Source organism: Diceros bicornis, chromosome 8, assembly GCF_020826845.1.
Source record: "Diceros bicornis minor isolate mBicDic1 chromosome 8, mDicBic1.mat.cur, whole genome shotgun sequence".
NCBI lineage: Eukaryota > Metazoa > Chordata > Mammalia > Perissodactyla > Rhinocerotidae > Diceros > Diceros bicornis.
In genome coordinates, this window is record NC_080747.1 from 39,453,807 (window position 1) to 39,676,263 (window position 222,457).

Sequence of the window (222,457 nt, forward strand, 5' to 3'; positions counted from 1 at the left end):
TCCACTGGGACACTCGTAAGACCATGAGAACCTCCCTCCCGCCCAGCCATGTGTAGGCCCCAGCCGCTATTTGACTGGGGGGAAGCAGATGGACAGGGTTGGTAGTGGAAATAAAGGAGCCGTGCTCTGAGCACCATGTTCCCAGAACCCCCTGCCACTTTCTGCCTTCTGTGATCCAGCCAGGAACTCCTGACAGCCGGTAAACAGCCTGCGACTCAACGTGGCCCCCCAAAAAAGCTTGTGGACTGCTCTGTGAATGGCTTCTATAGGGGCTCACTGACCAAAGAAACCAAATACAGGGCTCTGATGGTTTAGTCTCTATGGAGACAGCCTCTAGATCTCCCCTAGAACAGAAACTGGGAAATGATATGTGGCTCCTCCTTGAGTTAATTGTGCTGAACAAACGTCCAGAAGATAAACTCAAGGATGTTCCACAGTCTAAGCCCAATAAAACAGGTTGTTTCATAAACCAGGAAGAGGCAAAACAGCCCTCCGGCTCAGAGGGCCTCTCTGTCTCTCAATTAGCTTCCGTTTTATTTGCACTGTCAAAATTTCATCATATTACTAGAAGAGTTTTAAATAAAATATATTTGAATGAGAGAGATCTCTCTTCTCCTTAACCCATGCAACTGTAAGATTGGGTTATAATGGGCAAGCCTTGGAGGAAACACAAAATAAATTCCTATGGGTAGACTTGGGCTTTATTATCCTCGTTTCCTTACTTGACCTTAATTCCTTCTGAGTAATCTTGCATGCGCAGGAAAAAGGACAAGGTGTAAACTTCAGCAATGCGGTGACTCAGTCTTTTCAGCAAGTACGGAGACAGACACTCAGCACAGAGGCTGCTGGATTGAGTTTATGGGACAGAAAGGACCAATGTCAGTGGCACCATGACGTCGTCTGACTGTGAGAATGAAACTGGTTTAGCATCAGACAGACTTAAGGAATTCAGTGCAATTCAGGTTACACACAGCAATTCCACTTCTTATGGGGAGGTGACTGCTGATTGCCTGCAGCAAAAGGAAACATAAAAAGTGTGGAGGAACTGGTCCAACAGGATCCAGTGTTGCCTTATTTGTTTTGCGGCACAGTTGGAGTCGCTGGGCTGGATGAAGCAGGTCCCCACAACGTGAGCACATGATCCACCTTCATAACATCAGAATAATTCACAGTCCAACAGAGTGAAGATTAGCCACTTCTACCAAACACATTTGTGGGTCCAGTCCTGAAAGGGCATGACTTCAGAATCATGAATGAAACATCAAGCGTGAGATCTAAAATATGTAGCTAAGCAGAAACCCGTTCAATTTTGTTACCAAGCAGACAAGAAAATGAGAGTTACGTCCAAGTCAGAAGTAAACTCACCTGATTTTCATGTTCTCCAATCAACCATCAGACTTCACAAAACAACAAGCTCCTTTTTAAAATGTTTGAACCTCTGGCTCTTTCCTGAGGTTTCATGAAATTCTGAACGTAGTGTGGCCCCCCAGTGAGATATACAGAGTAGAATCCTAGCAGTTTCTCTTCTCGGCACCTTTAACTCTTCTCCAGAGACCTGCAAGTATTGAAATCAAGTGAGGAGAAGCTGCAAGCTCCCTGCTCTGGGTTTCTGGCTCTTTGTAAAAGGGCATTGTATTTCCTTGCTCCCCTTAGCTTTGACCCATAGCCATTCTGGTGGCTGACACAGTGAAATGGCAGGCAGGCTAGCTAGAGCATGGCTTACGAGTTAGCAAGGGGCAGCCTGTTGAACACTGGCTGTTAGTCATCAGGCATTGATGGAACATCTATCTTTTTCTCCCTTTGTTCCACCTTTCAATAAACTTCACAAGAAACCTTGACCCAGAGTGAACATATCAATGCATACGTAAAGTATTTTATCTAGTGCAATGATTTTTAGCCCTGGCTGCACATTACTTTCACCTGGAGAAGCTTTTTAAAATTACCATGCCTGGGGGCCGGCCCGGTGGTGTAGTGGTTAAGTTCACGCACTCCACTTTGGTGGCCCAGGGTTCGCAGGTTCAGATCCTGGGCGTGGACCTACACACCGCTTATCAAACCATGTGGCAGTCATCCCACATATAAAGTAGAGGAAGATGGGCATGGATGTTAGCCCAGGGCCAATCTTCCTCGGCAAAAAGAGGAGGATCGGCAACAGATGTTAGCTCAGGGATAATCTTCCTCATCAAAAAAAAAAAAAAATTACCATGCCTCCACCCCACCCCCACCAATTAAATAGAATATCTGAGGGCAGGGTACAGGTGACAATATATGTTAAAAGCTCCCCAGATGATCTTAATATGCAGCCAGGGTTGAGAACCACAGATCTACTCTAAGACCCCACCTATTAAAAGTCACATCCAAATTTCAAAGTTGTTTTAAAAGAAAAGTGCTGAAATATATACACAGTTTGTGGTTGTGCTTGTTCTCAGTTTCTCAGACAGATTTCAACAATCTTTGAAATAAGGTACATAATCTGCACCTAAGTAGAAGTGTATAATACAAGAGCTGCCAACAGAAGAGTCAGCAGAGATGTATCATTTAGGAATGAGCTTGGCTTCAGGTAATTGAACATCTGACTTAAAGAAATGGCTTAAAGAAATAAAGGCTCTTTTGTCTCATATAGCAAGTCTGGAAATGGGCAATTCAGAGTTGGTGCAGTGGCTCAGCCATGCTAGCAGGGACCCAGGCTTCTTTCTTCTCTATAGATAGGGTTGCCAGATTTAATAAAAACAACAAAAATACGAGACACCCAGTTAAATTTGAATTTCAGACAAACAACAAGTTAATTTAATATAACTATGTCCCATGCAATCTTTGGAACATACTTACAACAATAAAGAGTCTGACTTCATTTTTGACGTTTGCTGACAGTTTTCAAGCCCCATCACCCCTTGCTTTCCCTTCTGCCCCACAGCTGAGCAGCTGATAAGAGAGGCTGGGTGCTCCCTCGGTACCAGCAGGAAGTTCAAACCTCACGAGCCCCAGCCCCTTCACCTCGGCCCCACCCCTCATCACCACAAAACCCCAGGGCTGTCACCCCTCCCTGCTCTCTCAAGCTATTTTTGAATCTGCTGGGGAGCCTTCCCTGATGTCCCCAGAAAGCCTCATTACGTGAGTCATAAACTTTTCACACCCTTTTGGTATACGTATGACAGCAACAATCTCAACATCTGAACCAAATTTGAGATGGGGGTCCACCCATTTCTGGGGCTGACCACAAAAGGAGAGGTGACTATGACACTTACACTAAAAAACTTATTTGTTGTTTATCTGAAGTTCAGATTTAATTGTGCATCCTATATTTTACCTGGCAACCCTATCTATGGTCCTTCATCTTCATGCCTGTGTCCTCAGAGTTATAGATGGACACTATACCTCAAGGTCTCAAAGCCATGTTTGAAGCAGAAAGAGGCAAAGAAATTTTCCTTTTGGTGAGACTTGGCTTTTTATTGGGGAAGGGAAGCTCTCCTTGGGTGCTTCTGGATGCATCTCATTACGTGTAACTTTCTCGTGGCGGTGTGCTTACCTCAAAAGAGCCTAGAAAATTGAGTATTTTAACCTTTCATAACAAGAAGAATAAAGGGTTGTAGCTGACTTTTGGAAGACAAAGCCACAGCACCAACAAGGAAGTTGTCTGTGGCCATATGTAATGAGTACAATATCTTTGAAATACCTTCACTTACCCGTAAGCCAGTTTCCCTTTCTCTGAATCCTCTTAGCCTGCGGGGGCTGAGGGGTGCAAATGTCCTCTGGGAAGAAGGATATGATCCTAGGACCTGCATCTTTGACATCAGCTGGGAGCTGTTAGACATGCAGAATCTGAGGTTTCATCTCAGACCTACTGAATCAGCACCTGCATTTTAACAAAATCCTCAGGAGATTGTATGTACGGTAACATTTGAGAACTGGCCTCACTCGAAGAACAGTGGTTCTCACATTTGGCTGCCATGGAAATAACCCAAGGAGCTTTAAAAAATACTGCCCTAGAGATTCTGATTTAATTGTTCTGGGGCGCAGGATTTCAAGAAGCTCTCCAGATAATTCTAATAAGCAGTGAAGTTTGAGAACCCCTGGCCTAGAACAGTGGCTCTGAACCCTGGGTGAGAATTACCTGGGGTACTTTGTTTTAAAACCACCAATGCCTGAGTCCCCATCAAAACAGTGAAGTCAGAATGGGAAGAGCAGTGAAAAGGTGGGACCTGGGCAACAGTATTTTTCAAAGGCTCTCCATCATTCTAACGTGTGAGGACCATGCCAGGAAGGGGAAGTGAAAATCTCACATCCTCTGGCCTAGTGGTTTGTGGGAAGAGGGAAAGTGGTAGAAGAGTTGACGGTACCACTGAGACAGGAGGGCCGGGTAGAGGGTACTGCCAAGGGCTCGGGGGGCTTTTGCTCTGATGCATATTTCAGACTCCTGGAAGGGGTTACCTCACAAACAGTCGCTGCCCAAGTCTGGAAAGCAGCCATGGTAAGATAAACTCTGCAGCACTGCGTGATTAAGCAGGGCGGGGAGGGGGAGGAGGGGGAGGAGAGTTGAGTTGCGGAGTTTTCAATTTCTGACCTATTCTCGGTTCCCGTGTGGTATGGACGGAATGCAGAACTTCCCAGCATGCTCAAGATGGGACTCAGGAAGCAGCTGAATTGAGAGCCAGAAGCACTATCACGGCAGCTGCCACTCAGGGGCAAGGTGACCCTCAGCCTCTGCTACTACACCAGCAGCCCAGGCCGAGGGGAAAATGTAAGTCATGGCAGAGCCTAAGACGGGCTTACAGTGCTAGCAAGAGCTGGGGTGAGGCCGAGTTAGCCAGGAAGGGCTTATATGCCCTAAGTCAGCAGAGACCAGTCCACACAGCCACCCACCTGATCTGCAAATGCCAGCAGGGCAAGCAGCAACCAGGCTGATAAGAATGTTGTTGAGACCAAAGGTGACTGGGGACACTATTCCAATGCAAACATCCCTCCCATTCACGTCACCACCTCGAGGTCACCTTGCCAGGGCTGATAGTCATAGTCTGCATGGGGAGGGCTGGACGGATTGCCAGCAGTCAGCATCCATTCTGATCCGTCTGGGCCTCTGCCAAATCAGTTGTTAAATATTTTGAATATCACCCCTGAATAAAGCCACCTCTCTCCCTTCTATACCCGGATGCTCCCTTGCCAGAAACAAGGAAGGGAAAGGCAAGATCTGAGACAACCCGCTTCACCTATGGAGAATATTCTCATTATTGCACTGGAATAAAGTTAGAAGATTAAGTTAAATAGTTTTCCCAGCACTACCCAGCCAGTAGGGGCACATGAGGAAAATAGGATAGTTGTAGACAAAATAAAGTAGCTACAGGTGTCTGCACATCCGGCAGTAGTGTGAGGAAATCTCCATCCTTGCTGTAGACATAAGGATAATCTACTTCCTCTATTAAATGTGTATCTCTCTACAGATTTATATTTCTCTGTAGATTTATTCAGATTTATTCAATTTTTTCTATTAATCTGAAATATTAATCCCTAACATAATGTATTTTTCTCTATCTATGTAAATAGGGGAAGGGAGATACAGAAAATTATGTGTAAGTCAAATTGTTCTGGAAAAAATAAGATCTCTACCAGAAAGAAGGACTGATGGCTACCTGAGGTTATAAACTCCAACCAGAAGGAAAAATGGTCCTCTGTTATGTGGAAAAGCAATGGATTAGCCCAGAATCCCAAGAGGAGAGCTGTTTCCAGACTGGACCCCCATCTCTGGGAGATGAAGCTTCTGGATAATCCCACTACTTTTATTTTACTGGGTCATTCCATGAATATTTATTTACCTTAACTCTGTCAGGCCCTGTTCTAGGACCTGGGGATACAGCAGTGGACAAAACAGACAAAAATACCTAACCTCACACATGGTGCAGTTGCGGGGGGAGGGGGACAGACAATAGACCAAATAAATAAGTAGAAATATAGGATTTGTTATACAGTGTTAAGAGCTATAGAGGAAAATTATACAGAAAAGGGAGACAAGGAATGTCCATGGTGAGGTTACAATTTTAAATAGGGTGATTAGAGAAAACCTCACAGAGGGAGCAACATTTGAGCAACAAGCCGGAGGAGACGAGGAAGCAAGCCATGGAGATATCCAGGAGAAGTGCTCCCGGTAAAGGGAACAGCAGGTGCAAAGGCCCTGAGATGAAAAGATGCCTGGGATGTGCAAGGGGCAGTGTGGGAAAATGGGAGAGTAGTAGGTGAGGTCAGTGACTATATGGGTACAAGCGACAGAAGGACACAGAGCCCGCTGCTCCAGTCCAAGCAGCTTCTTTTCCTGCACTTGCAGCTTTCCCAGAGAGCTGAACACAGCAGCAAACCTGCCACGACCTGCACAAAACAAAGACATAGGTTTTTCAGTTTTTTCTTAAGATCCTCATATATTGCTACGGCTCTCTCTCTAATTGTGAGAAAGCTTACCCCAGATCACTTCAAAACACTAAAGTGCTGGAGAAAACTGAACCTGGACAACTGGCACTTAATATTGACAAAATCCCCCGATTTACCAATCACGTTTGAGCTAATCTGCATTAAAAAATATGGATCATAGCTGATCAGCTCCAATTTGTTACTAGAGAAGATGGTGGACCACATGTTAAATGGCCAGAAAGCAAGAGACTAATTGGGAAGAGAAGAGCGGTGGACATTTGCTGATTATCACTCCAGCATCTAGTACTCTCCCCTCCCCGGCACCCCCCCAGGGCTCAAGCTTTCTATTTCCAAGTGGTTGCAGGTAAATGGATTCCATCCCGGACTCTTGTGGGAATATATGACCGAGGCGAAGCCAATCAGAGCTTTCCATGCCCCAAGCTGCGGAGATTTATTTAAGGAGGCATGTGGCTCTGATCCAGTCAGAGACAATATCAGGACTCTGATGGAAATGCTGGGATGAAGATGTTTTCTCCCTTTGGATAGTCAAGGTGAGGTATGTGGCTACAGCAGCCACTTTTCATCTGGGGATGAAGAAGGCAGGAAGGGGAGGCAGCCTGAGGACCAAGAAATGGATCTGGAATTGTAATAACAGGGTGAATTTCTGCACCACTGGGCTTCACAGTCATACGGTCCCTATTCAGCCTCAGCACTATTGACATTTTGGGCTGGATAATTCTTTGTTGTGGGGGGTGTACTGTGTATTGTAGGATGCTTAGCAGCATCAGTGGTCTCTACCCACTAGATGCCAGTAGCACCCTCCTACCGATGGTGACAGTTAAAAATGCCAGTCTGAATTGGGTTTTTTCTGCCTTCTTGTTTTGGAAGTGGAATGGGCCACCCTGGCCTCCAGAGAGGTTTGATTCACCCACTTTCTCTCCCTCCCACTAGCCAGGTGTGGGAGCTCCAGAGGAGAAGAGAGGCTGAAGTGCCCATATGGTGTCGGACTCCAGGGAGGATGGAGGGGCCAATGGGTATCCAGCCTTTCTCTGCTGCCAAACGTGGGAACTGAGGCTCTACTCATCGCACCCTGGGTCCCACCACAGGGGCACAAGGCAGGTGAAAAAGAGGACATGCAAACCAGAACAGAGGACCATCCCTGACAATATGGAGGGCAGGGAGGGATATGGCTCTGAAGATGAAAAGGGCCTGGACGGATATGCACAGTGGGGAATCAGCCCATAGGTCTGGCCAAAATTAAATCCTCATGGGGCTTCTTTTAAGGCAACTGATCGGTTATGTGTGGCCCAGCAGAGACCCTTCCAGATTCAGAAACTCTGTTTGATAAAGAGGTTCTTAATTTTTTTATGCTACAGATCACTTTGGAAGTCTGGAGAAGCCTTTATACTCCTTCTTGGAATGTTTTTAAATGCATAAAATAAAAATACACAGAATTAATATGGTAACCAATTATAATGCAAGAAAGGTTATCAAAATATTTTAAAAACACGTGTGCCTTAATAATATGTCTTTTTTATTGAGTTAAATGACATCTAGTGGCAGTGCTCAAAGCTTCGTGACTTTGAAGTAGTGATGAATGCAAATTCTCAAGAAAGCTGAAACGACTCCTACATGATATGAAAATAACAATTTTTCACATATGACAAAGTCAAAGGAACTGCTAATATAAGGTACTTTTTTTGCCTACATTTAGAATTACAAGAAATGCTAAATTTTAGTTAGAGATTAGTAAAAATAAAGTTGTGATTTTTTTTTTCCATTCAAGTTAATGGATCTCTTTGATCCCAGGTCAAGAACATTCTGTAACTAGATCAGTGGTTCTTAACCAAGGGCAATTTTGCCCCCTACAGGACATTTGGCAATGTTCTAAAAACACTTCTGGTTATCACCACTAGAGGGGATGGGGTGTGCTACTGGCATCTAATGAGTAGAAGCCAAGGATGCTGTTAAATATTCTACAACGCACAGCACATCCTTCAACAACAAAGAATTATCCAGTCCAAAATATCAATAGTGCCGAGACTGGGAAACCCCAAACTAGAGGAAGAACGCTTGGGTCTGGAAAAACTGCAGTCAGGATGAAAAAGATTTTCTGAAGGGAGTTGGGAAGTCTGTCCCTTGCCCAAACCACACCAGTTGTTAGGAAGCCTGAAAAGCATATCACCCCATCACCCTAAGTGCTGTTGCGTTTGGAAGATGCTTCCAAGGAAATACAATTCAGGTCAGACACAAGGAAAGAGCAGAAGGACAAGATTGATGGGCAAGGGAACAATTATTATTAAACAGTGAGTTATTAAAAGGAAAGCAACCAACCAGTGAAAAGTGCTTTGTGCTTTGATCTTGTTTTTGTTGGTTTTCTATAGGAACTTCATTGAGAAATAATAAAGTGTCTCCTCCCCCACTCCCATCCCAGGAGAAAGAGGCAGGATTGTGATTCTAAAGGTCTGTGCTCCTTAGGACACCCAAATTTCCAAGATGGAAAAATAAATAGCATTTGAGGCAATTATGGCAATGAGGGCAATTATGCTGGATGTCACAAAAAGAGAGGAGTGTAGGCTGGTGCTCAGAGATGAAGTATAGAAATGGGCTGATCTGGGGATGAGAGGCTGGCTTCCCTGAGACTGGCAGCTAATACGTCCCTCCTTGACCAAACTTGAGTCAGGCTCCTCTGAGCCCTATTCTTGATGGGGCCTCAGCCTTGGGCCCATCCTTCGCCTGCCTTCAGCAAGAATCCTGTCAGGCCACTTTAGCAAGCACAGTCCTACCTCTGCTATCTCCTCTTAGTAGCTGTCTATCTACTGACCCCCTTATTATGGCTATGTATCCCCAGCTGTCTTTGGAGTTGAGTTCAGTCTTTCTCCTCCATTGTAATAGTCTTGAATAAAGTCTTCCTTACTGTTTTAACAAGTGTCAAAATAAGTTTTCTCTAAAAGTCAAGGCCCGAGTTCTGCAATGCTGAGGATGGGGAAACGGCCACAGGATGCATAGGGAGGCTGAGCACTAACGGAAATGGCCTTGTGGAGAGCAGTGGCCAGGCTTTCTGTGGCTGAGCCCGCTGTCAGCAGGAAGGACTCCTGAGAGGGGAATCTCTATGCCCGACAGAAGCAGAGGACCAGGGGCAGCTGCATCCCGAAAGAGAATGAGTCACAGAACACATGGGGCCCAGGACAGCCCTCCCTCCACACCCACCCCTCATCTCTATTTTCCACGTAACACATAAGTCTCCAGGATTCTTACACTTCCTTGGGAAGTTAGGCATAGCATCTCCTCACAAAAGGCATTTCTCACCAACGATAGAAAAGGAGAGACTCAGAACTAGATTTAATTTGATTCAGAAAATAGTGTTATACTTCTTACACTGAGTGTTGGGCAGTGACTTGACGCTGGCTATGTGTGAGTGTGTATCTGTGTTATGTAGTTCTCTTGTTAATGTCCAATTCTTCTTCACAAAAGGACTGGAGAAACTCTTGTGCAGGTGTGGCTCAGGCAAATGGCTCCACCCTGGTCCTGATCAACGCTTTTCTTGTTTCGTCGTATTGTTGGCTGATGCCCTTCTGTTATACATTCTCTTCTGCACCTCATACCATTTATGTTTGGATTTTTCCACTAATGCAGCTATCACCCAAACATGAACTCCTTGATTCTCCCAGTTATCCAGGTTGCTGGGAAGTTGAGTATCTGTAATCCAGGTGCTGGATGAGCTTCTTTCTAGCCTCAAAATCAAGTTAAATTGGCTGGAACAACCTTCACCCCATCCTCAGTGTAGCAATTACACAACTGATACATAACCAAATCTTTCTCCAAGGTTTAGACAAATTCCCAGGGGGCTTATACGCTTGGAGCTTCTTCTGCCTCCCAGGCTTCTGCATGTTTCACATGGTCTCTGCTCTGTGCCATGTAGAACCAGATGTGAAATACACAGCATACACTTCCCACACACAATAAAACCCACTCAAACACAGCATTCATGAGCCCAATTGACCTTACTGAATAGCTGGGGGTAATGGGTGGGGTCGTCACATCATGGACAACATAAGATAGACATTTTTGTTCCCTCTAGTCTTTTACTGCCATCAGGCAATGTCCTCCTTTCAGCTCTTTTATCTGCTTCTCTCCTCCCCTGCTCTTCTCTGGTTTCTCTATAAGTCAAGCAATGCCACTGTCTCCAATGCCAACCCCCAAACTTGTTTAGCCAAACCTATAAGATTTCTCTTCAAATCATGGCCTTCCATTTAATAAGACCCCCCACAGGAGAGGTGTGTGTGTGTGTCCATCCCACATATGATGGGAAACCCACATCTTTCATAATATCTCCAAGTTCTTGCTTCTGTCAAATTCCCCTTCTCTACTCTGCATGACATCTCTAATATTTTCCTTTTGTATCACCCCAATCACTTCAATCCTCTCAAATACTATTTAATTTAGGTTGTGCATGTAGTATACTGCTATGCTGACAACAAAGAGTGGGGGACAGAGATTATATTGCAGCACAGCTCCACAAACAACTTAAAATTGAATATGAGACATCCTTGCCCATAAAAAACCTTTGGCCATTGTAAAGGCCAAGATAGTTCCAAGTGTTGTTGAGGATGTGAAGCAACTGGAATGCTCATACTCTGTTGCTGGTTGTGTCTTTGGTTATATCCATTTAGGAACACTATTTGGCACTATTTACAAAAGCTGAACGTACACATACTTTTTGGCCCTGCAATTCCACTCCTACCCATATACATAACAGAAATGCATACATATTTTCACCAAAAGACATGTAGAAAAATGTTCATAGCAGCACTGATCCTAACAGCCAAAAATTGGCAACAACCCAAATGTCCATCGAAAGTAGAATAGATAAATAATTTGTGGTATAATTATACAGTGCAAGACTACAGAAATGAGAATGAATGAAATACAACTACATACAACATGGATGTATCAAACAAACATATCAAGTGAAAGAAGCCAGGCACAAAAAAGTACATACCATAGGATTTCATTTATAGAAAGTTCAAAAATAGCCCATACTAATCCATGGTGTTGGAAATCAGCATATTGATTACTAACAGGTTAATGACTTGAATAGAGAATGAGAATGGCTTCTGAAATTATGGAATGTACCATTTCTTGATCTGAGTGCTAGTTACACAGATGTATTCACTTCATGAAAATTAGGCTATGTACTCATGACTTGTGTACTTTTCTTTATGAATATGTGAGTAAAGGGTTAACAGCAGGCCTGTACTCTTTTTCTCTCAGACCTAGACCTGCCTGGGAGGATTTTAGCTTTGCTCTCTCCCAGCACCAGTCCCTTGGTTATGTCCCAAGTTAAGATAAATTTGAAATGTTGAGTATCAGGGCCAGACACATGTTTCATACACTGTGAAATCTCCGATCTGTGGGACAGAATGTAGGCTGTAACACCTGTGAACTGTAGGTCTACATGAGTGGTGGCAAACCAAGGGAGACGCTTCTTTGCATCAACACAAACCCCATACACCATGGCCTCATCACCAGCAATCATACACGCTCTCCAGGCAGGTGAGGAGGGCCCCAAGCATCTATGCACATGGAGAATTGGTGGGCTTCTGTTGAGACTGCTGTGCATGCTCTCTTTCCCATCCTACATTCTTCCAAAAAGCTAAGCAAACTCAGTGCTGAATTAAATGCTGTTGTGTCTTGCGAGTCTGACTACCAAACATGTTGCCAATTCAATGGTGGAACTATGTATTGTACTTCAATAAAAAGTTTACTAAAGAAAAAATTCCTTTGGCTGTTCTTGCCAAAAGGTTATTTACACTGATCATATCTTCTGCTTGGCCTCCAAATTCTTTCCAGTTTTCTCAGCTTCCCCTCTCTCCTTTGATCTCCTGTCTTCTCCTTTTTAGGGCTCTCACCCACAACCAGCCCCTAAACTTCCTATTTATTTCTTAGGCAGAGCTGTTTAACTATTGTACTATCTCACCCCAAACTAGTTAAGTTAACCACAGAGAGCTCATACCAATAACTAATACTAAGATTGGTTGCAAAACATAGTTCCCTTCCAGAAGTTGTGTGGCTGGAACAATTTTTCTTTTGCTAGATAGAGAGTGCTGAATCAATGTCCATAGACATTTCAAATTCACACATTATCTGGAGTCTTAGTTACCTACATGATAGCTCCAGTTATTCCTGTTCCTAATTTGGTATCTCGAACTTTCCTGAAATGTGAAAACAAAAGGAATAGAGCTTGCCTACCACCACCAATATATGCTCTTAAAAGTGCCAGCTGCTGCCATATGACCCCCAGGAATGAATTATATCTGGGTATCACTCTTTGCTCTGTACTCTGTCTCCCTGCATTGCATCAATAGTGATGGAAGATGCTCTACAGCCAGTCCTAGCTTTTCAGTGTTTGTTTTTTTTGTCCTTTTTCTTTTTGGGGGAGTGGGGACTTCCAAGCCTATTAAACCCCGAGAAAGACACCTTACTGCGTATGTTGGTACTACTTATTTCCTATGTCATAACGTTAACCTTCCCACCCTTGGCTTCTGCTGTTAAATAGTCTCATGCCTCTTGAGCTAGATTTTCACACATCTTACTTGAACTAAGGTCTCAGTCATAGGAGCCTCTGTCTCACCTCCTTGTAGCAGGAGTCATGAGGAAGAGGGATGTCATAGTCTCAAAAACAGCAGAGTATCTCATACAAATATTTCTGAGACCATCACTTGAATCATCAAGGTTGATAATTCTTGTGCCTGATGCTCCTTATGTCAACGCACATTTATTGAGTACTATTGATATTCAAAGATATCGTTCTTAGAGTGGGGGAGATATGACTTAAAAGTCACAACTACTGACAGCCAGCAACTTAGAATCTAATGAGAATCATAAAAAATGTTCCGCCAGAACCATGATGCAGGATGGGACAGTATGCAGACAAGAGGCTCCTGTTCATTGTTAAACCGCGTGGTAATGACGCTGGTGCTTTCTGCAGCACCCTTCTTCCTGTGGTACTTCTGAAGCACTCAGAATGATAAAGATCAATTTCCAATCATTCCTATAAAAGGTGCATGAGAAATTAAGATTTAATTACGATTACTACTTATTTCATTTTGAATTCAAAACCCTGGACTTCAGAAATAACGGAGCTTGAAATAACATTTGGATATCTTGTTTTTGCCTCCTCTTGTTCTTGTGGAAAGACCAGGTCATCTTCTAGAAAGCTACAGGAGGTACTTTTTATGACAAAATGAGGCTTCTTAAATTGTCCAATTTCAAGTGTACCAAGTGTGAAATCGCAGAATTGAGACTCAGGCTCTGAATTGTCCCTGACAATGGATAGCACTAGAAATAGAAATGTCACCAGGACCTGTTCAAAGAAAACCCTTGATTATGTCCCAAAACAGTGTTTAAAACTGGAATACAAAAAACTGTCTCCCAAATAATCAGATATGTACAAAAACAATTTGTTAAATAACATAGGGAAGACTATAAAAGACTGTTCCAGAATGCTCATGTTCATGTGGTTTCTTATGGTGCATTTTCTGTAAAGATCTGTACAGCTCAAAAGCATGAAATTCTGCAGGGGAGGCTCCTTTATTCCATGAGTTGGCAGAATTTATTTTCATCTTCTATGCATGGAACACTGAAGTAAAGAATGCCACTCCTCTTCAGGAATGAAATTTCCTAAGCCCTGTAAAGGATCAGGTTGTCATGTACCCTCAGGCGCTCTCAGGGCTATTTTCATGAAGAGAGCCACTATGAAGACTGCTATGGAGCCTTTTTTCCTTCTTCACATATGAGACATGAAGAATATTACAGAAAACTAAGAGTTCAGAAGTTCCTCTCAAATATACACGTAGAAAAATTGTCAAAATATCCTTAAATTTTAAAAAGTTTGAAAAGCCTGTGATCTTTGCACTGTTTCCAAGAGTCAGCAACTCTAAAGGAAGATAGTGACCGTCAGGGACCCGTCACACGGTTTCTTTTTGTGACAGTTTTGCAAGATGATCCTCTGGGGTGGCATTCCATTCAGGTCACCAGGTTTCTGCAATCTCTGTGAGAACCTGCAGCAGCTCAGCAAATGTAGGGCGGCCGTTGGGTTTCTGGAAAAACGAAACAGAGGTGGTCAGCTCAGCTTAAGACTCACTCAGACATCAGCTCCGGGACTCACTGGCAGGGACCTGGATCCAGGCTGGTTCTCCACAAACAGAAGAGGAAGATATTTTGGCTGACACACAGGACATGATTGGCAGCTAGGCGAGGCATGAGTGTGAAAATGTAAGAGTAGAGAGCACTGCAAAATTAAAATGGCTAGAGCAGCAGAGGCTAGCCACACGCAGCTATTTAAATTTAAATTAATTAAAATTAAAGCAATGTTTAAATTCAGTTCTCTGTCACACCAGCCATTTTTCAAATCTTCAATGGCTAAGTGTGGCTACCCAATTGGACAGTACAGGTAAAGCACATTTCCATCATCACAGAAAGTTCTATTGGACAGCACTGCCCTAAGAGATCTATTTGGATGACTCCATATGCATGGGGTAAAGGAACAGCTGAGAGAGAGGGGGCATCTAGAGTATCTAGAGCTGAGGCCTTTGTAACATCAAGAGTTTCTTCAAGAACCAGAAAGATAAGACTTGGAAAATGAACTGAATTCTTCGGATGAAAGCCGTTGTCAGAATGGATTAATGACTTTGCAGTGAGAGTTTCAGACAGAAATAGTACTTCTTCTGGTTCTCAGGGATCATTACCAAGAAACAGACACCTTTTCCTGCCATGATGGAGTCCTGGGGTAAGATCTGTGATAATCAGGTAGGTTCTTAGATGCTGGGACTGCCAACTTTTGCAGGAAAGTAAGGGACACTCACCTCATGCCAGCAGCTGTACATGACTTCATATATGGACATTGGTGCCAGGTGAGGGCGGTACAGCCTGAAACCTTTAGAAATGGCTTCCACAACTTGCGAATTTGACTTATTTTCAAAAGGCATTTTTCCTTCTGTAAAAACTTCCCACATCAAAACTCCTACAAATAAAATACACAAAAACAAGAAGTTAGAGAGAAATGGTTACTTGGAACTGAAAGAACTGTTTCAAACTACAAGGCACTATTTTCCTCTTCCAGCCTTTGAGTTATAATCATCCAGAATGAGAGCAATTCAGACCATGTGCATCTTAGTTTTTGAGCAGGCCTGTAGTCTGAAAATATTTCAAGTGAAACAATGCCTTTTCTTTTCCACTGGTCTTGACTATCTCCCTGTTGGAATAAAGTGCTGGCAGTATTTTCATTTCCAAGTATGCTCATGTCCCCACACCCTGAACTCAATAAACCTTTCTGCCATTCCATAGAAAAGGACAGAGCCAAAGCAATACTGAGAAAAAAGAACAAAGCTGAAGGTACCACACTACCTGATTTCAAACTCTACTAAAAAGCTATAGTAATCAAAACAGCATGGTACCAGCAGAAAAACAGACACATGGATCAATGGAACAGAATTGAGAGCCCAGAAGTAAACCCACACATCTATGGGCAGCTAATCTTTGACAAGGAAGCCAAGAATATACAATGGAGAAGAGAAAGTCTCTTCAATAAACGGTGTTAGGAAAACTGGACAGCCACATGCAAAAGAATGAAAGTAGACCATTATCTTACACCATACACAAAAATTAACTCAAAATGGATTAAAGACTTGAATGTAAGACCTGAAACCATAAAACTCCTAGAAGAAAACATAGGCAGTACACTCTTTGACATCAGTCTTTGCAGTATCTTTTTGAACACCATGTCTCCTCAAGCAAGAGAAACAAAAGAAAAAATAAACAAATGAGACTACATCAGACTTAAAAGTTCTGCACAGCAAAGGAAACCATCAACAAAATGAACAGACAACTTACCAATAGGGAGAAAATATTTGAGGTGTTAATATCCAAAATACATAAAGAACTCATACAACTCAACAACAACAAAACAACCTGATCAAAAAATGGGCAGAAAGGTCGGCCCTGTGGCTCAGCGGTTAAGAGCGCGTGCTCCGCTGCTGGCGGCCCGGGTTCGGATCCTGGGGGCGGACCCATGCACCGCTTCTCCGGCCATGCTGAGGCTGCGTCCCACATACAGCAACTAGAAGGATGTGCAACTACGACATACAACTATCTACTGGGGCTTTGGGGAAAAATAAAAAGGAGAGGAGGATTGGCAATAGATGTTAGCTCAGAGCCAGTCTTCCTCAGCAAAAAGAGGAGGATTAGCACGGATGTTAGCTCAGGGCTGATCTTCCTCACAAAAAAAAAAAAAAGTTGAAAAAAAAAATGGGCAGAAGATATGAACAGACATTTTTCCAAAGAAGGTATACAGATAGCCAACAGGCACGTGAAAAGATGTTCAACATCACTAATTATTAGGGAAATGTAAATCAAAACTACAAAGAGATATCACCTCACACCCATTAGAATGGCTATTATTAAAAAGACAAGAAATAACAAGTATTAGAAAAGATGTGGAGAAAAAGGAACCCTCTTATACTGCTGGTGGGAATGTAAATTGGTGCAGCCACTATGGAAAACAGTATAGAGATCCCTCAAAAAATTAAAAATAGAAATACCATATGATCCAGCTATTCCACTTCTGGGTATTCATCCAAAGAACACAAAAACACTAATTCAAAAAGATATACGTGCCCCCATGTTCATTGCAGCATTATTCACAATAGCCAAAACTTGGAAGAAATCTAAATGCCCATCAACAGATGAATGGATAAAGAAGATGTGGTATATATGTGGATATATATATATATAAAATATACCACACACACACACATATATATATATAATGGAATACCTCTCAGCCATAAAAAGATGAAATCTTGCTATTTGCAACAACATGGATGAACCTTGAGGGTATTATGCTAAGCGAAATAAGTTAGCTGAAGAAAGACTATTACCATATGACTTCATTCATAGGTGCAAGATAAACAAACAAACACATAGATATGGAGAACAAACTGGTGGTTACCAGAGGAAAAGGGGGCAGGAGAGGGCAAAAGGAGCAAAGAGGCACATGTGTACAGTGATGGATGGCAACTAGACTTTTGGTGGTGAACACGATGCAGTCTATACAGAAATCGAAATATAATGATGTACACTTGAAATTTATAAAATGTTATAAACCAATATGACCTCAATAAAATTTAAAAAAAATAAAATGGCAGAATTGTGTGAGCCTCTGCTGCCTGCTAAGGCCAAGAGTTTACCAGCCAGTAGATGGCATGTGTTCCCCTCCTCCCACTGAAAGATTAGACTGCTGAGTAGAGCCCCAGAATATCTAGCAGGGGCTCTGTACACAAGTAGGTGTTCAATAATCATTGATTGGTTGACTGATTAGTGAAATTCATTTAAGATTCCCAATTTGAGTTTATTTAATTATTCACTTATTCTACAAATATGTATTAGGTATTGATTAGAGGCTGGGCCTATGCTAGAGCCAGAAGATTCTTAAGATGAGACCAGTTCATGTGCTCAAGAAGCTCGCTGTCTAGTGGGGAAGAGAGACAAGTGGTCAGGTAAAGCTCAAGGAATTCTAATTTTTCTGCAACGACTTGATGAGGTTCTTGTGTTGCTATCCATTGGTCTCACAACTAAACTGCTCTCCAGTAGAGCTTAAAATGTCACCTGCCCAGACTACCACATGTCAGTGGAGAGCTAATGAGATCAATGATACAAGTTAATCTTATCCGGACAACAAAGTTCACAACCTTCTGAGGTTGCAGCTCTCTCTCCACACCCAAAAAGCCATCCAGAAAGGTCTGGGTGAAAGAAAATAGATAGATTATCACACATTTATTGCCACTTTTTGAAAATCAACTCAAAGAACAAACTCCATTGGACATGGGTCTACAGTGTCCCTTTCTCAAAGAACATTGCCCAATATAAACATCAATTGGCAGACGCCAAGGAGGCCTATGCCTAAATTCCGCAAAATTTGAAGGTAATGAAGTGAATGAGGTGGTGCTGCTTAGTAGTTAGACAATGAAGTTTTTCTTACTACACTCAAAATTCACTGATGTCATATGATCAGTTTTCCTTGCAAGTCTCTGTGATATGGAAAAGTTGGCTGAGTTTGTTTTCTAGATCAGTAGACTCTTTGTTACAGTTTTATAGCAAGTACTCAATGAGAAAGGAAAACATCCAAAAGGCAGAGTTAGGTAAGAAGGTTTATGACACCCATTGCCAAAGACAGCCTGGATGTGTTCAGAACACCTAAAACAGAAGCACAGTAGAAGACTTTTAAAAAATGCTACATGAGAGGGGCCGGCCCAGTGGCATAGCAGTTAAGTGTGTGCGCTCCGCTTCAGTGGCCCAGGGTTTGCAGGTTCGGATCCTGGTCATGCACTGATGCACCGCTTGTCAAGCCATGCTGTGGCAGCGTCCCATATAAAGTAGAGGAAGATGGGCACGGATGTTAGCCCGGGGCCAATCTTCCTCAGCAAAAAAGAGGAGGATTGGCATCGGATGTTAGCTCAGGGCTAATCTTCCTCACACACACACACACACACACACACACAATGCTACATCATATTAAGAATTCAAAGTTAAAAGAGAATGGCCTGTTTCATTAAATCAAGTTCCGTCAAATGAACATCAAATTCACTTACCAAATGACCAGACGTCAGATTTGCTGCTGTACTTGTTGAAATGAAAAACTTCAGGAGGGGACCACTTGATTGGGAACTTGGCTCCAGAAGAACTGATATATTCATCATCCAAAACATATCTACAGTCATTGGATTCAAAGCACGTTGTGTTAATTACCTCCAAGTTCTGATTACTTCAAATCCCTTTAGTTACCTCTGAGTCCCAACAAAGTATTTATACCCCAGAAAGGTTCTTATACCCTCTCTTCTAGTTATCAAAGTGGGACAGTATCCCTCATAGTGTTTCCTCCCCAAATCAACCCTCAATTGTGCTTATTTTATTTGGGTCTCAGAAAACCACAGCAATTCTTCAGTCCCAAACATACCCTACTGATTATATTAGTTATGATAAATTCTGAATTCTGCAAAGAAGCATGCTGAGTGCTCTAACAACCACGGTTATAAAAAGGAAATAAAAGATAAATTATAATGAAAAAATAAAATCAAAGTTGGATGCCTTATTTTATTTCTTTATGCATATATTTTTTGTGAGGCAGAGAAGGGGAAAATGAAAGTATTTGAACATAATATATTTGAAGTGAAAAATCTCCAATGCTTTAGAATGGAAATATGGATATGGATATGGAAATGGAAAGAAATCAGTAAGAACTACCATCTCCTTTAAAAAATAACAACAAAAAAAATTAAACCGTCTCTCTTTTTTGAGAATTGTATGCAGGAACATCCAAGTATGGGAATCTGCAGAAAAGAGATGATAGCTAACTTGTGCTGTGTAGCCCCTTGAGGATGCAGTAGAATATTTTTGAATTGTTGATTAATGCTTCCCCACACTACCGCTTTTTTTTTTTCACATGCCCTACCTTACTCTATCTTTAAGCCCTTTATTGAGCCAGAGGTCATCCTACTAGGGGAAAGAATGAATAATAGAAAACAAAAGGAAAAGAGCCATTTTTCATAGCTTTTGAGTTTCCAAAAGCTTTCCAGAGAAGAAGGACTGAATTATTAACAACATATTTGGGAGAATGGATCATGAATAAGAGTGAGATCTCCCTGCCACCACCACCATCCATCCCTCTAGAAGAAGATCCTGTGAGCTGGGAGGTGGGGGAGAATAGAAGGGAAGGGAAGGAGTATTTGACATTAGTGGGTGGCTGAGATAGGGTCCTGTACCCTGCACCCCACAAGGGCTGCCCAGGTCACAGAGCAGGGAAAGCAGACCCCACTCTCCCATAATAGGTTCGAGGGATACAAGAGCAAAACAGACCTGTGCCCTCTTTCCCAGGTCAAGCCCCAGGAAAGGCAGAAAGATTCCAGAGAATAAATAGCTGTGGATGTGCCTAGGTAAATGAGGCCTTATATAGCCCAATGTAGTTTTCTAATCATAGAGAATGTCAGATATAAAGGAATCTCGCAGACAGAAATTTGGGATGAGTCAGCAGCCACTCGTGTGGATGGCCAGCCAAGGACAAAACAGGAAAATGGTGGTTGTAAGGAAGCCAGTGTCAATGGATAACAAGGACCAGATAGGCCATCTCCTTACCAGGGCCATGGCTCCATGAGACACACAGAACTTGGATTCTGACCCTGAAGAGAGTCAGAGAGAAAACCCAGATTCACCGGGATTAAATTTCTAGCAACCTGAAGGAAAGGGGCCTCAAATATAAACTGTATTGACTTGTAGAAAATAAAGTTAGATTTTCCACGCTCCTGAGTTGTAGACTTACAGTCAACTACTACACTTGATAATAGAAATGCATGATGATGACATAGAAAAATCAGAGCTGAGCAAATAAATTGATGCTTTTTTCTTTCAGAAATAAACATGTATCAGAAAAGCTTTTTTCTTAACCTTACACATGTGATGTGTAGACTAAGAACTTCTTTTTAATTTTAAAATATGCCACAATTTTCTTAATAATGACCTGGAAGAAGATCAGAGGAAGAGCCCACGGTATCTGTTTACCTCACAGCTAAAATGGGCGCATGTCCCAAAATTCAAAGTGGGTAAGTGGGCCATATAACCACATCAACACTTCTCTCAGAGGAAAAAAAAAAGCAATGCTATTAACATTTTCAGTTTGTCAGTAGACAAATGTAAGATTCCCTCTTATGAGTAGACAACAACAACAAAAAAATCATGTACCTTGTCATTCCAAAGTCCGAAATTTTTACTACACTTGTAGAACTGACCAAACAGTTCCTTGCTGCCTATAGAAAGAAGAAAAGACCCCAAGTTTGAACACAAGTTTTTCTTTCAAGAGTTTCTGCTCTGTTTCCTTAGTGTATTTGGGCCACTGCACTACTTCTGTGTGTGGGCAGCCATGCTATTTTATGGTGATGCCTGTCGATGCTATATATGATTCAATGTCTCTGCCCTTACATAATGGATTTTAATGTCTTCGAAGAAATAACAAAAAAATGAGAAGAAATTTTAACATTTTTTCCTTTTTAAAATTTTTATTCTTTCTCAAAGAGTATCCTTGATAAATATGAAGATTAACTCAATCTAAGAGATGATAAACTATATCTCTTGGCACAAAAAATAGTGTGTATTTTAAAATTTATCCTCATAAGCAAAAGAGAGAAAAGCCCACTATGTGTGAAAAAGGGATAATCATTATATATCTTTGGGATTTATAATTACTAATACAAATTAAGAAATTATATTTAAAAACTTTAAAAACTATACATTTCACTGACTATAATTATTTACAATGATAATTTCACATTTCTTAAAATTCCCACAGTGAACTAAATATGGTACTACATAATGCAGGGACAATCTATTTGATGCCACAACAATCCATTTTCAGTCAGCTTAGTCAAGAAAATCATTGATTTGGTTATTTAGCCTCATGTAGGTCAATGGTTCGATAGAATTTTTCTCTTTTCAGCTAATTTGTAGTTCAGTTAGTCCAAAAACAAAAGCAAGAAACTTGAAGTGGTAAGCCAGAGGAGCCAGTTTGGAAGATGTTGACAAGCGCCAGCAATATCTCGAAGCCAAACCACAAGGCAAGCCCTTGCCAAGGAAAAGACGCGTTGTTAGCTGATATATTTTAAGTGGCATGTAGGTGGATAAAATAGAACACAGGTGAAAGTGATCAAGAAAGAAACCAAGGGTAGGAGAGACAGTGAGAAGCCACCTGGAGCAAACAGAATGACCAGAACCGTCACCCAACTGAGTTTTGAATTCTAATCCTTATCAAGAAAGACAAACCTACAAAGCCTAGGAAAGTGAGCTAGGTGGGAATGATGCCATATCCATCCATTCAAAAATTTGCTCGGTAGCTACTATGTGCTGGACACTGGGGAATGTGCCACAAGGGATGCAAAACAATGGCCTACGTAATAGCAATAGTTGGCATTGCTGAGCTCTTGTATGTGCCAGGCAGTTTCAAGTGCTTACACATATTAATTCATGTAATCCTCCCAGCAAGCCTATATATGGGAGGTGCTATGATTAATACTATTTTACTAGTTAACTATCTTGCCCAAGGTCACACAATTAGTAAGAAACAGAGGCGAGATTTCAACCCAGGCAGTCTAGCTCTAAAGTTGTGGTTCTCAATGTTGGCTGCACATTGGACTCACCAGAAAGATTTTCAAAAAATACTGATGGCTAGATTCCACTCCCCGAGATTCTTATTTAATTGTTCTGGGGTATGGTCTGGGTATCACGAGGTTTTAAAAGCTCCCAGGTGATTCTAATGAACAGATTCAAAGTTTGAGAACCATTGCTCTGTAACCTGTGTTCTCATCAAACTGTGCTGTAGCTCAGAAGTCTGGGCCTTGATATCAAGGAGTTTAGCATCTAATATTTATGTAAAGAATGTAAACAATTAACTATCATAGGAAGCAATAAATAACAAATGTCATGAGAGTTCTAGGTCATGTGTAGGACAAGCAATGTTGTGGTAACGTAATTATTACCAGGGGTCAATGTAATTTTCCTTCTTTCTCTCTCCAAAGTGTTCGAGCCTGAATGATGAATAATATGGTCATCCTGGTCACGCGTGAGGGAAGTACAGGATTACCTCTAGGTGACAGTATCAGGGACTTCTAAGAGAATTCTCAAATCTCATTGGAGTTAATTTTTGGACTTAGAAATAAGACATGGAAGGACATAGAAGGAATACTGTGAATATCAGAAATAAAAATGGAGTGAATAGAAAATATTTTTCAAGGGGAGGTAGCAAGTCAAGAAAGCAGAGCTGTTAGCATTTGGGGCACGACAAGCTTCGATCTTCTTTTTTTTTTTTTTTTGTAGGACTGTTGTGAGCATTACAGAACAGAATGATTTAGCATTTCTAGTCCTCCTCAATAATGCCAGTAATGCTGCTGTGAAACTGTTACAACCAAACCACCTCCACATGGGACAGTTTCACCCCTGGGAAAGAACCACTGGAGCTTGTTCTTCACTATTGTATCTCTAATGCCTGGCAGAATGCTCAGCATATACTAGGTTCTCAACACTAACACCAGGTACTCAATGCATATACTAGGCGCTCAATACATATTTGATTATTGGTTGAAACGAACAAAGGTAGAAGGAAGCAAAGAAGAGAGGGAGGGAGAAAAGTAAATTAGTTCTAGTTGGTTGATTAGTGTGGTGGTTAATTAGTTTAAGGCATATTTAGAGTAACAGCTTACTTGGCTACGGCATCAATGGGCAATTAAAAATGAAGTTACATTTCACAACGAATTTCATAAATAGGAAACTGTTTAAAAATTAAGCCAAAGGATACATTATTCAAAGTATGGAAAGTTCTAAATTTTCATTTCTTCTGAATATAAGCAGAACACATAAAATAATCAGTGAATTTGCACCATACTTACTAAATCCCTATGAATAAAGCAGTTTCTCTCCAAGTACTCCATTCCTTCACATATATCCTGGCACACACTCAGTAGCATTTCCTTCCTAAGCTTTCCTTTTCTCTCTCTGAGATAGTTAAGCAGGCAGCCATTTTCCATAAATTCCGTCACAATATAAAGAGGCTTCCGCTGTGTACATACTCCATAAAGCTGAACTAGCCTTGAATGAGATAATTTCCTGTTGAAGAAAAACATACACAAGTAAGCAATATCATTTCTGCATTTTAAAGTATTTGGACCCAACTGGTGACATTTACCATCTCTATACAATTTTCCTCATCAAGATATGATAAAAATTAGCCCAACCACAGAGAAAGTAGAAAAGTTCCCTTTCCACTTTACGTGTTGAGAAAATGGGGTCAAGAGTTTAAGCAGTACTTCCTAAGAAGCTGTAGATACAGAACAGTACATATCCCGTGTTCTGTTTTTACTCCTTTCCATTTTGTAAGCCTTTTGTTTCCTCATTACTGCTACTCCTTGCCCAGGTCTTGCAGAGGTCCTGTTCCTTGAGTTTCAAGCTTTCTAACTGCAGCTGCTCAGACAGAATATTCTAGACAGACAGGAGGGAGGAAAGAGTGATTGAGGCATATAAAAAAGAAAATTAAATTCTAAAGGATAAAGGTACGTAAAAGGAAATTTTTAGATAAACTTGGAGACTGAAAAACATTTACCAACATGAAACTCTGCTCTGTATTTAGTAATCACACACACACACACACACACACACACACACACGTCCTTGGATGTTGCCTGTTAAAATACACACAGAACTTTTTGGTCCTCTAATTTATCAAAAGTTTATTGTTTCTTCTGGAATATAACATTCAGTCCCTAAAGGTCTTTTATGACAACTAGTCAATTTGAATATGAAAAATAATATTCAAATCAACCTTTGTAATTTTAGAAAATGTATAATAAGCCAATTCTTTGTTAGTCAAAAGTACCTTGAAATGTTACCTCTTCAATCATAAAGATAAAATCAAATCAACGACCTGGAAATTATTTACGTTAAAACAATGTGTATGAGTGATTAATTGACACATTACCATACAATTAGCACGCAAAAACACTCCAGTTATAGAGGAAGAGAGGCATTCAGAGAATCTACATATGATTTTAATTTGTAGATACATATTTTATATATATACATATATATATATATAGTCTGATTTGCCTTTCTAATTCATAAAGTGTACTTCAGTTAAAGGATGCAGTTTACACATGTGCAGAATAATGGCAGGAAAGCAATTCTTGAAATAAAATATTAATTTGCCAAGAGAAATCCACCAAGTTGATATCCACATGTAAGCATTTGAGAATTGAAACATTATACTGCATTTGCTTAGCAGAATCACCAGCAAAAATCTATCAGAAATAAGGCCAACCCTTATCAGAAACAAAGCAAACCCTTATTACAAATAAGACAAAAACAAATAAATAAACCCTTATGTGAGTGGTTCAGTCTAAAAAACAAAACGAATATTTCTCAAGGGGATAGAAAGATGCAAACGGAAAAAGTATATTTTTGTTTGCTGTAACTTTAGTACTTATTAATACATATTTTTTCTCAGTCTAGAAAATGTATATGATTCATCATAGGGCAAATGTCATATTTATTTAAATTTGTTATTTAAACATTATCAGACTCTGCAGGCTTCTCCTCTCCTCCTCTTCTAAGTACTCTCTTTCCCTATGTGATCCCATTGAGTCTTAGGGTTTTAAATATCATCTCTAGTGACCATGCTGACCTCTCTCCTGAACTCCAGACTCATATAATTACCTGATCTCTTGGTCACACTTGGCTATCTAATAGGCCTGTCAAATTCAACATGCCCAAAGCAGAATCCTTGATTTTTCCTCCAAACCTGTTCCTCATCCAGTCTTCCCGCATCTCAGTAAATGGTGCCACCCTCTGCCTAATAGTGCACACCAAAACCTTGTTTTGTCATATCTGTTCCCCTAGTTTCCTCCCATGAACTGCCACTTCTAACGTATCAGCAAGTCCTGATGACTTTGTCTCAAAAACATATCCTGACACTATTCTCTTCTTTCTCTCTCCACCCTCATCCCCCCCACCATCGTCTTCTACCTGGAGCATCACAATAGCTTCCCGCCTATCTGGCCACCCCCACTTTTGATTCCCAGCAATCATTCTCCACTAAGCAGCCAGCGTGACCTATTTAAAATATAAAGCAGATCATTTATCTGCTTAGAATGCTCCAAGTCTTCCTTGATCATCCAATCCAATTGAGTCCCCAGCCCACCCTTGTCTATCACATCACTCTGTTTTGTAATCTTAGCCCTCACCTCTCTTTTAAATTATATTGTTCATGTATTTGTTGGTTTGCTGTCTGTTTCCCTCTCCATCCTTCCACTAGAACATACACATAATATAAGCTCTTTAAGAGTAGGAAGCTTACCTGTCTTATTTATCATCATATTTCCAGTACTTGGAACACCGCTTGGCACACAGCAACAGATATGTGTTGAATAAATGAATATGAATATAAGAAAACTGAATGATGCCATTGGAAGCATATTTTGCTCAACAAAGCTAATTATAAGAGATGCTATGAAATCTTTGGGAAATAAATCATTTCTATTTTAAGAATTACTCAAGGACATTTTGGCAAGAGTTTACAATGCTATTTGCATTTATGCTTGATTTAACAAAGACACAGGCATTAGAGCCAGAGTCTCTCTTTCCCAGCCCACTGTACTCAGGTGTTCTGACCATTTCCTCCTAAATCCTCAAATCAATAGAACTGCCACTCAAAACTTACCCCTCAGCACTTCTGAAAGTAGATTTTCCTTCTTTTTTCTTTTCCTCCCATTCCATGAATTTATCTCTGAATACTTCTCCTTTTCTTGATCTACTATACTTTTAGTAACTCTCTATTCATTTACCTTCTTAAAATTGTCATTTCAGGCAGAAAGGAAGGCTCAATACAATTATGTAAAAGATCTGATGGAATGAATAAAAGCTAAAAGGAAACGGCTGTGTTAGGAGAGACAATAGGTAAATTTTCTTCCCTTCTCTGTTTTCCAAATATTCTGATTTTTAAAAATATTTAACATTTGGAGGGCTCAATAATATTTCACTTATTGTTAGAATATTAAATAATGAAAATTATTTAAATGAAATCATATTTAAATAATAAGGACTAGGATTCCAACTAAAAACCTTTATTATCCGTATTAATTACCCCTGGAGAAAAACACCTAGAGAGGTGGAGGCAAGACAGGCATGTTTTCAGTTTTTATTTTTGTGCATTTTTTTGCATATTTCAGTTTATTCATTTTTGTGTAATATGAATTTATAATGTTAAAGCTTTTCTTTCAAACTCAAAAATATTTTAGCATGAAGACGATGTAGAAATAATGAATAAAACGAAATGAAATGAGATATAAGTGAAAAAGTTCTTAGAAAAATGAAAATTACACATATATATTTTTATTATTATAAATGTAATTAGTTTACATATCTACATATATGCACTGCTGTTAATAAGCTACATGCACGGACAAACTCATAGTTCAATAATTAAAAATGAAGGATCCTTTAAAGGCAATGCAGTGTTGTAATAATTTAAAGAAAATGTAATACTTCTAATCAAAAGAGCTGAATGCAAGTTTTTGTTTTATCTCCTATCAGCTGCATGACCCAGGGCAACTCATTTAAGCTTTCTAAGCCTCAGTTTTTCACATGTGAAATGGGGATAATAAAACCTGTCCTTCTTCCTTCCAAGAACATTAAAGAGATCATGTATGTGAACATACTATAAAAAGTATAAACCAAGGTTAAAATATAAAGATAAAATTTTAAAGTTTAGTAGGATTTTATGGGCTGAAGTTGTCTAAGAGGGAAAAGACTTTTGTTTTGGGGGAGGGTTTTTTGCTGAGGAAGATTGGCCCTGAGCTAACATCTGTGTCAATCTTCCTCTATTTTCTATGTGGGTTGCTGCCACAGCATGGCCGCCGACAAGTGGTGTAGGTCTGTGCCAGGGATCTGGGCCTGCAAACCCACTTTAACCACTATGCCATGAGGCTGGCCTCGCTGTTTTGTTTTTTTTCATTTCTTCTAAATAATCTCTAGCAGATGCTCTGGAAACCCCATGAGTACTAGCCCCCGATTTAGGCTACATCCCAAAATGTAGTGATTGAGAGCATAGTAGAGATTTGAAGTTGCTCTAATAGTGCTCTGGAAAAACTACACAGGGTGACAATGATTTTTGGTTAACAGTTATGGTAACAACTACAAGATCTGGCATATAGTAGTTGCCCAATAAATATGTGTTAATTAATAGATTAGTTAAGACCATGGGCTTTCTGCCCAGACAGTTCACAGTTCTCATTTCTATTAGAAACTCTACCAATTTGGTGTGGGACTCTAGGCAAACTAGGTAAGTTTTCAAAATTTCCTTTTTCTCATCTATAAAATTGGGATCTTTTTTTTTTTTATAATTTTATTTTATTTATTTTTCCCCCAAAGCCCCAGTAGATAGTTGTATGTCATAGCTGCACATCCTTCTAGTTGCTATATGTGGGACGCAGCCTCAGCGTGGCCAGAGAAGCAGTGCCTCAGTGCGTGCCCAGGATCCGAACCTGGGCCGCCAGCAGCAGAGCGTGCGCACTTAACCGCTAAGCCACGGGGCCGGCCCTAAAATTGGGATCTTAATAGAATCTACCTCATAGAATTGCGGTGAGGATTCATTAACTCATTCCATAACCCACAAATATTTTTTGAACACCAACTACACGCTAGTCACCGTTTTAGGTACTCACCAGGTTATAGAAGAGAGAAAATAATGTCCTATTATTATGTTCTAGCAGGAGAGAAAGAAAACAAACACACATGAAGCTTTGAAGTAGTGACAAGAGCTCTGATGGAACTAATACAAGGTGACACATAGAAAGCAGTTGGGATGCAGGTGCCAATCAAACAGGGTAGTTACAGAAGATCTCCTGGAGGAGCTAACATTTAAACTACACAGTTACTAAAAGGGAGGTAATGTGTACCAAGCCGCACAGGCTTGGCAAACAGAGCTCTCTGTGTGTCAGCTACTTAGTTGTTTAAAGATGAATGTATTTGCAACAGGAGGTTAGAATGAAACTTTTCCTGCCTCACTTTCAAAAAATCAGGAAAAAATCAACTATGTTCAAACCCAAGAACATCTGAAATTACTTAAAAATAAAGACTTTAGCCTCATTCCTGCCTCTGTAAACTGTCAGGAACTATTTCTATTTCCCACACTGCATGCGTCTTCCACTGCCCTCAAAATATCCTCAGAGATCCTGACCCCAAATGCCCAATCAGTCTTGAACCTTTGAGGAATCCCCTCATCATGACATTAGACATCTCTAATTCCTCCTTATTTGATAAGGATTCCAATATGACTTCAACTTCCCCTGAATCACATGTCTCCTCTTCATTCTTTTCTTATTATGCCTATTTAATCCAACACACAAGAATATAATTTTTATCTGTCCTTTAGATATAGGAAAACCATGGTTTGATGTAGGTAGTATCAGGGAGCAAAGGCCAGTAGGGCAACCTAAGGGCACAAAAATATCTTTGGGAAGCTGACATCACTGGAAAATTGTATTTATCATAACTTCCCTCAGAATTCATTTTATTGTAAATGGATGGAAAGAACATTTTGATAGGATACTTGGGGTATGGGTTAAGAGCCCCAAGAGACATCTTTGCCCTGTCTTCAAAGGAGAATGGGTCCAGTTAATCACTCCTGGGTTTTTTGTTTTTGATTGGGGTCTGCAAGTTTGGAACAGAACTAAATTGCTTTGGAAAATAAAACAGAATCTAGGTAATGCCATCTGGGGTCTTCCTTCTTCACCACATTGCTGATGCTCTAAGTAAATGCTGAACAAACACTTAAAGAATGTTGATATGAATTGTGCCAAATTATTGGCCTGCCCTGGTCCAGGCCAGGTTCCGGGTGTAAACCAGCCATGGGTTCAACTGAGTCAAATGCTGATCTGGGAAGTCACAGAAGTTAAGAGCAGCATTCAATGGTCTGCAAAGAGCCATTCCTGTTAAAGTTCAGGATTCTTAAACTCTGCAAAAGCAAATACTTTATCCTTATATTATTATTTAGACAAAAATCAACATTTTTGCTTCCGGGAAAAAAAAAGTACACTTATTAAGCACCTATTATTAAGTTGAAAAGAATACTTTTCAATTTCATAGATTATCTCATTTGATTCACACACTGATCCAGTGAGGTAGGTATTGTTACCCCCATTTTTCAGTTGAGGAAATTGAGGCTTGGAAAGGTGAAATAACTCACAGGTCACACAGAGGTCAAATAATTCGCCCGGGTCACACAACTAGCTTGGGCAGAGTTGTGACACAAATCCAAGTGTGACCAACTCTAAAACCCATGATCTTTCCAGGACACCAGGATATTGTACAATATTTATCTGGGTGTCGCTTATACTTACATCATCACTTTAGCCTCTTCGATGAAATCCTCTTCAGACATGGAGCCTTCATTGATGGCCTTGATAGCTACCTGGATATGTGATCGCCACTTGCCTAAATGGACCACCCCAAACTGACCGCTTCCAATCTCCTTTACAAAATCCAACTCAGACGGATCGATCTCCCACTTTTCTGGAAAAGTAAAATGGCTGCGTTACAAATAGGGAAAATCGTTAAAATTTTAGAGCAAGAAAAGATTTAGGAATTATCTAGACCTATCCTCTTCTTTTACACAGAGGTTAAATATTTTATAAATGAGTGGAGAGGACCTGTAATCATTTTTAATACTCTCATTGTGGCTTATGTGTAATTCCAGAATTCAAGTTTAAAAATACCAAATTTACTTACTTGGAGAAGAATGATGGATATCAAAACATGCTTTCTTTTTCTAGAGAGACTCAGGATGAATCACAGTTCTGTGCCTTTCTAAAGTAAACCTACCAAAACCAGATCCGGGACCTAAAATATCTATGTTCCCAGTCTGTTTGTGTCCTGGTGAGTAAATTTGTGAGGCAAGTAAAATTGGGGCTCCCCCGCTCCATTTCAGTTCCTTCTACTGCTCTTCTGCCCACTCCCACTCCTAAAGGGCTTTTCTGCCCCGGTCTTCTATTAGGGAAATGTCTAATCAATTCATCTAATGAATACATCCAATGTCAGGATTCTAACCCATATATATCTAATTGTATGTTTGAAGTGATATCCGTGTTACTGTATATTTCTCATTCTATAGAATCAAATCAAGAAAAAAAGAACTGTTTAAAATAACTCTCTTGAAAACTCTGAGAAGTATCAGATCCTAACTTTTTAGTATTTCCTTTTATATAGCAACACCGCCCTCTGCTGGAACTTTTATTTAATGCATTTAAAAGAATTCTAAGGGCTGATGGCCCCTTGTACCAGCTTTGCCAAGTATTCCCTCTCCCAAAAGTAGGTGGGGCCGACCCGGTGGCGCAAGCGGTTAAGTGCGCGCGCTCCGCTGCGGCGGCCCGGGGTTCGCTGGTTCGGATCCCGGGCGCGCACCGACGCACTGCTTGGCAAGCCATGCTGTGGCGGCGTCCCGTATAAAGTGGAGGAAGATGGGCACAGATGTTAGCCCAGGGCCGTCTTCCTCAGCAAAAAAAAAAAAAAAAGAGGAGGATTGGCGGATGTTAGCACAGGGCTGATCTCCTCACAGAAAAAAAAAAGTAGGTATGTTTTAAAAGTAACATGGAGAATATATTCGTGACCCTGGGATTGGCATAGATTTATTCAACAGAATATAACCATAAAGGAAAATATTGATAAATTACATAAATTCATAAAAATCCTGCTCATCAAGTACACTCCATTAAGAGAGTGAAAAGGTAAGCCACAGACTGGGAGAAGATATTTCTAAAACACAAAACCAACAAAGAATTCCTATTCAGAGCATGAATACGTCAATTAGAAAAAGGCAGATATCCTATTTTTTAAGGATTAAAAAAATTTGAATAGAGTATTCTCTCACAAAAGGGAATATCCAAATGGTCACTAAACCTATGAAAAATTGATCAACATAATTAGTCATCTGGGAAATGTGTATTTAACCCATAATGACATACCACTACATACTCACCAGACTGGCTAAAGTGACAACCAAAAAAAAATCAAAAACAAAACCAAACATTGGCAAAGGCAATGGTGTGGAGCAGTTGGAACTCCCATACACTGTTGATTGAAATGTAATTTGGTAGAAGCTCTTTGGAAAACTGACTAAATCTGAGTGTGTGCATACCCTATGACCCAGCAATTCTACTCTTAAGTCTATATCCAACATTATTGGAGCATAAATATGTAATGAGCTTCATCAAAAGACATGCGAGAATGTGTGTAACAATATTATTTATAAGAGACAAAAATTGCTTACAAGCCAAATGGCCATCTAAAGAAGGATGGGTAAATCAATTGTGGTATAGTCATGCAATATATGCACCACAATGAAAATGAGCCAACCGCACCCAACACCATGGGTGAATTCACACACGGAATAATGAGAGAAAGAAGCCGGACACAAAAGAATGCACAGTGTCCAATTTCATTTATATAAAGGAGTCAAAACTAAGCAAAATTAATCAAGCTATAGATGTATGAATTGTGCACTGGATGTTAAAAAATTGCAAAGTTTATTTTTAAAAAATTAAAGAGGACTGTGTTCAACTTAGATAAATTGCTAATGGTAGAACTTTTATTTATATAGCGCTTATGGAGCAGAGGAATAATCCAGGCACCCATAACACCCTGAAATCACATTTCCACCCCAATTAACATAGAGATCCTGAGTCCTGGTTACCTGTTACACAATATAATTGTGTTATCTTTTTTTTTTTAAGTATATTCTGAATCTCACTAAGGAGAGAAACTTAAGGGAACAAAGTGTCACCAAATTAGAAAACAGGATTCTTTGGCTCTTATTTATTCTCACAGATTTGCAAATACTACATTTGCTAGAAAATAGTTCAAATCAAACTTTGTACAAGTTCTATTTGAAAAAAGTGAAAAGGACACTTTTAGCAGCTCATTTTAGCGGGTTCTCTTGGGGAGCAGTCATTTCCCAGCCTCCCATGTAATGAGAGAGCAACAAGTCAAACATTGAAATGAAAAGAATTGTCATGTATCAACAGGGCTCCTAATAATGGATAATGAAATTTGAAGTAAAAGTGAAACATTTTTCCCCGAAGTTTAAATTGCCCCTATGAGATGCATTTATTTAAACATCTCAGAAGAGGGATTTAAACTTTGAGAAGAAATGTATCTAGATAGACATCACAAAAGAGCTGAGAATTTAGAGAACGTTGAGGGAACTTGAGGTAGATTCTTGACTGGATATATTTTACTTGAGCACATGTGCATACTTTACCATAGCTAAAGCCAGCTGTGGCCGGCAAACAATTGCCCATCAGCCCAACTGGGTAGCGGAGACGGGTCATGAGACCTAGGGAGAAAGAGAAATCAGCATGTCAATCCTAGTTACAATATAAAAGAAAAAAACAAATATACTAGAAGATAGTACCATTCTTTATATAAATTAGTCAAAAAGTACTCTACAGATAGTCTGTTTGCTTGTTTTTCCCACTTGAAAACATTTTTCATAAAATAATATATGCTCATTGAACACAAATTAAAGAATCCACGAAAATATAAAGATGAAATAAAGGTCCCTCACAAAATCTTAGCATCCAGAGATATATTGTTATCATTTTGGTGAACATCTTTGCAAAAATCTCTATATGTGTACCTGAAAGCACATATACATCCAATACGTTTCACAGAAATGTAAATGTTTTGCTATAAGCTTCTTACACTCAACATGACTCAATATGTCAATAACTAAAAATAGAACTTAAAGTTATTTCCAAGATTTTACTATTGTAAAATATACTGTATGTTCTTGAACATACATTTGTATGCACCTCTAAAATGATTGTCTCAGGATAAATTCCTTAAAATGTGATTTCCTGATCAAAGGGTGTCTAGAAAGTTTTCACTAATTCATTCAACCACCAACAGTGTTAAGCATACCCATTTCCTCACCCTTCTTTGAGAGTAGGTTTTTTAAAACAAAAAAAATAGCATGGTACAGTAAATGATATTTTTTTTGATTGGGTCAACATGTAGTTATTCTACACAGTCAATTTCAGTTTAGTTCAACAAACATTTATTATTTATTTCTTCAACTAATATTTATTGAGGGCCTGGTATGTGCCAAGCATTATCTAGATGGTGGGAGACAGCAGTGAAAAAGACAGTGATGGCCCCTGCTCTCATGGAGCTTACATTGTAGTGGGGGAAGAGAAAATAAACTAGTACACACACACACAAGAAAAGCAGAAGATGATGAGTACAAGGCAGAGTTGATAAAATACAGCTGTTTTACAGTGGGTGCTCAGGGAAGGCCTTTCTGACAAGATGACAGCTATGCTGACAATGATTGACAGGAAGACATCTTACAAAGATCACAAGGAAGAGCATTCCAGGCAGATGGAACAGCATGTGCAAAGGCTAGAAGACAAACATGGCCAGTATAAGAACAGAAATAAGCATTACTAAATGCCTATTGTGTGCACGACACCCTTCCAGGTAGATCCCAAAGACTCCAGAGGATCCAAAGATGACTAAATGAGGACTCTGCACACAGGGGCTCCATCTCAGTGAGGGAAGACAGGCAGAGAGAGGCAATTCTGATGTAAAAAGAATAAGTCCTGTGCTGAAGATACGCAAGTTGCTCTGGACACAGAGGAAGAGCACCTTACACATTGTTGGACTCAAAGAAGTCTTCTGGGAGGCAATGATTTACCTGAGATGAATCTGACAAATGGAGTTAACCCATGAGGAGAATCTATGAAGGACATTCTAGGCAGAGGTAACAGCATGAGATGATACTTAGAGGTATGAAGCAGGATGGAGTGGTACTTGAGCAAAAAGCAAGAGGTAGGGAGGAGCAAGAAATTACACTTGAGAGGTACGTAGTATTCTGGTTATGATGGGCCTTGTAAGCCATGATAGGGAGACTTACATCTTCCTGCAGGTGAAAGGGAGCCATTGAAAGGTCCCAAACAAAGGAGTGGCATGGTCAGATTTACATTTTTGATAGATCACTTTGGCGTTAGCATAAAGGATGGATTGAGGGGAAGTCAACATCAGAGACAACAAGACCAGTTAAGAGGCCACTGCAATTGTCCAACTGAGCAACGATTAGGGCAGCATGAGTAGACAGGGAGAGGCAGGGACCTATACGAAACATACTTAGGATATGAAATTAATTGTATTTGACAATTAATCAGAAGTTAGATATTAAGATGAATGGAAGCATCTATTGTGACTCCTATGTTTCCAGCCCCTGTGATTGGCGAGATGGTGATACCATTATCTGAGAGAGAGAACAGGAAGAAGAGTAAGTTTGGAGAGAAAGTAGTGGTATAAGATGAAGCGTTTCATTCTATCACTGAAGTTCAGGGCCTGTGAGATTGTAAGTGCCTGTGTCTATCAGGCAGAAGAATTATGCAAAGGGAAATGTCTAGGTTGAGAAGAGAAGTGATCAGGGATGGACCCCTGCAGAACACTAATGTTTAAAGAAGAGTAGAAGTAGGACTCAATGGTAAGACCCATTAGGAATGATCCGAGTTACAGAAGAACAAGAAAGGGTGGTGTCAAAACATCTAGGGAGCAGGATTTCAAGGTGACACTATCAAATGTAGCAGAGAGGACTTGAAAATATGAGAACTAGAAAGCACCACCACATGGGTCAATAAGAGGTTATTGGTAAATCACAAGGTGATGGAGGCAGAAGCCAGATTGCAGATATTTAAAAAGTAAATGGCAAGTGACCAAATGGAGACAGTGGATGTGGACACATTTTTCCAAAGTGTGATTTAAAAGAGCAATATCTAGAGGAAGAAGCGACAAAGGAGGTTTCTTGTTTTGTTTTTTGAATAAGAAAGTCGTAAGTGTGTTTACAGACTGAAGGGAGGTTAGAAGAAATGGAAAAGATAAAGGAGAGAAAGGAAGAGTGGATGTTGGGTGATCCCAACGGGAGAGGAGCGGCGGGAACAGGAGCACAGGCTTGGCCTTGTCATTACCGGAGGGAATGAGGTGAGGATGAGAGCACGGCAACAAGAGGACAAGATCGAGGTAGTTCATGCCTGGTGGCTTCAGTTTTCTTAATGAATAGACAACTAGGCAATTTGCTGATAGGGCAGTGGATAATACTGGAAAAAGTGTCTTGGGCAGAATGGCAAAAGTTTGGACAGAGAAGTGGAAAAGATTTTACCAGCGACTCTGAAGCCCTAGTGGAGGTTAGAGCCTCCATCTCGTTGGGTCTCTACAATACATGATCCAAATAAAGAACATAAAAAAGAATTTCCTTAAGACCCTAACACTTCCCTCTAACTTCAAAGTTTTGATTTGTCAAATATTTTTATTCTGTGAATTACTACCAATGGTTTGGTGACTGAAGTGATTTAGTGAAAGAAGTCTGTCACTCTCTTTGCATTATCCTTACTTCTGTTAAGGAGATAGATTGTCATGAGCTAAATTGACCAAAGGTCAAAAAATATACAGGATAGGCAAGGTTCCGATTCATAGCCTCTTCTAAAACTGGACCCTCCAATGACATGATTTGCCCCTTTCTGGAGGAGATGGCCGTAGTTGAATCCAGACTCTGGATCCAGTGAGTTCAATGGCTCCAACGGTTTCAAAGATTTCTGTGAGTTCAAATCTCAGTGCAGATATTTATTAACTTTGTGACCTTGAGCAAGTTACCTCAAAATTCGTGCCTCAGTTTCCTCATTTGTAAGATGGAGATATCAACAGCACCTGCCTCATAGGATTGCTCTGAAGATTAAACAAATAATACGCATACAAGCACTCAGAACAGGGTCTGGCCCAGTGCTAAGTCTGCAATAAATATCAGCTGTTTCTGGTCCCATGACTTTCCTCTTATCATCCTTCATACTTGTTGCTGTACATCTTTTCTACTTTCTTTTCTCTCTAATAAACAGTAGCCATACTTATACATTTTTCAACTCTTGTTTTTTATTTTACTTTTTTATTTTTAAATTGTTTTATTTTTTATTTTTATTTATTTTTCTATTGTTTGATCCAATTTTTTATTTTAAAAGTTGTCTGTATGGTATTTTATACATTTTAAGAATAATTTATGTACAATAAAAAAATCAAACCTTAAAGCAATCTATAAAGCAGAAAATAAAAGCTTCCCTTACCCCCAGTTGCATTCCCCAGAGGTAAACATTAGCAGTTTGTAGTCTGTTATAATCTTATTAGTATAAAAATCATTATCTAAACATTAAAAGAGTTTTTCTATGCAGACATATATGTGTGAATGTGTATTTTTTTATGAAAGTAGGACTACACCCTAAATATACTGTTTTGCACTTTTTTTTTTTACTGAAAAATTTATCACTAACATCTTTTCACGTCAGCACATCCTGATCTACCTCAGTATTTTTTTGTAACCTCACCACCATAACAACTCTGTTTCTTAAATTTTTTCTTTGAAAGAAGGGGAAAGAGGAGTGTGAAGGAGACAACTCAGAACTAGTCTCCTGATTTGAAATGTTTCTATCTCTAGCCAGAAATATGTCCTGCCTGGCCCCACCCAGACACATTGCCACTTGCTCTCTAACCAAACTCCCAGTGACCATCTGGAATATCCATGTGGACTCATCCCATAAGAGGATAAAAATTTCCTTGGATTTATTCCTGATATTTAGAACCAGTGTAATGGAAAAGTGGCCACTTTCCAAAAGGGATTTTTTTGTCAACACAACACAGAGAAATCTAAAAAAGTACTGCCTGACAAGAAGTCAAAACAATACGAAAAGTTATAGTGGGTTCCAAATTCTATGATGCTGCAGTAAGAAGATTTCCCCATGGGCTCATAGTAGTCCAGCACAGGTTGTATTTCAAGCTCTTAAACATTTCTACAGGGATATTTGCTCCTGTTAAGTGTCTGAGACCAAAGACGCGTTGCCTGTCTGAAGTTCCTGACTTACCGGCTGCATTGTGCTGGTGATACCAGATCAAATCAGGAATTGATTCAAAGAGGTGTCTTTCAGCCACGTACCACTGTCCTGAGTCATTCCTTTTAATCTGATAATGTTTGATGGTAGCCTCCATACTTCTACAACCAATAAAATGTGAATTTGTAAACAAGCAAAAGATCACTTTGGAACTAAGTCAATTCATTAAGCAACAGGACCCACCTCTAAAACTTCTATCCTAGCAACACTACACACTGAAGAGTGGATTGGATTAAACAGGTGTCTCACCTGTTTAGAGGTGAAAATTCCTCAGCTATCTTACTGGGGCCTTAGATTCAAACATAACTTCAGCCAAAGGTGTTAAGGTGACAAGTCTAGTGTCCAAAAAAGTAGAGCTCATAATGGACACTTGTAAGTATTTGTTGAATATCAAATATCAGTTGAATGAATGAACAAATGCATCATGAGGGACATGAGGAGATATGAGACAAAGGGAGGAAACCCAATATAAAGTGTACTGATGAACAGATTTGCTATGGGCAACTGAGTAATTCCTCTAGGAAGCTATAAGAAACTGTGGAACATACTTCAGAATTGTTTCACTGAAGTGCAAAGTTGCTGAGGGGGTCTTATCCTTCATTCCTCATCGACAGAGGGTTGCTCCTAGGGTGCTAACGCTCAGGCACTTCCAATCTACCCATGGGGACCATGAGTTCCCACAGCCAGAGAACATCCTCAGGCAGAAAGACACTGGAAGCTTTCTGAGTACGGGAGAACCCGCAGCAGGTAAACCCCAGAGTAAACCAAGGGATATGAGGAAAGCACCACCAGTGTCTGCTACAACTAAACTAACTCCTCACTTGATGGTTGAGGAAAGGAGATGAGAGACATTTTAAGTAATTTATCCAATATCACACACAGAACTTGTTAGGGATACAACTTGAATCGATTAGTTGTCCTAATTTCCAGGCCAGCAACCTGGCCTCGCTTACATTAGGTTCTTGCTTACATTTTCTGTGTGATGGTGTCTCCATTAAAAAGACTATCCCAGATATTGTTATTTCTAAAGTGATCAAAATCACAATTGCTTACCTTCTAGCTCTTATAAACACAGAAATTGTGTAGGATCCCAAATGTCTTGAATCTCTGACAATGAATGCACCTTCTTTAGACTGCAAAACAATTGATTCATTGTATAAGTTCATTCCTTATTAGGAAATAAGACAAACCTACATCCCAGTAACAAACACCAAAGCTATACTGACTTACTATAAAAGGATGGGATTGGTTTTACAAGTACACACAATCTCATCTCCCTTATAGGTTTAGAAGTCATACCTATAAAACAAAATATAATTGGGACAAGAATTTGTAATGTATGAGTATTTAAAAACTTTGCCCCTGATTCTTCTAAGAAAAATTCTGCATTTGACAACATTGTACCCCACCATTTAGTTATTTTTTTGTTATATTGATCAAGATAATAAATAAAAATAACCGATGAATAGGAAGAACTCTGAGACAGACTGACACAATTGTACTTTGTAAAAGAAACAATATGGCAGGTGAGGGAGGCAAGGAGAGATGCATCTGGAAAGGCTGGGAGTGGAAAAAGAGACCACAGTCTGTGGTAAGGATGGAGAGAAAATAGATTTGGACAGTCTGGAGAGAGAAGCAAGGAGAGCGATTTTAGTTGCTGTAGGAGTATGGGAGAGAGGAAAAGAGAAATGGCAGGGGAAGAGTATTATAAGTTCGATGTTAGGTCGTGAATTGGATCCCCATTGATCTTCTTTGAGAAACTCCAATAAAGCTGTGAATTGCTTTCAAATAATCTTGAACGCTGGACTGTTTTGTTTGGTCGGTTGGTTTGATGTTGTAAAAAGTTTCAGCTTTACTGAGTGTGCTTACTCTTGTGAAGAGCCCAAGTGTAAATATCTCAGAATCTTGTCAAATCCATGAAAGTTTACACTTAGGAAGTGCTGATAAGCTGCTTGAGAACTGCACAAGCCAAAGAGCATGGTCTGACCCTCAAGGCAAACATGACACATTAAGCAGTCTTCTCCTCCTTCTGGATGCTCACGAAGAGACAAGCCTCATTTTCTGGTCAAGTTTTTCAACCAAAGAATCTCTTATAGCCATTTAAAATGATAAAAATCTGGCTGTCATTGAATTCCTACTGTGTGCAAGGGTTGCATTACACACCATGGGAGACACAAGATGTAAAAAACAAAGATGCAAAAAGCAAAGAGGTATGTATGGTATATATGTATGTAGTACATATGCATATAAGTATATACAATATGCATGTAACAAAGTTGTATATGTAGTGATCTCTTCTAAAGCTTCAAAGTAGAAAGAGTACAAAAAACATTTGAGACCACAAAGCAATAAAACTAAAAATTAATAACAAACTCCAAAGTAAAAAGCCCCTAGCACTTATAAACTTTTAAGTTCTCTTTTGTAAAACTCAAGGAAATTCAAATAAAAATGAAAAATATCTAGAAAATAATAAGGAAACACTACATATCAGAACCTTTGCTATATAGTTCAAGCAGTACTCAGAAGTAAATTCATAGTCTATTATTTAAATTAATAAAAGGAATACAAATAAGTGTATCCAACTCAAGAAGTTAGGATAAGAACTATAAAATAAACCCAGGTAAAGTAGAAGAAAGAAATCAATAAAGACAAAAGCAGAAAACAATAAATATTTGCATAAAACTTATTATTTACATAATAAAAATATAATATAATACAGCTAGTGATTAAACAAAATATAACACAACTAGTAATTGAATTCAAAATCTGGTTGTCTAGGGAAAAACAGTAAAATAGACAAACTGCTAATTAACCTAATCAATAAGTAACGAGAAAAATCTATCAAAAAATAAGTTACAGGATCCAAAAAAAAATTAAAGAATCTTCTTGACTCTATACAATAAATTTGAAAACTTCAATGAAATGGGTAATTAACTAGCAAAACATAAAATTTATCAAAATGGATTCCAGAAGAGCTAGAAATCTTACTGGACCTACTGAACAGAAAAATGGATAAGGTTTTAAAAGAGCTAGCTACATTAAAAAGCACTACAGGTACACGTTGTGATGTTACCAAATCTTAAATATAAGAAGTGGTAGACAGATTAATCAAAAGATTCCAGAGCAGATGAAAAGAAGAAAAACTTCTAAATCTTATATAAAGTGAGCCTAACATCAATACCAACAATACAGCAAAGATTGAGCACAAAAGGAAAAACTACTACCCAGTCTTCACCCATATCAGTGCAAAAATCCTAACTAAATATTAACAAACCGAATACAGTCTCCCCATGAAAGAATAATACACCGTGACCAAGAGGGATTGCATACAGGAAGACAAGAGTAATTCAATATGTGGGATTTTATTAATATAATTCATCCCATTAATATATCTGAGGAGAAAAATCCCATGAACATCTCCATAAATGTTGAAAAAGCATTTGACAAATTTCAACTTCTAGTATCAACTTTTAGAAATTCTTAATAAAATAGGAATATATGTGTACTTCCTTAACACAATAGCACTTATTTACTTTAGTCACAAGTCCAGCATCATGATTTATGTGGAAATCATTCCAACTAAAATCGGAAAATAAGAAATGCCTGCTGTCAGCACAGGTATTTTACACTGTTCTGAGATAATAGCCAATGTAGTTAATAGAGAGGCAAAAATTAGAAATACTGTATTAAAATCGTAAAAGAGGAGTTGAAATCATCACTGTTTGCTGCTGCTAAGTCTATGTACTTGCAACCCAAGAGAATCAACTGAAAAACTACTACAAAAAATATTTGAATTCACCAAAGTTGTCAGTTACAAAATTAATTCACAGAAATCAAGAGCTTTCCTAAGTAAAAACAACAAGATACACCCATTTAGAGTAGCAACAAAAAGATAAAATACTTTAAAATAAATGTGCGAGAGCTGTATGAAGAAAACTTTAAAATGCTCCTGAAGAATACAAAAGTGTCCGTTTTTATCACTAGTTCTTTAATCCATCTAAGATTTATTTTCACTTAATGTAGGAATCTAGTTTTAATTTTTTTCTATATGAATAATCAATATATGAGTTCCAGAACAAATTGGTCCCCAAACCCCACTAATTTGTAATGCCTGAACAATTTTCCCTAAATTAATCTGTAAATGTAATGCAACCAAGAGGAAGTTTTTTTAAACCAGCAAGTAATTCTGAAGTTTATATGGGCAAATTATATATTCAGAATATTTCTGAAAAAGAATAATAATGAGGGGGGCTAGCCACACCAGAGAAAGCGTCAGTATTTAAAACAGTATAACGGCAGCACAAGAATAGACAAGCCGATCAATGAGACTAAGTAGAAAGTCCAGATATAGTCCAACATATGAAGTGTGTATAGGATGAAGGTGGCATCTCAAATCAATACAGAAAAGAGGGACACTTGGTAACCATCTAGAAAAAGATAAAGTCAGATCCATTCCCTCTCTCTTTACATCAGGAAAAATTACAAATGGATCAAACACGTATACATAAAAAATAAAACCACTAAAGCAATCAAGAAACATAGGAAAATTTTTTATAACCTTGGAGTGAGCAAGGCAATTCTAACCTGACACAACCCTAAAGCCTCACAAAAAATTGCCAGAAAAATTCAACTACATAATATTCAAATACCATGCACAGCAGAAAAAAAAAAAAAAAGACGATTGAAATACTGGGAAAAGTATTCCCACATATCACAAAGGGCTAATTTCCTTAATTAGCTACATAGGTCCTAGAAATTGTCAGAAAAGCATCAAAAACCCAGTAGAAAAATTTACAAAGGATATGAACAGACAGCTCACAGAAAAGGAAATACAAATATATAAAATTTAATAGATAAAAAGATGCTTAACATTCCCAGAACAAGAGAAATGCAAATTAAATCCACACTGAAATATCAGAGAGCAAACTTCCAAATGTTTCATTAAAACACTTGTGGGAAACTAGGCACTTTCTTACATCTCTAGTGGGTACACAAATCGACACAACTCTTATAGAGGGCATTTTAATATCTATCAAAATTAGAAATGTACATTACCTTTGACCCAGAATTTCTACCTTTGGGGATTTATCCTACAAATTTACTCACATAAATGGGAAAAGATGTGCGTGCAGGTTACCTATGGCAGCATTGTTTTAATAGCAAAAGAGTGTATACCACTTAACTGTCCATAATGCAAGTTAAATAAATTGTGATACATCCTCACTAAGAAATACTATGCAGGTGTACAATGAACGAGGACACTTTTTGTGTATTGATGTGAAAAGATTCCCAATATATATCAAGTGAAAAAAATAACATACAGAAGAGTATATATATTATATTACCATTTGTGTAAAAATAACATAAGAAAATATATTTTACTGCTTGTGTATGTATTAAATATCTCTGAAAAGATGCAAAATGAACTAACAATAATAATTTGTCTCTGGAGAGGGGAATTGATGGCTTGGGGACAAGGATGAAAGAAAACTTTCCATTTATTTATTTTTTATTTTTTTATTTTTTTTTTATTTTTGTGAGGAAGATCAGCCCTGAGCTAACATCCATGCTAATCCTCCTCTTTTTGCTGAGGAAGACCGGCTCTGAGCTAACATCTATTGCCAGTCCTTCTCTTTTTTTTTCCCCCAAAGCCCCAGTAGATAGTTATATGTCATAGTTGCACATCCTTCTAGTTGCTGTATATGGGACTCGGCCTCAGCATGGCGGGAAAAGCGGTGAGTCGGTGCGCGCCCGGGATCCGAACCCCGGGCCGCCAGCAGCGGAGCGCGCGCACTTAACCGCTAAGCCACGGGGCTGGCCCGAAAGAAAACTTTTCAAAACCTTTTGATTTTTGAACCATGTGAACATACTGATTATTGAAATATGAAATAAATAAAAATTAAAGGTACTTCTATGAATAACTTACGCAATAAATTTGAAAATAAATATAAAATAGGCAATTCTCTAGGTAAATATAAATTATCAAACATCCAGAGAAGAAAAGAAAATTAAATCAGTAGTCAAATACCTATCTGTTTGAAAAAACTGCATATCCAGACTACTTTACGAGAGAGATATCTAACCTTCAAAGAGCAAATAACTTCTATCTAATATAAACTATTCCAGAGATTGAAAAAAAGAGACAAAGCCCCACTCCCCAACTCATTTTATGATGCTAGTATAACCTTTACGCTAAAATCAGACAAAGAGAACAGAAAATTAGAAGCCAAGTTCCCTTTGAACATAACAGGACAAATGCTAAACAAAATATTAGAAAACCCAAACAAGCAATATGTATTTTAAAGTCTCATGACTGAGTAGGATTTAACCCAGGCATACTTTTAAAAATAAAAATTGAAAATATGTAAATTACAAAACATATTTTAAGATATATGGGAAAAATATGTATATTTTTAAAATATCACACACACTTCAGCCAGATTAAAGACCTAAATGTGAAAAGCAAATCTATAAAACATTTAAAGGAAAATATAAAATCCCTTTATTACTTCAGGAGAGAGAAGAATTTCTTATAGTAAACAAACAAAAAGAGCAGAGATTATAAAGCAAAATATGGAGAAATTTGACATTAACATTTTTTTAAATTCTGTATAAAAAAGAAAATAGCATCAAGTTTTTTAAAAGCCAGAAACCAAAAGAATATAGTTGTAACACATAACTGACATAAGACTGGTATTCAGAATATATTTTTAAAACACATATTAATCAGTTAAAAAAGCAAACACACCACAGAAAAATGAGAACAGGATATTAACAGGCATGTAACAGCAGAGGAAGCCCAACCAGACAATAGACATATGAAAAGTTAGTCAATCGAACTGTTTTTCAAAGAAATACACTTAAAAATATATATAAAATTTCTCACTCAATGAACTGAAAAAAAAGTGTGAAACTACTGGCTGTTGGCAACAATGTGGGGAACCAGTTTTCTCACTCCCTGTAAGAGTATAAATTAGTACAAGTACTTTGAATTATGATTTGAAAATATCTAGTAATGTTAAATCTGCACATACCCTCTGACCAGATCGTCCCATTTCTGGGGCTAACGGAAAGAAACCCTTGCCCTTGTGTATGAGATGACGGGTACAAGGAAGCTCTTTGCAGCACTGCTTGTAATAGTAAGAAAGCACAAACAATTTGAATGTTTATCAAAAGTGAAATGGACACATTTTGGTATACTTATATAATAAATGCTATACAACAGTTAAAGGAATGTGTTTAATCTATATCTACCCACATAAATGAAATCGAAAATACAATGTTTAATTAAAAAATCCATATACATATGATCTCCCTTATGTCAAACATTACAATACATACAATAACACTATAGGTTGTATATGCACGTGTATATGATAAAAATATAAACACGGGGACAAAATAGGAACACGCCCTTCTCCTGTTGTGATTGCCTCTGGGGAGTGGGAGAGGACAAGAAAGATGAGGGGATGGGCTTCAACTGGATCTGTAATGTTTTATTTCATTACAGAATGTTATGGCCAAATGTTACCATTTGTGATATCTGGGTTGTGGGTACGTGGGGTTTGTTACATAACTCCCTGCTCTGGTCTCCATGGGGAGGTCAGACCCTTGCCCTGTTCTGGTTTCCTCTCAGATGCAGAACCTGTCGTGCTGAGCCTGCAGAGCCCCGTGATTCTGGCTGTTACCTGTGACCAACTTGCTTCCTGTGGACCTTCTCCAGGACGTTTCTTCTCCAGTTCTGCCTGCCTGTCATGACACCATCTTTGTCCATTCTGGACCTACTACTACCACTTTACAGAGGCCATTTGCCGTCACCATACCAGGCAGATACCACATTTGCCACCACACTCCATTTCCTCGTAGCCAGTGAGGCCAGGCCTGACCTCCGGCCTCCATCCCCACCGCCGCCTGAGGCTGGGTCTGCATCCCTCATGCCCTGCCTATCCTCAGCTATTAACTGGACCTTCCCTGTGTCCTGAGCCATTACTGGCATTGAGTTTTTAGTTACAGAACTGATTCTTTCTCACTCTTTTATTTCTAGATTTCCTCAACATCCGACAGCAGTACATAATGACATATATACCTCTTACCTAGTTTCTAGTTTTGACTCTACATTTACCCACAGTTAATGTTTACCGTCAGTTGGAAATTTAAACTATACGCAGTTTTGTTTTGTTTTCACCAAAATGAGCAGTTTTGATCTGACCTCGATATTTTGGCTACCCTACTCTTCCCTTTGTTCCCAAAGAACAAAGAAAATGCAGCACTGTATATCTTCTATATTTGTGTTTTTAATGAGCCTAAGCTAAGCTCGTGCGGATACGGTGTTTATTTGATTGGTGCTGATGCAAAGGTAGATGAGCAATTCAAATATAGACTCTTCTGGCAGCACTTTGGAGAGAATGAAGGAGTTTTAGTATGTTGGAGTTGAAATCATTTCAGGAGAAACACATTTCTGAAATTATGATGAAAGTCGATGGAAAACATGATCTGATACAAATATATCTAGTTTATGACATCAGAAAATGTATAGTAGAGGTGAAATTGTAATAATATTTTAGAACTAAAAAAAAACAGGAAGTAATAAAATTTATTTGTTAGGTAAAGTCTTTCTTTATAATGTACCTCTCTCAGAAATTTTGAAAATATTCACAGCTGTACTCATGAATAAATTGAATTACCTCTTGTCTCAAAAGACGTTCTGCCTGATTTCTGGTAATGTTTCTATGATACCACCTGTGAAAGCAATAAAAATAATTTTTAAATTTTATATTCCATTTTTTCCCAGAAAAATTCTGCTCCATTTACTTCATTTTTAAGAACTTACACCAAGACTGATCTTAGAAAATTGAGTGTTTTTTAATTCTGATAAACAATAATGTACTATTACGTGTCAATTAATTTAGTTTTATAGATTTTTATTAGCTGCAAGCCAATATAAAGTTTATTCTATCATATCTCAATTCAACTTTCTGATGCAGACTTAGTATATAATTTTGAATGTTTTAACCTCCTGAAAATTTCCATGAAAACTGTGTGGTTAAGAAGTCATCATCTTCAATAAACGCTTTCCTGAGCTTTGGTAGACAAACTAAAAAATACCCATTTCTTTCTCTCCTCTCGGGAACCCCCTATTTGCATGTTTTTATATGTGCTATGTTATCTTTCCAAAACTAAAACTCACTCTAACTTATTTGATTCTCCAAAGTACATTAACCTGTAGTCAAGCTGGTAGTTTAGTAGAGTAAATGGAACAGCCAATATATAACCCTGCTCCTACACCCTCTCCGGCCTCATCTTTCTCCATCACTCTCTCCTCACTCACTGAGCTTCCGCCACGTTGGGATTCTTTCCTTCCTCAAATTCACCAAGCCCTTTTCTGCCTCCAGTCTTGCTGTTACCTCTGCATGAAACATGGCATCAAACGACTTTAGAATATCAGAACTACACACGGTAAACATAATTAAATAATATTGTAATTTAAACATACAGTTTGGTACGACAGTACCTAGTCAGTACGCAAATATTGTACAAGAGAGAGAAAGGAAATGATAGAACAAAGGAGAGAGAAAGAAAAATGGAAAAGCTTTCATTTCAAAACAAGATTTTAAACAGGAGTTAATCTAATATTACAAGAAACACTAATTTTGTGGACAGTGGAAGGAAGAATGCATACACCACCATGTATTGGGTCACAGTGGGTGGGCCAGATGGTGGCTAAATGAAACTCATACCTGACTTGGAGGATGGAACCTATCTCATCATGTGGACTTCCCCTAACCTTCAGTAGTAGGAAGCTGCCACTAAATTAGAATGGTCAGGTACTAAAAGTCCTAATGCCCTCAAATTGAAAATGAACTGTTAAAAACGTGAAACATAGAGAATAGGGAATGACTACAGATGATTCCAGACAAAGTACAGATGATTCCAGACAAAGTAAAATGACTACTTATCACTAATAGGAACAAGAGTACCTGTGATGCTAAACTGTGAATATTATTCAGTACTTTTTATTGAATATTCATCTTGGGGGAGGGAATTTCAAGATGAGTCTGAGACTTCTTGTAGAAAGAAGAAATTCTTTCAAAATAAATGTAGAATTAAAGACACAGGAAACCAGTTTAAAAGGGCCCCCACTGGCTAAGTTGTGAAATGTGGGTACTAAAAGGAGAATAATGATAACAGCTCACTAAAATACGTCGAAACTGTGAAAAGCCAAGACTGCATTAATGATATTTCAAAAAGGGAAAAGTTAACACAAATTGTATTTTTTCTGAATAATGTTTCTCAATCTGCTATCATATCAGTGTTAATTTTGTTGCTTTGTAATTATTTGTTACAGTGATAAATAATATAAGTAAATATATTATTTTTGTTTAAATATAAATTAAAAATCCTTCCACGTGTGGGTGTTATCAGAATGACATCAAAGCAGTAACTGAAGAGCCAGATAGAAGGATATGACGAATTTAGGATCCTTTAAAATAATACAGAATTCCATCAGGCAGGAAAGAGACTGGATGAATGCAATTTAGGGGAGGTTGGGAGCATGGTATTTCAGCATTTCACCTATTTAAATCAGATCATAAAAAGTTAGAAGAGTTTAAAAAAATAAGTAAGGCTGTAACTCATACCCAGACAACACTGATTATAGAAATAATACCAAATGGAGGGCCAGCAGGTGGTGTAGTGCTTAAGTTCGCATGCTCCGCTGCGGCGGCCCGGGGTTCACAGGTTCAGGTTCCGGGCGCAGACCTACGCATCGCTTATAAAGCCATGCTGTGGCAGGCGTCCCACATATAAAAAAGTAGAGGAAGATGGGCATGGACGTTAGCCCAGGGCCAATCTTTCTCAGCAAAAAGAGAAGGATTGGCAATATATGTTAGCTCAGGGCTAATCTTCCTCACTAAAAAATAATAATAATAATACCACCGAATGATGTGGACACAGGACTTGGGGTGAGGCTTCTACTGACATTAAAAAAAAGTTCAACATGTCCAGCTGTGATTTAGTACAAACATCTTGTGTATATGTAAGCCTTGGGTCCCACAACCCAGTGTTAGATTTCTGATCAATAAGTAACAATATTGTCTTGAGTTTTCAACCTAGAAAGCCTATTAGATCTGAGAAGGTATAAATCTGCTTCTCTTAGTGACTTTCTTAGTAAGTGACTACACTGCATGGTAAGCATGCAGTGTAGAGATAATGAGATAATCAGACTCATACTTCTGTAAAGTTCAGGATAAGCAATATGTTAGATATTCAAAATATCTATCATTTTATGAGAATCTGGCATATTAGATTTTTGCCCCTGATTTAAAATTTATAACTAATTTTAAATTTATTATTTGATGTTTAAGGAAACTTGACTAATTTTTAAATATTGTATGGTTAAGAAAACTTAATTTACCACCTTTATAAGTTTAATTTATTAGATTTCCAGGATCCTATAAGGACTTACAAAGTCCTGTAAGGACTTACTTTAAATTGCAAATTTGCCCTGTCAGGGATGTGAAATACTTAAATAGAAAATTGAATTTATTCAGTTTGCTAAAGCAAGTTAAATGTTTCAGGAAATTTAATTAACTGAGATTATAAATAGGACTGATTGTTTAAGGACACCTAGTACGTTGAGCTTGAATTAAGGTGATTGTTCTTATTTTTTTAGATTTATAAATAGTATATGAAGATTTACAAGTTATATTTGAAGGCTTACTGAAAACTAGGTTTTTACATTGTAGTGTTGATGATTTGGATATTAATTTAAAACCAAAGTAGCCATAAATATTTCTATTTATAAAGGTTCCCATGAGATGTCAGAAGCCCACACTGACGTAGACTTCCTTCCCCCATCCGCCCCCTGACAACCTCCTACCACCTTTAGGCCTCAAGTCACTTCCTCAGAAAGGTCTTCCCCAACCCAGCACCCATCTAAATTATATCCCCTTCCCCATTGTTTTCTCCCAGTGTCCCATACTGTTCCTTCATAACACCACAATTTAAAATTATATATTTATTTGTGAATTTGGGGCTGTGTAATATCTATTTCCCCATGAAACTGTAAGCTCCATGAAGACAGAGACTGCTTCTGTACGTGCCGTGTTGTATCTCCAGAGCCTAGAACAGCTAATAGCTGTACATCGTTAAGTGTGTAATAAATGAAGATTGAAAAAATAAAGTGATTCTGGAGGCTGAAGTAAGTATGGCGTGTAGTATATCTGTAATACTAAGCAAAGTGGACCAAAGCGTAAATGTCTTTCCTGTTAGTTTCACAGTTCAAGGAAATAATAATAATTGCTAGAATTCACACCATACGGTATGAGACAGGTATTACTGTCCCCAGTTTTCAGATCATTCAGAGGTTTAGAGACATTAGATGACTTTGCCCAGAGCCAAAGCACTAGTCAGTGGTGATGCTGGACTTTGAACCCAGATTTCTCCTATTTCTTAGCCCACACTACAGTATTTCAACCTAGGGCAGTAATTTCTGTACAGTCATTAGAACAGGACGTGGCACATAGGGGTTGATAAATTTTAGTGATTTATATTGATAATTATTATATTTATATTTTAATAAACCTATTTTAAAAATAAATAGCAATAAAATTAAAAAACTAGCCACCAGACACTGTGTTAGGTACCTTTGCACAGATCTCCTTTAATCTCCTGGAAAATACAATGTGGAAAAAGAGTCTTATTTTTCGAATTTTTTTAACAGGAGATTTCCAAACAAAACTTCCCCTGACTTGGCCTTCGGAGAGATCTGTTTGTGTTGGGCAGCTTCAGCTGGGGATAGTGATGGGACCCCCATGGTGCATGCTTGAGTCACTCAGATAGGTGTGGATCTGTTTTCTAAGGAAGGTGGGTTCAGCCACCTGGGGGCTTTGTTTTACTGAGCGGACACTGGAATTTGGGGGCAGAGCTAAATGACTCAGATCAAGAGAGAGGGCAGGACCAGCTGAGAGAAGGGGGAGAAAAGTGAGAAGAGACCCTGTGATGAAAGCTGAGGAGAGTGACTTGGGAGAGTGAACAAAAATAACAGACAGAGAAGTCTGGTCAAGTTATGTAGATGTCATGAGTCCTGTGGTCATCTATCTCCTTCTCCCCTCCAATAGAGTCTACATTATTCACCACTGCTTTTAGAATTGGATTTGTTTTGGGAGAAAGATGTACTGAGACCAAGGCAGGGCTTTCATTCAATTTTTAAATGAATTTTTAAAACCTGGCTCTCAGAGAAGCACCTGTTTTAACGCCTCAACTCACATCACCTACCGCCATCTGCTGGAAGCATATGCTAATTGCAAAACCAGTATCTAAAGGGGGGAGGGAACTCCAGCGCGCAAATTGCAAATCTAAAAGACTAGGACTACTCCCAGCTCTGCCACTGTCTACCTGTAAATCAATCTTTCAACCTTAGTTTCTGATCTGCAGAACGAGGGGCTAAGAAAGTGATTGCTAAGGTCTCTTCCATCTTCCAAATCTATAATAGTCACAAAAATAGATTTCTAAGCAGAACTCTAGTGAATATGCCAAAAGATCTTCCAAATTATGGCATCAGCCTACTTCTCATCTTCAGCTATGCCAAAAGATCTTCCAAATTATGGCATTAGCCTACTTCTCATCTTCAGCTATTTGTAAAACATTTCAAAAAATGAGCCAAAATATAGTAATGTGTCTATATATTAAGTCTAATTTATCACTCATTGAAAAACTGTCATTTTAAAAATAATTACTTTTCCATTTAGGACATTCAGTAAAACAAGCATAAGATGAGTGCTTGGTTTCATGCTGTCACTGTTAAAACAAAAAAAGTGGCCATACAGAACAAAACAAGAATAAGTTTAAGAAAAGGAGGTTTCTGAATCAATCATTATAAGGATCAAAGATCTCCTAGGCTAGAGCTGCCAAAGGTGTTACTTTCTTTTCCTTTTATAGACCAAAACTGGTATCTCTACATATAAGTGCCAAACTGTACCTGATTTTCATAGATTAACTACAGGTAATATTTTGGAGGACACTTACTCATATATTTCTAAGTTGGTTAGTTTGTTTTCAGTCACGTAGTTGCTTGGGATTAAGCCTTCATTCCTGCAACAGAAGACAAAGCAAAATCAAAATGTTTGGCACGTTTGTGGCATTATCATGGCAACAGCCTTTTTAAAACCTCAAGAATGTCAAGAGAAATCAAATTCATTTTACTGATGAAATTGTTAAAAGAAGAAAAAAGCTTTTTCATTTTGACATTCAACTAAAATCTCTGTACGATGAATACTAAGATTCTGACTTATAATGTGAGTAGTTTAAGATGTTTTATGACACAAAATCTTTGCAAAGAGGAAAAGGGGCTTAAATGATCATGGAGATGTCATAGTGACTAGATTAAAAACACAGTAATTACAAACACAGCAACTTAATTCTTTTTAATTGCTGCAGAGTAATCCACAGAATATTCTGCTTTAGCCAGGCCCCTATTACAGCAAGGCTATAAATAAATACTTGAACATGCCTTCTTGTGCACAAGTAAGAATATTTCTCTAAGACAGATACTAAACAGGGAAATTGCCGGGTCACCGAATATGTGCATCTTTCAGCAGATACGGCAAATTGCCCTTGAAAGAAAATATACCAATTTACACACCCATCTCAGTGTAGGGGTTTCTCTTTTCCTATACCTTCACCAACAAAATTTGAAGTTAGAAAAAGCTCTCCAACACATATTATTGAGAAATACAAGCAAGTTGCAGAACAATGCATAAAGTATGGTAAGATTTAGGTAAACTAAGTCTGCAAACAATACCATATATTTTAATATGTGCAAAAAAATCCCTTGAAAATGATCTGGAATCATACTCACTAAATGAATAATGGTGCTTACTTTTGGGAAAGAGACTGGGTTTGGAGATGTGGCAAACAAGAATTTTGGCATTATTTATCATGCTTGCATATTATAAAAAATTATATTCACTTATTAACTTTAAAGTTAAAAATTAATCATTTTTTTTTAGGTCTGAGTCATGCTAAGAGACACCTGCAGGAGTGGCTAAGTACACAGTCCTGAACCTAACACCTCTTTTCCCACTGAAAAGTCTCCATTACGTGTCGAGTCTAAACTAAGAAATGGTAAGAGAGTCAAATCATCAGGAAAATATAAAGAAAGAGGTATGTAATGTAGACACTTCTAATACTTAGGTACTTATGATATCCAAATCTTGACAAAGTTCGGGAATCAATGCTAGCATTCTCTCCCAGGGAGCCCAGATACTACTTCAAGTCTTCTCTACCCTGGACGCCAGTCAGGCGTGAACAATCTATTGCAACTGACACCATGAAGTCTGTTTGCATCCCAGGGTCTTATTTTCTTTCCAATTTAATTCAGCAACTACTGCAATGTTTACTTCCAAAACTAGTCATCGTAGAAATATGAAAATGAGTAAGACACTATTTCTGTTCCTACCTTAGAGTTTAACAGGAAAAAAAGTCGAATTCCCACAGAAAGTATAAATCAGAATAAGAACCTATATGGTAGGAATTATTATTCCCATTTTACAAATAAAGAAACAAAAACTCATTAAAAATAGAACTTCATATGATCCAGCAATTCTACTTCTGGGTATTTATCCAAAGAAAACAAAAACACTAACTCAAAAAGATATATGCAGCCCCGTGTTCACTGCAGCACTATTTACAATAGCCAAGACATACCACTGGGGAGGTGTGGGGACAGGTGGTATTTCACGCAGAATGAAGAGTAATAAACCTGGAAAAAATGAGCCACTAAACAGTCTTCTTTATGCTTCAGATGTCTTTAGAGGATAAAAGAGGAGGAATTTGAAAAAGACCAGGTCACCAGTCTTACCCCAAACGGTCTCTTGCCTTCCACCAGTGAGGATTATACTTCTCCAATATCAGGTATTCCTCCGCTCTCTTTAATGCTAAATCACAGGGCTCTCTGGGCAGAAAATCATATAGAGCCTTCACTTGGATCTTCTCTTCACCAACCTCAGAGAGTGGGAGGGGAGGCAGCGGTTTGCGTTTTGATGGTTGCACACGGCCCCTGTTGGACTGTGAAAACCAAGGAATGAGTTGCCGTACTATCGTTTCAGTAATCCCTACTAACAAAGAATAGGGATATAGCATATTTGCCTATTGCCTCGCTTCTCCCATCCAGTTGCACCAAAGCAGAAGCCAGGGTGGGATAAACGTGAGAAATGACTAACTACAAAACAACTTTCAGATCCAGCAATACACTCATCATTTTGTAAATTTTCAAGAACACAAATTCTCTTGCCAGCATTGCATTGGATTTTTTTCATGTCACAGTTCTTAAAATTTGATTTCCTCTCCAACAGTTTCACTTAGTTTTAAGGATTTTTCTCTCTTGGAAAAAGAAAACCAGCCCTTCCCTTTCATGTGCTGTAAGCTTGTATTTGGGTTCATCACACCTCCTAAGAACAACGTTTCTCCCAACACAGAAGTGAAAATTAATCCTGGCCTCAAAATGGCAGTAGCCAGAATACATTTTTTTCCTATTCACTGTCTGGTGTCAAGTTCTGCCGAAACATAGCAGAGTCGGCTATTTTAACAGGTCTGGTTTTCTTTTGCTTTCTTCTAGAACATTCATTCACTAAATGTTTATTGGGCACTTATTATGTGCAAGCATGATACAAGGCTCTGGGCATGGCAGCAAACAGGACTTCATGGAACACAGACCCTAAAAACGCAAGCTTCCTCCACCCTTTCTCCCCCATCAAGATGATACTCACTTGCTTCTTACTTGGCAATTCGCTGAACCATGGCCTGCGACGTTGAGTACATTTTTCTGAAAGTTCTTCATCTTTGCTCAGGCTTATTTGTGTTCTCACTTGTCTGACATTGAAAAACAATCATGTTACAAATGATTATTTGTCTTCAGGTTATCTATAAATCCACTAGATTTTGACAAAACTAGTAGAAAAATCCAGGTCTCTCCAACTGCTTTTTTATTTAGAAGACTTCCTAACTCCATTTCTTTGGGCAAGTCACTACCTCTCAGAACTTCGTTTTTTTAATCTGGAAACTAGAGATGCTAAGAGCATATAGAGTTGTTATGAAGTGAAATTGAGAAAACATATGTCACATGCCCAGTACAGAGTCTGATGCATATTAATGGCATGAAATTATAATCAAGGTAATGAAAAACTTAACTCTGTTCAGGCACAGTGTTTATCATTTTACATGTATTACTTCATTTGATGGTATTGATTGTTGTAAGTAGACATGGTGTAGTGATTAAAAACATGAGTTTGAATCCTAGCTCTACCATTTCATGATGTGGCCTTATGTAAACAATGTAACCTCACTAAGCCTCAATTTCCTCATCTGTGAAATGGGTATTGTAAAAAACCAGAGGTGGCTTTGAGTATTACTTGAGCTAATAAATGCAAACCTGTTAGCACAGTCTGACATATAAGACACTCCCCTTAAATGTTAGCTCTTAAATCATCGTGGTGCCTTGGATTTTATTCTTATACAATGATTTTCTGGGCATCAAAGTATAAGACACACATAGTTTTGGGGAGATATTCAAATAAATAAGACAGGATTCTTGCCCCTAAAGGATAAAAATTACACAGTGGAATACAGACATATAAACAGCATACATGAAATAAATATTAAAGAGAGAATCAAGCCACATGCTGTAGGAACACAATGGAAGGAGCAATTAAAGCCAAGAGGACCGAGGAAGAATCACGGAAGATCTGATATTTGACCTAGGCCTTTAAATGAATGGGCATTCAACAGGGAGACCATGGGAGAAGGGTTTCCCAGGCAAAGGGAACAGCAGATACAAAGAGACATGGAGACTCAATAGACAATAAAGAAACTGAATGAATCAATTTCCAAGAAGTTGCCCTCAGAAATAGACTTACCGCTTCTGCACAGAACAGCAACAGCAGCAACAGAAAATCGACTGGATGGTATTATCTGAAAAGCAGATCATTCTCAACTGTTAGAAAGCCAGGAGACCATGATAGTGGATAGATGAGACTGGTGGTGCTATTCCAAAGGAGGAAATCCTCAAGGGCAGGAGTGCTATGAATTATCATAAAGGATATGCAAAGTCTTGACCTTGCCCTCTTTCACTAGTGGAAGATGAAAAATGTCACTAAAGCAAAAATAAGTTACTGGCACCCTGGCCAATGTGGTTTCCCTTCTCAGGCTCTTCTCCCCAGGTCTGGTTTACGCATTTCCTCTGTCTGTGAATGATAAGTGACCATTGTATTCTACTTTACCTTGGTCGGGGCTGATGTCAGCTAACAAAATGTACAAAAGAATACGATTCCAAAAACAATGTTCTCTTAGGAAGTCTGTCAGCAGGGATTTTGAATTAGATCCATCACATTTCTTTTAAAAATATTTTTTTAATATATATATTTTTATATATTTATATAAAATCATAGAAGTACATATTTTATATTTAATATAATACATTATATAGCAACATAATTTAATATATTTGTTTATAAAATATTTTTATATATTTATTTAATTTTATATATAAATGTATATATGATTTTTTGGCTCTCAATTTTTCTATGGATTAAGTCCAAATATAAGCTGAATATTTAAAGAAAGAACTAGGTAGCTAGTAAATCTAGGTCATACTTACCCTTTTATTATCAAGCTTAATCTTATTTGATTTGTTAGATCATTTGCCTTTTTTAAGACCATAAATAAATTTTGAATTTATCAGAAGGGTGTTTTATGTCATAGAATCTGCATTTCACAGTCAGCTCTTTCTCATATTGACAAAATGAAGTATTGACAAAACAAAGTATTATTAAGGCAGCAGAGTACACTAGAGATGAGCATTCGCTTTGAGGTTACACAGACCTGAGTTTGAATCCTAGCTGTGGGGTTGACAAAATCCGGGATAAATCCCCTTACTTCTCCAAGTCGTTGTTTCCCTATTTATAAAAACAAGATAATCTTACCTATTCCCTTTGACAAGCCTCATAGGGCAGAGGTTAATCTCTAACTTTGTAACTTTAGGGCAAGTTACTTAACTATTCTGTGCTTCAGTTTCCTCATCTGTAAAGTGGAAATAATAGGATACTGAGCACGTAAGGCTATTGTGAGGGTTAATTCAGTTGATTTATGTAAAGCACTTAGAACAACGCCAGATAAACAGTAAGCGAGTAATCAAGAAGACCTATTATTATGATATTGTTCTTGAGAAGATTAAATTAGATATCATCTCTAAAGTCCTTGGAACATAGAAGAGGAGTGGAAACAGAAAACACTCCTATAGTCCACCCCTCAGCTTCCACTTCATGCCCCCAGAACAGGGGATGCAACAGAGTTCCATCAGCTACCATATTATCACAAGGTGATGGCAATTTGGTCATACTTCCCCCTGAAACCTACTACATTAACCACAATCAAGAGTCTTTAAGTAGGGTAGAGAAGGAAACAAGGAGAAAAGAATAGTAATCTAAAACCTAGGTGCTACAATGCCCACTCTGTAGCCGTCCTGAGTCTTAAGTTGATGATCATATATGCTCTCTGTCACCATCCATTCCATGTTTGCCCTTGCCTCTGACAACACTTTGGCTGAAGGAGGTACTTTATCTGGTGGAATATCCCAAATGTTCCTTCCTGTAGGTTTTGGGTCCTTAGTTGGTCTTGCCTTTATGCGGTTGCTACAGTTTTCCATTGAACAGGATTATTATGAATATTAAGAAATGAAGTTAGTGAATTCCCTGAGTTTCAAAGCCCTCTTTGTCCTCGTTGTTGAAGCACCAACCCAATTCCTTCCAGGTAATCACTCCACCTACATTTACCCACTTCTGTGCCTATCAATTCAGTGATACAAGGAATCCCAAAATGTATAGAGGGCTATCTCAACTTGCAATATTCCCTAAGAAAAGTATTCTTCCCTTGGGCACTAGGATCTCCAAACCCAAGGTCACAAGGAAAGAGAACAACAATATTCCAGTGGGTTATTAGGTGAAACGATCTTCACTCCTTAGTCCCCAGACTCATGCCTCCTGGCTATGGGGAAACACCACCATATTTGCTGCTGGTTTAAGAGATTTATTACATCCTATGGGACACCACTCCAATTTGGTAAGATGTTTTCTCCCAGATATCATAGTAATTGGGTCTTAAGCAGGCCATTCATCTGTTCTGTCAAGCCAGATGCCTCTGAATTATGGGACACACAGTAAGAGTATTCAGAGAACCAGTGAGCAAACACCACTGAAACTAAGAAAAGTCTAACCGACTCTGCAGAATGGATCATCTTGTAGACCTGTTATATCTTCCCATTCTATCTCCATTGCAAGAGTTTCAACCACATTTTTCTTCCCCAGATCTCCTTGTCATCAATCTCCCAATCTTGTTCTTTCAATGTTCCCAACTAGAAGGCCAACATTTTTTCCATTGACCGTGAGTCAATGTAGATCAATGCCTCAGACTATCTTTCCCTAATGAAGTGAATAACTGGTGTCCTTCTTGAAGTTCTGGAAGGATTTTATTTTAACACTATCTTTCTGGCTACCTCTGAAAGGGACTGTAGCACAGTGGCTGTTTATTTCCCATTGATGTGGGCTCAGGGTTCAGATCTATCTGAAAATCAGGCCTGAGCTTTTTCCTCCTCCATTAGCTGATGAGAAACTCCCCCTTGAGGCCTCTGGTGTGAGTTAAAGGAGAAGCAGAAAGAGCAGGTACTGTGTGAATATAAGTCACCTGCTCATGAAACTTTCTTGAGCCTTCTGGATCTACTGGGACCCACTTTCATATCTATCACTTCCATATTATGATGGATTCCTGCTATGCATGCCCAATTTTATGGTTCAGTGCATCAGATACCTCAGCTCATGATAGGCAGTTTGGATCACATAAATATTTCATGATCCATGGTGAGCATTCAGTCTTCACCAATAGCAAGCCAGGAGCTACTTGTCAAATGGAGCATAGAGTCAAGGCAATACTCCAAACTCCTGGAGGTTTAAGCTGTGATTCTCATATTGGGATTTTCCAGAAGCTCCAAACAGCCAGCATCTTGCCCTGCCTTTGCTCTTCATCCCAGACTCCCACCAATGATAATTTGAGTAAATAATAATTGAGTTATTTCTCCCAGCAATGAGGCTATCCCTGAACTCTTAAATATATGACCAAATAAATTCCAGATCTAATTTTGACTCTGTTTCCTAGAGCCACTTCTGATACCAATTACTGTATCAGTCAGGGTTCCAACAGGAAACATGACATACTTAAATTAGAATAATGTTTTAAAGTTTTATTTACAAAGGGACTAATTACAAAGGTGTGGATGGGGTAAGGGAACCACGAAGGATGTGCAGGTACCTGAGTCCAACAGTTGTGGAACTGTCACCATCCCTAGGTCCACAAGGACCAGGAAAAGGAGAGAGTTGAGTGGAGCAGAGACTACTTTGATAGGAGATATGATTTCCTATTGAGGGACACAGCCCACTCAAAGCAACCTCACCACAACTTCCAGGGTGTAATCCAACCAAAAGCCAGAGGTTTGGAAGTATGTTGAACCAACCCCTACAGATTACTTTTCCAGGACATAGTGCAGGGTAGATAAGAATGAATACCAAGAGGCTGGGCTCACTAAAGCATCTTGGAGACGGGCTACCACATTTAATCCCTACAGGTCATCCTTCTGGAATAGAATAGCATGGATAGGAGTAAAGCTATCCAGCACAGTAATCAATATATGTAAGTTCCCTTTCCTTTCACAGAAGTTGACCTTCCAAACCTAGATTCATGCACTAGTTACTTGCTTTTTTCTGATTTGGACATTACCGTTGCTCAGTCTTTGGGCTACAGACACATTGGTGGTCCAGTGGTAAACTTCTTATTTCTACCATGGATATACAGCTCCAGTCCTAGCACCGGCAAGGACTCATCTTTGCTCCCACAGCTGGTTCACCACTCACCCCTGATTTAATAATTTTCTCTCTTCTTTTGCCTGTACCCAGAAACCACACATTTTCCAAGGACCATCTCAAGGTTGATTTCTGGAGACTTAAATAAAATAAATCATGAGTCCCAAAAATCTGCACTACATTGTGTAATATTAGGTTTTTGGATTTCAGCTGCTTCTGACTGACAATTTTCATTTGGTGGGGTCTGCACGAGCAAATTGCCAAAAACATTCCCCAGACAGAGGGTACATTAGCATTGAGGGCTATGTCTACTATGGCAGGAGTGGGTCTAATTTATATTCTTATCAAGTTTATTCCAGTGTTGTTTTAGAGCCACATGTAGATCTGTCTCTCTCCAGGCCAGGGGATGCAAAGTCAAATGTAGGTTACACAAATGAGTGAAGCGGGGCAGAATATGGTGAAGATTGTGGCAAAATGCTGTGCCGGAACCCCATGGAGAGATTTTCAAATTCAAAATTTTTGAAATACTCCCTCCTTCTCCTACATCACCATTTTTTCCCTCTCTACTGGATCATTTTCATCAGCACAAAAATGTGCTATTACTTCACCCATTAAAAACAAAACAAAACAAACTACTCTTGATCTTATTTCTTCCATCAGCTTTGCTCCCCATTTACAGTAAAATCTAGAAATGAGTAGTCTTTACCTGCTGCCTCCAGTTCTTCCCCTCCCATTTTCTCTTAACCCATTCTAGTCAAGCTTTCGTCCCTACCACTTTCCCAAAACTGCTCTTGTTAGGGTCACCAGTGACTTATGTACCACTATCTCCAACAGTCAATTTCAAGTCCTCCTCTTACTTCACCTCTCAGCAGCATTCAACACCACGTCTCTTGGTCTTCCTTCTTCTCAGTTACCTTTGCTGCTCTCTTCTCTACCTCCCTAACCTTTTTGACTGGCTCTACTGTAAGATTGCTCCAAAGCTTTTGAACTCTTCTCTTCTTTTCTCTGTCTCATTCACTCCCTTGATTATCTTATTCCTTTCTGTGTCTTAAAAAATATCTATCTGCTGATGACACCCAAATGTACACCTCTAGGCCAGTTCTAATGAATTGCAGACTTGCATACTCAAATGCATTCTTGAATTCTCCACTTAGATGTCTAGTGGACACCTCAAATTAACATGAATAAATCTGAACTCCTTCTCTTCCTTCCTACCCAGACTTGCTCTACCCATCCTTCTCCATCTTGTCAATAGCAATTCCATGTTTCCAGTTGCTCAGGCCAGTAATCTGGGAGTCATCTTTGACTCCTCTCTCTCACACCCCAGTCAAATCTGTTAGGAAAGCATGCTGACTCTGCCTTAGAAATATATCCAAGTGTTTCAGTTTGGGATGTGAGAAAGTTCTGGAGATGGATTGTAATGATGGTTGTACAACACGTGAATGTACTTAATGCCACTGGACTGTACATTTACAAATGGTTAAAATGGTCAATTTTATGTTATGTACATTTCAGCACAACTTAAATACACACACACGCATGCACACAGAATCTTACTGCTTTTCCCCACCCTTCTGTTTTGCCATGGTCTAAGCCACCATCATCTCATCTGGATTATACCAACAGCCTCCTGACTTCTTCCTGCTTCTACCCTTACCCCACTATGGTTTATTCTCAGCATAGCGGCCAGAGTGATTAATTTAAAATCTAGGTCAGATCATGTTAGTCCTTGTCTCAAAATCCTGCAATGGTTCCCCATTTAACTGAGAATTATAGCCAAATTTCTCACAATAGCCTACAAAGCCCCTGTGATCTGGCCTCCTGTTGCCTCTCATCTTCTTTCCAACACTTCTGCTCATTTCACTCCAGCCACACTGCCCTCACTGCTGTTCCTGGAGCACACCAGGCCTGCTCTCACCATAGGTTCTTTGCTTTTGCTTTGCCTAGACAACTCTTCCCTGAGGTATCAACGTCCTTAACTTGCTCCGCTCCTTCAAGTCTGCTCAAATCTCACCGTCTCAATGAAGAGCATCCCCATCAATTATCATGGCCACCTGCACCCTCTAACTTTGGGATTCCTTACTTTGCTCTACTTTTTCTTTTCTTTTCTTCTTAATGGCATTTCTCACCTTCTAATGTACGATGCAATTTATTTGTTTATCATTTTTTTACTGTCCGTCTCCCCTACTAGAATGTTAACAGGGATCTTTCTCTATTTTGTTCACAGTTCTATCCCAAGAGGCTAGAACAGTTTTTGACACATAATACATATTCAACAAATGTTTGTTGAGTGAATGAATATATGAATGAATTGATTTGAAGCAGCACCAAATTATAACCTTTTCAGAGCACCCACCTGTCTTGATTCAGTCCTAATGGGAAATAAAAACTGTGTTTGGGGACAGAATAAGCAGGTACAATAGGAAGCAGTGAACAATAGGAGTGGGGACGTAGGATTAGATCATGAAAGTCCTTGAAATAAGTGAAAATAGGACCTTGAATGCTTATGTAGTAGGGAGATTATTATTAGATACTGAAGAAGGAGAACAATTTGGCCACACACCAAAGCAGAGTAAACTGTGTACTCAGCCTAGAAACCTTTGCAAGATGGTCCAGCAACATGAGCGATGACCATCTATGGCCTCACATTTTAATATAAACTAAAACCATTTATTATCATCAAGGCCAAGAAATGTCTAATGGTCACATTACTCCTTGAATAATCACTAGCATGTTATATTATTCTCTATAGTTTTCCGTATTCTCGAAATATTTCAAAACTAAAATTTATAGATGAAAAAAATGAAATCTCCCAGAAAATCAGGTAGGCCTGTGGTTGGATAGTTAGGTACCTAATGTAGGACTGATAACTTTCTACATGTATATGATTTTTAGTGATAGATGCAAAAGGATTTTATTTCTTTTTCTTTTTCTTTTGTTTTTTTGGTGAGGAAGAGTCGCCCTGAGCTAACATCTGTGCCAGTCTTCCTCTATTTTGTATGTGGGTCACTGCCACAGCATGGCTGATGAGTGGTGTAGGTCTGCGCCCAGGATCCGAAACCACAAACCCAGGGCGCCAAAGCGGAGCACACCGAACTCAACCACCAGGCCATGGGGCTGGCCCCCAGCTTTTATTTCTTTAATTCAGCCACTGTCTTATCTTTTGTTCAACCAGAATTATCATCTTCCTCACTAGCTCAAATAAGAAAACTATTGTATCAGTTCCCCTTTCCAATTTTCCCATGTCTCGGTATGAGTCTACCATAGAAATCTTGCATTCTTCCCGAGCCCCATCCTTTATATCCAATCTGCCATTAATCTGTTCAAATTGTTTGGCTTTTTACTTCTTATCTCCTCGGCTACCTACCTAGTCCAAGCCGTCATCAGCCCACACCTGTATTTCTGCATTAATTCATTTAATCCTCATAATGACCCTGTGAAGTAGGTGCCACTTTACAGATGAGGAATCTGAGCCATAGAGAGGATCTTCCCTGCCGAGAGTCAAAGCGCTAGTGACAGAGAGCCAGGATTGGAACCCAGGCATCCTGACTCCAGACTCTCTGCTCTTAACCACTGTGCAGCCAGGGTTTGTTCAGTGACTGAATGAACTGGCCAAAAGCCCTGCCTCTGAGTCCTGCCTCTGAGCTGTCTCTCCTTCAATCCATTCTACATACTCATTTCCCTAAAAGTCCATCTCAGCCGACTGCTCTACATCTGCAGCATCTAACAAGACTCAAGCACATATGACATCAAGATTATGTCTTCCCTTAATCTCAAGGCCTTCCACAATCTGGCCAACCCCCCTCCAACTCTTAGTGTTCACCAGTTCATTTCGCACCAGCTTCTTCCGCTTGGTCTACTCTCAGACACCTCACACATTTCTGTCTCTGGCCTGAAAAGGGCTTCCGTTGCACTCCACTCCCATCTGACCTTCTTTTGGGCTCCCAAAGCATGTGTGATCTGCCCTGCCCTGTGGCTCTTGATTAGGTACCACTTTAGATGGTCATTTACATTTCTTTGTGTAGGCTTCAGCTGTCACAGGGTTTCTCAGTCACATCACTAGTGACATTTTAGATTGAATAATTCTTTGTTGTGGGGGGGCTGTCCGGTGTATTGTAGGATGTTTAGAAGCATCCCTAGCCTCTGTGCGCTAGATGCCAGCAGCAACACCCCTCTCACCCTTCTAACGCCCACCTTCCCCTCCCAGTTGTGACACCAAACTGTTTTCAGGCATTGTCAAAAGTTCACTGGGGGTAAAATCACCCCCTAGTTGAGAACCAGTGAGCTAGATTGTAAACTCTTCAGTTTTAGGGACTGCGTCTCATACTTTTTGTCTTGTCCATAGCGTCCAGCATCGGTGCCTGGCACACAGAAAGAACTCAATAAGTCGCTGTTAAGGCCTCACCAGTATCACACCATCACGTGACATCTGGGCTCTACTTTTCAGTAACTCCTTCTACCACAATATCTCACAGCTCAATGCTGGCTGCAGAGAAAGCTAAGTTGACCACGACCTTTTGACTAAGTGGAAGAGCAGAGTTGAAGACAACTGAGCTTCTGGACCTTTAGCTAGCACTGGTAGTGGGTCATGAGTCTAACCTTTTGTTCCAGATATATTAAAAGAAAAATTCTTGTCCAAAATCAAGCATCCAACCACAAGATGATAAATGAAGTGGTTAGAACCTCTCTGGTGTTCACATGTTTTTTTCTGTATGAGGACAGCATACGGGGTTGGGCAGGTTTTAGGGTCAGACCAACCAGAAGTCAAATCATGTCTCTGTTTTCTTGTAGCAACAATGTGATTCTGGGCAATTACTCAGGAGCCTCACCTGGAAAATTTAGGAAATAAAACCTATCTTCCAGGAGAAGTAGCTCTCCACTCCTACCAACACAGCCCTCACCATACTCAGACACTATACTGTGGTCTTACTCTACTAACTTACTCTCTACACATTGAAATGGGCCCTGTTACTATCTCCATTTTACAGATAAAGAAACTGAACAACAGAGAGGTTCAGTAATTTGTCCAAAGGCACAGAACTAAAAAGTCACTGAACCAGAATTCAAGCCCAGAGAGTCTGGCTCAGAGTCCATGAGCATAATAACAAGATCATTCTTTTGGATCAGAAGATTAAATAAGATAGCAGAAGCAAAGTGCCTAGAACATAGCAGTTATTCATTTAATTTCCAAACTTTTCCCTCACCCAGTTCCCTAGAAGTCATGTAGCAAGTATTTCTTGGGTACTCACAGGATATATTTAAGGTAAACAGATAAAAGCAGATGTGGTTCTCCCTCCAGGAACAAAATAGGGGAAGAAGGCCAAGTAAGCCAAAGCTGATCTTCAGCCCTCAACTCCTCTGCTCTGAGCCCATTCTCTACCCTGACTCAAAGGCAAATATTCCCTCTGTTCAGGACTCTAATGGGCTCTTTCTCCACTATCAAAGCAGCTCTTGGAAGAGGCTCTGAAACTTATGCTTGGTAAGGTGTAAATGACACAGTAAGCAGATATAATAGTAAACGTGTATTGCAGTGCTTCTCTTAAAGGCATTTTCGTGTTTGTAAGCATGACACTTTGTATTAGGGTGAACAGAGAAATTTATTTTTAAGGAACTGGCTCACACGATTGTGGGGACTGGCGAGTCCAAGATTTGCTGGGGCGGGGGGTGGGGCGGCTGGCAGGCTGGAGACTCAGGCAAGAGCTGGAGTTGGAGTCCAAAGGCACTCTACTGGCAGAATTCCTTCTTGCTCAGGGGAGGTCAGTCTTTGTTCTGTGAAGGCCTTCAACTGATCAGATAAGGCCCACCCACACTATGGAAACTAATGTGTTTTACTCAAAGTCCACCAATTTAAATGCTAATCTTATGCCAAAAACACCTTCACAGAATCATCCAGATAATGTTTAACCAAATATCTGGGCATCATAGCCCAGCCAAGTTGAACCATAAAATTAACCATCATAGTACCTTAAATTTAAATACATAGAACTTTCTAAGAGAAATTGCTGATATCAGTCAAGCAGGCAACAATGATATCTGGGGACTAGGAAACAGTCTTCCCCTGTTCATGGAACTCACAATACATGACTACACACTAGCAGAGTGGATTATCAACCCAACAACATTTCCTTGATTACCTTTGCTCTCTTCCACAGCCTGGAATTTAGGAGGAAACCTTTTCAAAAATACTTACTTTTCCTGATTCAATAGCAAAGACAACTGCCTTCAAATAAAGGTATACAGACCTACACCACCACTGCTTTAATTACAGTAAGTTTTTGTTCTCTCTCCCCTCGAGATCAAGAGCAGCTATGGGCAGGAAGGCCAACTTCTGCCTTGTTTACGGTTCCATCCCTTCTGCCCAGCACAGTTGCTGCCTAATAAATAATCGTTGAGTGAATGAAAAATAAATTGTGAAAGCTGAACAGCTCCCTGGTGTTCCCTTGTTTGGCACAACTTTCCAAAATACTAGGCATCCTTATTTATAGACTGAAGTATGGATTCATTCCAAAGCAGATATCAATGATTATTAGATTCATGGTCATTTTCAATTTACAGCATCGCAGATCTTCCAGGTGAATGAATAAAGGGAGAGTCACTTCCACTTGCATACTGTGATTACAGAAAACATTCTTTGAATTGTTTTGCTGATTAATCTGCAGAGAGAAAGCTGTTCCGCACCTTCGGAAAATTCCCAATTTAGGCAGAAACGCACGCATTATCAAGGGCCTTTACCAGAAAGACTAAAATGCCCCAGAGATGGGCAATGACTATTTGCCTGCTAGAGGCATATATTCAGAGTTAAGGATTATCGCAGGAAGGTGCCAGAGCTTCCTTTCCCAGGTTTACATCTGCGCTGTTCTTTCCATCTGCTTCTTATTCCCCAGCAAATATCTCTAATTATATATCATGTACCAGCAAATCAGGAAAAGGGCATCGCATCCCGACGTAATCTCTGTGACCTTTAGGAAGCGGCAGGTCTCTCACGGGTGAGGCAGTCGAATCTCTCATTTTATTTGGTATTCATATTCCTTTTGGGGGAAGGCTTGCTCCCCCTCCTCTCCGTGCGAGGCTGCTCTTAGCTTTCCTTCCACCTCCGGACGTGTGTGGGTGGCTACAACCGGGCTGTGTTTGGGAACGGGTTTCCACCAGGGGGCACTGGAAGGGAGAGAACGTGAGAAGCACCACTTCTCAGAACAGCTTCCAAGGCCAGCTTTCAGCACAAATAAACGTCAGATGAAAAGCTGTTGGCGCTGCTGTCTGGGAAGCTGAGCTGATGGCGTTCCTTCCGTTTCTAATGTTTTGAGGTTTATATCAGCGTAACCCCGCGTTCATCCCCTGGCATTTCCGATGTCAGAGTTTCGTTTTGAATCAGTGCTTCAAGTAAAATTCATTCCTACTGAATTTGGTCATAATAACTGGCAGATGGCTGGTGATTTTGATTTGAAAACACGAATAACTGGCTCTCTTTCAAGAGCTGCCTTGAACCAAAGACCGGGTCAGTCGCCGACCCACACGTTCCAGGTTGCAGTGTTAAGACGAGGAATTCTGGTGCCGGCTGCATTTGCAGCTGAGGGGCAGGGAAAGTGGGAAACCCTTGAAAACCCGGGACTTTGGAAAAATGGCTCTGGGTGATTAGAGCTGAGCCTCTAAGTTCACTACAAGATATGCCTTATTTTTTTCCAGAAATTTACAGAAAGGCCAAACTTTCTCATTACTGTCATAAATCCCACCATTAGATCTATTTCTTAAGGGCTTTTTTTGTGTGTGTGAAGATCAGCCCTAAGCTAACATCCATGCTAATCCTCCTCTTTTTGCTGAGGAAGATGGGCTCTGAGCTAACATCTATTGCCAATCCTTCTCCTTTTTTTTCCCCTAAGCCCCAGTAGATAGTTGTATGCCATAGTTGCATTGCATATCCTTCTAGTTGCTGTATGTGGGACGCGGCCTCAGCATGGCCGGAGAAGTGGTGCTTCTCCGGTGGGTGCGCCGCCGGGATCCGAACCCCGGGCAGCCAGTAGCAGAGCGCGCGCACTTAACCGCTAAGCCCCAGGGGGCCGGCCCTCTTAAGGGCCTTTTGAAGACAGACACATTTTAATTGACTTAATCCATGTTATCTAGGGGAAGTGACAGCTAGCTTTTCTTTAGCATGGATTTGTAGCTCTGATCAGGCATCAGAAAAGGCTTTCCAGATGCCAAACCAAGAACCCATAACAATAAGGGAAAAGAAACAGAAAGAGAGAGAGAGAGCAAGACACTGAGTTTTTCATAGAAATGTTTTTTCAATTTAGAAACCTATCTTTTATTCTGAATTTCTGCTGTTTATATATTTGAGTGTTAAATTATCCTTGTTTAGTGTGTGTGCCTCCTTTTGATATTAAAAGGACACTCCTTTTTAACAGGAATGCTACAAGAACACTGCTGTGGTTCCTTTTGATATTAAAATGCCCATTCTTCTAAGAAATGCAAGTCACCAGAGACGTTATGTCTTTTTGAATGTATTGACAATATAACAACCCTATGTTAGATCCCAAACTGATTTTTTGACATTATCCTTGTCTGTGAAACCTTAAAGTAAGAGGAATAACTATATTAAGCAGATTCATTGGTTACTAACAGAAAACAGGTACCTAGCTCATGGGACAGTAAACTGATAAATTGGGTGGGAAGATAAGAATGCCGCTTGGCTTGGCTGGGGCCTAAAGGGGTGCTGTGGGCGGGGGAAGGAGCCAGGAGACTCTAGAAGCCTGGATGGAGCACTGGGCACCAGGGGAGACAGTGTTTCAGGGAGTAATGGGTGCTGAGAGGCAGAGTGTCCCTGAAGATTGCTCTCCTATTCACAGCTTCGGCCAGGGCAAACCCCCAGGCACCAAACATTCCATGGGCAGTCTTTAAGATGGCACCCAATGATGTCCTTCTTTGCTCTCTGCATGAATTTTGATTTCTTCCCAGTAACGAGCTGATGTGAGATGGACTTTGCAGTCAGTCATCTTGCACACAATTCCTCTCCGCCCCCAGGTCTCAGAGCAGTATTTCCTAGAAGACTGTTCTCTGTGAGCTCAAAGTTCATGACGAACTCACAGATATTACACCCAAGACATCTGGCCAGCTAGTGATGTGACAAAGTGCTCAGCCACAGGCACTGGTACAGCTGGCACTGTGTCAGGAGCTGTGCTCCCTGACTCTCAGTGGGCAGGAAGTGGACAGACAACGCCGGCCAGGTGGGCTCCACCAAGGAGCAACAGGGGGATCTGCAGGTTGGTACATGAGAAGGCGTGGATGCATCACAAAAGTAGTTCCAAATGGTTATCATTATTGCTACAGACTTTGGGCAGTTGCAGGGGTATAAAAGCGTAATAATTTAGAAACAAAAGAAAAGACACATCCTAGTGTCCATATTAACACTAAGGCTATTTTTGAGAAAGGGGACCAACTCCAGCCTGAGGCAAAATGGTGGTGAGTGTGGCCAAGTTCGTTTCTGGTCCATGGCTCTCCCTGCTTTTGCCACTGAATTAGTTATCCATTATTGGAACAAATTATCTCCAAACTTAGAGGCTTAAAACATTTATTATCTCACAGTTGCTGTGGGTCAGTAGTCCAGGCACAGCTTAGCTGGGTGCCTCTGGCTCGAGGTTGAGAAGTTCATGAAGCTTATGAACTTTTAGTCAAGCTGAGTTGGACTGAGCTGGAGAATCCACTTGAAAGTTCTCTCACATGGCTGTCGGCTGGCCTTGGTGCCTGGGTTCCTTGTGACGGGGATTCTCCATAGGCTGCCTGAGAATGCTCACAGCATGGCAGCTGGTTATCCAAGAGACACAGAGCCCAAGAGCACTAAGACAGAAGCCACAGTCTTTGTACAACCTAATCTCAGAGGTAACACTTCATCACCCTTACCATAGTCTATTCATGAGAAGTGAGTTACTGGGTCCAATTCCTACTCAAGGAGAGGGATTGCAAAAGGGTGTGAATACCAGGGGGCGGACATCATTGGGGGCCATCTCAGAGACTGCCTGTGCAGCTACCCTCCTTATCTTCACATTCAGAGTAATAATGGAAGACACAACGTAGTGGGGTTGGTGTGGGAATCGAATCCAATAAGGAGTAAGAGAGGGCTTTGAAAACAGAGGCCCTAGAAAGGCAGTGTGATCAAGGGGTCCTTACCTCACTCTCAGATCAAATTCTGGAGATGAGTCCAGAAACCTGCATTTTCACAGTGTCCCAGGCATGCTTCAGGCACACCAAGACTTAAGAACCACTCATATAAATTATTTTTTTCCTTCTACTTTATAAATTGGGAAGAAAAAAAAGGCAGAGAAATTAAGTGAAAATGAGGTGGAGGGGAGGTAAGGGGGGAGGTTTTCGAGCCCCCAGCTCTTCTTCCTGGGCCCTGTCCTCTAAGTACCTCTCTTGGGTTGGGTCTGTTCTCAGGGGAACTGTTAGTTGGTAGAAATGCTGGCAATACCAGTTACATTTCACAAACCGAACCTCACTGGAGCCACGCCCTGATTCCTCACTCAGGCTCTCCCCACCATTCAGTATGATCAATATCTCACCCTCCACAATGATCTCCTCGTGCCCTACAGCAGCCTAGGAGGCCAGACTTCTATGACAGCTCTTAAAACAACAAATATATTTGGCAAAGGACTCTGGCCTGGCAAATACATATAAACATTTTTTGATTAGCAGTAATACACCTTGAAACCTCTCTTGGCTTTCTCCTGTCAACAGTAAACACTCACAAAGCAATGCCCTTCCAGGCCAGACAGAATGATTCTCAAAATATTTCCCCCAATAGGTAGTCTCTTATTTAATCCCTTGGGCAATCTAATCCTTGTCTCAACTCTCACCATTATTTATTTTATATATAACTGAGTCTTTTCTGTTATAATTCATAGCCTTTTCTCTCGTTCTGACCTCAGGAGAAATGAAGAACAGATGCTCACACAGCTTTTAATAAAAAGCTTCTTATTAAGTCACTGCTCATCTTTGTCCTCCCATTGCGGGAGGTGGGGACACAGGTTGCTGCTGCTCTGCTCTTTCTGCTTGGCTCTGCTTGGCCCGTCTTTCTGTTAACTTGGCCTGTTCTTATCTATGAGTGGATCAAGACCGTAAGTTATATTCAGGTCAGTACAACTGGAATAGCCTGGTTTCTTTTTTACAAATTCTACCAACAAGCATTAGGTTCTAAAATGTGATTCGGCTTAAACAGATGACATTTAAAAACTGCAATCCGTTTTTCCTATTGCCACTTAAAAGTCAGAAATGCAAAAGCTTTGTTAGCCGGCTTTTGATTGCTTTAATCTGATATGACTGAGTTTGCTACAGCTTGGTTCTATAATCATCTAGAATTAAAATCAGATAGTGTTTTTCTCATTTTGTTAATCACTTGCATGGTAAGGTCCTTTGAGTCATAGAGCTAAATTAATAAGTATTTCCAAAAATTGCACATGGGACTGAATAGTCTTCCAAAGCAACTCTAAAATTAAGTTCATGAAAGACCTGTCATTTTTATCTATTGTTTCTTTATGATATCTTCTTGGGAGGGGGGCAAAAAGAGAGTCCCATTTTACAGAGGGGGCCCTGATATAAAGAAGTTGCCAGAGGTGACCCACTAAGGCTGCAGCAAATCTGGACTAGAACCTGGTCTCCTAGCCTCCAGCCCTGAGTTCTTTACACTAAATATCATTCTAAAAACAACACTTTTCAAACTGCATTTCTACTCACACATATAGATTTGAGGACACTATTTCTGTTTGGTTTTCGTTTGCATTCTCAATGCTGAACATTTACTAAAATTACATCACCACAATGGTTATCTAAATAACAAACAAAACTCTGTCACAACATCTGGGGAAATTATCCTCAAAATTTCACAAGCCCTATGCCATAAAGAAAACTTCCTGTGGTGTTCAAGACTAAGTAACATGTCCCAAACAAGCCCTGAAGAGAAATGACAAAGCCATCTTACTCACAGGTGGAAAGAATCATGGCTACACCTCTGCAGAGAGTATACAAAACAGTCTTCAATTCTTCAGCGGAGCTCCAGTCACAAAAACACATCTTTCAACTGAAATCATAGCTCACCCAAAACGTTTCTCACAGGCAAAGTTAACCCCACCTATTTTCCTGTTCTGAAAACCTCAGAGAGGTGTGCGAATGACAACCCAATGCCCTATATAAGAAAGCTCGATAATCTGCATCCAGATCTCTGAGGGTGGTTGCTATTAGTTCCTCATTCCCAACTGTGTGGGTGACTCCAGCAAACAACATTTTCAAGAAATCACCAGATTTTGGTAAAAGGGACCTTAAAAGTCATGAATTCAAACTACTCTGTCTGGACAGAGACGGAAATGGAGGTACAGATAGGATAAGAGATGCAGTTAGTGGTAGAAACAGAATTCGATTCTAGGTTTTGGAGTACCAAGTCTAGAATGTTCTGTCCTCCCACTCAGTACTGACACTAGGGATTTATTTTTTGGCGGGGAGGGAAAGCCAATCCAATAATACACCTAAAACATGACTGAGGCATGGCCGAGAAATATAAAAACATCATCATCAACAATAAAAAATGCACTTAAGAGTTTCACTTTATCCCATGGGAAAATATAACCAAAAAATTAGCTAAAACTAAAGAGAACAACTCTAATGAAGACAGCACACTTGCATTGCCCTTCCTATTTCCTGCCTTATAGATTATGATCTCTTGAAGCATTCTGGGTGGACTCTTCTCTTTTTACTTCACCTTTTGCCTTAGCTATGCTTTTATATAAAAACTTTTTTTTAAGTTTCAGTAAAATATTCAAAGATTTTTGAAGAAAATGTTTCCAAATGTTGCCAAGTATTATCCGTCTTGTTTTCCACATCGACAGTCTACCTAACTGTTAGTGAGAGGATTACACTTTCTCCTCACTCTCTTCATCGCCATCTGGCAGTTAGAACACAGCTCAGCAAGGTGAAAAGGGAAGTATGGGGTGGGACGGGGAGGCAGGAGGAGTCAAGGTGAGGGAGAAAGGAAGGAGAGAAGTAAGGTATAGCTCGAGTATGACCAATGCCTTGAATGAGCTACAATTCAGCTAAAAGTTGTGTATGTTTTTGTGATGGGATACAGTTAAACAAGACGACGAGGAGGAAGGTGGCAAACAGACTATGACTAGACTTAGGATAAATATTTTATTTTTTCCAGTATAAGGGAGGATAGAAGCAGCCTTTGGTGGATGGATGGACCAGAAGGGAAAGAGATGGTTCTCTAGTGTCATATAGCGGGCGTTGATCTGAGCAGCCAGTAATAGTTGTGTGTTCACACAACGCTCCCCCGCACAGGTGACAACACAGCAGTCCCCAGAGCAGACAGAACTCCTGAAGAAAGGCCCCATGTCTTCCTCAGCTTTCAACCCCCACAATATCAAGAACAATGTGTGGGGCAATACACAGCCTCTATTATCGATGACAAGACTGTTTCTTTTCCCTGGGCTCATGAGGAAAAATGAAGGCTCTAACCCAGCTGTTGTCTTAGTCAGAGATTGTAAGGGTCAGAAACTTACTCAAAGGAACTCGATCGTGGGGTCTACTGTGAGGCTGCAACAGATAATCTCGCTGATCCAGGAACCCAAGTCCAACCAGGTCTCCTGCAAATGATCTGGGAGACAGCTCAATACACCATGCTCTCTATTTTCCCTGGTCTCTCTGCCAGAACTGGAGCTTGCTCTGGGGCTTGCTTGCAGTGCAGGCAGCCTTTGTAGTGAACGTCACCTGATGCTTCTGCTCCAGAGCCCAGCACCTCCACTTACGGCATCTATGGCCTGGGGCAGATTCTTAAGACGTCGAAACTGATTGATTGCCCCTTCTTCAATTTTCCACCTAACTCCAATTAGCTGTGGACACCATGGGCAGGATCACTTAGCCCAAACATGGGCCCTGTTGGGGGCTTAAGCTGGACAGGCACCCCCAAACAAGTCTACCTAAGTAAGGAGGAGGCATTAGTGATAGAAGGGTCTAGACTTTTCTCTCTTAAGTAAGGAATATTTGATCCCCAGGGGAAAAGGAATTGGCAGCTATAAGGCTCAGTCTCTAGTCCGAAGAAGGTTAGCTCATATATTACAGAATTAAAAGTTTCAATTAAAACACAACTCATGTTTCTTATAAATATATAACTTTATATATTATATATATTTACAATATATACAGCATACAAATATTTTTAATGTAATACTTATGGTAGTCTTGAAAACAGATGTTTTCAAAACAAAAGATAGGTACTTATCCAAGGTGGGTTCCTGATTCATTCAGAACCCATATTCCAGGCAATGCCCCAGACCCAGATTTCTGTAGAAGTCAAAGGGAAGAGGGGGGTTGTTGGAACATGGCCCTAATGCCCTTCTCCTTCCCAAATTCCCTGGCCTTCCATTGGCACCAGCTAACATGGCCCCATGTGCATCCCGAAAATGAGCAAACCCTGGGGCCTGGGCACAGTACCCAGCACATAGTGGGCACTTGAGTACTTGTGGAGTGGATAAAAGTGAGTACTTTTAATCACCATCTCTAAGGCAGCATGTTCCATAATCCAGAAGATTCAGTCACAGCGCTAAGGCTGGTCTAGAAGCAAATGCTTTAGGCGTTTCCACTTTATAACTAAAACAATCCACACACCCAAGTGCTAAATAAATTAAAAGGTAGCCACAAAGTGCCATTTCTTCATCATGCTTTGGAATCGGGAAGTCACTGGTCACACCACCACTTATCTTCCAAAAGTTTCTTCACACTCGACTAGTTCATCTATCGTGCGCAGCAAATCTTCAAAGGACGGCCTTCCCTCTGGTTTCTGCAATTCAAAATCAAAGAGAAGCTGTGGGTTCCAGAATGCATTCCAAACATAATTTTTCACTGCTCAAACTCAGATAATATAGCATACTAGAGCAAGGTACTCATTGCTTAGGGCCATGCAATGGAACCTGTAGGCATCTCCAAACAGGTCTAATCTATGCTGCAGGTATTGCTGCCAGACTAACCTCTCTACCACTCTTCTTTTCTGTCCCTGTTCTAGACCCTAAGAGAGCTCCTTACTACCTGCAAAATCAAGTTCTGCTAATTTGCAGTGCCCTCTATGATCTGCCCCTCACCCACCCCACACCCTTGCTAACCAATTTCATTTCCCGCAAAACCCTCGCATGGGCTCTGCTCAATCAGACCAATCTCCACCCTCACGTACACACACCAAGGTCATTACCACCCCCTTACCTTTGCTCACGCTATCCTCTCTCCCCCAGCACCACTTCCTGACCAGAAGGCCTCTGCCCATCCCAATCAACGTTCTTCAGAGGCGATACAGCAAGTGACTGAGAGCATGGGCTTTGGAGACAGCCAGGACTCTGCTTCTCTGTAGCTAAGTGGCCTTGGGCAAGTATCAATTTCATGAGCCTCGGTATTCTCATCCACAGAGCGGTCACAGTAAAAGTATCCACACCTCAAACGGTTATTTAGAGAACTAGATCTAAAGCACCTAGTACAGTGCCTAGCACACAGTACATGTTAGCTAATGTTACTATCATCTTTCAAAAGTCATTTTGGTGTTTAATTTCTTCTATGAAGTGACATTTCAACACATGGGGAAGGGAAACTTCCAAAGACTAAAGAGACCTGAGGAAGTTGAGGTTTGGAGACAGAAACCCTCTCTCGTGAAAGAATAATACTTCAATAATGCAAGAGGTCACTGAGAGAAGAGCTACTTCCCTGGGTTTATTCCTTGAGTCCCTAACTCAGGCAACTGTGGCAGGATACCCACTTGGGAGTGGGGCGGCAGCCTGAATTTATGATCTTAATTACTAGTGTTTTGCACTTCTTCTTCCCATTGTTCAGAACTGAGTTGAGAGGGTTGGCTTCCTACCTAGTTTAAAATCATATAAAACATGCACCAACTCATTAGGCTCTAAAGACTACACACTATTAATCGACCAAGCCCAGATCCCTAAATGTTTTAGAGATTCAAAAAGAGAGCACAAAAAATTTTGTACCTCCTGCCAACATCTCAGCATCAACTCATACACATATTTGGATGCCAACTTCGGCCGGTAGAGTCTGTGGCCCCGAGTAACCATGGTTACCACTTCATAGTTGGTGTTTTTCTCAAAGGGCATTCTGCCTTCAGTGAATACTTCCCACATTAAAACACCTGGAAAAGGATAAAGATTACTAAATGATGTATTCACTTCCTCTTTAGAGCAGAGTTGAGGAAAACGGATCATGGTCTTACCAAATGACCAGACATCTGATTTGCTGCTAAAGCGACTGTAATTAAACACCTCAGGTGGGCACCACTTCACAGGAAATTTAGCACCGGAAGAACTTGTGTATTGATCATCTAGAACATACCTAAGTAAGACATACCATAGGTTTACACTTCTGAGGTACAATCTGCATTTTGTACATGTTCTTTCATCTTTTTTTCCCCTTATAATCAAAAACACCGTTGACTGAAGTCCAACGAGCATCCTGTTGAAGCTAAACGTTTGCCTCACAGTGGCCACGCCTGGTGATTGCCATCTTCCTCTCAGCTTCATTTAAGTGCTTGAGATGGATGCATTGTAACATTAGTATCTGCACTTTCATTTTTCTGTTTGTTTTTCTTCTTCACAAGGCAATAGAGGCAGAATACAATAAAATAGTTTGCAAACTTTTTTTGAAAGCAATTTTGCTCTTTAAACAAAATTTTACCCAAAGGCACCACAAGTAAAACATCTAAAGCAGAGCTGCTCTAAAGGAAGTGGTGCAAAGCGTTTGGAGACACATATGCTTTTAGCCCCCACAATTCCACAGAGCACAATTTTAAACTGCAGCAAATGAAAAGAGCAAACTGCAAAATGACACACGTAAATGGTGGAGTATAAATTTATAAACCATGACATCGCCCCGCCACACACACACACACACACACACACACACACACACACACTCAAAACAATATTATATAATTTTTCTATGGAAGCCTACTTAGGTCCTTCTGGAGAGACACACACAAACTGGTAACACTGGCTACCTCTGGGGAGGATCTTCAACTGGGGTGGTAAATATGGGGACTTCAGCCCTTCCTGTAATGTGTTTAGTATGTATTTACAAGAGGAATGTGTTTATGTATTATATGAACAAATGAAGTTAATTTCTAAAAGCTCCATGAGAAAATATTCAAATAATTGCACAAATTTCCTTTGCTGTGTAGACAAAGATGGTAACAATGCCACTATGGGCTGGATCAAGTTGTTTATCAGTCAGGGGAGTCTGAATTTAGTGAATAATGAGTGTTTTAGAGGGTTTGATGCAAAAGCACAGATTTTTCTGAAAGCCAAACATGTGCAATTGGAGGACTGCCTGTCAGACACAGAACATCTTCATATAAAGCAAATAAGAAGCACTGGGTAGTTAACGTCCTGACAGTCAGCAGTTCTGGTCCCATTTCTGACAGTAACACCTTCCTGGGCCTGAGTTTCCTTAGGAGCTAAACTTGGCCTGTCTGATCTGGTCCTCATCTGCCTTTATAACTGCTCCTCGCACTGGCCATGGGTGACAGTGCCACAGACAACACATCAGTGAATGAGTGAGGCTATGTCCCAATAACACTTTAAGAATGAATATCTGGATGAATGAATAAACAGACAGAAGGAGGAAAAGAACAAACTAAATACTTTTTAAAGGTCTTTTCTAACACTCTGTAACTCTAACACTTGGCCCTCATTCAATTCCTTGAGCAGACCAAGCTTGTCCCAGATTTCAAGCTTTTATATGTGTTTTTCCTTCTACCTGGAATATTTTATCCTCCGATTTTCACCTAATTGGCTACTTCCTGCCTTTTTTGGTCTCTAGTCAAACATTCTGGTCTCAGAGAGTCCTTTCAGAGCAAGAGCTCTAAAGCAGCTGCCATCACCCCTGCCCCGTACCATCACTCAACTCCCCCCCAGCAACCAACCCGAAGTTATCTCTATCACAGGGGTGGGCACACATTTTGGTAAAGGGCCAGATAATGAATATTTTAGATTTTGGAGGCCAGACTGTCTCTGTCACAACTACTCAACTCTGCCTTTGTAGTGTGAATATACCCACAGACAACACGTAAGTGAATGAACGAGGCTATGTCCAATAACACTTTAAGGATAAATGTCTGGATGAATGAATAAATAGACGGAAAGAGGAAAAGAACAAACTAAATACTTTTTAAAGGTCTTTTCTAACACTCTATTAAAACTACAAAAATTAAGAGAATAAAAACTCTACAGATTTGGGTATTCTAAGAACTTTACCCCCAAACACAGTTCTGTGAAAACAAAAGATTCGAGAAATCTAATCCACACCAGGGAGAAAAGAAAGTAGTGTATTTAACAAGCTATACCACCACCTAGTGGAGAGAATTATTAACAATAATTAACACAATGTAGACTTGGTTATTCTAATAAATTTATTTATCTCAGAACAGCTAACAAGATTTCCTTTCTGCTTCATCAGTGCAGATTATTCCCATGCTTATTAATTCCACAAACAAATATGAATATCACATAAAGCTACATAATGAAGCATTAAGCAATCATAATTTCTCAACAGTTTACCTGAGAAAAAGCCAAAGCTAACAGTAAAAAGACAAATTCAGCAAATAAATCTTTCAAAATATAGATAATCTAATTTACTTTATGATCTTTTATCAAAAACACTAAGAATCAGAAAAATCAATTAGTTCCCCTATAAAAATGATGGGTACTATGAATCTTTGCTAACAGAACAAAAGATGTTTCTAAACAGCTCTTTTTAAATAGGCTTCAGAGGGAGAAGCTGACACAAACTGCAAAGAAAAAGTCAGGTTTTCTGTACTTTCAAGGGAAAGCTCACAGTCTTATATTAATTTAATCCAAAATTGATAGAAAATGTTCACATATACTCAGCCTTACCTGGCCATTCCAAAATCAGATACCTTCACAACTCCTGCCTCGTTTACTAGACAATTTCTGGCAGCCTGGAAAGCATTACAATGGTATATTAGTTACAAAGTTCCACAATAAAAATAAGAAAATATAAGTTCTGTTTATATTAAATTTAGTGCAACCCAGTCAACATTTGCAGAGGTGTCTCTATAAAATTTTTTTACCCCTATGGAAATGTCTTCAACATATATTTGAAAGAATGGATAGAAAGACAGGTCAGAAGTCATATGTGCCTTCTTTGAATGTTTGGTAGAATCCTATCCTTCTCAAACTCTTCGAAAAAATTGAAGAGGAGGGAAAGCTTCCTAACTCATTCTACAAAGCCAACATTACCCTAATACCCAAACCAGACAAAGACAAAACAAAAAAAAGGAAAATTACAGGTCAATATCACTGATGAACATCGATGCAAAAATCCTCAACAAAATACTAGCAAATCGAATACAACAATACATTAAAAAGATCATACACCACCATCAAGTGGGATTTATTCCAGGGATGCATGGATGGTTCAACATCCACAAATCAATCAACATGATACACCACATTAACAAAATGAAGAATAAAATCACATGATCATCTCAATAGATGCAGAGAAAGCATTTGACAAGATACAGCATCCATTTATGGAAAAAACTCTCAATAAAATGGGTATAGAAGGAAACTACCTCACCATAATAAAGGCCATATATGACAAACCCATAGCTAATATCATTCTCAATGGAGAAAAACTGAAAGCTATCCCTCTAAGAACAGGAACCAGACAAGGATGCCCACTTCCACCACTCCTATTTAACATAGTATTGGAAGTCCTACCCAGAGCAATCAGGCAAGAAAAAGAAATAAAAATCATCCAAATTGGAAAGGAAGACGTGAAACTGTCACTATTTGCAGATGACATGATTTTATATATAGAAAACCCTAGAGAATCCACCAAAAAACTTTTAGAAATAGTAAATGAACATGGTAAAGTTGCAGGATACAAAATCAACATACAAAAATCAGTTGCGTTTCTATATACTAACAATGAAGTAGCAGAAAGAGAAATTAAGAATACAATCCCATTTACGATTGCAACAAAAAGAATAAAATCCTTAGGAATAAACTTAACCAAAGAGGTGAAAGATCTGTACACTGAAAACTATAAAACATTGTTGAAAGAAATTGAAAAAGACACAAAGAAATGGAAAGATATTCCGTGCTCTTGGATTGGAAGAATTAACATAAGTTAAAATGTCCATACTTCCTAAAGCAATCTACAGATTCAATGCAATATCTGCCAAAGTTCTAACAACATTTTTCATAGAAATAGAACAAAGAATCCTAAATTTATATGGAACAACAAAAGACCCCCAAAATCCAAAGGAATCCTGAGAAAAAAGAACAAAGCTGGAGGTATCACACTCCCTGGTTTCAAAATATACTACAAAGCTATAGTAACCAAAACAGCATGGTACTAGCATAAAAACAGATACACAGATCAATGAAACACAATCAAGAGCCCAGAAATAAATCCACACGTCTATGGAAGACTAATTTTTGACAAAGGAACCAAGAACATACCATGGAGAAAGCAAAGTCTCTTCAATAAATGGTTGGGAAAACTGGATAGCCACATGCAAAAGAATGAAAGTAGACCATTATCTTACACCATACACAAAAATTAACTCAAAATGGATTAAAGATTTGAATTAAGATCTGAAACCATGAAACTTCTAGAAGAAAACATAGGCAGTACACTCTTCGACATCAGTCTTAGCAGCATATTTTCAAGTACCATGTCTGACCAGGCAAGGGAAACGAAAGAAAAAATAAACAAATGGGACTACATTAAACTAAAAAGCTTCTGCACAGCAAATGAAACCATCAACAAAATGAAAAGATAACCTAACAATTGGGAGAAGATATTTGCAAACCATATATCTCATAAGGAGTTAATATCCAAAATATATAAAGAACTTATACATCTCAACAACAAAAAAACTAACAACCCAATTAAAAAATGGGCAAAAGACCTAAACAGACATTTCTCCAAAGAAGATATACAGATGGCCAACAGGCACATGAAAAGATGTTTAACATCACTAACTATCAGGGAAATGCAAATCAAAACTACAATGAGATATCAACTCACGCCCATGAGAATGGCTTTAATTAACAGGCAGGAAACAACAATTTAGATGTGGAGTAAAAGGAACTCTCATATACTGCTGGTGGGAGTGCAAACTGGTGCAGCCACTGTGGAAAACAGTATAGAGATTCCTCAAAAAATTAAGAATAGAACTACCATACGATCCAGCTATTCCACTGCTGGGTATTTATCCAAAGAACATGAAAACACAAATGCATAAAGATACATGCACCCCTATGTTCATTGCAGCATTATTCAAAATAGCCAAGACTTGATAGCAACCTAGGTGCCCATCAAGGGATGAATGGATAAAGAAGATGTGATATATATACACAATGGAATACTACTCAGCCATAAAAAAGGAGAAATATGGCCATTTGTGACAACATGGATGGACCTTGAGGGTATTATGCTAAGCAAAATAAGTCAGAGGGAGAAAGTCAAATACTGTATGATCTCACTCATAAATAGAAGATAAAAACAACAACAAACAATCACATAGAGACAGAGATTAGATTGGTGGTTACCAAAAGGAAGGGGGGAAGGAAGAGGGCAAAAGGAATGATTAGGCACATGTGTATGTTGATGGATTGTAATCATTCTTTGGGTGGTGAACATGATGTAATCTACACAGAAATTGAAACATAATGATGTACACCTGAAATTTATATATTATAAACCAATGTTACTGCAATAAAAAAAATAAATCATGCAAAACCTAAAAAAACGTAAATAAAAAATAAAGTAAATAAGAGCTTGGAAAAAAAAAGTCATATGTGTAATAGGTATTATTACATAATCTTTACCAACTGTCACACCTAAATGAGGACTTATAGAAGGGTCAACCGGCTTTTTCCCCTACCATTTCTATTCTTATTAAACTATCTGATTTTCTTATTGATAGTGACAACATCTCTTGAAGTCCTTAATCCAGGTTCTTGCTAGGTGAGCTTAATAATACACAACCATCAAAGTGATGAGTGAACAATCTATTACCCAGTGGCTTTGCTCAGTGGTTGTTCATCCTGATCCCAGTCAAAAGAACAGCTATGTAACATAGTTTGCTTTGTCATTTATGATGTTTCCCATATATTATAACATGATATACTAAATTGATCAAATACAATTCTGGATTATTTAATTTATATTCTCTTGCCCATTCCTTAATGTTACAAGGTTCAAGAAAATAGTTTGGTAAAAAGACATAGTATTTCTCAGAAGAAAGACATGATAACAATCTTTTTAATGCCATAACCCATGGACTAAGATGTATTTTTCTTCCTAACACTTCAGACTTATATTCTCTGTATGTGGCAATTCCACTTATATGAGGTTATTTCCTACTGAACGCATTTTAAGACTCTCTTCCAAAGTGACAGTTAATGCCCATTTCCTGGATTGCCTCTAGCTTTCTTTGAAGATACCCTATAATGCCTTCACTTGATGGTCACCAGGATTCTTCACCCAGGACACAGGAGCATCAGCATCTTCCCTTAAGGGGTGACACAAACCTACCATATAATGTCAACATCATAGGCACAAACATATCAAAACTGCTTTCACCGATATATGGTCTGTGTGAACAGGTGTAGTCTGCCATACTCATGTAGACACAATTTTCATCAGTTTTATAAATACAAAAATGAGGAAGGTGCTTAGTTCACAAGTTTCCATATGACAAAGAGATGTTCTTTATTATCACTGAGCATAATGATAATAATAACTAATGTTCTGGGGGTGGTTTTGTGTGTGTGAGAGGAAGATTGGCTCTGAGCTAACAGCTGTTGCCAATCCTCCTCTTTTTACTGAGGAAGAGTAGCCCTGAGCTAAAATCTGTACCCATCTTCCTACATTTTGTATGTGGGATGCCGCCACACATGGCTTGACGAGTGGTGTGTTGGTCCGCGCTCAGGAATCAAACCTACAAACCCCAGGCCGCCAAAGCAGAGTGTGCAAACTTAACCACTATGCCACCAGGCCAGCCTCACAATAACTAATGTTATATATACCATGTCTTCTATCTTACAAAGTCCTTTGCCCCAATCATATAATGTGATCTTTAAAACAATCTTGTGAAAAAAAAGCCCAAGACCAGATGGCTTCACTGGTGAATTCTACCAAATGTTTAAAGAAGAATTAACACCAAACCAAATTTCTCAAACTCTTTCAAAAAATTAAAGGAGGAAACACATCCAATCTCATTTTATTAGGTCAAAACTACCCTGACACCAAAGCCAGACAAGGACACTACAAGAAAAGAAAATTATAGGCCAATATCCCTGATGAACATAGATGCAAAAATGTTAAACAAAATATTAGCAAATAGAATTTAATAGCACATTAAAAGGATCATACACCATGACCCAGTGCGATTTATCGCTGGGATGCAAGGATGGTTAAACATATGCAAATCAATCAATGTGATGCACCACATTAACAGAATGAAGGATAAAAATCATATGATCATCTCAATAGATACAGAGAAAGCATCTGATAAAATTCAACATCCTTTCATGATTAAAAACTCTCCAAAAGCTAGGTATAGAAGAGGTATACCTCTGTACCTCAACATATTAAGATCATATATGACAAACCCATAGCCAACATCATACTCAATGTGGAAAAGCTAAAAGCTTTTCCTCTAAGATCAGGAACAAGACACGGATGCCCACTCTCATCACTTCTATTCAACATCGTACTGGAAGTCCTAGCCAGAGCAATTAGTTAAGAAAAAGGAATAAAAAGGCATCCAAATTGGAAAGGAAAAGTGAGATTGTCTCTGTTTGCAGAGACAATATATAGAATATATAAATTGACAATATATAGGAAATTCTAAAGACTCCACCAAAAAATTGTTAGAAGTAATAAACGAATTCAGAAAAGTTGCAGAATACAAAATCAACACACAAAAATCAGCTGTGTTTCTATTCTAACAACGAAATATCTGAAAGAAATTATGAAAGCAAGCGCATTCACAATAGTATCAAAAAAATAACATATCTAGGAATAAATGTAACCAAAGAGGAGAAAGATCTGTATACTGAAAACTACAAGACACTGGTGAAAGAAACTAAAGAAGATACAAATAAATGGAAAGATATTCTGTGTTCATGGGCTAGAAGAATTAATATTGTTAAAATATCCATACTACCCAAAGCAATCCACAGATTCAACGCAATCTCTATCAAAATTCCATTGCCAGTTTTTCACAGAAATAGAAAAAACAATTCTAAAATTCATGGAACTACAAAAGATCCTTAATAGCCGAAAGAATCTTGAGAAAGAAGAATAAACTGGAGGCATCACACTGCCTGATTTCAAACTAGATTACAAAAGCTCTAGTAATCAAAACAGTATGGTACTAGCACAAAAAAACATATACAGACCAATGGAACAGAATAGAGAGCCCAGAAATAAACTCATGCATATATGGTCAACTAATCTTTGATAAGGTGCCAAGCACACACAATGGGGAAAGGATTGTCTCTTCAGTAAATGATGATGGGAAAATCAGATATCCACCATGCAGAAGAATGAAACTGTCCACAGAAAAATTAACTTCAAATGGATTAAAGACTTAAATGTAAGACCTGAAAGCATAAAAATCCTAGAAGAAAACATAAAGAAAAAGTTATTTGACATGGTTTTGGCAATGATTTTTTTGGATGACACTCAAGCACAGGTAACAAAAGCAAAAATAAATAACTGGGGCTACACCAAACTAAAAGCTTTGACACAGCAAAGGAAACAATCAACAAAATGAAAAGGCAAATTATAGAATGGAAAAAAATATTTGTAAACTATATATTTGATAAAGGGTTAATAACCAAAACATATAAGGAACTCATACAACTCAACAGCAAAAAAGCAAATAATCCAATTGAAAAATGGGCAAAGGACCTGAATACACAGTTTTCAAAAAACATACAAATCTCCAATAGGTACATAAAAAAAGTGTTCAACATCACTAATAATCAGGGAAATGCAAATGAAAACCACAATGAGATATCACCTCACACTTAGGATGGCTATTATCAAAAACACGAGATAAATGTCAGCAAGGAAAAAAAGGTGGAGAAAGGAGAACTCTTGTACATTGTTTGTGGGAACATATATCAGTGTGTAGCCACTATGGAAAACAGTATGGAGGTTCCTCAAAAAATTAAAAGTAGAACTACCATATGATCCAGCAATCCCACTTCTGAGTATATATCTGAAGGAAATGAAACCAGTATCTTGAAGAGATATCTTCACTCTCATATTCATAGCAGCATTATTCACAATAGTTAAGATATAGAAACAACCTCAGCGTCTATAAATGGATGAATGAATAAAGACAATGTGGTATATATACAATGGAATATTATTCAGCCATAAAAAAGAAGGAAATCCTGTCATTTGTGACAACATGGATAAACCTGGAGGACATTATCCTAAGTGAAATAAGCCAGACAGAGACCAACAAATACTGTATAGTATCACCTATCTATGGAATGTAAGGGGAAAAAAAGTGGAACTCATAGAAACAGAGAGTAGAATGGTGGTTGCCAGGGGCTGGGAGGTGGGGGAAATAAGGAGATGTTGGTCAAAGGATACAAACTTTCAGTTATAAGTTTTGAGGATCTAATGTATAGCATGACGACTACAGTTAATAATACTGTATCCTATACTTGAAATTTGCTAAAAGGGTGGATTGTAAGTGTTCTTACCACACACACAAAAAAGGTAACCATGTGAGGTGATGGATATGTTAATTAACTTGATTGTGGTAATCATTTCACAATGTATACATACATCAAGTCATCATGTTGTACACTTTAAATATATACAATTTTATTTGTCAATTACACTTCAATAAAGCTGGGGGAAAAAAGTCTTGTGAGCAAAACAATAACCCACAATTTACAGATATGGAAATAGAGTCTAAGAGAGATTAAGTAACTATCCTAAAACATATCTAGGAAATCAAGTCTTCCATTTCTAAATCCTCAACTCTTTATTATGCCCTAAATCTAGAGACAACATAGCACAGTAGTTATAGAACCCTAGAGCCAAACTCCCTGGGTTCAAATCCTGACTCCACAATTTACTTAACCACTGGTAAATTATTTTAACCTATTTGCACCTCAGTTTCATCATCTGTAAAATGAGAATAATAATAGTACCTTCGTCTTAGGGGTGTGATATGATTAAATAAGTTTATATTTATATACATATAAAATATATATCTATATTAAATAAGTGTTAAATACCTATTAGTGGAATGCCTCTTTAAAGTGATTGTTAAATTTTTAAAAATCCTTTGCTGCTATTCTAGAAGAAATGCATCCATGCTTTATGACAAGACAGTTAAAATGAAAATATGGAAAAGAGTCCCAGGCGAGAATCACATTTTTTTGGTAAAAGAAACATCTTCAAGGTTTAACAGGGCAGTCCTACAACATGCTGAAAATAGACACATTTGGGAAGAATAGGCAGAGAAGAAAAAGAGAAAGAAAAGAAGAATGGAGGAGAGAGGGAGAAAAAGAGAGTAAGAGAGAGGAAAAATTAAGAAGTGTCTATAGGCAGCCAGTCCCATGGCCTAGTGGTAAGTTTGGCACACTCTGCTTCAGTGGCCCAGGTTCAGTTCCCAGGTGCAGACCTACACCACTTGTTGGTGGCCATGTTGTGGTGGCGACCCACATACAAAATAGAGAAAGATTGGCACAAATGTTAGCTCAAGGTAAATCTTCCTCAAGCAAAAAGAGAAAGATTGGCAACAGATGTTAGCTCAGGACAAATCTTCCTCAGCAAAAAAAAAAAAGAAGTGTCTCCATCACAATAATTTAGAACCAATGACAGAAGATTACTTTTTCTAGTACTTTCAGGAGTTAACATGGGCCTCCATCTTTTCCCAGTGATTTGAGAGATAAAGAAAATGAACCAAAGGATTTCTGTTATAGTTTCTGCTTACAGTGTATGGGGTGGAAAAGAACTTAGGATTTAATCAAAGGATGAGTCAACCCCTAACTTCCCCATATATCACCATATGCAAGTCATTTTACTTCTCTGAAGCTAATTTTCTTACCTATAAAATAATGACAGTCAGAAAATCTACTATGACTAGCCATCTCATGGGATTATTTGGAGATCAAATAATTAACGCATGGTAACTCACTTGAAAATATCACCTATGTAATTATGTATTATTTATGCAGGTGCCTATGCAATTATGTATTCTATCTATTAGATTTAATAAAGATCTTTCTGTTAAAATTATGGGGCAAGTTAAACTTACCAAGTTTAAAAATAATGCTAAAATATTGTAGAGAACAAAAATTCCATATGAGTATATCATTGCTCAATTGCTGGCCCAGTGTTACAAAGGAACTGGGCCAATGAATGGGAATACAGGTGGTTTATCATTACCAGATCTCTGTGGATAAAGCTGTTTCTCTCCAGGTATTCCATTCCTTCACACACATCTTGACACATGCTCAGCAGCACGTCTCTACTAAAATGACCTTGTCTCTGTCGGAGGAAATTCAGAAGACAGCCCCTTTCCATGAACTCAGTAACAATGTAAATTGGTTTCTGCTGGGTGCATACACCATACAGCTGTACTAACTTCGGGTGTGTCAGTTTCCTGGGAGGGAAGTCAAGCATATACATAGTTACTAAAGGAAAAGAAACCACAAGGGGTATTAGCTGGTGAGGGGCCACTTTTCAATACAAAAAGGGGAACCAGAAAGAACACAGTAACTTACATCATCACTTTAGCTTCTTCTATGAAGTCCTCCTCACACATGGCACCTTCTCTAATAGCTTTGATTGCTACTTTGTACTGAGCTCGCCACTTGCCAAGCCTCACCACTCCAAACAGTCCACTACCCAACTCCCTCATAAAGGTCAGCTCTGAAGGGTTAATCTCCCATTTTTCTGTGACACAGAGGGGGAAAGTGATAAAATTTAATAAGGAGAACACAGCATGAATCAGTGGGAAACAAAGAAACTATAAGCAAGGTCAATCTCCAAGTTACAGGATAATACAATTTCCAGTAAAACACAGAGCAGACTTGCATCCAGCATCTAACCTGCAAAACATGGCTTTCCATCCTCTGGGGAGGAGGCACTCCTTCTAAGCTGTCACAATACAAGCCAAGTGAACTGAAGAAGGCAAGAAGACGCTGCATAATAGGTTAATAATAAAATAGCTTGAAAGTTAAAGGTATTTTTTAAAAAATTCCTCCTTTACCACTCTTCCCCCTCAGGGTTTTGTGTGTTTTTTTTTTTTAATTCCATCAAGTTGGAAAGAATTTAACCTGCTGTTTAAAAGGCTTTTTTGCCGGAAGCAACAAAGACAATCAAGTTGGATGCCTTCTCTATCACCTCCACCCGTATTTTCCTGTGAGTAACCAACAAAGCCGGTGAGAACCAGGAAAGGCTTTGATTTATTTTAGATGTAACATAGTAATGCTTATTTTTCACTGACAGCAAGTTTTCTGCTGAATTATGAATAATGATGAAAAACCTAGGTTACTACAGCTGTAAGTACAATCATCTAAAAAACCATATTATAAACTTATAAAAACAATTCCACTATGTGGAATTCTACACATCTAAATCGGTCTTGTGATAATGGATTCTTTTCAAGGAAAATCAGCCAATGCAACCACAAAATGAGTTACCGTAGCTGAATCCTGCAGTGGTTGGTGCACTCTTCTCCTTTGCGCTAACTGGGTACCGCAGCCTTGTGACAAGACCTAGAAATCAGAGAAAGTATTGCAGTCGAATTCATTCTTAATCATTCTGCAGGGGAAAGTGCTACACTAGAAACTCACTCATAAAATTCATTTATTTATTCACTTAGTGCTCATCCTGTGTGTACATACAGCACTGTGCTATATGCTGGCAGAAAATAAAAAGAGAGGAAGGCAGGAAGAAAGAAGATGGTCCCACTTTCTGAGTTGACAATTTCATATTTTTATGGAACATAAACAATTAAAAAATATATATATGGTTTTATTCATTCAACATTTTCTTTTAGATACTACAGTGTTTATCAGGCATCATGCTGGCATATTCTCTTCTCAAACATTTTAAAAGATGTTAAAAGGTTTCTAACGGTTACTATCAATTATTATTTCATGTTCTTTTCCAATATGAGATCTGAACTATGAAAGGGAAATACAGTAGTCTACTAAAAATTAAAGTGATTCACCTGCCATAACTCAGTATTAGTAATCTTAGCATAAAAATCGGGCTCTAAAATATCAACAACTGGGAATACCAACTACTGGAAATCAGTGAGATACGTTAAATCCTTTAAGTTGCTTACAGTACTAAATAAGAAGAAATGGCAGGTAACTCTCCTATAAACACCCATAGCACTCTGTACATCTATCTCATAGTAGCTTAATATTGTTATACTTCTCTGTCTCCCCCACCAAATGGTAAGGTCTGGGAGAGACAGGATCAACGACTATGTAGTCCACCACAGTATCCCTGGAACCTGGCACAGTTCCTGGCATGCAATAGGCACTTAACATATGTTTGTTAAATGAATGAATTGAGATAATGGTGAAGAATAAAATTTACACAAGAAAACAAAAGAAAGAACACAGGGTGGGCCGGCCCCGTGGCTTAGCGGTTGAGTGTGTGCGCTCCGCTGCTGTCGGCCAGGGGTTCGGATCCCGGGCGCGCACCGACGCACTGCTTCTCCGGCCATGCTGAGGCCGCATCCCACATACAGCAACTAGAAGGATGTGCAGCTATGACATACAACTATCTACTGGGGCTTTGGGGGGAAAATACATAAATAAAATAAAATCTTTAAAAAAAAAAAAGAAAGAACAGGGGAATGTGAATACTGAAAAAGAAAATAGAATAAGAGACAAGAAAAAGTTCTTTGGGAGATCAATTGATATGAAATTAGTTCCTCTAATGTTAAACACAGAGTTACCATATGACCCAGCAAATCCATTCCTAGATAAGTAACCAGGAGAAATGAAACATGTTTCTACGCAAAAACTCGTACACAAATATTCATAGCAGCATTATTCATAATAGCCAAAATGTGGAAACAACCCAAATGTCCATAAACTGATGAATAATAACAAAAAGGATAACCAAAATCCACACAATGGATTATTATTCATCAACAAAAAGGAATGGAGTACTCATACATGCTACAACATGGATGGATATCAAAAACAGTATGCTAAGTCAAAGAAGCTAGTCACAACAGACCACATATTGTATGATTCCATTTATATGAAATGTCCAAGAACAGGCAAATCCATAGAGACAGAAAGTAGATTAGTGGTTGCCTGGGGCTGGGCTGGCGAAGGGGGTGTGTGTCGGGTGACTGCTAATGGGTACAAGATTTCTTTTTGGGATGATGAAAATGTTCTTAGATTATGGTGACAGTTGGCACAACTCTCTAAATATACCAATAACCACTGAATTGTACACTTTAAATGGGTGAACTTGATGGTATAAACACTATATCTCAATAACTGTTCTTATCATTATCTGAGAAAAGTGAACAGTCACAAATAACAACAGACTTTGCAAAAGGTGCCTTTGATAAAATTTCAAAAATTAATTTTCATTAATTGAGTTAGGCACTTGGCTATCTCCTGCTCAGTTACATCTTTAAGTCAAAGGCTAGAAATCTTTCTATCTCATCCTGTAGAGCCTCGATGGGCATAAATGTGGTTTCTGTTTTTGTTTTTGGTGTTTGGTTTGTTCCCACTCTGGTGGTAAGTGTAGCAGAGACGTAGGAAGATGGAAAAACTTGTCTGGGACACAATTACTCTAGTCTTTGGAAGTCTATAGGCCTAAACCCTGGTCTCATCTGACACCTTCTGTGACAACTCCGACACAGACATATCTTTGATTTTAATTTAGTATTGTTAAGGAAAAAAAAATATTCAATGACACTTTTAAAGATGGTATGGCAGACTTTATTTAGGTCCATTGTGACAGGCATAGGGACCATTGTGATAGGATTTTAGAGTAGGGGAGAGAGATTGGGCTCAACTCCGAATACAGTGTGGGCAAGTGGAAATTTATAGCCAAGGAGCAGGGTGGGGGTCAGTGGACGGAAAATTACTAAGAGAAACATTAGGGGTAATGGGGGGAGGTGGGGGGGTTCTAGCTAAACCAATCTCATAGGATTCTTGCTGAAGATAATTCAGGGTGGCCAGACATCACCTAGGGGATGGTGGAGGATAAGGAACTTGATCAGATATTGAGAGTGATCAGGTATCTGATATCAAGGGTTGGGGGTTCTGGTTAAACTGATAGCAGGGTTCTTGCTAAAGTGGAGTTTACAAGAAAGTGCACAGATGGGCCTAGGAGATAGTTCAGGAGCCTGACTAAAGTTTGGTCAAGCAAAGAGTCTTTGTCAGGACCAAAGATACAAATCATAGAAATGTGAACATTTACCACATATGATAAGAATAACTCAAGTCCTAAGGTCAAGATAGCGTTTTTTATGAAACTTGATACTTAATACTTTTAAATCAATCACATTCTATAATTAAGTAAAAAATAAAACTGCTCAAGGAAGAATTCATCACAATGTCTGATCACTTTAATCACTACCTTATATTTGAAATAGGTTTTAACGGGCCGGCCCCGTGGCTTAGTGGTTAAGTGCGCGCACTCAGCTACTGGCGGCCCAGGTTCGGATCCTGGGCGCACACCAATGCACCACTTCTCCAGCCATGCTGAGGCCGCGTCCCACATACAGCAACTAGAAGGATGTGCAATTATGACATACAACTCTCTACTGGGGCTTCGGGGAAAAAAAAGGAGGAGGATTGGCAATAGATGTTAGCTCAGAGCCGGTCTTCCTCAGCAAAAAGAGGAGGATTAGCACGGACGTTAGCTCAGGGCTGATCTTCCTCACAAAAAAAAGAAAAAAGAAAAAAAAGAAATAGGTTTTAACATCTCACTTACCTGCTGCATTGTGCTTATGATATTCAATAATCTCAGGAATTGAACCAAATGCATGTTTTTCTGCCAGATAATACTTCTTTGGGGATGTTGTTGTTTCCTTTATATGGTAATGCCTGAAACCCGATGTGCCTTCCCTATAACAAAAATCAAAATGTGTTAGAACCAAGTTGAAATAATGTAACTTTACTCTTAAGATATTTTCTACCACGTAACCACAGAGTCCCTACATAGGGCCCCTTCTATTATCTGCATAAATTTTACTTTTCCCCACGTTCTTCTTAGCTTCGCTGTTCACATTAACAGATGGAGTTTTTAAAGCAGCCGCTGATAACAAACGTGGTCCCTTGCATGAGATCATAAAAGAGAACATTTACCAACTCCATTTACCAACAGTTAAGTCTTAAAATAGCTATTAGCTGCCTACTGCTCTGTGTCCCTGCAGTTGGAGTAAACTTGAAAATGTCTAGAGGACTTACAACTCTAAAAGTGACTAAACTAGACCTATAAAAAAATATACAAATTCTATGTTAGATATCTTTCTAGAACACAGATCTTCTCAAATCATCTCTTGCTAAAAATCCTTTCAAGAGAACTCCCACAGCTCTTAAAATACAGCACAGACTGCTTGATGTTGATATAACCTGACCTCCACTTTTATCTCTCAGGCTTCTCTCTCCTCCCTTCACCCCACCCCTCCCATTCTACAATCCAGCTACAATACACTTTTGTCAGTTGCGCCAACTCACCATATCATCCCTCACTTCTGGGCCCAGGCAGTTTCCTGGATCAGAAACACTCTTTCCCCTCCATCCAACTTTTGCCTGCCTCCCCTGTCATATCTCAGCTTAGATATCATTAGACAACATTAATAACTAACCCAGATGCGTCTGGGCTATGTACACCCCACCCCCCCGACACACACACACACATTCCCCTCCTAGCATAGCACTTACTCATATACTACCATAACTGCCTGCTTGTCTGAAGCCCCCTCTAAACTATTGGAGGGCAGAGTCTGTGTCTACTTTGCTCACTGTGGTATCCTTAGCGTTCAGCGCAGTGAACAGTAATTATTTGTGGAATGTTGCCAAAGTTTCTACAGTCATTCTCAAAAAATATATATATGGAGAACTATGAGAAAAAATACTGAAATGTAAATATGAAAAATAGAATAGACTTTAGAAATCAAGTTCAGGTTTTCTTTTTTAATGCTGAAATACAGAACACTTTTTGAAAATTAGGAATCCATACAAACTGTATATGAACTTTATACAAAAACTCTAAATAAATTGAAAAAAAAGGAGAGAGTGGGACTACTTACCCTCCAAATTTTGTATACAGGGAGACTGTGTACATGCCTGGTTGACTGGAATCCCTTACCATAAAACCACCTTCTTTATCCTAAAATCCAAGTTAAGAAAATTTTTTCAATCCAATAACAAATATCAATGCCACGGAGAAGATTCAAGAACCCAATCTTATGATTTTATGATTATTATCCTTTGCCTAGAGAAGGCTTTGGAGAAGCACAACTTACCAATAGGGCGTGCCCACATGACTCGCCACACTTTACATTACTGGGCCATGAGGTTAGTTAAAGAAGCACACTCACAATTCCCCACAGTCACAAATCTTCACACATACCAGTATGAGACGTTTCAACAAGATAATCTCTCAGGGCCCTTCTGGAACTAGCAAACAAGATTTTGCAATTCCTTTAAGTCCTGGGCACGTGGGGAAACAGTTACTGAAAGATGTACTGCTTAATGATTGGGTTTCATTTTATATATTTTTCATATTTGCTATAAGCTTTGAATCTTAACTCAATATCATCTTCTATCCACATGGCATTTTTCCCATAAATATTTCAGTGCTCTTTATAAGAATTCTTTTTTTTAAAAAAAAAATCCTTAATCCTCCTGCAAATCGATGTTAATATCACTCTTTACAGAAGGGGAGAGAGAGGCACAAGTGATTTCAGCAGAGAAAACCAAAAGGCAGAAACAACGCTGAATGACTAAAAGATAAATCCTCATCAGGTTCCAAGCCAAAGAGCAAGAAACAGAAGCTAGGAACCACGTCTCTACCAATAACACCACAATCAGTCTCCAGCACTGAAACTGCTTTAAGATGAAAGTGTGTTTCATAGTTGAAAAACAAAATAAATTTTATTCTTATTCATAGGAAAGACAACGGAATTAAATAAAGCCCCACAAATAAATCTGATAAGAACAGTTAGGGAAAGATCATAATAGTTAATTGATCAGTAAAAAGTATAATAGCTACCATATGTTTATTGAGATTTTGTTTTAACCTGTTCTAATATGTGGATTTACTTAATCCTCAAAGCAGTCCTAGGAGGTAGGTACTACTGTTATCCCCACTTTACTTCACCGGTAAGGAAATGAGGCACAGAAAGGTTGGATACCTTGCCCCAGATCACACAGCTCATAATGAGCAGAGCCAAGATTTGGGACCCAGGTCTTCTGGCCACTCACTCCCCCACAGCTGCCTCTCATTGTGGGGTCAGCAAGGAGGCATGTAAGAATGCTGTGGAGGGGGAGGCGTGGTTACCTGTCATTTAAATCAAGCAAAGTCACTTGCTATTGTTCTCTTAACATAAACTAAAGAAACAAATGCCCAACAAAACCTTGACTGGGGGTAATAAGCAAGAGATAAAGTGAGAAATCGTGGGTTTCAAAGATTGGGAACAATTACTAAATAGAATAACTAGATCATAAATGCAGAGAATTGTAGACATTACCTTCCACTCCAACCTCCTTATCTTACAGACGCAAAAAACAGACTAGAAAAGCCATGGCTAGTCTTGGATCTCCTTACTCAGTCCACTGTAGTTTCCTCTACACAGTCACGAGTCACTTAACAGGGATACATTCTGAGAAATGCGTTATTAGGTGATTTTGTCATTGTGTGAACATCACAGAGTGTACTTACACAAACCTAGATGGGATAGCCTACTACACACCTAGGCTCTATGGTACTAATCTTATCGGACCACTGTGGTGTGTCATTGACCAAAATGTCATTATGCAGCACATGACTATACTACATTTTATCCTTTCATTTTATTTCTTTTTCAAGTGTAAGAGTTTTAGCACATCTATTTCTTTTGGTTTTTTTTATTGTGGTAACATTGGTTTATAACATTGTATAAATTTCAGGTGTACATCATTATACTTCTATTTCTGCATAGATTACACCATGTTTACCACCCAAATACTAATTACAATCTATCACCACACACGTAGCATGTCTATTTCTAAAGGCAACTAAATATTTTATTAAAACTTCATTTATAGAAGATATCACATAATATTGATGTAAATTACTCTAAAATAACTTCAAGTAAAAAGGAAAAACACATTTAAGTACTAACAAGGTAGCAAAGGATAAATCAGTAAGAAAGAGAGTAAAGAAAATGTTATCCAGGTATAGCTATTACCTATTGTTATGGGTTTAATTGTTTTCCTTCAAAAAAGATACACTAGAGTCCCAACCCCCAGTGCTTCCGAATGTGACCTTATTTGGAGATGTACAGAGGGAATCAAGCTGTGGTCACATAATGAGGCCACTAGGGTGGGTCCTAATCCAGTATGACTGGAGTCCTTACAAAAGGGAAATTTGGACACTGAGATAGACATGCAAAGAGGGAAGAAACACAGGGAGAAAAGGAGAGAGACCTGGAACAGATCCTTCCCTACAGCTCTCAGAAGAAGCCAACCCTGCTGCCATCTTGATTTCAGACTTCTAACCTTCTAACCTTTCTAGAACTGTGAAACAAATTTCTGTTGTTCAAGCCACTCAGTTTGTGGTCCTTTGTTATAGCAGCCCCCAGAAACTAACTCACCAGTACTAACTTGTAAATGATTTAAAAAAACTAAAAATCTGTACTTATAGTATTTTTTAGGCTTTAGAAACAGAGGTATGTGAAATTACTTATTAGGGATTAGTTACAATTAATTTGTGTTGAAACCAAATCCATGAAACAAGCGCAAACACTTACTTCACTTCTGAGGAGTTGCTCTGCTTTGCTTCTATTCATATTTCTGCAATACCATCTGAACAGAAAAAGACAGATTTAAGGCAGGTTTTTTTAAAATTATTTTTTATTCTTTTTAACAATTTAAAAAAGGTAATATTGCTCATCAATAACAAATACAATAAAATCACTCATAATCTCAGTAATCAATAAGGTATCACTCACAATCTCAATAATATAGACAACCACGTTTGTAACATTTGAGTGTATATACTTCCAGACTTTTTCTAGCCATATTTTTATGAAGACACGTATATATGTATTCTTATTTTTTTTATCGAAGTGTAATCAAACTATACTTGTTGAACTTTTCCTATATGTAAACAACAGACATCTTTACAAAGCAATGTAGTTCTAGGCATCATGGTATGGATGTGCCATAATTTATTTAAGCAATTCTTCATTATTTAACATAAAAATCATTTCCAATTTTTCACTGTTATAACAATAGCAAGAATGAATTTTACTCCACAGACTCAAACATGCAGGAAATGTCACTTTACACTATTGTCTTTAATTCAGATTAAATCTTATCCCAAGCCCTGATCCGACCAATAGGCAGTAGATTTCATCTCAAGTCATTATGGAGGCTCCCCCATTGAATTTCACGAAGGTCTCAAGTGACAAAAGAAACAGAGCAAAACAGAAGAGCAGGCCTCCTGGGTCTTCCAGACTTACTGGTTCTAGCACAGCCCCAAGCTCTGGCGGTCACTTGAGGCTCTACTGTAGGAATCCCACCACGGCCAAGCTGCGCCACCCACCCTCCCACCAGGTCCTACCACCACTCTGTGCCACGCCCCCAAGGCCCTGCAGATCCGTGCCCCTTTTTAATCCTGGGGAACTCTTTCCCAGGGAAAGATGGATGCTGCCACCTCATCCTCAGAGGTACTCTCCCCCTCTGCTTCCCCCAGCCCAATCTCTCCATGAGAGTATAAACCAAAGAACACGGACTCAGACTGCTTTCTTGGGCCTTCAGTTTTAAACTTGTTTTGTTTTGATTTTGGTTTTGGTTTGTTTGTTTTAGATGCTCTTTTATGGGCAGAGAACCCTACCCATCACAGTCATATTTCCTGAGGCTTCCAATATTATGAAACCAGCTTGGCCCCTCTGAACATTTGAATTTTCCACCCCTGGTCCAGCCTTTTATAAAAGAACCAGCACCTGCTTTTGGCCCAGCAAACACCCCGAGACAAGTGAACACAAAGGCCTTCCCTGATTGAGGAAGGGAAGAACACAAAGAACAAACTACCATACGAGATCTTTTTTTGTCTGGATTCTTTTATGCAGTTGTATCGGCCAAACACAAATTACAATCTCAATACAAGCTGATGATTGTTATTTTATTTGGAGCCAGATGTGATTAACCAGGCCTCAGAATTGTGGGCATTAAGATCTCACTGCTGTGGACCCCACTTTACGAACGGAGACCAAGTTCAGCAAAATTGCAATTCTGATCTGCATGCAATTGAGATCTGAAGGCAATTGAGAAATATAATAAATGAGGAGAACAGAATGGATTCTGTCCCAAAAGCTTTTCCACTGATACAAGAAACACTTGTCAGGATGCCAAATCTAGTTATAAAAATTAATTAAGGCAAGGTAACTGGAGCTCTCATTATGCATTATAAATCAACAGGACCTGAAAGATTAAAAAAAAATCTCTTTATTAATAAAAGAAGATCCAACCCCACATCTTCACAGCAAGAGTAAACAATGGAGGTTTAGTCTCACGTTCAGATGCAAGAAATCAGTAAAGCTAAATGGTGGTTCTCTAGAGGAAATTAGATACAAGATACTCAGAGAAAGAAAGAGGGCCTTCTCTCACCTGGTAGATTCAAGCTCCTGGGAAGGGATAAAGGAAATAAGGAAAGAAAAGGAACTCACTGCACAAAGGGCAGGTTCTTTGAAATCCTGTTCCGAGGGGACACTTACATGGCATTTGCAGATTCCGCAGAAAGAATGTTTTCCCTCCTTTATAAGATATAAACTCAGACCTTTCAGGGTATGTTGAAGGAAGGAAAGGAGGAAGGAGTGATGAACAAATTAACAGATGAATCAACTAGCGGTGAGTATTTCCTAACGGTTCTTCGTGGCTTCTGTCCCTCTTCTATGATGCACAGCACCAGATGAGAAGGGAAAGCCAACAGTGGCTCTGCTTAAGTCACCCTATCAGGAAGAACCACACCCACGGGTAAGATGTGAAGGAGCCCACATGGTGCCACACAGATGCCAGCCCACGGACATCTCTCACAAGCCCGTCACAGAAATGCCTCTGTTAGAGGCTAGTAAGCTCCTCTGGATGAAGGAACTATACATCTACAAAGAATGCGCAGGTTTGTAAGTAACCTGTCGAGCGATATCAACAGTGAGAACATATCTCAGTGAGAACACTGAGAACAGGTTGTTCTTAGATATCAAAACCCTAATGTGAATGAGGTTTTCAGATTGGCTAAGTCACTTCAAAACACTCCAGAGGAATAGGACTTCACAGTGGTGTCTGAATAGAGTGGAAAAAAAGATTTGGGGACACTCAGTCCTTTCTGGAAAGGTCAGATCCTGGCCAAGCATCTTGGAGAGTGTGGGCTGGATAAATTGTAAAAAGACAACAGGTATAGGGGCCGGCCCTGTGGCTTAGCGGTTAAGTGCGCGCGTTCCGCTGCTGGCGGCCCGGGTTCAGATCCCGGGTGCACACCGATGCACCGCTTCTCTGGCCATGCTGAGGCCGCGGCGCACATACAGCAACTAGAAGGATGTGCAACTATGACATACAACTATCTACTGGGGCTCTGGGGAAAAAAAAAAGGAGGAGGATTGGCAATAGCTGTTAGCTCAGAGCCGGTCTTCCTCAGCAAAAAGAGGAGGATTGGCATGGATGTTAGCTCAGGGCTGATCTTCCTCTCACACACACACACACACACACACACACACACAAAAGACAAGAGGTATAAATGAAGAAAAAATAGAAAACAACCAACCAACCAACCAGCTATAAGTCTTTGCAGTTCTCTGATTTGGCCCTTGCCTCCCACGCCACCCACTCAAAGCCTTATTCTAGACATTTTCCTGTTCTAAGGGCCCTTTAATTTCTGTCACCTTCTTCCTTTAACATCTTTCCATCAAGAACATGGTCTTATTGACCATCACAATGAACCCACTTTCTTTCCTGCAGCAGTTCCTCTGCTCCTCTCCTCCCCAAACTGTGACCTGGGTGTGGACGTCAGAACTGATAGCCCTGGGAGCTGCAGGCCTGGCCATCCTGAATCCAGCCCAGTGGACAGTCTGTTGCCTGGGACTCCTGCTAGGCCCAAACAAACAGCAGAAGAGCTTTTGATTCAACAACAGGCTTTGTAACCCTAGGGACATTTAAGATGTGTTATAGGATGGGCTGTAGCAAAAAACAACACAAACCATGGAATGGGAAGACAGCAGAAGAGAGGCACTCTGACCGTCCACAGTGGGAACAGGTTTCCCCTTTCTCATCTAGCACAGTGCCATATGGAATCCCCGACCACTGGGCAGATGGTGGAGGGGACCCTCCCGCTGGAGACCGTACACAGCAAGTGAATTCACTTAATCACGGAGAAGAGGAAGGGAGTCTCTCAGAAGAGAGAAAATTTCCAAACTAAGATATATCCAAAAAACTCATGGCAATGAATCATAACCTTCATAAAATTCTTATTCGTAATCCCATGAGTCATAAGTGGCGTTCTCAAATTTAGATAAGGATTATCTGATTTCCAAGCACACCCCTCCCCAAATTATCAGTTAGTTCTCAGATCACTTTAAAATCAGGTCCAAGTTTTCACCTTTTAGCGTCTTCCCTAAATCTAAGGATTTTGCTACATTTTCCTAAAATTTAAGAACAGAAACACTATTTTATTTACATTTTTTTAATACTCTCACCTACTTCTAAAACAACTTTGAGGGATCACACCACTGAGTGCTGTGACTTTTGAACCTATTAATCCTTTTCTAGATTTTAAGGTAGACTCATGTTACAGGAAGTGACATGGACAGAAGAAACAGCTTCTTGTTGTTGGCGGCGGTGGTGGTGTTTTTTAAAGAAGTGAACGAAGCATCAATACACCATCTCAGAATGACCACAAAAGAGTATTTGGTATATATGAGCCTCTCATTAAAACCTGGCCATGTGCTGCTAGTGGGTATATAAATAGTACGCCCATTACTTTCTCCAGAAAGCAATCTGACACCATGCATTAGCAGTCTTAACAAGTTCATAACTATCCTTTAGCCCAGTACGTAAATTTTTAGAGATCTAGCTTTAAGACTAGATAAGCAGGAAGAATCCCAGTTATTTTTACATAGCAAAGATGCCTAAACAACATAATGTCACACAAATAAGGAAATGATTATATGTATTGCACATCCACGAACCATATGCCTGGTTGTACCCCCAGGGCCTCACACAGTGCCTTATACATGCTAAGATCTCATTAAATATTTGATGAATTTATGACTGAATGAAATATACTGCAGTTATGAAAATGTTTTCAAAGAATACTTAATAGCATAAGGAAACACACTCATAGTATACTGTTAAGTGGAATAAATAGGATATAAAACAGTATATACAGCATGATTCTATTTTTTTAAAAAATAGTAAAAATATTGAAAGAAGATATACTAACATAGAGGTCAACTCTAGTTGATTTATAAGTAATTTTTTTTATTAATATTTTTCATACTTGCAAACAATTTTAAAATAATCATATATTGATTTTTTTTTTCCCTCCCCAAAGCCCCAGTACATGATTGTATATCCTAGTTGTAAGTCATTCTAGTTCTTCTATGTGAGCCGCCACCACAGCATGGCAACTGACAGACAGGTGGTGTGTTTCCACAACCGGGAAGCAAACCTGGGCCACCGAAGCAGTGAACACCAAACTTTAACCATTAGGCCATCAAGGCTGGTTCATATATTGTTATTATAGTTAGAAAAAAGAAACAATCAAACACAATTTTTTAAGGGCCACTCTGAGAAACTGTATTACAATTTCTTGAATAAATGAACAATGATCGGTATTTCAAAGTCAGCTAAGATGTGATTTGGTTAAAATCAATTCAGTTGTATTTGCTTGTGTAACTCCATTCACATATAGTACCTTCAGGTAAAGTGTATTATAGAAACTAATTCTCACAACATCTTTTACCACCTTAGACAACTGAGTTAAGAGTATGTCAGTACCACCTTCTAAAGATAATGAAAGATATCCATTAATCTCCAAAATGCTTTACATAATTAGGAAAGTGAAAACATTTTCTGGTTCTTCAAATTCACAAAATACCCCTTTACTTACTCATATTGATCTAAGTTGTTTGATTTCTTTCCTGTTACATAATTACTTGGGATATATCCTTCACTCCTAGAAATAAGAAAAATACTTTAGGTAAACTGAAATTATTTTACTGAGAGATTACTGAAAGAAAAATTATTGCCTTTCTGAAATAATTAGAGCATAATATCGCCGAAAGCTTATAAGAAAGACTAGTTGACTCCCAGTAATTCAATATACCTACAGCATTCAATGCTTTACAAAATACTTCCTCATTTGATCCTCACAAAAATTCTGAGGTAGGCAGGCATTATTGTACCCACTTTCTGGTGGGGAAACCAAGGCTTAGAAAGACTAAGAGACTTTCTCAAGGTCCCAAAGCTTGCTAGCCACAGGGCCAGAACTTGTGATTAGGTTCAGAGCCCTTCCTAATATCCCTGATGCTTCTCTTAAATTCACAATTTCTTGGGATGTTTGAAGGAAACTACTACTTCAGAAAAGTTAAAGTGCTTTTGCATAAAAACACCCATCCCTCCAACACCTCATGTGCAGCGTTATTTCACAGAGGGCAGTCCCTGACCTCCACATCAGCATCATCTGGGTTGCTTGTTAAAAAGGCAAATTCTTGGGTCATACTCCCAGAGATGTAATTGAGAAGACCTATGTGGGGCCAAGGACTCTTCAATTTCACCCCATATGACTCTATGCACACTGTAGTTTAAAAAGCACTCACAGCAGGTAGAATCTTGGTAGGAGCCAAGATTTTTAGCATAAAAGAGATATACGTATAGAACAAAAAGATTGAGTAAAAACCTTGTAATCTTAAATTTGAACTTGAACTGTGAGTAAGAACTCATAATACACACAAACACACACACACACACGAGTGCATATATGTAGCTCTGTTGCACTGAGAAAGGCCCAGAAGCAAAGACAATCCAGTAGCAATTAGAATCCTAGCACCCCAACTATTTGTCCCTAAATACTATTTCCAACTAAAAGGAGCCAGTACACCTCAGAAAACTGGCAAATTGCAGGTTTGGCCAGGAAAAACACAAGATGAACTTGAGCCATTTTGTTTTACCCAGAAAGAAGGAAACTAAGAAAGACTAAAGGGGTCCTCAACCAAAAGCAGCTACCACTGACCTAAGACGGGACAATTCAAGCAAAAAGAATAATGACTGCAATGAATTAAAACCAACTATATAAGCATCCATAATAACACTAAAAAAAATTATTGGTTACCACTGTTATCACTAAAGGAAGCTCAGTCATCAGCTTTTTATTCTGAAAATTGGTAAAAGGAAAAAATCAAAAATTTATCTGGCCTTTCCTGCATGAACTAAATGAACTGGTTGATGAGGCAGTTCTTGATTAGAAAATTAATAAACTAAATAATAATAATAATAATTAATAATAATAATAAATGCACATGGAACAACAGAATTAGAAAACCACTTTGCAATCTCTAATGAAATAATGAATCTAAGCAATAATCATTAATGGATGCTAAAATCATTAGGTGAAACATTGATGAATAACTTATGATGGAGGAATAGGGTTGACAGCTGAAACACTGAGCAATCTTCACATCATTATAAGTGGGACAACCAGATATCAACTTCTAATGTGATCAAGCCTCTTGATTACAGTTTACAGGAAATATAGGACATAGAGACATATTAAATGACACCACATGGAAGCAATTAGCTTAATCTAGATTGTGGCTCATTTTATAGAGTAAATCATCAATAAATCAAAAATGAAAAAAAAGGATGGGGACTGTTGCAGAATAAAAGAGAGACATAAGAGACATAGCCAAAATGCAATGTGTGGACCTTGTTTTAATCTTGAGAAGACTATAAAAATACATATTAGAGCTAATCAGAGGACACTCAAATTACGTACATTCACACATCGCTTAACGATGAGGATACGTTCTGAGAAATACGTCGTCAGGTGATTTCGTCATTGTACAAACATCATAGAGTATACTTACACACACCTAGATCGTATAACCTACCACACACCTGGGCTATATGGTACTAATCTTATGGGATCGCCATTGTATACATGGTCCATCACTGACCAAAACGTCATTATGCAGCACATGACTGTAACTGGCATAATCCTTAGACCTGGGCCAGAGGGTCCTCTGCTCTGACCTCACACTTTCGAGAGCATGCTAGAGTCCATGTTCCCTCAGCCCTCTTCTAGTTCCCTGGGTAACTAGGTCCCCAGAATTCTCTGTCCATTGCCATGGCCTACATGGGCCTTTCCACTGGGTTCATCCCCTGAAAAGCAAATTATGCTGCTCATGTGCACCCCCTTCCAATGCAGGTCCAAGAGGTGATCGAGTTGGGAGGTAGCTTTTGCAAGCAATGTGGACAAAGCTTGGATGACAGCTGTGAGATGAAGCCTGGGGCAGAAGGGAAGAGAGAAGAGAGGCACCCTGGGGGGTCAGCACTCTGTGCACTGTCCCATTCTGGCATGGAACTCTAATTCAAGCCTTGCCCTGTCATTTTGAAGGTATGTTTGTCAAGATCGAGGATAAATTACATTTTATTTACAAATGTGTTAGCTTGACTTATAACTTCTAAATACTTAGATATACGATATGTGGGCTTCATTCACACTCTTCTTCCAGTCCCAATGTATGACTTAATGTCATATATTAAGTATGACAACGACACAGCAGTTGTTTAAAAAATATTTTTAGCAGTTAGACTTAGGGGTGAAATGATATGATAATTTGAATTTACTTTTAAATAGGCTAGAAAAAAACAAGTGGGAGGACTGGTAAATCAAGACTGGCAAACTGCTGGTAATTTTTAAAGTCAAGTGACAAGAGGCTCCATTATGCGATTATGTATTTTTGTGGATGTTTGAAAACTTCTATAATAAAAAATAAAAATCAATCTTCTACAGTGTTTGGCAAAGAAAAGCAGTGACAACCTCCTTGTAAACATAGAATAAAAGGTTAAGAGTTCTCAAGAAGGTAATAATGCACAGCAAACCAGCATGCAGGAGATGTACCCTTGCTGAGAAATGAGCAGAAAAGGACCCTGCCTAACCCAGAGGCTTCCACTGCTTCTTCAGAAGTGGACAGAGAAATGGAGAATTGGAATTGGGGATGGGGCAGAGAGGTGAGAAAGCAGATTTGGAGGGAGGGTATGCTCTGGCCAGGACAAAAAGTCCTCCTCCTCTTATCCATGGGAACTTAGAATATAAACAGGATTATATTTCAGAGGTAAGCAGAGGATATAGGATTTCTTAATGAAGTCTAAAAGATACTCATCCCCTGTGTTTATCCACATTTACCCATTATTTATCCATCATAACGGCTGAAAGGACTGTTCTCTTTAAATCCTAAATTATCTTGTATAAATCATGCTTATTTTTAAATTTCTTGCATGTATGTGTATGTATATATTTTATACACACATATGTACATACATATAGACACCCACACATATATTCTCCCTCTCTCTCTCTCAGAAAAATCTAAGATTACTTACTTACCTCAGGGGGGAAAAACAATAAAATTTAATTTCCTCCAAAGTCAAAATAATCCAATTACGCATGGACCAGAAAGAGACCACTGTAATGTAATCTAATTTCTAGAAAGAAGTAGTTGATCCATTTACATTTATTGAGCCACTACTAAGAATACATTGTGTTGCTGCAAAGTAATAATGTGTACTTTCATTTATGGCCTGCTGAACTAGTCTCATTACATGATAGTTGCAGATTATCCTCTCCTCACTCAGCACTCAACTCCCACCTACCCGCTGTGTGTCACACACAGAGAGGGAATACTTACCCATATTTATCTCTTGCTCTCCACCAATGAACATCATTCTTCTCTAATATGATGTACTCTTGGCCTCTCTCTAATCTGAGATCATGTGCTTCTGTCGCTTGGAAATCATACATAGCTACAACTATTTCTTCACTATTTTCTTCTTCTTCAATTGGAATCGGTGGGGGAGGCCTTCGCTAAGAAAAGGGTATAAGACGTGAAAGTTTAGTCTTCTGTTTGAAACTGATGATTCACACATCACCACAGAATAAAGAAGAAACCTCAAGTCTACCTAATACAATCTGGTGAACCCTCCCACGACTTTAATGATGTTGATGCTACCAGACCTCTCATGGGTTTCAGAATATAGGACATGAGCAAAGCTGTCTTTAAACATCAAAAGGCTTCTGCTCAGTGTCAGGGCTAGCTTTCCCGGGAGAGGTAAGGGTAATATGTGAGTAGAAACCAGGAGGACTAAAGGTGGACCCACCATTCAGATGGCCTGCAATGGGGGAAAAGCACACTGTGGAGTAGAGTCTTTTATCAGGTCTCTTCCTACTCAAAGGAATCTGCACTTCTTTGTGCCTACTATATGCAAGGCACACACTTAGTACCTAACACACTTTTTCTCTCAATACTGATCCCATGAAGTGGTGTGTATAATTCCCATTTTACAAATGAGGAAACAATGGTTTAAGTAACCCACCCAAAGTCACTCATATCAGATTCACATTGGATCAAGTCCTATCTGGGTCCAAAGCACCTGTTTTCCACCATATCCCATTCTTCAAAGGCATATCATTAAATCACTGAAGTCATTCCTTTGTCATAATACTGTGGTCTTAATACTGAAATATTCCTTTAAAGTCTCACACCTCTTATACAATTCTTGAAGCCAAAATACAGGCTAAATGCCAGAGGATAATAGGGCCCCCAATTATATATCATACAATTAAATTAATATTATTTGACACCAAGAAAAAAAAATCAAATAAGCCATAGCATATCTGTTTCTGATATGACCTTGGGGGCAGGGGTAGGGAACAGCATCACACAAATGAATATAAACACACTCAAACTGCAAATGCTTCCAAAAGTTAAAGACCACCTACCTTCTTTGTTTCTGGTGCTGGAGGTAGTGCTTTTCTTATACCTGAAAATGACAACAACAAAAACAGGTCAAAATGCCATCTACCAATGATTGACAGTTTTAAGGAAAAGTGAAAATGAACACACAGACAAGAAGTCCACTCTGACTCTCTCGCTCTGGTGCATGTTGCTTGTATCAATATTTTAGAACAGAATTTTTAAAATGCTATTAAAGCTGGTTTGTATTTCTGCCTTCCTGAACAGACTGAAAATGTCACAGGGACTGGGGCCATGTCTTATTCTTTATAAACAAGTGGGACTACATCAAACTAAAAAGCTTCTGCTCAGCAAAGGAAACCAACAAAATGAAAAGAGAGCCTACAGAAGGGGAGAAAATATTTGCAAACCACATATCTGATAAGGGGTTAATACCCAAAATATACAAGGAACTCATACAACTCAACAGCAAAAAAAATAAATAGTTCCATTAAAAATGGGCAAAGAGTGGAGGAAGATAGGCATGGATGTTAGCCCAGGGCCGGTCTTTCTCAGCAAAAAAAAAAAAAAAAAAGAGGAGGATTGGCAGATGTTAGCACAGGGTTGATCTTCCTCAAAAAAAAAAAAAAAAAAAAAATGGGCAAAGGGTGTCCAGCCCGGTGGTGTAGTGGTTAAGTTCGTGCGCTCTGCTTCGGCAGCCCAGGGTTCACAGGTTTGGATCCCGGGCACAGACCTACACACCACTTGCACGCTGTGGCAGGCGTCCCACATATAAAGTAGAGGAAGATGGGCATGGATGTTAGCCCAGGGCCAATCTTCCTCAGCAAAGAGAGGATGATTGGTAACAGATGTTAGCTTAGCGCTAATCTTCCTCACCAAAAAAAAAAGAAAAAAAAAATGGGAAAAGGACCTGAATAGACATTTTCCAAAGAAGACATACAAATGGCCAACAGATATATAAAAAAGTGCTCAACACAACTAATCTTTAGGGAAACGCAAATCAAAACCACAATGAGATATTACCTCACACCTGTTAGGATGGCTATTATCAAAAAGACACGAGATAACAAATGCTGATGAGGATGTGGAGTAAAGGGAAGCCTTATTATACACTGTTGGTGGGAATGTAAATTGTGAAGCCACTATGAAAAAGAGTGTGGAGCTTCCTCAAGAAATTAAAAATAGAACTACCATATTGACCCAGCAATCCTACTTCTGGGTATATACACAAAGGAGACGAAAGCAGTATCTTGAAGAGATATCTGCACTCCCATGTTCATTGCAGCATTATTCACAATAGTCAAGGTACGGAAACGATGCAAGTGTCCATCAAGAGATGAATGGATAAAGAAAATGTGTGTGTATATATACAATGAAATATTACTCATTACGAAAAAAAAAGAAGGAAATCCTGTCATTTGCAACAACATGGATGAACCTGGAGGACATATGCTAAGTGAAATAAGCCAGACAGAAAAAGACAAATACCTCATGGTATCATTTATATGTAGAATCTTAAAAAAAATATATCAAGCTCATAGAAACAGAGAGTAGAAAAGTGGTTGCCAGGGCCTGAGGAGTAGGGTGGAGGAAATAGAGATGTTGGTAAAAGGGTGGAAACTTTCCATTATAAGATGAATAAGGTCTGAGGATCTAATGTATAACATGGTGACTATAGTTGATAACACTGTACTGTATAATTAAAATTTACTAAGAGAGTAGAACTTAAATGTTCTCACACACAAAAAACGTAAACACATGAGGTGATGGATGTGTTAATTAATTCAATGGGAGGAATCCTTACACAAGGCACCAGTATACCAAATCATCACACTATACACTTTAAGTATCTTACAATTTTATTTGTGAATTATACCTCAATAAAGCTGAGGAAAAAAAAGAATGAAAAGTTGCTGATGGTGCCACATTAAGCTCACACTTTTAATAGAGTCATTTTTACCAGGCTTCCATATTGTGATAAAAACTCCCCAAAATAGATATTTCGATTCCATGAGATGGCCCCACTGCTAAATAAATATAATTATTCTTACAAAATATACCTACCCCACATTTATGCTGTGCTAGAAAGTGTGAAGGCCATACTTAACCAACATCAAAATCTAAATGATGTCATTTTCTTGCTAGACTAATAATATGTACATCCTGAGTAAAATATAATTACAGAATAAAATGAATACTTACTACCCTCAAAAAGATTATATTTTTCACATCCAGGTGCTAGTTTTTCAGTTTGTCTGCAACACTGATAACTTCCATCTGCCCAAAATTTAGGATGATATTTAATCATAATATTATTGTTGTTCTTTATTTCTGTAATTCATAGACACATGAAATGATTAGTGAAATAAAACAAAGATGACAGAATATTTCATAAGTAACACTGTCAATCATTCTTTATTTCTCGGATACCATGTTTATTATGAGAACACCCTCATAACATCATACAACCCAGCATTCAGAAAATCCATATGGTTCTCTTTCATCTCATTTTTTGGTGAAGCACCCTTGTTAGCAGAAGTGACCTCTGCTACTCCGTGATGAATAAACACAAGTCAGCCCACTGCCATTTTCTTCTGCAGAAGATGTGATGAGGATTGTGCAAGACAAATCACCCATTTAAACACTTCATGCACAAGTCAACGCATCCACACCAAATGCTGACAACATAGGCAACTTGTTAGAAAATACCAAAACCTATTATCATAAAAGCCCAGTGCTTTATCATCTTGAAATGTATTACGCATTAAATGAAAGCATGCTTTTCTCAGGCAACTATGTATATGCTACTAGAAGGAATCAGATTATAAAAAAGGAAGTTATCTTCAGTATGTATCACTTTCAGTAACAGAATGTCCTTGGAGAAACATTTTTTGTAGATTAAAAGATTATAAATGCAAGATACATTAGCTGTATTTCTGTTTTAGTGATAATGTTACATCCTAAAATTATGTACAGATTAATATTTCATTATATGAGTTTTACCTTCTTTTAACTTCTTCACCCACCGGTCCCTGCTTTGTGCACTAGGTGCAAAAATGTAAAGTGTATTAGCATCATGAACAACCTAAAATAAACAAAAGATGGAATAGGTGAGAAATACTTAGACACAGCACTTCTGTCTAGCACAGAGCTCTTAGTACCGCAGGCACCAATAAATGATTCTGAAATGACTGAATAAAAGTCAATTACCTCAGATCCAAAGAACCTAGATCCCTTTCTTACAAAAGCACATCTATCTTTTCATGTCTACATCGAATGGAATAGATATTTTGCAAAGGACTGTGTTTTTATAGAAAAAAAAAATATAGAGAGCCCAGGATGCCTCACTATGTACGCAATGTACATCCTGACTACATCCTGTACATTATATATTATAAATATATAATAAGAAATATATATTTATTCTTCATCCTGGTTCCTGGCACAGAGCTGGAATCCCTTGGAATTTCGGTGTCTTTTGTTATGCTAATGAGATGACTTTTGGAAAACACCTATGGATGGGGACTGGTTGCCAGTGAAGCCAATCATGTAATTGGAGGGTTGAAACTTGCAGTCTCTGCTGCAGGCCCCCCCAACACACACTGCCCCGGGAGGGGAGAGGGGTTAGAGATTGAGCTCAATCACCAATGGCCAATGAGGTAATCAATCGTGCATATGTAATGAAGCCTCCATAAAAACTCAAAAAGGAGAAGGATCAGAGAGCTTCCAGGTTGGTGAACACGTGGAGATTTCGGCAGGGCATGGGGCTTTGTGCCCTTTCCCCATACCTTGCCCTATGTATCTCTTTCACCTGGCTGTACCTGAGTTATATCCTTTTACAATAAACCAGTGATCTACTATGTAAAATGTTTCTCTGAGTTCTGTGAGCCACTCTATCAAATTAATCAAACCCAAGGAGGAGGTTGTAGGAAACTCTGATCTACAGCCAGTAGGTCAGAAGCACAGTCCAACCTGGACTCGGTGATTGGCACGTGAAGTGAGTGCAGTCTTGTGGGACTGAGCCCTTAACCTGTGGAATCTGATGCTAATTCTGGGTAGAACTGAGTTGAATTGTAGGACACATGGGGAGAAAAACAATTCCTCTACCCTCTAGGTCCTTCTGGCTGGTCTAAGAATTAAATTGACATGAGACAGAATAACAGGAGAAAATCAAACAAAGCTTTATAACATGTATACATGGGAGAAACCCAGGAAAACAGAGTAACTCACAGAATGGCCAAAGCTGCCACCTTAAATACCATTTTCAGCTAAAGACAAAGGAGGATGTTGGGGGTAGTAGTTTGGGACTTCAAGTGGGGAGGAAGGCAATTTATATGGAGATGGAAATGCAAATGGGCCAACTATAGACAATGTGACCTCAGAGACACACTTTACATTACATTACAGTTATGGTATTACCTCCTTCCTTCTATCTTAAATTCTTTTAGGCAATTAGGGGGAAGGTCAAAGTTTCTTTCAGAGTCTTTTGTTCTTAAAAATAATCAAGCCAAAGAGACACATTTTAGGGTGGCCAATTCTGATGTCCCACAGACAACAAGTTGGTGTCAGAGAATTGCTTGGTGGTACGTTAAAAAAACACAGCGGACTTGAGTATCAGAACCTTACCCAGGTTCGTCCATGCAATCAACTCTGTATGGAAGAATTAGGCTAAAATGCACCATGAAACAGTCATTCTGAATTGACATGGAGGTATCTGGAAAGAACCACTAGGGCTTTGAACCTTCCGGAAACATGGGTGTATCGTAATAAGTTATTACAATAGTTTACCTTACTGAGTCTTTACATCAGGCTAAGTACTTTATATATACTGCCTCATTTAATCCATCTAGCAGCCCATGTCTCTACTAGCATTAGGATCCTCATTTTCCAGAGGAGAAAACCAAAGTAGATGAGGTTAAGTCACCTGAGTAGGATCTGTTTGACCCCCAAAGGCTCTTCTTATTCATGCTTCCTCCAAAGAATTCGCCCTTCAGGCTCCAAACAGTCTAACTTCTCCTCAAAACTTACCTCATGTCAGTACAATGAGCTTGTAACTTTGTTCAAGTTTGTTAAAGACTAGCTAATCAGAAGAAAATTAATCCAAATTCAGAGTTTTGATAACTAAGACTAGATATATTACCTAGCTAACTCGGGGCATTTGTATTTCTATAAGAAATTTTTAGAAATAGCACCCTAAACTCAAATAATAAACATCTAATTCTGGCATCTCAGGTAGTTTGGCAGGCTGCTGGGTGAGGTATCTGGGGTCTAGTATCTTTCCCCCCAGATCACACCTGTAGACCACTTTCTATGTCATCCATGCGGACAGCTGACTGTGACAGAGGGAATCTGGGGGGCCTCGTTTCTCATGTGCCTCGCATCTTCTGGCGAGTCAGCCTATCACAGCAGCGGTTGTCAGAGGAGGGAAGAGCTTTGCAGACCTTGAGGCACAGAAGCCATTTCACCAAGGAGGAAATACACTCTCCCTTGGTAACACTACTAACTTATTGGTTACCCTCCCTCCTCTTTATATCTTCATTCACTCATTCATTTATTCAACAGACTTTTAATAACAAGGTGTTAAGGAAAAACAGTATGGATGTTATATAGACACACAAATCTGGGTTCAAAACACAGGAAAGAAACGCAACCTCCTGGGGAACCCCCAGCTACCATCAGAGATGGCTCATCTAAGGAAGCAGTGAAGTGCTACCCCACTAGGCAGCCGGTTCCTCCCTATTCTCTCTGTCCCTTCCTAGGGCTAGAACATGCTGGGAGAGGAAGCAACCTTCCTTTTCCTTTGGTGTCTTTTGAAAATGTCTACTTCTACTTCCTTTTTTTTTTTCCCTGCATCTGAACATGATGCAAACTTTCACTGTGAAAGTGTGAAACTAGGATCTGTACTTTCTTAAGTTATACTTAAGCTATAAGAGAGGATATTTTTCATCTTTCAAATCTTGCTGGTTTAAATTACATAGTTCAAGCTGAAGTATACCTCTTCTTAATTTTTAAGATTGTTTTTGAATTTTTCTTATGTTTACTCATCTCAACAATGAAAAATGCTTCAGGGATGCAATGCTTTCTGTTCTCGCATTTTTCTCATCATTCTGAAAACCAACCCAAAGCTCACAGAGTGGATCTCTTTCTCTTGGACAGCAAGAATCCTAATTCTGGGTCCAGAATCATGAGAACCATAGCTCCCCACAACCACTTGGCACCCCGCAAAATGTCTAACAGCCATCAGAAGTGTGGTAGGAGTGGTTCTCTGCAAAATTTCAAATGAAATTACACACACACACACACACACACACACACACCATTATATACACACACAACATACTTAATCAAGAAGAAGATTTAAACTGGGCTTACTTCTAGATCTGGGTCATAGGTGTAGTGTTAGCAGCAGCAACAATAGTAAGTAAAAATAACAATAATAATGATAATAGCAACTAACACTTATCTTGCTCTCACTGTGTGTCTAAACTATTCATATATCACCTCAGTTAAGCCTCACAATAACCCTATAAAGTGAGTACTATTATTGTTATTATTCTCATTTTTCAGAAGAAGAAACAGACACAGAGCAGTTAAGTGACTTACACAAGGTCACAGAGCCCATCAGCAGCAAATCAGGTGGTCTGACCTCAGAATTGCCTCTTTAAGCACTTTACTGTCCCTGCTCTTCCCACAAAGAAATGGCAGATGTAAAATGAGGAATGGGGAAAAGAAAAATTAAATGTGGTCCTTCTCCTATTGTGCTGCTGCCACCATAGTGAAAAGAATCCAGATGCGGTTTTAAAGCTTGAATATCGTAATTTATTGCTTTCAAGTCATCTTAATCTCCCAAACTGGTAAATGTTTATTTCAAATGTAACTGATAATTTCACAGTAGCAATTAAAAACAATCAAGCACCGGGCCGGCCCAGTGGTGCAGCGGTTAAGTACATGTGCTCCTCTGCAGCAGTCCGGGGTTCGCAGATTCAGACCCTGGGCGCGCACCGATGCACCGCTTGTCAAGCCATGCTGTGGTGGCGTCCCATATAAAGTAGAGGAAGATGGGCACGGATGTTAGCCCAGGGCTGATCTTCCTTGGAAGAAAGAGGAGGATTGGCATCGGATGTTAGCTCAGGGCTGATCTTCCTCACAAAATAAAAAAAAAAAAAAATCAAGCACCCTACTATGATACTACACTGAATTTTAACAACTTTCCCCTGAGTACATGGTGAGATCATAGCCATGGGTGAAAGGTGACTTTCACTGGAGACGTTCTGCTCAAATGAAAGCATAAAAATGTCCTCAACCAGAGGAGGGGGTGGTTAGGTGCAGAGAGGGGTCCTGGGCTGTCTGCTGCAAGCTCTGGAGTAGCAGGGTCCAGCTCTGCACTCCTGAATCCTCAAGGCTTGTGAGCACCAAGATCCCACACAGATGCAGAGCGGCTCAGGATGCCATGCCATCCTCCTTGGGAGTGACAGGATGTGAGTGTGTGTTCTAGGGAGGCTTTTCATTCACAAAATGACCTTGGACAAGTCGTTTAACACCTGTAAGCCTCAATTTCCTCAGTCATAAATGAGAATAGTGCGAAATTTACCTTCCTTATATAATAGAATCATAGTGAGGAAAAAAATGAAATAACATAACCTTTTAAAAAAGTACAGTTTATTCCATGTATAATGCTAATATTATATTTTGCATCACAAGCAGCCTTTTAATCTCATTTCTGTTCGAGGAGCTCATTCCTGTCCCTTCTCAGCTTCTCAAATTCATAGAGAATACCTCATCTCACTTTTTTTGAGTCTCAGCCCCCACTCCTTATCCTAACTGCTCTGTGATAAATCTGAATAGTGGCAAATTAGGCCTATGGTTTAGAAACTCAGGGCACTGATAGAATCTAACAGACCACAGCAAGACGAAGATAATGTTTCCACCAAGACTTAAACAGATCTTAAAGAAAAGCAATTAATATTAAAGTACAAATGAACCTAAAAATCAACTACCTTATGATTCAGCAATCCCACTTCTGGGTATATATACAAAGGAAATGAAATCTGGATCTTGAAGGGATATCTGCCCTCTCATGTTCCTTTCAGCATTATTGGCAATAGCCAAGATATGGAAACAACCTAAATGTCCGTCAGCAGATGAATGGATAAAGAAAACGTGGTGTGTATATATACAAAGGAATATTATTCATCTTTTAAAAAAGGAAATCCTGCCATTTGCAACATCATGGATGAACCAGGAGGACATTACGCTAAGTGAAATAAACCAGACAGAGAAAGATAAATACTGCATTATCTCACTTATACGTGGAATTTAAAATAGTCAAACTCAGAGAAGTAGAGAGTAGAACGGTGGTTGCCAGGGGCAGGCAGGAGGGGGAAATGGGGAGATGTTGGTCAAAGGGTACAAAGTTTCAGTTTTGCAAGATAAGTGAGTTCTGGAGATCTAACGTACAGCGTGGTGACTATAGCGAACAATACTGTATTCTATACTTGAAATGTGCTAAGAAGGTAGATCTTAAGTGTTTTCACCACAAGAAAAAAAAAGAAGAAAATAATAACCATGTGAAGTGATGGATATGTTAATCAGCTTGATTGTGGTGATCATTTCACAATGTATATATGTATCAAAACACGGAGGGGCCGGCCCCATGGCGTAGTGGTTGAGTTTGGCACGCTCTGCTTTGGCAGCCCAGGTGTGCGGTTTCAGATCCCGGCTCGGACCTATACCACTCGCCGGCCATGCTGTGGCTGCAACTCACATACAAAATAGAGGAAGACTGGCACAGATGTTAACTCAGGGCTAATCTTCCTCAAGCGAAAAAATAAGAAGAGGAAGACTGGTAACAGATGTTAGCTCAAGGCGAAACTTTCTCAGCATAAAAGAAAAAAAACATTGAGCTGTACACCTTAAATATATACAATTCCTCTGTGTCAATTATATTTCAAGAAAGCTGAAAAAAAATTTTAAAAATCAACCAACAAAGCAATGACAGGAAACTGTAATGTCAAATAGCAAGCATGACTAAAAGCCCAGAATCGTACTGTAGCAAAAAACATGCCAGCTCACCTGAAATGGATATTTATTTTGACAAGGAATGACACTATCATCATTCTTCACTATTTCCACGCACTTGATTTTTGAAACATCAATAAATCCCTTTCTGTATTTTTTCTGTTAAAAGAAAAAAAAGGGGGGAGGACCATTACAATCGTAAGAAAAAAACGTTATTAATAGTAACATTTGTTAATGAAATCACTGATTCAAAATATTACAATTTCCTTAATAATTATCTAAATCATGACTCCCTTTATTGTTAAAATTGTTCAAAATACTAACATTGTAAGGACTGTAATCAAAATAATTAAGTCCTTTAATTTCTAAAGATGAAACTGTTCTGTCCTTTCTCCAAAAAAAGCTCTAGAACAGAGAAACAGACTCTTTTATTGTCGCCTTCCCCTCTCAGACACACACCTTAACTTCTTCAACTTCTTGATGACAACCCCCTAAAAGAAAACATCAAAGTCCAAACCAAGCAAAACTCCCTGTACTCAATCACAGATGCAAACTCCAGCTGGTTACATTTTCCCCTCCAGCACACAGAACTCAGGAGGACGTGAGGTGGACTTAGGGCATTCACCTAAAGCCTCCATTGACACTCTTTTATTGAATGTTCTACTTTTCTTCCCTATTGCCCTCCCTCTCTGCTCACTACAAATCTCCCTGCAACAAATAACTAATGACATATGAAGACAACCCCCCTCCCCCCCACAATCATTCACACCCTTGGGCATAGTAATCTCATCTCTGAGAATTTATCCCAGGGAAAAATCCAAAAGAATATAAAGTAGTATGTGCAAAAATAATTTGATATATCACATCCAATCAAATTATTATAAACACAATGTAGAAATAAAAAATATTTACTGAATAATATTAACAGATACATTCCACTCAAAAAGCTATATAAAGACTAAGGTTACTTTTTTGAGGTAGGGTAGATATTCATATGATAAAGAATGGAAGGGAAAGTAGAGAAACGAAGAACATTACAGTATTTGAGGTGACCCAGCCATTTCCTGGCCCTGGTCATTCAAAATTGCTTCATCTAATACTTTGAAATTCCCCTCTGGCTACAACCTTTGGGCCCCCTACGCTGCTCCCAGGAACCTGCTCTGCATCCTGGCTGTCACCAGAAGACTTTCAGACCTGCCAACTCTCCCCGGCCATCAGCTCCCATCTGACATCTGACTAGACTACTCTAGCTCTCCTTTCATTAGGGCATCCGCTCTCGAGCACTCACTCTTTCTCTCTCTCTCTCTCTCTCTCACACACACACACACACACACACACACACACACACACACACACACAAATCCCATATCCCCTTGACATTTTTGTCAGTCCCAAGTTCTATCCAAACCTTTCCCTATTCCTGCATACCTGGCTGCAGAAGGTCATAAAACAATCCTAACTGTCTTCTCTAAGCTTAGCCAGGCCTTCACTGCTGCTCCTCATTTCTCTTGTGCCTTCATGGAGACCACCAGTCTCATCAGAACTACAATCCCTTCCCATTCCCGTTGTCCCAGTGGACAATCGCCTTCACTGCTTTGTGGAGAAGAGAGCAGCCATCCCATGAGCACACCTCCAACTTCTTCCTTCTGCAGGTCAAAAGCACCCTAAGATTTACCCTTTTTTATTCTCTTTCATCCTGTCTCTAAGACAAAGTTAAAAGGATACAACAGCTAAGACAGTGCAGTTGGCACTTAACAGATGTTATTTCATTTTATGCTCACAAAATTCTCCTCACTTTACAAACTGCAGCTCAGACAAGTTAAATACTCTACCCAAGGACCCCAACCGACCCCAAAGCCCACTAGACCCTGGGATGCCCAAGCCGCAAACAGGTGACAGAATTAACGGAGCCAAGTCCCCAAGGGGGCAATAAGGATTCTGAGCATGGACTGAGCCTCAGGCAGCACAGGAAGGGGGACATTCTCCATAGTCGTGCTCTTGGAAGGCATTTACTTCTCTGCCTGTAGACACATTCAGGCCTCACCCATCCACACCAAGAACTTTTCTTGCGGCCCTGCTACTGCCCTAACCCTTCTCTTCCCTTCCTGAAAGAGAAGAAATTTACACCCTCAGCTTTCATTTCCTTCCCACCCACTCCTTCTTAACCACTTGCCATCTGCCTCCCACCTCACCACAGCCTGCTAAAGCCGTTCTCAAAAACATCACCAGTGACCATACCCGGCGGTCTTTGCTCAGTTGTCATCCGGTCAAACCTTCTGAGGCATTTGGGAGTGCCAACACTCTCTTCTCCCTTAGCGGCCTTGATTGTGAGTCATTCTGGTTTTCCTTGTCTCCCTTCCCCTCAGTTTCCCACAGTTTCCCCTCAGTTTCAACTGTGTCAAGGAATTCACAAACTCAAGATAGGGGAAGCTCATTTCCTGAGCATACAGTCCAAATATTGTGCCATTTAAGCTTCACAGCTACTCTGTAAAATATGTATTAAGACACATCTTACAGAAGGAAGAAACTAAAATTAAAATACCTTGCCCAAGTTTACCTGTGGCAGACATACACAGTATCTATTTATTATACAATGTAGTAAATATTGTATATAAAAAAGATGCCAAGAGAACACAGAGGAACTAAGGCTTAAATGACAACCTCAGGAAAGAAATTCTGATATATGATAGAGAGGAAATGAACAGCACATGCAAAGAAAAACATACTCCAGAATGACCTCAGTTGCCTCACCTATAAAAGAGGAATAATAATATCTACTTCATAGATACTATTACCTAGTTATGAGAATTAAATGAGTTAGTAATTGCAAAGTGCTTAGAAGAGTATCTGGCCTATAGTATGATATCTGTAAGTGTTTGCTACATAAATAAATAAGTAGCAAAAAAAGATCAGTGTGGCTGAAGCACAGGATGCATGAGGCAGGACGGAAAGGTGAGCAGGGACCAGCTTGTAAAGAACCTGGTGCACAGTGTTAAGAGGTCTGGTCAGACAGGGCCACCCACCCTGCTCCTGGGGCCTGCAGCAGTTAATGGGCACAAGAAATTGCCAGAGCGCCATCTTCCTATTAACAAGTCACACATGTTCCTTGTAGAAACCTTAGAAAATACTAACAGCACGAAGAGAATCAAATGACCCTTAATCCCCCGAGCCTGAAGAAAATCACTATAGATATCATGGAGTTTTTCCAGACATTGCTCTTAGGGGTCATTTTTCACCTGCCAGCTCGCTTACCCCTCGAGCAGCAAACTATAGTCTGATTCCAAGATGCCTGTCTCCACCCACCACCTGCCCCTGTATTACAAGCAGCTGTTAGATAGATGTGGGTCAATCTATACAGGCAAATTTAGGATGGTCTGTATACTGGCTTGGCTTATGCCCCCTAAATTCATGTTCTGTGATATATAATCTGTTTAGGTACTGTACTAACATTTGGGCTTATTAATTCAAATATCTTGCTCTGAGGTTTGCAAATAAAGGTTCAAATTTAAGTTGCTCATTCATTATTTTATCTATGCCATCACCAAACACTGATCAGACACCAAACACAGGGCTGTGAGCTGGAGCGTCAGTTATGGAAGGGGGCTGAGGGTCTCCTCAAGAGTTCACAATACTATGGTGGGTGGAAGAGAAAGAGAGGAATGATTCATCATCAAATAGTGAGGGAGGCATGTGAGCTCATCGTGTGCTATGGAGTGGGGCAGTGACTGGGCCAGGAGAAGCTGGGGACGTTTCAGGGAAGGAGGTGACATTTTGATTGGCTTTTAAAGGATAAGTAGGAGTTTCCCTGTAGAGAAAGTGGAGAAGAGAGTTCCAGGCAGCAAAAATAACAAAGCTCTGATTTAGGGAACAGAAAGAAATTCATTATGGCTGAAGCTCAGGGTGGTTCAGAGGAAGTGTATGAAATGACATCAAAAAGGTTATTTGAGACCAAGTTAGGAGAATGCTTTATATGCCAGACTTAGGAGTTTGGATTTATCCTGAGCAATTTTAAGTGAGGAATGAGGAGGGCTGGACTGAGGTGTGTTTTTGAAAAATAATTATTAATGGCAGTGTGACGAGTGGGTGGAGACGGAGGCTAGCAGAGACTGCTGCAATATTCAGGTGAGGGATAACGGGGCTGTGAACCCAGTCGACGGCAGTAAGTAGGTGAGGAAAAGCAGGGATGCCAGAGTATCAGGAAGCAGAATCCACACAACTTTGGGATCAGTGAGATGTGAGGATTAAGAGAGGAGAAGGAGTCAGGGAGCCTCAGGGATTTTGAGTTTCAGTGACCAGTAGACACCGATATCATGAACCATAAGGAACACAACAGAATCAGGTTTGAGAAGGCAAGGTTGGAAAATACTGTTTGAGTTGACTCTTGGACAACCAGGTGAAAACGTTTGCAAGGAATTGAAAGTATGGGACACGAACACAGAAATGCTTAGCACTTTCTTTATAGATAAACAGAATTCTGCTTTTCACAACACATATACGGCACATACAGTAGAATCTTCTAGACACACCTTGGGGTAACCCTGGGAGGTTAGGCAGAATGAGGAAGAAAAGGTTCGGAAGGATTAAGAGACTCACCAGAGGGAATCCTGCAAGTTACTGAAAGCGCCAGATGCCCTCTTAACACCTGGTCTCTCAACACGTGGTCTTCACACTCTGGTCGTTTTTTCTCCATTTAGAGTATTTAAAATTTCTTCAATAAGAAAATTACTTTGTGATTACTGAAGTATGCTATATATTATTGTTAATATTGTGGCCCAAGGAGAAACATTCAAATTATTTCACATTACTTTTTTCATGTGAAGTTTCCCTTCTATTTCTATAGCCTTCGCCCTGTCCACTAGACTGAAAATCACGATTAAGCTGAGAGCTCCTGTTACTCATCTTTGAATCCTCCAAGCTGAGAAGACTGCCTGGCACTTAGTAGATGTTTAGTAAACAGTGTGCTGAGCCAGTCTGCAAAGCAGGATGAGTGACACTGTGTGTGTGCATGCATGTGTCTGTGTATACGATATTTACATCTCCTCTCCTACACATCCTCTGTTTATTTCGCAAAGCTTGAAAATGAGGTAAGTAATGGCCACTTTACACATTTGTAAACCAGCATAAATGGGGAAACTAGACAGAGAGATGAAATATAACTTGCTTAAAACCACATATCAACTGTATGGCAGAATTGGGAGTTAGACATAAGAGATCCTGTCCCTTGGCAAGTCTTACAAGGTATTCTGTTTTTCCTTCACTGCCAGAATACTCAGTATTTTAGAAATATCAATATCCTAAATTAACAAAATTAAATTTAAAAAAAATGTATATAAATAACCAGGTCTGGCCCCAGATGAATTTGAGAAGTCAGCCATTTATCTTCAGGACACCCTTATGGCCTCCTTCCACTCCCCTCTCCCTAGGCATCTGAGTCCCCATTTTACACATTGAAAGACCTAGTGGAATTTCCCTTCAGTATTACAAATGGGCCCTCCTTTTCCCTTATCACAACTTTTATGTGATATGGCTATTCCCAGCTACCTGCCACAGAAGAAATTTACTGGATGAATCTCCCTTGCATTGCAATAGGACCTCCGGTAGGGAGCATGAGCCTTGGAGACAGGGAGATCCTGAATCCAGCCTCTGTTTGGCCACTTAGAAGTTGTATGGCCTAGAACAAGCTCTGTCTCTACTCAATTCCTCTGTCTGTAGGAACAGGACACTACTACTCACTTTGCTAAGCTTTTAGCAGGAATAAAGACAACGTACATAGGCACTTAGTACAGTGTCTGGCACATGGACGTCAATCCCTAAACAGCAGCATTTACCATTAATTAGTTTTCACAATAACCCCAGGAAACTGTTAGGAAACTGTGCATCTGAGAAGTTATGAGATTAGCTAAGAGGGTGGGCCAGAAGTGAACCCAGATGGCTCAGAAGCACTAAAGCTTTTACCTGACACCAGGCCTCTCAAGCTTGAAACTTTTTTTAACAGAATCCACCTCTTTTTCTTTTTTTTTTTTTTTGAGAAAGATTGGCCCTGAGCTAACATCTGTTGCCAATCTTCCTCCTTTTTTCCTCCCCAAAGTCCCAGTAGACAGTTGTATGTCATAGTTGTACATCCTTCTAGTTGCTCTATGTGGGACGCCTCCATAGCATGGCTTGACAAGCAGTATGTTGGTCCGCACCCAAAATCCCAACCGGTGAACCCCGGACCACCAAAGCGGAGTGTGCAAATTTAACTGCTACGCCACCAGGCCAGCCGCCTCAAGCTTGAAATTTTTGACCCTTATTATAGAAAAGAAAATTATCTTTTTTTTTTAATTTTATTTATTTATTTTTTCCCCCAAAGTCCCAGTAGATAGTTGTATGTCGTAGCTGCACATTCTTCTAGTTGCTGTATGTGGGACACGGCCTCGGCATGGCCGGAGAAGCGGTGCATCGGTGCGCGCCCGGGATCCGAACCCGGGCCGCCAGCAGTGGAGCGCGTGCACTTAAGCGCTAAGCCACGGGCTGGCCCGAAAAGAAACTTATCTAATGTCAAAATCTAACAGTTACAGTGCACTCATGATGAGCCAGGCACTATGCTTACCTCTTCACATGGATAACTCAATGCATCCTCACAGTATTATGAGAACTGTCGTCACCCCATTTAACAGATGAAGAAATCAAGACTTGGAGAGTATAATTAACTTGCCAAAAGTCACACAATAAACCAGGATTTGAACTCTGTCTGTCTAATTCCAATCCTGAATTCTTAAGTGCCACATTCACTTGAGTAATTTGATATCATTTAACTAAGGACAAACATTAACTCAGTGGAAATCTCTGCTTATAGCTCTTAACAACTATATGACCAGTAGTTCACAAATTAAATCCAAACATTTAAATTAATAACATTACTTGCATGCGATGGATGGAGTGTTTGCTGGAACTGAATCCTTTTCCTAAAGCCAGTTCTTTTGGCATCCACATGCTCGCATTACCATGTGCCACGTGACGCCCTCTTCTACCCCTTCTCTCACTTCCAACTATGGGCACCTGTGTTGGCACACACACTGCCATTTTATCAGCAGGCCTCCATTTGGCACCACTAAATTGTCTAGTGTTCAGTCAGCCTCTGTTCTTTCTCAATAGGCCACAACAATTAAAACAGATCATAAACACAAACACAAAGATGGGCTCCTGACACAGGACGTTTAGTGACAAGGAACCATCCAGAGAATACAGACAAAAAATACATATTTTATATACAAACATACACTATATAACTGGGGGGAGGGGATAAAATATTGCCATCAAATTAAGAACACATAATTTAAAATTCCTAGAACTTGCAGTCCTCGGCAGACGGATGGCACCAAAACTTCCTGTTAACATTCATTGTTCATTGCATTCCATCATGACAATTCCTTCATTCAGCCTCATTCGTCAAATATTGATTCCCGCTTCCTTCTACCATTGATAAGGCACAGACACCGAAGGGCCATGATGGAGATTAAAAAGGACACAACTTCTTGCCCTTAAGGAATTTACAACCAGACATTTGCTAAGGGTTAGAAAGGAACAGTAATGTTCACAATGAAAGTTCAGATGGGTCAATACTGAAAGGCTAACAGATTCCAGTCAACTCTTGAAAAGGAAAGGAAGAAAATGATACAATTCTACTGAAAATCTCAAATGAACCAAAAGGCCTATTCTACACACGGGAGTAGCTCTTTTCCCTTTCCACTCAGAACAGAGTTAAAAGAACGGGCCTCAAGTGCTGCAGGACATGTTAATCAGAAGAAACAAGGAAAACCTCAGGATGGATTTGGCATTTTTCTTGTGGATACTGGGAATAATTTTGATGTAGACCTTTCTGGCATCAGGAGAAGCAGAATAAATAAAATGTAAAGTCATCTCTAACTTGGTGATTCTATAATAACATGCTCTCTCTCTACCAAGGCCTAAATTCTAGTGAAAAGCGAAAGAAAGCGAAAACAAAAACTTGGCATGCTAATATTTCTTCCTCCCTTTTAACCAGCTCATAATGATAACTGACAGAGGTGCTTTACATTTTGTAAAGTGCTTTTACACTCAAAAAAAAAGCACTTTTACATCAAGAATCCAGCAGTTACATAAGCATGGTTTAATTATGAAGATTATGGTTTTTAACATAATATCCAGAATAAAAACAGAATGTTGGAAAAAATCTCTATAAATTATAAGGAATCTGAAGGCAGAAAACTCCATTTCCAAAATCACAGAATAATCTTCATAACTGATCGTGCTGATGTAAGCAATTATAAGGTTTCTGGAGATAGTTTTTCACTGTATTTAAAGCTAAAGTTTTTTTTTTTCCTGAGTGGTCATTTCCTCTTATGATTTTTCTATACTTCTGGCAGCCCTCTTCCCAACTCCCTTTTGTGGCCCAAGGGAACTTCTAGAAACTATTACCAGGTGAGTTTTATTACAGTTGAAAGTGAAACTTACTATAACACATGCGCTTTGAAATAAGTCTAAAAGTGATTTACACAGTTTAACTCTTAAAATTAGTAAAAATTGGAATGAGTTATGTAGAAACAAATGTATATGGATCCCTTCATAAATTTCACATAACAGACTTCTGAATTCAAAGAATTCTAGAATTAATAAATTTAATCCAAAGATTACAAATCCCTTGGGTCAGAGACAATGCCAGTGATCTTGGATCGCCATGTTTTCCTCCTTTTCCTGGGTGCCCAGCTAGACTGCATTTTCCCATCTCCATGCATTTAGGTGAGGCCATGTGACTGAGCTCTAGCCAAGGGAGTGTACGTGGAAGTGATGTAACACCACTTCCTGTCCTCCAAAACCTTTCACACCATGCTCCATATTCTATCTCTTCCCTTGCTCCCCAGTTAGATGTAGAAGATGCAGTGAAAGATTCCAAGGACTAAAAGACAACAGACTGCTAATGGATAGAAGATTTCTTTGGGGAGTGATGAATACGCTCTTAAATTTATTGCAGTGATAGTTGCACAACCCTGTGAACATACTAAAAACCACTGAATTGCACAATTTAATTTTTATTTTTATTTATTTTATTTTTTTCCCCCAAAGCCCCAGTAGATAGTTGTATGTCATAGCTGCACATCCTTCTAGTTGCTGTATGTGGGATGCAGCCTCAGCATGGCTGGACAAGCAGTGCGTCGGTGCGCGCCCGGTATCCGAACCCGGGCCGCCAGCAGCGGAGCGCGCGCACTTAACCGCTAAGCCACAGGGCCGGCTCCTGAATTGCACAATTTAAATGGGTGAATTGTATGGTATGTGAATTATATCTAAATAAAGCTGTTTATAAAAACAAAAAAGACAATGGAGCCGTTAGATGGAAGAAGCCTGGATCCCTGAATCACCATGTGGACAGTAGTTGTATATAATATGAGCAAGAAATAAACTTTCTATTGTGTTAAGGCATTGGGTTTGGGGGACTATATATTATAGCAGTTAGCTACCTTGAATAATACATTCTAAAATAAGAAGGTCTCACATCTTAGCTACTCAATACTTCAGATTCCTTATATATAAAGGGAACATGTTGAACTAAATCAGTGTTTCCCAAAGTATGCTATGTTGGTATCTGAGGTGGTTTTAGGTGGAACTTGGACAAACATTTGTTTTTATTGTAGTTTAATAGTTACCTTGTATTAATGCTTTTCTATTTACTGATACAGTTTCCTTTCAACATAAGTGTATTTAAGAGAAAAAATGTGAAGTTAAAGGAAAATATTAAGTAAATAACAGTACTTTACAGACGGCACATATATGTGTCACAATCACGTAACTAGCACACATAATGGTTGATGGGTGGACAACACTGGGTTAAATTATCTCCGTTTATTTCCAATTCTAACATTCCTTGATTTTTGTTATTTTGTACCTGTCACTGTATTTCTCCACCACCTCGCCTACCTGGTATAGCTCCCACTACATGAGTTAGGAGTACACTGGGATTATTATTGACTTCTGTGTGACAAGATTCCACCCACAGGTATACATTCAGCTAAAACCCCAATGAATGTTATACATGATGATTCTGCCACCTCTCCTTAGAGACAAGCATTCCTGCACAAACCCCAAATGCCTATCTGTTCCCGCCTCTACCAAGTTTCCATATTCCTTACTGATAAGACACAGAAAATGCAGAAATAGAGAAGGGATTTTTATGGCAACATTTGGCTTCTGGGGCAGAGCTTCCACCTGGACACATTTCCTGCCTAGAGCAGGGCAGAGGGAAACATTTTACTGGGAAATAAGAACTTGTATGAAACTCAGTGTTGGGATTTGGGCCCTGAATCTGCAGCATAGGTACAAAATTATGAGACTCCCTAAGGTGAACTTAAATATACTACATCACAGCATCTGATTTAACCCACATTTAAATAATAAACATAATAGGTAACACAAACAGCACTGTGTGCCAGGTACTGTCACATGGAATTACATAAATTAACTCATTTAAGCCTTCCAATAACCACTCCACCTCTGCAAAAATGTCAAGACTGGGGCTGGCATGGTGGTGTAGTGGTTAAGTTCACACACTCCGCTTTAGCAGCCCACAGTTCGCGGGTTCGGATCCTGGGTGCGGACCTACGCACCACTCACCAAGCCATGCTGTGACAGGCGTCCCACATATAAAGTAGAGGAAGATGGGCACAGATGTTAGCTCAGGGCCAATCTTCACCAAAAAGAGGAGGATTGGCAACAGACGTTAGCTCAGGGCTAATCTTCCTCACCACACACACAAAAAAAGTCAAGAGCAAAAACACCTGTGGGAAATCAGGACCTGGGTCACAGTGGCAGAGAAGGCTCCCACATGGCAGATCTGTGAGAGAAGACAGCCCCTAGCCAGTATCTAGAACAAAAAATGCCTACCACATGCTTAGCACACTGAGCTGGGCATCATGGAAAGTCAGGGTGCTTACCACCACCACATTCTTTAAGTTTAGGTCTGCAAGCACAATACCATGGAAATACTTCATTTCTCTTAAGTACTTTCCTATTATTAGAATGTATGATAATACCTGGAGCCTTGTTTCATATGGTCTAAAACGTCAGGTGAGTGTTTATCAGATTATAACCATGAATTTTCCAGTTTTGAAAACATAAATTAATTCTACTATTGCCACAACTAAACACTAAGTTCTCATGGAGCCAACTTTTAAAGAAATAGAAGCCCACAAAGGCATCTTCTATACTAGATTCTGACTAATTTGTCACCTCCAGATTTAAAAAGCCCACATACTCCCAAATGTCTGTTAAAATATTCTTCCCAGGTTCATTTGGAATCTTACTAGGAGAGAAATTCCTCTGTAACTCCAGGATTTCAGGGTAGGGTGATGTCAGAAGCCTCTTTAGCAAGAAGTATATGGGTCATACCCTCCTACCTGCAGAGACCTTATAATCTAGGTGGAAAATAAGACATGAACATCATTTTGATGCCCTAACAGGCCTAATGAGATTTCTCAGCCAATAGTTATCTAAAATTTCAGGCTATAAATAGAAGAGTAATCACAGACAAGCATTATCTGTGGGTCTGTTGGATCTGCAGGGTGCCGGAACAGCCACAAATTCAAGAGACAATGGGGTTGGTCCATTGTTAAAGAAAAAACGATGGGACGTTTCTGTCTACCTGAGAACTCTGCCTAACAGGAGGCGACTAGAAACAGACTGGCCAATGCAAGTGATGGAAAGAGTACAAAAGGCTACTTTAAATATAAAGTCAGAAGTTATTAGGAAAGAAACTTGTCAAGTTGATTAACTTTTAGGGAAATTTATGTGAACGATGTATACAGCAATTGACTATACTTCTAGCATCTCTTTGCCTACATGGACTTTTTTTTTTTTTTTTAACTTACTGAACATGCCACAATTATTCTGAGTATTGTTTTAATGTTTTAACATAGCAGACTCAATGTGTCATAATGGTTGAGAGCACAGCTTCGGTGGCAGGCAGACCTGAGTTTAAATGCCAACTCCGTGGCCCCATGCAAATTAATTAACCTCTGTTGGTCTCTATTTCCTCCCTCATCTGTGAAATGGGGATATGAAAATAACCTCTCCCCTAGATTATTATGAAGACTAATTGCGATATAATCCTACAGCACTCTGCACTAAATCTGGCTCATCAGAATCACTAATATAAATTATTTAGTATAATTGTCTTTCCCCTTAAATATAAGATTTCTAAAATTTTTCAGCATTTAAACTCTTTTTTCCCACAAATAGATCCTTAATTTTTTCTACAATATATTCTTTAACTTTGTTATAGAATTCAACCAGGAAAAAGATTTAACTGAGATCTTTTAAATATTGTACTGGCTTTTACATTGTTTCTTTAGGTAACACACCAGTATTTCTTTACTTTCTCCTTAGAGGAATTCAGTAAATATTCCAGGAACTCAAAAAATACAGGAGTAGCCAATTAAGCTTGACTATATATAGTGCATAAACTATCGCAGAACAAAGTAGAGAAATAGGACAATAGTAGAACCACTGTCTCTTGAAACAAAATAACATTTTAAAGACCTATTTTTAAAAGTAACTTAGTCTTATCTATCAATTACCATAGAAATGCAGGAAAACTCCAGCAATTACTTAGGACAACATTTGCTGTGCATCTACTATAATATGCTAAGCATGAGAGATGAGGAGATTAAAAAATATGGCCATTGTATTCACCCAAGAGAAATAAAGGCATCTGACCACACAAAGATTTGCACAAGAATTTCCATTGCAGCCTTATTTGTAATAGCTAAAAACTGGAAACAACCCAAATGTCTATCAACAGGTGAATGTTTAAACAAATTGTGGTATATCTATACAATGAATAATCCAAAGTAATAAAAAGAAAGGTAATATTGATACAACAAAATGGATGTATTTCAAAATAATATGCTGGGCAAAAGAAGCTAGTCTAAATAGAGTACATGCTGTATGAGTTTGTTTATTCTAGAATTCTAACACATGTAAACTAATTTACAACATCAAAAATCAGATGAGTGATTACTTATGGATGGTGGGAATGAAAGGGGAGAACTGAATTACAAAAGAGCATGAAGGGGTGATGAATACGTGCATTATTTTGATTGCAGTGATGGTTTCACAGGTGTCAAACTTATCAAATAATAAAATTTAAATATATGCAGTTTATTGTATATTGATTATATCTCAATAAAGCTGAAAAAAAATATGGCCCCCGCCCTTGGGGATCTTGAAGTCTGAGAACACTTGGAAACTATGAAATTCTTTGCTAATAATTAGCGCTCTAAATCATACACTTAAAAAAGAAGAAACAACAAAAGAGAAGAATAGGTACAAAGATTAAGCAAAATAACTTCAGTTTATAATGGGCCAGAAATAGGGAATCAATCAGCTCTCATTTAAATGAAGGCTCTGCCTTAGTATTTATTCCAATTTAGAAAGAACTCATCCATCCATCTGATTCATCCAGTATTAAATGAATTTCTGGTTAAGAAATAAATATATTGAACACCTGCTTCCCAAAACTGGTGCCTGATCCTACCCTCCTCTTCCTTCCTTTCTCATCACCCGCTTCTATGAGGCAGGCTTGATAAAAGGTTACCAACTGGAATCTCAGTGAAGCCATGCACGCTGCCTCCCCAGTACCTGAACAGTGCCTGGCAGGTGATAACCTGGCATGTGGCAGGTGCCCAATGACTTCATTGAATAAGTCAATGAACGAATGAGGACATGAATGAATAGGAGGGGCTTCAGCTAAGTGGAGAGGAGGCCTTTCTCAGGTTTAATTTCACAGTATCCAGTCATAGCCACCACTTGAAAACACCGTTTCAGAGAAGAGTCTCAGCTGCTTTTATTTTTGCTGCTCCTCTCCCAGACATACACCATACCCGGTGGGCACAGGCATGCCAAGAATCACCAGGACCTAAGAGGCCCCCCTTCCTATGCCCCCTGTTCTATGAAAGTGCACTGCTGCACGTGTGAATACCTTGACTCCTGTCAAGGGACCCCTCCTCAACCACAGAGCGGGTAATCACTGGATATGTCACCGCAAATCTCTTTGCTTTTTTTTTTAAGCAGCACAAAAGAAGGAAGGTCCTTTAATCTAGTTTCAGTTCTGGGTTTTCTATGGTTAACAGTGACTAGTAGCACTTTGCTTCTGCACTAGGTATTCTGTGTGCCTGTGTGTGTGTGTGTGCACGCGTGGTCTGAGGCTCTCCAAGGGACACTTCATGTGCTCGGGTGTTTTTTTTTTTTTAATGACACTTCATATCTTTATGAAAGTAGAAATAACTAGAATCACACAAACATGATCTCTTATCAAGAGGAACTTGGGGGAGATAAGCTTTCTGAGTTTTGGGTGGGTGAGAGTTACAGACAGCAAACAGGACAAGATAGAAAATGCAATTTCCGGAATAGGGGGTGGGTGGCAGTGGCTACTAGTAACGCAAACACACAACAGCACACTCTGTGGTTTTTGCATGTGGTATGAACTTACAACCGCAGCACGAGGAGGGACACAATTCCACCCCCAGTATCTCCACCATGGCCAAATCGATTGATCAAGTGATAATCCAGACAGGTGACAGCCCCAGGAGTGGGAAACTTCTGTGGCAACTGCCCCACAGCCTCACCCCAGGAGGCTGACCCATGACTTACTGTTAAGACTGGGTTTCTTGGGTTTCCGGACAGGCGAAAAGCTCACCTCCACACTGCCCATACCAGACCAGTTCCTCCACTAAGAAAAAACCCCTCTCTCTGCTTATCTGATGTTAACAGAGAGCAAAGATGCATTCATCCAAGAATGAATTGGAGATACGATTTATTTGAAATTGAACCGAGCTTTGCTAGGGTACTGCAGGGCATTAACCTGGTCTTTAAATAAGCTTCTATTGGACCATATATAATATTTCTCTAGTTCTCTCCAGTGTTAAAGAAATCACACTGCAGTTTGTTTTTTAAATAACTTTAAAAAATTAAACTGCATATAATGGCAGCTTCATTATACTGCTTGCTGCCTCAGAGAGAGCAACATTCTCTCTTTTTTTTTTTTTCAGTAAAGATAATTGGCCATGATGGGAAAAATTCCTTCCTTTCGCTTCTAGAGGGGCCTAAGCGGTGAAAAGTTGGGGTGAGAGTGAGGGGGAAAGTGAGGAGGTGGACAAGGGGAGAGGGAATCACCATGAGAACACTGGCAAGAAGGAGAAAATGTGTATCTTAGATCCAGGTCTCTAGTAAGAGGAGAGGAATTACCCACCAATTCTCTCCTCAGTAAGATATTCATAGAGAAATTATACAGAATTGCCTAGTTCCATGGGTTTCTGTGGGCCTAACAGGTGCCAATCACTGCTTTTACTATGATTTCTATATGAATATTCACTGTATGTTACAATTAATCAATTTACAGAAAACACCTGTAGTACAACCTCTCAGTTGGGAACAGTCTATAGATAAAATTATTTTTAAAACAATTTCTTCCACCAACTGGGTGTGCTTGATGACATCAAGGAAGTTCTATTGATATGTTCTGAGGTATGGGGACAGTGGTAAGGTTCTACTTAAGATAGGGGCTCCTTGTCTTTTGGAGGTGGATACTGAATCATCTGCATAAGAAATGATGTGACTTCTACAAGATAATGGGAGTGGGGGATTTGCTACACGATAATGGGGGTTAGGGTTAGGGTTATTTGGCTGGGTGCTGGATACATGGGGGGTCACTGTACTACTCTGTCTACTCGAGTCTGTTTGAAACTTTCCATAATAAAAGTCTAAAAAATACTGCTTTCCATCACATTTTTTTAAATCCCGATCAAAGTTGTAGTTGGATCTACTTACAAAAATTTTTTATGAGAACACAGAAAGGGTCCATTATAAACGGGTAAAAAGTAGAGATGGCACATTACTTAACTGCTACTGATAAAGCTTTAGCTATCCTTGTGGTAACGTGTACACTGGATTCAGAAGAGGAAACAACAACAGTTCCAGATGTTTACACAACTGCGCTTAGAACTCACGTCTACACAGCTCCTGGCATCCATCAATCTTACAGTGCTCTGTAATTAATTATAGAACTACTGACCCTGCTGAAGTAATGAGATATTTAGCACCTGCATTTTACAATTAGGTAAATGCGGCACTGAGGTTAAACAAACTGACCAAGGGCAAATGAAGAGGATACAGATCTCTAGGCTGCACCGCTCTACTCTTTATTGGCCATGACCGTGGGGGCCATATTCAAACTCTTCAACCCCTCTTAGTTTGCCATTGCTAATGCAATTAACTCTCAAATACTCTAGGAAAATTTACTCCATGTTGCAGAATATATGGACATTCCAAGAGATGCTCCCAATGCCAAATACAAGATCCCCACCGCCCAATAGCCAGGCCACTCATTGGGCGCCCATCAGCACCTGGCATGGGGGCATTATCTGTTTGTTTTTCTCTTCCTTACCCCCTCACCTCCCTTCCACGGGTGCAGAGGTACAACATCACACCACCTTGACAGCAACCAGCCTTGGAAGGCTTTTGAGGAACTTGTAAAAGTTACTGTAGTAACACCAGTGAGTAGATCTGAAACCTCCATATTACCAAGCACAGGCTTTTAAGTGGATTCAGAGAGGTCGCCTTTCTCATAAATTCACTAAGGTAATCTTAGGTCCAACCATAAGAAATTGACATTTTTGTAGGTCAAAATGATCAAATATTGGTAATTTCAGATGGCTCAATTTAATACATTTAGTATATTTTGGTCCTACTCACATACTTCACACTCTGAAACAGAAGCAACCTGTACTTTTTCTAACTCCTACATACCATGAATGCAGTTGTTATTTGTGAGACCCTTGTTGGACAGCTGATGCCCAGAGTGGACCGAACGACTCACGGTTACGGCACGGAGCCTGCCTGGTGTGGTCACCGCTAGCACCCAGCACGGTCAGACCTCAATCAACATTTGGTGTGGACAGCCCAGGGAAACGCTGAATTAGATTTAAGCTAGCCAAATTAGAACATGAGACAGTTAACCTAGAATGATAGCAATTACTTTAAATTATACACCATCTCGATGGCCAAATCGATAGTCGTTTCTCTGTTGCACGTTTCACAGATATCATGATTGTGAACTTCACAACTTGTAAACTTTTCATTCCTAGCTATGAAAGGAAGCAGGTCACGTTGAATGGTTTATGTCCCCAAATCAGAAAGCCTTATACTCCACAGACAGGATAGTAAACAACATCAGGAACTAACTCAAATACCCTCACACTTTTCCATTATCTCCTCTACACCTCCTCGCCGCTCAGCTTTTCAGTCAACATTTATGTAGCATCTGCTCTTGTTCTCAGGAATTTCCAAATGATTGGGAAGAGATGATTACTAATAAGGCAGTGTGGAAAGTTCAACAAAATGCAGTGGGCCACAAAGGAAGAAGAGGTTAATTCTTCCAGAAGAAAAGTCAGAGAAGGCTGCACCAGGGAGGCGCCTCTAAGCTGAGGCTTAAATCATGAATAAGTGTTTTCCCGGCAAAGAAAAGAGAAAAGAGTGTTACAGACAAAGAAAACATCACAAGCAAAGCGCTGTAGTGACAAAAGAACACAGCAGGTTTGGGGACTGCGCGCGTGTCAGTGAGCCGGTGTGCTCAGATGCACTGAGGGGGGGCGGGTGGAAGAGGTGGGAGAGGAGCGTGGGGGGAGGGCGGGGGGAGGGACTGGATTATGAAGGGCTCTGTATGTAATGCTAAGGTGTTGCACTTAATCCTCAAGGCACTGAGGCACCATGGCCTTAAATGACTATATTTTGGCATGCAAGGGCCCAGGCCCTCCTTCTTCAGAGGAAGAAAAACTGGGTAGCTTTTGAAAAATTAAAAAAGGACAAACCACTTTGTTTTACATATCTTATATCTCATTAGACTAAGAACCAGCAGGACTCTAACAAGAGCTTATTGCTTAAGAGCTAAGACTCTAGAGTCAGAATGCCTGAGTTTGAAACCCAGCTCTGCCACTTACTCACTGTGTCTCCTTGGACAAGTTACTTAACCTCTCTGTGCTTTGGTTTCTCTAGCTATACAATGGGATGAATAATAGCACCACAACTTCATAAGTTTGATGTAAGAATTAAAAGAGTCAATTCCCATTAAGCTCTCAGAACAAAGCTGACAAATCGTGAGTGTTTGATAAATTTAGCTGTTAATATTATTTCTCAAATAGTATTAGCCCTTAAAGAAAATAAAAGCAAAAGCTACTAGTTCTGTTTAAGGAAAGACCCTCACACCTACCTTCTAGACTCAAAGAAAGATCTCCTGAGAAGTCATGTGAAATTTGACTGTGTCTTACAAAATAAAATGGCATAAGTGAAATTATTCCTTGGGCCATGACAAATATCAGTTCCCTAAAGTTACAAGAAGACATAATAGAAATGACAGGTGTCTACCAACATCTACTCTTTTCAACCAGAAAAAAGAGATTAACCTTTACTTTATGGGTCTTACAATTCTGTTTTTAAAAAGGACAGTTGATGCTTCATGTGACTGTACTATTTTTACCCTTTAAGGCTGTTATTTTAGTTCTGTCTTACAGTACGAAACCAATACTGAATCAGCAAGCGCCTATATTAGCACTTCCTTTTTATGTTAGACACAGTAGATCTCTGGTAACTCACGGCCTTAACACACAATAGCAGAGAGCACCTTTGGCTAAAAATTTCTCTTCCTTTAAAGTATTATAGTAATATCACAAAGACACACTTTTATCAGGTTGTTAGGCTTTCTTAAGGGCTAATTCATGTTCTGGTGAATATAAAGATTAACATTAAGTCTGACCCTCATGTAAATACACAATGTAGCCAGCCAAAAAGTATCACAAAATTACCCAGAAGCAGTGCAGTGTAATGGTTCAGAGTTTGAGAATCAGACAGCCTGGGCCAGGTTCCTGGCTCTGCCACGCACTGGCTGTATAACCCTGGGCGAGGAACTCGACCTCTCTAGCCTCCAGTTTCCACATCTGTAAAATGGGAATGATAAATGCACCTATCTTATAAAGTTAAGAAGATTAAACTTAATACTTGCAAAGCACATAAGACCATGCATAACACCATGGTGGACGCTACAGAAATATTTGGTAAATTGAAAAAAAAAAAAAAAAAAAAAAAAAGCCTACAAAAGGCCCCAAAGCCCTTCTGCTCCCAAGCCCAGAAGACCCTCTTGATTTTCACTGTGAAAAAGGATGTGCAGTCAGGATGACCAGAGAATGATAAAAAGAACGTTTTCCATTGTCTCTGTTTTTAAAGTAGACGTATCTTCCTTTTTAAAGTGTTTTTTGAACCAACGCACAGAAGAGTTTGTAATATTCTGTCTGCATACAAATGGTCTTGCTGGGTAGGTATTTTCTGTCTGGCTTCAAAGGCCACTGCATGTCCTCTCCTCTTAAGACAAACACCATTAAATGGACTAGATCTGGTGATTTCAAATTTACTTCTCTAATCCGAACTTCTTACTAGTGCCTGATTCTGTATCTCTATTTAGCAAGACATCTCTCCTTACATCTTTCACTTACATCTCTTTAACATGATTCAAAATAAATCCTTCCTATCCATCCTTGAACTTTGATCCTATTCAATCAGTCAACAACCACATATTATTTACCATAGGTCAAGTACTGGGCTAAGCAATGCCTCCACCTGCCTCGTGAAGCTTGTAGACTAGGTAGAGAGAGAGAGAGAGACTGAAAAAATAATTGTACTAATAACTTATTAAACAGAGATAGGTGGTACAAAGTAAAAGCTGTAGAGAGGTTGTACTGAGAAAGTGATATTTAAGCTGAAACCTGAAGGAGGAGAAGTTAGCCAGTCAAGGGAGGGGAGACACGGATTCCAGACAGAGGATCTAGCTAAAGTACATGATCTAAGGTGGAAACGAGGTGGGTGCCTTCAAAGAACAGAAAGACTGGTGAGCTGGAAGGTTGGAAGTGAGGAAGAGAAGAAATTGCAGATTAATGTAGACAGGTGGGGAGGCTGCTGGACCACAGGCCATGTTGAGGACTCCTGAAATCTAAATAGGGGATAATGAGAACCTCTTGAAGAGTTTTAAGGAGAGGAGGGACTTGACCATATTTGTGTTTTTAAAAGATCACCGTGGCCATTGTGTGCAACAGACTGGAGAGGGTAAGAGTGGAAAGAGGAGCCTACTAGGACATGGCAGAGATCCCTAGCTGTCTACCCACAATACCCACTTCCCACCAGTAACCGAAGTCCGACTTTTAGTTGAGTACATTGATACTCAGATTAAAAGACAATTTCTCGACACCTTTAGAGCAAGGCCATGTGGCTAAGTTCTAGTCAATGAGTTATAAGCAGAAGCCTTGTGTGGAACATAAGGGAAGGCTGTTAAAGGGAGCTGACTCAGGTGGGAGAAGTCCCTTCTCGCTTTTCTGTCTTTCTTCCTTCTTCCAGTCTGCCATTCAGAGCTCCAGCAGCCATCCTGGGCCAAAATAAAAGATACACGCTAGGATGATGGAAGGAAAGACAGGATCTGAGATCCCTGGGTTGGCTCCACCACACCAGTTCAGGACACCCTGACTCCAGTCTTTTTTTCTTCCCCACATTGAAAAAGAAAAAAAATTCTATTTTGTTTAAACTACTATCATTTAGGGGTTTCCTATGATACACAGCCTAACTCAGTCCTAACTGATACAGAGGCTACTGTATTCACCCAAGAAGAGGTGTGGTGGCTTGGATCACAGTGGTGGTAGAGATGGGGAAAAGTGGCAGGACTGAGATATATTTAGAAGGCAAAATCAACAAAACCTGTTGACAGTCCAGACATGAGAGAGGAGACGGGTAAGTTTAGACCAACTCCCAGGTTTCTGGCACAAGCAGCTGGGTAGACCGTGGCACAATTACTGAGCTAGAGATGGTGGGGACATCTTGAGTTTCTTTTCAGACATTTTGAATTTAAGATGCCTGTGGAAACTCTTAGACCTCAGAATACATATCAGGCTGGGAAATATAGACTGGAGAAGTCATCAGCACATAGATGCTAACCCAAAGCAACTGGAACGGATGATGGCTCCTAAGCGAGTGCACTGTGAGAAAAGAGGCCCTACAACAGAACCTCAAGGGACACAAATTCTTGAAGGAGACAAGAACGAGCACCAGAAAGTAAGCAGGGAAACCATGGAATTCACATTAGGAGATAAATGCCAATTATTATTTGCATGAACAAGAAGGGCTAGGGGCCATCAAAGAGGCAGGGAGATCACTTTCAGTTGGCACTGTAAGAACAAGGAAGCAGGATCTAAGAGATATAGACAGGCCAGGAGAAGGATAAGGAAAGAAGAGAGGAACAGGGGAGACAGAACGTTCTGAGGGTCTGGCATGGTGGGAGAGGCTCTGAGACTGGGGGGAGACGTCAGAGGGGCCCACATTCCAGGGGAGGGGGAGGAGAAATCATGGAAACCAAGGAAACCAAGAGCCCAGTTGGTGGTTCCTCAGCTCACAGAGTCAGGGAGAGTCACAAGAGGAGCCCCAGGCTTCCTGATTCCAGCACACGGTGGCTTATTTTAAGGTGGACAGGCTTTCATCACCACAATGGAACTTCTTTCAAACATTTATGTTAAATTTAACATTGTTAATTAAATAAACTTTTAAAGGAGTGTGAGGTAGAGGGTAAGGAATTTTATTTAATCAAATCAGCATGGGCAGTCAAAAACAAAGAATGGATTTTTATATACCGAGGATTAACAATAGCAGTAATATTACTAACTTTTCTTCAAGGCTCTCTGTATGGCAGATTTTGCTTTAAATTCATTTAGTACATGTTTTAGATGTATAGTCTCAACTGATTCCCACAACAACCTTATAAGGCAGTAACTATTTATTGTCCCCATTTCACAAATGAGTAAACTGAGGCACAAAGTGCTTAAGTACGCTTGTCCAGCATTATGTAAGCTAGTGAGTGACAGGGCCCAGGATCTGAATGTTGGCTGTCTGACATCAGAACCAACTCTTCTTGTTTGAGTCAGAAAATTTGCTTTTCTTAACTCTGATAAAGAACATTTCCAGCCTTGCATGAAAGTAATTTGTAGAAAAATAATTACGCAAAGCCATAGGCAGGAAAATAATTTCTACTTCATGAGAGAACTGAAAGAATTGGCCAAAGAGAAGGTACATTGTTTTTCTTTTCTTTAACTGGTCTCTCTGGTAACTCAGAATAAAAGGAACGTGGTTTTAGTCAACTCGTGGTAGCCTGGTCTGTTCTTTCCCAGAACTGTTCTCTACGGCAGAGCCCCCTTGAGTGTGCCTGTGACAACTGGATATGGCACAGACAATTCAGTCAGCCTGTGCCCATGAGAACAAAGGAAGGTGTGACCCCAACATGTGACCCAGACACGGAGGAGGTCAGGTGCAGGAAACTGTTCCACTTTTAGTCAAAGTTCACTGATGTAAAAGTGAGTCTGAGGCAGTGTGTCTGGGGCACTGGAACAAAAGAACCAATATTTCCATTGGAGACACAAATAGCAGACCTCGGTGTTTCAAATGAACGCTTTTCAAGAGAGAAAAGTTACTGAGAAGTCAGAGCCGGGGTTGTGGGGCTACACCGAGACGTCTGGGCTAAGCAGTTATAATCAATCATGATCTGGAGGTTCTGGGTTAACCCAGGGAGCCTCTCAGGCATAGGGGCTTTACCAACGACACAGACACACACAGGAGCTGAGTATCAGCGAGGATCCGCACAACTCAGAGAGCCATTATTAGAAACCCACCATGTATCAAGTTCTGTCCAGCCGCTGGGAGGGGAAGGGGAATATAACGATAAGCAGATATGGTCTCTGCCCTTTCTCAATTTTCTTTCCTATTTTTGCATTTGGTGAGTGTGCAGAAAACAGTTAACCCAGAGGCTTGAGACTGCTCTTCTCAGAAAGGCCTACTTGCCTTTCTGCAGTTGGTCCTTGGCTGGTATCTCGGAACTCAGACTTTGGAAGGTCCCACCATTCTCAGCACTGATAAGATAGCTCATTGTGCCTAAACTGTTTGTGCAGACAATATGGTTTATGATGAACACCTGTCTTCCTTCTGGAATCTGGAATTTGGGTACATGCGAGGCAGAAGGTGCCCATAAGATCAACCAGTCCCCAATAAAAAACCTTGGGCACTGAGTTTCTAATGAGTTTCCTTTTGTCGTCGTTGTTAGCGCTGTCGAGTCGATTCCGACTCCTAGTGATGCTGTGTACAGCAGAGCGGAACGCTGCCCAGTCTTTTTGCACCATCCTCTCACCTTCCGGCGCTATATCAGACAATGCTCTGCTGCTATTCATAGGGTTTTCATGGCCAATTTTTTCACAAGTGGGTGGCCAGGTCCTTCTTCCTAGTCTGTCTTTGGAAGCTCTGCTGAAGCCTGTCCACCATGGGTGACGCTGCTGGTATTTGAAATACTGGTGGTCTAGCTTTCAGCAGCACGGCAACACGCAGCCACCACAGTATGACCACCGACAGACGGGTGGTGTGGTTCCCTGACCGGGAAAGGAACCCGGTGCAGTGAAAGCGCCAAATCATAACCACTAGACCACCAGGGCTGGCTAATGAGCTTCCCAGTAGGCAATATTTCACATGTGTTGTCACAACTCATTGCTGGAGGTTTTAAGCACGTCCTGCGTGACTTCACTGAGAAAGGACTCTTGTAAGCTTGTGCCTGGTTTCCTCCAGACTTCACCCCATGTGCCGTCTCCCTATGCTGATTCTGCTTTGTATCCTTTTGCTGTAATAAATGTGAGTCATAATTACAACACAGCGCCGAGTCCTGTGAGGCCCCCCAGCAATTAATTGAACCTAGGGTGGTCTTGGAATCCCTCCATCCCTCCAAAACAGTTGGTAAACTGGAATGAGCTTTGGAGTAAGAAAGACCTGATTTAAATCCCAAATTTGACACTTCTTAGCTGTGAATCACTGAGTTAGTTAATTAAGTTCCCTAAGCCTTGGATTTCTCTGAAAATAAGTCAGTAAAACCTGCCTTAGTAAAAACTAACATGTGAATGGCACCCCTATGGTTGTGCAGTGCCCAGCCTGCACAATACAGGCAGCCCTAATGAGGCTCACTTCACCCATTCCTCCCTTCCACTGATGTGCTAGAATCAGCTTGTGCCAGGTCATGAGAGCTTATTGTGAGCACCATTTCTCTGCATCACGTTCAATGTCACGGTGGCTAGAAATCTGCCATGCTGAGGGTACTTACACCATGGAAATTGGCAAACACTAAAAACCAGGGCTTCTCTCTCGACTCCCACTTACTAACCATTTACTAGCACAGCACTCTCCCCTTCATAAAAATATCAAATAAAGATGAAGTTCCTGCCAGACAGGATTTATTGCCTAACCAAAGATAGCAAGCACATAGGCATTTTAAAAAGAAATAGCCTACATGAAAAGATGCTCAACATTATTAGCCATAAGGGAAATGCGAAACAAAACCACAGTGAGATACCACTTCACACCAACTAGGATGGCTAGAGTCTGAGCCCTGCTGGAAAACAGTCTAGCAGCTCCTCAAAACATTAAACACGGCCAGCCCCAGGGGCTAGTGGTTAAGTTTAACGCACTCGACTTCAGCAGCCCGGGTTCAGTTCCCGGGTGTAGACCTACACCACTCTGTTAGTGGCCATGCTGTACTGGCAGCCCACATACTAAAAAATAGAGGAAGAATGGCACGGATGTTAGCTCAGGGAGAATCTTCCTCAGGAAAAAAAAAAAAATTTAAACATGGTTACCCAATGACCCAGGAAGAGAAATGGAAAACATATGTCCCCACAAAAACTTGTACATGAATATTCATAGCAGCTCTATACACAATAGCCAAAATGTGGAAACTACCCAAATATCCATCAACAGATGAATGAATAAACAAAATGTAGTATATCCATATTTGTTGTTAGCACTGTCGAGTTGATTCCAACTCCTAGGAACCCTGGGTACAGCAGAGCAGAACCCTGCCTGGTCTTTTTGCTCCATCCTCTCACCTTCCAGCGCTACATCAGACAATGCTCTGCTGCTAGTCATAAGGTTTTCATGGCCAATTTTTTTGGAATTGGTTCCAGGTCCTTCTTCCTAGTCTGTCTTAGTCTGGAAGGCATAGATTTTTATATCTATATAATGGAATATTATTTAGTTATAAAAAAGAATGAGGTACTGATATATGCTATAACATGAATGAACCCTGAAAAGATTATGCTAAGTGAAAGAAGCCACACACAAAAGGTAACATGTTGTATGATTCTATTTATATGAAATATCCAGAATGGGCAAATCCATAGAGATAGGAAGCAGATTAGTGGTTGCCAGGGGCTGGGAGGAGAGGGGAACAGAGATTGACTGCTTAATGAGTACAGTTTCTTTTTTTTTTTTTTCAAAGACCCATTGCTTTCCTTTCTTGGCCTTCCTTGTATCTGTCTAGGATGCTATGTTTAGTCTATTCCTTTACATTTGCAACCCTTCCCTTTGACCTTTTTAGTGATCCTTCTTGATAGTTTCCAGCTGCTATTTTGGTTTTTTTTTTTTGGCCTAAGGAATGACTAAAGCTTCATGCAGTTTTTCAGGTGTTAATAATGTAATTTTGTGCCACCTGGATTTATAAGATCTAATATTTTCTGACTTTTCAGATAATTTATAGATAATGGCAATCAAATGACCATTAAGTAATAATGATAACTAATTTTTTTAAAGATGCAAAATATTTTCACTACCATTTTTTAATTAGATTTTCACAACTGTGTGAAATAGGTAAGGCAGATGTTACCCACTCTCCCTTTTCATGCACAGGATTATTGAGGTTCAGAGTAATTATGCGACTCTCTGGTCCCACAGACCAAACAAGCACTAGATCCCAGGTTTGCTGACTCCCTACTATTTGATAGTCTTAGAGACTATCAAAAGCTAGAGGTACAAGTGTAGGATGTTATGTGTGGAGGTTAGTAATTTAAATTCACGGATTAGAAACTATAGCAAAGAATCTAATTAAACTTCTTTCTAAATAAAAACAAAACAAAAAAATATTTCTAGTGGTGTGCCATTGTCTCTATGGAGGAAATGACATGCTAAGTAAGCTACAGGTTGACATGCTAAGTAAGCTTCATTTAGGTTTCTTTTGTGTAATATTCGTTAATCTTAGTGCTGAGAAAATTTGATTGCAATTTAGGAACCCATGGTTAATCTCAGAACATACAGGAAGCAGGTTACTTTTACTTTCAAAAGATGCTTTAATATATTTCTTTATGTAAAATAAGGGAAACTAGGAATTCTAAGTTTTATTGTGATTTTCTTTTTTTTTTTTTGTCCCTTATCACTCTATTTATTTATTTTTTTGAATACATAATACTCCTTCACCCATTTCTCCCATCCCATTGGCAACCACCAATATGTTCTCTGCTGTTCTCTAGATCTATAAGCTTGGTTTTATTTATTTATTTTTTTTTAAGATTCCACATATAAAAGAGATCATATGGTATTTGTCTTTCTCTGACTAATATTTCACTTAGCATAATGCACTCAAGGTCCATCCATTTTCTCACAAATGGCAAGATTTTGTTATTTTTTATGGCTGAATAATATTTCATTCTCTATATACGCCACGATTCTTTATTCATCCATTGATGGACACATATGTTGTTTCATATCTTGGCTATTGTAAATAATACTGCGATGAACAAAGGGATGCATATTTTTTTTGAGTTAGTGTTTTCATTTCTTTCAGATAAATATCCAAAAGTGGAATTGCTGGATCGTACAGTAGTTCTATTTTTAATTTTTTGGAAATCTCCATATAGTTTCCATAGTGGCTACACCAATTTACATTCCCACCAACAGTGCACAAGGGTTCCCTTTTTGCCACATCCTTGCCAATACTTATTTCATGCTTTTTTAATAATAGTCATTCTAACAGGTGTGAGGTAATACCTTAGTGTGGTTTTGATTTGCATTTCCCCGATGACTAGTGATGTTGAGCAGCTTTTCATGCACCTGTTGGCCATCCGTATGTCTTCTTTGGAAAAATGTCTATTCAGATCTTTTGTCCATTTTTTAATTGGATTTTTTGTTTTTTTGCTGTTGAGTTGTATGAGTTCTTTATATATTTTGGATATTAAACCCTTATCAGATATATGATTTGCAAATATTTTCTCACATTCAGTAGGTTGTCTTTTGGTTTTGTTGATGGTTTCCTTGGCTGTGCAGAAGATTTTTAGTTTGATGTAGTTCCACTTCTTTATTTTTGCTTTTGTTGCCTTTGCTTTTGGTGTCAGATTCAAAAAATCATCACTAAGACCTATGTGAAGGAGCTTACCACCTATGTTTTCTTCTAGGAGTTTTATGGTCTTATGTTCAAGTCTTTAATCCATTTTGAGTTAATTTTTGAGTATGGTGTAAAATACTGGTCCAGTTTCATTCTTTTGCATGTGGCTGTCCGGTCTTACCAACACTGTTTATTGAAAAGAATGTCCTTTCCCCATTGTATATTCTTGGCTCCTTTGTTGTAAATTAATTGACCATATATGCATGGGTTTATGTCTAGGCTCTTTACTCTGTTCCATTGATCTATATGTCTGTTTTTATGCCAATACCATACTGTTTTAATTACTATAACTTTGTAATATAGCTTGAAATCAGGGAGCATGATGCCTCCAGCTTTGTTATTTCTCAAGATTGTTTTGGCAATTCAGATTCTTTTGTGGTTCCATTCAAATTTTAGGATTGTTTATTCTATTCTAGTTCTATGAAGAATACCATTCAAATTTTGATAGGGATTGCACTGAATCTGTGGATTGCTTTGGGTAGTATGAACATTTTAATAATGTTAATTATTCCAATCCATGAGCACAGAATATCTTTCCATTTATTTGTATCTTCTTCCATTTCTTTCACTAATGTCTTGTAGTTTTCAGTAAAAAGATCTTCCCCCTCCTTGGTTAAATTTATTCGTAGGTATTTTATTCTTTCTGATGCAATTGTAAATGGGATTGTTTTCTTAATTTCTCTTTCTGATAGTTCATTATTAATGCATAGAAACACAACAGATGTTTGTGTATTGATTTTGTATCCTGCAACTTTACTGAGTTTGTTAATTACTTCTAACAGTTTTTTTGATAAGAGTCTTTAGGGTTTTCTATATATAATATCATGTCGTCTGCACACAGTGACAGCTTTACATTTTCCTTTCCAATTTGGATGCCTTCTATTTCATTTTCTTGCCTAACTGCTCTGGCTAGGACTTCCAACACTATGTTGAATAAAAGTGGCAAGAATGGACATCCTTGTCTTATTCCTGATCTTAGAGAAAAAGCTTTCAGCTTTTCACCCTTGACTATGATGTTAGCTGTGGGCTTGTCATATATGGCTTTTATTATGTTGAGGTACGTTCCTTCTATACCTACCTTGTTGAGAGTTTTTATCATAAATGGATGTTGAATTTTGTCAAACACTTTTTCTGCATTTATTAAGATGATAATATAATTTTTACTCTCCATTTTGTTAATGTGGTGTATCACACTGACTGATTTGCAGATGTTGATCCATCCTTGCATCCCTGGAATAAATCCCACTTGATCATGGCATATGATCCCTCAGTGTATTGTTGAATTCAGTTTGCTAATGAGAATTTTTCCATCTATGTTCATCAGGGATATTGGCCTATAATTTTCTTTTCTTTTAGTGTCTTTGTCTGGTTTTGGTATCAGGGTAATATTGGCCTCATAAAATGAGTTTGGAAGAGTTGGTTCCTCTTCTATTTTTTGGAACCGTTTAAGAAGGTAATTCTTTGACTGTTTGGTACAACTCACCAGTCAAGTAATCTGGTCTTGTACTTTTGTATGTAGTGAGGTTTCTGATTAATGATTCAACCTCCTTACTAGTAATCGGTCAGTTCATATGTTCTATTTTTTCATGATTCAGTCTTGGTAGGCTGTATGTTTCGAGAAATTTATCCATTTCTTCTAGGTTGTCCAATTTGTTGGCATATAATTGTTCATAATAGTCTCTTGTGCTCCTTTGTATTTCTGTGGTATCAGTTTTAACATCTCCTCTTTCATTTCTGATTTTATTTATTTAAGTCGTCTCTCTTTTTTTCTTGGTAAGTCTAGCTAAAGGTTTGTCAACTTTTTTTACATTTTCAAAGAACCAGTTAGTAATTTCATTGATCTTTTCTATTGTCTTTTTAGTCTCTATTTCATTTATTTCTGCTCTAATCATTATTTCCTTTCTTCTACTAATTTGGGGCTCATTTGTTCTTCTTTTTCTAGTTCCTTGAGGTATAAAGTTAGCTTGTTTATTTCAGACTTTTCTTATTTCTTCAGGTAGACATTTATCACTATAATTTCCCTCTTAGAACTGCTTTTGCTGCATCCCACAAAATTTGGTATATTTCCATTTTCATTCGTCTCAAGGTATTTTTTTCCCCAAGGTATTTTTTTTTTTTTTCTGTGAAAGATGTTTTAAAACTTTTTTTTTTTTTATTGATATTTTAATGGTTTCTAACATTGTGAAATTTTGGGTTGTACATTTTTGTTTGTCCATCACCCCATATATGACTCCCTTCACCCCTTGTGCCCACCCCCCACCCCCACTTCCCGGGTAACCACAGTCCAGTTTTCTCTGTCCATGTGTTGGTTTATATTCCACATATGAGTGAGATCATACAGTGTTTGTCTTTCTCTTTCTGGCTTATTTCACTTAACATAATACGCTCCAGGCCCATCCATGTTGTTGCAAATGGGACGATTTTGTCTTTTTTTATGGCTGAGTAGTATTCCATTGTATATATATACCACATTTTCTTAATCCAATCGTCAGTCGAGGGACACTTAGGTTGCTTCCACTTCTTGGCTATGGTGAATAATGCTGCAATGAACATAGAGGTGCATAAGCCTCTTTGGATTGTTGATTTCAGGTGCGTTGGATAGATTCCCAGTAGTGGGATGGCTGGATCATAGGGCATCTCTATTTTTAATTCTTTGAGGAATCTCCATACCGTTTTCCATAGAGGCTGCACCAATTTGCATTCCCACCAGCTGTGTATGAGGGTTCCTGTTTCTCCACATCCTCTCCAACATTTGTTGTTTTTTGTCTTGGTGATTATAGCCATTCTAACGGGCGTGAGGTGGTATCTTAGTGTTGTTTTGATTTGCATTTCCCTGATGATTAGTGATGTTGAGCATCTTTTCATGTGCCTATTGGCCATCTGTATATCTTCCTTGGAGAAGTGTCTGTTCATTTCCTCTGCCCATTTTTTGATCGGGTTGTTTGTTTTTTTGTTGTTCAATTGTGTGAGTTCTTTATATATTATGGAGATCAACCCCTTGTCAGATGTATGTTTTGCAAATATTCTCTCCCAGCTGGTTGGTTGTTTGTTCATCTTGATTCTGGTTTCATTTGTCTTATAAAAGCTCTTTAGTCTGATAAAGTCCCACTTGTTTATTTTTTCTTTAGTTTCCCTAGTCTGGGTAGGCATGTCATCCGAAAAGATTCCTTTAAACCCAATGTCAAATAGTGTGTTGCCTATATTTTCTTCTACGAGTTTTATAGTTTCAGGTCTCACCTTCAGGTCTTTGATCCATTTTGAGTTAATTTTTGTGAATGGCGATAGCACATGGTCCACTTTCATTCTTTTGCATGTGGCTGTCCAGTTTTCCCAACACCATTTATTGAAGAGACTTTCCTTTCTCCATTGCATGTCCTTAGCACCTTTGTCGAAAATTAGCTGTTCGTATATGTGTGGTTTTATTTCTGGGCTTTCAATTCTGTTCCATTGATCTGTGTGTCTGTTTTTGTACCAGTACCATGCTGTTTTGATTACTATTGCTTTGTAGTATGTTTTGAAGTCAGGAATTGTGATGCCTCCTGCTTTGTTCTTTTTCTTTAGGATTTCTTTAGCTATTCGGGGTCTTTTGTTGCCCCATATAAATTTTAGTATTCTTTTTTCTATTTCTGTGAAGAATGTCATTGGGATTCTGATTGGGATTGCATTGAATCTGTAGATTGCTTTAGGTAATATAGACATTTTAACTATGTTTATTCTTCCAATCCACGTGCATGGGATATCTTTCCATTTCTTTATGTCATCGTAGATTTCCCTCAATAATGTCTTGTAGTTCTCATTGTATAGGTCTTTCACCTCCTTGGTAAGATTTATTCCTAGGTATTTTATTCTTTTTGATGCAATTGTAAATGGTATTATCTTTTTGAGTTCTCTTTCTGTTAGTTCATTATTAGCATATAGAAATGCAACTGATTTTTGTAGATTGATTTTGTACCCTGCAACTTTGCTGTAGTTGTTGATTGTTTCTAACAGTTTTCCAACAGATTCTTTAGGGTTTTCTATATATATAATCATGTCATCTGCAAATAGTGAGAGTTTCACTTCTTCGTTACCTATTTGGATTCCTTTTATTCCTTTTTCTTGCCTAATTGCTCTGGCCAAAACCTCCAGTACTATGTTGAACAGGAGTGGTGAGAGTGGGCAGCCCTGCCTCGTTCCTGTTCTCAGAGGAATGGCTTTCAGTCTTTCCCCGTTGAGTATGATGTTAGCTGTGGGTTTGTCATATATGGCCTTTATTATGTTGAGGTACTTTCCTTCTATTCCCATTTTATTGAGAGTTTTTATCATAAATGGATGTTGTATCTTGTCAAATGCCTTCTCTGCGTCTATTGAGACGATCATGTGGTTTTTATTCTTTGTTTTGTTGATGTGATGTATCACGTTGATTGATTTGCGGATGTTGAACCATCCCTGCGTCTCTGGTATAAATCCCACTTGATCATGGTGTATGATCTTTTTAATATATTGTTGTATTCGGTTTGCCAATATTTTGTTGAGGATTTTTGCATCAATGTTCATCAGCGATATTGGCCTGTAATTTTCTTTCTTTGTATTGTCTTTGTCTGGTTTTGGTATCAGGGTGATGTTGGCCTCATAAAATGATTCAGGAAGTGTTCCATCTTCCTCTATTTTTTGGAATAGTTTGAGGAGGATGGGTATCAAATCTTCTTTGAATGTTTGGTAAAATTCACCGGAGAAGCCATCTGGTCCTGGACTTTTATTTTTTGGGAGGTTTTTGATTACTATTTCAATCTCTTTACTTGTGATTGGTCTATTCAGATTCTCCATTTCTTCTTGGTTCAATTTTGGGAGGTTGTATAAGTCTAAGAATTTATCCATTTCTTCTAGATTGTCCAATTTGTTGGCATATAATTTCTCATAGTATTCTCTTATAATCCTCTGTATTTCCATGGTATCCGTTGTAATTTCTCCTCTTTCATTTCTAATTTTATTTACTTGAGCCTTTTCTCTTTTTTTCTTAGTTAGCCTGGCTAAGGGTTTGTCTATTTTGTTTATCTTCTCGAAGAACCAACTCTTTGTTTCATTAATCCTTTCTACTGTTTTTTTGGTCTCAATATCATTTATTTCTGCTCTGATTTTTATTATTTCTCTCCTTCTGCTGGCTTTGGGCTTTGTTTGTTCTTCTTTTTCTAGTTCTGTTAGGTGTAATTTAAGGTTGCCTATTAGGGCTTTTTCTTGTTTGTTAAGGTGGGCTTGTATCGCTATGAGTTTCCCTCTCAGGACCGCTTTTGCTGCGTCCCATATGGTTTGATATGGCATGTTATCATTTTCGTTTGTTTCCAGATAGTTTTTGATTTCTCCTTTAATTTCATCAATGATCCATTGGTTGTTCAGTAGCATCTTGTTTAATCTCCACATTTTTGTCACTTTCCCAGTTTTTTTTTCCTGGTTCATTTCCAGTTTCATAGCCTTATGGTCTGAAAAGATGCTTGTTATGATTTCAATCTTCTTAAATTTATTGAGGCTTGCTTTGTTTCCCAACATATGGTCTATCCTAGAGAATGTTCCGTGCGCGCTTGAGAAGAATGTGTAGTCAGCTGTTTTTGGGTGGAGTGCTCTGTATATGTCTACTAGGTCCATCTCGTCCAGTTTTTCATTTAAGTCTAATATTTCTTTATTAACTTTTTGTCTGGATGATCTATCCATTGCTGTAAGTGGGGTGTTAAGATCCCCTACTATTATTATGTTGTTGTTGATTTCTCCTTTTAGGTTTGTTAATAGTTGTTTTATGTACATTGGTGCTCCTATGTTGGGTGCATATATATTTATAAGTGATATGTCTTCTTGATGGAGTGTCCCTTTTATCATTATATATTTCCCTTCTTTGTCTTTCTTAACCTGTTTTATCTTGAAGTCTACTTTGTCTGATATGAGTATGGCAACACCTGCTTTCTTTTGTTTGCCATTAGCTTGGAGTATTGTCTTCCATCCTTTCACTCTGAGCCTGTGCTTGTCTTTAGTGCTAAGATGTGTTTCCTGAAGGCAGCATATTGTTGGGTCTTGCTTTTTAATCCATCCTGCCACTCTGTATCTTTTGATTGGAGAGTTCAATCCATTTACATTTAGGGTAATTATTGAAATATGAGGGTTGAATGTTGCTGTTTTGTCACTTATTTTCTGGTTCTTTTGCATTTCCTTTGTTTCTTGTCCCATTTGTTTTGGACTGCCAATTCAGTTTGGTTGTTCTGTCTTATGATTCTTCTAGTTTTCTCTTTGTTTATCATATGTGGTTTTAATTTGATTATTTGTTTAGTGGTTACCTTGAGGTTTGGGCGAAAAATCTTCTGTATGAGATAGTCCATTATCTGATAGCCTCCTATTTCCTTATACTAAGTCAATTCAGTCACTTTCCTCTTCCCCTTCTAAGTTGCTCTTGTTATACCTTATTCTATCTTGTGTTGTGGCTGTGTGTTTACAGTGATGAGGTTAAATTTATTTTTGGTGAATTTCTTCCTTTGATCTTTGAGTTTAGTATTTAAGTGGTTGCTAACCTATTCCGGTAAAGATCTACTATTTCTCTGATTTTGTCTACCTACTTTTCTCCTTACTCCAAGCTTTGTGTTCCCTTTCTCTTCTTGTTTTCAGGCCTGAGGGCCTTCTTGAGTATTTCTTGTAGTGGCGGTCTCGTGGCCATGAACTCCCTTAGCTTTTGTTTATCTGGGAGAGTTACTATTTCTCCATCATATTTGAAGGATATTTTTGCTGGATAGAGTATTCTTGGCTGAAAGTTTTTGTCTTTTAGTATTTTGAATATATCATTCCAGTCTCTTCTAGCCTGAAAAGTTTCTGTTGAGAAATCCGCTGAGAGCCTGATGGGAGTTCCTTTGTACGTTATTTTTTGTTTTTGTCTAGCTGCCCTTAATATTGTTTCTTTGTCGTTGACCCTGGCTAGCCTTACCACTAGGTGTCGTGGTGAAGGCCTTTGTCTGTTAATATATATAGGCGTCCTGTTGGCTTCGCTTACTGGTATTTCCTGCTCCTTCCCCAGATTTGGGAAATTTTCAGCTATTATTTCCTTGAATAGGCTCTCTGTTCCTCTTTCCCTCTCCTCTCCCTCAGGAATACCTATAATTCTTATGTTACATTTTCTAATAGAGTCCGATATTTCTCGGAGTCTTTCTCCATTTCTTTTTAGTCTTAGTTCTCTCTCTTCTTCCATCTGGAGTATATCTGTATTCCTATCCTCTAAAGTACTAATTCTTTCCTCCATATTGTCAGCTCTGTTCTTTAAAGATTCCAGATTCTCCTTTATCTCCTCCATTGTGTTCTTCATCTCCATCAGCACTGATAGGTTTTTCTTTATGATTTCAATCTCTTTTGTGAAGAAACTCCTAATCTCATTTAATTGTTTGTCTGTGTTGTCTCGTATTTCGTTGAGTGTTTTTATGATAGCTATTTTGAAATCTCTGTCATTTAGTTTATGGATTTCTGTATCTTCGGGGTTGATTTCTGGGTGCTTGTCATTTTGTTTCTGGTCTGGTGATTTCATATATTTTTGCATTGTGCTTCCTGTGTTGGTTTTGATTTTCCTCATCCTGGAAGTCTCTGGTTGCAATTTCCACCTGCCGCCACTGTCTGGTGGTAAAGGGCTGTGTAGTCTAAGCCCCCTGCGCTCTGCCCCAGTTTTTCTGCTGCGATCCGCAGTTTTGTTTTGTTTTGTTTTGTTTTTTTTCCCCACTGCGATCCACGGGTCCAGTCCAGTTTGATCAGGTCTGCCTCGGACCGCTAGATCTGGTCGAGCTGCAGACTCCGGGTTGCGGGGAGGGGGGAGCTCTCTCTTTTGCCCTCTGGGTCCCTGGCGTGGGAGGCTTCTCGTTTGCCCCTCTTTATCCGCTCTCTGGGTTGCTCAGATGTTGATGGTAGCCCTGTGGCTCCTCTGAGCCCTCTGTGCGGGAGTTTCCCACTGGCTGAGAGAGCCCGAAGAGCTACAGTTTCCCGCCGAGGGCCGCCCCTCCCCCCTCTCTGGGAGCCGCGCGGACCGGGATCGCTGATCTGATGGGGAGGGAGCGGAGTTCTCCTTACCTCTCCCCACTTCCTCCGGGGGCCCAGCACGTTCCGCTCTCAGATGTGCAGCAGTGTGGATCCCTCCGCTCTAGCTTTTCACTGTCTGGGATTCCGTTGTTGGTCTGTGGCTGTTACTTTTGTTGTAACTTGTGGGGGAAGAATTCACGGGAAAGCTCACTCCGCCATGATGCTGACGTCACTCTCCCCAAGGTATTTTTTGATTTCTCTTTTGATTTCCTTCTTGACTCACTGGTTGTTCAGTAGCATGTTATTTAATTTCCACATATTTGTGATTTTTCCAGTTTTCTTCATGTAATCGACTTCAAGTTTCATACCATTATAGTAGGAAAAGATGCTTGATGTGATTTCAATCCTCTTAAATTTATGAAGGGTTGTTTTGTGGCCTAACATATGATCTATCCCAGAAAAGAGCTTCTCCCAGAAAATAGATTATACACTCATCTGGAGCCTCAATTTTTGTGACTGCCACCCAGGGACACCTCCAGATTGCCTGGCTCCGGTAACTAACAGGGCTTACACTTGCAGTCTCATAGGACTGTATTTATTTGTATACTTTTGAAAGCTGCTGCCTGTGGGTCTGGCTTCCAATCAGACTGTCAGAACAGGTCTTGGCACATCCTCAACCACTGGGAACTATTAAAAGAATAATAGGACAAGCAAAAAGGTCTGAGAGACAACCAAGAGCTGGGGCAAGGCTGAATGACAAGTTTCACCTCCTATACAAGGCTACTCCTTCAAGACTGGGAAAGGTGGTTATTTCACCTCCTGCATAGAAACCAACACAGAGAATCAAGCAAGATGAAGAAACATAGGACTATGTTCCAAATGAATGAACAAGATAAAACCTAAAAAAAAAAAAACCTTAATGAAACGGAGATAAGTAATTTACTTGATAAAGAGTTCAAAGTAATGGTCATAAAGATGCTCACCAAACTGGAGAGAAGAATGGATGAACACCGTGAGAACTTCAACAAAGAGATGGAAAATATAAGACAGTACCAAACAGAAGTCACAGAGCTGAAGAATACAATAACTGAACAAAAAAATACACTAGAAACGTTCAACAGCAGAATAGATGAAGCAGAAGAAAGGATCAGTGAATTTGAAGACAAGGCAGTGGAAATCACATAATCAAAGCAACAAAAAAAAAAAGAATGGAAAAAAGTAAAAATAGCTTAAAGTAATTATGGGACAATATCAGATGAACTAACATTCACATTATAGGGATCCCAGAAGGAGAAGAGAGAAAGGGGCAGAAATCTTATTTGAAGAAATAATGACTGAAAACTTCCCTAACCTGAGGAAGGAAACAGACATCCAGATCCACGAAGCCCAAAGAGTAGCAAATAAGATGAACCAAAAAGACCCTCACTAAGACAGATTACAATTAAAATGTCAAAAGTTGAAGACAAGTAAAGAATCTTAAAAGCAGCAAGAGGAAAACAACTTGTTCCATATAAAGGAACCCCCACAAGACTATCAGCAGATTTTTTTCAGCAGAAACTTTGCAGGCCAGAAGGAAGTAGCATAATATATTCAAAGTGCTGAAAGAAAAAACTTTCAACCAAGAATACTCTACCCAGCAAGATTATCATTCAGAATTGAAGGAGAGATAAAGAGTTTTCCAGAAAGGCAAAAGCTAAAGAAGTTCATCACCACTAAACTGACCTTACAAGACATGTTAAAGGGACTTCTTTAACTGAAAAGAAAGGGCACTAATTAGCAACAAGAAAACATATGAAAGAATAAATTTCACTGGAAAAGTAAATATATAGTAAAGATAGTGGATTAATCACTTATAAAGCTAGTGTGAAGGTTAAAAGACAAAAGTAGTAAAAATAACTATAATTATTAGTTAAGGGATACACAAGATAAAAAGATGCAAAATGTGACATCAAAAACATAAAGTAGGGGCCGGCCCGGTGGCGCAAGCGGTTGGGTGCACGCGCTCCGCTGCGGCGGCCCGGGGTTCGCTGGTTCGGATCCCGGCGCGCACCGACGCACTGCTTTGGGAAGCCATGCTGTGGCGGCGACCCATATAAAGTGGAGGAGGATGGGCACGGATGTTAGCCCAGGGCCGTCTTCCTCGGCAAAAAAAGAGGAGGATTGGCGGATGTTAGCACAGGGCTGATCTCCTCACAAAAAAAAAAAAAAAAAAAAAAAAAAACATAAAGTATGTGGCTGGCCCGGTGGTACAGTGGTTAAGTTCACATGCTCCACTTTGGCAGCCTGGGGTTAGCAGGTTTGGATCCCGGGCATGGACCTACACGCCACTCATCAAGCTATGCTGTGGTGGCATCCCACATACAAAACAGAGGAAGATCGGCATGGATGTTAGCTCAGGGCCAAGCTTCCTCACCAAGAAAAAAAAAAAAACATAAAGCAAGAAGGGCATTAAAAAATTGAGCTTTAGAATGCTATCAAACTTAAGTTATCAACTTAAATTAGACTGTTATAGATATAAGTTGTTATATGTAAGCCTCATGATAATCCCAAAGCAAAAACCTATAGTAAATACACAAAAGATAGAGAAAGTAATATAAGCATACCACTAAAGAAAGTCAGCAAACCACAAAAGAGGAAAGCAAGAGAAGAAAGGAACTACAAGAACAGCCAGAAAACAATTAACAAAATAGGAATAAGTACATACCTATCAACAATTATTTTAAATGTAAATGAACTAAATTCTCCAATCAAAAGACACAGAGTGGCTGAATGGATTAAAAAACAAGACATCTATAGGCTGTCTATAAAAGACTCACTTTAGATGTAACAACACACACAGACTAAAAGTGAAGGGACAGAAAAAGATATTCCATGCAAATAGAAACCAAAAGAAAGCTGGGGTAGCTACATTTATATGAGACAGAATAGACTTTAAAACAAAGACTGTAATAAGAGACAAGGAAGGGTGTTACATAATGACAAAGGAGTCGATCTAAAAAGATATATAACATTTGTAAATATTATGCACCCAATAGCAGCACCTAAATATACAAAGTACATATTAACAGACCTAAAGGAAGAAACAGACAGCAATACAATAGTAGCAGGGGACTAATACCCCATTTACATCAATGGATATATCATCCAGACAGAAAATCAATAAGGAAACATCAGACTTAAACAACATGTTAGACAAGATGGACTTAACAGATATATACAGAACATTCCATCCACAAGCAACAGAATACACATTCTTCTCAAATGCACATGGAACATTCCTGAGGTTTCTGTTTGGAGTGATGAAAAAGTTCTGGAACTAGATAGTGGTGATTGTTGCACAACATTATGAATGTGCTTAATGCCACTGAACTGTACACTTTAAAATGGTTACAATGGTAAATTTTATGTTATATGTATTTTACCACAATAAGGAAAAAAAGATATTATTAAGAGAGTTAAAAGACAAGCCACAAAGTATAAACAAGTATTTGCAAAGCATATATGAATAATGGGTTTGATTCAGAATATATATTTTATATCTTTTAAAAATAAATAAGAAAAGGCAGAAAACCTAATAGAAAAAAGAGGAAAAATATGTAAATGAGCACTTCAACAGAGAGTAAATGCTAATGGACAATGAAAATATGTTGACTTGCTCATCCTCTTTAGTATTCAGAGAAATGCAGGTTGAAAAAACAGTGAATCACTACTACACACACACCAGAACTTGGCCACTCAAAGGCAGGCGTGAGGCTCAGGGCTGAGAACAGGGAAGGTCCAAGTCTGAGTAGAGGGTGGGGAGGGGTAAGTCTCCTCTTCTATTCTGCATAGCCAACAACCACTGCCAATGTATGTGAATGTTTAACAACTCCTTTAAGATCTGAGAATCATATTTGGCCATGAAAGGAATTCTAGTGATCACATAATCCAATTTCCTCATTTTAGGGTGGAAACTGAGACACTGACTGGATAAATGACCTCCCCAAGGTCATACTGGCTAACAGAGACAGAACTAAACCTTAAACATTCTAACTGCTATGGAAGTTAATAAACAGATACTTCATTGAGTTGGAGTCAGGAGGCCAAAAAGGGGAGCTCTCACATCCTACATCTACAGCAGAGCCCAACAGGAAGAAGACAGACTTCCTCTTCTTGATGGGCAAGAAGCTCAGCCAGTGAAAGACTGCCACAACTCAGCGAATGAAAAGCCATTACACCTCGAACTCCTTGTTTACAAGAGCCCTCTCAATTTCCTTTTCCTCTCTATAAAAGAGTTTCTCCTCCCCCTGTTGCCCAGGACTTGCAGACCCCAAATTGCAATTCTTTGCTGATTCCAAATAAACCCATTCTTGCTGGAGAAATAACTGGCTGTCTGTTTAAGGTCAACACTGCCAATTCATGTTCTACGGTGCCCTAGCGTCTTGATGTGTGTGAATATAAGGGCCAAACTTTGTCACTCCCTGCTCATAACCCTCCCAAATCTTCCTAGCACATTAAAAAAGAAAAAATCTAAAATCTTTTCCTTGCCCCACACAGCCATCTATGCACGATCTTGCCCAGGACCCACCACACCCCACCCATTTCACTTCAGCCCCTTGGCTTCTCTGCTGTTCCTTGAGCGAAGAAGCACCTCCCACCTCCCACGGAGCCTTGCATTCCTGGCTTCCCCTTCTGGAATGCCCTCCCCCAGGCTTCCACATGGCCTGCCTTGCTCTTGCTAAGATCTCCGTTACCTGACCACCTATAAAAACAAAACACAAGCACATAAGGCCCCACCCCTCCCATCCTGCTTTTCTTTCCTCACGGCAGGTAGACAGTTATTGGTGTATCTGTACGCTGTCTGTCTTTCTCCTCTAGAAGGTAAGTTCCATGACAGCAGAACAACTGCTTTATACACTCTTGTGTCCCCAGAGCCTAGAACAGTATCTGCAAAGGAGGCACTTAAGGTATTTTTGCTAAATTAATTGATTCAAGTAAAAAAGGATTTGGGGGGGTGGTCAGGAAATTAGGGTAGAGATGTCTGTGGGGGCCTTCCAAGTCACATAGCCTGGATTTGAATCTTATTACTCCACCAATTGGTAGCAGTTATGAATTATAAATCTAGGCTTCTCTACTTCTAAATTTTGTATTTCAGTCGATTCAGAAAGTTTACTGTTATTGGTTATGTATGTTCCTCCACCATACCCCATCAATACCTCAGCACACACAATTTATATCTTTCTCAGGAAAGAAATAATTAATCCCACCCTTTTAAGTATTCCTGTTTAGGCTTTTAAATGCCTTTATTTCTCTTAATATTCTTTTAAAAAATGTTTTCTTTTCATAATTTGAATTAAATTTAATAGAAAATAACCCTTTCATAGCAAAATTGGTGATAGAAAACTGTTACCACACAAAATTGGAGTTATCTTGCCCGATGCAGACAATAAGCCAATTAATTACAGCATCAGCCTTTGAGAAAAGAGATCAGCTTTATTCTGCAAGATCAACCTGCAGGGAGACAGGGGGCATGTACCCTCAGATCTGTCTCCCTGATTCAGGATTTGGGGCAAAACTTAAGAGGTAAAAGAACAGGCTGGCATGTGGAAACACTGGTGGGAGAGGTTTTGATTGGTGGGCTTCAAACATTTATGGTAAGGTTTTAAATATTTATAACAGGGTTCTAAACATCTATGATGAGGTTCTAAACTTCTATGATGGCGTTCTAAACATTTTTGATGAGGTGGGGAAGGAATCTTAATACCAGATCTTCCTAAACAAAGGACCCCTCACTTCTCATAAGAGTCCGACATTCAAGTTCCAGTCATGTCCTGGTCCTTGGGTTCCGTGGGGAGGAGGATCTTTGGTTCCGAGATCATTTCGGGTCAAGATTTCTTCTTCTGTGCATGCTCTGGCTATTTGACTTTGTACATTTTCTGAAAGGCAATTCTTAATCACTCTGTTGATAAGAGATGGGGTCAGTTAAACTAGACCTGGAGGGCCTGCAATCACAAAACTATGGCTCTTTGTAATATTTAGAAGTAGCATAGTATAGTGGTTGGTTACAATATAGATTTATAAAAGTCAAGATCTTGACTATATATCAACAATATCTAATTACAATAAACATATCATGAAAAATAACCTATTCACAAAATAACTGCAACCACAAAATACTCAGGAATACATTTAACAAGAAAAGTATGGGACTTTAAAAAACAACTCTGAAACTATTAACAATTTTATTTATTTATTTTTTTCCCCCCAAAGCCCCAGTAGATAGCTGTATGTCATAGCTGCACTTCCTTCTAGTTGCTGTATGTGGGACGCGGCCTCGGCATGGCCGGAGAAGCGGTGCGTCGGCGCGCGTCCGGGATCCGAACCCGGGCCGCCAGCAGCAGAGCGCGCACACTTAACTGCTAAGCCACGGGGCCGGCCCAACTCTGAAACTATTAAAGGGACATAAATTTAACAGATTAAAGTAGACAGATACCACTTTGTTCCTGAAAGGAAGACTTTTAAGAACATAAACCAATTATAAATGTGCTTGTTTTTTAGCTGTTTTACAGTGGAGATGCTTGGGGAGTTGCACTGGCAGAATTTGTAGGCACTGTCAGATCTTGGAACAAATAAAGTCTTACATGCTTGCTCTGCAGACGCAGAGGGAGGTTTTGAGTGACCTGAAGCTTACACAATTTGGGGAGAAGCTTCTCTTTTTTTTAAGTGCAAAATTATGAATACAAAATCGCTAGGGCCCTTCCAGGGGCCTTAGAAAGGGCTACGGAATTGAAAGGCTCTACTGCTTATTCTTTAAATTCACAGTAGATCCGCCTCGGGTGTTACGAAAATGTGAAACTGAAGCAACATCACATTTAAAACAACCGGCACCCCGTTAGATGCCCCGCGGACAAACATCCAGAGGAAAACATCCAGAGCAGACAGTCCCCAAAACCCCAGCGAGACTTCCACGAACACAGGCTCAGAGATGCTGAGAATGCGAAATGCCCTACCCCGAGGCACGCATTTCCACCAGTTACCAGAACTCCACAACGGAACCAGACTACAAGCAACAGAGAGCAATTTAAAGAGTGAATCACCTGCAATTAGTGACTTACTAGGAGAAGGAAACAGTTATACTTATTGCAAAAATGTCTCTATCTGGGAAAAGCCAGACGCAAGAGCAGAAACTCTGAAACACATTACACAAAAAAGACAAAAGTGGGTGACAATGCAACCTACCTATAATAATAACAGCTGCTAATATTTACAATGGCATTGTATGCCAGGAACTGTCCTAACTACTTCATATATAGTGATCCATTTGCTCCTCAGAAAACCTATGAGGGAAATACTATTTTTTGCCCCAGTTTAAAGATGAGGAAAATGAGGCACAGAGAGATTAAGTAACTTGTCCAAGGTCACACAGCTAATAAGTAACAAATTTAGGATATGAAACCAGTTAATCTGGCTCCAGAGTCCATAGTCCACTCTCTAACTCACAGAAATTCTGTGACCTCAGAGATGGACCTTAGACTTCAACTGAAGTTTGCTATAATGAAGAAGGAACAGAAAACTGCTGATAAACTGGTTCTAGAACCTCAAGAAACATATTATCTCGGTCAGTGGATGTTGGTCTTGTCCCCTACAGATATTTTAGTCATAACATGCATCCTTTGAAAGTGATTGTGACATCTGAAAATAAAGGAATGACCCTGTTTAAAAAAAACTCTGAATTTCATATTTGAAATTTAGCATCAAGCTTCTTACTTTTTTCCAAGAAAACTCAAATCTCTACCATTTACTTTGATACTTTACTATAATCGATCCTAGTCAGGACTGAGTTAACCTAAAAGTCAGCTTACTTTAAGATTTCAACAAGTGTTTAACTTACTAATATACTGCAGTAGATTTATTAGGGTCCTTTTCAACTGCGACACTGTTCTCTACTGTTGGGATAGACTATGAACGTGAATAAATTCACCTTTGCTGCTCGTGAGTTTTCTCTGTGAAGAATCATTTAAGGTATTTATGAAATCACCTACGTAAGCAAACCCACCTTAAAGTTCTTAAGAGTTACGACCTAAGTATAACCCTTTTCAGCTTCTTTCATATAAGCATTCACAGAAATATTTTCTTTCTGTGGGACTCTTTTTCCACACAACTCTAATTTACTGAAATGCATAGGGTTCCCACCACCTTACAGGGGTGCAGTGAGGAAAAAACAAACACAAATCAACAACTGTTAAAAGAACACCCTTGTTCAGGTCTGATATATAAAGCCAAAAAAGGGAAGGAGGAAGGAAACATATGTATAAAGGTGGTCAATGAAGTTACTGTTTAAGGAAGTCCCCCTTTGTAGGAAGTAGCACAATGTGGTTTAACAGATAGCACACCAGCCAGAAAGATAAGACATCTTGGTTCACCTAGTTAAATGGAATGTCCCTTCAGAGAAGGTGCCAAGCTTGGCTGTCCCCCAGTTTCTTCACTTGTAAACTGATGGTGGAAAAATGTGTTCGCTATCTACAGATGCGCTTTATGGAGATGCTAAGCAGAACAGAGCATTGCAAGTATGTATATAAAACCTCTGTACTTTTGTGAAATCCATGCTATGCAAAATTTCAGAACAGAGGGAAATCTTGAAATCCTGTAGGTGCAACTGCCTCATGCTACACCTGGACACCCAAGGGCCAGTGAAGGTAAGAGTCCCAGGTAATCCAGCAATGCATGGGCGAGTGCAAACAACAGCAGCACCCAAGGGTAAGAACGCCAGGTCTCAAGAGGCCTCCTTCACAACAGGGGGGATGCAGCATAAGAAAGTCTGCCGTTATGAACCCTTAGAACTATAGCTTAATTAGACTGTAAGCTTAGCGAAGCCAGAATCATTCATCTTTTAATTCCTCCATCCTAACATACTGTATATACTCACTAAATCTTTGTTGTACAAATGATAAATAAACTAAAACAAATGAACTGAGTCCCATATAACAAATAAAATTGTATGGACTCTCTTTTGCCAGGAAATATATAGAGAGATTTATATATATAATATATATTAATATATAAAGTATACATAATATTCCTCTAAAAGGAGCAAACTTCACATGTTACAATCTCATGAGAAGGGAATGACAGCTATCCATGATACTTTTTGCAGTGGCAAATAAAATTAAAAAACAGCTATACTTGTGAGATTACTTAGAATAAAGACAGAACTTTTTCTCAAAGTTTTCTCATACAACTAGCAAAATAGGGGAGGAAATGCCTTTCTCACAATCTATTAAAAATCACTAGAGATTTCATTTAAGTGTCTTATTTACTCATTTAATTTTCTTTAACAACAATATTGCACATATTTTGTGCAATTTTTCATTTCAGGGGTTTACCAATGTGGAACCATGCAAGTATTATAGCCAGTTCTCTAAGATTAAAAATAACAAAGGTAAACAAAGTGCTTCAGTAAGAAGACTGTAACAATGTCTTTATCTGAAGTAGTAATCAAACTTTAATATTTATCTCAGAAGTACAGTATATTCACAAAGCCCAAAGGCTAATAACGTCAGGAGTTCTCCTAAAACAGTTATAGAATTAATCGCTGAATAACACAGGTGTTTCTAAGCGCCCTTCCACAGATAATCCTCTACATGAACCTGACCAGCAGCCACAACCAGTGGCTCAGAGTTAACACGTCCTAAATAGCTTTAGAACAACTCAAAATGTAGCTTCACTATCTCAAATTGCCATGTGATTTTCTCTGACAGTTCATACTCTGGCTGCTTATAATAATGTCCACACTTTAGTATGGGGGAGAGGTTAATACTAAGAAATACTAATAAAAACATAGCTTTTTTTCCTAAATTTAAATAATGCATCCCCTTGAAAAATAAAATGGAACAAAACTGCCTGGGAAATAACTATTACAATGTTTCTAAAGATCTTTTTGCTTACTTGAAATACTAACTAATCATCACCATTGTAATTATTACCAACAAAAACTTCTTTGAGAGCCTAACAGGTGCAAGATATTGTGTAATATGTTTAAATTATGAGGCAACAACCTCTGCCCTCAAAGAGATTATTATTTAGTTGGTAAGGAAAAAAGCAATAATAATAATAACACATATAAATTTAACAGTAATTAAGAAAGGCAAGGTATTTACAACTAGGTGGGGGTGGACAAGGTCTCCTGCTTAAGAGTACTTGACATGGGACTTGGATAAATAGAGGGAGAACTGTTAGGCACAGCAAGAGCAAAGCTTCAAAGGCAAAAAACTGACAAGTATTTTTAAGCAAAAGGGTCTGAACAGTCACTAGATGGTGTCCATTCTGTGAATCACCATATTATTTAAGCTGTATAAGTGCCCTCACCTACTTAGGCAACCCAAACATATCCTTTCCAGAACTAAGGCAGTGCAATCAGAGGCTGATCCAGGAACATTCAGATCTGAGTGGTCCAGGCGTAACAACCAGCTTATTGGGTGACCTTGAGCAAATCATCTCCTTATCCTCAGTTTCCACAAGTGAAAAATTCGGGAGACTTCTTCAAAGTTCCTTCAAGCTCTAAAATTGTATGATTTTTCTTTATTACTAACAAATCAATTACCCCCTTGTATGGGTAATTGTCAGTTACATAAATCTATATAGGTCTAGAACAGAACAGTTCCACAAACACCAGGCCCCCTTTCACCCCAGAGCCTTTGCACATGATGTTCCCTCTGTATAGAATGGGATCTCTGCTCAACATTGCTCATACTCCAACCCTCGGCCAAGTGAAAGCCTTCCCCAACTCCCCCCACAAGCTCCACCCTCCCCGCCCCCCCCGAAAAAATCTATATAGTCTATACTTTTGCTCCCAAAGCTTCCTCCACTCATATAATGTGGTCTCTTTTTTAACTGTCCCTCAGGATAAGTGCAATCATACCTATCCTCATCAACAAACGTGTAATAGAAACTACTAATTACAGAAGTAGCTTCAAAGATTTCTACGAATCCCCAGCCCAGTAGTTCATGAGGTAACAGAGAAATAAAACTCAGGTTACAAAAATCATGATGTCAAATATAGTTCTTTCTTAAAACATTGCAACAAGTTACACACATTGCTGATTAAGACAAGTTTCTTTCAAGATAGGCAGGTGGGAAAAGAGGGGTGGGGAGAAACACTATGTTTATTTCAACTATAATGCCATTTCTCAAACATTCTGGGAACTGTTCTTTTCATAACTGCCTTCAGTGCCTACGGCACAGTCTTTTGAATATATTCAGCGGAAAAATAGCTAAATAAAACTTTGATGGAAATTTGACTTTTTGATATCACTGAGAATTTCTGAGAGCTGTCTTATGAATAAAATAAACTAGGTAATACCTAACAAAAACACTGACTTTTCTTACAGCCTTTGTCTCTCTCATCATAATACAAAAAATCTATGACTAAATCACAACTATCATAGCCAGATCCAAGAGTGTTTTTCAAGATCTAGAATTTTTTTATTATTTCTACTTTTAAGTAGCACAAGGACCTTTGATTAAACCTTTGACTAAATTCCCTCTTCATTTACTAGTAATTACTGATCCTGTACTATTCTCCATAAAACGCTTTACATGCCTAACAACTATTTAACACAGAAGAATAAGAAGTTAAAACTAAAGGTGGGGAAAGACAGATGAAAACAGAAATAGTGAATTTTTTACTCATCCTAGTAGACCAGGCTAAAATAATTTCTTTGGGAGGAAGAGGGTCTTCAGCTCCTAATGATGACCATGAGAATGACAGTAGAACAGACTACAATGATTTTTAAGTCCAATTTCATGTTTGCAGACTCTCATATACAATCACTGGGTATTAATGATATAGTTGGCATCTTAGAGTATGTAACAAATGACAGCATTTCTTCTATACATTTCTCTTCCTCTCACCACGAACATTTAAAAACTTTATCTCTTGACCAACTAAATGCAATGCATGATCAGAGATTAGATCCTGGACTTGGGCAAGCAGAGGAGGTTGAGAAATAGCTATGAAGACATTCGTGAAATGATGCATGAAATTTGACTGCAGATTCCGAATTCGATAATTGCATCACATTAGTGTTAAATGTCTTGATTTTGATCACTGTACTGTAGGTAGAAAAGAGAATGTCCTTGTTCCTAGACAATACACAACAACCTAGTTAGTGGTAAAAAGGGCAATGTCTACAACTTACTCTCAAATGATTCAGAAAATAACACGCATATAAGGAGAAAGAGACAGAGACAAGAGACCACGAGAATGATAGAGCAAATGGGGCAAAACCATGGGCAATTTGTGAATCTGAGTAAAGGTTATTTGAGAGTTCCTTGTACTATTCTTGCAACTCTTCTGTAAGCTTGAAACTAAAGCAAAATAAGAAGTTACCAAAAATTTTTAGCAGTGTGTATGGAGGAAAAGGTATTCTCCTCCTGTTCTGTCTTAAATAGGTTAGAGAAAACAAAGTAAGTATTACTAAAAACAAATAGATAATTTGGCAGGGATAAGTCAGACTCTAGGACTTTAGACTTGCATCTTGGCCCTTTTAAGTGATTAATGATGAGAAAGATCAGATCTAGGAGAGCAGAATAAGAAGATAGATATGAATCACAAGTAGGAGGAGAGACATAAGAAAAGAAATTGAAACACAAGACAGGAAACTGATACTACCTTATTTCAGAAACAAGGAAACTCAACTGTCAATGAGAAAATTAGTTTTCATGGGATAATATTGAGAATTTTCAGAGCCAAAAAATCCCCTAGTACACTAACCACCATACTGTCTATGGAGTATCTGGAGCTGTACCACATTTTACAAGCTGGTGAACTGTCTAGTAATCTCTAAAGTGTGATGCAAATGCTTCCAACTGCCCTGTAGTAAAAGGGCAATTTTTTTTCCCACTCCACACACACTCCCCAAAATCCTAGGAAATGCTGACAGATACAAATCTTCAGGTAGGATTAGAAGGGCCCTGTAAACCCAGGCTTCCCACTGGGGTTCCATCTAGTCTAGAGATACAACCAAGAGAGAAACATCAGATCATCTCAGAATCTTAACAGGCTCTTCTCCCCATATCACCAAAAGTCTCTAGGTTCCCAGGGCTAGTCACTAAAACAACCCTCTATGACCCAGAAGAATCTATAGTAATATAAGCACTTGGCCAGGCTATTTAGGAGACTCACATCATCATACTTGTAACTGGTTGCCTCAACCATCTTGTCAGGTAACCTGGGTAAAATATTAAAATTTCAAGCATCTCGTTACAAAGAATGTTCGATTTCAATATAACTGGAAAAAATGATAAGGGAGGCATTATGAGAAGAGCACTGAACTTAGAGTCAGACTATCAAGGTTCAAATTCTGACGTCTACTTACTAGTAGTGTGACGACCTTTTTGCTTGTCATGGTTCATGACGTACATTTAGGATAAACCTGCCCTGCCTACTTCTAAGGGTTGATGTCTCCCCATCTCTCCTTCAATCCATCCAGCCATCCAATGTGTACTGAGTACCCCTCTACACTGGGTCCTCGGGAATACAAAGATGGATAAGCTATGAACCCTGCCCTCAAAGAGCTTAAAGTCCAATGGGGGACACAGATATGTAAATAGAATCAGTCAACTAAGATGCCATGATAAAAATATGTACAGGGCACAGAGGGTTGAGCTGGGATGGGGATCCTACCTTTGGTGGGAAGGATACAGGAAAGGCCAGAGAAGGTGGGAATTGAGCTGAGTCAGAAAAGATGAGTGTTTACCAGGTGCTCAATTAATTTTTGATGGATAAAAGACATAGTCATTGCATAGACAGACCCTGGCAGGAAGGTAGAGAAGTATATCACCCCAAATAGACTGAGAAACGTTAGCAAAGGCACAGTGTGAAAGAGCAACTGCAGGTGGAAGACACAGGGATGGAGAGACCAGGTGTGGAAGATAAGGAAACTGCATCAAGTACCTTGTATTCCAAGCTGAGGAGTTTTAATTTGATCCCAGAGAAGATATGAAGCTACAGGTTTTTAATATCCTTCTGATGGCTCTACAGATGCAAGATGAAGATTCAAGGTAGAATCAGGTAGAGCAGAAATGCACTTAAGAGAATGGGGCTGGGAGCTGCAATAAGGTTGTAACAAAGGGAAGGAGAATTCGGAGGACTTGGTAACAGATCGGAGGTGTGCTGGGGATGAAATAGTGATGACAAAGGAGGAGTTAAGAGTACAAAGGGACAGACAATGTAAGTGAAAGTAATTTCTAAACTATATATACAGATTGAAGAACACTGTTTTATAAAGTCCAATTAGACAGGGGCAGAGCCAGGACAAAAACCCTGTCTAGTGTTAGTTTTCTTCTACCACAAAGAAAATTCAAAAAAATCATAACTGAAAGTAATAAATAAAAATATCCTCAAAAGTTTTAAAATAAAACTTTATCTGTATTATAGAGAAATTTAATGGATTTTTTTTCTAATTTTCCCTGGAGTATCAAGGTTATCTCAAAGATAGGCTTTGAAAAAATAGCCCTGCCATTCATTAGGTGTATGACCTTGTACAAGTTTTTAACCTTTCTAAGCCTCATGCCACTGATTTTTGAAATGGGGGTAGTAATAAGACTTAATATAGCATTGTTTTGTGGAATAAAGGAAATAATGCATGTAAGTATTTAGCACAGTGCCTAGCATGTGTTTGGTGCGTAATAATTTGTATCATTATTGCTACTAGTGTGCAGAAGAGTTAACATAGCAGGCATCTGAGACTACTCTCCTGGGAAACGCCTGCCTATAAGGTTGGCCCTTGGCTGGCATCTGGGAACTTGGACTTTGGGAAAGTCCCACCATTCCTAGCACTGATAAGAATAGCTCATTGTTCCTAAACTGTTTGTGCAGACAATATGGCTTATGCTGAACACCTGCGTTCCTTCTGGAGTCTGGAATTGGGGCACAGAGGGTGCCTATGTGACCAGCCTCCAACAAAAACCTTGAGCACTGAGTCCCTAATGAGCTTCCCTGGTAGACAACATTTCACAGCTGTCACAATTCAACGCTGGAGGAATTATGCACACCCCTTGCGACTCCGCTGAGAAAGGACTCTTGCAAGCTTGTGCCTGGTCTCCTCCAGACTGGCCCCATGCACCTTGTCCCTTTGCTAATTTTGCTTTGTCTCCGTTCATGTAATAAATCATAGCTGTGAGTACCCCTATATGCTGAGTCCCCTGAGTCCTAGTGAATCACCGAACCTGGGGGTGGCCTTGGGGATCCCTGACACAACTAGTCTCCCTGCTCCTCGACTTTATAAACTATTTGCCAGTTTCCATACTGCAGCAGTATAACAAACAACAAACTAGCCATATTAGTAGTACCAAAATCCAATTATAAAAAGTTCTGATTTCCGAGCTAGGGAGAGTTGCAGATTTACATACTACTTGAATTTTTTTTTATTCAACATATAGAAATCTCTCCACTCCTTGTTTTCTCATCATTATTTAATAGGCCTTTTTCCTGATTAAACTCCAGCCCTGCTCTTCCCTGGATTTCATCTCCATACCAGACGGAGCCTCCACTGGAATGTCAGGTGGTCTAACCCACGTGGCATTTAGTTCCCTGACCAGAAAGCAAGATCACTTATGAAACCCCCAGTGTCCTTTGTTCTGTGTTATTATGACTAAGTGAAAACAATATAAATTGCCAGGAAGATCCTTTACCAGTTCACTAGAATATGCAGAAACATGAACCAACTGAAAGCAGTAAGAGCAAGGAGGACAAACCAAAGAATGGCCCACAGTGGAAACTGAAACACAAGTTTCCCAATATCAGACTCGGAAGAAAGGCTTGACTGAATTTCTCATTGTTTAGAAGAGAATTTCTCAGCATGCTTCGAAAACCATAATAAACTGTACTAAATAGGAATAATTTCAATAAAAGCTTGTTGCCATCATGTTGAAGTAGCTGGGATCCAGAGAACCAGGAGAGGATGGATGTCCGTCTCACACGGTGATTAACTGAGAGTTTTAACAAAGCATCAGTGGCACTTAATTGCCATGAAGAAACTAGGAATCATAGCTACTAGATCAATCAATAGCCTTTACCACAGTTTTTCTTTTAAAAAACAGAACTATGAACAACTAAAATAAATATCTCTACGGCTATTTATTTTAACCCCTGAATGGCCCCCATGGTTTTTATAATCTACCTCTAGAGTCTTACATTTTTTAAAAAATATTATTTTTAAAATACCTGTTGATTCTCATGGGTTGCCCATGTCACAGCCCTTTTTAGATCTCAGTCTCTAGGACTAGGGAGATGAAAACCAGAACATTCATCCATGGAAAACAGAGAACTAAGCATATGAACCCAAACAGGGAAGAAACGCAGTGAGGTGCTACTGGGTTTACCCAGAAGCCAGGCAGAGAGTTGTCACAAAAGAATTCAGCCCCGTATTGTCAGAACTTTGGTTTTTTTCAAGAATTCAGATTCTTACCTTAAAATTCCTAACTTTTTAATATTGACAACTGTTTATTTTTAACTGTGAAAGACAAACAAATCTGCAACCATATTTCAAGCTGAAGGTCATAAGTATGCTGAAGACTGTCAGTCCCTGAGGAAAGAAACCAGGAGGGATCAAAATGCCCAGCGCATCAGAGGAGTCGGGGTTAAGGCAGGAATTAAGCTGATAGGACTAGGCTCCCTGGGCCGGTCATCAGTAGCCAGGAAGGTGATGGATTCTGATGCTAAGTTTCAGAGGCTGGGATTTTACATGTTATGACAACCTCCTCATTCTGTCCTTTCTGGTTCTCACAGTGACGGAGGCTGCTCTCAGGCAACACAGTGGGCCAAGTTCTGAAATAAGAGAGGTTCTACTGTTCTCTTCATTCTGTTTAAACTAAAGCAATTAGGGCTCTTTTAACGTTGTGTGCTTAGTATCTTCAAAGTACCTTAACAATTGCAACATATTTCAATAGTATCAGTCCAAATTTCAAAGCAGATAATGCAGGTGTCTGAGGCTTTTTTGGTTAGTAAAAGACCATATTTTACCACTTTCAGTGTTATATTTCTATTCTTTGCTTAGACTTATTATATTAAATTCACATTATAACAAATCATTACCATACAGCAAAAATTTATTAATGTTTCCCTTTAAAATCTATTTTAGGGGCTGGCCCAGGGGCGTAGTGGTTGAGTTCGCGCATTCTGCTTCAGCGGCGCAGGGTTCAGTGGTTCAGATCCCAAGCACAGACCTATGCACCGCTCATCAAGTCACACTGTGGCAGTGTCCCTCATACAAAATAGAGGAAGACAAGCACAGATGTTAGCTCAAGGCCAATATTCCTCAGCAAAAAGAGGAAGATTGGCAATGTATGTTAGCTCAGGGCCAATCTTCCTCATCCAAAAAAAGAAATCTACTTTAGATTTTAAAATAATTTGTATTTCTGGTCTTATTTGAAACCCTTCTGGAATTCTGAATTTTTCAGATTTAATGAAATACAGCACATACACCATATATTACATAACACCTCCAGCAGGGACTGCAATAGCCCCACTTAATTAAACACACTAATATTTTTGCATATACACACACAAAAGATTCACATTGAGTAGGATAAATAAAGACTAAAAATAGCCCCATCTCCAGACAGGTTTTGCAACTAAAAGAGCTTTTGAAGTTTTGGTCTTCAGCATTTTGGGGATTTAGGAAGGTAGATAAAGAACTATAGTCCCAAATGACATGAACTGGCAGAATTCCACAGGTCACAATGACAAGCTACAGCAGAAATTAACAGAGTTGAGGACCACCAGTGAGAAGCAACACCATTCTGTCTGAATTGGAGGAACCAAAACACAGAGAAATCAGTGAGAGTAAAAAAAACAAAGGCAAAATAAAAACAAGAAAATCAATTTCTGAGGAAGTTGCTCTAGGAAAAATGTAGACTTAAATAAAATAAAACCAAACATCAAGATTACCAACAATCCACTGTAACCAATTAGACAATAATAGCACGTGGTCAACAAGAACAATCTAGTCTCCAGCCATTGCCTGGAACCCAAGAATATTTCTAGCAGGAAGGAGCACGGCTGGACCTGCAGTACTAGGCAATGCATTCCCAACATGTCAGGAGAAAAAAGGTGGGCCGGGGTGACAACACATGCATGCACTTCATCTAGTGGTAAAACCAGAGGATAAAGGGATTCGAAAACCAGGAGGAGATGGCTGACAACACGTCTTTCCTATGCCACATGCCCACTGACCAGGCTTTTGGTGGGCTGCTTCTTCCTGCTCCCATCAAAGGAACCTTGCAGTAGCAGCTTATTACAAAATAAGTTGAATAGTTCGGCTTTAGGTCAACTTCAGTCATGTGTTAGGTCCACCAAATCACTACCCAGTTTTACATAACTTCCACTTAATAATGAAGACATAGTCATATAAAGCAATGGACAGAGATACAGTTTCTATGTGCTAAAGAAACACTTTGATACATAATATAGTAGTTTATGGGAAAGAGCCACGCACACAACATACTTAATGAACTCCATAAGGATCTAAAACTGATGTAGGAATTTGTTTTCTCTAACAGATTAATTCAGTAGGCTGATACAAAATGTACACCCATATATACTAACCCCATAATTGACAGACTTGTGAATAATTTCTATCCATACCCTAAACTTTATCTTTCAAATCCAAATGATAACAAGTCATTACATTAACTTCATTAACCTAAGGCTTATTCCATAAGAATTGGGGGGGAGGGGAAGAGTATTATAAAATAGTATCAACATAGAAAGCAGCAAAGTAAACTTTGTCTCCTACCTCTGCTCGACCTTCATAGTAGGTTAACATGGACTTGGTTAGTACAAAAAGTCTTTCTTTGTAGTTTAAGGGTGATGTCTTCTTTTTCTGCTGTGACCTTTTAATAAGAATCTCTTCTAGAATAGTGTTAAAATTCATCTCGGTCTTCTGATCACTCCTTCTCCTGCCATTGAAGATCCCAGTATTCTAAAGTGAGAAAATAAACAGTTGAAATAAAATGTGACATTTAATTTTCCAAAGATATTCTCATTCATTCCAAATTACCAAAATAGACTTTACCCTCACCACAGCTGGAGCCGATGAATGCTACTCTTTGCACCTAGACTGAGAATGCCAGGGCACAGAAGCTCAACCTCCTCCCCTTCCCCAGACTCTATCCTGCTCCTCATATCCCCGCATTTCATAAGAAAAGCTAATCAAGGTTTGCCACGATGATGATTCACTCCTTTGTACCTCCCCAGAGAGTTTCTGGCACACTCTTCTGCTATTTGATTTCAGGTAAACAAATATCTTAGATGGAAAAGTACATTTCGTCACCTGCATGGCTGGTTTAGGCTGGTATTTAAATTGCCTCAGAATCTTGGTACACAAAATGGATGAGCATGTAGACACAGCAGACTTGTGAACAAATGAATCACCACAGTGGTGAATATAATTCAGTCTCCAGCTCTGATAAGGATGTGATCTTGATCAAGCATCCTAGTCACCAGAGCTATGAGGATGTTCTCCGATATCTACACAACCATGCTCCACAGTTCTCTTCCTTGTGGCTCCTGTCTCAACCACAAGAGAAAATGAAACACACCCAGTCACAGTTAACCCCACTCAGCTAACTTACCCTACACAGTGAACTCTCAGCTAACCCTTTATCACCCTGCATACTCAGGGCAGAGCTCATCTATATAAGGTGCTCAGCCCTATATTTGGAGCCTCCACAACCAGACTACCCATACTTAAGACTAAGCCTTCTAAAATTCAACAACATTTAACTATCTGAAAACCCAAAGGCACTCAGAAAACGCCTGAAAATTCTTATTTGAGACAAGTTGAATTGACAACAGCCTTTTCTTCTCTTCCATCCACCACACACTTAAAAGAAGTCATTGCACATCAAACCATAGAGGCAATAGGAGTCATGTGAAGAGCACAAGTGGTTATCTGAGAGCATAGGCAGAAACTTGACACTGAGTTTGCCACTGAGGAATTCTACTAACTTCATACCTAACCTGATACCTCGGAAGCACACTTGCAACTCCCTCTTACTGATCTGTCGTCATCCTACCAGGCCCCTTCATTTTCTGTAAGTTTACTTTACAACTGCTTACCCTCTGAACATCAGTTCCTTCATTTATAAAATATGGAGGTAAACACCACAAGGTTATTGTGAGGTTTAATGAGATGTGGGAAAGAACTTACTTATTATGAAAACACTATACAAATGTCTATTATCTTTATTTTTAAAATTCCATTGCTGTTTTCCTAGCTCAGGGCATTACCATCTGGCACATGATAGTAGCTTTCCAACTGGTCTTCCTTTCCCCAGGCTCATTTTATTCAAACTACATAACCCCTCATTCCCATTGGGTCAATCTTCAAAGAGACCACTTCCATTAAGCCATTTCATTCATCAGAAGTCCTCAATAATGCCTCATCAAAGCCTCCCCATGACCTGCAGGACAAAGCCAAAACTCCTTAGTTTGACACTGGAGATGGTCCAAAATCTGGCTGCAACCTAATATCCAATCTGTACTTCCACTGCTCCCCAAACACTCCACATCCCAGTCAAAATAGTCAGCATTCATTCCCTGGCCTAGAGAGTCCCCTCTCTCCACCTATGAAAACTCTACTAGCTTAAAACTCACCTTCTTCATGAAGCCTTTCCTAATTGTTCCAGTTAATTAAAAACCTTCCAATTCCTGTATCCACAATCTCTGTATCACCCATCATATAGTTCATCATTGTCTTTCATGTTCTATAGCAACTGATGCAAATATTCTAACTTCTCACCTAGATTTCAAGCTTCTAAAGAAATAGTTCACAACCTTACGTGCACATTAAAATCACGTAGGGGGATTTTTTTTTTGATGCAATGTCCAGAACCCACACCTAGATACTTTGATTCAATTGGTCTGGGGTGAGGCCCAGGGCATCATGATTTAATGTGCAGATAGAATTGAGAGCCACTATCTTAAAGGAAGAGATTGGGCTCCTACACACAATTCTTTATACCCTGTTTACGGCAGCCTCTCAATAAGCAACCAGATATCAAACCCAATTAATTCATTAGTTATCCAAAGCTGAGAAGTCAGAGAAAAACTCTTGTTCCTTTGCATCTAAGTTCGTCCTCCTTATTCTAAATTAAAATTTTGGTATTCCATCTTTTTTTTTCTGAGAAACTGTGGATGTGTAAATGCCACTTTTTTGGAAATCATCTTTTCATCTTTCCGCAACATATTTTCAATGCAGGGTGAAAATGACAACTTACAAGAATGTCTTGTAAGGGAAAAGCAAGCTATGCCCTGGAGACAGGCCATATGCAAATATGTAGTTCCCAAGCCAGTGGGTAATACCAAGCTACCAAATGAAAGGTAGACTTTTGGAAGACCCAGGAGGATAAGTGGGGCGTGGCTCATCTGCAGTTCTAGAAGCAAAAGGTCTCAACATCAGGGACAGGAAAATATTTCACGTTGAACGCATTGAAAAAAAATAACCTTATTTGATTTACACGAGAGATTAATAGTCTTATACAGAATCACACCATTGAGTGGAAAGGAATCTTAGCCATCAGCCAATCTATCTCACTCATTTTACAGATTAAGAAGCTGATGTTTAGAAAGTTTAGTGACTTGCCCAATGTCTAGAAAAAAACTCTCCTGGTTCCAAGTGAAGGGCTCTCTCCACCATTCCATACAATTAAAATTTTATTGATGTTTTAATAATTCATTGGTCAAAGGAAAATCCTGGCCAAAGAAAACAATTAAAGTTCACAGAGATACAAATGAAGGAAAATTCTCCTCATGTAGACTTCCAGCTAAAGATGGAGGGTTCAATGGACACTTGAGCATTGGCTCCTTCCTGAAATCTTATTAAAATCAGATCTTTATTGTTGTTGCTGTTGTTGTCATTAAGGAATTAACTCTCAAGGAAATAGAAAACAGGACAGGAGATAACACAATTTTAGAAAGTGGAAAGCAAATAAACATGTGTTAGGTCCAGCTGGGAGGAAATCTTGAAACAACCCAATTTATGCTGCAAAACCTCCAAATAGCTCAGGAATCAGCAGACCCTGGTATCTCTAAAAGTGGTGGTGAAGAAGGACTTAACGCAAAAGAATTGTTTGCAGTTCTGTTTAAGAAACAGACTCCTCTTGGGGCCGGCCCCTGGCATTCGTGGTTGAGTTCTGCATACTCCACTTCTGCGACCCAGATTAGCAGGTTCAGACCCCCAGCACCACTCAGACCTACACCACTCGTCAGCCATGCTGTGGCGGCCACCCACATACAAAGCGGAGGAAGACGGGCACAGATGTTAGCTCAGGGTTAATCTTCCTCAGCAAAAAACAAAACAAAACAAAAAGACCAGACTCCCCAAATCCCCTCTCCCATGCTATATAGCTAGGTGACTAACTCTCCCCAACCCTGGCAGAAAAACAGAGGTTTATTATTTAAAGGCTATAAAACAGAGTGTCTCTATACCAGGAGAAACAATGAATAATTGAGGCTCAAGATGGTACTTGCTTGGTACAAGACTGTACAGTGAAACTGTACAAGAGTATATACTCAATGTTGACATGACTCAGCTCTCCTCTCCCACCTGGCTCCAGGACACTGGATAAGGACTACACTAAGAGAAAAGATATAAATATACAGACATAGGAAATTTCCTGAACAGAAATGGCCCAAACAGATTTCCCTACAGTAAAGCCCACAGTCAGCAAATTCCATCCACATGCACAAAGCTTGCAATTGACTTTTTGGAGCCTCTCTCTCATAAATGAGAGAAAGCCAAGGATCACCAGACAACTGAGAAAAGGTTCTAATAGGAATTCAAGGTCAAACAACAAGTGGGAAAAAAGCAACTTGGAGGAAACAAAGACTATGCAGAGAAAACAAAATGCTTTAAAAAAGAAGACTCAAAATCACAGGATTAAGAGAAGATAGTGCAATGCACAAAACAAGGTCAGGATACAGCCAAAATAAAAAGCAGAGAACCAAAAAAGAGAAGCATTGGAAAAAATAAGATAGCAGAAATGAAAAACTCAATAGAAGAGTTAGAATATAAAGTTAGGAAATCTCTCACATAATAAAACAAAGTCAAAAAACAAAAATTGGAGAGGAAATATAACAAAATTAGAGGACCCACCCAGAAAGTTCAGCATCTGAAAAATAGGCATTCTAAAAGGAGAAAACAAAGCAGACAGAGAGAAAACAACCAAAGAAGCAATTTAGGAAAATTTCCCCAAACTGAAGCTTATTTCCCACTTGAAACAGAACCAAATCAAGGCACATCTCGTAAAATTTCAAAACCATGGGGACAAGCAGAAGATTCAGCAAGCTTAAAAGTAAGTTTCTTAGAAAGGATCAAAATTCAGAATGGCAGTCATCAATGGCAATAGTGAAAAGCCAGAAGATAATGGAGAAAAATCCCAAAGGAAATTGATTTCTAATCTAAAATTTTACACTCAGCTAAATGATCAATGAATACAGTGACAGAATAAAGACATTTTTCAAAAATGCAAGGCTTTAAAAATTTTATCTCCTATTCACCCTTGTCAAAAAGGTACTTGAGGATGTACTCTACCAAAACAAAGCAGTAAACTACAAAATACAGAATCCAGGAAACAAGAGTTCCAACACAAAAGAGATGTAAGGAGAATCTCCCAGAGACGGTGAAGGGAAATCCTAAAATGACATTGAGCAGTGGGCTGAGAGAGCAACTGGGCCAAATTAGAAGGTTCTTGGGAAGAATTCTTCCAGGAGATGAAACTAAAGGTATTGGGAGGAGATTTACAATAAATTAGTAAAACTTAGCCAACTTAAAAAAAAAATCAATTAATTCCGGGGAAAACAAAAAATTGTGCAAGAAAGATAATCACAGTATACCACCGAGTTCAGCCAAAAATAAGATCTACGACATCATAATAAGGTAAACAATAAATAACCTTTACTACTAATCTTTACATCTTACTACTAATGTAAATATATTGGGGGTAAGTAAGTGCAGGAAATGTGCTTGTGTGTGGGTGGGAAGCATGTTGTGAAAGAGAGCTATAGCCTCCGCAGGGGTAGTAGGAAGTGAACAGGTCAGACCTAAAATCAAAAAAGCAAGAAGTGGCAACATCAGTGTGTTACTTAGAGATTGACCATCCTACGACGGTTTTAAAAAATAAAAGTGGCTGCCTCTGAGAATCAGAAATTTCTTGGAAGATGGCAGTGTAAAGGTGTATGTTCTCTACTCTCCTCCCCTAAACTCTATTAAAACATGAAAACCATAATCCCATCTTCAATGAAACAAAAAGATGGCCTTCAACCCCAAAATATGAACTATGAAACACATATATCTGCCAAACACTGTGAAAACTAAACCAACACAGAGGAGGAGGCTGAGAGTAGATTTCCCTAAAAGTAAACAACGTTGTCCTGAAAGGTCAAACCAATACCCTTTTGACAAGATCAATGAAATCCAGAGGGATAAGTAGACCACAGGAGAATCAGGAAAGATCCCTATAGAATTACTATTTATAAAGAAAAATAATAAAAATTATCATTATCATTATCAAGCTTTTACTATTTTGCTATATGTTGGCACTGTTCTAAGCATTAAGCACTTTAGATGTAGCAAATCATTTAATTCAACAAACCTGAAGTAGGTACTATTACTGTCTATATTTTACAAGTCACACAGTAAGAATAAGAGTCAGGTTTGAATACAGGCAGTCTAACTGCAGCGCCTACACTATTAACCACTATACTACAGGGCCTATCTAGTGGAAGGGAAGGGAGAACTGAAGGAAAGGCATGATGACAGGCCACTTTCAACCTCCTAGTTTAAGGAGACTGCTAAAAGCAACTGGATTCAATCTCCAGACTTGGAGACAACCTGTGACTTCCAAGGCATCACTAAGAGCCATACCAACCTCTCAATATCAAAAACTGAAGGGAAATGCTCTCTCGGAATGAAGGAAATAATAGGTTTGATGTTCTAAAGTAGAAAACAAAAATGAAATAAAATTTTAGAGTATTCCAGCGTATCCTGCCAGCCATTCTCCACACTACATATCACTGACCATTAAGAAATAAGAATCACAGAGCCAGCTTGGTGGCATAGTGGTTAAGTTTGTGCATCCCGCTTCGGTGGCCCGGGGTTCGCGGGTTCATATCTCGGGTGTGGACCTATGCACTGCTCATCAAGCCATGCTTTGGCAGCATCCCATATATAAAACAGAGGAAGATGGGCACAGATGTTGGCTCAGGGCCAATTTTCCTCAGCCAAAAGAGAAAGATTGACAATGGATGCTAGCTCAGGGCCAATCTCCTTCACCAAAAAAAAAGAAAAAGAAGAAGAAATAAGAATCACAAAGAAACCAACTCTGGGTTACAAATCTCTTCTTTAAATAAAACTCAAAGCTGCAACTTAAGCCCCTTTTCTCTGTGCCTCACTGGAGTTGAACATAAGAACACTATTCTCTTTACTCTGGCTGCTAATTGTTAAAAGTTTGGAAAACTTAACACATTAGTCTTTGAACATTCATATTCTGAAGTAGATCACAGAGACTGTCACTGTTTCACCCATGAGATATCCAAACCATCAACACATTAAATTCTCTGTCCAGTGTTACAAGTCTGAGGAGCAGACTAGTGGTTCTCAGTTTGACAGTCTGGCAATTTTAGCCAAAAGATCTTAGCACCTTTTTCATCATGAAAGGTTCTGCCTGGGGAAAAAAAAATTTTTTTTGTAAGTGGCTCCTAGGGCTGTCCATCCTAGTCTATACAACCTTTCATAATATTTTTAATCAAGGGAACAGAGGTAGTAACCAGGAAAGGTAGTCAGAGACAGACCGAAAACAAAGGTGACTGTGAGCTACCAAATGATATAGTGGTAAGAGATGTAGTAAATAAGAAACGAACAGCCCAGTTATCAGGGTAGAGAATGAATACGCTCCTTACAGGAAGGATCAAAGAGATTTAAGGACGTTGAAATTCTCATCTTATTAGGTTAAGCCATATGAAATTGCCAATAGCCAGCAATATTTTACCTACAAAATCAGCAATACTACATAATTCAATCTAATACTTGGTAATGCCCTTTAAGGTTAGTAGAGTTCAGTTAAAGCCCTCGGTTTCAGAACTTCTACATCAGAACACATTGCCTATTACACATCTCATCATAGGTTTGTGACAAAGTTAGTGTCTGTTTGCAATTTTAAGAAATCTAGCATGGATAAACATCAGACCAACATTTATCTGATAAATCAAATGCTGTGTGCCTGTCAACAGTATCTGTAGGTTATATTTCAATTCAAAACTACCTAAAACAGATGGCTATCATATAAGAACAAATCTTACCAGACTCTCTTCTGCAATGTATACTCTCAGCTTAAGCTCCAATTTCCTTTTGTAAAAGGGGAATTAAGTAGCAGAAATACAAGCAAAAGAAAAAATGCCAGGCTGACTTGTCAGAATAATGGGTACATTCTAGACTGCCTCATTTAACACCATGAATTGGATCTATTCCAGGATTAGCCAACATTTTAGTTCTCAGAAGAAAATAACACTGTAGCCCTCTGTCTTCCTTATCTATTAAACAAAGGCACCCAATAATAATCTCTATTTTCTTCAAGTCTTAACTATTTCTCCTTTCAGCCAGTTGATATGAAGTAGGCTACAAAGTCTTGAGTACTTGTCTGCTGACCTAGTGAAGCTGGACTGGTGAAGAATTCAAGCATTAAGTTATCACTGAGTACCAACAACATTTAGAGAGAAAAGAGAAGACTTCTTGGAACAAAAGGCAAAAGTTACAGAGGCCAGCTGACTTATCTCATCTCTCCTGGTAATGTACCCCCACCTCAGCCCACTGCCATATGGTGGGTGATTGGACTAGGCGGCAAGCGAACCTGGAAATAGACTGGGCAGGGCTGCACTAAGGAGAGTTGTTTCTTAGTGTCCATAGCATACAGGTCTATGCATTGATTTAATAAGTACTCTTTAAGACAGTTTTGGGTCTCACACTGCAGGTCTCACCTGTGGTTTTTGGCTACGATTGGGGTTGATGGCCTCCCTGATGGTAAAAAGGAAGGAAAAAAAGAGATTAAAAAGAGTAACGGATAGAGAAAGAAGTTTTAGAAAAGAAACCATGTGCAATACTTCCAAGAATCAACAAATACATTTACCATTCAGGAGATTCATAGTTAAGTGGTTCTAGAAAGAAGCAAAAGTTATCATATCATAAAAATATTCATTAATCAACTAACCATACAGACCCCAATCAAATATCCCTTCCACATTACTAGGTTCTACTTCTTTGCTGGTCACTTTCTCTCACTGAATGAAGGAATGCAAGAGTCAACAATACAGTTGAGGGCCGGCTCCTTGGCTTAGCGGTTAAGTGCGCGCGCTCCGCTGCTGGTGGCCCGGGTTCAGATCCTGGGCACGCACCGACACACCGCTTCTCCGGCCATGCTGAGGCCGAGTCCCACGTACAGCAACTAGAAGGATGTGCAGCTATGACATACAACTATCTACTGGGGCTTTGGGGGAAAAAATAAAATTAAATTAAAAAAAAAATACAGTTGAAAACGAAATATCAAATATTCAAAAGATGAGGGTTTTCAAGAAGTCAAAGAGTGATACTGGAGAACTGCTCCAATCACACTCAATGCCACTGGTAAATAAGATCTTGTAGTTAGTTAGCTAGTAAAAATAAATAAGATAAAATAACAATAGAAGTGTCAAAACAGAATATAGAATGATTTACAATTAAAATGTTAAGATACCCTGTAGCAGACTGCTTTTTGCTCCCTCCCCCACCCTTCCCCTCTCCCCACACCAATCCATTCCACCCTTCATCCTGGACGTATGGGCTAGAGACAATCATTCCTAGCCTTCTTTGCAGTTAGGTGTGGCCATCTAAGTTAAAGCCAAAGCGGACGTGTACAGAAGTGGTATGCAGGCCATCTTCAACTTAAAGACAAGCTCCTTTCCCTGGATTTAGGGCATTTTTCACCTTCCTACCAGCCGGAAAATGCACATGGTAGACTCAACTTTCCTTATGCATTCAAGTCATCACCCTAAGGAGTGGGGAGGAAAAAGACAGAACTAGAAACTGGTCCTTGAATGACTTCATGGAGCAGAGCTGCCCCACCAGCCTAGATCAGCTAATCTACTTTGTGGGAGAGAAATATACTTCTATCTTATTTTAGAAATTACATACAATGGTTTCTTTGTTATAGTGGCTTAACCTTTATTCCACATAATAGTTACACCCTTGCAAAAACTGATAAAGCTTTCTAACAACGCTTTTGAAAAAAATTACCCTCTTTAGAACTGCGCTGAAAAATTCAAATGTAAAGTGAAGTCAAATTTTTTATCATGCATTTTCATCAGAAAAATTATCCCAAGAAAACAATTAATATTTGATTTACTCTTTGTTCTAAGAGTTAGCTATTATAATCTAAATGGTACCAAATATGAGATAAAATAAAAATCCTTTATTTTTCAGGATAAAATCTGAATCATATTGGGTTTTTTTTTCTTTTACTACTTACTATGAAATTTAAGTGGATCCACTTTAAGTGACGATATTCTAGCACTAATCCTCCTCAGATGAGGGAATTTCTGATATAAAACAAATATTTCTCTTTCTGCTTCCTGCTACCTCAGACAGAAACAATAACTAGTGAAAGCAAGGCATGAATAACAAGCTTCTCAAGTGGGTAAAGTGATTTTCAGCACCTTTTAATAGGAGAAAACATGAGAATAAAGAAAAGTAATTTGGAAATTATACAGAAAATAATCAAATACCAATATGTGTTCCTTGGCTATAGTATTCTGTTTTTTTTTTTTTTTTGGTGAAGAAGATTTGCTCTGAGCTAACATCTGTTGCCAATCTTCCTCTTTTTTTGCTTGAGGAAGATTAGCCCCAAGCTAATATTGTGCCAATCTTCCTCTATTTTGTATGTGGTTGCTGCCACAGCATGGCTGATGAGTGGTGTAAGTCCCTACCCAAGATCCAAACCCGTGAAACCCAGGCCGCCGAAGCAGAGTGCACCAAACTTAACCAAGCCACGGGGCCGGCCCCTCTAAATTATTCTTAATGAGAGCCATTCATCTATGTCAACATATTCTTTACTTATTTTTAAATTTTACTTATTTATTTATTTTTTCCCCCAAAGCCCCAGTAGATAGTTGTACGTCATAGCTGCACATCCTTCTAGTTGCTGTATGTGGGACGCGGCCTCAGCATGGCCGGAGAAGCGGTGCATCGGTGTGCGCCTGGGATCCGAACCCGGGCGGCCAGCAGCGTAGCACGTGCACCTAACCGCTAAGCCACGGGGCCAGCCTGTCTTTTCTTATTTTTAAAGTAGGAATAAAGAATCCAAGTCATTGTTACATTCAATTTTTTTACAGAATGAGAAAGTCTCTTTAACAAAAAATTTCAAGAACAAAAATGGAGAGAGATGGGCCGGCCCCGTGGCTTAGTGGTTTGGTGCACGCGCTCTGATGCTGGTGGCCTGGGTTCAGATCCCAGGCGCGCACCGACGCACTGCTTCTCCAGCCATGCTGAGGCCGAGTCCCACATACAGCAACTAGAAGGGTGTGCAACTATGACGTACAACTATCTACTGGGGCTTTGGGGGGATAAATAAATAAATAAACTTAAAAAAAAAAAAAATGGAGAGAGATTGAAGAGGATCCAATAGATGTTAAAAGTCTTAAGAGACATCTTAACCAGTTGAAATGCATGAGACAACTGTGACAACTGGATAATGATGATATTAAGGTTTGTTGATAAGATTCGTTTGATGATATTAAGATCTGATGATACTAAGAGAGTGTTAGGTTGTTTTGGAGTTTTTTGGAGTGTGATGATGGTACTGTGATTGTATTTTTAAGAGTTCTTATCTTTTAGATATACATATCGAAAAATTTACAGATAAAATAATGTCTGTGATTTGCTTCATAATCTGGTAAGAGGTATGTGGGAGTATAGACGAAATAAAATTGTTCTTCAGTTGATAACTATTGAAGCTGAGTGATGGATACAAGGGGTTCACTATCCTATCCTATTTTTGTTTTATGTTTGAAATTCTCCATAATAAAAAGTTTTTAAAATACATTCAAGGGAGTAGCATGGTTTTCCACGTCCCTGTCATCTAACCTTTTGGAACTGGTAAGAAAGAGAAGAGAAAAAGAGGAAAGGAGGAAGAGAAAGGAGAGAGAGGGGGAAAAAAAGAGCCAAGGCAAACAAATAAGAGTAGAAAAAAGTGGGTGGGCTCTCCTTCCTCTTATTACCACCCTACCTAGCTCATCACAAAAGCTCTTCCTATGATTCCAAGGATTCCTGAGTCAGGCGAGCCTCATGATAATGTAACGTGACACTATCTCTTCTCCAACAAACAGGAATATGTGGTTTCTAGCAGCCAACAATAAAACCACAGTCTAGGCAACATCTGTCCTTGTTATAACTCCTCTCTTCCCTCTATTTCCTTTCCTTTCCCCTGTTCAAATGTTATGGAAACAGAAGTTTGCTTGTCAAGTCTACAGCACGATAACAGGAAAATTCTGTACAAATTAACAAAGCGCCAGTCATGTAAAGTGCATATATATTCAAATTACAGTTTTTTAATAAAAGAATCATTGAAAAGATCACCCAAGGTGGGCAGCACAACTGAAACTACAGAGCATACTAAAACAAGAAGGCAAATTAGACAAGAAAACTGGTTACCCTTACTTTCAAGGCTTGTGGGACTCAGCTGATGAAGAATTTACAAAACTGAAATGCCAACTGTTATACACTTGATCTCTAAGAGGAAAAAAATAAACTGATAAAAATACTAATTCCTTAGAAAACATTTTCATGTATCACTCATAACAAATAAAAATTATAAACTACATTCAAAAACTATTATAAATATAAGCTATGATCTAATCACTGCTTGGAAAATGTCCAGTGACCTTTTTCATATGTCCTATCTCTAATGAAGTAATGGATAACATACTTTCCTGTTCTTTGCTCCACCCATCACTGTCATTATCTGACCTCCTTGTGACATGTAATGCTGCTGTTTTTAAAATGGATGCAAATTTATTGACACTCCTCCCATTAAAAGTCAAGGTCTGCTGCATCTCCTTCCCTTGAATTTGAGTGGGCTTTTGACTCCTTCGACTAATACCGTACAGCAGAAGGGATACTATGTGACCTCTGAGGCTAGGCGAGAAAAGGCCAAATAGCTCCAGCCTGGTTCTTTCACACTTCTCAACTCTTTGGACAGTTCCTCTCGGAATCACCATACTGTCCCTCTAGCCACCATACTGAGAGAAGCTCCCACCAAATGGAGAAGCCACATATAGATGTTCTAGAACAGAATTCCAGTGGAGCCCAGCCTTCAAATCATCCCAGCCCAGGAGCCAGACACATCTATCAGAGAACTTTCAGATGATTCTAGCCTCAAGTCACCCGAGTCACTCCCAGTTATCAAGTTTTCCAAGAAAAGAGCAACAACTTTGCGGAGTAGACACAAGACATTCCCACTGTGCTGTGCAATTCTTAACCTACAGAATCCATGAGTGTGATAAAATGGTGGTGGTTGTGTGCCTTTAAGCTTAGGGTGGTTTGCTACATAGCAATAGATAACTGGGACATAAAATACATTATCTCCTTCTTAACCACCCCATTTTCATTTCATTCCTCTCTAATCCCTGTCAACCTTCTTCCTTCTGTTAAACGTTTCCTCTTCTTCACTCATCCATCTTTTCACCATTTCCAGTTCATGAGCCAATTTATCCACAGGAATAGTTTCAGATATTCATGTAATCATTCATTCCGACATTTACTGCATAGGCATGATGTATAAAGAACTATGCATGCGGCATTGAGGTGGTTACAAAGATGAACAAGACATAATCTTTTCTCTAGGGAGGCATGGGAAAAAGTGACCTAAAAACAGAGCGCTACAGGGCTAGCCCCGTGGCTTAGCGGTTAAGTGCGCGCGCTCTGCTGCTGGCGGCCCGGGTTCGGATCCCGGACGCGCGCCGACGCACCGCTTCTCCGGCCCCATGGCCGCGTCCCACATACAGCAACTGGAAGCATGTGCAGCTGTGACATACAACTATCTACTGGGGCTTTGGGGGGAAAAAATAAATAAATAAAATCTTTAAAAAAAAAAAAACAGCTACAATACAATCTGTTAAGGGCTACAAAAGTGGTATGGGCCAAGTGTTTTGGAACACTAATAGCCCCTAGAAATCACTAATATGTGATCACTAAAGAGGAAACAATTAATACTCTTTAAAGTATCATGGACCACTTCAATGAGGAAAGGACATATGACAGAATTTTGACAGATGACTAGAGATACATCAACACATAAATAAAAGTAGATGTTAATGTTTTAGTCTTTATAATCACTTCCTTATGTAATGCACATGAAAATTCTTTCTCAAAAGTTGTTTGAGTTTAATCAGAATTGTAAATAGGAAATAAAAGTAAAAAATGACACATGTTCACCATGTCATTTTCAGAAGTTTTATAGTGGCTCTCCACCATGAGTTTTAATTTTGAGTATTTTGTTAGTATAGAAAAGAAGTAGTTAAACAGAAAAGCAATAGCCTTAGTTATAGAAGAATGACTCTTTTAATTACACATATTCCTCACTTTATAGACCAGATGCATTCCAAGTATAAGCTGAAATTAAAATAAACTTTAACTAGAATAATTTTTCCATTTGGGTTAAATTATAGAATCAAAAATACATTCCCACAGAGAAAAACATTTATTCAGTACACATGGGATAAACCTTTAGAAAGAAACAAGTAAATGATGTTGGGATCCAGGCCATCTGAACTGAGGAATGGTTTCACAGAGCTTCCAGAATTTTTCAAAGGTTTGAACAAAAATCTGGTATTTTACAAAACTTTCCCTTCACCATCACTCTACTACTTTTTAGTTCCTTCTCCAAAACACAGAAAAGCTAGACACTTCTCCTTTTGGGGTGATACCTAAGCATTAAATCTCAATATCATGTTTTGCCAACAGACGATCACATATTTCAATGAACCTTAAGATTCCATGATTTGAGAAACCATATTCTATAAAATAAATCAATGCCCATTTTTTTTCAGTGCCATGTGAAACTCTGAAAATCAAATTTAATTAAACAAATGATATTAATATTTAGATAACCACAACAGAATAAATTAGTTAATATGTGAATGTATATGTGCATATACATATGTTATACATATGTATAAATCTCCATTCTGTTCCACAGCAATTTCTCAAAAGCATATTTCCAAGTATTTCTTTTCCCTCTGAATACTCTGTCTTACACAAATCAAAAGAAAGTACAATATTTAGCATGATCTAGTAACTAGTATACTGTCTGAAACACAAGAGGTATTCAATAAGTAGTATTAGATGACTTAAGGATTTCACCTTATTTAAGCCTTGATGGCATTTACTTCAGAAGCCAAACCTCAAAGGCAACGGGAGCATCTACTTTAGACCCTTCACCATTTTTAGCTTCTCTTATTGTCACTAGACAGACTTGAAGAAAAACCTCCTATTTCAAAAGTATCTGCATTTTAAATCAGCAGGGTCTTAGAATCATAAATTAACAAACAACAGGATTTTTTTCCCCAAGATGCTCCTGAGGATTAGTTCTGTCCTATGCAAGAGGTTCTTCTTTTCTGAAGGGGCTGGCAGCTCAGAGCTTCCTCATCTCAGAGGCCCAGGCCAGAGTCTCGCACATCTCTGATGTGTGAAATGATGGTGTTTCCACCAAGCTCTCCTGCTCTCATTTCTTTAATGTGACAGGTCTTTGTCCACCACTATTTCAAATCCCCTGTGAATATACAAAAGTGAGCCTCATGGTATAGAAGAATCTTCTCTGCCCTTAACCAACAATGCAACTGAGAGCAAAACTCACAAACTCTGAGGGCCCTGTGATGTCATCTGTAAGAGTAACATGCTGAAGCTGATATCTCTAATGTAGTCTTCAGCCCTTAAATTCTACATAGCTTGACTTTCTAGAAACCCACTTGTTATCCTTACTACTACTGTCTTAAATACAAAAAATTCAACCATCTAGAAGGCAGGCCTATACGTTTTGATATATTAAAATACGAAAATTTTAATTTGTCTCCTGACAGAGTTGGAGAAGACATAAACAATGGTTCTTTAAACATTATCCTAAAGATTTCTCTCCCTATGTCACCCTCCATTATCTTATTTTACCAATTAATGACACTGGAACTTCTGGCTAAGCAGCACGATTTAGTGGAAGGAATCCGAACTTTTGAGTCTGATTGACCTGGTCTAAATCTTAGCTTTACCATTTATTAGCTGTATTTATGCCAGTTACTTAACTCCTTTAAGACTATTTCCTTACCCGCAAAATAAGGATAATGATATCAACCTTAAAAGAGTATCAAGAGGCGTAAATCAGAAAACGCACGTCAAGTTTGTTACACATAGCAGATGCCCAGGAAAGCAACTGGTCAGTTGGTCGTTGCCACACCTTTGTTCTCAACGGATACACACTGACATATTCAACAACTGTTAACCAAGCATCTGCTAACTGCCAGGTACGTTATCAGGCTCTGGGACACAAGATAAAGCACAAGACAGAGCCAACAAGTGGCCACAGCCTAGGAGAGCAGACAGATATGACAGAGGCTAACAATTTCATTACTATGCCGTTAAGTGCTATTCCATAGACGGATACAAGCCTCAACTCAGTCTGGAGATGGGAGGTGGAAAGATTAGAGAAGATGATGTCTGAGCTGGGCTAAAGGCTGAGTTAGTCTACCCACGGAAGATGGTGGAGCAGGGGCACATTGCAGACCAAGGGCTCAGTGTCACGAAAGGTGAGTTTGAAGAAAAACTAACACTAAAAACAGCTTCCATTAATTAAAATATATCCTATTTCAATAATCCTGCCTCTCCCCAACTCTCATCCAAATGCACATATATATTCCCAAAGGAGAGAATGCTATTTCCACTATTAAAAAGAAATCAAAACCCAAAATGATTCCTTTCCAGCCTTGTGTTTATTTGTTCATTCATTTTTCAACCAAACAATGTTTATGTAAAATCTACTCTACATCAGGCACTGTGACAGGATACAACAGTGCCATGGCAAACACAGGCTCTGCCTTCATGGAGCCTACACTCCAACGCGGTTTTGATCTGATGCCTTAAAGAGCCTTCTCCTGCAAAATTCCTCTTCTCAACTACTACACGGAGGACAGGGACGTATTGTATCCAGGTCATTTAATTACAGAAAATGAGAGATGGACACTAATAATTAGAGATCATTGGGTCCAAACCTCTCAATTGAGAGACGAAAAAATTTAAATCCAAAAAAGCTGAGTTGACAAATATTACCTCCCTTCATTAATGCTATTATCAATATCTAAATTTTTAAAAATTAACTACTCGCCATAGCTATTTTTCGAGAACATTACATTAAAATTATGGGGTTTTTTCCTAATGTCACTCAAAAGGTAAGGTTTCACACACATGCACAATCACATAGTCCTTTAACTTTTAAAACTGCACCCCACTCAGTATTTAATTTCATTAAATACGTTAATACACATAAAACACTCAGAACAGTACCTGGCACATAAGTACCATGTAAGTGTTTTCTATCAGTGTTGTCATTTTAATTTAATTTACATGGTATTACTATTAATCACCAAGAAATTAAAATGTGCAGGAGTATATGATACCTTGGCAGGTGCCATTTTATAAATGAATAAATAAAAGCAAAGAGAATGTAACAGAAATAATAATAATAATACTAGTTTTGAAACTAGAAATCTAGCGTCCTTACTCCCAGACTTCTAGAGTAAAAGTCTGGCTACATTAAGCAGCTAAAGAGATACATGTAAAACATTTATTTTTATTGATTTATAATTTATACCAAGTATACATCCGGAAAGAAACTGAGAAATCTTACAATAAAAATAAATGAACAAATTTAACTAAGAAAGTACAAGATTTATGCACTGAAAAGTACAAAATATTGTTGAAAGAAATTAAAGAAGACCTAAATAAATGCAAAGACATCTGTATTCATGGATTGAAAGACTTAATATTTCTAAAATGGCAATACTTTCCATATGGATCTACAGATTCAATGCAATCTCTATCAAAGATCCAACTGTCTTTTTTTGTTTTTTATAGAAACGGACAAGCTGATCTTTAAATTCATACAGTAGTGCTGAATAGTCAAATCAATCTGGAAAAAAAAGAACAAAGTCGGAGGACTCACACTCCCAATTTCACATTCCCTTACTACAATATTATAGTAATCTAAACAGTGTGGCACTACATAAGGACAGATGCATAGATCAATGATATAGAATTAAGAGTCCAGAAATAAACCCACACATCCATGGTCAGCTGATTTTTGACAGGGCTACCAAGACCATTCTATAAGGAAAAATAGCCTTTCCAATAAATGGTGCTGGGACAAATGGATATGAATGAATTTGGACCCCTACTTCACATCATACACAAAAAATGATCTCAAAATGGATCAAAGACTTAATGTAAGAACTAAAATTATAAAACTCTTAGAAGGAAACATAGCTGTAAAATTTTGTGACTTTAGATTAGGCAATGGTTTCTTTCTTTCTTTCTTTATTTGTGTGTGTGTGTGTGTGTGTGTGTGTGTGTGTGTGTGCGTGTGTGTAAGATCAGCCCTGAGCTAACATCCATGCTAATATCCCTCTTTTTGCTGAGGAAGACCCAGCTCTGAGCCAACATGTATCGCCAATCGTCCTCCTTTTTTTTTTTTCCCCAAAGCCCCAGCAGATAGGCCCCTTGGTGTCATGTTTAAGAAACCATTGCCGGGGCCAGCCCCTTGGTGTCATGTTTAAGAAACCATTGCTGAGGCCAGCCCCTTGGCATCATGTTTAAGAAACCATTGCCAGGGCCGGCCCCTTGGCATCATGTTTAAGAAACCATTGCCAGGGCTGGCCCCTTGGCGTCATGTTTAAGAAACGATAGCTGGGGCCGGCCCCGTGGCTTAGCAGTTAAGTGTGCGCGCTCTGCTACTGGCGGCCCAGGTTCGGATCCCTGGCGCGCATCAACGCACCGTTTCTCTGGCCATGCTGAGGCCGAGTCCCACATACAGCAACTAGAAGGATGTACAACTACGACATACAACTATCTACTGGGGCTTTGGGGCAAAAAAAAAAAAGGAGGAGGATTGGCGACAGATGTTAGCTCAGAGCCGGTCTTCCTCAGCAAAAAGAGGAGGATTAGCACGGATGTTAGCTCAGGGCTGATCTTCCTCACAAAAAAACAAACAAACAAAAAAAAACATGACACCAAGAGCATAAGCAACAACAAAAAAAATAGATAAATTGGACTTTATCAACTTAAAAACTTTTGTATGTCGAAAGACGCTATCAAAAAAATGGAAAGACAACCCACAGAATGGGAGAAAATATTTGCAACTGATATATCTGATAAGTGTCTAGTATCCAGAATATATAAAGAATATTTACAATTGAACAATAAAAAATAAAATTTAAAAATGGTTGAAGGACTAAAACAGACATTTCTCCAAAGAAGATGTACAAATGGCCAATAAACACATGAAAAGATTCTCAAAGTTATTAGTCATCAGGAAAATGTAAATCAAAACCACAATGAGATACTACTTCACACGCACTAGGATGGCTATAATCAAAAAAAAATGAAAAATAAGAAGTACTGGCAAGAATGTGGAGAAATCGGAACCCTCATAGATTGCTGGCAGGAACGTAAAATAGTGCAGCCACTGTGAAAAACAGTTTGGTAGTTCCTCAAAAGTTAAACATAGAGTTAACATATGACTCAGCATTTCCACTCCTAAGTATACGCCCAAGAGAACTGAAAACATAAAAACTTGTACACAAATGCTCAAAGTAGTATTACTCATAATAGCCAAAAAGTATAAACAACCCAAATGTCCATCAACTGATAAACGGATACATATATCCATACAATGGAATGTTATTCCACCATAAAAAGGAATGAAGTACTGATACACAGTACAATGTGGATGAACTTTGAAAACATTATACTAAGAAAAGAAGCCAGACACAAAATGCCACATGTCGTGTTGATTCCATTTATATGAAATGTCCAGTAGAGGCAAATCCATATGGACAGAAAGTAGATTACTATTTGGATGGGATGAGGGAAGAATTGAGGAGTATGGGTTTTTTTTTGGAGTGACAGAAATCTTTTAGAATTAGATAGTGGTGATGGTTGCACGACACTGAAAATATACTAAAAACCACTGGATTGTACTCTTTAAAATGGTTCAAATGGTAAATTTTATGTTATCTGAATTTATTCTCAATAAAAGAAACTTAAGAAATACATGTATTAAAGAATACATATATAATATATATGTAAACAATATACACATGAGAATTAAAAGTAACAGGAGAAATCAGAAACCAAAAGTCAGGAAAGACACAGAGTGGAACCAAAGCTTATGCAGGGGTTGGCTCTCACACCAGCACATATGGCAAACACTGAATATAGTCAAAAGTAGCCTTGGATATTCCACAGAAGACACGGCCACAATGGCGACTGACACACTGTCTCTGGGGAAGTCCAACAGAGCATCGGCAGAAATGTCCAGCAGCACTGGAAGTTATATCAGTTAGCTTCTGATGAGAACCACCACAACCAAAAAACCCCAATCCATAATTAGTAGCATAAAAACAATAAAAATGTACTATTTCTCATGATTCTGTAGGTTGGTTGGGCAAAATTCTGGCCTCGATGTCTAGGATGGCCTCACTCACATTTCCGGACACTTGCAGGCTATCAGCCAAGGCACTTCAGTTCCCTTCCATGTAGCCTCTTCAACAACACAATTTGGGTTTATTCCTATAGTTCCCAGGATTCCAAGAGCAGGAAGAGAAAGCAGGCCCTAGTGCACAACACATTCACGTCTCTCAGTGCTTTACCCTTGCTATTGTTGCACAGGCCAAAGATAGTCACATGGCCAAGGGCAGAGTCAGTATGGGAGGTGACTACTCAAGGTGGAGTAGATATGGGGAGAGAAATAATGGAGGCCTTTTCGCAAACAATCTAGCACAGAGAAAAATAGATTTTTGGTGCTTTGGTTTAGCATTAGATAAAATAGTTGGCTTGGACTTAGAGGACAGTTTGTGTGAAAAAGTACTTATTTTTAACCACTAAAATCATATTCAGCACTGTGAGACGCTCAAGGGACAACCTTTGCAAACTAAGACAGATGAGGGAGCAGCAGGTTCATACATCTCCCAATGCTCACCTCTCTGGGGCATATGCTCATCGAGCGGAATGCAGAATAGAATCACCCATGCTCTTTAAAAATGTTGTTTCTTTCTCTCTTTTCTTTGTTGACCCATAGAGTGGAATTCCCCTCAGTCAAATGAACATATGGTACAATTCTACTATACACTGTTAACCAGAACTCTGAGACATTTATTGCAATTGTACATTAAATTTGGAGCTTCTCAAAACCCAGGGAACAAATAACAACACAATGCCTCATAGAATAGTAATTTTTTATGATACACACCAATTTATCAAAAGAAAAACTTTGCCTGTCATTAAATTCTAAGGAGAAACTAGTTTATGGGATCATAAAGGATAACGAAAGAAGGACATGATACATCTTCAACATAAGTTTGGGCAGAAATTATAAAAATATTCCTCATCTGGCTATTTCATATATTAACACTCGGTAATGGCTTAGTAAATAAAGCCTTGGTAAAAGCATTTTTATGTAGGCTGAGCCAGATAGGTTACGTTCTTGTTAACTCAAGAAATAGGAATACAGTACAGAAATAGGCAGATAGGTAATATGATCCTTGGTCTGTATCTGTTAAATATCTGTTAAATAAATAAAATAAATATCTTAAGCTCATTTTTGGCAAAAGTTGAATGAAATTCAGTTTAAGATTTACTCTCCAATATGTGACAGAAATGTAAATATTACGTTAATATAATATAAACAACATATTTGTGTAAAATTTTTTTAAAGGCTAATATGTACCCTCTTGAATGACTCAATGTATCAGAAAACACCAACAGTCACAAAGATCTACAGCTTCACACTAGAAGCATTTACATTTTGAGATTCCAACTTCATCTGACTTAAGCCCTGCTTCCTGACTTCATGATATTTCTGCTATCACTGAGCTAACATTCCTCAGATTGCTATAGATAAGAATTACTAAGACCCTGGCAGGTGTCCTTTTCAGTATTATTTCTGCCAAACCAGAAAGCTCCAAAAGGCAGAGTGGCGACAGGTGTGGTTCTCAGTTCACAACATGAACTGCAGAGGCAGACACAATAATATCTTAAATGAGCAAAATAGCAAAGCAGATTCAAAGCAATTACAGAAAAATCTTCCAAGGCTGTGAAGACACTTTAAGGCAGGGTACTGCATCTTTTCACACCACCCCCCTCCCCTACCACACACAGAGGACATACCCCAAGAGGGCTGATGAAAATAGATGCTTAAATATCACCAAATGCATACTTGAACTTAAACAAAATACATTTTAAACCACCATTTATTTAATACATTTGCTTTACATTACACTTTAAAATTGAAGTTATCCTCCTTAAAAGGCATAAAAAGCAAAACTTCTATCGCTCAGCTGGAATTCCAGAAGGTGTGCCTTGTCTAGGATCTACTGTACTAGCCAATCACCCTCAAGTCTGCTAGTCTCTGCACACATGGTAGTATCTACATTGCCGGGTGCAATTGGTTCTTTATATTGACCAAAACATCAGGTCATACTGGTATAAGAACCTGCACAAGGAAGTAACACATTAATTCACATTCCCTTCTTAGCTCTGCCCAGGACCTGCCCAACTAGTTGCCCATATCAAAATCTAAGAAACTGAATTTATCAGCTTCACTATCATTATAAGAAACACTGAGCACCACCTACAGAGACAGAATAATTCCCAAGAGGTCTCTCCTCTACAACGGTAGCTGAGTGAGCCTAATATTCAGGCATTCAATCTACCCAGTGTGACAAAAGAACTCATATATATTTCCCTATCCGGGCTGATGGCCAAAACTGTTCCAATAGTGGATATACCCTTTCATTTCAAAATTAGAAAGAAAATGTAGAACCCAAATACCCCTGAAGAAGGTAACACACTGACTAAAGTTTATTCCAAATTCTCAATCCCATCCTCTCTTGCCATCACAAACATTTCTGGCCTGCAGGTTCCCCCTCTCTTTGGGGCACCTGTAGCCTGTCTACTGGATCATCCCCTTTGGCACAGTGGCATCACTTACATTCCCAAACATAAACCATTCCCTTGACCCACATTCACCTCCAACTACCAGGTCACTTCTGAGTCCTTTTAGAGCAAAAGTTCTTGAAAGAAGGGGTTAGGGTTGCTGTCCCTACTTCTCACCTCATGTGCTTTCCTCAAACCACTCCAGCTGGGCTTCTGTATCCATCATTCTAAGACTGCATTTGTCAAGGTCACCAAGGACCTCTTTGTTGCCAAACCCAGTGGTCACTTCTCAGTTCTTCTCTTATCTCACCTCCCAGCAATGTTCAACACAGCTGACCATTCTCTCCATGAAATACTTAGTTTCTCTTGGTTCTCTGTGACACGATAGTTTCCTGGATTTTTCTCTGATCTGCATCTTCTCAGTCTCCTTTGCTGGCTTCTATTTTTCTGCTTTACTTCTAAACACTGGTGTGCACCAGGGCTCTATCCTGGGCTTGCTTTGCTTCTTCACCTATACATTCTCCTCAGGGGTGGCCTCACCAAGTTCCACGACTTGAAATGCCATCTATATGTTGATAACTCTGAAATCTACATCTTCAGCGCTGTCCCAAAGAACCTCAGATTTATATATCCAGTTGCAAACCTGACATCTTTATTTGAATATCTAACAGGTATCTCAAACATAACATGGCTAAAAGAGAACTCCAGATATTCCCTAAAACTTTCTCTTTACCTAGTCTTTGCTATCTGAGCCTCACCATCTCCCCAGCTGCTCAGCCAGAAATCTAAGAGTTATCTTTGATTCATTCCTCTCTTTCATACCTCAAATCTAATGCATCAGCATGTTTGGACTATACCTCCAAAATATTCTAAACCTGAATATTCAAGTCTCTACTTCACTCTTCTCCCATTAGCGCAATAGACTGATTGCACTAATGGCCCTGATTTTTCACACCTCCCTGTATCTTTTCACATCTCTCTGTATCCCCGTCCTTTGGCAATGCCCTCCTACACTAAGTGTAGGTGCACCCATGTAACTTGACCCTTGCCTTGACCAAATGGGACAACAGCAAATTGACACAAGCTAAGGCTTAAAAATCTGCTTGCTTGTTTCTACTTCCCTCTTGCATCTTTGCAGTTACCATGAGAACACGACTGGGCCAGCCTGAGAATAAGCCCAGGCTAATCTACTAAAGGGAAGTAACATAAATACAGAGGAGAGCAGAGTCATCCCAGCCATCTCAGCTAAGGCCATCCTAGACAGCTGACAGCCAGCTGGCCCTCCCAAACACATCAGAGAACCCAGGCAACATCACAGAGCTGCCTACCTGACCCACAGCTGATCACAGACACATGGGCAAGCCCAGTCAAGATCAGCTGAGCCTGGGCCAGATCTGCACAACTACCCAGCCACCCCATCAACTAATGAGCAAAAATAAATCCTTATTCCTGTATGCCACTGAGTTTATGGGGATGTTTGTTACATGGCATTACTGTGGCAGTAACTGATAGAGCCACCATCATCCCTTGTCGGGACTATTGCAATATCCTCCTAATGGGTCTCGCTACTTCCTTATCTTCTTATAATCCTTTCTCCATTCATCGATCAACACAAACTTTCAAAAACATAAATCAGTTCATGTCCTCAGTTCTGCTTAAACCCTCCAATGGCTTCCCTGCACTTAGACTAAAACCCAATCTCCTTAACCTAGCATACCACCTACTTGTCCAACCGCATCTAGTGTCATTCTCCCCCTGGCCCACTATGATTCAACCGCACCAGCCTTCTTCCTGTTCTTCAAACACAGCAAACTCATGGCATGGTGGGGTCTTTGCACATGATGTTCCCTCTACCTAGAAAATCATTCCACCTGCTCTCTCTCCCTCTCTCTCTAGCCAACAACTTGTAACTCAAATCTCAGCTTAAATGTCACTTTTGCAAAAGGCCTTCCTTGACTACCCAATCTAAAGTAGACAACCAGTCATTCTCAGACACCTATTTTAATTCTTTGCATGATACTTATCACTACATGACATTTTTCTTGATTATTTTCACGTGTGTGTGCTCTCCTCACTGTATTCATTGTATCCAGTGCATTCACTGCTGGATCCTCAGCTCCTAAAACAGTTCCTTCACATAGTAGGTACTCATTAAATATTTGATGAATGCTACTGGACTTATGGAATAAATGAATGATCAGATCCTTTCTGAGATGAGGTTTTTACAAAGGAGGAGGAGCTAGGCAAGCTACAATGGCAAGGGATAAAAGACAGACTGATTCTGAGTGATTCTAGAAGCAGAGAAAATAGTTCACCTAATATAAAATGTACATATATAATATGTACAATATATAAATATATTAATATTTACATTAATTTATATATTAAATATTATATATAAATTATATAATTTCATTTTGCCACCTGAGCCTCACCATATAAAATTAATAATTATATATAAATATAAAATTATATAATGATAAATATACAAAATATAAAATGAAATGAAGAGTTTGGACTCTGAAAACAGCCTAGAATGGAAGCTTCGCTCTGCTCCTTCCTAGCTGTGTAAACATGGACACACTACTCACTTCTCTTAGCTTGTCTCATTATTTATAAAATGGGGTAATAATTACTACTTCATAGAGTTGTTGTAAAAATCAAATAAGAAAATATACATAAAGTGCTTAGCATAGGGCCGGCCTCATGGCTTAGCAGTTAAGTGCGTGCGCTCCACTGCCGGCGGCCCGGGTTCGGATCCCGGGTGCGCACCGAGGCACCGCTTCTCCGGCCATGCTGAGGCCGCATCCCACATACAGCAACTAGAAGGATGTGCAGCTATGACATACAACTATCTACCGGGGCTTTGGGGGAAAAAAATAAATTAAATAAATAAATAAATAAATAAATAAATAAATAATAAATAAAGTGCTTAGCATGGTACATGGATCATAGTAATTTCTCAACATTAGTGATGACGGTGGTGGTGGTGGTGGTGCTGATACCTAAGTCAGCCCTGCTCTTATTGATTACATTAGCATAATCCATAGTATGTCACTCAACCTGTTGAGTCTACCTAATTTTTCTCCAATCTTCAAGCATTTCAAATTGTCCCTTCTCACCAAGAATGGAATGAACATAGGACCTAAAGCCAGAAGAGCTGGGTTCTGGCTCTGGTTCTGCCACTAACTAGCTGGGTGACCTTGGGCAAGTCACCAACTTCCCAGACCTGAAAGTTACCTTGTCACCAGCTCTGTCCATGCCCAAGGCAGGAGGTGCCGGAAACATTCTGCGAATAAGTGTAGGTATCAGTATAACATAGAGACAAGGAGGCAGAGAGACAGGCAGGCACGAAATCACTCCATTCCATTCCGGAATACAAACAGGAATATCTCAACACCTTAACTCAAGGCTTCCCAAACTGTATCTCTCAGAACACTAGGACGGGTCAGATTATACCAGGCTGTAATCTCCTAAGGGCAGGGACATTAGCTGATTTTATTCTCTACTGAAGGACCAGTGGCCAGCATAGTGCCCAGAACATACTATCATAGTATGTGCTTACTGCACGCTTGTTGAATGAGTGAATGAACAAATATACTCGGGAAAGGCTGGGTTAAACCATGTCAAACTGGTTTCTTGTGTGCATTTCTCAGAGCTTTTAATACCTGACTAGGATCTGTGAATCATATAGAATGCAGTGTTTCCCAATCTTATTTGATCACGGAACTCATTCTATTTCCCTTGAACCTTATTAACATCTCCCAGAGTTGTAGCATCCTATAAAACAGTGTGAGAAACATCTTAAGCTTATATAAGTCATTTTTACCATCATGAAATAAACAAGTTATCTTACTCTTTATACACAAGATCATTAAAAGGCCAATTAATTTGATTCATATCTAGTACGCAGCTGTTTTCTCCTAGCATCCTACATCTTCAGATCTCCCATCACCAGGCAGAGCCTCAATCTCTCCTATCTCCTAAGCAGCAGGTGTCTTGCCTGGTTTCTCTGCCCTGCGCCCTGCTCCCTCATAACCAATCTGCTCTGCAAATCCTTCCACCTTTTCTTCCACTATCTCTTCTCTCTACGTCCCTAGTCTTATTATGAACTTTCTTAAACTGCTTTAACTACTCCTCCTTTTATAATCAACCCAATAAAGCTTCAATCTTATAATTTACAATATCATCCTACCTCTGAAAACTTTTCAAAGTACAGTAGTCCCCCCAATCCATGGAGGATATGTTCCAAGACCCCAGTGGATGCCTGAAAACACAGATAGTGCAGAACCCTATATATACTATGTTTTTTCCTACACATACATACCTATGACAAAGTTTAATTTCCAAATTATGCACAGTACGAGATTAACAACAATAACTAATAATAAAATAGAACAATTATAATAATATACTGCAATAAAAGTTACCGTAGATCTTAGCAACCTCAGCACACAATTTTTTTCTTTCCTTATGAAGTTGAGAACGTTCACCTTTTCACTTAAAGGAAGCACTTTAAGGCTTCTCTTTGGCATATATGAATTGCCAGCATCACTATTCTCACACTTTGGGGCCATTATTAAGTAAAATAAGGGTTACTTGAACACAAGCACTGCGATACCATGACAGTCAATCTAATAACCCAGATGGCTACTAAGTGACTAACGGGCAGGTAGCATATACAGCGTTGGATACACTGGACAAAGGGATGATTCACATCCCAGATGGGACGGAGTGGGACTGCACAAGATTTCACCACGCTACTCAGAATGGCAGGCAATTTAAAACTTATGACTGGGCCAGCCCCGTGGCTTAGCGGTTAAGTGCGCACGCTCTGCTGCTGGCAGCCCGGGTTCGGATCCCGGGCGTGCACCAATGCACCGCTTCTTGGCCATGCTGAGGTCGCGTCCCACATACAGCAACTAGAAGAATGTGCAGCTATGACATACAACTATCTACTGGGGCTTTGGGGGAAAAAATAAATAAATAAATAAAACTTATGACTTATTAAAGAGCTTCTACAAGACAAATGAAACCAGAATCAAAATGAACAGACAACCCACCAGCTGGGAGAAAATATTTGCAAAACATGTATCTGACAAGGGGTTGATCTCCATAATATATAAAGAACTCACACAACTGAACAACAACAAAACAAACAACCCAGTCAAAAAATGGGCAGAGAAAATGAACAGACACTTCTCCAAAGAAGATATACAGATGGCCAACAGGCACATGAAAAGATGTTCAACATCACTAATCATCAGGGAAATGCAAATCAAAACAACACTAAGATATCACCTCACGCCCGTTAGAATGGCTATTATCACCAAGACAAAAAACAACAAATGTTGGAGAGGATGTGGAGGGGGAGCCCTCATACATAGCTGGTGGGAATGCAAACTGGTGCAGCCTCTATGGAAATTCCTCAAAACATTAAAAATAGAAATACCCTATGATCCAGCTATCCCACTACTGGGAATCTATCCAACGAACCCGAAATCAACAATCCAAAGAGGCTTATGCACCCCTATGTTCACTGCAGCATTATTCACTATAGCCAAGAAGTGGAAGCAACCCAAGTGTCCCTCAACTGATGACTGGATCAAGAAGATGTGGTATATATATACGATGGAATACTACTCAGCCATAAAAAAAGACAAAATCGTCCCACTTGCAACAACATGGATGGACCTGGAGGGTATTATGTTAAGTGAAATAAGCCAGAAAGAGAAAGACAAACACCATATGATCTCACTCATATGTGGAATATAAACCAACACATGGACAGAGAAAACTGTACTGTGGTTACCAGGGGCAATGGGGGTAGAGGTGGGCACAGGCGGGAAAGGAGACATGTATGTGGTGATGGAAAAACAAAAATGTACAACCAAAAATTTCACAATGTTATAAACTATTAAAACATCAATTTAAAAAAAAAACTTATGACTTATTTCTGGGATTTTCCACTTAATATTTTCAAACCACAGTTGACTGTGGCTAACTGAAACCATGGAGAGCAAAACCGCTGATAAGGGGGGACTACTATACTTCTTCTCCCTTTTATAACAAAGGCTGTTCCTTCTCTTGCATTCTCCACAGTGGACCCTCCTTAGGGTCATTCCTTAATCTTAAATAAATATAATAATGTCAAATCCAATCTGGGTTCCCTCTTCCCTTCCTACCACTTATTTCCAAGTGCTCAAGCAGGTAAATACACCAGGCCTTTTCAGATCTCCATGCCTTTGCTTGAGTTGTGCTCTCTGCCTAGAAGAGCACCTGTTGAAATCCTACTCATTTTTTAAGGTCCTGATCACAGGTAATCTCTTTTATGAAGTCTCCCTTATTTTCCACTCCTTCCACAATTAACTACTCCCTTTATCTACCCCAAGGCAACTGCACAACTTACCGCAGACATATAAAGTTAGTTGTACATCTGAATGCAGAGATGGCAGAGTTGGGAGAGAAGATCATGAACCGGGTGAGTCTATCAGGGAGAATGACAGAGAAGCTGGTGGCAAAAGGAGAGACCAGGAGGGTATTTGCACAAATGGCTTGAACTCTAGAGGAGAAAGGGTTTGGGCATGACCTGGAAGCAGCAAAGGGAAGCCAGGAGAAGGCTACGGCAGAGAGAGCTGCAGAGCAGGGAGTGTTCTCATTCTGTGAGGCGGCTAGGGTGTGGGAGAGTTGATTCACAATGGAACAATGCCCTCAGAGGGCCAGAAAGATTTGGAAGGAAGCCAGCAGAAGGATGGAAGTGCAGAATCACAGGGGAAGTGAGAGTACATAAGACAGCTGATCAGAGAGGCTGGGAGCCAAGGAAACTGGGAATAAGAAGCAAAGCTTTGGCGTAAGCTGGCTGAGATCCCAGATGGGGTCAGAGGCTAGAGGAGTTAAGTGTTCAACAGTCTTTGATCAGTAGTCAAAAGGAGGTTGATGAGTAATTTTTCTAATGTCTATGAAGAACAGATTTCTCTAATGCTCCACTCATGGCACAATCCTGATCCCTGTGTGTGGGCTGTGCCATAGGAGTAGGGGCTGAGGGGAGTGGTGAGGAGGGGTTGGGCGTGGTATCTCCTTTCAATAGGGCAGGGCTTATAGACCTAAAACGGAAGAAGCAGGCTGACCATACAGAGTCTACAGGGATCAAAAGCTTCCAGGCACAGTGCAGGCAACAGCAGGCACCAAGGCCCAAAAGGTCATGGGCTCATCCAAAGGGTACACAGAAAATGCCAATGGGAAATCCAAGACAAAAATATTCATCTTCTGGGGCCGGCCTGGTGGCAGAGCAGTTAAGTTTGCACGTTCCGCTTCAGCGGCCCAGGGTTCGTGGCGGATCCTGGGCACGGACCTACTCACTGCTCATCAAGCCATGCTGAGGTGGCGTCCCACAGAGAAGAACTAGAAGGACCCACAACTGTGATATACAACTATGTACTGGGGCTTTGGGGAGAAAAAAGAAAAAGAGGAAGATTGGCAACAGATGTTAGCTCAGGGCCAAACTTCCTCAAAAAAAAATATATTCATCTTTTGAAAAGTCTGTATATTAGGCAAGGCTCTTTCGATTGCAAATAACTAGATTTAAGCAAACAACAACAACAAAAGGAATGTGTTTGCTCACATAACCAAGAAGTCCTGGGATGCTTCAGGCACATGTGAATCCTGGGGTTCAAATAATGTCTGTGCTCTCAGCACCACTCAGCACTACTTCACACTGCGGGTCGGCCTCATTCATTCTCTCCTACTTCAAACAGCTTCCTCTAGGTAGCAGGGAAAGATGGCCACCAGGAGCTTCAGGTTACATCACTCTGGCAGCAAAAAACTCCCAGAGGGAAAGAATGCCTCCTGCCCTGAACTGGAGCCGAGAAGGAGCCTGACTGGGCGAGCCTGGGTCGTGTGCTAACCTCTGAACCAATCACTTAGAGGCACTTCTCAGATTGGCCAAGGCTCATGACCACCCCTGGAGTTAGCGTCCACTCCACCCAAAACACATGAATTGGAGACAGAGAAGTTCCCCAAAGGAAGGAAGTCTGGGCAAACAAAGAATAAGTCCACTACAGTGTGGTCACTTGTCAGTCAGGCGCCAGACACCAAGAGAGAAGCCCGGTCCTGCTACTTCAAGCACAGAAGGTTTTGAAGTCAGACAGAACTGGTTTGAAATTTTAGCTTTGACATACTAGCTGTATGATCTCAGGTAAATTACTTAATTTCTCAGTGCCTCAGTTTCCTCATTATAAAATGGGGCTAATAATAGTACCTATCTCCTGGAGATGTTTAGAAAGATTGAAGGAAATAATGCACAAAAAATTGCTAAACACAATACTTGACACAAAGTGATCGATAAATGGTAGCTATTATTAGTAGCAATAACAATCATGACAATTATTATTATTTAGAACAAGGATACTACATGAAGGATGAGCTGTGAGGGTCAAATTTCATTAAGGGCAACTCAAGACAAAACACAGAGGCCCCAGTGAACACTGAGATAACAATTCAAATCAATAAATGTGTCGAGCATCAACAGGTGTCAGGCACTGGGAATAAATTATGAATAAGACACATATGGCTTCAAGGTAAAGTACCACGAAGAGTGACGAGGGCTCTGTGACAATATTTTAGGAGGAGGAGAGGTTGACTAAAGCCGCTTCGTTACTTTCAGCCACAGGCTGTGGGCATTGGGAAAGTGCTGGGCATACAAGAGAACAATGTCTGGGCCCAACTGTTGGAATGCTAGGAAGGAACATAGGGCTACAATCACCCCACAAAAAAACAGTTTGGCATGAATTAGGAAAAAGTGCCTTCTTCTTTAAAAACTTTACTTCTATCTTCCAAAAAAAAAATTACAGTAAATAAACAAATCTACTAGGTCTACAATGTGAATGACATCCCAGAGTTTTGCAGTGTATAAGTTATACAACTGTACATGGTAGCCTTGGGTCCATGAAGGGAAGATGAGCTGGGGGCTGAAAAGAGTCAGGGGATAAGGGCAGGGATGGAGCATCTGGGAGTCCCTGGGCCTTTGGGGAGAGAGTAACTTAAGAGTAACTTTTTCTATAGAGCTGCGCCGTTCAATATGGTAGCCAATTGCCACAAATAGCTATTGAGCACTTGAAATGAGGCTAGTGCAACTGAGGAACTAAATGTTTTATTTTTACTTAATTTTAATTAATTTTAAAATTTAAAACTAAAGCAGTATAAAATATTTTTCCATTAACCACAACTTTATTGTTTAGTCGGACTACATTTCACTTTACCCACTGCACTGCATAAGATATCGTATTGCATTAACTGTATTGTATTGCTCATATCAAGCTCCTGACTTGTTTCTGGTATCTCAGTAATAATTTTTATGTGATTACATGGTGAAAGTATATTTTTTACATATTGGGTTACACAAAATATATTATTAAAATTAATTTCACCTGCTGCATTTCGTTTTTTTAATGCGGCTACTAGAAACTTTTAAATTATATATCTGGCTCACAGAATATTTCTATTCAACAGTGCTGCTATGAAAACATTTTAGGATCTATAGGGTCAAGGGGCTTGGAGTGATACCCAAAGGACCTGATTGATTCCATTCTGTTTGAAGCAGACCTTTATGTTCTCTTCTAGGTTGTCCAACTCTGTTTACCAGGAAGGAAAATAAGAGAGGAAGAGGAGAGGAGCATACCTTAGTGTGTACAGCTCAGTAGACCTGCGAGAGTACGCTCTGGAGTCAGACCGTACTGTTCTGAAGTCTGGCTCCACCACTTCACCAGATCTCCCTGAATCTCCCTGAGCTTCAGGGATCTTCATCTGCAAAATGCTGAAAATAATCTTGCCCACTTCATAGAGTTGTCAGAAGGATTAAATGAGATAATCCACGTAAAGAGCTTAGCATGGAGCCTCGCACATCTTATGTACTCAATAAACATTAACTACTGGGAGCAGGTGGGGCATTATTTGGGAATAAAGAAGATGCAAAGGAATGGTCTCCCTGTAACACTGAGCTCAGTTTGCCTTAGTATAAGAGGGCACACCTTGTCCATATATCTTTCTAGACTGAAGAGTTGGATGGGAGTATTTTACTCAATCTTCTATGCCACTGATAAATGTATTTGCTTTTCTCTAAATCCATTATGTCTTTAAGGTACATTGACAAAACTATCCTAGATGCTGAAGCATATGAAAACAGGTAAGATGGCATTTCTGAATTATTTGTAACAACAGGTAAGAGTTAGTTACCCTTTTCTTCCAAGTCATACACTTAGTGAATATCTTCAGTTAAGAGTTTAGAATAATATTTGAATCTCTTTCTTGAGTAAAAACCTGGAATGTCCACCTGCATGTACAGATGGATTCATCTTACCTGAATGTACTCTTTACCACTTTCCTGCCATTGTACACAGACTTGAGACCAACAGTTTGGCTTTTTAGTGTCCCAATAGGTTCACGTTGACTGTAAACTTGGAGTTTACACTGAGTACTCCTCTTCTACATCGTTTATTTTAAACAATAATAATAACTAGACTAGTTCACTCACATTTGTATCCTAAGAAATGTCCATCTATGCCTAAGCTTTGTTCTGTCGTTGCTTCCTCCCTATTCCTGATTTGTAAAAACATTTCTCCCCACCTCCCACTGTCTCAATTTATTTAGTAGCCTTTGTGCAGAGTCTTTTCAAAATCACTTTGAAAAGTGATTTTTATCCCTAGCTTCCATAATTGTTTAATGTTTTTTAAGAACTCTAGTGAATTTTTCAAACATGATTCCCCCTTACAAAGAAGTAGCCTATCCCCCCAAAAGGTTATATTTGCTTAAAAACTGTAAATTCCACTTTCCCCACATATACATTCATGCAGAATTTATTTTAGATTCCACTTGTCCCACAAAGTGCAAGAAAAATTCCATAGACACTACATTAAATTTATCCTTGGATTCACGGCAAGCCATTACCCTCCATGAGGCTCACTTTTCTCAGCTATAAAATGGGCATAACATATATGCCCTTTGCCAAGTAGAGCAAGCCATTTCATTATTCATGAATGCGTACAAAACACTCTGAGAACAGCTCAAAGTCCTTTACAAGTATTAGGCCATGAATCTTTCTGAAGTAGACTGTTAATTATGTGTCATTATGCTTTGTTTAATAGATGGAAAACCTGAGGCATGGGAATATAATACCCAGTTAATAGCTGACTTAGAAATCTAGCCCAGGCTTTAAACATTAGAAAGATGTCAGGGGAAAAGTCTGCATAGGAATTCACTCTGCTCTGGTTTTTTATCAAGAAACTACATGAATGCAAACTCCCTAATGTTGCTGGCTGCCCTGCCCCTCCTACTTCCTCATGCAGTCCAGGACTGGGGAAATGGGTGGGAGGGTTGGAGTTCCCTGCGGAAGGACTTATAATGCCTTCCCCTGCTTACTGGAAGGTTCGTGAACCCTAGACCAGGTACTGAGGTCAAAGGTAGTTTCACAGATATCATAACAACCTCTCCACCTTTTGTTACTGATCCTTGGAAACTTTTCCTACCAGACATCCAACAAAATGAAATGAGGCTATAGACGTTACCAACAAGAACACGGCCTCTGCAAATGGAGACAGGCTCTGTCAAGTTACTCTGGCTTTATTATCTGACCCACAATTGGGTACATAACATGCCTCAATAGCTCCAGCTAAACCTTGTCTCTTCACACAAAGGAGATACTGTTGATCTAAAAGGTCAAAAAAGAGGATAATGGAAACTTTGTATAACTTTATATAGCTAGTGAGCTTTTCCAAATTATTATTTTATGTCCTTCTGACGATGATTAACAGAGGTTAGAAATCCTTAATCTCAGAGTGGTATTTTGAGAAATATTCCCCAAGGAAATAATCTCCAAAAGGGAAAAAATATACCAACACTATTTACTTAAAAAAAAAAAAAGTAACAACCACCCCAAATGTTCAGCAATTGAGGAGTGGTTCAAAATACCACTGCATAGTAACAAGACAGACTATCACCCAGCTATTAAAAATGATAATTATTCCTACAAAAAATACCTATATGAAATAATGCTAACCAAACAACATTATGCCTGAACTAATTATAACCTCATAAAGTAATTGCATATATATAGAGAGAGAGATTACAGAATTTGGAGTTACATAAACAGTTGCACTCAATGCTCCTTAGGTTATTACCTAGAAAGTCGCTAAAGACTTTTAAAAAGTCAAATGATGATAGAGATGACTGAGAGGGGGTTCACCAAGATTCTCTCAGGAACAGTTTTGGGGTCATTTTTAATTTCTTCTTTGTAAGCTTCAGTGTTGTTTACATTTTTTAACAATGAATATGTGAAACGACAGTTTTTTTTTTAATGATGGCAGGGAGAATCCAAACAGCACATTGAGAATTGGCGGCATCTCGAGGTCTACCCTTGGTCTAGGAGAAGCAGGAGGATATGTCACCAGCTCTGAGCCCAAAAAACCTCTTTCAGCTACGACTCCAGAACCTATGAACAAGAATTCTTTCATGCAAGGCTTCTACATCTGGTTTAAATGACAAGTTGACAATGCTTAAAAAATTTTTTTAAAGTATTCATACCTAAATTTACATATCTAACAGCATTCACAACTCAGTTAAATTGTATTTCTGTTTCTCTGTATGGTTAAAGGATGAAGCACTTTTATCACTCAAAGCAGGAAAATAAAAAAGAAAGCCAACTGCCTTCTATGAAACAAAAATAACCCCAATGGTAAAAACTAACTTCAGTGAATGCTTAAATTATATTTGTAGAAAAATAAACCTTACAATCACTCCTTTGTAGGAAAAAAAAGCCACAGTTTCATTTTCAGGGCGGTCATGTGGAAATCCCACAAGTTGTGGTTGAAACATAATATTGGGGAATCCATGAGGACATGAGAGCTTCTAAGCAAAGAGTAACAGAAAGACAGTGTGGGAACTCTATTCAAGATAAAGAAAAGACGTTAAAATTTGCTATTATATTAGGCTAGAACCTCACAAAAATTAAAGAAAAAGGGAGTAGGATGCTTGACAGGGAGTTCTGCATTATAACTATCTCATACAGTGTTTGACAGTTTAAAGTCTGTCACTTTGGTACTCTGTAGCTAAACACTTCAAGAGCTTTTAGCCTTAAAAAATAAATGACATGTAGTTATAAAAGGAAAAATATGTATATTGCTGAAATCCAAAGAGGTTTTCCTCCTTTAGAAACAGAAAACTCACCAGACTAGACAACCTAATCAGCACATATTTGCCTCCCTCCTCCAAAAGCCACTCTTCTTAGCCATAAAATGCAAGATAATCAACACTGCTAAGAAACAATTTATGGATGGAAAATAATAATAATATGAGAAACAGTACACTTAGGAAAACTTAAATTGAATGCCCTATGCTTCAGTCTACACAGTCAAAGTGAAGTGAAACTTGAATCAAGAATTTAATGAATTTAGGCTTTTTTTTTCCCTTAACTGCCAAGTGTCCACAAATATCTGGAAAATTCATTTGGTACATCGATCAAGTATTTATTAGGCACTGTGCTCTTCCCTAGGTGAGCCGAGAAGACAAAAAGTACTTATGTGAAGCATTTAGCACAACAGAGAAACACCATACTGCATGGAAAGAGAGGTTGCAATGGCTTCAAAGGTTCTATTCAGAAAAGGGAAGGATCCTGCGGAAGCACAGAGGGAGGAATGAGCACTGCAGGGATTCCCATTGGCCAAGTTTTCATTCATAATGGCACCTAGTAAGTTCCTGCTGATTAAGTGTTTTCTAACTATCTTATACTTTGCTCTTATCCTCCAGAGAGCTAAGTTACTATGCACCCGCTCCACTGTAGCAATTGCCAGCACTGGTGTTTTCTGTATTCCTAATGCATAGCCGCCATCATGGTAGAGTTTTTGCTCTTTCTGCGCAGATAACACGGTTTGGGAACAACGCTCTTCCTACTTCAGTGGAAGCTGACTCTTGTCATCATGTTTCTGTGTGTCAGCACAAAGTCATGTTGATGTTATCAAGCTACTGGGATAGAATGCTGGAAGGTCACACTGCATTAAGGGAGCCTGAGGAATGACTCAACTGGTAAAACAGGGTTGGGAAAGTTGTGATCATCCATGAGGAGCAGGGTAGGTCAGTCATCTCCGCTCAGCCCTGCCAGAAACAGGAACTTGGTGCACATTCCAAGAAGGGCAAGAGCTTTGAAACAGGAAGAGAGTATGCTGCTGCTGGTAAGGCAATTGTGTGGTAAACTGGCCTCCAGAAGGAAATAATAACTTCCATTTGGGCCACATGGCTGCCAGTGACACCAGGCTCACCTTTCAGATTAATATATCAGACTCACAAAAGCTGAGCTTCACCAAAAGGTAAAGACAGTCAGAGGCCAAGAGGACAGAATGAGTCCTCCTAGACATAGTGAATTTGAGAAATAGGAACACCAGAATGACCACCAGGAGCCAGGACATGAGCAGTAAGCTACATACTACCCAAGCTAGGGCTAGAGAGAGGTTTTGCCTCCTGTGACAACTGTGATCAATTGGTAGCAGATGCTTAGAGTGGTATGAGAAGGAATCTGAGGTCCAAACTGGGTCAGAAAATGCTTACTGTTGGTAAAGGCAGGGGAAATGGCAGCACCGTGCCAGGGCTGAACCACGCGAGTCTCTCAGTAGAGGCTGGTCAAGAAATCTATATACCAGGCACCAGTGGCGCATTAAACAAAACCCTCTACTTTCTCTCACTCCTGAAAGCCGAGTAAAATAATAACAAAGGAATTTTTTTTCTTTAATGTATAAACCCACAAGGATGGGGAGAAAGAGAGAAGAGACAACAGTAAAAACATTTTGGTGGGGTGAGGAGAAGCCAAGAAACAACCTGATTTATACCACAGAATCTCCAAAAATGCTAAATAATTAAAGGCAATTGGACCCTCTGCAGGGAGAGGGGTGGGCTAAAATAAAGAGAATTGAAAGCCTCTTTAAAAAGCAGGTGGATGTCCCAGATCCCTTCAGCCACTCTGAAGAGTTAGATGATTGCCCCCTCCCTACCCCAGCAAAAAACACCTGGAGTTTCCTCTCCCCCTTCTCCCCCAGAGAGGGTAAAAAAGAGAGGGTCTCTGGATTGGGGTACATCAGGCACAGCTCGGGTGTTTTACTGGAAACACCATGGAGGGGCATATGAACATGCAGAAGCTGAGATTTCCAGTCTTCTTCTCCACCTAGTTCCCAGATCACTGGCAGCAAGCCTCTCCCCCACCATCCAAGAAAAGACTGGAAGAGCCTCTTCTGAGGACTCTCACCAGCTCAAGAAGTAATGACATCAGAGGTTCCCCCAAATAAAAGACCCAGCCAGATCACCCTACAGTGAAGCTCACAAGTGACAAGGCCACCACCACATCTTCAGCTCTGTAACCCCCCACTCAAACGTGAGCAGACAACCAAGTGTATTAGAAATACAAGAAACACCTTTAACATGAAAGGCAGGGACCTAAACAATTGAACAGACAAAAGCAACTTGGGGAAACTGAGTCTGTGCAGGAAGGAACAAACTTCCAAAAAGAAAATCATTAAGCTCCTCCGGGAGATAAGAGAAGACACTGAAACCATAAAACAAAAGCAAGAGATACACACACATCACACACACATTATATGGATACATATATACTCAAAGAACAAAAAAAAAGCTTTTAATTTAAAACACTAAAAATATGATTACAGTCAAGAAAAATTCAGCAGTAGGATGATAAAACTGAGAAAATCTCCCCCAAAAGTAGAACCAAGAAATAAAGAGACAGATACTAGGAAAGAAAAGTTAAGAAAATTAGAGGCCCAGTCCAAAATATCTAATATCTGAACAATAAGAGTTTCTGAAAGAGACATCACGGAAAATAGAGGAGAAAATTACAAATGAGATAATTCAAGAAAATTTCCCAAACTAGAGGATGTAAGTTTCTGGATTCAAAGAGCCCAGCACAATGGATGAAAGCAGACCCATACCAAGGCACAGTATCATGAAATTTCAAGATTATGGAGGCCAAAAGAAAATTCTATAAACTTCCAAAAGGACACAGCAAGTTTGTAACTTGTACACAGGTTACTGGCAAAAACTGAGGAATCAAAACAGTTCTGAATTTCTCAACAGCAATACCACAAGCCAGAAGGTGACAGAACAATGCCTTCAAAATTTCCATCCTAGAATTCTAAACTATCAATTGTCAGTGGAAAACAGATATTTTCAGGCATTCATTGTCTCAAAAAATAGACATCCCATGCATCTTTGACAGGAAGCTCCTTGAGGATGTGCTCTACCAAAACAAGGCAGTCTACCAAGATAGAGGAAGACATGTGCTACAGGTAACAGGAGATCCAACACAGCAGACAGATGATGGGGATCCTGAGGATGATGCCAAACGGAGGTGGTCAAGCGGACAACTGTGCCCTATGGGTAGAGAGGGCAACCAGGCCAGGTTAGAACAAGCCAAGAGGCTCAGGGGCAGCTTCTTCGGGAAAATGAAATTGATAGACTACCTGATGCATCTGAGCGAAGATTTAGAAAACTGGCCAAGAGCTTTGGGTTAAATTAATGACGAGTACCTAAAAAACTAACCAAATGAACAAACAAAGCAATTATTAACTCCAATGAAAACAAAAAGTTGTACTTGGCTTAGCTATGAATATTGATCTAACCAAAATTACTGTTTAACTATTGCAAGGATGGGAAAATAAGGAAGCTGTGGTTGGGTTGGGGCTTAGAGGAAAAAAGAGAGCCAAGTCATCATCTTCCACAATGGGAAGTCAACAGATAACGCCTCAAACTGAAAAACTCAAGAAGTATCAACTATAAGCAATAAGGTCAAAATGACCAGCTCAAAGAATTACAGTGGTTGTTTCTGGAGAGGGAAAAATGTAACTTGGATAAAAGTTTAAAACTAAAAAACAGAACAAAACAAAACAAAATTGGCTTCAATGCCCACACATTTTTCCATTATTTGCTTTTTCTTTGTTCCCGTAATAACAATTTGTTTGGAAAAATTCCATCCTTGTTTCCCCTAAACAAAAGATAATGTAATTTTCACTTCTAGACCACAGTAGCTGTAGTCATCCGAGCTCTGAGCAGTCAAACATGGTGGAAAAGTTAACAGTTATAATCCAGGCCAGGAAAGGACTGGTTGAGCTAGGGCAGAGCAAGCCCAGGTGGAGGCGAGCTGGGAGGTGGAGGCAACTACTAAGCCCCTCTCCTCTGGGGAGCTTTTTGACAAAGCTATTCTCATGGCATAATCACAGGGTACGGGGTAATTTTACAACTGCCAGTGACCATGGGCCAATTTCACTCCTTTCTAACAGATTTACACGCCCAATTTAGGACCCTAATCCAATCAAGGCAGCTGGCCCCCAAAGTGGTTATTCTGGGTTCAACCACAGTCACTCCACTTTCCCTGTGCAGCCTGGATAAGAGAGCACAGTAAGGGCTCTGAAACAAGTGACACTGTCACCAACAGATATTTGATGATACTGAGTATCCAGTGCTGAGATACTGAGCATCCATAGGGCACCCAGCACCAGGCTGAGGGTCCACACCCCTGTCAACTATGCAGACCAAGTATCCCTGCCCTAAACAATAATTCTCCCCAGGGGTGGGAATCCAGAGAGAGGTGGAGTGGGATGGAAGCTAAGGAGCTGGAAAAGCTGGGGCGCGGACAGGAGGCACCAACCTGGTTAACCTGGAGGAACTTGCAGGCAGAGGTGCGCTTGGAGGCCCAAGGCCCAGGCTCCCAAAACTCTGGATACCCAGAGGAAGGCAGGGAGACCAACAATTCTTCCCCAAGCATAAAAGTGGCCAGACACTGCCCACAACCCCCGCAACCACCCTGTCAAGGGTCAACTTCAGGCAGCAAAGGTCGCCATTCTCTGAGCTTTACCATGATTTGATAAAACACAGCCCTTGCCCTAAAGGTCTAACTAGCTGCTGAGAAAACACGACAACTGTTTTGATCTTGATACAGAATAAGTACATAAACAGGTTGAAACTGCTAGAGCATACATTAATATTCTATATTCTATATTAATATTCTATATTCTATATTCTTTCCTACTTGGGGAGATGTGAAAATTTTAGTTCAAGGACCTATGTGGGGCAAAGGTATCGCACAGCACTGATTTGCATGATTTACAACACTTGCCCTATACAGTTCCCAGGGCCAAAATGTACACATCCTTGTGGGAAGAATCAAGATCATTAACATAAACACGCTGCAGTAAGCATCATGAGCTGGCAAGAGTAGTAATATACTGATCAGAGTAACTGGGACATGGGGAAAGTATAGATCTTTCTCAAACACTGAAAATGTAACTAAGCTAAAAAATACTTTCAAATATATAATGAGAAAATTACACACTCTTCTCCATATATGGAGACATTCTATAACGTGATTTTTGCCAACTAAGGAGCTACCAGCATCACAAACTAACCTGTTAAATCCTAAACTTATTTGGGAAATCTATTGGTTTGTTGGGGTTGTTTTTTTCTCCCCAGCTCTTTAGAGGAGAATCATCCAGAAGAAAGTAAATGCTCAGAATTTCCTAAGAGGAAAATGGGCACTCACTGGAAAAATACAGGGTATATGCTCAAAACGCTTAACTATTTTGGATAACCTTCAAACCCACTTAGCCACCAGCCATCCTGTTGTTCCAAGTTAACATTGAGATCAACCCTTCTAATCAAATATTCCAGTCTCCAAAGAATGGCAATAGATGATCCTGTTTCCGAACCTGGTGCAGAGCCACGTGTTATTCTTCCATTAAAAATAAAAATCAAACCAAAGGAAATGTAGGATCCGAGGAAAAGTGCACACTCCCGGGTCAAGGCCCCAATTTTTGCAATACAGGGATTCATCGAACCCCTGTTTTCAAGATTCAAACACAATTTCCCAAATAAAAAAATTTGAGCTTGGTGGGGTGAGGCACTCGGACACGCGCAACTGTGGAATGTCGCCGTCGATTCTCACAACTTGCAATCAAGACTGCGCTGCTGCCCAAGCAAAGAGGAGGAATCAACCTTGACGCGCAGCTGGGAAGTGAACCCAACGCTGAACTTGCCGCGGGGCGGCCTCGGCCCAGGGACCCAAGGGGAAAAGGGGCAGGTGCTCCTCGGGAGAGGCCAGTCCCGGAGCCGGGAGGCGGAGAGGCAGCGGCCGCCCGGAAAGCGCGGCTACGCCGGGGCGCGCACCTGTCCCTTCTTCCGGGACCAAAGGGGACGGGATGCCTCACCTGGCGCGGCGCTCTGTGCTCGCGGTGGTGCGGAGGGGTGAAAATCCTTCCTCGTTCCACGAGGGTCAGTTTCTAGGCTTGTGGAATCCACCTCTGGCCGCACGCATCCCAGTCCCGACCCTTCCCGCCCGGGGTCCCGCAGTCTCGAGGCCGCCCCTGCCGGCCCGCGGCGTCCTTACCTGGCTGGAGCGCGCCGGCTACGCCAAGCCCTGGAGAGTGAGGTCCCGCCGGCGCCGCGGAGTCCGGAGCCTGGCGCCCTCCGGCCCCGCCCCCGATCGCCCCGCCCGCCCCCGCCCCGGCCCGCCCCGGCCCCCGATCGCTCCGCCCCCCATCGCTAAGGCCCGCAGCGACAGGTTTCCACCGCCCTGCCCGCGGATTTGAACCTGGAGGCCAAGTGAATCGGAGGCGCGTCCAGGTTCCCGCGACGCAGCGGGAGTTTCAGAGAAGTCGCAGGAGCGTCCCTTGTGTTCCAGGACGCGGCGCTGGTCCTCCCTAGGGCCGGCCCACCTACGCCGGGGGAACCGCCCCTCGACGGCTGGACGCCGCCGGCCCGGGAGAACCCCGAGTGCCTCCTGTGGGTGACCGGGGACTTTGTCGGAATTAGGGACCGAGCCTTCTCTTCCGCTGAGTGGTGGCAGGCCAGGCGGCTGATGCGGTGCAGTGGAGCGAAGCAACGAGTTTTACCAAAAGAATAAGTCTGTTTACTGTCAAACCTGAGGCAGCGGAGCATATCTGATACACTTAGATGGTCACGTGTCCTCACTCTTAATGTAGTAACACTGCACTCACTCACTGAAGAGTAAAAAACTGCTCTTGCGTAAGACTATGTGCTAGGCACTGTTGTAGGTACTGGACACGCATTAACCTTTCTATGAAGTGTATGTTATCACAATCCCCCATTTTACTTGTGGTGAAAGTGAGGCATAGAGAAGTCGCATAACCTTCCAAATGTCGCCTAACTAGTAAATTGAAAAGCTCGGGTTCAAATCCGGGTAGTCCTCCTCCAGAATCTGGGCTCTAAACCACTGCTATCCTGACTCACAAAATTTGAGTGTCCACCATGTCCCATGAACTGTTGCAGGCCTGGTGAATACAAGACAAGGACTCTACCCTCAAGGAGCTTTTAGTCTAGTGTGGAGAGAAGGACAATAAGTAATCAATAAGGAAGTAAAAATGAAGCCGTGCATATGTGAGAAGTGTCTTGACTGAAATAAAGCAGGGTGATGGAATTGAGAGTGATGGGGAGGGGGAGGCCACTTTGGATCTGGTGGTTGTGGAGGCTTCTCTGAGGAGGTGACAGCGGAGCAGAGAGATGAAGATAGGACAGGTAGTCAACCTGAAGATAAAGCTAAGGGAATGGCAAATGCATTAATAATTATCATGCTTCTTGCTTTTTTAGGACTTAAAAATATGCCTTCCTGTATTGTCTCTCCCTTGATCATACAATAACACTGAGAAGTCAGACAAGATTCCAATTTACAGGAAAAAAATAATCTGAGGACGGTATTGGTTTAATGACTTGCCTAAAGTTATACAATTAACTAGGAAAAGGGGGCAGGGTGGGGATGGGAAGAATGCACGGATTTGAATCAAGGCCTTCTGATTCCAAATCCTCTTTTGCTCTGGTCGGGCGGTGAGTATAGTGACCTGTCCTCAGAATGAATTTAGCACAATTTCTCTTTTGTGATCTACTGTCTCCTCCTAGCCCCTCTCTTCTGCCTCTTATCCGGTTCAGATACTTGTGTTGACTAGTTAGCATAATTTCCCCCAGGGCAGGTGTTCTTTGAGGGAGTAGAGGTCAGGAAACTTCTGAAATTGTATGCAAAAAATTGTGTGTGTGTGTATGAAGGAGAGAAAGAGAGAGTTACAGTTATATATTTACGGTAAAAAAAAGTTGGTTTTCTCCCAAGAAAAATGCTCACATACATATACGCATAAGTGAGAGGACTTGGAACCTTCATCAGATGGACTGATCCCAGAAAGGTAAGAGCCACCGTCTTAAGGGGTTAACTGATAATGTGGTAATTAAAAGAAATGATTTCCAACTCACTTTGTCTGTGCTAGCTGGGTGACTCTGGTGGCTCTTATTTCTGACTCAATGGAAAGGAGGCTCTCAAAGTTTATGACGTTTGATTGAAAGGGCAGCAAACCCATACCCTCATATAACCCCTTCCTAAAGTTTAAAATTAAAAGAGATGAAAATGTCTATATTGTCCTCTTAGTTCTCAAGAAAACCAGAGAACTGATCTGTAAACAAAACATCTACATCAATATAACTCTTTATCGGTGATAACGGGGGTAGTTTCCATAACCGTATATTACTTCCTGAAGAAAATGAAATTCATTACATTATCAAATAGTTTAAGTAGGTGATATACCTATATCATTCCAAAGCAAGTGGCAGAGAATACTGGTAATTGTTTTCAGGAGAGTGTTGATAAAAAGAGAGACAGAAAGAGGTGAGACTATTAGAGGACTTCAACTACATCAATAAAAAGGTGTCAAACTGAACTCAGGATGTGGTAGGCTAAAAAAAAAGTTAAATCTTATTATTTCTGATGGGAAAAGTTCAACAGCTTTAATAGAAAACAGAATACAAAGTTTAGGCCTATATGACTCAAAACTTTTACATGGAGCCCTCATCAAAAGAAGGAATCTGTTGGTGGACTTAAAAGGATTTCTCCCTTTGCCTCCAAGGAGAAGATTCAAACAATATTATTACTGCCTTCTTTATTTTAATAAAATTGAGATACAGAATAAAAGGCATTTATGTATTCTTCTTCTTGGAGACAGGGACCCCCTTCTTACAAGATAGCCCTATGGCTTCTATAAAATTTGTGTGTTTAGATGAGCAATATCAGGTTGACATAATTTTAGTTCCTTGAGAGAAGAAAATGCCTCTTTTTAACTCGCATATAGATTGCACATTGTGCATAAGAACACACAGGATCAACCTGGAAGATTTGTAAATAAAGTAGTGTTTGTATTTGGAGCTTCTCATGCTCTGGGGAACCTAGCCCATCACAGGTGAATAATACGTGTTGAATGAATGAATGATGACAACAATGATGATGATAATGCAGACCTTGTCAGTCTTGTACCAAGAGTCTGTTCATCCATGAAGATGACATCATTGTGGTGGTGTCATATCTGCCTCTCTTTCCATCATGTACTGAAAGTAGTTACTTCTTTGGAACTACACAGAAGGAAGGAAAGAGTTTTAATTGTTGGACACAAAATTAAAAATTATACTCCTGGGAACAGTTGCTAAATAAATAATTCAAAAGAAAGAAAAAGCATTATATGCAAAGTACTTTTATAAGACCATCACTTAGAATAATAAAATAATTAAATGTCCAATAATAGAGAAATGTTTAAGCAAGATATATCACTAGCATGGAATGTCAGGCTGTTATTAAAAATTCTATCTATGTTAATAAAAAGAAATGTGGAGGAAAACTTATGAACATTAAATGAAAAAACAGAACACATGCTTTATGCATCCTATGATTACAACTAAATAAAAATTATGTGGGAAAAATTGTTGGGTTGAAAATAAGAATTATGATGGACAGTTATTGAGGGGGTTTCTATGTGCCAGGCTCTGTTTTTCGGTGCAATAGATTAATTCGTCTAAGTCTCACAATAACTGCACAAAGTAGGTAGAGTTGTTATCTTCATTTTACAGATGAAGAAACTGAGGCAGAGAAGGTCTACGTAATTTGCCCAAAGTCACACAGTGAGTGGCAGAGCCAGAATGTGAACATACAGCAGTACAAGTCCAGAGTTTACACTCTTGACAGTGCAACATTGCCAGAAATTTCCTTGTATAATGTTTTTATGTTGATTTGATAGTAAGCAAAAACTTTTTAAATTACGGAGTCAGAGAAGATGTCACAGAGGTAAAACCAGATTATACTCAGAAGAAGAAACAGGTAAAGATGAGAAAGATATTGAGGGGAACCATCTGGGTTTGGTCAATTTGTGTTTTGGATTAGGATCTGAAGAGTGTTTCAGATGGATCCAGAATATCAACGACTTGATAGTTTATGAAGATTCAAATAAAATGAGCTATATTACAATAAAATGTTGTATGCGATATTATTAGTATGACTAAAAAGTCATACTGGCCTGATGGCTTGCACTTGCTGTTTCTTCTGCCTGGAATGCTCTGTACCCAGATCTTTTTGAAGCTGCCTCCTTCTCAGTGGTGGCAGTCGTGAAAATGAGACCATCACTGCATTAGCAGGAAGCTGAGAAAACATTGGTGAATGATCACAACAAAACTCCCTGCTACAGTGGCACTTACATTCTGGTGGAAAGGTCAGTCATTTAAAATTCGATTTAGCTACAAGTAAGGAACATCCCCTTGAGGTATGCTGAATAAAGACCCATCAAAGATGTCTACATCTTAAATCCCCAGAACTCATGAATGTTACCTTACATGGCAACAGGGACTTGGAAGATGTGATTAAGTGAAGGATCTTGAGATGGGGAGGTTATCCTGGACTATGCAGGTGAGCCCAATGTAATCACAAGGGTCTTATAAGAGGGAGGCAGGAGGATTGGAATCAGAGTTCATCCTCATCAGATGTGATAAGAGAAGCAGAGAACATACAAACAGCAAGACAGAGATTTGAAGACGCTACACTGCTGGCTTTGAAGATGAAGGAAGAGACAGCAAGCCAAGGAATGCAGGCAGCTTCTAGAAGTTGGCAAAGGCAAGGAAACAGGTTCTCCCCTAGAGCCTCTACTAGGAGCCAGCCCTTCCAACCCCTGGGTCTTAGCCCAGTGAAACTGATTTTGGACTTCTGACCTCCAGAAATGTAAGAGAACACATTTGTGTTGTTATAAGCTGGTAAGTTTGTGGTAATATGTTACTGCTGCCATAGGAAAGTAATAGAGCTCTTAATAGGAGTTTATTTTTCTCTTATGTGTAAGAAGTCAGTGTCAGGCTGGCATGATGTTCCATGGTGTGAGGGCCCCAGCTCCGTCTGTCTTTCATGTAGGTGAGAGAACCTGGAAGGAAATATGAATATCTCCAGGGACTCATGATATGGCATCAGGCCATGTAGTCACCCATGTCAGTGTTTCTCAAACTTGAGTAAAGAATAAAGCCCTTTTAAACAAAACATTTTCACCATAATTCACTTCAGTATATATAAATACAAAACTAGTTATGCATTATTTATGTTTATGGCATTTCCTACGTATTTAAAACCAAAATAAATTTGCAAAATAAATTCAAGCAAGACTACATAACCAATGATTGAGGCCACACAGATCCCCACCCTGTGGTGTCACTGGAGGCCATGTGGGGAGCAGTACAAGACATTCCTATCCTTCCTGGCACCAGGGAGGTATCATTGGAGGCCTAGTGGGGAGCTGGAACTCCCAACCCCACCTAGGAGTAACGAAGAGCATCTCCCCTTGATTGTCAATGGAGGAAGAGTGGGAAACATGAACTTTTAACCCTAACTGGTAGCAAACGGTGGAGACGGTATCCTGCTCCTTCCTCTGCCAAAGCAGTGTCAGAAGAAGCCAGTTAAAACAGCTGGCTTAGATAAAATCCAGAATCTCATAACATAATACCCCAAATGTCCTGCTTTCAATTGAAAATAACTCGCTACACCAAGAAACAAGAAGATCTCGAACTGAATGAAAAAAAAGAATCAATAGATGCCAACACAAAGATGACAGAGATGTTAGAATTATGTGACAAAGATTTTAAAGTAGCATCATAGAACTGATTCAATGAGCAATTACAAACACACTTGAAACAAATTTTTAAAAAATAGGAAGTCTCAGCAAAGAAATAGAAAGTCTCAGTAAAGTAATAGAAGAAATAAAAATGAACAAAATGAATTCTAGAAAATTCTAGAACTGAAAATACAATAGCCAAAATTTTTAAACCCCATAGATAGGCTTCAGCAGAATGGATGGGATAGAGGAAAGAATTAGTGAAGTGGATAAAGTGATAGAAGTTGCTCAATTTGACTAACAGAAAAAAAAACATGATGGGGCCAGGCCGGTGGCATAGTGGTTAAGTTTGCTGGCTCTGCTTCAGCGGCCTGGGGTTCACAGGTTCAGATCCCCAGCACAGACCTATGCACTATTTATCAAGCCATGCTGTGGCAGGCGCCCCACATAAAATAGAGGAAGTGGGCACGGATGTTAGCTCAGGGCCAATCTTCATCACCAAAAGAGAAAAAGCTGAAAAAGAAAACATGAACAGTCCTATGGGACTATAACAAAAGATCTACTATGTGTGTCATTAGAGTCTCAGGAGAAGAGAAAGAGGACAGGTCTGAAAAAATACTCAAAGAAATTATAGCTAAAACTTGTCCATATTTGGCCAAATCCATAAACCTACAGATCAAGAAGTTAAGCAAACTTCATATAGGATAAAGGCAAAGAAATCCACACTAAAACACATCATGGTCAAACTTCTTAAAACTAAAGACAAAAAAAATCCTAAAGGCAGCAAGAGAGTGATGACATTCTATAGGGGGAAAGCAGTTCAAATGACAGCAGATTTCTTATCAGAAACCATGCAGATGGCAATGGCAGGACAGTTTTTGAGTGCTGAAATAAAATAACTGTCAGCCAGTTCACAATCCTATATCCAGCAAAAATATCCTTCAAAAAAAATGAGGGGAAAATCAAGACATTCTCAGATAAAGGAAAATGAAGATAATTTGCTCTCTGCTGACCTACCCTAAAAGAATGGCAAAAGGAAATTCTCTAAACAGAAAGGAATCAATAAAAGAAGGAATCTTGGAATATCAGGAAAGAAGAAAGAATACAGTAAGCAAAAATATTGGTAAAGACAATACACTTTCCTTCTCCTCTTGCTTTTTCTAAATTATGATGGATAGTTGAAGCAAAAATTGTAACACCATCCAACTGGTTCTAAAAGTATGTGAAGGAAATATTGAGAACACTTGTAAATGGGGGGGGGGGGCGGGTAAAGATATGTAAAAGGAGATAAAGCTTCTATGCTTCCCTGAAACTGATGACACCAGTAGAACTTATGTATACATAACATAAAACCTAGAACACCCACTACAAAAGCTACACAAAGAGATATACTCAAAAACACTATGTTTAAATTGAAGTGGAATTCTAAAAATAGCTCTCTCAACAATTGATAGAACAAGTAGACAGAATACTATCCAGGATATAGAAGAACTCAACACTACCATCAACCCACAGGATATAAATGACCCTTGTAGAATGCTCCACCCAATAGCCAAATACACATTCTTTTCAAATGTCCACAGAACATATACAAAGATAGACCATATTCGGGCCATAAAACAAACCACAACAAATTTAAAATAACTGAAATCATACAGAGTATGTTCTCTAATCACAATGAAATCAAACCAGAAATCAGTAACAGAAAGATACCAGGAAAATCTCCAAACAAATGCTTGGAAACTAAACAACATACTTGTAAATAATCCATGGATCAAAGAGGAAGTCATAAGGGAAAATAAAAAAATAATCTGAATGGAATAAAAATGAAAATACAACATATAGAAATTTATGGGACACAGCTAAACAGTGCTGAGAGAGAAATTTATAGCAGTAAATGCATATATTAGAAAAGAAGAAAAGTCTCAAATCAATAATCTAAGCTCCTACTGTAAGAACATAGAAAAAGAAGAGCAATATAAATCCAAAGCAAACAGAAGGAAGGAAATAATAAAGATAAAAGCAGAAATCAATGCAATTGAAAGGAGAAAAACAATAGAGAAAATCAATGAAAGAGCTGGTTATTTGAGAAGATCGATAAAGTTGACAAACACCTAACAAGTCAAAGATGGGGCTGGCCTGGTGGCATAGCGGTTAAGTTCGCATGCTCTGCTTCAGTGGCCCCAGGTTCGCAGGTTCAGATCCCAGGCATGGACCCACGCACCACTTGTCAAGCCATGCTGTGGCAGCATCCCATATAAAGTAGAGGAAGATGGGCACAGATGTTAGCCCAGGGCCAATCTTCCTCAGCAAAAAGAAGAGGATTGGCAACAGATGTTAGCTCAGGGCTAATCTTCCTTACAAAAAAAAAAGACTGTCAAAAAGAGAGAAGACCCAGGTTACTAATATCAGGAATGAAACAGGGGACCATCATTATAGACCATTCAGACATCAAAAATATAATAAAGGAATACTACAAACAACTCTACACACATAAATTTGACAATTTAGATGAAATAGACCAATTCCTTAAAAAGTACAAAAGTACAAATTCACCCAATATGAAATAATTAAGTGGAAAATTCCAATAACTATTAAGGAATTAAAGATATAATTTAAAATCTCCTCAAATAGAAATCTTCAGACCCAAAGGGTTTCACTGGAGAATTCTAACAAAAGTTTAAAGAAGAATTAACACTATTTCTTGACAATCTCTACCAGAAAATAGAAGAGGAAAGGACACTTCCCAATTAATTTTATGAAGCTAGTATTACCGTGATGCCAAAACCAGAAAAATATAGTACCAAAAAAAGAAAATTACAGACCAATATCCCTCATGAATATAGATACAAAAATATTTAATGAAATATTAGCAAACAGAATTCAGTAATATATGAAAAGAATTATACACTATGACCAAGTGGAGTTTATTCTAGGAATGCAAGACTGGTTCAATATTTGAAAAACAAAAATTTTTGCACTTTGGAAAACAGTTTTGCAGTTCCTCAAAAAGTTAAACATAGAATTAACATATGACCCAGCAATTCCTCTCCTAGGTATATACCCCAAAGAACTGAGAACAGGTACTTGTCCACAAACAAATACTTATCCACGAACAATCATAGCAGCATTATTCAAATAGCCAACAAGTGGAAACCACCCAAACGTCCATCAGTTGATGAAAGGATAAACAAAATGTAGCATATCCATACAATGGAATATTATTCCACAATTAAAAGAAATGAAGTGCTGATAAATGCTGCATCATGGATGAATCTTGAAAAAATTATGCTAAGTGAAAGAAGCCAGACACAAAAGACTATATGTTGTATTGGTTCCGTTTATATGAAATGTTCAGCATAGGAAAATCCATAGAGACAGAAAGTAGATTACTGGTTGCCAAGGTATGGCGGGAGAGAGGGGATTTAGGACTAACTGCTAATAGGTATGGGTTTCTTTTGGGGTGATGGAAATGTCATGGAATTAGATAGTGCTGATGTTTACACGGTATAGTGAATATACTAAAACACTACTGAAGTAGTCTAACACTTTAAAATGGTGAATTTTATGTTATCTGAATTATGTCTCAATTAAATCAAACTTTTACTTTGTGAAAGACCCTGTTAAGAGGATGAAAAGAAAAACTACAGAAGAAAATATATGCAAACTGCATACCTGACAAAGACTAGAATCTAGACCATATAAGGGGCTTTCAAAACACAACAGTACAAAAACAAACATCCAGTTAAAAAATGGGCAAAAGACATGAAAAGACATTTCACCAAAGAATATACGCAGATAGCAAATAAAGGCATGAAAATATTCAACATGATTAAATACTTGGTAAAAGCAAATTAAAATCGCAATGAGAAATCACTACACAACTGTCAGAATGGCTAAAATAAAACATAGTGACAACATCAAATGCAGGTGAGGATGTAAAGAAATTTGATCACTCATACATTTCTGGAGGGAGTGTAAAATGGTACAGCTACTCAGGAAAATAGTTTGGCAGTTTCTTAAAAAACTAAACATGGGGCTGGCCTAGTGGCATAGCGGTTAAATTCTCTCGCTCTGCTTTGGCAGCCCGGGGTTCAGCAGTTCAGATCCTGGGCACGGATCTGCGCACCATTCGTCAAGCCATGCTGAGGCGGCATCCGCATAGAGCAACTAGAAGGATGTGCAACTATGACATACAACTATCTACTGGGGCTTTCGGGAGAAAAAAGGAAAAAAGGAGGAAGATTGGCAACAGATGTTAGCTTAGGGAAAATCTTCCTCAAAAAAAATTTTTTTCAAAAAATAAAAAAATAAACGTATAACTATCAAATGACCAGGCAATTGCATTAGGCATTTGTCCTGGAGAAATGAAAACTTAAGTTCATACAAAGACCTGACGCAAAGTTTATAGTAGCTTTCTTCATAATAGTCAAAACCTGGGAAAACCCATATGTCCTTCAATGGTTAAAGAATAGTTAAACTGTTGTATATCATACCAAGGAATACTACTCAGTAATAAAAAAGGAACAAACTATTGATACACACAACAATCTAGATAAATCTCCAGAGAATTGTACTGAGAGAAAAAAGCCAACAAAAATGATTATATACAATATTAATCTGTTTATATAACATTCTTGAAATGACATTATAGAAATGGAGAACAGATTAGTTGTTACTAATAAGGGGATGGGGGCAGGACAAAGTGTGTATGACTATAAAAGGGCAAAATGAGAGATTCTTATGGAGATGGAAATGTTCTGTGTTTTGACTGTATCAATATCAATATCCTAGCTGTGATATTGTACTATAGTTTTGCAAGATGTTACCATTGGGGAAAACTGGGAAATATGAGACTTCTCTGTTTTTTTTTCTTACAACTGCATGTGAATCTAAAATTATCTCAAAACTAAAAGTTTAATTAAAATTTTAATTAACAGCCGATAATTACAATAGCCAATAATTATGGAGTACTAAATGCTAAGTATGGTTCTAAGCGCTTGATCCATTTAATTCTCCCGACAACCCTATGATATAGGTACAATCGTTAGTTCCATCAAGAGATGAGAAAACTGGAGTCAGAGAATAGTTAAGTAACTTGCTCAAGGTTACATAGTTAATACGGAATTGATAGGGCTATGATTCAACTTCAGGCCACCTGGCTCCAGAGCCTATGATCTTAACCACCATGCTAATAACCAGGCAACTTCATGCATACTCAGGCTCCTCGGCTTTGCTTGAAATCTGCGTCTACATTCCTACTATGCAACAGATGCCTGAAGATGAGTAACTGCTGCCCCCTTTAGGCAGGGCATTGTTATACACTTATCACAATGAGTTATGAGTTCTTTCTGCAATCCCCTCCCAAATAAAATATTTGCATTAAAATCCTTGTCTTAGATCTGATGAGCATCCACCCTAGCCTAAGACACCCATCATAGGAAAGAAAGACCAGCATGGTATCTTTAAAAACACAGGCTCATCCAGGAGGAAAGCAAAGTTTGGCTGTTTCTAACCCATTGAAAAGGATTAACCTGGATGGCGTTAGATGGAGAGATAATAAGGCCCAGCTTTGAATTGAGAAGGGACAAGATGAAAGCAGAAGCATTTGAAATCCCAACTCATACCCTTTTCTCCTCACCTCTGAATTCATCTGTGAATGAACTCCCGGTCATTTACACTAACGAGTTTGCTCTCCGGTCTGGGGCTCTGGTTAACTCCTCCAAGGGCAACTGTTAC

At 39.4% G+C, this 222,457-nt stretch overlaps 2 protein-coding genes across 8 annotated transcripts; both read right to left on the reverse strand.

The window, feature by feature from the left end:
• Window positions 1–13,545: 13,545 nt before the first annotated feature.
• TXK (TXK tyrosine kinase) lies at window positions 13,546–72,081 on the reverse strand. 2 transcript variants are annotated; one of them, XM_058547008.1, is made up of 15 exons: window positions 71,848–72,081; window positions 55,889–55,943; window positions 54,743–54,845; window positions 53,836–54,041; window positions 52,002–52,067; window positions 46,661–46,715; window positions 39,030–39,109; window positions 37,950–38,077; window positions 33,296–33,370; window positions 30,381–30,552; window positions 23,880–24,096; window positions 21,187–21,251; window positions 19,044–19,162; window positions 15,261–15,418; window positions 13,546–14,495 (listed from the first exon to the last, which is right to left on the reverse strand). In XM_058547008.1, exons 1-15 carry the CDS (start codon window positions 71,933–71,935, stop codon window positions 14,427–14,429), a joined length of 1,656 nt encoding a protein of 551 aa, XP_058402991.1. In that variant the 5' UTR covers window positions 71,936–72,081; the 3' UTR covers window positions 13,546–14,426. The 2 variants fall into 2 exon arrangements, with proteins under 2 accessions (XP_058402991.1, XP_058402992.1); XM_058547009.1 differs by lacking the exon at window positions 71,848–72,081 and having other exon boundaries at window positions 55,889–56,144.
• A 1,939-nt stretch (window positions 72,082–74,020) lies between these two features.
• Window positions 74,021–211,266, reverse strand: TEC (tec protein tyrosine kinase). 6 transcript variants are annotated; one of them, XM_058547013.1, is made up of 19 exons: window positions 181,236–181,269; window positions 177,527–177,563; window positions 169,287–169,472; window positions 115,224–115,328; window positions 109,155–109,236; window positions 108,354–108,482; window positions 106,178–106,218; window positions 105,087–105,262; window positions 101,288–101,353; window positions 95,934–95,988; window positions 93,231–93,310; window positions 91,910–92,043; window positions 88,630–88,704; window positions 87,709–87,880; window positions 87,371–87,587; window positions 78,799–78,863; window positions 76,122–76,240; window positions 75,883–76,040; window positions 74,021–74,693 (listed from the first exon to the last, which is right to left on the reverse strand). In XM_058547013.1, exons 3-19 carry the CDS (start codon window positions 169,422–169,424, stop codon window positions 74,610–74,612), a joined length of 1,896 nt encoding a protein of 631 aa, XP_058402996.1. In that variant the 5' UTR covers window positions 169,425–169,472; window positions 177,527–177,563; window positions 181,236–181,269; the 3' UTR covers window positions 74,021–74,609. The 6 variants fall into 6 exon arrangements, with proteins under 6 accessions (XP_058402996.1, XP_058402994.1, XP_058402997.1 ...); XM_058547011.1 differs by lacking the exons at window positions 177,527–177,563; window positions 181,236–181,269 and adding an exon at window positions 211,198–211,266; XM_058547014.1 differs by lacking the exons at window positions 177,527–177,563; window positions 181,236–181,269 and adding an exon at window positions 211,019–211,120 and having other exon boundaries at window positions 108,354–108,428.
• Window positions 211,267–222,457: the final 11,191 nt, after the last annotated feature.

Excerpts from the sequence above, each read along its gene's own strand:
- TXK (XM_058547008.1), bottom strand. The coding sequence starts at position 71,935 with ATGTGTTTTTGTGACTGGAGCTCCGCTGAAGAATTGAAGACTGTTTTG. Across the intron at positions 52,068-53,835 it reads AAGGCAAGAGACCGTTTGGG|GAATGAAGGCTTAATCCCAA; the intron begins GTAAGACTGGTG and ends CTTCTGTTGCAG. Across the intron at positions 21,252-23,879 it reads GCTTTATTCATAGGGATTTA|GCAGCAAGGAACTGTTTGGT; the intron begins GTAAGTATGGTG and ends TTCTTTCTATAG.
- TEC (XM_058547011.1), bottom strand. The coding sequence starts at position 169,424 with ATGAATTTTAACACTATTCTAGAAGAGATTCTTATTAAAAGGTCACAG. Across the intron at positions 109,237-115,223 it reads AAAATAAATATCCATTTCAG|GTTGTTCATGATGCTAATAC; the intron begins GTGAGCTGGCAT and ends TGTTTATTTTAG. Across the intron at positions 95,989-101,287 it reads AACAACTTAGATCAATATGA|ATGGTATTGCAGAAATATGA; the intron begins GTAAGTAAAGGG and ends TTTTCTGTTCAG.